The sequence below is a fragment of the Xyrauchen texanus genome, chromosome 33 (genome assembly GCF_025860055.1).
Source record: "Xyrauchen texanus isolate HMW12.3.18 chromosome 33, RBS_HiC_50CHRs, whole genome shotgun sequence".
Taxonomy (NCBI): Eukaryota; Metazoa; Chordata; class Actinopteri; order Cypriniformes; family Catostomidae; genus Xyrauchen; species Xyrauchen texanus.
This window is the reverse complement of record NC_068308.1, coordinates 31,421,948-31,647,511: the sequence shown is the minus strand read 5'-3', so window position 1 is coordinate 31,647,511 and position 225,564 is coordinate 31,421,948. Positions and strand designations below refer to the sequence as shown.

The following is a 225,564-nucleotide window of genomic DNA, read 5'->3' as shown; positions in this document are numbered from 1 at the left end:
GTCAGCTGAGGACATGTGAGGTGTCTATTTCTCAAACTAGACTCTGATGTACTTATCCTCTTGTTTAGTTGTACATCTGACCATCCACATCTCTTTCTGTCCTTGTTAGAGACAGTTGTTCTTTGTCGTTGAAGACTGTAGTGTACACTTTTGTATGAAATCTTCAGTGTTTTGGCAATTGTAAGCATTGTATTGCCTTTATTCCTCAAAACAATGATTGACTGAAGAGTTTTTAGAGAAAACTGTTTCTTTTTTTGCCATTTTGACCTAATATTGACCTGAAGACATGCCAGTCTAGTGCATACTGTGGCAACATAAAACATCAAACACAAAGACAATGTTAAGCTTCATTTAACAAACCAAATAGCTTTCAGCTGTGTTCAGTATAATGGCAAATGATTTTCTAGGACCAAATTAGCAATTTAACATGATTACTCAAGGACAATGTTTAGGAGTGATGGCTGCTGGAAATGGGGCCTGTCTAGATTTGATAAAACAAATGACTTTTTTCAAATAGTGATTGTGGTGTTTTTTTTTATTTCAGTAATGTCCTGACTATACTTTGTGATCAGTTGAATGCCACTTTGGTGAATTAAAGTACCAATTTCCTTCCGAAACAGCCAAATCTGTATATTATTCCAAACTTTTGGCTGCCAATGTCTCTATCTTTCTCTCTGTCTTTCTCTCTCTCTCTCACTCTCTCTCTCTCTCTCTCTCTCTCTCTCTCTCTCTCTCTCTCTCTATATATATATATATATATATAGTCTTAAAACTACAAATCTTCTAGTGGATGAGTGATTCCTGAGTGATTGTTTTATTTTCCATTATATTTATCTATAAAATACTTACCTAAGGCGTGGTGGGCAGTGAGTAATGTCGATTTGTAATGTCACATTTTCAGTTAAGGGGCTGTAAGACTGTAAGACAGTCCCTTGAGGGATATTTGTCTTTTTTTTTTTTTTTATCACATCCCTGTCATAAAGTTGGCCATAACATATGGTGAACACAAGCAGTATCATGTTTGAAGACAGAATGTACTGTAATAGCAGCTACGGGTGATTAACTTGGTCAGTTTTTAGACACCTAAAAACACAGCTACAAATCTTTTGGATTTAATGGAGCATGTTGGAAGCAAACGTACCACTTATTTTTCCCAGTAGACCACTGATTCTTAAGACATGAGACAAAACATGTGCCATAAAATGTAAATGAATATATCTGAACATGATGAATACAAAATAATTCCTTGGTATTTAAACTTTTTTCAAGACTCAGTCAGAAATCAGTGAGCCTTGTTCATTAAATGCCAGCGAAAGAGAAAATATACCCACAATGACACAAACCTCAATATGAATATTAATGTTGTACAGCAGCACCACACTAAGTAGACTAAACTGATACCATCATGCTGTGTGCATTAACAGGCCCTGAGCTTTACTGCTATCTTGTGTTGAACTTTGTCAATTGCAGTTATTTTTCCTACTTCACAGTGTCTCTGCTGGTTTTACTTGGGAAGAACTCAACTGCTGACCCAACACATGAGTGTCAAACTTAACCCATATAATGTTGTCTGTATCATATTTTCTTTTCCTTTAGGTTTTTTTGTTTAAGGTTTTTCGAGGATAGGCAGCACGGTGGTGCAGCGGTTAGCACTGTCGCCTCACAGCAAGAAGGTCGTGGGTTCAAACCCTGGTTGCCCCGGCCTTTCTGTGTGGAGTTTGCATGTTCTCCCCGTGTCTGCGTGGGTTCTCTCCGGGTACTCCGGCTTCCTCCCACCATCCAAAAAGACATGCAGGCTAGGTTAATTGGTGTCTCCAAAAAAGTTGCCCTAGGTGTGGATGTGGAGGTGAGTGTGAGTGTATGTCTGTCTATGTGTGGCCCTGCGATGGACTGGTGACCTGTCCAGGGTGTCCCCTGCCTTTCGCCCAATGTTAGCTGGGATAGGCTCCAGCCCCCCGCGACCCTGTACACAGGATAAGCGGTTGACGATGGATGGATGGATGGTTTTTCGAGGATGAGGGCATGACATGTGACCATTCCATAATAGCATCTACGCTATCTTTAAACAAGTGACAGATATTGCGCTCAAATACAAAGTTTGATTGGACAGTCTTTAACATCAACAACAAAAACAAAGCATTTCCCCTTCCCTTTTAATAGCTAATAAAATACATTTGTTTTGCTACCCTAACAATGTGTGATTCTGTGGTGTATTTTATTGTATGGATCTGTTTTTGTTTCCATGCTGTCTGTCACCCTGTTAGAACCAGTGGCGAAGCCAAGGGTGGGCCAGTGTGGGCCTGAGCCACCCAAATTAGACCCAGGCTCACCCAGATTATCAGAGATTTGACAATCATTTTTATACTCTATTTTTAATACAAAAGGGGCCCAGACCAATATACAGTCAGGGGGCCCACAATTCCTAAAACGTTCCTGGCACCATGGACAAGATATACCTAACAGAGGATGTAGTTCGTCTAAAGAGACTAGGGCTGAATACTTCAGTGCTACAAATAGACTGAAGATTATGTAAATGCGTATGAAATTACGGTCATGTGATGAATTTCACACTGTTAAATGACAGTGTGGGTGAAGTGTTTCTCTGCTGCTTACTTTTGTCTCATTCCACTGAATCTACTGTATATATCCATTGTTGTCTTTTTCCAGAGACTAAAATGCCTTTTTAATAGACTTCTCCTGCATCTCTGGGGTTTTCATGTGCCTTGTGAACTACAGAAATCTACTGTAGTTGAAGTTACCTTGTGAGAGAGGTTAACAAATTCGGGAAAAGAGTTGAGGAAAAGTGCTCTATCTTAAAAAAAGTAAAATCTTTATGCCTGTGAACACACTTTTCAAGGTTAGAGTTCTTTTTTAGAATACTTTTATGTCTGAATACGATATTACCGGCATAGCTGAGAACATGTAAAGGGTAAATGGTCATTTTAAGGTAAAAAGTTTCCTTATGGTAAACATTGTTCGATTGGACAAACTGGATGGTTTACCATGTTATGAAAAAGTCAAATGATCTGATATTTTTAAGACACTTAATGACCTTGACATACAGGGGTCCCCTCATTTATGCGACTATCACACTAAAATCATGTTTACATGCATATTGCTTACGTCTTGTGGCTACACTTTTGAAACAGTGAATATTTTAACGTTTCCTGATTGGCCCCCCATTCACTTCCATTTTAAGTGCCTCACTGGAACCCAGATTTTTGCTTTTTTTAAAGAAAAGGAGGGGCAAGTCCAAAAGTATTTTTCTGGTATTCCGTAGTATGCCACAAATACTGTCGATTGAATTAACATCTACAGCATATTAGCAGTGTCACATGAAAAGCACGGTTTGTAGCAAAACCTTTTAGAAAATGTTCACCTTGTTGCCTCATCAAGTATTTTGATACATGTTTTTTTTTTCTCTCACTCCGATGCTCCTCCATGACCTAAGCACTGTTATTTATCTGCTGTCCAATGTCATCCACCATTCTGTCTGTATGTTCATTGCTTTTCACTGGCATCGAAAGTCTAAGAAACAAGGTGAGGGGTTTATTGGTTCTATCATACTCAGACAATACAGAGGGGTAGAATGTGAGGGTCTCAACGAGTTTTAAGTAATTACATTGTCACTATTATGATTGGAGACTATAACAGGTGTTCAATTAAATGTATTTATTCAAAGAGAAAAGTAACAAAAAGACAATGTTCCTTGGTATTTAGAGATGTAGATTTACATTTACATTTATGCATTTGGCAGACACTTTTATCCAAAGCAACTTACAGAGCCCTTATTACAGGGACAATCCCCCCGGAGCAACCTGGAGTTACGTGCCTTGCTCAAGGACACAATGGTGGTGGCTGTGGGTCTTGAACCAGCATCCTTTTGATTACCAGAATACCAGTTATGTGCTTAGACCACTACACCACCACCACTCCCATTTTAGATGTAGATGCAGTTTCACTTGGTATTGGAATTAATGCAGCTATGGTAGAGATATATTTTGTGAATAATTGAAAACGTTATGGAAATTCTATGGTCAAATGGAGTGGAAATCCTCTGGAAATGTCCCCCAAATAATCAGTGACTTATTTCACTGGTTATTTTTTAGATAAAAAATATGAGAGTTACATAATAGAGCCATATTAAGCTATAACGTGCATATATTAGCTTGTAGATGAATCATGTTGTCTGATTTGCTCCGTCAAACCTTTTGTGTCCTTCTCTCTCTTTTCTTCCCTCACCGTCTTTTCAACTCCACAAACTGGAGTTGAAATCTCTCAGTCTCTTGAAATGGCTAAATAAAAGTTAGCTTTGTAAACAAATTCAAGCAGATTTGTGGCTGTTTTGTCCCTAGCTCTAACTCTTTTTACCTCAGGGTCTAACAACTTTGATAGCTCTTCACACATAACACACACACACACACACACACACACACACACACACACACACACACACACACACTTGCACATGTGCGCACTCGTGCACGTTGGTGCAGCTATCATTATTTGGACTCTCCATAGACATAATGATTTTTAAACTGTACAAACTATAAATTATAGACAAGGCCTAAACCTAAACTTTATGCATTTTTTTACATTTTTAATAAAACATTGTTTAGTATGTTTTTTAAGTTTTTAAATTATGATGACACTAGATATGTCCTCATAAAGCACATTTATAGCATAATACCCTTGTAATTACCAGTTTGTAACCTTAAAAAAAAGTCCTTGTAAACCACTTAAACCTGCACACACACACACACACAATCACACCTTGATGTGCGTTAGGCTGTACTCCTGTGTATAATCAGTTTACAGTATGTCCAGCTTTTGGTTGGCTGTTGCATTCGGCTTAGGGAGAAGCATGTAATCGTGTTAGATGGCTGTTTGCAACACAGCCAAGTGGATCAGAACCACAGAGATAAGATGACAAATGGGGGAAAGGGGGCTTGGGATGGGTTAAATTAAGCATTTCAAGACATGGAAATTTATTATGTAAGCTGGTATGACTCATAACATGAAGATGCATCCTAAAAGACGATAAATGCAATCAGTAGAGCTGGCCATTTATGCCCCATATTAAAAGTACACAGCATTTGTCATAGCTGTCATAATCGCACATCATGTGGTATTGATGAAAACGGATTAAAAAATCATGCTTCTGCATGTGTGTGATCATCTATTCTCTTTCCTCTGTGAGACACAAAAGAAAATCTTAGGCAGAATTGGCCCGGTTGCTAGGGACAGTAGAGTCACATGGGGTAACCTCCTTGTGGTCACGTTTAGGGGTTCTCGTTCTCAGTGTGGTGCATGGTAAATTGTGCATGGATCACAGTGAGTAGCATGAGCTCCCGCATGCTGTGAGTCTCCGTGATGTCTCCGTGGACTGAATGGCTCAGAAGCGGAGGCAACTGAGACATATCCTCCGCCACCTGGATTGAGGTGAGTAACTGCTCCACCATGAGGACCTACTAAGTAGTAGGAATTGGGCATTCCAATTTGGGTGAAAAAGGGGACAAAATAACAAATAAAAAAGATAATAATAATAATATATATATATATATATTTGTATAATTCTTGTAATCAGATCACCGTTATTGACTTTCAATCAATTTAACTACTTTTAAGTATGTTACTAGGGTTACTAAATATATTATTTATGTAAAATACATTTAAAACATTAATTAAATTCATATGTACATCTGTTTGTGGTATATGAAAGGAATCTGGAAGGGAGAAACATTTGGTGCTGAGTACATAACATAATTTTGAATTTGTTGAGGGGGAAGTGTTTTAGAAAGAAACTTGAAATAAAAGTTGCTAATTAATAATGTGATTAATTTTAAAGGAAGTAATCAGTAAAGTAATCTGATTACAATTTTAGAAAAACATTTTTTTGGGTGAATGTTCCCTGTGTAGACCCTGGTTTGTCTTTCCTCCTGGTGTTCTCTCAGAGATTGAAGGAGCTATATGTATAATCTACTTAAGTTCTCAGATCAAATGCAGCTTTGCTCAGATGGTCCTTTAAGACTCACTGCTCTGAGCACACCAGAGGTTCTCTACCCCCTACCGCAAGCATTCAAAGAATGATAACTTATAATTTATAGTGTACTGCAGCTGTATAGAATTTCAAAAGCTTTGCAGTCATTTACATTTATGCATTTGGCAGACACTTTTATCCAAAGCGACTTACAGTGCACTTATTACAGGGACAATCCCCCTGGAGCAACCTGGAGTTAAGTGCCTTGCTCAAGGGCCCAACAGTGGCATCTTGGTGGTGCTGGGGCTTGAACCCCCAACCTTCTGATCAGTAACCCTGAGCCTCAACCACTGAGCCACCACTGCCAGTCATTACACCTATTGAGAGCTCTTACCATGGAAAACATTACCACATCTTAGCTTCTCAGAAAATATTGCATGTGATGTTGCAATTTTGCAATAGTGGTGTGTTATTGTTTATGTTTGCCTCCCTTTCCTTTAAAAATGACAGATAATGCACTATTCAAACAAAATGGACAGATGATTGTGATCTTGATTAAGTCAATTATTAAGAGACAGTTGTTCAAATTAAATCAACATTTTACATTTACATTTATTCATTTGGCAGACGCTTTTATCCAAAGTGACTTACAAAAGAGGAAAACATATGCGAATCATCTTAAGGAGACAATGGTACAATAGTGCCATATTACAAAGTTTCAATAGCATCAGATTATTCAAAACATATACAAGTGCAATTTTTTTATTTATTTTATTTGTGACTAGTTAAGTGCTCTTGGAAAAGATACGTTTTAAGTCGTTTTTTTGAAGACAGAGAGTGAGTCTGCTTCATGGATGGAGTTGGGAAGGTCATTCCACCAACGTGGTATGATGAAGCTGAAAGTCAGAGAAAGTGTTTTGGTGCCTCTTTGTGTTGGTATAACAAGGTGATGTTCCTTAGCCGACCGCAGGCTTCTATTGGGTGTGTAGCTCTGCAGAAATGATTTTAGGTATACTGGAGCAGAACCAGTGGCTTTTCTGTATGCCAGCATCAGAGCCTTGAATTTGATACGTGCATCAACCGGCAGCCAGTGGAGAGAAACAAGGAGTGGTGTAATATGTGCTCTCTTTGGTTCATTAAAGAACAGATGTGCTGCTGCATTCTGGATAATTTGCAGAGGTCTAATTGAACATGCAGGGAGGCCTGCAATGAGAGTGTTACAGTAGTCCAGTCTAGTTATAACAAGTGACTGAACAAGCAGTTGTGTGGCATGTTCAGATAGGAAGGGTCTAATCTTCCTCATGTTGTAGAGTGTAAATCTACATGATCTTGCAGTCTGTGAAATTGAGTTTGTTATCAATGGTTACCCCTAGATTTCTGACCATTTTTGAAGGCGTTACTGTGGTCAATCCCAGCTGCATGGTGATATTGTGTTCAACAGCAGGGTTGGCTGGAAATACCAGGAGTTCGGTTTTGGCTGGCTTGAGTTGCAGGTGGTGTTTCTTCATCCAGGCCGAGATGTCTGCCAGGCAGGCAGAGATTCGAGCAGTCACGGTGGTGTCATTGGGCTGGAAATACAAGTAGAGTTGTGGGTCATCGGTGTAGCAGTGGTATGAGAAACCATGTGCCTGAATGATGGGTTCCAGTGATGTTGTGTTTATAGAGAAGAGAAGTGGCCCAAGCACTGATCCCTGAGGTACCCCAGTAAGTAGTTACCCCAGTAAGGCTTGGATACCTCACCTCTCCAGGCTACCTTGAAGGACCTACCTGAGAGATAAGAGTTAAACCAGTCAAGCACAGTTCTTGTAATACCCAGCGAGGAGAGGGTGGAGAGCAGAATCTGATGGTTGACTGTGTCAAAGGCAGCAGAACAGTCCAGCAGAATCAGGACGGATGATCTGGATTCAGCTTTCGCCCGTCTCAGAGACTCAGTGACACACAGCAGGGCAGTCTCAGTGAAGTGTCCACTTTTGAAGCCTGACTGATTGTCATCCAACACTTTCAAGTGTTTTTGCCCTGAATGAGATGAGAGAGACTGGTCTGTAGTGTTCTATTTGTGTGGGGTTACTGGAATTTTACAACAATAATGTCCCACTCATAGCTGCGTATAAGGCAAATCTATCTTTTCATTTTCAGATTCACTTCTGTAGTAATAACAGCACAGAGAATAACTATATAAATATATATATATATATATATATATATATATATATATATATATATATATATATATATATATATATATATATAAATATAACACTTTCTGCTGTCTTTTCATGTGACTCATTTGGATTTTTTAGAGCACAAAGTGATTGGCTGGGTATAATGACAGGTCCAGTAACCATTCACTTTCATTGTATGGAAAAAAGATGCAGAAAAAGCAAATGGTTACCAAGGCATTTGGCTTAACATTTCCTTTTATGTTCAACAGAATAAAATAAAATAAAATATACGGGTTTGGAACAACATGCGGGTGAGTAGCCTTTAAATGATGACAAAATATTGGGGTGAACTATCCCCTTAAAATATGCTAATGTGATTTGTATTATCTGTCGGCATAATGTGACAGATCCACAGGCTACCGGAACTCTGAAACAACATGTAGACTTTCCATATGATCATGTTGGTTTTCTTGGACATGAACCATTTACATTAATTCAATGTACTTCACAAAATACCCAAGTATTACCATGCTACAAATCTAAAAAATAAATACAATATCATCATGGTACTTTTTGATGTAAAAGCTCATATAGGTTTTATTGGTGTGTGCAAATGTGTGTGTTTGTGTGTGAAACTGACTGTTGAGTTAATGAAGGTTTGAGCCCTGCTGTGTGTGAAGACCGGTCAGTGGAGGTATATGTGTTTAATTGTTTGTGCTCTATTTTAATTATGCAATGTGAACATTGTTCTCGGACAGCGGCTCCCTGATGGAGAATTAGTTTCTGAAGACTTTTGACTGAGCTAGTTTGGTTGTTGTTGTTTGTGGGTGTTTAGTCTACTAAGGATATTTAAGACCACGCTGGACTCTCAGATCAATTAAGAAGCATCTGTTCTATACCCCAGTGTGACATTGTGTAAGTTTCATCCTCTCCTAAATAGTCTCCAAAGCATAATAGCTAATTTATTTCCTGCTGTGGGCTGCACATGTGTCCGTTTTCAAGTATCGCCTATTACAAGGTTTCAAATCTTAATTTATTCCATATTTAAAGATGAAGTGTGTAATTTCTGCAACACAAGCATCTCCAAACAGTATGGAAAATAACTGTTAATAACTGTTTCAAAACAGCATTCCCAATAACTCCCTACCATTGTTTGGACAAACACATTGCTTTATCATAAGTTTTACTCCAACAGAGAAAAATCAACGAACAACGTCATTGCGATTTTTTCCAAGGTTTTTCTTGGACGACGATGCGTGTTACAGATTATTGACATACATCAGTACTTTTTATTGCATTAATAAATATGGAACGAGTAACCATATTTGTTACAAATGTCAGAGCCATGGCACAGGGGTTCAGGTGAATGCAGGTTTTAATATGACTTGCGTTATGTCCTGATCCCATTCCCCTTTTTCTCACTTAATTTTCCTGTTTCCTCTCTTCTGTCCTCTTCATAAAAAGGCAATTAAATAAAACCAAGAAGAATCAAAAAAGTAATAAGCATCACAATTTCTGTTTTCCACTTGCACTCCTGTCTCCACTTTCCACAGGATTGGGCCAGCCTGGATTGATCTCCACCTATGATTGGTGTGGCCCAAGAGGCAGGTGTATATAAGGGACCAACACACCTACCGAGGGAACGCTGTTGAGTTTGTGATTTCCTGTTGATACTATTGCTGTTGAAAACCTGTAGTGCTAAGAATGTTTGTAGTGTGCTGTTGTTTGCTTGCCTGTTGGTGTAACTGTCAAAAATAAAATTATGATTTTTGTGTTGATCAACCTTATTTATTTTTGTATATATTTGTGTACTGTTAAACTTGTAAATAGCTAATTCACATGTGGGAAGCTGTAGGGGGTGGGTGCCATTTTAGTTTGTATATATCCTTTTTCTCTTGTTTAGTGTTAGTCAGGGAGTAAGGGTGTTTATTGTATTTTATTTCTCTTTTCTTTGCTTGTTTATTCAGTTGTTTGTCAAGAGGTATCAGGGCTTAGGTTTATTGTTTTGGCTTATGCTCACACCAGAAGTTGTTTCTTCCACTTTTTGTGTTCCAGATTTATGTTGCGGCCTTACCTTAAATACCCGTAACAGTGTGTGCATGTGAGTAAAGGAAAATAGGGAAGAGAAAAAAAGAAAGGTGTTATTAACATTCATCTCAGGACTATATGAACACTCTCTATCCAGTGTTTCCACGGCAACCCTGACAGAGTGACATGATGTCTCAGACAAACAGAATGCTTGACATTATGTCTCTGAACCAGCTTTTTTGGCTGTAAGGACATCAGAAAAATCAGTGTAAGGTTATGAAGTGTGATGTTTATTTTTGATAACATGCATTCAGATTTGGGAAGAGGACGAGCTTTTTGAAGGCAAGTGCTCCTGGACTGCTGAAGAATATGGATTTTACACCAGAAAATATATTTGATCTTGTGCTGTTCCCAGTTTGCATTTGTTCTGTTATAGATTTGTTGTACTTCTCTAAAGACACATTTGTAAAACATATTCTTCGACCAGATCTTTTCCTGTTTGATCTGTACATACTGTTTAGAATTATGAATAACACCGAAATGTTATTACAGAAAATGTTTATTCTTAATGAGCTTTTGCAAAAACCAAAAGGAAAGACGCAGTTGTAGAGTTGGGATTTGAAAAAGGAATATTTACAGAAAACTGAATTTAGGTGTCTTTGATTAAAAAAAATAAGTGTGGTCAACCTGATCTCATGAAATATTCATTTATAAGTTGCTATTTCGTATAGTCTTGCACGATGTTGTTCGCATAAACTCGTACTTATTAATATTATGCCCTTACCCAAACCCCTTATCTAAACCTAACCAATCAGTAGAGTGTGTAAACAAGATCGGAAGCTGTTGTGTGTGACAGAAGCAAGTATTTGTTGCGTATTAGATGGAAATGATGTTCATCGACATCATTGGCTCTAGTGAAAGTCATGGGGATTCAATCCTGACGATTTCGCTGTGAGAGTGCGCCGTGAGAGTGTGTTGGTGTGGTGCAAACTGTTTTAGCATTTACATGGCTTCATTACAGTATCAAACATTGCAAAATAACAAACAAACAACGGTGCACAAATTTAAAAAAGGTTTCACATTTCGTTGCCCATGATGAGGTTAATTTTGGTAAAGTAAGGTTAGGGATTGGTTGGTGTAGTTTGTCTGTAAGACTGTAAATAAGCACAATTAACATGCTGGAGTGATGCCCTTGTACTGTTAGTATTTAATTAGGGATGCAAACAGCATCTACCATTATTTGTACCAGGGTTGGGGTGGAAATAATATTTAGTATTATTTAATAACACATGATGACATGAAGTTCACCAATAGTGGCTCTTCCAGCAACAATTACCAATGTACGTGGTGAAACAGTGCTCAGTGTCACAAACACTAAACACCATCAGGGTATCACATTTAAATAACAATTTAAATAATGCAGTAAACTAGAACTTAACTACATCAAACATAAAACAGAACACCCCAAAGTACATAACTTATATTATAAATAAGGAACATAACTATTCCCCAAAAATATAATGAAATGTAATAGTTTATGCAGGGAATTGTGGGAACGCCCAATTATTGTTTTTTTTAACTGTAATTTTAACAATAATTTACTGTAAAAATTACATGTACTCACTTGCTAAAAGTAATGGAATTTTTTACCAATAATTATACAGGAAAATCCTACTATTTACATCTAAAAAAATGTATGTTTACAACATTTTATTGTAAAAACTACTGTATTGTAAATTACTCTATATTAAAAAATGTATATTCATTAATCAATTAACGTTTTATTTCTGTAGCACTTTTACAGTCTTTTACCATTAAAATTTCAGACATTTCTTACAGTGTATGACAGTGATCTCTATGTTAAAAACACTAATGTTCGGTAAATAGTTAATAATAATGAATTCAATTATTGTAAGGTCACATGTGTGCGTTTATTGGTGATTTTACATCAGCCTCAAATGTAGCCTACAGGTAGCTCATCCAATCAGATTTTAGAGTCGATACTATTCGTTCTGCAATAAGGAATTATGCTATTTTACAACTGTTTTACCAAGACTCTATTAAGCTGATGCAGCATAAAATAGTTCAGCGAACTGTAATGTACCAAAAAATAATCACAATTAGTCTCAAGTATAGTTTTTGTTAAATTTTTTTATCTTACCTAGGCTCTATGTACGTTAAACTTTAAGCTACGTTCACACTGCCAGCGACACGCAGTGACAAAATGACCTCATCTTATTCATTTTCAATGAGAACTGGTGACTTCCGGCAACACGAGCGACAGTGACCGTTTGCGACCGGATGTTGGCTTGTCCAGCGAAGTGACATAGTTGAGAAATGTTCAACTTTATGTAAATGAATAGCGACTTTCTGGAGCAATAGCCAATACGAGAGAAGATGGTAGAGCTCACGTGTTTCTAATATTTGAATAATAATATTAATTGTAAAGAAACAGTGCTGTTTAGACTCTCCATATACACCACTAGCGACCTAATCGCGACATGCAGCGACAAAGCAGCTGGTAGTGTGAACGCATCATTAGCGTCAGTCACAGCTGCGGTTCTGGCACTATCCCCTCCCCTCGGCGGATTCCAGCCTGCCTGTGTGAGTCTGTGGAGGAATCATAATGAGCAAGATGGCGCTGTCTATTTCAGCACTGGACAGCTCCCATTAGGCTTATTATCAAGGGCTCCATCCAAACAGCAGATTTGAGATTGAAACAAGCTGAAGTGGCAAAGCTTTCGAAACGAATGGCAGAATTTGCCTGTGTCTTTCTTCTAAAATCTGACATTTAAAGGAATGCTCCACAGACCCTGCGCTTCGTTTGGTGCAGAGACTAATCAGAAGAACCCTTACCAGTGCCTCCGCAGAGATCTTCTGGACAAGAATCGCCAAAGAAGATGCAAACTTGCATTGCAATGTCTCGCGTTGATGGACATCAATAAGATGATGGACTGAATTTTCGCGCAATTTTCGTGATCCGTCCTTTCAGCTCTCTATAACATGGGCACCGAGGCAAAAACAGCTGTGTTTAAAGCGAGGGAATGGCACCTTTGAACAGAAAATAATCACTTTTGTTTAACATCAGACACCAGTCCCTGTTTTAATGAAGGACTTTACGTTATCTTCAGCATGTCAGGCTCTCTAGCACTGCTGATCATGTCTGCGTCGTTTTTCAACCCCAGTTTTGCGCTGAGCTCTCATTTTGACTCAGGTAGGTTGTATCAATGGTATTTTCATATATATATATTCGTAACTGTTTTGTAAATTATTCAGTCAAGTGAATGCACATTTCTGTGAAAATCGTTTCGGTACTTAAAATGCGCATCTCAGCATCTAATTGTCGGGGGTTTGCGCGAAATGACAATCTAGATGATATAATTTTTTGAATTAACGTTTATTAGCTAAAAATTAAAAGAGAACAATTCAGATTCATTTTTCCTCTAAATATGTTTTTTTCTGAATCTTTATAGTTTGCTTTGTGCCTCAACTATGCCTTTTTTAGACTATAGGCTATATGTAAGATGTTATCCTTATTTCAGGGCATAAGCCAAATCGAGCTGTGAGGGCAAACAAAATGACTCAATTTACCTCTCCACACGTCCACTTACACACATGCCAAAGTTGAGAGGTACTGGTGTAATATTGGCAGAGTGATTCACAGGTAGACATTACTGATTGGTCAAGGAGGCATTATCAACCTCCAGAGAAGTGTGTATCTGAGGAGCTAATTAAGAATATAATGACTGCAGTGGCGGACATAGGAGTTTTTCAAGGGGGGGGGGGGGGGGCACGGACGCAGAGGTTTGGTGAACTTGGTGTGCACACATGTTCAGTTTGTACATCTGTACAATGATTTCACCTCTAAAGAACTAAATTGTGCCAAAAATGACCAAAAAGTGACCACGGCCACTCCTGGCTACACCCTAGCTCCGCCACTGAATGACAGGTGAATGAGGAGGTGTCCAACAAAAGGGTCAATGAAAAGGTAATTATATGGATTTAATAAGTTGTTTAAGCCAAGAACATGTAACGGGAGTCAGCTGTTAGGTATCTGTGCATTAGGTAAAAACCTCACCCTCCTGGTCTGATGAGGTGTACTAGCGACTGACGCTAGAGGCTGTAAACTTAAGTCTGCTCGTAAGCTTGCTGCCTCCCACACCAGAGACACCAGTTTGAATCCCGTTCAGAGCGGGTCAAGTGGGATTGGTTACAGTGGTATCGTGACCCTGATGGGAGTGAGGTTTAAGGAAGTGAGTGTAGCAGGTGCCAGCTGGTATGTGATAACTGTGCAGTGTGTAAACCTCACTCACCTGGCCTCAAGTGGCACACTAGCAACTGGCACTAGAGGCTGTAGCCTTTATCCTCCTTGTTAGCGTGCCCGTCTCTAATGCCGGAGAAGCCAGTTCGAGTCTCGCTTGGAGCAGGTTGAACAGGACCGTTTAAAACATACAATCCAACTTAAAATTGCACTCAAAAACATAGGAAATTTGCAATAAAAAATAGCTCTTTGGCTGAACTTGTTTCAATCTTGGACAGCGGTTTCGTGTTTTTAAAATTAGTTTTCCTAACTTAAAATTGTTATGTGATATAAACACAAAAATTTGTGTAGAAAGAACCTGATTGAATTGTGTAAACCCAACAAAATTAGTTGCATCAATGCAACTCAAATTTGATAGGAAGCACTACAGTGTGTAGTTTAGGAACTATGCTATGATTTGCACAGCAATTGCTCAACAAAGCAAGCAATCATTTTCACATTCAAAATCTAACGGTCCTCATCATTAATGTAGCTCAAGCTCAACTCTTCACCATAATGGTGACCCCTACAACTCTATCATAACAGAAACTCTTCTAAATTTCAAGATAACGAAACATTAAACATGAACAGCAATCACCTTTTATATTCATCTTGCACAAAGCATGCATTGGGAATGGAAATTCCCTGCCCAGTTTTATCAATGCTACAGTAACACCACAAAAATGATTAATGTAATCCCAACTCAAATGGATTAAGTAAACATCCATTTGAAATATTTAAATGGATAGAATGCAATGAAATCAAGTTGTGAATTTTTTTTTACAATGGTGTTGCTTCACAAACAAGCATGTTTGTGAAGTAGCTCATTGTGGTTATAAACCATGCTTTTGCTCATCTTTAAACTGTTGTGCTAGTTAGAGTTCAGTTACATTTAATGCCTCCCTATGGTGTGAAAATGAGCCATCTTTTGAGTTGTTGGCAGTGGTGAATGGTATTCCCTCCTCTCTAATTTGGGACTCAGCTGTGTGTTTGTTGCCTCCTCATATGGTTCCTATGGTTACCAAGTGGGTCTGCAGCACTGTGTTTAGGAGCCCCAAAGCAGTCTTTCAGTTTCTCTATTTTTAGAATTAGCTGTTATGCATAATACTACCTATATTAAAGCCTATCTTCAAATTTCTTGCACTGTGTTTCCGTATTGACTTTCACAAATTGCTTTTCTTCAATACTACAATTTTACATTTTCAATTTGGGGTGGCAAACCTCTTCCCCTCCCCCGACTCTAATCATGTCTGTCAGAGGTGATGAACAGGAGAACAGGCTCTATGTGTCAAGGTGATGAATGGAACAAGGGCACATCATGGAGAGCCTGAGAATGATAAAAGGGAGATAAAGGATACTGAATCTGCTCAAGTAGTCATGCTAGGCTTGTTTCAGGCCAGAAGATACTGAAGGCGGATTCAAATTGATTAATTAATTTTTCAAGAATCTTTGCAGCATAACATATCGCACATCTTATTTTCCAGTAGAAATACCTAAACATTATTAAAACAATCTATTTAATTACAAAGCAAAATTGCTAAACAATAAGACTTGTTTTCTGAATCAAGTTTCCTTTCCTTTCTCCATTGGAAAATGTTTATTTTCTTGTTTTAAGCATAAACCTCACTAAATTGTGTTATAGTTATTCTTAAAACAAGTAAAAAAAATGTACCAGTGGGATATGCAAAATACTAGAATTATTTGAATTAGAGATATATTCTCTGAAACAACAACAAAAAACAATGTTGTTTTAAGGATGTTTAGATATTGTTTTACCTGAAAACACAGCAAAAATACTAAAGAAAAAGGATAATAATGAAAAGGACTTTGGCAGTGTTGGCAGTGACTTGTGCAAATATAGCAATCTCTGGAAACGTTTTACCCCATCGTTTGCAATTTAATAGCCTTGATTGTTGTATTTAGCTCAAAGATTCATGACTCACAGTGATTCAGTAAAGTCATGAGACAGATCATCAGCTTAGAAGGTGAGACATCTTCATGAATCATGGTGATGTAGAACAGAGCATCATTGTGATTCTTTTAGGTCCTAAAAAATAGCTACTGTTTAGAATGATGCTATGACTTTAAAAATGGCAGTTTTTTTGGAAAAGTGTATAATTTTCTTTCAATATCTCTGGATCCACATGTCTCATAGGTAGGCAGTGTTTGGTTGTTTCAGAGATTATGTTGAGATTTAATGAGACATCTAATATAGTAATATAGAAACTTGAACGACTGGGAGGCTTGGTGGTGGTAGTGATGACATCAACTTTCTGGAAGCAGTGTATGTTGGGAAATTGCCGGTAGTGTTGGCGTCTGTCCCAAGCCAGCCTCTAGAGCTCAAATTTCTTGACCGCCAGACAATCAGACTGTCCTGTATTACTGGACTCTTCCTGAAAGACTTCTTGCTGTCCATTCCCTGACTGTGAACTCCGCACACAAGACAGAAATCTGGTAAGAACATATTACTGTGGACTATAACATCAGAGTATAGATTGAGAACATACTGAGATATTCTAGTGGACATGTACTACAGAACAGTAAGATAAGGACAAAATTTGGCATTGACATAATGGCAATTGTGTACACCTCGACAAATTTACCAAACCTAAAGCTGGGAAAAGAAATAGAGCATTTTGCGGTATGGTTAGATTTTGGTAAGAGACATATCAGTGCTGAGATGTGTTTATGAAGGACATTGCTGTTACCGGATGCACAAATGCGATTGAAGGGCAGGGAAACTGCATTAGTTGTAATGTAAACAAGCCGAGATAGGTGATTATGAGGTGAGTAGTGATGTGGTTTATGCTGAGTTGCGATTTATCAAAACTGAATTAACAGAATTACTATAGAAGAGTACAGGATGTGAATATGAGCCATATCTGGGTGTTTCTTCAACTTAGGTATTCCCAAATTATTAGCACTGTGGACTTCTAGAACGTTAAGATCCACTATCACAAGTAATGAAAATTACTACCACAGTGTCATTTTCACCACGTCTCAAATTCTGTATTGTTTATAATAGAATAACATGATGGAATTTTTTTTTTTACATTTTGGAAATAAAATGCCAAACTTTTTGCTGAGGCTAATTTCATAGCTAAAAAATTATGTATCCTAAATAAAGAAAATTTAGAAATTTAGCCAAATTACAGCTTAATTGTGAATTACTTCTATCAGGTAGACTCTCAGACTTGAGTGAAATTTAAGATGACATTTATTTGATGAATATAAAACAGAAATGTAATGTCTCTCTTTGGCATTATCCCCATCTGGCGGTCCGAAGAATTTGTACTCGGAACCGGAGATAGAGGCAGGGATGAGGAGCCTACCCCTGTGCAGGAAGGGACTCAACTGGTGGTGGAGGTTGCCATGTTAGCACACTGAAACAGCAATGTGATAGATTGTGAGCAGACTTATAAAGCAATGGCTTACATGTGATTGGCTAAGAGTTACCTAGCTAATGGTGCGATGATGTACAGCTGCTAGTCTTCCCGCTAGAACTACGCTGCGCTTTACATTTCCAATGAAAAAACCCTAGTCACGTGATATTTATAAAAAGTTATATTTACGTTGAATTTTATTTGTTTCCTTAACTTTTCTCATATTTAATCTCAAGCATGCTCTTCAATGACACTTTTGTTGACATAGTAAACATGTACACTAATTAAAAAAAAAAAGAAAAGATAATAATATTACAGCCAAAATTGCTGTGGGACAGAAATGGATAGAAATAATTTTCACACAATAAATATAATTTATATATATATATATATATATATATATATATATATATATATATTGCTAACCATTTACCATTTTAGCACATTTCACCCCAAGCGTCTTGTAGCATTTTCCATAGATGTGTCTTGTCGGGCACTTCTCACGCACCTTACAGTCTAGCTGATCCCACAAAAGCTCAATGGGGTTAAGATCCATAACACTCTTTTCCAATTATCTGTTGTGCAATGTCTGTATTTCATTGCCCACTCTAATCTTTTCAAAAGTGGCTTTTTTTTTTGCAATTCTTCCCATAAGGCCTGCACCCCTGAGTCTTCTCTTTACTGTTTTACATGAAGCTGGTGTTGAGCATGTAGAATTCAATGAAGCTGTCAGTTGAGGACATGTGAGGTGTCTATTTCTCAAACTAGAGACTCTGATGTACTTATCCTCTTGTTTAGTTGTACATCCACATCTCTTTCTGTCCTTGTTAGAGCCAGTAATCCTTTGTCTTTGTAGACTGTAGTGTACACCTTTGTATGAAATAGTCAGTTTTATGGCAATTTCAAGCATTGCATAGCCTTCATTCCTCAAAACAATGGTTGACTGATGAGTTTCTAGAGAAAGCGGTTTCTTTTTTGCCATTTTTGACCTAATATTGACCTTGAGACATGCCAGTCTAGTGCATACTGTGGCAACTCAAAAACAAACACAAAGACAATGTTAAGCTTAATTTAACAAACCAAATACATTTCTACTGTGTTTGATATAATGGCAAGTGATTTTCTAGTACCAAATTAGCAATTTAACATGATTACTCAAGGATATGTGTTGGAGTGATGGCTGCTGAAAATGGGGCTTGTCTAGATTTGATCAAAAATGATTTTTTTATATCAGTAATGTCCTGACTATACTTTGTGATCAGTTGAATGCCACTTTGGTGAATTAAAGTACCAATTTCCTTCCAAAACAGCCAAATCTATTATTCCAGACATTTGGCCACCAGTGTATATATACAAACTTTATCATAGTTTTTGTAATAATCTTTATTTTAATAATTGATTTTCATAGTTACTTATATTGAAAGAAAGTCTGGGCCTGTGACAAGGCTGAAATAGTAAATAAAGGCATTTGAAAAGAACCAAAAATAAATGATGGAGGCCTAAAAAAATTTTCCAATTCAGTTTTAATGAGACCTTCATATAACAAAAAGAAAAACTTGGTTTGAATAAAAATCAACCCCTGGGACATGAAAGAGCCCTGAGTTCAAGAAACCCCCATCTATAATCATATTTTAGATTTTGTTTCATCTGTTCACATGTGAATACATCTCCCAGCACCATCTACAGTTTATAGAAATGTGAAAATCAATTTGTCAAGGAATGCACTGCAACTTTACACTTCTCCATATCCTTCAACAGACGGCCTCACACAATGTCTGTTTTTGGCCTCTTTTGCTTTTAACTAAGGTTATTGTTCCTTGAGTTTCAGGTCCAATCTACAAACATGCTGCTTTGATTATAAGAGGTGCTTTTGCTTATGGCCTGTGCTACTTTAGCATGTTAGTGTGCATACGAGGGAAAGCTAGTATGTGGGAGTGCACAGGAGATGATGGAGGATAATTAATCTTTATGGCAAGAACAAGATGTGAGCAGCCAGAAAAGACATTCATCATTCATCAAAGATGCATTTATTTATTTGGTAAGTAGCCATATAATAAGCAAGATAATGTACAGTTAGTCGGTCAATTTGGGACAAAATAAAATAAAAAAGACACACCTGCTTCATGTTGGGGTCCTGATCAGCCTGTGGATTATTTAGTGATATTGATGGCTGACTTATGTGTATTACATGGCTGCTTAAATGGACTTGGCAAACTTATTTGTGTTCAATTATTTACCTTATAGATACCCCTCCCCGTCAAGGAGTCTGCATGCTATTGTTTTGCTGCTATCTGTATTAGGCACTTTATTGATTAAGAAGCATCATAACAGATATAATTTCACCCAAAAATTGGCTCAAATGTCTTTGCTTTTACCAGCGGAGCTACAGTTGGCAGTCTATGCCAGTCTAACGTAACAGTGTATTATAAATGCAAATGACATGTGACAGGAGACAAGCATTGCTTTGACTCAGGATAATTATGTAAAAACACAAAACTGCATTCTCAGACTCTTGGGAGAGTTTTCCAATCTGTGTTTGTTCTTTAAATGTGTGCGTGTGTTGCCAACAGAACATGAATTTTAATGACTTTGCTGCAAGAACAAATAATATTAATAAAGCTCTGAGGACAGAAAGCAAGGCTGAGTGCAAAACAGGAAGAAGACAGCAAGACTAATTCAGGGACTTGAAATGCCCTTAGTGGAGCTATTCAGAAAAGGAGGATGGTGACCTAGAATTAGATTGAAACAGATGAAAATAGAAACAGATGCAACTGCTTTAATGGTTTTGTGTTGTCAGATTTGTGAGTTAAGCCTTGTTTTGAGTCAATTATTTTCAATTAATTGGTTAAATCAATTCACAAATTGGTCTGAATTATTAGCGAATTTGTCTGAATTAGAATGATTTTTAATCTAATCTAATCTAATCTAATCTAATCTAATCTAATCTAATCACATCTAATCACTAATGAATGGAAATGTCATGGATATTAATTGGTCAAGAGTGTGGGAACACTGTGAGTGTATTGGACCACAATAATATTTCCCTCCTTCCTAGGATCACCATAAGTCTAAATCTTACCATAATCTTTCTATAGCTCATAGTCATGGGCCATTTTGTGTGCACCTTTTTGAGTAGCATTGAGCAAAAATTCTGTTCCTCAGAGTTTGAACACTGTTGAATCCCCAGTATGTTCACAGACCTTTGCAAATCCCTTAATGTATTTAAGGGATTATTTGTGTTATCTATGTTTTAAGGCAGATGTTGCTTCAACCTATCCACTTCACTGATGCATCTGAAACTGGCAGCAGGTTAGCAAACATATTCAATGAATCCCTCTAGATGGGTCATGACCCACTCTTACCCCCTCCTTCTCTCAGCTTATTCCTCTCTGGACTTCAAGGGTGGTGGTCACAGCAGTAAAGAGTCCGATTGCCCTCAGAGAAGGGTTGAGTGAACTTTCTGCCTGTCGTGCTCACTTTGGGCAAGAGTGAGCAGGAAATACAGATGGATTACACAGAAAATGTACTCAAGTGTTGAACAACATGCTAGAAAGGGTATTGTTGGACTGCATATGAGTAATATATAGTGTCTAAAAGTCCAAAAGTTTCAGATTACAAGGGGAAGTACTTATATTTAGCATTCTTTTCTAATTTAATACAAAATGTATTATTACAAATTATATTATCTGCATAATAAGTTAAATGAAACTGAATTATATTTACAGAAATATCAGATTTTTGTTTTTGTTTTTTGTATGGCCCAATTCTCATGTTGGGTGATCCATGTTATATTAGCATGATTTGAGAATATTCCAAAGAGCATCTTATCTTCAGTAGAAGCATTTTAATTAGTTTATTATTTTGTACAAATGCAATGTTTAAATGTGTATATTTGTATAATAACCCATGTTGCATAACCTTAAAGGGTAAGTTCACGCAAAAATGAAAATTCTCTCATCATTTACTCACCCTCATGCAATCCCAGATGTGTATGACTTTCTTTCTTCAGCAGAACACAAACAAAGATTTTTAGAAGAATATCTCAGCTTGGTGGATCCTCACAATGCAAGTGGATGGTGATCAGCACTTTAAAGCTCCAAAAAGCACAGACTGTTTTTGTAAAAGTTATCCATATGACTCCAGTGGTTAAATTAGTATCTTCTAAAGTGAAACGATCACTTAGGATGAGAAACAGATCAATATATAAGTCCTCTTCACTATAGTTGTTTCCTTCTGGTCACTCTCCGATGCACCTCCATGAGTGGACACGGTTGACGCAGCCTCTCACGTGATAAAAGTGCATTGGCATGTTCCCGCAAGAACTGACATGATACAGTTGGACGTGAAGGTCAATTTGTTTACAAGAGAATGCTGTTCACAAGCTTCATTGGTTTTGCTTTAATTTAAACATGCTTGCAAGCTTATGTCATGTGGACGTGCATGTTAACAACTACATTGAAAAGGGCTTTAATATTGATCTGTTTCTCACCCAGAGCGATCGTATCGCTTCAGAAGGCATTCATTTAACCACTGGAGTCATATGGTTTGTTTTATTAAACTTTTCTGTGCTACTTTTGGAGCTTTAATGTACTGATCACCATTCACTTGCATTGTGTGTACCTACAGAGCTGAGACATTCTTCAAATTTTTTTATTTGTGTTCTGCAGAAGAAAGAAAGTCATACACATCTGGGATGGCATTAGAGTGAGTAAATGATATGATGATTTTTTGGGGGTGACCTATCCCTTTAAATATTTCTTCTACATTTAACATCAAAACAAAAGCTTGCTTGCATTGTCATCCTTCAGTATATATATATATATATATATAGAGAGAGAGAGAGAGAGAGAGAGAGAGAGAGAGCGAGAGAGAGAGAGAGAGAATCCATTATGGACATTCTCCATCCCTCCGTCTCTCTTTTATTATTTATTTCATAATATTATATTTAATACAGCTATTGAATGGGCTACAGGATTACTCTGGATGAGGAAACCTTTACTTGGAAGTCAAGAGCATGGAAAAGCCATTTTACAGCTATGAGAAATGGCATTCAACTGAAAGTGTAGCCTATAGAACGCAACAGTCGGTTTCCGGAAATACAATTTGTATTAATTGTCTCCATAGAGATATTGATAATGTATAAACCATTTACAACAGTCCTACCATGAGCTCTGAGATTGTTCAACAATGACATGTAGAAGCCACAATTAAGAATGGTTTCAGCTTCATTTCTAGGAAATTGTGTTTATGCTATCAAACTAATTAGGCCTCTACGTATATTTGTAAATAAATTTATATTTTGCAACAAATGTAAAAATAAATGGGTTTTATACGTACACTCAATGACTATAAGTTCGTAGTCAATTATTTCAACAACATTTTTGTTTTTATTACTTCATTCACAATGTATCATGGAATGAGTACTTTTATGACTCAGAAAAGACATTGGGTCTTGGACCTTGTGTTGTCTTGTGTTTTTTTTGTTTTGTTTTTTTTTTTCATATATTTTTTTGCTTCACATCAGTTATAGTAATTCATCTGATTAATCTTGGATGAAAACAAATGGGAAAAACTGGGAAGTAAGGCTGCTGAATAGCAGGAGGTCCCTGTGCACTCTATTTGCTCTCTACTTTGTTTTGTTGATGATATCTGGGTTTCATGTTACTAACTCGCCCATTTTACATTTCAGCAGCCAGTGAAATACAAATGATTTCTGTCATAACAATCTTAAACAGACATCATCTGGCTTGTGAATCATTTTCAGCCTGTATTAAGCTTGGCATAGAGCTGTCAATCAGTGTGTATGTGTCCTCACAGTATGTGTAAAATATTAATTGAAAAGCCCCAGTAATTATGCTCTGCATCAAAACAAAAGTTTTTGTTTTTTTCAAAGTAAGCTGCTGTTTGTATTTCTCCGTCTCACACATTTTTATGTGAGTGTATTTTCGCAAAGTGTAAGACATAAGCTTTGCTGGTGAGTTTGCACAACAGATGCTCATCACTCTGTATCCATAGCAACATGTGACACAGATGTCTCACCATCCCATCATTTCGATCTCATTAATCAAATCCTGATTGGTTTAGGCCGGGAGCACTCATTCACAGGATGCTGAATCACCTCTGTCACCCTGGTCAACTAAGGCTTATTTATGATCTCTTCTCCAGAAAATTTGATGAGTTTATTAGCAGGTCATTTGAGATTGGTGGTAGATAAAATGATAAATCTCTCATTATGTACTCTCCCTCATGCATCCCAGATATGTATTACTTTCTTTCTTCTGCTGAACACAAACAAAGATTTTATATCTGAGCTCTGTAGGTCCTTACATTGCAAGTGAGTTGTGGCCAGAAGGTCCAAATGCATGTAAAGGCAGCATCAAAGTAATCAATACAACTCCAGAAGTTAAATCCATGCATTCAGAAGTGATATGATAGGTCTGGGTGAGAAACAGATCAATATTTAAGTCCCTTTTTATTATAATTTCTTCTTTTCTTTTTTTTTTTTTACTATAGAAAGGGCATGCACATTAGCTATCCCAGCCTGAAAAATACTTTTTACTGTGATTTGAGCTGAAGAAGCTGCATTTATAGTACAAGTGTTAGTTTTAGAGATTTCATTATTTGCCCATTGAAGTAGATAGGAGTTGAACTTTGTTGCTTATTCTGCATTCAAGTCCTCCTTGGAAGTTTGTTCTTAGGATATTGGAAGTCGTAAATGCATTGTGTGATGTGCATTCACATGATTTGTTCACATGAGAAAAATTGGATGCATTGGACAATCTTGTATTTCTCTTTTTTGTTTGTTTTTTAGTGTCACTGCAAGGAAATGAAGAGCAAAGTGTGTATTTGGGTGTGTAATTGATGCTGTGTCTGTGTATTTTATCATTGATAGGCAATGTTGTTTTTCCCATGGGCCTGACTCTTCATGAACCCAAGAGTGTCGGACCGCTCGTAATGATGGACCCGAGTAACGGGGCCATCACTGGAGGGGGGCCCACAGAAAGGCTTAATTGAAATTCCATTGTCTTATCATTTGTTATATATATATATATATATATATATATATATATATATATATATAGTAATACAATGCTATTGGCCACAAGACTCTGTTTTCTTCCTGTAAAAATGGGGAGTTCTCCCATAATCTGCCTTGTCTCCTCACATGTTAGTGACCCCCACCCCCATCAACAAAAGCAAAAGTGGTCTGGCAGTGCATGGTCAAAACACATCATGATGTAATATGCTTAGTCCGTTAATGTACCTACAGAAATGAATCCAAAAGAAAAAGGAGCGGAGAAAGACCGGGAGGTAGCTTTTTTACAAAAGAAATGTGAGCATACCTGTCAATGTAGCAATTAGATGAATATTTGTTTGATATTCATATAAACATGGTCCAAAATTAACATAAGGCACACGGCAAATGTGAGAGAAAAAATAGCTTTTGGCGAAAAAATATAACAGAAATATACCACACCAGGTGGTTGGTAACATTATTACTGCATCATTACATGATTTTCATTAAACAGTATACAACAATCAGATGCTTGCTTTATAAATTGACGTGCACAATTAAATCAAACTGCCAACATCAGCCTCATGCATCTACTGTATAAACATATTGTACTTTAGTGCAAAACCATCAGATGTTTATCTATGATGCGTACATTTGATTTTTTTCCCATAACTCCATGAGATACATGTGAAATGTTCCTCACATTAAGCCACCAAAATAATATGTGAGGAACAAAATCACCTTGTGTTGAGCTCAGATGCCATTCTCTATTTAAAGTGACAGTACTGATTTAGCATGTGTTCTGAGTGTCAGTGTAAATCATTGTAAATAGAACAATTTATGCATTTATCAAAAGCTAAAATGCAACCAATATGATGTAAAACTGAGAAAGTCAAATTTTTTAATAAATGTTTTCAAATTGTATCTAGAAGGGTTAGAAGTTCCCTTCATAATTATCAGCATGAACTAAGAAATAATAAAGTCAAGAAAAGTAAAAAAAATAAAAAAATAAACTTCTAAAACTATCTGAGAGAAGAAATGTCTCAGGATAGACTTAACCTGGCACTCTTCTCATTTCAGAAATGTTATGGTGACTTTGCCAACAAGAAAACTCATACATTTATACATGTAAAATGTATTTTATTAGGAGGCTTTGTAAACATTTGTAATAATGTATTGCTTGATCCAAATAATATTTGCATTTGAAAATAACAATGTATGAATTAGCAGCGTTAAATATCCATCTAAAATGTTTATACTGGATATTATCCCCACCACAAACCCAAATTGGTCAGGGGGCCATAAAATAGTTCTGTGCCTGGCCTAAAATTTGGTGCTATGCCCCTGCATGAACCGACTAAATGAGTAATGTTTTTTTGGCAATATTTATTGCTCCTCTTCATCAAAAGTACACAAAATCAGTACAAAGTAAACTGTGAATCAACATTCACAATTTCAACTTCTTACGATCAATAGCAATTTGCTTTTGTTAGATTCTTAAATTGACACACCCTCAACTCTAAAAGTCTATGCTTAAAGAAAATCAAGAGTTTCCAACTGTTAATTGTGGCTTTGTGATGGCAACTCCTACATAGAAACTCCTACATAGAAAATAGCAGCCCAGTATGGCTGCTTATTAACTGACTTCTTTAAAAGAACGTTGGAATGTTTTGTTAATGTGCCTTTGTATGAGAGAGAGAGAGAGAGAGAGAGAGAGAGAGAGAGAGGTAGAATGCACATAGCAATCATGAGATTCCTCCATCTTTGCAGTTTCCCTAAATATATAAACATTTGTTCATTAAATATTTACATCGCTCCCCCATCAGTTCACATGAACACACACAGATATGCCTTAAAGTACCCTGCAGGCAACAAGCCTTCTAAAAAAACATGTTTTTGTATGTGTATGTGTATGACTTTCTTTCTTCTGCTGAACACAAACAAAGATTTTAAGAAAAAAATCTCAGCTCTTTAGGTCAACATTGCAAGTGAATGTTGACCAAAACTTTGACGCTCCAAAAAGCACATAAAGGCAGCATAACTAATCCATATGACTGAAATGTTTTAATCCATGTCTTCTGAAGCAATCTATTTGATTTTGGGTGAGAACTGACCAAAATATAACTCCCTTTTCATTGTACAACTTGCCATTGCAGTCTTATGATTTCATGCTTTATTAGACTTTCTAGTCCTCGACTCATGCATAGAGCAATAGATGGCGCTATCACATTCTTAGCATTATCCTATAAATACAGTTTAAGCTTAAAAGGCATAGTTCACCCCAAAGAAAAATGCAAATTCTGTCATAACTCCGATATTCCCTCACCTCCCTCATGTTGTTTCAAACCTGTATGTCTTTCCCAAATGGAACATGAAAGGCCACCATTCATTTTATCACTACTTTTTTGCCATACTATGATAGTGTATGGTGAGGCTAACATTCTGCCGAAAATCTTCTTTCCATGTTCCACTGCAGAAAGAATTTGAAACAATATTAAGCAGAGTAAATTATGGCAGAATATGCATTTTTGGATGAACTCTTTACTGTGTGTGTGTATATGCTGTAGCACATGTGTTCTGATGAACTGAGGGAATGGATATTTTAAGCTGCCACACAGATCACTAAACCTCAAACATTCTAGATCACTTTCACTGTCACAGACCCAAATTCAACAGAACAGAACCTGCTATTTATGGATAACTGAACACTTATCCAGCCCTGACCTTCAAAGCCCACATTATGGAATGTGCACTGAAATTAATAAAAACATATGTAGCCTTCCTGTTTCCATGGCAACTTCTCATCCATGACACTGTGTGAGCACTTACGTTTCAGTTCTCAGTGTGTAATCACACTGTGGACAGCTATAACCACAGCAAATGCAGGAAGACCAATTCAGGCTGTAAAGTAATTAGAGGTACCTGAATGAGGTCTTGTAGATCCACCTTAAAGAGGAAGCAACAATTCTACTTTTGCTTGAATTGGGTTTGAAGAAGTGTTTTTCTCTTCCAACCAGCCCACCCAAAGAGCTTTGATGCTGTAGTTTTACAACTAGACATGCTGGTGTATTCAGTTTTGAGGATAAATTTGTTGTCCTGTAATGTCATTTAATAATAAAATTTTCCCCTCCTGATGTCAACTTATAATGCCAGTCAATTTCCCTATCTGTCACTCACTCGACGTTGTGTCAATGTAGTGACACTAGGGGTCACCCTTGAGAGCCCCAAACACCTTTGATATTTGAGAAAAGTCCAAAAGAAGCAAAAAAACGCATTCTAAGCTGTTGGATATACGACGCATTGCAGCGAGTTCACCCCCTCTTGCACGGATAAGTGCAGAGAACGCCCCTGGGCACTTCGGCAGCTAGACAAAGAGGGTATATCTAAAAGAGTATTCATCTAAAAGAGTGAGCACTGATGGAAAGCATCTTTTTAAAGATGCCTTTCCATCTTTGTGTAGTTTCTGCATGCGGTCGCTATCTCTCTGCCTCTGATGGCCACGATCGCTGCCTCACGCTTATGGGCCGTAGCCACTCAGAGACAGCTTTCCTGGATGGTTCATACTCTCACTGCGAGAGCATGACCATAGAAATGTTGTGGTCGCGGCTTTCCTTCTTCAGAAAATAAGCCACCCCAGCTGCGCTCCGCCCAGTCCTTATACCTTCGGGTATCAGGCCACGACGGTTAGTGCTGGGGACGGTTTGGGGATCCCAATGAGAGAGGTTCCGCCGGGTGAACCCCCACGGACCTCTCATTCCCCAATTCACTAATTTGCACCGGTTGAGTTCTGGGATGAGACAGACAGCTTTCCCCAGGGTGAGTATAATGTCTCGAGAGCAGGGTGAGCTCTCCCAACCTCAGGTGTGGTCACCCAGTTTGAGGCCAACGCGGGCTGACCGCCATGCTTGCCCGGTCTGCTGCAAGTATCAGGCTCGAGTGGAACCCTCCATCCAGCCCTGAGTCCTCGCGATTGATAACTGGTTCCTGGGCTCAGAGCGCCACTCACAGCCGCACCTCACCCGCTTCCATTCTTCCCAGAAGTGCATGAGGAACTCTCAAAGTCGTGGCAGGCACCTTTCACTCTCCAGACCCGGCTTCAGTGTTCCCCTGCTCTCACTATCCTCGATGGTGGGGCAGCCAGGGGGTACACGGAGATTCCTCAGGTGGATAAGGTGGTTGCGATGCACTTGTGACTGCAAAACGCTGCCACCTGGCAGAATCGTCTGAAACTCCCGTCCCTGTAAGTCTACGCAAGGTCAGGGAGGATGAAGAACAGGACGTGTTGGTGGCACCGCACTGGCCCACCCAGACTTGGTTCTCAGAGTTCACGCTCCTCGTGACAGTGCCTCCCTGGCGAGTTCCTCTGAGGAAAGACCTCCTTTCTCATGGAAGGGGAGCACCCATGCCCAGACTTTTGGAATCTCCACGTCTGGCCCCTGGACAGGACGCGGAAGTTCTAAGTTGACTTTAACTGGCAGTGGTAGACACTATCACTCAGGTCAGGGCTCCCTCTACAAGGAGGCTATATGCCTTGAAGTGGCATCTGTTCACCAATTGGTGTTCTTCCCGAAAAGAAGACACCCAGAGATGCGCAGTCAGGTCAGTGCTTTCCTTGTAGGGGCGGCCTTCCCCCTCCACCTTGAAGGTGTACGCGGCCACTATAGCGGCACACTATGACGCGGTAAGTCCTTAGGGAAGCACGACCTGATGATCAGGTTTCTTAGAGGCACTAGAAGGTTGAATACTCCTAGACCGCACCTCGTGCCCTCATGGGATCGCTCTATGGTCCTGCTGGGCCTGCAGAGAGCCCCGTTTGAGCCTTTGGATTCAGTTGAGCTAAAGGCCCTCTCCCTGAAGATGGCCCACCAGACTGCACTCACTTGCATCAAGAGGGTTGGGGACCTGCAGGCATTCTCTGTCGGCTATACATGCCTGGAGTTCGGTCCGGCATACTCTCAAGTGATCTTGAGACCCCAACCGGGCTATTTGCCCAAGGTTCCCACTACTCCTTTTAGGGACCATGTGTTGAGCCTGCAAGCACTGCCCCTGGAGGAGGCAGACATCATTGGATTGTGGATCATCCTCCTGGGCCTTGGCGAACAGCACCTCTCTAGCAGACATCTATAGAGCAGCAGGCTGGGTGACACCCAATACCTTTGTGAGATTTTATAATCTCCGGGTTGAACCAGTTTCATCCCGTGTGTTGGTAGTTACGAAAGTTGGCGGGCAGCTGGCCAGTTGTACCGCTTGCACACAGCGCATTTCACCTCCCCGAAAGGAAGATGTGCGCTTTTTTCCAAATGTGAATTCCTGAGACCGGTGAACCCTGGATGTCTTTCCTCCTCAGCCCTGCGGCAGGTGAATTCGGCAGAGAATTTGGGCCAGGCCCAGTACTTCTGCTGGCATGCCCTGTACTGGGGTAGGTGCTCCACATGTGTGGTTGCCTGTCGTAACCCCATGTGATGTATTTTCCATGGTATGATCTTCCCTCGGGCACAGCCTCCTCTGCCACCAGTCGCCACTTTGTAGAGCTCCCCCCCTCTGGGTAGAATCTACCGCAGATCCTACCCAGAGGGAGGGGAGTGTGTACTACTGGTTGGTAAGTCCATGTAAAATATTCTCCTCACGTTAACCTCCCCTTCGGACAGGATGTGGTCTCCACCATGTCTTTTCCCCTTGGGAAGAAGAACACCTTCCCCAACGCAAATACAACTGGCCCCAGCTGATTGATTGTTCTGTGGGAGAAAAAGAAAAGAAAAGGCCGAAGCGGCTGCACGACTTGTTCCCATTGTAAGTACATCCTGCCCCCCCCATCCCCCCATTTTGGGTACGAGGGATCTTGCGATGTTCATGGGGCATTGGGAAGGTTACTTGGGGGCCGGGTGCACTTGCTACTAGGCACTGCCTGCACCTGCACCACCAGTCCACTTAACACAGTTCAGCTGGTTGTGGCGTTTTGTATAGGGACCCCTAGTGTCACTACATCGACACAATGTTGAGTGAGTAACAGATAGGGAACGTCTTGGTTACTGTTGTAACCTCCGTTCCCTGATGGAGGGAGCGAGACATTGTATCGATGTAGTGACACTAGGGGTGTTTTCTTGCACCAAATAAAATTATAATTTTGATGTATTTTCCACTTTCTCCCAGGCCGTTTTTGCTGCAATGACTTCAAGTCTCCTATTTAAATGCCCTCAAAATACACTTTTCTGTGGGTTTGCTTGGATTCAATATAGTTGCCCCATCCTTCAGTAACAGCCTCTTTATATACTTTGTTTATTTTTACAGCCAAGATTTAATAAATGTTCTTGTAACTGGGGAGGACGTTTTGAGTTCAGAAAGTCACAATATGATTTTATAGTACATTGAACGCTTTTATTTCAAAATATCAAGGGAAATCTGATTTCACATGATATGACCCATTTAAATGGCTTACTACATTTCTGTGCTGAATTAAATTAAATTAATTAAATTAGCCTGTTACATGTAATTCTAATTTGGCTTCACTGAACATTATGCCTAACTATCTCATGCACAAATAACTCTCAGTCCTGCATTTCAAATAAAACAATATTTGAATAAGAGACCAGAAAATGGCTAGAGGGTGAAAACTGTGGTGGTACATTTGCATACTGTCTAGCTTCTGAAAATAAGATAACTATGGAAATTTTGGAATGTGTTCTATCATAGAGTCTATCTCAGAGAGTCTTTGGCTTTATTTTATTCTATAGTGCAAAGTCTTCCTTTTACTTCTTCATCACTCTTTTATAAGCGCGATGCTTTCTGCAGAAGCTCTCAGGAACCTTGTTACATAGTTCCTTTATCTGCTTCACTCATGAGCATATTTAATTGAATGTCATGTTCTTGTTCTCTAAGCATGAGGAACCTCTTAGGATATGTGTCTCTTGACCCAAAGCAAACAGGACTACGTGGAAAGACATCAAAAGTCACCAGACAGAGTTTGTTTTTAGCGGAGGTTACATAAATCGAGAGGCACATAACCACGCAGAAATCTACACTTCTTAGAGGAGATAATGTGGTGGGTGTCTACCAGGATCAGATGATGAATGAGAATTTAGATTCCCATGGGCACAGTAACTAGTTCCACAACAAAGACGGAGAACATCAGAGGCAAAAAGTGTCAACACTCAAATGATGGAAAGCTAGATAGGTGGAGAGATGAAAAAAGGGCTCTGTTCTAAATCCTAGTAAGCTTTGTAAGACCTTGTTCAATGTAGCTCCATCTGTAATTTTTGACAGGAATGACAATGAGGCTGTGAGAGATAGACTAACAATCTCTCGGATGTGTTTTGTTTAGGCCGGATATTGAGGATGCATTGGATGGTGACATTTGGGCAAGAACCCATTTGAAGTCCAAAAAGTAATTTAGACGAAGGACATTTATCATTGTGTTTCCCTCAAGTGTTCCCCATTGTAAGCTTAAGAAAGTCTGAGGGCTTGTGAATGTGCTGCAACGGGCAATTTCCCAACAAAAAATGACCGCACATCTCAAAGCTCGTAATAGCTGCATTCTACATCCTCCTGTCCTTCTGAGTTTGTTCTTCCAAGGTAGCCTGGCAAGACTGGTCTTTATAAGACTGTAAGTCCATTCTCTGCATTCTTAGCATTGAAAAACATTTGAGGATTTTAGGAAACTGTACACTGAGGTTTAAAACAAAAAAGTAATAGTGTGAACTTGTGTGAAGGCAGCATCACATGTATCCTTGATGGGCAATCCCATACTCAGTCGTGGCAAACTAAGTATAAAAATCAATCCAGCATGGCGGACAAAGCGATACATATGTCGATTTTCAGCTTAATTATGAATGGACTATTTTACCTAATGTTTAAATTAGGTAAAATAGTCATAAAACCAAACTATCAAAATCAGTTGAGAGTCGTCTCTCAACTGTTTCTACAATTGGTCACACACTTTGGTTCTATTTCAGTTAGGATGCTGCCTTACGGGCTGTTCATACCGAATGCGTCCTTGTGCTAAAAACAGTATGTACAAGCTCATATGGGCCCAAGATCTAAAACCAGCTACCAGCACATCCTGACCAGGCTTGTCAACCAGCCAAGTTCAACGAAGTCAGAGTAGGCTGTTTTTTGGTACTTTTGTTCAGCAGGGATAGAGCTATGAAATGGATGAAGGAGGGAAAGACAGAGCAAGGTTACTGGCCCATTTGTGGGCTTTATTTGATTGATTTTGTATTTCTCTATCCATCACTGACTCTTTTAGTGGGGACCTGATGTGTCCTCACTGCAGGTGAACACACAAAGATGCTATTCGTGTCACAGGCATCATGTAAACATGCTGACTTGATGGGGGTTATTGATTGGAATGTCTTCTTACTGTGCACAGCAGTATGCACGTGTTTGCGTCTTGGCATGTGCTTCATTGGGCAGACATTTCAGTGACCTTTCTCTTCATGAACATCATACTATGTCTTGTTTAGCAGACAAGACATTTGCACACACAACAGATATATTCCATATGGCAAGGTAGAAAATTGAAATATGATGAAACCTTATTCTGTCCTTGTGGTGGATAGTAAAAACACACATTGGGATAGCTAAGGATGACTTTGGAAAATATATATATTTTTTAAATAAATGGAAATGGCAAATAATGATCATGGCGTTCACTGGAAGAGACTAATTATCTTACTCAGCAATTGTATCTTGATTTCCAATTAAAAAATACGAAAACATCCTTAAAACAAGATCAATTTACACTAGAAGAATGACACAAACACTTGTTTTCAGAGAAATCACTTTTAGAAATCACGGTGGAGTTGCTAACTGTCCCGTATTAGTCAGGACGTCCTGTATTTTGGCCTAAATGAAGATGTCCCATATGGGATACCTGTTGCCCTAATTTATAGCAGTGAAACGCTCAAGGGTGACCCACCTCAGCTAAATAGAAAGCATTTGATCAATCAGACACATCAGTTGGTCAGTATATCTTAAGTTTCCTAGTTTAATCAGGAGCCTTAAAAGATGTGTATGACTTTCTTTCTTCTGCAGAACAGAAATATTAGAAAATATCTCTGCTCTGTTGGTCCAATAGAGCAGTAATACTTAAGACTCTAGTAGTTTAAAGAAATACTTAAGTAATACTTAAGACTCTAGTAGTTTAATCAATGTCTTCTCAAGCGGTCCAGTCGATTTTGGGTGAGAACAGACAAAAATATAACTCCTTTTTCACTATAAACCTTGACATCAGCTGCCTCATTGATGATCATGATTTCAAGCATGATTACGCTTCCTTGCACCATCTAGCGCTCTGTGCATGCATCTAGCATGAGGAAGTATAATCAAACTTTTCAAAATTATTATTGTGCCTAGAGACTGCAATAGCAAGATGATCAGAGAAAAGTTAGTTACATTTTGGTCTGTTCTCACCCAAAACTGATTAGATGATTGAAAGTGCAATTAAAAGCGAATGGTGACTGAGGCTGTCATTCTGCCTGACATCTCCTTTTGGGTTCAACAGAAGAAATAAAGTCATATGGGTTTGAATCAACATGAGGTTGAGTAAATGATGACAGAAATTTAATTTTTGGGTGAAATATCCCTTTACTGTGTCCAGTCTTCTCTGATCATTATAAGCCATCTCAGTAGTCTCACCTTCAATATAAGCCTGCACTGTTGAGAACTAATCAAGAGTTATTTGGGGGGCAGGCAAATCCAGGCTGTAGAGTAGATTTTGAGAGAAAACATTATCTATAAATCAACCTGATAAAAGGTAAAGACCAGACACTGACTCTCAAGTGTTCCCCATTGTAAGCTTAAGAAAGTCTGAGGGCTTGTGAATGTGCTGGGACAGGCAATTTTGCAACAGAAAGATGACCGCACATCTCAAAGCTCGTAATAGCTGCATTCTACAGCCTCCTGTCCTTCTGAGTTCATTCTTTCAAGGTAGCCTGGCAAGACTGGTCTTCATAAGAATGCAAGTCCATTCTCTGCATTCTTAGCATCATCTGAGGATTTTAGGAAACTGAAAACTGAGGTTTTAAACAAAAAAGTAATAGCGTGAACTTGGCCTAAGGAAGCATCACATGTATCCTTCATGGGCAATCCCATTCTCAGTCGTGGCAAACTAAGTATAAAAATCAATCCAGCATGGTGGACAAAGTGATACATATGTCGATTTTCAGTTTAATTATGAATGGACTATTTTACCTAATGTTTCTCTGTGTTGTATTTTTACGCTGTTTTAGATTATTGCGTTGTTTAGCATAGCAGCGTCATAAAACCAAACTATCAAAATCAGTTGAGAGTTGTCTCTCTACTGTTTCTACAATTGGTCACACACTAAAGTTCTATTGCTGCCTTAGGGGCCGTTCATACTGAATGCGTCCTTGCGCTAAAAATAGCTAGACACAATGCCACAAATAGAGCAGAACACAGGTTTCTAGAGATGTATTTTGAACAGTTCTTCGAAGTCTAAAAAACACAGTGCTCCTGTGTGAGATGCTTAAAAAACTGCGACACATGGCGCAATGGTTAAAATGGGATTTATCCCCAGATAGAGGAAGTGTAGATTGTAACGGGAAAAAAACAATTGATAAATGTCTCTCTCTTTCCCTCTCAATCTATCATAAAGTTGAATCTGTGCCAAATACTACAATAACAGAACAGTAATTTAAAGTAAGTGCAATGGTATCATGAGAAGCGGAAGGACGGGCAGGCCATTGAGATGTGCATTTAGCATAACACAAGCTACTAGTACTGCTGAAGTATGCAATCTGTGTTCCTGTTGTTGAAATGTGTCACACTAACTGGTAACTATACAAAACTCTCCATCAGTTATTGCGTCAGAGATTTTTTTTTTTTTTTTTTTTTTTATAAAAGAAGGATAAATGTTTTTGTTTTAGACTTAACTCACAAAACTTGCAAACTAAACTGCAAATTCTGAACTATTCAGGGTTGTTTTCTATTTAAAAATAATAACAATTCCCCTCTTTATTACGTAACAGTGATTTTCACCCAGCATCACTTTACAGTACTGTAATGTACTCTAACAGCAAAGCATATAGAGATTGACCTGCAAAATTCTCCCTGACTGATAAAGGTTTTTGTGGCTGTGTTTTGTATGAAATTGATCACTGATATATTGTTAACAGTGATTGCTGGGTTTTGTGTCATTTGAAGTCAATGTTTAAATAATAATAAGATAATATGTTTTAGAGTGAAATATTTGATTTTGATGAGGAAGTTTGAGGTTTGTAAAAACAGGGAAAAAAGTAAAGAGGCAAGTTTGAACAAGTTTTAAATCTTTAAAAAGGACATTTTGAAATCTTTTGGTTGTTTTAAAGGACTTAGAGTAAAAGACTGATAACAGCCAATTATATAGATGATTGTGTGAGATCAAAGCACACAGGTGTACATTACAATTGCAAAGCAGTGGTGAAATGAAGCGTTTAAAAAAATGATTGACTTTCATTTACACTTGAACTAAAGGTTTTTCTTTGAGGGTGGTGTATTTCACTGGGAGTTACATAATCCCTGCATTTGTGAGCCCAGCACGACTCCAAGAACTTCAAGCTTTAATGAAGAAAGGGTCACCATGGGGCACTTCACTGCTGCAAAACAGCTGATCTGCTAACTGACATGCTCAAATGTGTGTGTGTGTGCGTGCGTGCGTATGTACGTGCGCATTAATAGATGTATACAGCTCCTTAAAAAAGTATTCAGATCCTTAAATGTGAATTTTGTAAAAAATAAATAATGTTAAACTACTATTACTTTCCCTATGGCATCTTAATATGTTTAGGCAACTTGAAGCAAATCATTCGTAGGTTGATTGTCCAGAAAAGTGTAAACTCTGTGGCACTATAAAACCTTGCTCTGTTTGTTTGATCATCCCCAACTAGCCAAACACAATGACATTGACTCAACCAATGTCATAAGTTTGGAGCAGGCCTATTTTTTAAGATAAAGAGGGCATTCGGGAAAGCTGTTTTTAAACAATGTTTATTTTTTGCAATTCCGATTAGCGTGATGGCACTAGTGGTGCAGAAATGACCCTCTTCAGCATTTAAATCTGTAAAGCCTGATTAGCTCTTCTGTCACAATTTAGTGTTTGTGTGCATGTTTATTTCCTGTGTGAGCGGGTTTGAGAGGAGTCTAAATAATTCGTTCTTTCAGTGATGAAAGATGAGTTTTCGGAAAGTTGCCATGGAGACTAGATATTGTGGCATAGCATGTTATTAATGCTCAAAACAGATACTGTAGTAAGCACCAACCCATGTTGGGCCAAAAAAGAATGTTAATACTGCTTTAAATAATGCACCATGCATAGATTTCCATAAAAAGCATGGTTATCGTTTTCTAGATTTGATTTTCAATTTTAGATTAGATTGCAAACAGAATGAGATCAATGAGTATCATAAGGGGCCGTTCACACCCAATTAATTTTTGCATTAGTCTGGGCATTTTTCAATTGTTTTTCTTTGTAAACATAGACTAGACTGACGACCATTGAGCTGCGTCTCGCTTTTATTTAAATGTTTTATGCAGGAGTGCCATGTTTTTTTGGAAGCCGTGTCATGTATTAAAGTACTTCAACTATTAAAAATGCATCTCGAGACACCTGCATTCTACTGTATTCCCAAAGTGCTTAAGCTGAACCCCCATCTTGTATTGAAGTGCTCAAAATACTCAAGTGTAAAGTTGGCAACTCTAACCATTGATTTGAGCTGATAAAGCTAACTTTATTAAACATGTTTTGTCAGATCATTTTGATGATTTGGTATATAGAAGCTGTACTTGGGTGACTGGAATTACCTGCCTGGGGGCATTACTAAGATGGGCATCGAGTGATCTGTCATTCTTTAAAAAAGGATTAAATTAGGACACGTCTGAAGCTCAAGCTCGCTCATATGAAGCTGTTGTCTTTTCTCTTCTTTCTTGTGCACTCAGGCTGCAGCAGGCTGTATTTGGGGTTAGACTGACAGAGAGAGCAGTTTTTGGCCATGTGTGCTTAATGTCTATGTTCGTTTCTAGCCCGTCTGTCATGGGCCGCTGTCCAGGTCCACCCGTCCAAACCCTCCACCCGTTTCTCCATTCGCCTTCTGTTCTTACATTCTGTCTGCTCATCAATATTAGGCTTCAGTTTATTAGATTAATCTCTCTATCACATTTTCAGAGACTGCTTCTCCCTCTGGTGTTGCCAGATCTCGAAAAACAAGCCCAGAATAAGTGATTTGCCCCAGCAAAATAACCCCAAATTAGAGACAATGGAATTGCATTGTCACTCCATCTGGAGTGGTCAGGGCCTCTGCCAGGGGTGGAGGAGACCTCTACCTGCCACTGAAACGCGGCTGGGTCTGAGACCGCTGACTTGACATAATTGGCATTTACTGAGTACGGGGAGGCTTGGTTCATAAAAAAAAAACTGAAAAATAATACTATTGTTACATAAATTACAACATGATCACACAGGAAGTCGGCATGTTGTTTCCGAGAGTTCAAGCACCCTAGATTTTACGTCCATCTGCATATCTGAAAAAAAAAAAAATAATAATAATTTGCACTGTAGGCCTCCATAACAGATAACAGATTTGTATTAGAATTGCACTATGTATGTGTATGTGTGTATAATAATTGTTTATAATTGTTTTATTATTATCTATGTCTTGCTGCTGTTTTTGTATTGTTGTGCACTGGAAGTTCCTGTCACCGAGACAAATTCCTTGTATGTGTAAGCATACTTGGCAATAAAGCTGATTCTGATTCTGAACCAGGAAGTAATCACGTTATGAGTGTGATTCGGTGGCAGGGGTGGATTTAGTGATTTGGGGGCCCTAAGCAAAGTACAGGAATAGGGCCTTATTCAATGACACACTTTTAGGTTGATTTAATCTTAAAGGTGCTGTAAGCCTTTTTATTATTATTATTAAATATATATATTTTTTTAGGAACGGTATGGAGAAAATATTTCAATGTCCCGAAAGATATCACTGACTACGGTTACATGGACACCAGAAAGCGGGTTATTGTGAGAAAAAAGCATTCCTGTTTACATGCAATATATAAGTGGCATACATTACTCCCATATACAGTGCTGTGAAAAAGTATTTCCCCCTTCCTGATTTCTTCTATTTTTGTGTATTTTTTAATACAGTTTTTTTTTAGATCTTCAAATAATATATATTATGAAACATAGGCAACCTGAGTAAACAAAAAATACAGTTATATATATATATATATATATATATATATATATATATATATATATATATTTTTTTTTTTTATTGAAGCAAAAAAACACCTATATCGCCCATGTAAAAAACTAACTGCCCCCCTTAAACCTTGTGCCATCTTTAGCAGCAACAACTGCAACCAAATGCTTCCGATAAGTGGAGATCAGTCTTTCACAATGCTGTGGTGGAGTTTTGCCCCTCTCCTTTGCAGAACTACTTTAGTTCAACCACATTGGAGGGCTTGAGCATGAACTGCCCGTTTAAGGTCCTGCCACAGCATCTCAATTGGGTTCAAGTCTGGACTTTGACTAGGCCACTCCAAAAATGAAATGTTGCTTCTTTTGAGATATTCAAAGTTGGACTTACTCCTATGCTTTGGATCATTGTCTTGCTGCATAATCCAGTTGTGTTTAGCTTCAACTCACGGCATGATGACTGGATATTCTCCTTAAAGATTTTCGAGTAGAGAGCAGAATTCATGGTTCCCTCAATTATTGCAAGTCACCCTGGCCCTGAAGCAGCAAAGCATCCCCACACCATCACACTACCACCACTACTTATTGGATGAGTCGTCGCTGTGCTCTTGGAGGAATTTTGGAAGGTCAGCCACTTCTGGAAGGCCAGAGGAAGACACTTTTTGATTCTCTGTTGATTAGCTTTTTATTTAGTGTCAATGACCAGTTTATAATCATCATCAACACTGTGTAATGGTGACTAAAGTGAGTGCTGTGCTCGTGGAAGCAGCGGCGGGTCGCAATCTTATACGTTTGGAAAGACAGTGTTACCACAGAAAGTCTCATTCCATTCAATTTCTTTCTCTCCACAAATTCAAACCAAACTGAACTAGCAACAGTGTAGCTTAGCTTGTAACTTGTAACAGAGTATGCAGTGAAATCACACAAACCTGTCAGAGCGGTTTGGCTAACTTTCACCTGTTTAAAAACTTGTGTAAATGCATAACCTTGGAATATTTCACTACAGCCTGATCTGAGGGGAAAGGGGGTTGCTTACATTGATGGTGCTGACAATAACAGCAATATCAATCATATCGGTGTTGTTACAGTGATATTTAAAATTTCAGCACACTTTATTTAGGATTATTAATAAAAATTAGCATGCCTGTTGAATTACATAATTCAAAATAATAATAATAAAACTAATACCCACATACTTTTGATGCCACTCTGACAATTTCATCCAGAAACTGGAGCTCATACGTTAAACAAAACTTCCAGCTTCAGCCACTGGGGGCAGTGAGTTTTATTTCTTAATCACAGACCGATTTCATCTAAAGAATCTTTCTATACCTATGTCAAATTAGCAGTGAGATCAGTCTAGTGTGTGAAAAACAGATGTAGAGTCATTAGAAGTGTTTGTTGATGTTTCAGTTCACATTGGTTGACTTTAGTAAACAGGGCTGTCAATGAACACATATCTGAGTATATATGTTTTCTTGCGTATGTATATTTGTGTGTACTGTATGTGTGTATGCTGATATGACTAGAGGCCTATTACTGCTGTTCTGACAGTTCACTTATGAGCGAAGTGCATGGCCTGTGTAAGCACCTGCCAGTGCCATTTAAATTACCTGTCAGTTATCTCCATGGAAACAAGCAGCTCCTTTATCCAGTCTTATGACTGGTAAACCAAACATTTAAAAGGTTGTGCTTAATTTATGTTAATACACAAACATATTTTTAATGAATCTGGCTGGATGCAGTTGTTGTTGCACAGCTTAACAGCAGGGCTGATTGGTAATCTGTCATACTGGGCATTTTCCCAGTGGGCCAACACACTTTGGGGCCGATCAGGGGCAGACTGGTCATCGGAAGAACCGGGCGGGCAGAAATGGCTGCGATATGCTGAACGGGCCATACAACGGTGCTGCGATATGCCGAAGGGGGCAGCGATATACAGAAATGGACAGCGACACAGCCGATTTCTCTTCCCAGTCCACCCCTGCTTGACAGAGGAAGCCAGACTGCTGTAAATGAACGTTTCTGCTTTGGTTCTCTTGCTGAGCTCAAGTGGCTTCCTGCGGGGAAGAGGGTACACATTTCTGCCAGATCTCGTGGCTCTGCTCTGGTTTGCCCCCACCCATCCCTTCACCATTTAGTCATTAGTGCTACTTCTCTTCTCTGCCTGAGCTGACTGAAAATGAGTACCAAACCCTGAGCTACTCAGGAGAAAGAAAGACAGAACACAAGAGGAAAATGGAGAGATAAAAATAGAGCAAAAACAAAAAACAGCAGTAAAAGCTTCTTTCTGCTGTGGCATATTTTCTTTTTGGCATTAGAAGTTCAATGCTTAAGTTAAAATGTGTAATAATTTTTTAAATGTTAAAGACTCCATCAAATGGCTTGACGAGTGCAGTTTCTGTGCTTTGTTGACGTATTTCCTATTGAAACATGTTTGGTTAGGACATATGTAAGGACTGTAAGGAAATAAAAGGTTTGAAACATCACAAACCTTTTGTTACATCACAGAGATGAATCTACTTGTTAGTCGGTTGCAGTTGGTATTTGGAGGAGGGCTATTCTTATTGTAGAAAGCATTTGATTGGACAAAAATCTATGCAATGCATGATGACCCATTAATAATTTTTGTTCAGTTTTCCCAGAAGATTTGAAATGCATAGATGGAACACACAAAATAAAGATATGGCATTACAACTAATACACACAGTCTAAAACCCACAAAACAGCTAGTATAATAGCATGGGGTCTTTAACCCTGTAAAGCTGTGCATGTAATATTTGATGATTTCAAAAGCCTCTACATCGTCAACGTGATACATACTTGCTGAAAAACATGTTGTATGCAATGTACTAGATGTCTATTGCCTCCTGCTGAAAATTTCTTCTGGAAGTGGAAGAACTTGTAATTATAATGTCCAAAATACTGACAAATAATTTTTAAATGACATGTTTAATGTGGGAAATTGTATTTACACGGATCAGCCACTACATTAAAACCATTGACAGGTGAAGTGAACAACATTTATCTCATTACAATGGCACCTGTCAAGGGGTGGGAAATATTAGGCATTAAGTGAACATTCAGTTCTTGAATTTCATGTGTTGGAAGCAGGAAACTTGGACAAGCGTAAGGATCTGAGTGACTTTGACCAGGGCTAAATTGTGATGGAGAGATGACTGGGTCAGAACATCTCCAAATGGCAGGTCTTGTGGGGTGTTCCCGGTATGCAGTGGTTAGTACTTACCATAAGTGGTCCAAGGAAGGACAACCGGTGAACCGACAACAGGGTCATGGCCCATTGATGGATATGGGGAGCAAAGGCAAGACCGCCTGGTCCGATCCCACAGAAGAGCTACTGTAGCACCAATTACTGAAATACTTAATGGTGGCCATAATAGAAAGGTGTCAGAACACACAGTGTGTCGTAGCTTGCTGCGTAGCCACAGACTGGTCAGAGTGCCCATGCTGACGCCTGTCCACTGCCGAAAACGCTTACAATGGGCATGTAAGCGTCTGAACTGGACCATGGTGCGCTATGGGAAGAAGGCAGTTCAGAGGAGGCAGTGTGATGCTCTGGGCAATATTCTGCTGGGAAACCTTGGGTCCTGGCATTCACATGGATGTTACTTTGACACGTACCACCTATCTGAGAATTGTTGCAGACCAAGTATACCCCTTCATGGCAACGGTATTCCCTGATGGCAGTGGCCTCTTTCAGCAGGATAATGCATCCTGCCAGACTGCAAAAAACATCAATAAAGTATATATATATATATAATTTAATATTTATGCGATTAAAATACTTTCTCTTATCACAACCTCATTTAGAATTTGGAATAAGTCACAGCAGTAATTAATGCCACTCACCGTAGTTACACTGTGTACTGTATACTGTGTGCACAGTAGTGCTGTGTAAGTACTGCACATGACAGATTTAGATAAATAATGTAACCAGTTATTGTTTATTTAGTACTTTATTATTGTTTTTGCCTTCTAATATATTGTATATACAGTGTTCTCAAAAATCATTTGAGCTCTCATGCTGCAAAAATATACAGAATAAAAGTATGTGAATCCCATTGCATTAGATACAAAATATAGAACTAAGTGGCATCCGCAAACAAATCATGTTGGACCTTTTTCTCAGAACTAACTTCAATTTTCAGTACATTCTATGTTCTATGTATGTTTAAGCAATATACACAAGTAAAAGTGCAGTAGTTTATAATATTAGCATTACTGTGATTAGCGTACCTATGGTTAAATCACAGCCCTGTATTGACATTGAGTTAATATAACAGCCCTATTAAAAATAAGTTAAAATTGAGTATTGCCAGTTATTTTGTGTGTTTTTACCAACTGTAGTATATTAGTTGCACTGTATTGTATGAACTGAAATATTGAACCTGGGAGTGTTTGGGAAACCTGTTTTAAAAAAAATTATTTGCAACTCCAATGGTGCTGGTGAAAATTACACCCTTTACTTTTAAGCAAAGGAATTTATTAAGTAGTTTATTAAATCAAGGACAAATTAATTGAGGGATCACATAATAAATGCAAGTAATAATCAATGTGTTTGTGGTGGTCTGATGTCGTGTTTCAGTTTAAAAGTGTCTGTGTGCCTTTACTTTAGTAATATCTGTTCTCATTATGAGTGGAGAGCTTCTCTGCTCTCAACGGCTTCATTAATACTCAATAACACTGAACTCACAGCATAGTGTGTGTGTGTGTGTGTGTGTGTGTGCATGTGTGTATTAGTGCGTGTGTGTGTGTGGCTTTACTCTTCAATGGCACAGGAGGGTCACAATATTTTTATTCCAATCAGCCTTTCCTAATGAATGAAACTTGCAGGGATCTTTGTCACATGCCCCCTCTGTGTCTCTCCTCTCTATGTGATATGATTCATGAATGCGCAAACCCTTATTTCATAATTTGTACAGAGCACTATGAATTCTCCTTCAAAATAATCGGATAAGTTTGTGCTAAAATCAAGGCAGCACTTTAGCAAAGATCTCTCTAAATTATGGTCTTAATTACCTATTTTACCCAGCTTACTGGATGTTCTCCAAACTGCTTTTTTTAAAGGTGTCCTGCATTTTATTTGATATTTTTCATTTATTTTTTTCCATTTTCCATGAGGTTCACTTATAATGTTAGCAAAGGTTTTTGCACAAATAAACAGTCAAAATAGTATTAAATTACCTTTCCCCCCCTGTCTCTGGCCCTCATGATCGATGGATGAGTGAATGATGGATGGACGATGATGAACAAATGGATGGATGTATGGTAGGATCAGGTTGTAAAGCAGCTATCAGCATATAAAAGAGTGATACATGTAACGTCCTCAACTTTGAGGCTTATGGATTAAGGGAATGTATTGAAACAGGGAATGATTTGCAGATCTTACACCCATCCTCTCCATTCCAGTTTCCACGGCAACTGCTTGTGCTGTGGATTTGGAGTGAATATGCACCCCAGACCCTGCTAGTCCAATGAATAAATAAAGCCAACAAATAAAACATTGCTGAAAATAGCAATCAGTCTCAGTCTTGTTATGTTGTTTTCCGTGATGATGAATTAGATCAAACATTCCTTCTATTTCCTTAATAATTATGCTATTTATTACTTTGTGCATGGCTTTGCACTTCTTTAATAATTCATGTGCCCCTGGACATTAAAAAATTGCATCTGAGAGCTTAAAATGTGAAAGAAGACAGCATTATTTTCTGCATTCAAGTCAAGTCATTTTTATTTGTATAGCGCCTTTCACAACACACATTGTTTCAAAGCAGCTTTACAGAAGATCATGTACTAACAGAAGATCAAACTGTAATGTCTATAATGCCTTAGAGTCATCATTGTGTAGTTTGATAAAATACGATTTTGAATTGTGTTTAAAAATAAGTAATTAAATAATAATTGTATTTATAACGTGAGCAAGCCAAAGGCGACTGAAAGAGATGTTGGTTTATGGAGAAAAATAACCTTGGGAAATACCAGGCTCAGTGTGGGGGCCAGTTCCCTCTGGCTTACATCATGAATATAATGTCAATATTACTTATGTATAGTGCAAGTCATGGTTTAAAATTATTAAACTAAGTAAGTGTTAAGGGCCAGTGTTTAAACAGATTTTGTTTGAAATGTAAGATTAATGACTAATGTCTTTGAAGTCCATCCTGGATTAACTGCAGAAGTTCACATAGATGCAATTCTAATTGTTAGTTGGATGATGAAGGGTTTTGTTGGCAATTACAGTTTTTTATGATTGTTTACACACTAAAATAAAAATTTCCACACAATTTGCAAAATTCTACTCCAATGAGCAAAACACCTCCACAGATTTGCACAACATTACACACAATGTCTGCTTCACCCTTTTTGCAAAACATTACACACAGTGATTTGTAAAACTCTAAACACATTTTCACACCTTAGACACAGATAAGGATTGTGAGGTTACTTCCTTGTCATTACAAAGCACTGGATTGCCAATGACCACACTAATGAACGAATTGGATAATCACAACCACCAGGTGTGGAAGCACACATGTGCTAATTTGAAAACGCAGCCCTCAGTTGTGCTATAAAAGGCAGCAGGTGAGTACACCTGTCTTCAACAAAAATGGAAGGAGTTAGAAGAAGAAGAAGAAGAAGAAGAAGAAGAAGAAGAAGAAGAAGAAGAGTGAGAATGAGAATGAGAGGGGGAGCTCAAAGAGGAGATGAAGGTGGTAGAGGAAGAGGAGAATAAGTAGGTAGAGGAAGAGAAGGAGATAGAGGAAGAGGCCTTGGTAGAAGAAGAGAAGGAGGAGGTAGAGGAAGAGGAGAAGTAGGTAGAGGAAGAGGAGAAGTAGGTAGAGGAAGAGGAGAAGTAGGTAGAGGAAGAGGCCTTGGTAGAGGAAGAGGAGAAGTAGGTAGAGGAAGAGGAGAAGTAGGTAGAGGAAGAGGAGAAGTAGGTAGAGGAAGAGGAGAAGTAGGTAGAGGAAGAGGAGATAGAGGAAGAGGCCTTGGTAGAGGAAGAGGCCTTGGTAGAGGAAGAGGAGAAGTAGGTAGAGGAAGAGAAGGAGATAGAGGAAGAGGCCTTGGTAGAAGAGGAGGTAGAGGAAGAGGAGAAGGAGGTAGAGGAAGAGGAAGAGAAGGACTTGAAGGGTTGATAGAACCTGAACAAAGAAGATGAGGACCAAATTTGACTCGAGAAATCCGTGCAACACTTATTGACCATGTTATCAACCATGGACTGACACTGATGGAAGCTGGACAAAGAGTTCAACCAAATCTCAGCAGAAATACTGTTGCGTCAATAATTCGGACATTTCATAGAGAAAACAGGTAAGCTAACCACACAGTACATTGAAACTGAAGCTTGCTGTACTTGTCATCAATAATGTTTACTGTGACATCTGACAGTAGGCTGTGTATGTGTGTGTATATATATATATATATATTACATGGGATTGAGGGTAGAGGACACCAAGTTGGAAGGGGCCCCATGTTCACTCGTGCACAAGAGGCTGCCATTGTGAACATGGTTTTGGCCAATAATTGTATCGGGCTGTGAGAAATCCAAGCCAATATCATCAATGATGACAATATTTTAAATAACATCCAACGAGTCTCTCTGTCAACATTAGGTCGAATCCTAAAGAAAAATCAAATATACATGAAGCAACTGTATCGGGTACCATTTGACAGAAATTCAGAGAGTGAAACATCTGTGCAATGAGTATGTGGAGGTATGTATTGTTCATCTTACTATGATGTTCTGTCACAAAAAAAAAATACTGTGCAATAGATATTGAATAGCATCTTATTGTCTTTAATGTGTTTCAGAGACTTTTGCAAATGGATGCAGCAGAAATTCAACATGAATTTATATGTGGATGAGGCTGGATTTAACCTTGCGAAAACAAGAGGGAGAAATGTAATTGGACACAGGGCAATCACCAATGTGCCAGGGCAGCGAGGGGGTAACATCACCATTTGCGCTGCTATCACACAAAATGGGGTCCTCCACCACCATGCAAATCTGGGACCCTATAATGCAAATCTAATTCTTGCATTTCTTGACCGATTGCATGAGATTGTCACAGCATTACACCAAGTGGACTAGATGTGGTACATTGTCGTTTGGGACAATGTCTCATTCCATCGGGCTGCTCTGGTCCAGAATTGGTTCCATGATCACCCTGATTTTGAAGTCTTATACCTTCCCCCATACTCCCCCTTCCTGAATCCTATAGAAGAGTTTTTTTCAGCGTGGCGGTGGAAGGTATACGACCTGCGGCCCTATGACCGTTTGCCCCTCATTCAGGACATAGAGCAGGCCTGTGATCTTATTGAAGCAGCTTCTGTGCAGGGGTGGATTCGTCACAAGGCGATTCTTCCAACGGTGCCTTGCCAATGAAGACATAGCCTGTGATGTGGATGAAATCTTATGGCCTGATCCAGCCAGACGGAGAGATGAATAGTTACAGTATTCTTGTTGGTTTTACAGTTGTTTTCTGTAATTTCTGTTTACTTTAGAGTCAAAGTGTATGTACTGTAATTCATGCATTAATTTTTATTTGTCTACAGATTTTATGTTTCATTGATTTTCATTGTAGGTTGATTACTGTAACTGATTATGGTAAGAAATATTGTAAGTATTGAAATAAATACTTGAAATATTCAGTCAGCAGCATCAGTGTTGTGCAGTGCATGGTCAGTTTATAGTAGGCCTATTTGTGTACATTCTCCCTATATCTTAAACTAATCATGAAGAATGTTGTGGGTTTGTCACAATTTTTTTCCAATCTAAATTATCCATTACATAACAATGTCTGGCCAAAAATCTAGCACATGATATTTCCTAATTCGTTTTTTACAAATGTGTTTTTTATTTATCACAGCAGTGTGAAACTGGCTGCAATAGTGTCTGATCATTGAGGACCGTGTTGGTTAAATAAAAACTAATAGCCTTTTCACAAATATGTGTATATGTTTTGACTGAAGTGTGTTTTTTTTTTTTTTTTTTTTTTTGACAGAAGTATGTCATTTTGCAAACAATCTAGGAATTATGTAAATTGAGTGTGGTGTTTGGATAATTGTGCTTATATTTTGAAAAACAGAACCCGGTTTTCAAAATTGCGTGTAAACAATTGAAAAAAAACTGTAATTGTTAGTCTATTGATTTATTTAAAAAAAATCAATGAAAACAAAGTTGGCCAGAATATAAATATATGTAAAACAAAATAATCATACCTCTTAAAGTGTAGATCTTTACAGATATTTTGCAGATTAATTACTCATATTTTCACTCTATGTTAGAGGTCTGCAACCCGACACGGGCCCGACGGAACCCAAGAACCCGACGGATTCGGGTCAGTTTTTCAAGTAGGACTTTGGTTTGTGTTTGTAATAAATGAAAAATTAAACAGGCCTTCCTCTCAAGCAGGCACACACTCTCACTCACAGACATGCGAATGGATGAGTTAGGGGCCATTCACACCAAATGTGTTTTTGCATGCATCTGTTCTGTTTTCACCTTGTTTTCCTATGTAAACACTTGTTGGACAAATGTCTTTGACTGTTGCACCATATCTCTCTTTTTCTTCAGCGACTCGCGCAGGACCAGCACTTTTTAAACACTGTGTCAAGTTAAATTTCATTCTTTGTGCTGCGTCTAGATTGTTGTTAGCACAGGTGTCACAAAGATTCAACCAGTGGTGATATCTCAGGGCCAGCAAAGTATTCTCTGAGTCGCGCTCGTTAGCTGAGGCAGTGCATGAGTTTAAGCTCCACCCCTTCAGGCCTTCAGAATTTCCAAAGAATCCTTCAACAATGCAAGTAAATAGGCATCTAAAGTCAGCTTGTCAGATTTATCAGCCAATCAGATTGATTTATTTGTTCTTGGTGGGTGTAATCTTTAGGATATTTCCCGGTCGAGGCCTTCTAGCTGGCCTTGAGTGAAGCAATCCCACTTTAAGTTATGTATGTAATTCAAGAGCGAAAATCATAAGATCAAGCTGTTTGACGAGTCGCCTGTCATCACTGCTGGTATTGCCATTGAGAAAGAGATCCTTATGAATGTAAAAACAGGAGATGTTCTGCATGACTGCGTGATTGTTTAATTTATTAAACTGGAAAGGAGGACTGATTTTCATTTCAAGTAAATTGGTTAGTGCTTTTTTGCATTGTAATAGCAACATCAGGAGTTTTCTAAGTGGAAATTGGGCTGCTTGAGCATTCAGTGTCAGATCAAGTTTTGAAAAGTAGTGCTGCGTTCCTTTCAACTCGGAAAGTTGGATTTTCCTACTTCCTACTAGGAAAAGTGCAATGGAATGAATCTTGATTTCAGAATTACAACCTGTATACTCGTGCAGAAATTCTCAACTCCAATTTCGCTGAGATGCAGGTGCATGATGTCACACAAACATGTCAACACTCAGTGTCATTTTGCCGGGTAGGGTCGGGCCACACGGTCTTGGGTACGGGTCGGGTTCGGGTTTCATTTTAAGGCCTGTGCAGACCTCTACTATGTGAGTTTGTAGCATCCTTATACCTGCATTGTTTTAATTCCTTCCCCAGATTATTCTTGAGAAAATATGAAAAGCCCAATGCTTTGACAAGCACTGTTTCTACTATCATTTAAAAAAATGAAGCCTCAAAGACTCAAATAGCCACAAAGTAATATTTTTCATGACTTATTTTCTGAATTTTTATCAGGCGTGAGCAATATTTAGCAAGTAGCACTTCAGCTCCCTGCAGTATGAATAAATTATGCAAATGATTATGTACTGCTCATAGCTTTACTGTTTGCAGATTTTATATATGCTGCTGTTATTTTATTTGTTGTAACTTGCAGCTATTTGTCATTTAGTGATTATTCAGAGCTCATCTTATACTTAATATAATGTCTTTGTCACTATTATTTTGATTTGTATGTCAAATAATGAGGTCCATGCAAGGTACAGAGTTAATGTGCTCATAAGGAAATGCACTACAATGTTTATTTTCAAAATACTTACACATTGTTGGCATGTTGGAGCCCAGGGCGGCCGCCTATATCACCGGTAGGACAGGACGGTACTTGTGCAGTAAAGGGCCAGCCCAAATTGTCAAACGGCCCTCCGGGAAAACGCCCAGTGCTCCCGATGGCCAGCCCACCCCAGGTGGATTTACTTGCCTTGAAAGGGACTTTGATACTACTCACTTTATTTTGGTAACTCCTCCTGTTTAAGGACACTTTCAGAGTAGCAAATTAAATGATTCACCACCAGAGAAAAATAAACCTACGAACAGGGTATTTCTACACTGGCATTGGTAACTAAACAAGTTTATGTTTTGTGATGCTTAATCCATGCCAATAAGTAGTTGGAGTTAATTTGGAGTTAAATGTGTTTTTATTTATGTTCACTTATCCTTTATTTTGATAAGATAGTTGAGTGTCTAATTCTGTATGTGTCCTACAGATGGCGCGCCACTGAGTGAGCTGTCCTGGTCCTCATCTCTGGCTGTGGTGGCTGTGTCTTTCTCTGGCCTCTTTACCTTCATTTTCCTCATGCTGGCTTGCCTGTGCTGCAAACGAGATGACATTGGCTTTAAGGTGAGATCCTCTTTCATTAAAATTACTATTTACCAGTGAGTTTTTCTGTTCTAAAATGCGACTATTGAGTTGTAACATACTCTAATGTTTTTACCATTAGAAGAAATCAGTGTAACTCAATCACAGTCATAACACACTTAATTAAATACACCACAATCTCAGTCTCAAACCAATGAAATAAGCACACTGTAAAAATCATGTTCCTACTCAGAGTTTTTGTCTTGTTTTCCAGTAAGAATATCAATACTTAAGATAGACTTGCTTATAGCTAAATATGGTGAGTTTATTTTAAATAAATATTTTTCAATATTGCAATAATTTATCCTATTTCAGCATACTATGCAGAGACAACTATAAGAAAGCAATTTGTTGATTGATTCCCCTGAATAATTTAAACGCTGTGGCTCTGTAATGCTATCAAAACATTGCTCTGGTTGTTTGATCATCCTGACCAGACAGACAGAGCAACAATAGCTCAACCAATGGCATGAGTTTGGGATGGGATTACCTTGTTGTCTGACCAATGGCAGATGGGGGAGTGTTCTGCTTGAAACAGGGGGTCTGGAATTGGCTGGTTAGAGTCACATCATTTTCCCCTGCTGGTAGGTGCCGGAACTACACCAACCGGTAACAAAGCTGGTTTCCTCCATTGATAGTACTTCAAAAATAACATATGAAAAAACTAAACAAAAATGATAAGAAATATAGGAATATCAATTATTTCATTATACCATAGTAGTTTTTTCTTTCTTTCTTTCTTTTTTCACTAATTCTTTTTGATTGTTTCGATATTTTTACAGGAAAGCGAAGCAAAAATACTGATTAAAATAGTATTATTTAGAGAGGATTTGCAGTGCCATAACAAATATAAAAATATATGTCACAGTATATTGTAAGGGCTCTGTCTTTCCCATACCAATGCCCAAGAAAATACAGTAATTTCACTGGCAGATCTCTTCAGCATTGCCTCAATACAAATATCTTGCAAGGCCTTGGCCTGCTGCTGTCCTGCAGTTATGAAATTGTTCAGTTGAAAGAGGAAAATTTCATGAATCAGTAATTAGTTTGATTCAGATACGCAAAAATGCTTTGATCAAAAACTTAAAAACATGTGCAACACATGCACATAAACGCAGACGTTCTGTTCACTTGCATGTCCTCTTGGCCTTTTAAGGTTACAGAGCTCAAGGGTTTCAGAGAAATTGGGGTTTTACAGTGTAAACCTCTCAGTGCTGTCTCTTAAGGTTCAAGGAAGAGATGCAGAGCAAGAATAGGGACGTAAACACTTCTTTGTATAGATGTGTTTTTCATCTTGTTGTGAGCAGCGAAGGCCATCAAATGGCATATGGGCATGCATTTCTGTGCATTTTTAATTAGAATCTTAAAGTGGGTCAAGACACAGGAGAAAATATGATCTTTGTGAGTGCGTGAAAGGGGAGGATTACTCTTTCATGGATCTCAGCACCTGGTCTCCAGTAAAGGCCTAATATTTTTAATTACAGTTCCTCTGTGTACTACAGCTTGCTGCTTAAACTTTAACTGCTGAAAAGGGAAATCTATCTCTCTCTCTCTCTCTCTCTCTCTCTCTCTCTCTCTCTCTCTCTCTCTCTCTCTCCCCATCTATATCTAATTAATTTCCAGTCTGTATTTAACACTTTCATTCTTGTACCCAAGTTTGGATTTGTACAGGTCTGATGGTAATTTATTTATTCCCCTTTAGCGTTCTCTAGGCCACTCTCACACACACAAACACTTACACAACCCATAAATACTGGGGAAAAAATACCTGATTGTAATACAGTACATACATGAAGTACACTGAGGTCCACTTTGTGGGGGGGGGGGGGGGTAATCACCTACATTAACATGAAGTCACCTATATTGTGGGAAGCCACCATAGGTTCCCACAAGGAAAATGGCTTAAGCATATGAATTAATTATGTAATTAACATAGCAGAAAGGTTTGCATTAGGGTTAGGTTTAGGAAAATGTTTTCAATAGATTTCTGGAAAACTGAAACTCTGATCAGCTAGAAAAACTTTGGTCTTAGTTCAGGGATTTTAGAAAAACACTAATCCAAGTGTGGAGAGATTTGACAAGCCAACATAATTAGCACAAAACAATAGAAGTCAATGGAAAATCCCCACTATGATAGAAAAACAATGTGTGTTAATATGTATGATTATGCTAATGTTCTTAATAAAGCTTTATTAGAAACTGCAGCGTAACACATAGAACAGAACGCAAGTGTTATAAGAGACCCATTTTGAAAGTTGAAACAAATTTTTTAACTGACACAGCATTTAAATAACATGTGTCCTGTGTGAGATGCTTAAAAAAAAAAACATCTGTCTAACGCATATAGACTAAAAACAACTGTGCAAACATGCATTTGGTGTGAACAGCTCCTAAGAATAATAGTCTGACCCCACTAATGGAACTGACATGTTCGATTCTAATCAAAGATATACAAACTGTCTACTAAAGACCTTTTTCTTATTCTTCAGTTTAAAATGTATTACAAGATGTTTTGGAGGCATGCAATATGTATGAGCAACAATGAGTCTTCACATTTTTTTGTGACAGGTGCAGTTTCACAATTTCACTGGCATATAATGCAGTGACTCACACAATAATCTGCACTATTTGTCACTAAGTTGCAAGGATGTGATCAGGTTCATTTCTGCAGATAGCTGAAGGGTCTGTCATGCACATGTGAGAAGGAATGAGTGCGAGGAAGAAAGGAAGGAAGGAGAAAAAAGAGTGATGTCATAAACACAGAATGTAAAAGCCTTTCCCTCTCTTTCGCTGTGAGTTTTTTTTACTGTCACACATTTTTGTGGGAGCGTCTCCTCTATTCTTAATCGCCAGTCCTCACACTCTCTTGGAAAGAACACAGGAACTGCCCCTCCCTTCATTCTCTCTCTCTGTCTCTCCAGTGGAGGATTGATGTGCTTTTTATTTGTGTGTTTTTGGAGAGTTGTAGTGATGTATTCTGGAGACCTAGGCTCTTTGGTTCCACAGCAGCATGAACAGGTTCCTACCGTTCTGTTCTGTGAGCGATCAGTCTGGGGGTCATTTGGACACCTCACAGGTGCTCAGTGGATAGCCCAGATGTGCAGGTTTATGGTGCGAAAGGGAAGTGGAACATGTGCATTAAGGACAGGTAAGATGGGAAATTTATATTTTGATATTTTTTCAATCTCTGGAACTACAATGTTAATGATTTCTTCAGAAATGTTATATAATTGTAATTAGAGGTCGAACGTTAGTGTATAGGTGGTGGGAAAGGAAGATTAATGATTAATCGGCTGATAGTTTTTAAAATCGATTTATAGAATTTTGCCAAATTGTCTTAGCCTTACCGTGAAAGACACAGGAAAAATTATTTATTTGCATAAAGTTTTGCTGATGTCCTAGAGTTAAAAAAGCATCTATCGGCTCCAGTTAATTTGTAAAACCGATATATTGGTCTACCTCTAACTGTAATAGTATTTTGTAAGCGATTAGTTAGCAAGAAGTGTTTCCATATCAAAAAAGTAATGTTGCCACACGAATGGGGTGTGCCAAAATCATTCTTTTTAAATCTGAATTTTTTTTTTTTATTTATCAAGAGGTACCTTCATAGCTACCGTTCACTCTCTGTCTACCGACATTGCTCTGACTGTCAGATGACAAGAATGGTCAGAGGGGGGAATGCGTTCTGACCTGGGGCACAGAACATAAAAAGAAGGTGGTAAATGAAAAACAGTGCATTAAAATGAATAACTTGCTTAACAATGGCTTAAGTTATCACATTATCACTGAAAATCTTGAAAAAAGGCTCTAAGTTAACCAACATTGAACGTTGCTGAGAGGTACAGATGGCCAACTAATATAAATATCAGTTCATTTCTTTTCTGTCACAGTTATGCAAAAAGTCACCATATGTTTGGGAATGGGTGTTCAATCACTTTACAATTTGAGAGTAAACCTTGTTAAAAAGTTGTTAACGGACCCTCCGCCATGTCCACCCTATATTGGGCTCTTCTTACTAACCGTAACTAATGTTGTTGCGCTTTCCTTCCTTTGCATGTTGTTGATGTGAGAAACCAATGGATGTGGTGTGAGCAAAGTACCACAGGAATTATTAAACATCACCTGGATCAAATATTGACTAAATCCAAAAATTTGTGCAAAGAAATGTGTGATGAGGCTTGCTTCAGAATCAGTCATGTTGAACAATTTTAGCCTTTTCTTTATTTTCTTTCTTTTTCTGTTTGGATGGAAATAAATATGCAGATACATTTAAATTAATAATAGTTTTTTTAATTATCACTAATCGATATGCATGACTGTTTGCATAAAAAAAAATCTAAATTAAATTCTAAATATAAAAGTTTTAATTAAATAATTGGCATCACATTAAGTTGTAACTTTTTTATTAGATTCTTGATTTAATTTATTTAAAAATTGTTAATTGTTTTTTGTCATTTTGTGTGTGTGTGTGTGTTTGTTCTGAATTGTAATATGCATTACATTTTCAAGCAGTTTGAAAAGTGTTGAGTTATTTATGGTTGGCCTATGGGTTTTTGGCTTTTTATCTGTGTTGCTGTGTGTGCGTGTGCAGTGTGCGTGTGCTTGTGTGTGTGTGCTTGTGCATGTGTGTGTGCGTGGTGTGTGTGTGTGTGTGTGTGCGTGTGTGTGTGTTTGATGGGGTGGTGGTGTGTGGGGCATACATGTATTGGAACACTGAAGTCACACTTAAAACTGTCTGAATGACACTGTACTAGATAACAAAACATTTGTTATTATAACAAAGTGGCATCTGCAAACAATTGATGCTAGAGCATTTCTTAGAACTAACTAATCTGAGACATTTTTGCAATAACTTTTAACAAACTGGTGAAATTGTATTTTTTAAATAAACATTTTAAATCGAACCCTAAAATGTGTATCAAAAAAATGACCATCCATTTAATATTTAAGACAAACTTTACATGAAGTGGTGCTTTCATCTGACACTCCAAGTATTCCTTAATTAAGTCAATAGTATTTTTTACATTATCGGTATTTGTGTGGGTAGGGTTGTTGAGAAATTTTGTATTTAGCTAATATTTAAAATTCAAACATGGAATTGCCAATATTACTGATATACAGTACAGGATTATTTATACTGTCACCCAAAAGAAAATGTTCAATGTTAAAAAATATATCGACCATTTAGAATATAAAATTAGTAATAAAACTCTGATCAGTTAAACAAATCATAGCACAAAAGTCAGATCAGTCTGAAAGTCTGTACCATGTTTGGTTGATGTAGCTCGAAAGCTCTAGGAGTAGTTAGAAATTTTCATCTTGGTTCAGGGATTTTAGAAAAACACTAATCCAAGTGTGGAGAGATTTGACAAGCCAACATAATTAGCACAAAACAATAGAAGTCAATGGAAAATCCCCACTATGATAGAAAAACAATGTGTGTTAATATGTATTATTATGTTAATGTTCTTAATAAAGCTTTATTAGAAACTGCAGCGTAACACATAGAACAGAACGCAAGTGTTATAAGAGACCCATTTTGAAAGTTGAAAAAATAAATTTAACTGACACGCCATCTAAATAACATGACGCTCCTGTGTGAGATGCTTAAAAAAAACATCTGTCTAACACATATAGACTAAAAACAACTGTGCAAACATGCATTTGGTGTGAACAGCTCCTAAGAATAATAGTCTGACCCCACTAATGGAACTGACATGTTCGATTCTAATCAAAGATATACAAACTGTCTTTTAAAGACCTTTTTCTTATTCTTCAGTTTAAAATGTATTACAAGATGTTTTGGAGGCATGCAATATGTATGAGCAACAATGAGTCTTCACATTTTTTTGTGACAGGTGCAGTTTCACAATTTCACTGGCATATAATGCAGTGACTCACACAATAATCTGCACTATTTGTCACTAAGTTGCAAGGATGTGAGCAGGTTCATTTCTGCAGATAGCTGAAGGGTCTGTAATGCACATGTGAGAAGGAATGAGTGTGAGGAAGAAAGGAAGGAAGGAGAAAAAAGAGTGATGTCATAAACACAGAATGTAAAAGCCTTTCCCTCTCTTTCGCTGTGAGTTTTTTTTACTGTCACACATTTTTGTGGGAGCGTCTCCTCTATTCTTAATCGCCAGTCCTCACACTCTCTTGGAAAGAACACAGGAACTGCCCCTCCCTTCATTCTCTCTCTCTGTCTCTCCAGTGGAGGATTGATGTGCTTTTTATTTGTGTGTTTTTGGAGAGTTGTAGTGATGTATTCTGGAGACCTAGGCTCTTTGGTTCCACAGCAGCATGAAAAGGTTCCTACCGTTCTGTTCTGTGAGCGATCAGTCTGGGGGTCATTTGGACACCTCACAGGTGCTCAGTGAATAGCCAAGATTTTTTTATCCTAGGTAAAAATCCTTTTTAAAAATCAATTTCCTTCTTTGAGCCTCTGAGGTCTGTCTGAATTACATGGCAGACAACATTTTTCTAATTAAGAAGAGAGACGTCAATTGGCCAGACAGCATTACTCCTGTCGCCACCTTGCACATGAGATGTTCAATTACTCTATACAAATAGTTTAAGGATTAATTTGCTTTATTTGTTTAATTTATTTGACAATTTAGGTGAATATTTAGGCTTGCAAATAAAAGTAAAACGTTTATAACTAAATTATTAAAATTGGTTCAAATACAACATTTTGACAGAGGGGGCATAGTGGTCTGGCTGAAGGGGCACTGAAACCTCTTCAAGGCTACATACACAGAAATTGTTTAATAATTTATAATCATTCAGTTGGCGGAGTTACACCAGTTTCATACACTAACCTGCAAACTCATCAACGTCACTTTGTTCATTTTTCACCTTCATTGTCACCTTCGTTACTTTTGTGTGTATGGTGACTAGATCCACAACTTAGTTTGGACTGTGCCTTGTCCTACCAGCAAACGACTTCAGTAAATGTTATATCACCCTCTTGTGGTCTCCAAACACTATTACACCAGACTACATCAAACAGAATGCCAACCGACGGAGAGTTAAAAAGTGTGCAAATTAGGCTTCTAATTAAAAAGTTGGCTACTGATTACACATCGATGCCTCAAAAACATATGGTTAAAATAATGTGCTGATCAATAATCAGTATATCGATATTTGATGACAAATAAAATAGATTTTTGTCCAGGTCGGTGCCAATTCGTTTGAAATGCCACAATATGTTTGCTGAGTAATTTTTTGAACTGTTTTCATCAAATATTGTGTAAAGATATTTGCTATACGAATCCATTGATTTTTTGGTGGATGGAGTGGAGGGAGGTTGCCCTTGAGTTGCCATTGTCCCTGTAATAAGTGCAATGTATGTCGCTTTGGATAAAAGCGTCTGCCAAATGCATAAATTTAAATGTATGTGTTGGCTGGTCTATTAAAGTTTTTAGAATTATTTGATATTCTCCAAAAACTCTTGTTTACAACTGATTGTTGTTGCTGATTATTAGCCTGAAGTTATACAAATATGATTCTATTTAGTCGGCAGTTGTGGATGAATGTTTACCTTCAAGAAATCTTGATAATGATGCTTTAAGGAATGTTTTTCCTGTGACTTGGGCTTAGGCAAGAAATTAATGGAGGCCTTAAGTTAGAATCACAGCATGCCCTGTTGGGATTCCCAGCACTGTTTATCAAGATACAGTGTTCGGTAGCACTGCCGTGCATGGGCAGATCGGGAGCAGGGTCATATGGCAGCCATGTGGGGCGTGTGAAGATGCGGACAATAAGGCCTCTAAGGGAATTGAGTGTTTGTGTGTGTACAGTGATGTGTATATGTCTGTTAGCGTGTGCTGTTAAGTGCGAATATGTGTGACCCCTCTAGGTCACTGTTTTCCATTTCTTCGACCCATAACTCTGCAATGCTGTTCACAAAATGGCTTTTTGCTAACATCTGGAGGAGCATTTCCGATTTCCAGATGCTGCCAAGTCCTTTCTTGTTTCTTCTAAGCACACACTCTCTCTCTCTCTCTCTCACCTCTCTTGGGAGTTTCATCACATGCATATGGGGGTAAGAAGCATATTGGAACATGAGTCTAAGTCTAAAGCTCTTAAAATGTAACTGATGGCTCATTATTAGATCTGATTATGGTGACTCGCTCTTTAATGGGCTGTTTAATTAATTGCCATTTGTTCCATCAAGCATTAAAAGGTATTTTTTTATTATTAATTTTAAGAGGTTCAATGTACCTTACTGCTAGAAGCTACTGATGTGTCTTTTCAATTTAAATATATATCTGCTTGCTTATTCTTATACATTGAGTCCCACCCAGAGGGAAATTCCATTGCTTGGAGATTGCTCTTTTAAAGCTTGTGAAACTTATTTGAGATCGCAGTTGTTTCATTTTTTGTTCTGTATCAACTTTGTCACAGATGTTTCTCCTACATTTCCTGGGGAGAAATAAAAATACTCAAATAAGACAATTCTTGATGTACTGTAAGTATAGAACTTAGTATAGCTTATAAAAATGATGTGGATAGTACAGCTTATATCATTTTGTCCTGAAAATGATTCAAGAGTTCATATTGAAATTACTTTTGACTGCAGCATTTGATATATTGGCAAATTTAAGCACAGTTTGAGACTTTATTGTGATCTATTCTGAAATTAGAAGAAACACGTGGGATTACTGTGGTGTTTTTCTCAGGAGAAACATCTGATAAGCAGAAGTCTTGGCTCTCCATCTCTCTGCTGTCTATGTCTAGAAGAAACAACATAATAATGAGATAGTAGAGTTCATTTGTGATTTTAAGATCCCTTAAACCATTCACACAATGCTGTAATTGTGCAAAGAAACATGACAAATGACTGCTGTGATCACTTTGTTCCCAAATAAAAAAAGAAAAATGATGGATGGATGGATGGATTGATTGATTTGTTCATCAAATTCACCCATTCAGATCTAGTCAGTTAGGCTGCAGTGCAACTTTGACCCTTGACCCCTCTCTATTTCATTGCTACCATAGGAGTTTGAGAATGCAGAGGGAGAGGACTTTCCAGGGGACATGTCCATGCATGCATCGCCTGCATCTCACGCCGGTCCCGATGTCTACATCCTGCCTCTCACCGAGGTCTCGCTGCCTGTCGCCAAGCAACCTGGCCGATCAGGTGGGTTATTGTCACACCACGTCTGAGGATATTGCTAATATTTGTCATTGATGAAGACTTGTTGTGTTTTGTATACTAATTCCCATGTGGAATGCTGGTTTCATGAGAAAGACCATGTTGATTGACTAGCATTTTACAGTTTTTCTCGATTGCTTAAACACTATTACCAGGTTTTTTTAACTAAAATTTCAAAACCATAATGCCATTTATCAAAACGCACACCCATTTCCCTAAACTATAAGCACTATTCCCCTGTTTAGACACATGAGTCAGATTTGTTGAACTGTCACTGCAAAACTCTTCACACAAATCCCTTCATTTCTCATTGCCTACACCATGTGCTCATTTAGAAAGCACTAGCATTCAATATTGTTCACTCAAGTCAGCACAGCTTGAGCTCAATTAGCACACATTTACCCAGGAAACACTAAGAGTCAAAATTGATCACACATCAATCAGAACCTTCAATGGAGAGATAAAAGGACCCGAGTCAGATCATTCAGTTTTGGAACAATGGATCCAGAGAGATGTGAAGGAAGAGGTCGAGGACACTAGAGAGGAGGAGGAGGAGGAAGATATCAGTAGGGAGTGGAGGACGAGGTGAAAGAAGAGGAAGATATGTAGGGAGTGGAGGAGGAGTAGGAAAAGGAGGTGGAGGAGTAGGAGTAGGGAGAGGATGTAGATGTGGAGGAGTAGGAAGAGGAGGAAGAGGATGAGGAGGTGGAGGAGTAGGGAGAGGGGGATGAGGAGGTGGAGGAGTAGGGAGAGGATGTAGAGGTGGAGGAGTAGGGAGAGGAGGAAGAGGAGGAGGAGGAGTAGGTAGAGGAGGTGGTGGCGTAGTGGCTAAAGCCACAGGTAATCAGCAAGGTCATTGTGTCCTTGAGTAAGGCACTTAACTCCAGGTTGTTCCGGGGGGATTGTCCCTGTAATAACTGCACTGTAAGTCGCTTTGGATAAAAGCATCTGCCAAATGCATAAATGTAAATGTAGGTGGAGGAGTAGGAAGAGTATGAGGAGGAGGAGTAGGAAGAGGAGGTGGAGGAGTAGGGAGAGAATGAGGAATAGGGAGAAGAGGATGAGGAGGAGAAGTAGGGAGAGGAGGTGGAGGAGTAGGGAGAGGAGGAAGAGGATGAGGAGGTGGAGGAGGAGTTAGATTAGGAAGAGGAGGAAGAGTAGGAGGAGTAGGGAGAGGAGGAGGAGGAGTAGGGAGAGGAGGAGCAGGGATAGGAGGAAGAGGAAAATGAAGGGCAAGGGGACAAGTAGTCTTGGATGAAACTCATGACCCTGTCCTTGTCCATGGTATGACTGTGAAGGATGCTGGCACAGAATCATTGTTTTGTTGTTGTTTGGTGTACTGTACATAAGGAATAAAAATGTGCAGATGTATACATCTGTTGTGTCTTTTGTTGTGTGCATCATGTGAAAAGGTTTTTGAGGGAGAGAAACACAAGCAACAACTTGTTACCGGTTTATGTAGTGTTGTTTTGAGTGTATCTCACCAGTGTGTAAGACGGTGTTGTAGTGTGTGTGTTTTTAAGGGCTTGTGTGTCATGTCTGAGGGCAACGTTTGGTTTTTCAGCAAGACTGAATGTTTTTGAGTGGAGAGCTTCATTTTGACCTGAAAACAGGAAGTTTAGGGAATTGGGTGAGAAGTTCTGGATTTGTGTTTAGAGTTTTGAGAAAAGGAGGAATAATTTCAAGAAATGTGTTTAAGCAATCGAGAAAAACTGTATGTTGGTGAACATTATGGCTATGCTGGATCACCAGCTAGACCAGCTCCAAACCAGGAGATTTATGTATGTCTAAGCTGGTCTTCTCAGCAGGGCTGTCATATGAGCAAGACAAGATGTAATAGCACTTAAGAAAGCTCAAGGTTGTTGTCCTCCCAGTCGTACATCCTCTCTGACCCTGCTTATGCAACTCCCATACAAGCTTCACATTCTCTGGACTAGAGTTTTTTCCCCAGAGGACATTGTTAATGTGTTCGGTCTGGCTTTTAATACACAAGTTCTCCAGTGTAAAATCCAGAAGGGACCAACGCCCTGCCACTGCGGCCCAGCCTCCACTCCCTCTTCCTGGGGCGGACACTCTCCCACAGTCCTGTGTTGCTCTGGGCCTTAAGGAGCCAGTGCAGCTGCTCCGTACTAATAGCCATGGAGAATAATGGGTGCTTTGGTTGTCAATATTGTTTCTCTCTATTTAATTTCTTTTCTGCCTTTTGCTTTCTCTTTTGGGGGTGATGGGTGTAGGGTAAAGAGAGACAGATTGGACAAAATTTGTAAACAAGTCTTTGAATCATTTTGAAATCCTTAGAGCTGTCAATTTAACAAGTTATTTATTTTATAAAAAATATTGTGTAAATAAATGAAAGCAAGACATCATGCCCCCGACCTTTACATAAATTCTGTAATAAGTAATGTTCCTACCATCTGAGCAATTCAAGCTTGATATACTACCTTGATGCTGTAGGGGGCAGTCAGCGTGCCAGCTGTACAGTCAACACACCTCGTAAAACCAACGAGCAGGCATAATACAGCCTTTCACAGATGTGCTTTCACGCTCAAAGACAGCTGGACGGAGCACAACAGAATTAAAGAATTTCGAGATGCATTTATCAAAGTTTCAAATTTCGTTTAACTTGATATATCGTCCTAAAAATATAGCCCTCATGACTAGAAGCACTGAAAACTAGTGAGAAGCGACGCAACCAGTGAGATGCTCCAAAACATTACATTTACATTTATGCATTTGGCAGACGCTTTTATCCAAAGCGACTTACAGTGCACTTATTACAGGGACAATCCCCCTGGAACAACCTGGAGTTAAGTGCCTTGCTCAAGGACACAATGGTGGTGGCCATGGGGTTAGAACCTGTGACCTTCTGATTAACAGCCCTGTACTTTAGCCACTACACCACCACCACTCCGAAAAGCATCTGTCTGATGCATGAGTACATTTACCAACAATTAAACAAAGAGCAGAGAGATGTAGGCCAATAATTGCTTTATGCTGAATGGGATGGAACGAATGGTGGTGTTAAGAAAATTTTACGATATACAGTATTCTCTGAAAACAAGTCTTAATATCTTATACAGCTTTGATTCTCGAGTAAATTTATCTTGTTCTAAAGTTGTTTAAATAATTATTTTTTCTAAAAAACAAGATAATGATTTAAAAAAAAATTTTCAAGTAGAAAAGAAATAAACACATCTCAGACATTATTGTACAAAAGACATTGACGTTACTGCATTAGCACAAACAGATTTAGTAAAAATCGTTGTTAAGCACATAATTTCACTACATTTTCAATACCAGAATTCACTCAAGTCAAAATTCAGGTGTATAGAACTCTGTGTACACAGAACAGGATTAAGCACACAGAAAGGGAGTGGCAACCTCATTTAGATTTGTCAAGTATTCAAAGTATAAGTCAAATATTCATTATGTACAGGAAATACAAATGTTCATTGTGATTGGCTTTGTGTTGCATAATATATGTTGCAGGCACGTGCTGTGGGCTTTGAGACTGAGCAACCATCAAAGATTTTAAATACACATTATTAAACGCTGCGCCCAAAACTCATTATACGGGTGAGTGTAATGTCGTGGAAATGTTATTGATGTAAATTTTGGGTTATAACCCCCCTAGTCAATGGAAACAGTTAAGTCACAGTGGCGAACTTCATGACCAAATTGTTTAAATTCAGGACAGTAATACTGTTTATTTCACACAAATTAAAGATTGTCACATATTGAACCGAGCATGTTTATGTCCATTAAATCATACAATGAACTGTCGTGCCATAACATTTAACATACAACAAAAAGAAAAAGAAAAGATTGCCAGTTACTAGTTTCAACTTCACAGGCCTAACACATCACGCTTCACAGTTCAGAACCACTGGAATGGGCAGCAGCAACGAACTAATCTGACCAACAATGCAACAATCTTAACCTGAATGCACAAGACAAATGTAACGTAGACACGGCTGTGCCCTAAAGTTAGAACTATAAAACAGACATAACACAAGGATGACATGATTGACAGATCACCACTTCATAGCCCCAGACTTACCAGAAACTATGACCTAATATTTATGACCTAGTATCAATAACACATATTTTTAATAAATATGTTAACTTACCTTTACTTGAACACAAAATCCTTGCATCTCTCCGTGCGAATGAACATCTCTATCACTTTGTTGTAAAGGTTTTGATAGCCTCTCTTTCTCGATTTTTAATTGAAACGAACTTTGCCAAATCTGCGTAGGTCGTCGATGCTTACATTGCAGAAACAATATCCATTTTAGTGCTTAATAACGCATTAGTTACATGAACGTGTTGACAAAACTAAAATCTAGCCTATCAGACAACGTGACTGAAGGAAGGAGCTTCTGATTGGTTTACTCATCTTGGTGAGCATGCTTATCTTGGCCATTTGTTGTAGCGGGCATGAATGAGCATACAGTGTTGAATTAAATGGCGGTAAACAATGCTTTGAATGAGAGAAAGCATAACATATGTGCTTATACAGTACCCGAGAGTGGCGCCAAAGCGTATAAATGAAAAACTGTCTGTGCTGTTCAACTGAGATGAAAGATGACGCATTTGGATGAAAAGAATATTTTATATTAACAATTATATATAAATATTTCAGTGTCATTTTTCTTTTCACCCTTCTGTTAGGTAAGCACTGCTTATCTTGCTTATATGGACGGCACGTCCCTGGTATGTTTTATTATATACAAAGTATATGGCTCTGATTTCGAAATTAAATTCATTTCAGTTGTATAGCATTTTTATCTCTCTTAGATATCTGTCACCCACTATTTGTTCTTCTCTCTCTTTTTGCCTCTTCATTTTCCCTCTTTCTCTCTCTCTAACTCCATTTCGATCAGAGCAAACATCTGCCTGTTGCATAATGCCGCCTCTGCCAACCTACAGAAATGTGCACTGGAATGTGAGGAATCCAAGAAAGGATGTGTACAGTCAGATCCATGGAAAGAGACTCTCTCTCTCTCTCTCTTTCCCATTACAACAGCTAACTTCATATGAGGCTGACAGTGATGTAGGCAGCTAATGTGGTGAGATAAGTAAAGGTCAAAAGTTAAGAGGGTGCGGTTGTCCATATGCTGCCCACAGAGCTCGAACACAGCTCTCTGCTGTGGCATTTCATTTACTTGATTAGAAATAATGGATTGCACCTGACAGATATTTATGCTAATGCTTTATCTCCCACTGCTAAAAAGTGTTACAAATGTGTAAATGAAAACATTTGCACATGTAGATTAATAAAGGAATACATTATCAATCTATTAATTTGAAAATAAGAATGTGAAAAAATAAACAAATTTACAAAATGGACAAATAAATGGACACATTTAAATGTGTTTATTTAACTTGTGTTTTAAAATGTACTTATATTTAGCAATAAAAGATTACATTAATAAGTCATTTTTAAATGCACCTTTTAAATTGCATTTTAAAAAGCATTTGGCAACTGCTTTTCTTCATCCATTTTCCAGTTCCTTTTCTTTATTGTTTGGCTTTACCTTTTCTTTTACCATTTGTCAATCCATACCAGCTGAACCCAGGAGTGCCAATTAATAAAGCACATTAAATAATCTATCTATTATTTTGAAAATAAAAACTTGAATAAATAAATAAAATGATAAATGGACAAATAAAAAGTCACATTTAAATGTGTTTATTTCATGTTTAAAAATCTCATTATATTTAACAAACAAATTGTAAAATAATTTGTAAAAGTATCTTTTTTTATTTATGTTTAAAATGTAATTAAATGTAGCAATAAACGATTCAATGAATGAGTCTTTTTAATGCACTTTAAAAGCACATTTTATGTTGCATTTTAAAAAGGTATTTGGCAGTTTCTTTTCTTAATTAATTTGCCAATGGCTTTTCTTTTCCTTTTTCCTTTTCTTTCTCCAATTCAGAATCGAGTTAAAAAAAAATTTAATTGGACTATTGACTCATCAAGAGCAACCAATGAACTTTTGACTCAGTTATAAGACACACACCCTCTCGCACGTGCCACTCGAAGATGGCCTGTCATTGCACGACGGTACGAGTAGTTTACGTGATATTATTTGATCTGAAAATCCTATGCATAAGAAATGGATGCAAAGCATATCAGAAGTTAATGGTGGCTCATTCACTGTTGCTATGAAATGCTGAGCCCCTACCTGAGCGTGCACAGTTATATGTGTCCAGAATGGGAGCTGGTAATCGTGATGCTGTCAACAAAACCAGCCTCCCGATCCACACCCCGAACTGAAACACGCGCAGCAACCGCCATTTGCCTCACCCTACTTACGAGCCGATGAAGAATACAGCCAGATCATGTACTAAAGCACCTCGATGAAGTTGGCACTTTTAGAATTTAGAGTATAAAGTCATAAAAACTAAGAAGTAACACAAAAGTATGGAAATTATGCAGTGACCAAAAACATTGGTATCGTTACATCCCTAATATATAGTATGGTTGGGAGGTTTACTTCTGAAATGTATTCCACGACAGATTACAGAATACATACTGTAAAATGTAATTTGTAATGTATGCCATTAGATTACGCAAGGTCAGTAACGTATTCTAATTACTTTGGATTACTTCTCCAGCAGTGGTAGATTTTTTTTCACTTGTTTTGACTATAAAAACTCTGTCAGTAGAGTAAGACAAAATACACATGTTAAAAATACATTCTCTGAAAAACCTAAATATCTTATGCAGTGTTGTTTCTAAAACGAAATCAATCAAATTGATCTTTTTTTTAAGGATTTTTAGATATTTTTACTGAAAAAAAAAATAAAAAATATTATCAAGAATACAATTTTTGCCCCAATATCAAAGGTCTTATTAAAAAAAAAGAAATTATGATCCAATGTGAATATACTTACTTCAAACTTACTTCTCTGTCTGCTCGTTTGAATGTAACGCATCACAAGAGTGGTTAACCGCTGTTCAAATGCACTTTGGATCGCATAATATGTATACATTTTTCCATCTGAAAGGACTAAATATTAAATGAAACAAATGACAGTAAAATTCAAATTAATCTCTTCAGTTATCAAAATACTGTATTTACTAAGTACTGAATGTAACTGTATTTTATTTAAATTGTAACTGTAGTGGAATACAGTTACTTATATTTTGTATTTTAAATACGTATTCCCATTACATGTATTGCGTTACTACCCAACACTGTGTATATATATATATATATATATATATATATACACAGTATATGTATGTATACACACTCACTGAGCATTTTATTACGAACGCTATGGTCCTAATAAAGTGCCCGACATGGTTTTCTGCTATTGTAGCCCATTCGTCTCAAGGTTTGACGTGTTGTGCATTCTGAGATACTATTCTGATCACCACATTGTACCTCACAATTGATCACCACAATTGTACAGAGTGGTTATCTGAGTTACCATTGCCTTTCTGTCAGCTCCAACCAGTCTGGCCATTCTCTTTTGACCTCTCTCATCAACAAGGCATTTCCCTTCACAGAACTTTTTTTTTGGCACCATTCTGAGTAAACAATAGAGACTGTTGTCTGTGAAAATCCCAGGAGATCAGCAGTTACAGAAATACTCAAACCAGCCCGTCTGGCACCAACAATCATGCCACGGTCGAAATCACTGAGATTTTTTCCACTTTTTGATGGTTGATGTGAACATTAACTGAAGCTCCTGACCTGTATCTGCGTATTTTATGCATTGCACTGCTGCCACACGATTGGCTGATTAGATATTCACTAGAATAAGTAGGTGTATGGGTGTTCAGTGAGTGTATGTATGTATGTAATTACTGTATATATATATATATATATAAGCAAAAGTGTTATTTTGTATGATTATTAGTCATGTTTCCATGTGACAAATTCATTTGCGCCTAAATAGAGTTTGGATGCACAGTGTTTGGCTTCAACAAAATATATGGGGAGCGTTTTCTACTTGTTTTCCAAAGCTGATAAACCTACTTATTTTGCAGTCCTATCTATGAACAATGATATGGCTAGTTGCAGTTTTTATTGGCATCTATCATTGTTTTCCCCTAAAACACAACCCTATTTTTTGGAATTTTTGGGTCACAACCCCCCATTTGAGAACCACGGCTGTTTGTTAGAGCCAATTTATTGGGCCCAGAGGAGAGGAGGCCATCTGTAAATATGTTGGCCCGGGCCTGTGAATTTCAGGTACAGCTCTGTTTTTTGGAGTGACTGGAATGATGTCACTCCTCAGAGATGAGGCTGAGGTATGAAACACAATCCTCCAGCCGGAAAGTGCCGGTGCAGGCAGGCCTCCCTCAATCACTGTAATCACAATCAATGAGCTGTTGTCAGCCATGTGTCTTTGGCTTTGTTAGCGTTTGTCTGCAATCAGGCATGTCTTTCTCCTACTGAGGAGTCAGTGAGACAAATGAAGAAGCTAATTGTTGTGTGTTTTCCCTTTCAATTCGAGATTTTTGAGCCAAACAGTTCATGTATTGCCCTCTGGTGTACAGTATCCACCCCAACACAGCTGTGCTCATAAACCCACCCACATACACACGCATGCATGCATGTACATTCTCTGAAGGTCACATAATTTCAAATAATATGCACACCCCTGCTGAAAAAAAAAATTGGCTTAAACCAGCCAAAGCTGGTTTGCTGGTCCTATCTGGGCTCCAAACATGGTCAGGCTGATCTGTTTGCTTTTTTAGAGGGGTTTTGGGTACCTCTGGGCAAGACCAGCTTGACCAGGCTGGAAGACCACCCAGTAAGACCAACAATCCAGCTCTCTTTCTTTCAGTCAGATATTTACTTCATCAAACTGCATCACAAAATAATTATCCAAACTGATTTGCATTACTTAGAAAGATGGACTAGAGGGACGGATAAAGCAGGATGTGCAAAATGTGTTTGATAATGTAAATTCCATTTGGCTGGAATGGAATGATTTTTCTCTATCATTTGACCAATGACTGCATTCCCAGCAGCCACTTGTCCAGATGTCACTGTCACTAACCAGCACGGCGGTAATGAGCAAGCCAAGTAGTGACACTCTGGGCATGTTCTGATACAAGATGTTATTTTTGTTGACATATTGTTGTTATATTGTTGGCAGCATCATGTAGGGATCCCAGTATTGTTCTATTCAGTTTTGAATATTTGGCTATTGTGACATTGGCCATGTTCACACTGCACAGGGGACACATTTAGGAGTGACAGCCACATAAAATTGTGTGTATGGCCCATGTTGTTCCGTATGTGAATGGAAGAAGGCCAGAAAAATACTTAACGCATGTGCACGTACGCAAACGCGAACGCTTGGCCAACACATTTCCAACATGCTGTCCAGTTGAGTATACTTACATTTTTGCATTATGGGGCGGTCACACTACACTTCGTGCTCCATTCACTCCCATTGAAACGCATCCGAATGCAGCAGAGCGGAAACGTAAACTTGTGCGATGAAATTTCGTACTATGCTGCTTACCAAAGTTCAAGCTTTGTACATTTTAAACCATGAATTCGTATGACAAGAGGACGCGCGACCAATAAGAGACTGAAACGTCATATGCTGACCTCTTAGCTCAGTTCAAAGGATACATATTTCAAAGCTGCTGTATTGTTGCAGGAAAGTGAGTAGACAATATAATTTTACATTTTAAATTGAATATTATGTTTTTTTGTAATGTATTATTTACTTACACCAGAATCTTCCCACGAGACATCATATCCTGGTCCATTGCGTTGTACAAAAAAAAAGATGTGTGCTCAAAGCCGAGTGTGACCACCCCTTTATTGTGACAGCGTTAACAAACCTCAGTACTCTAGGGGGCGATAGAGTTACGTTCAAAAGTCTGTGCTATTAAACTCAGCATGTTAATTATTCAGGTTAGTTGCTATTAATATATTAACTTTTACTTACTTGCTCAGTAAAATTCTCTTCAAACTGTTAATTCGCCATAACAGTAGTTGACATAAAGAGAAAATGTGTCTTAGAAGTGGACAGTTCACACTAATGTCTGTTACAGTGCCCCTTGTGACAATGTTGAGACTGCAACGTGTACATGCATTATGTTATGAATTCCGGTCTGACTCCCAAATTTGAGATGTTTGACATAGTGGTAACAATATCAACATTTTGGCATCTTGTGGCAGTTTTAATTTTACACAAGGATGTGAGGGATAGAAGAACAGTCTATTCAATACGACTGTTGTAGATTTTGGTTAAGAAATTTCCACAACATATACAGTGGGCAAAAAACTCTGTAAAACCTGGATTGTTAAAAGTAGATGTGACACTGTAGATTAGACAGACTAAGTCTCATAGCCTCGTTTTCATTTGCGTCAAATTAAAGAGATAGTTCACCCAGAAAAAGTAATTCTGTCATAGTTTACTCACCCTCATGTCACCACAAATGGGTATGTCTTTCTTTCTTCTGCAGAACACAGACAAAGATTTTTAGAAGAATATCTCAGCTCTCTTGATCCATACAATGAAAGTGAATGGTGGATAAAACTTTGAAGGTCCAAAAAAAAAGCACATAGCATAAAAGTGATCCATACAACTCTAATGTTTAAATCCATGTCTTTAGTAGCGATATGATATGTTTGGGTGAGAAACAGATTAATATTTGTCATTATGTATAATAAAATCTCCCTGCGATATGCACGAAGAATGCAAACCACCAAAAACAAAAGATGAAGAATGTGGAAGAGAAAAAGGACTTAAATGTTGGTCTGTTTCTCACCTACACATATAATATGCTTCTGAAGATATGGATTTAGCCACTGGAGTCTTATGGATAACTTTTATGCTGCTTTAAAGTGCTTTTTGGACCTTCAAATTTCTGGCCACCATTCACTGGCGTTGTATAAACCTACAGAGCAGAGACATTCTCTAAAAACCTTTATTTGCATTCATCAGAGAAAGAAAGTCATACAAATCTGGGATGGCATGATGGTGAGTAAATTATGAATTTAGATTTTTGGGTGAACAATTTCTGTACTATACTGTATATATGTAATAATGCTGCATTCAGTATGCTCTATGGTTCTCTACAACCTTATTGATTTTAAGTTACTATAATTGTCAGTATTTTTTATTATTTATTTTTTATCCTATTCCACACACACAGAAACCTTTCTGATTTGCTTACCGGCCATTTGCTCTGCCTGTCACAGGCTAGAAACCTCAGGAATAATAGCATTAGTTTTTGTGCTCTCTCACTGGTACCAAGCAGCACCACTGTGAGGACAAAGGGCCTGATTCTCCCCAGCGAGGGGTCTCTGCGTGGGGGAAGGGAGAATGAACAGGCTCTACAGCATCACGTGTGTGTAAAATATGGTTGCTGCAAAACAAGGCAACAGAGAGTGAGACTTATCATATACACTTTCAATGAACTGTCTGTTTGTGGCCATCATGATCAGCATCTATGTGTGGATGCAGAGAGGAGAAAGAGAGAGAAAGGGACTGTTGGCTTTTTTTATTTAGAGATATGTGAGGATCTGTCAAATAAGGCGTGGGATGGTACAGAAAATCACTTGCCAAATCCTTCCCTACTGCGGCAGACTCCATCCGTTCCTTGCATCCTCTAACATCTGCATTTCAGAAAAATGTTTTTCAACCAGTTTGATAGATCATGGGGAGACTTTGAACTCTACAACCAAACTGTCGTCTTTGATTTTGTGCCATTGAACATCACTCTTTCGCAGAAGATTTACACTCTGACCCTTTTGGAGAGGATATTTGGAAGATGACGTTTTTGCCGGAGGAAGATCTTAAGTCTTCACTTATTTCACTCACATTGTGAGAAAATCTAAGGTTCAGATAATGATCATCATAATTTTCTTATAGTTTTTTGGGGAGGAAACTGCAGGTTTTTTTTTTTTATAACATTTGCTGTCAGTTCTATGAATCTAGCCTATGCATATATTGGTGTCAAAACGTGTGTGACCACATGGAAAATCTGGAATTGAAAATGTAATTTAAACCTGGAAACAAACAGAACATTTTAGGGTTTTAAAAGATAAAAAAAAAAAGAAACAGTTCAACTTAAAATGAAGGATTTTGTTTTTAAGATTTTGCACTATTTTTAGGTTACTAATTAAATAAGCATATTTATGACATTAAGCATGTTAACTCCTTTGTTTGAAAGGTCAGATTTCCTCGCTTCCATTGAAGCATATAAGATGCTCTTTGGAAAATTCTCAAATCATCCTGGGATAACATGGACTATCAGGTTCTGCACTTAAGGAGCCCATGTCAGTTCGAGTACATTAAATCAGAAGGAAGACACACAAAAATAATAAACAAAGAAATACTAAAACTGATGTAATTTTTAACTCAAATTTTTATACTAATTATATACTTTGTAATGAAAAAAAATTATCAATTGTGAAATATGCTAAATAGAAGCATTCTCATGTGGACTTTTAGACCCCACTGTATATACTAGACCTGTATTTTACAATTAATTTCTTGTATTGTCTGTGTCTTCTTGTTGATATTTACTCTCTAGTCCAGCTCCTGAGATCCAAAGATCTTGGCTGCCACAGCTTGCTTTACATAAAGGAGATAGGACATGGCTGTTTTGGAAAGGTAAGCCTAGTTTATTTGTTTATATATTTACTGTGCAGAAGTAGATGCTCTAGGCTGCGCCAGTACAGATCAAACGTTTAGCTTTATTTTGCTCTGTATTCAAGTGCAGTTTAGTCCTGAGGATGTGAAAATATCTTCCATGCTACATTACCTTTGCCGTTCCTCTGTTATACTGCTCTCATCTTCAACCTTTGATGTTGGATAAGCAGTTCTTGCAATCTCACTGCAAGCAGTGTTAAGAGAGTTAAAGGGATAGTTCATCCAAAAATAAAAGAAATCAGTAGTCATTTTTACCCTCATGTTGTTTCAAACCTCTATGACTTTTTTTGTATGACAGACTGACAGTTAACATTCAACTTCATTGTATGGGAAGAAGATGCAATGAAAGAAGGCTGTCAGTTGATTACATTTTTTTTTAATTTACTTTATACTGTATTGTCCACTGATGTGGAAATGTTCCTTTGGCTTCTAACCACAATATAAAAACACACACAAGATTTGCAAATTAAAATAATACATTGTGCACAACATCTCATTCATAAATGATCACAATTGGATAACAAAATAAAAATGGAACAAACAATAATTACACTCCTCCACTGAGAAGTCTAATGGCCTTAGACAGGCATTTAGGAGCAAAAATGATTTTGTATGTCTGTTTAGCTGTAAATAACATTAGTACTTTACTTGAACATGGGTTGGGAATGGTGGATGCCTCTTTCATTCTCATTCTTTCTCTTCTTCCTTCTTTTTGTAACACACATACATAAACACACTCTACCCCTATTTCCCCAACTTTCCATTGAATGGGTATGTCCATCTGTATGTCTGTGTCTCCGTGGCTGCATGTTTACCAATATCTCATCTGGTTTTGTTTCGTGTGCTTCTTTTGCATGATTCCTGGACTTTATTTGAACCCTTTTTGGTTTGTGTGGAATATCTGTCTTCCATTCCTGTCCTTCCTTTGTTCCCATTTCCTTCCTGTGTGTATCTATTTGTATCTATATGTGTCACCCTGTCCATAATTGTGTGTGTTGTCCAATTTCCCTCTGTTCAAATATGTATGTCTGTGTTTTCTGTTGTCTTTCCCTTGTGTGGTTGTGCATTGTGCCTGTGTGTGTTGGTGTGTTGTTGTTCACAGGTATTGTTGGGGGAGGTTCACTCTGGTCTTAGCAGTACCCAGGTGGTGGTGAAGGAACTAAAGTCCAGCGCCAGCATTCAGGACCAGATGCATTTCTTGGAAGAGGCTCGTCCATACCGGTAAACAAATCGTGAATGACGTTGTGGCGGTGCATATAAAAAGCTTGTACGTTTTTATGTATAAAAAGTCCTAGGTTGCCCTTGAGTTACTGTCCTTATAATAAATGTACTGTAAGTTGCTATGGATGTGTCTGTTTAATTACTAATTAGAATGCAGGACTTTATGAATGTGTAGTGTGACTGTGGTGTATTTCAATTATAAATACAATAAAACACTCTGTCCAGGACTCTCCAGCACCCGGCTTTAGTGCAATGCCTCGCCCAATGCACAGAGGTCACACCCTACTTACTGATCATGGAGTTCTGCCCTCTGGTTAGTGCAAACTTCTGTCTAATTTTAAATGTTCTCTCTTTAGCAACAAGAGGTCATGGAAAAGGAGATTCCAATTGTAATTAATATGTGTCAAGATGGATATCTTAGTACATTATTAATGGTGTTAACAAAGGCAAACAGCACTATTACCATTGCTCATACTTAGGGTTAGGGTTTTTTCCAACTCTATGTATTAAAGTTTAGTGTGTAACTCTTCAAGCAATGTTTCTGCTCAAATTGTGTGACTGGTTGAGTTAGGAGGTACTTTTCTAAGTTATCAGACTCATTTTATTCTTGTGCATTATACAACATGCAAGAGTTACTTCATGTTTTTTGGTTCTCTCTCTTATATAATTCTTCTGTTATGGTTAATAATGAGCTACCCAGGCCACATTGTCTACGGCTTTGATAAAAGTTGAATAAAAAAAAGTTATATATTGCCCCCCAGTGGCCTGCCAGTGCAAAACACGATAACAGTGCATACTTTGGGCATCTGGACATACTGATTTAAATTTTTGCCTTGCGTTTGTATTTTAAGATTTATGTTTGTATTTTATTGTCCTGAGATGCATTTGTTCGTTTTCCATGGTTACAGGGTGATGTTAAAAGCTACCTGCGCAGCTGCGGTGCATCAGATTCCATGATCCCTGACCCCTTACTGCTTCAGAGAATGGCATGTGAGATCACTTCAGGCTTGCTGCACCTTCACAAAAACAACTTCACCCACAGGTGTGCCGCCACTTTGATACAATCTCTAACATCCTGATTTACACTCTAATTAACTGTCAATGAAAAATAAACAGGCCCTTTTTTAATATATTGTATTATTTATCGTCATGTTCATCATATGATAAAGCGCTAAAGGAAAACCATGAGTTTTAGCTATATGAGGATGAATATAATGATTTGGAATATGAATCTGCATTTCCTGCTTCCTGTCCAATGGTTTCTCCCTGCAACAATCTCCTGATGCTGACTGAGTGTTCTTACTTCACTCCAGCATCAGTGATTTTGTTGCCGGGGGTAACCACACATCTCCAAGCAACTTCAACATCTTGCTACCAAGGTTTTTCATTGTAAAGGCTCCATAAAGGGAGAATGTTCCAGTGCCTTAGGAAGGTAAAGTCCCATTAGCTACTCATCAAATGTGTGCATTAGAGTCTGACATTGTATCTGTTTTATTGTGTAACTGTATGAAAATTTTAGAGCGTTTTAGAGGGTGTCCAAGTTAATCAAACCCATCAAGTAATGCTTTAGCTGGATATTTGTTCTGGAATAATTTAGGCCACACCCAGTTTTCACAAGAGGATCATCAAATTTATTTATAATGCTCTGATTCTTTACAGTGATTTGGCTTTAAGAAATTGCCTGCTTACATCAGACATAAACGTCAAGATCGGAGATTATGGACTATCACACAACAAGTACAAAGTATGTAAAGTTTAAGCTTGTATTTAAATAATGAAGAAGAATAAAATATTAAATTAACTTTAAGATTGCAGTTATTTACTTGAAATCTGCTTTTTCACTTAAAATATTGACCACAATTAATTTCCCTAACATTAAGTACTATGCCCTCTTGTCTATTCCTACCCAGGAAGACTACTTTGTGACATCAGACCAGACTTGGATTCCTTTACGCTGGATTGCCCCTGAGCTGGTGGATGAGGTTCATGGTAACTTGCTGGTGGTGGACCAAACTAAGGAAAGCAATGTCTGGTCAGTACCCCTACAAAATGTAACAGCAATAGCACAATTTTTATATTTATGTGGTAAAAATAAAGTAAGATAAAGGCTTTCAACTTAGCATTTATGCTGCAAAACAATCATCAAAATGTTAAAACAACTTTGATGATTGTATTATGTCTAGATAGATATAGAAGTCATTATTGATTGATGCAAACAAGCTTTATATTGTTTATAAATCACTTTTTACATTACAGTTACAAGACTATATTATTTCTTTCTGTACCTAAGGTCACTTGGTGTAACGATCTGGGAGCTGTTTGAGTTGGGGAATCAGCCATATCGTCACTATTCAGACAGACAGGTTCTCAGCTATGCTGTAAAGGACCAGCAATTGAAGCTGCCCAAGCCTCTAATTAAGTACCCTCTTGCTGAACGCTGGTAGGTGTTATCAACTTTATATTGCCCTTTTTGCTTATTTAATTATATGGAGTTAGATATCAGATTTTTTTATTCTCTGTAGTCTTTTGATTTTTACTCTTTCCTTTCGAAAACGTTTTCCTTAAAACTAGTTTTGCTTCGCAAATATGATATGTTCCTTTTGCAAGTTATTTGGCTCTCATTTCCTTCATATTGCTATCAATTAATTTGGGTACACATAACATGGACTCATTGTAAAATTAACATCAGTATGTTAGTTTAAAATTTAAATGACTGTATAAAGGAAAGTGTTTATCTTGGGTCCTATGACTGGTCACTATTTTAATTTCTAGTTATTTCAAGTTTTTCACCATTTTTAAAAGATTTTTGTCCTTCACTTGTTCATTTTAAATGGTCCTGAGGTGTGGAAAATTAATTTAAAAACGAATAAAAGTACAAACATTCCATGTAGTCTCTTAATTAATGAGGTCAAAAATAGAATAGAAATAGAAATGAATTAGCAAAAAGCTGTTTAAATATGTTTAAGATGGTGTATAGAATGTTGCACCGGTGTATGTGTCAACATTCCAAAAGTATTTCAGATCAACTACCCATATTCATGATCATCTGCGAATTTCTAATAATATTTGTCCTGTGTATGTATCATCAGGTATGAAGTAATGCAGTTCTGTTGGCTTCAGCCTGACCAGAGGCCAACTGCAGAGGAAGTTCATCTGCTGCTTAGTTACCTATGTGCCAAAGTTGCCAGTGAGGCTGAAGAAGACTTTGAGAGGCGCTGGAACTCCTTGAGACCCAACACAAGCCAAACCAATCTACACGGAGCCGGTGCACTTGGAATTGGCATGCCCGTGTCATCCACCACTTCCTCATTCCCTCTACTGGAGCACTTTCCCTCTGGAGACGGCTACCACTCTGAGTCTGGAGATGACATCCTAACAGTTACTGAAACCAGCCATGGCCTCAACTTTGAGTACAAGTGGGAGCAGGCCAGGGCTGAACAGCACTACCACTCTTCATCCACTACTGGAACTTTAGGTCAAGGAAACCCCCATTGTCAGGAGATCTACTACCCTCCAGGAGGAATGGTGGGTGATTGTGCAGTTGAAGGACTTCCCCTAGGGGTTTCTCCTTCATACTTTGAGCCAAAGCAACTACACACCACAGGTGTGGTACCAGTTTTGAGTGCTCATAGTCCATTTGTGAGTAATGAGTATTACATCCGCATTGAGGAGCCAGTGCAAAGTAATATTGACATGAACTTCACCATGTGTGCTTACAGTCCAGAGTTTGGGGAAGTCAATGGACTCTTTTTAACTGGTAGTGGAGACTCTGGGGAGTGTATCAACTGTCCCTCTGAAGCCAAGCCAGAAGACATATACTGGTCAGCGGAGGTCCACAAAAGCAGTGCCTATGATTCAGACAGCAGTCCTGCTATTTCTCTAACTATGGAGCCTCTTTTAGGCCATGGAAGTCCTCTCAGGCCATGGGAGTCTGGTCACTATGTTTCATACAAAGACAGAGATATAGGTTACTATTATGAGCCATCACCTCCAAAGCGAATGGACCACTACTTGATTGGAGACTCAACAGAACTGCCACAAGAGAGCTGGGGATCTCGAAGCCTGAGACAAGCACTTGGGGAACTGGAGGACCCTTTAGGGGTCTCACCATCTCTTGGAAGTCCACCACAGGGTTATGCTGATCCTTACTTAGAGAACATACAAGGCTCCATTATAGGAAAGAATGTCACGGGAGGGTACTATGATATGATGGGTTCCTTGAGGAAGACTATGCCAGGCAACCACTCAGTTTGCATCGACATGGCGTCGGGTGGAGCTATATTTGTAGGGCATAATGACAGTGACTCTGACGAAGACATATTTGTGGAAAGGCGAGGAAGGAGTTGGTCCACCAACAATCCAGCAAATAACCCAATGAACTTGTGTCAGATGCAAGGGTCTTGTCTGCAGGATTCTTATGCAGACTTCCACTACACTATGCCAATGACGGATGTTGAGGATACATGGCCAGAAGAGCAGAGCCTGCCATACCACATTTCTAAACAAGTCGACTGCTTAGAGGCAACAGTCAAAAGTAATACTTGTTTGGTGCATGGAAGACATGTTGCTTCAAACCCTTCACCTGAGTGCAACTCGTATATAAATATATGCCACGAACCCAGAGAGGCTGAAGTATACCCCGTGCCATGTTGTCAGGCTTTGAGCAGTTCACATTTTGTAGACCCTCTAACAGGGACACTTGTGAGGAACTGCTTCATGATTGACTGTATTCCAGGGAAAAGCATGGTGTTACCCCAAAAAGACCAACATCTTGGCCATGCACCTTTATCTGCTAGACATCTAGTGTCCAAAACAGAGACATCAAGGGAAGTTGCAAAACACTCTGAGGTATCTGAGCAATATGTGGATATTAGAGTAGGGGAAATGATCTTAAAACAAGAAAACACTCAACAATCTCCAGCAGACCCTAAGACCGAAGTTCTTACCATCACCTCACAGTTGGAGAAATCCTCAGCCGAATTACCCAATTCAGAGCCTGAGTTAGAGTTGAGTAAGACGGTGGACAGTGGTGAGGATCGTGGACGCTCTAGTATCAGCCTAGTGGAGATTGATGACTGTAGCGATGATGAAATCACTGACGTAACCTCAGGGATTTTTTGTGACTTTACAGTGGAAGAAGACACTTTTGACTACACCAATCCAACATTCAAGTCATTACAAAAGCAGGTTGGTACCCCAGACTCAATGGACTCTATTGACATACCATCCACAGCATGTTCAAGTGAGACTCTAAGTCCTGCGTCCATCCATCCATCAAGCTCTCCCAAGACTGTGGATAGCGGCTACGACACAGAAAACCATGAATCTCCAGAATTTGTTCCAAAGGAACCCCATGAGATACAAGATGCCAAAGCCTTCAACGAGCCCTTGGGAAAGGTGACATCTGGAACTAACTTTGTCAGTGAAGAACAACAGGTTAAAAGTGCTGAAGCTGAGCAGATAGATCACAATGTTGATACTGTAATGGCCTTGACAGCATCTGAGAGCAGTGATGGTGAGTTTAATGCACTGAGTGATAAAACTCCATACAGAGATTCGGCCTACTTCTCTGACAATGATGCAGGGAAAGATAAAGAAAGTGAAGAGGACATCAATGAACTTGAGGACCAGAAAGAGGGACCAGAAGAAAATATAGATAAAGAATACCTACGTCCTCCACAGGAGACAGATGGAGATGAATATCTTTTGTCATCTACAAAGGCGAGTGAAAAGGCTCTCGAACAGCTTGAGGACATAACCTCCAAAGTTCTTCCAATGGTAGAAGAAGGAGTGTCTTCTTGTGACAATGCCATCCGTGAATGTCTCTCAACTCTTGATAACAAAGTATCCACCATAGAAAACCATTTTGATGGTGAAAACCTTGGGATAGATTCAGATCACTCTGCAGAACTTGTACTTTTGGAATCTCAAGTATTTGATTCAGATGTATCCCCTTGTCCCAATGTAAGTCATGAGGATTCTTTCAAGCAAGAACTTACCGGGAACAGTCCATCTCTTGACACACTAACCTCTGAGGGTGATGTTGCAGACAATGTTGTGTCCAATGGAGAGGACAGTATATATGAGCTCGACAAAGTCAAAGATGTGAGCTGTACGATTTTGTCCACAGATGAACCAGTGCCTCAGCAGGAAACATCAGAGGAGGTGTTAGTGCTTGGGCCAGAAAGCAACCATTCTTCTGATTCCTCCACACATAAAAATCTGGAATCTAGGAATAAAGACCCTGAAAAGGGATGGCGTAAAAGAAGCTCCACACGTTCTTGTTCTCCTCCCCCTTTACTAGAAGGACGGCTGTCTCCCATGGATGGGGAGGAGGCAGATGAGGAAGGTGACTCTGAGGACAGTGATGAATCGGATGAGGAACTGCGCACGTACAGCATTCGGGAGCAGAGCGAAGAAAGTGAGGATGAGATCTTGCCTGTGCCTATTATTGTAAGTGACAGCAGTGATGCACACAAACTCAGAAGCCTACTCAAGATGCCAACTCTGCTTAGCGATTCACTGTCTGATGAAATGGACTCCAAAAAGAAGGTGGTGTCCTTCTTTGATGATGTCACCGTCTTTCTGTTTGACCAGGTTAATATTTCAAGTTACATTTCTAATTTTCATGAATTTAATGTAACCACTGAACTATATTTTTGTACAACCCCTGAAATATATATATTATTTTGAATAGGAAAGCCCTACCAGGGAGCTGGCAGATAACAGCTCTCCCCTTGGTGGAGAGTCAAGCAAACCAAGTGCAAAGGACGAAGTGCCAAACCAGAAGGAAAAGGTCAATGTCTCAGATGACTCTTCAGATGGAAACATATCAGAAGAGAGTAAGAGTCTACCTTTTCATCTGGCTGAAAAGTTTTGTTTCTTTCTATTTTTCTATAGCATTACTATTTACCCTTCTGTCATCTCTTTTCTTTGATATCAGGTGCAGGGTTTGAATGGGAAGATGATTTCCCCATGTTGCCCCTTCCCACATCTACCAAGGGTTCTCCTCCAGACATCACTTCAAAGCCAAGCCTTCTGACCTGCAGCACTAAACCTGTGGTACAGGTTTCCTCACGTTTTACTGTGTCTCCATCCAATGTTTCACGATTCTCCATCACACATGTGTCAGATTCAGATATGGATTCTGCAGGAGGTAAGCAGTTGTTTGAAGTACATAAGGTACTTCAAATGTTCAAATAGTTCAATACTTTAAATTGTTTTGTCTTTTTTAATGTTTTTATTTTATATAAAACGTAACAATAAAGTTGTTTTCATTTGAAAATGTATTAATTTTGCTATAGTATGTTTACACCTCTCATACACACTGGAATAGCATTTTCCTCCATCGAAAACTGAGAGTCTTTAAAACACTCTCCATACTGTAACCGCATAATTTGGAAACAAATGATGTTAGGAAACTGAAAAATGAGTTTTCAAACATTTAATAATTTTAGTTATTGTTAATTTATTGAAAAACTTTTGTTCATGTTATAACAATGCATGTTCAAATTTGAATATATACAATTGTATTGTTAAAATTGAGTTATGTATGCAGTAATTAACATTAACCAAGATTAATAAATGATGTATTATAAGTATTATACATTGTTAATTCATGTAAACCATTGCCTTAAATAATGTTAACAAAAACAACCTTAGTGTAAAGTATTACTTTACAGAAACACTTTGCACAACTAGTCAAACAGTACAGTGAAAGACCACCCTAATTCATTTTTTCTACAGTTAAATGTGATTATAATATTCAAAATACAGTATTTTCAGCATAAGTCAGGAAAATATCAAGCTAATGCAATATTGTGCTTTGCCTTTATCTTAAAGGGAGCAGTGAAGATGGGGAAAGAGAGTAAAACATCATACTGCCAAATCACAGACCCATTATTTATTTTATTTTATTTTGTATTTATTTTAACAAGAAGAACAAATTGAGAAAGCTTGGATTCCAGTGAAGACAGTGCCTCTTAATGTCAGCAAATACTTAAGAGCAGCCCTTTTTCAAAGGGCCCCAGCTGACAATACATGTGGAAATGACTTTTAAAATCAAATATTAATAAAGTCAAATCAGATTCAAATATTCTTACTTAAAATCAAGCATATTTTAAATGGAAGACAGTTTGAATGGATTAGTTATGGAGCTCCTGGGAAACCTACTATGAACGTTTACTACACAAAACATCAGATACTCTATTTTTGGAAGTGTTGAAACAACCCTGAAGTTACGACTGCATCAAAAAATGGATGAAAAGATGGTCTTAGCGAAATGTGTCAAAACACAACTGAACTGATTTTTACTGTGAAGTAGCAATACTGTATCGTCAGTCTAGTAAAGGATTCTAAGAAGAAATGTAATTGTTTTTATGACTGAAAATAAGTTAATGACACAATGCTGCCTTGTGTTTGTCACCTACTGTACCTGAGAGTAGCATAGTGTTGTGGTGACGTGGCATTCTGAAACCAATTGTATCATTTCATTGATTAGAGTGGAATTCTTTCTTGATATCAAATTTCTTTCTTTCTAAAGAAAATTTGTATTGCAAGGTGTATGTTTTTATATAATTTGTGGTATTTATTTGGTGTTTTTTCATTGTTTCAATTTAAATCAATGTCCAAATCAGGCAAATCATTTGAACATTTGAGCTTTTGAGTCATGTCCTGCTGATATAAACGGATAACATTTTGGTTATCATCAGCTAAACCCATGACATAAAAATTTTGAATTAAATTATAACCTTTTTGAAGTAGTAATGTTATGCAATTTAAGTAGAAAAGCTCCATAAAACTCTTAATACACAAACACTTTTGAGAAAATATCAACAAATATAATTGACAAAATATTATTTTGTAATGGGACAGTTCATGGTTATTAATGATGAGAAAGATGTATTTATCAATGATGCTGTAAATGCCTACTATCTATTGAGGGATGGAAAAGAGTTGTATTATGATCAGGGTGTAAATTATAGACATGCGTTATTTATTATCTTTTATATTTCCTGGAATGTTGAAGCACAAAGATAAATGCTCTTTATCTTTGTAAGCTACAGTGCTGAACAGGCTGTCATGCTGAGCTACTTTATTGTTGGACTTTTCACCAAAAAGGAACAATTTCAACTGAACAAAGTAGACATATGATTTTAAAGTATTACTGTCAGATATTTAATTCCTATTCTCATATGTGGCTGGGAAACACCATTTATCACACCTTTTACAATTCAGACATTATCATGGAGGACTTGCTTGCAAATGTGACTGAGAACAGTGTACAGTACGGAGGAACTCGATGCTACCTGCACAATTCTGTGCATCCGACCACAAGCCTGGCAGCCAGAGAGAAGCAGAAATCTTGATCCTCTACTCTTGGTATGTTCTATGTTTGTTTGGCCTATTATGGCATTATTATATGTAATTGTTTAGCTTAGATCGAACTAGACAACAGTCTGTACTATTTTTGTATTCGATTAAACAATTTTAAACTACTGAAAGCTCAAATGGGAACTCAGGAGGAAAGGGAAATCTCCATGTGTTTTCTGCCAAAGAATTGTGTAATGTGGCACATAAAGGCCGGAATGGCGTTCCATAGATGTTTTAATTCAGATGGGCAGAGTCACTGATTTTCCTGGCTGTTGCTGCAGACATTTGGCAGTTTGAGGGTTTTTAAATTGCAGTATTGTTAAGCGAGAGTGGTTGTAAGTCTGTTCCTCAAATGTGTTACAAACTTAGTTCGAAAAATAAAACAATTCTGTTTTACCATTTTCTCCTTTACCATTGTCCTGTCTTGTTCCATTAAAAATTGTGTGTGTGTATGTGTGTGTGAGGAGAGAGAGAGAGAGAGCGATGGAGCATGTGCGATCACCTGTTGCCACACCCAAGCAGAGATGCTGTCAGCTTTCTGAAGATCAGCTTTCTCATTGGAAAAATAGCATCCAAGCGGGGGTACTTCTCCCTATTTCGTGGTAGCCGGTGTGCAAGATTCGATCATATAGAAACTGCAATGTCCTCCGCCATTTTAAACAGCACCCATTTTGTAATTAATCAGTCTGTGGCGTCTCTCAGCTGTGATGAGCCAAAACGGTGAAGTTCTTCGTTTAAAGCCGTTTAACGCCGCTATTTCCTAGCTTTAGTAGTGTAGTGTAGTAAGCGATCATTAAGAGCTGTTGTATGTAGACGCAGATTCACTTCACGTCACCTAACTGGTTCATATTACACACAAAAATTATGTTTTTCCACCACCTGCTGGCTAACATATGTAATGTAGAAAAAAATAAGACAAACAGAAGCTCTTAACAGATCTGCACTGCTCTTACACTTTAGTTTAGAATGGCATGAACACAAGTGATACACACAATGAAGCGTCGCAGTGCTGATGATGTCAGACCATCAGTGCTCATGGAACGTCTCTCGTCCAATCAGATTCAAGGACCGGAACTAACTGTTGTGTGTGTGTATATATGTGTATATATATATATATATATAAATTATAGTGTTATTGCAGGATAAATATAACACATACACTAGAAAACTTCACTGTTATCCAACTGCTTTATTTGAGTGTCTACAGCGTTTTAATACTTTTTGTGCATATTGTTAGAGTTGAGACTGTTATAAAGTGCAAAAACTGATAAAATCCATCAGATTTCTTTTTTTTTTTTTTTTTTTTTTAAATAGGCTACGGAGTGAACCATGCATGCATGTAAAGTGTTAGTATATTGGATAAAACAATTACAAATACATACATAGCTCATATAAATTAAAATCAATTCCAACATTTAAAGGAACCTTTGAAATAAACCTAATGTCCACCTTTTGTTGGGACTTGAACCTATGTGGTTGAATTACATAATGCCTACAATGTCAATAGATTAGAGTAAAATAAATGATATTGCCACATCAAGAGGTGCATTTCTGTTCTAATATCAAATACAAAAAAAGGTTTATGAGGATCAGCCTCATTTTTCAGAACTTACAGGAGACTACAACACATGTTTTATACAGTATAGTGAAATGGTACTAGGCTACCATAAATACATTGAACTTTACACTTTATTTGCTATATTAGGCAGATACATTATTGAGAAAAAAAAATGTATTTGTACTATGCATGAGAATTGGTCAGTTTTAGTTAATGGACCAATCAGAAGTTTTTGCTCTACTAATTATAAAAAGGTCTTACTAAGTATATTTGATCATTTGTATATTTTGTACACACAAATGAACAAATAGGGGGTTTGAAGGTTCCTTCTAGTCCATGATGATACGCTAATTGTGCACTAATAGGGCTAAATCATAAACTATTATCCATATGCAATAAAGCTTTTTTTGGGTTTCTGATCTGAATAAAGTTTGAATCTTGGGGTTTTGCCTGTAAGATAAGGTATACAGTACAGCAACACTAGTCAATGGGTCCAAAAATATGTTTTAAGTATGGAAGTCCTAAATATGTAGGGGTGAGATGAGGTCTTCAGAGAGGATGAATTTGTGTCTCTGCTCACATATGGAACTGCTTCGTCTTTGTTGAGATGTGAGTGCAAACGTGGTGAAAAGAATCGGGTCCGTTGCACTAGAAACACAAACCACAACACTGACTCTTCATTATATAAACAAGACTATGCACTTGTGGCCTTGTTTTAAAACATGCTTAGCTTAAAACTTACTTTGTGCTATATTTGAATGAATAAAAATGAAAATATGCATGCTATATCAAAATCCAACATGCTGATTATAATTAAAATACAGTTTCTCTCTTTCCCAGACCATTTACATGTCCATGGCTAATCAAAAAGATCAATTTTCAGAGTAACTAGATTAACAGTCACATCATGAAAATATCACATCACATTTTGGTTTTAAAATATAGAATAGGATGCATGAAAGCATGAGTTTTATCACTTGAATAATATATTATTATAGACAACATAGACTGGGGAAGAAAGAACTTGAACTGAAGTAGAATCAGGCCAAGTTATATTGTGGACTAAAATGCCAACCCTTAAATCATACACTCTTGGTGCTATATTATTCACAGATTTCCACTGATGAAGTGGTTCAAATATTCAATGGCTTCACTAGCATGCGATTTTTCTTGCACTCAAAAACCTATTCACAAAATACTCATTAAACCCATATAACCCTGTATAACTCAGGATCAACTACTGTAACAAAAGCAATGAATGAGATGCATAAACGAACATGGAAGAATAAAAGTGCGACTTACTCAAAAGCGTGCATATTCTGGAACCATACTGAAAGAGTCAGAAAATGCCTGAAATTTGACTAACTGTCTTATTAACAACATATACTATAAATCATAGAATGTGCATTATATTAAATGCTCCATAAATATGGAGTACAATCAGCATTTTAAGATTTACACTGTGCTGTGAAATCTGAGCTAAAAGGTAAAACTTGTTTAGTATTCAACATAAATTGTTTATACAAATAAATGTTCTGCAAATGAGCAGTTAAATATTGTTCTGAATTATGGATCAACAAAAATAGAGACCAGAAAGATACAGGACAGAAGGTCAAAGCAGGTTATTAGACAAGACAACACATATTAACTGATTTACAAAGCAGACCTCTTTTGCCAACAAACACATCAGAGTGAAAATAGAAAGTCAGGTCGATTTATGTGTTTAACCATTCATTTTCTTCCCTGCCCAGTAGGTGGCGATATGCACAAAGAATGTGACTCACCAAAAACAAAAGAAGAAAAATGTGAAAGTGGAGATTTATTATAATAAACAAAAAAGGACATAAATATTTATCTGTTTCTCACCCACATCTATCATATCGCTTCTGAAGATATGGATGTTACCACTGGAGTCTGATGGATTGCATTTATGGTGCCTTTATAATCTTTTTGGACCTTCAAAGTTGTGGCCACCATTCACTTGCATTGTAAGGACCTTCAGAGCTGAGATATTCTTTAAAAATCTTCTTTTTGTTCAGCAGAAGAAAGTCATACACATCTGGGATGGCATGAGGGCGAGTAAATGATGAGAGAATTGTAACTTGTGGGTGACCTATTCCTTTAAAACCTGATCAAGGGCAATACTGTCTATGAGGAGCTTTCTTGCATGTTTAATTATACTAAAATGAGTGCTGAAATGTTAAATATGCAATGTAATCAGATTCTGAGAAGACAGCCAATAAAAACTGTACATATATTAAGCTGACAATTTCAGATAAATTTAGAGACAAATGAATTACATTTACAGACAATCTCAAATTTTGTTGCTCGTTCTGTCTCAGGGCAAGAATATAGAGATGTAAATATCATGTTTAAGAGGGAAATATGACATGAGGGCCAAAGAAATGTAATAATAATAATAATAATTATAATAAAAACAAGGTTAGAAATGACTACACAGCTTCCATCTGAAGAACATTTTATTTATCTTTTTCAAGAGTAAAAAGCCACCATGGTCATTTAGCAACATGTCACTGTTTTGGTGTAACCCAAAACACATGCATATTGGAGTAAATATTTTCTGTACATTTTTGTACTTTTTCTATTTTACATTCAAATGTGGGCATTCCAGAAGAAAACATTTTAAAAATGTGGACAAGTGGAGATTTCTCTGAGCTACCCGGGTTCAGTGAGCGTGGCAGCCGTACCTCGGCCTTACTCTAGTGAAGAAAGAGGAAACACTGGCACTGGCTTCCAGTCCTTGACACCTTACTGCTTTTGTCTCTAAATTCATCAAAACAGAGATGGAAAGTGTTGGCAGAGCTATAGCAAGACGTTGGTTTAGTTACACAAAGAAAAAGTCAAACGGAGAGCAAAAGAAAAAGGTACAGAAGGAGGAGAGACAGACACAAAACACAGCCTGATACTGGTTTTGAGGAAGAACAGTTCACCCGAAACTCAAAGTCATGATTTACTTGTCTCTTATATGTTTTTTCGAGCCCGACTGGATCATCAAGTCGGAACCAGATCAGTTGCTGAATTCAGAATGGCATAGTGTATACTAACATTCAACACAACATATGCCATTCCGAGCTCAGCCAGTATTCATTAAATAGATTCAACTCAAATAAATGATTCATTTCAAATCGGGCAATGAGTGTGTTACTTGTCCTACAATCTACACCGATTAATATGCTTAAAGGTGCTGTAAGCAAATATTTTTTTATAGAATAGAGCGATTCAGCTTGTAGTCTTTTTGGGAATTCACCATGGGTTCCCTCTGGATTTTTCTATGGGTTTTTATAATGGGGTTTTTGAACTTGTAACCCATGGCGAATTAGACTACCGGGATCGCCTACAAATTTTTGTCATGGCTGAACAGTTCTATGGCATGCACAAAATGTTCATACTCTCTCAAAGATATCATTATGTGTCCTGAGATAGGCCTATTTCACCAGTCTCTGTAACAGCTCAAGACCAAAGTCTTTCTTCTAGCAAGTCAGTCCACTAGCAGCTATCTTTGGAATACTCTGGGCAGCAATTTTTCTATGTAAACAAGTGGCATGCAAGAGCAACTCCTATTTAGTGATTGGCTCTTTTAACTGTAAGGCGGGACTTCCTTTCTACATCTGTTGACAGTTGGGCATTCTACTTTCTCCCATTCGTTGTAATAGAAGTGGCCCATCTCTGCTAAATAAGTCTCTTTTCCACTCATGGTTCTGAGCACGTTGAGGAATGATTACAGTAGCTTTTCCACCTGGGCACGATTCGGCACGGCACGATTAGAAAACTTTCCGTTTTCGGCCCGGAGTTCTCAGCATGGATAGGACAAACGTGCTCAACTGTGCTGGTGGAATGCCTGTCATGACTCAAGATTGGTCACATGTCAGTTGCCAAGGTTACTCGTTTTTTCTCTGTAGCTGGCCAAGTGCATTATTTGGGCAAAACAAAGACACTTCTCACGCAGTTTTTCTCAACTCTTGCGTTAACAAGAGTACATTTCAGGTCTGTTTTAAGCACCACAGTGGGAAAAGAAATCTGTAACCGTGCCGGCTGGCCCAGATCGGCACAGAATAGAACGGTCTCGCTACAAGAATAGTTCGGTCCGATGGTGGAAAAGAGGTTATAGTCTCTGTCTAGACACTGTAAATTGCAGAAACAAATTTGTTCGCGGGCAACTTTCTGCCTGTCAATCATTTTGCGCCTTCTCAAAGTTTTGTTGTTGATGTGGATCATTTGAGGCTTAATGCCATTTTTAGATTCACAATAGATGTCAGTTGAGGGAGCTATTTTGCTACTGTTGTGTTTGACAACCATGGGACACCGGTGCCGGTATTAACGGTATCATTGATGTGTGGGGTTTTGAAAAGAGGGAGCATGGCTAATGCAATGGCTCGTTTAGAATGGCTAAAATCGCTTACAGCACCTTTAATAACTTGATGACACAAAGTCATGCAAACGCCGCGGTTATTCATAAACTGATTTTAACCAAAAACACAAAACAAACCTGTGTTCTGGTGACTTATCCAGTGTGCACATACCTATTTACATTTTATTATTAAAATCGGAGAAATCTGCGATCATTTAAAACGTAAGCATGGTTTGTTCATACCGTATAAACACTCTGACCATACACACTGCAGCTAAATTCAGTTGTCACTTCACATTATAATGCTTAATCCTGTTCTGTACACACACAGTTCAGCAAAATATGGGAGTGACAACCATATTCTACAGCCGAATTAACATTTTCCGTAGTCTGTAGGTTGCGTGACCTCTGTGAAAAGTCCTGTGAGAATTTTTTTAATAGAGTGCCACACAGAAAATATCCTTTCTACCTGACAGATATCACTGAATTAGGTGTCATATTGTGTTCTACACAAAGTCATACTGTTTTTAAGAGGATGAGTAAATTATGACAGAATTCAAATTTTTGGGTGAACTATTCTTTTAAGGTGAAAATAAATGTGAAACCAAATCTTTGTAGCAAAACGAGTGTACAATCTGGATGTCTCATGCACTTGTGGTAATGATGAAGGTGCATTTTATTTAGTTGTGCATCACCTTCTGTAAAACATCTGTTCAGGTACAATACAGAGAAAATGGTAAGCAAGTACTTTTAAACTGTTACTGTTCACTTACTAAGAGACAAGCAAAAAAGTGTCAAACATCAACAATATCGCCTCTTTTGTAGCTTAATCTTTAGTCATTTGTTTTTTATTATTATTATTATTATAAAAAGGCAATTTCAAAGCCATTAATGAGTTCCTTTTCATTACAATCATGGTACTAAGGTTTCAGCTTTCACTCCTGTGAAAAAAAGTCTAAAAACAAACAAACAAGTGGTATGTAAGTGTATTAAAAGCACATAAGACAGTGTGCTGACATAATGAACAAAGATGGATATTAACAAACTTGATTATTGCCAGTATTTACCCATCTTTTGAATAAAAAGCTGTAATTATTTACTGTATAGGGACTAAAAAGTCTAAAGAATAATTATAAAAATTAAACAGTTTTTCAACAAACTTCTGGTCTGTACAAATATAATTTGCAATGTACAAGGCACTGGCTCATATGGAGTATGGATTATATGAAAACTTGGCACGTTATTTATATGGATGTATCACAGTAGCTACACTAGATCATCTAGTGTACACTAACTAGTCAGTATAACAGCAAGGCAGTTAATATCTTTAAATCTGTAATTATAAAATGGATATTTCCAAACCTAAATTCTGATTAGTTGAGCCACAATTCATTATTGTGATTAATTTATGTATTCAATGAACATTGATGTATTTGACCATATTGCTGTTACCACCATTTTATAAAACCAATAACACAGTTTTGCTTGTGACATGGATATTTAGGTATCAGTTGTCATTTCTTTCATGCATGAACCATGCCTCTATTGTACATCACTTTTAAAAGAGTTCTAGAAACAAAAGCAATTTTGTCATGTGTTTTATTTCCTTTTAGTTGCAATTGAAATGGTTTGTATCCAATTCAGTGAGGCTTTTAGAACACATAACAGTCTTCAATTTAGAAACAGTAAAGGTAAAAAACAGTATGGAGGCCTCCTGTACATCAGAATAAAAATGTGTAATGTCTCAGAATTTCTGTTTTAATCAACACTTGATGCAGTTAGAATACAAAACTATAATTAAAGGGACCACGGAGTGCATTTTACATCAGCAATATAACAATAAAATAGAATAAACACTGAAAGTTGTAAATAATGACATCAAATTCATTCAACTGCAAAATGGAAAAGGCATTAAGGAATTTAAATACACCCTAATTATTTGATACATTTTTAATATGCTCTTAAAGTATAATTTCAGTTATTAACATTATTGTTTGTACTTGGATGAACCCACCAACAATGTTTAAACATCAAATGTAAACTTATTACCACACCAGATGGTTTAAATCAGTGGATCTCCAGGTGGCAAACGTGATGCATTCAGTTTATATACATTGCTGACATGTACATGCATGAAAGACAAGCAAAAGATACATATAGAGAATTCCTCAGAGAAGACTGTTTCAATAGTTTTATTGTAAATAAACTCAGCATCATAATGATAGTTTGTACACTGAGGAAAGTCAACAATGAATACTCAGCATTCCAGTTCCTTAAGTATATCTGTCATGATCACAGGCTTCTTCCAACTGGGATAAAAATAAGGGATTTAGAATGGAGGGGAAAGGGTGGATATAAATCTTCTTCCTCAGTGGGTGGAGTGAAAGGGGATGGATTGTTGAGAGATAAAGGTAGACAGGGAAGTGAGTGTGGACGGAGGGGAGGGTGGTGCCTGTCTGTGTGTCTGTCTGTCCTCTCACACTGTCGAAATCAATTTGCCCTCCGCACTGTGAAACAAAGAGAGGGAGATGCTGCCAGGTTGGGTTTGGACACAGACACATTGAAGCACAGATAACATAAAGCACTGGTGTTAATGTTACTGATAATACTAATCTATCATACTGCATCTAACAAACATGTGATGGGCTGCATTTCCTACAAGACAGATGTGTGGTTCGGATGTTAGTGATAAGCAATACCTATCAGAATTGTGTATCAGGAACTCTGGTATTGGTTCACTGAAAAATATGGTTGCCTGAGATGATAAAAATCAAACATCTTTTAAAAATAAAGCACTAGTGTCAAGTTCGTAGAAATGTAAATTGGTTTCATACATTTTTGAAAAACATTTTTAGCATTTTCTACAACAAAATTGATGTAATGTCTTTAAAAATGTAATGTGGTGGAACCATCAAGAAAACGATATTAACCTTGTGCAACCCCGCATAAACAGGAGTGTATGTTGTATTTTGGCTTTGCTATACATACATATTGCAACACATAATTAAAATGAATTTAAACCAACTGAATGCGGTTCACAACACTTTAGACTGTCATTAAAGGATTAAATTCTGATGCACAGAGTCACGTGATACAACAAGTGCTTCTACAGGCAGAGCCAACATAAGTGCCTCTGATCAGAAATCTCTTGAAACTTTTTCATTGAAACCTGCTTGGTTGTAAAGAGGAGAGTCTCTAGTTTCGTTTGATATGCTACTTTAAAAAATGTATTCATTTTTCATACGTTAGCATGATGATAAACATGATGTACACATACGTGTACTGTGGGATATTATTCCCACAAAAGTATAAAAAACATGTTAGTTATTTTGAATAACATTCCACATTAACAAATCTGTGGGTTATTTTGCTTCATTTTAATATAATTTTGTAATATTTTATTTTATCATCACTTTACAATTTGTTTTCTTTTCATTACCATAAATAAGTGCCTAATATAAGTTCCTATATTCCCTGTGAATTTTATCATTGAGTGGGTCAATCAATGGGTTAATCTAAAACCTGAAAAATGTTGCTTTCAGGTGGCCATAAAGGGATGGACATGATCAGAAACAATGCTCAGGTAGGCCGTGGCATTTAAACGATGCCCAATTGGCACTAAGGGGCCTAAAGTGTGCCAAGAAAACATCCCCCACACCATTACACCACCACCACCAGCCTGCACAGTGGTAACAAGGCATGATGGATCCATGTTCTCATTCTGTTTACGCCAAATTCTGACTCTACCATCTGAATGTCTCAACAGAAATCGAGACTCATCAGACCAGGCAACATTTTTCCAGTCTTCAACTGTCCAATTTTGGTGAGCTCTTGCAAATTGTAGCCTCTTTTTCCTATTTGTAGTGGAGATGAGTGGTACCCGGTGGGGTCTTCTGCTGTTGTAGCCCATCCGCCTCAAGGTTGTGCGTGTTGTGGCTTCACAAATGCTTTGCTGCATACCTCGGTTGTAACGAGTGGTTATTTCAGGCAAAGTTGCTCTTCTATCAGCTTGAATCAGTCGGCCCATTCTCCTCTGACCTCTAGCATCAACAAGGCATTTTCAGCCCACAGGACTGCCGCATACTGGATGTTTTTCCTTTTCACACCATTCTTTGTAAACCCTAGAAATGGTTGTGCGTGAAAATCCCAGTAACTGAGCAGATTGTGAAATACTCAGACCGGCCCGTCTGGCACCAACAACCATGCCACGCTCAAAATTGCTTAAATCACCTTTCTTTCCCATTCTGACATTCAGTTTGGAGTTCAGGAGATTGTCTTAACCAGGACCACACCCCTAAATGCATTGAAGCAACTGCCATGTGATTGGTTGATTAGATAATTGAATTAATGAGAAATTGAACAGGTGTTCCTAATAATCCTTTAGGTGAGTGTATATATATATATATAAAGTTTTCAAACACTTTTGTAATTAATATACTTTTTTTTTTTTTTTTTTTTAACAGATATCATGAATTTTTTAGTCAAGAAGAACGACTTTTTCTCAGGGTTATACCAGATGACCTGAACAAAATGTTCCTTATCATAAAAAATGTCAAAATATCTGATGTTTTTTTAAACTTCACAGTCTTGAGGGTCTAAAGTGGTCCTCTATGTTTTTTTGTCAACATAAACAACAAAATAGCTACTTAAATATTGTTTACACCACATAATTTAGATTTGATGGACAAAAGTTTTTCAAATATTAATAATTTTAAACACAATGTTTCACTACCTTATTTTAAAATAAATATTAATAAAATATTATTCTGAAATGCTCATGCCAACATGTATTTATATATTTTTCTTTTAAAAAAAATCAGCTTTTAATGAGACTTTAATTATTACTATTATTATTATTATTATATTATTACTGTCTCCAAACAGTTCCACCACATGACATTTTTTACTTAAAGCCCCAGAAAAAAAATATAAAAATGTCTTCAGAATGAACTCTGCAAATATTGCAAACATATTTAAGTTATTATTTTGTATTTTTGAATAATTGAAATGATCTGAACAAAAAAAAATCACATCATTGACCCTAATATAATGTACTAAATTCCTTGAAAACAGATCCATACACTTGTATTGTGAAAATGAAGCCAATTTCTTAAAATGCATCATGGGAGAATAATTTAAATGGTGTGCAGGTCTATGTCAGGACGCAAAGTAGACTACTAGCTTTTTAAACTATAATGACCTTGAGAATGGGAAATTCCCTGACATTTCACAGAAAAGCAAGACAGGAAACAATAGACACTAAAAGACTAATTAACACAGACACAAAAGAACAACAAAAGCAAGAATAAATAAAAGCAAGAATGGAATGGAAAATTAACTGTGGAAAAAAAATTAAAGGATTTGAAATAATTCTTTGCACCTGCTTTAAATTTTGTGATACTAAGAAATTTGGGATAAAGGCTGGGAAATGTCCTGCTTCCCCATAGATGACCCCAAAGTTTTTATTTATTTGAATTTAATATAATTTTGAAACAATTTTAACAGCACCACTCAAATTAACACAACCAAAGCAGTCTTGTGCTTTAATATTATAGTGAGATCACACGGTGCTTTAAACTATCCAATCGGAGTCAGAACATTTAAAATGTCATCAAATTACTAAAAAAGTACGACTACAGAATATTCAACAGACTCCATGCCTCTCATCTATGGGAAATGATCAAGATGATATTACTATTTGTGAGGTGTATGAAACCCATTTAAACAATCAGAGAGGTTTCTCCTTTGTTCAATATGGGTTTAGGTGTCCTTGTTCGGTCACCCGCCCACCTTATCGTGTTTGGGCTAGACCTTCAGAAATGTCTGCTATGTTCGTCTGCTCCAGCTGCAGGTCAAGCAAACAAAACTTTTTGCTTGCCATAACTGCCATAGTTTCAGAATATTTATGTGGCATTTTTAAATCAAACAAAACCAGAGAGGAATAATCAAAATAAAACAAAGTAACAACGTAAATAACCTTACATAAAGACAAACTTAAATTATTTTTCCATATTTATTCATGCTGTGTCTATTAGTGAGTGTAGAAACAGAGTAAATTAGAATCTTACCTTGTTTGGAATCGAGACTTGTAGTTCTCCAACCCTTGCTGTGGAGGAAGAGAGAAAACCTTTAAGTGATTGGTTTTCCTACAAATAGCCAGAAGATGGCAGTAAAAGAACACTAAAACATGTAATCTGCACAACTGGTAATAGGAAAACCACCTTTTGTTATGGTATAAAGGGGTAATTGAGTGCATATTGAACAGGAGCAAAGGGAAGAACCAATGAAAGTGACTTCGGAGGGGGCGAGAAGAACGCGATACTGTATGTCAGGTTTGTTTTTTTGTTTTTTTTACATTACAAGCATGACAATAATTATTGAATGCAGTAGGGAGGGGACCCCGTGGTGGTGATGAGAGAGTTGTGTTTGTTCCTGGCTTCGTTACATAACAAAGGCCTACTTCTTTAGATCTGAAAAAAAGCATTCCTGCATACCCCAGTGTATGAGTTTGTGATGTATTAATTAAAGTATTCTGAAGTATGTCTACAAAGAGGCCCCAAATTATTTGGACACTTAAGGCACACGTAAACATGTCATTGCATTAGACAGCAGAATACCAAACCAAATAATAAGGCACAAAAATATGTTTGTTAGGTTTTAAACAATGAAACAATAGATATAGTTTTCAGAAAGAAGACAAAACATATTTGGGTACTTTTTGGTTGTCAAATGTTAATGGTTCATATCCATAGTTATTGTGAGAAACTATACCTGTGTGAATTTAACTGACTTTTTAATTGGATCCACTTAAAGGAATAGTTCACCCCACAATGGAAATTCTATCATCATTTACTCATCCGCATGTCATCCCCAGATGTGTATGTCTGTCTTCTGCTGAACTCAGACAAAGGTTTTTAGAAGAATATCTCAGCTCTGTAGGTCCATACAATGCAAGCACATAAAGGCAGGATAAAAGTAATCCATATGACTCCAGTTGTTAAATAAATGTCTTTAGAAGCTATATATTATGTGTAGGTGAGACACAGATCAATGTGTCTCACCTACACATCAGTCTTTTTTTACTATAAATTATCTTCCATGTCCAGTAGGTGGCGGGCGATATGCACAAAGAATGCAAAGCGCCAAAAACAAAAGAAGAAAATGTGAACGTTAAAGCGAAAGTGGAGATTTATAGTTAATAAGGACAAAATATTGAACTGTTTCTCACCCACTCAAAAGACATTGATTAAACCCCTGGAGTTGTATGGATTACTTTTATGCTGTCTTAAAGTGCTTTTTGGAACTTCAAAGTTCTGGTCACTATTCACTTGTATTGTATGAACCTACAGAGCTGCGATATTCTTCTAAAAAACTTTTTTTGTGTTCAGCAGAAGAAAGAATGTCATATGCATCTGGGATGGCACGAGGGTAAGTAAATGATGAGAGAATTTAAATTTTTAGGTTGAACTATCCCTTTATGTGTCCAAATACATTTTGGGGGACACTTTATGGTATGTAGTATATCTTTTTCCTCTGCCTGTCTGATAAAGTTTATTCCTAGGCAACTTTACCTGATAATAATCCATTTACAGGTGAAACTCGAAAAATTAGAATATCGTGCAAAAGTTCATTAATTTCAGTAATTCAACTTAAAAGGTGAAACTAATATATTATATAGACTCATTACAAGCAAAGTAAGATATTTCAAGCCTTTATTTGATATAATTTTGATGATTATGGCTTACAGCTTATGAAAACCCCAAATTCAGAATCTCAGAAAATTAGAATATTACATGAAATCAATAAAAAAAAGGATTTTAAATACAGAAATGTCGGCCCTCTGAAAAGTATAATCATGCATATGTACTCAGTACTTGGTTTGGGCCCCTTTTGCATTAATTACTGCCTCAATGCGGCGTGGCATGGATGCTATCAGCCTGTGGCACTGCTGAGGTGTTATGGAAGACCAAGATGCTTCAATAGCGGCCTTCAGCTCTTCTGCATTGTTTGGTCTCATGTCATCTTTCTCTTGGCAATGCCCCATAGATTCTCTATGGGGTTCAGGTCAGGCGAGTTTGCTGGCCAATCAAGCACAGTAATACCATGGTCATTGAACCAGGTTTTGGTACTTTTGGCAGTGTGGGCAGGTGCCAAGTCCTGCTGGAAAATGAAGTCAGCATCTCCATAAAGCTTGTCTGCTGAAGGAAGCATGAAGTGCTCTAAAATGTCCCGGTAGATGGCTGTGTTGACTCTGGACTTAATAAAGCACAGTGGACCAACACCAGCCAATGACATGGCTCCCCAAACCAACACAGACTGTGGAAACTTCACACTGGACTTCAAGCATCTTGGATTGTGTGCCTCTCCATTCTTCCTCCAGACTCTGGGACCTTGGTTTCCAAATGAGATGCAAAATTTGCTCTCATCAGAAAAGAGGACTTTGGACCACTGAGCAACAGACCAGTTCTTTTTTTCTTTAGCCCAGGTAAGACGTTTGACATTTGAAGCCCATGTCCAGGACCCGTCTGTGTGTGGTGGCTCTTGATGCAGTAACTCCAGCCTCAGTCCACTCCTTGTGAAGCTCCCCACACATTTGAATGGCCTTTTCCTGACAATCCTCTCCAGGCTACGGTCATCCCTGCTGCTTGTGCACCTTTTTCTTCCACACTTTTCCCTTCCACTTAACTTTCTATTAATGTGCTTTGATACAGCACTTTGAGAACATCCAACTTCTTTTGCAATTACCTTTTGAGGCTTTCCCTCCTTGTGGAGGGTGTCAATGATGGTTTTCTGCACAACTGTCAGGTCAGCAGTCTTCCCCATGATTGTGAATTCAACTGAACCAGACTGAGAGACCATTTAAAGGCTCAGGAACCCTTTGCAGGTGTTTAGCTGATTAGAGTGTGACACTTTGAGCCTACAATACTGAACCTTTTCACAATATTCTAATTTTCTGAGATTCTGAATTTGGGGTTTTCATAAGCTGTAAGCCATAATCATCAAAATTATATCAAATAAAGGCTTGAAATATCTTACTTTGCTTGTAATGAGTCTATATAATATATTAGTTTCACCTTTTAAGTTGAATTACTGAAATTAATGAACTTTTGCACGATATTCTAATTTTTCGAGTTTCACCTGTATATCCGTTACTATCCATCCAGGAGCTTACAAATTAATTCTACCACAAATTCAACAAACTCTCTCATTCTAATCTTTTCTCTCTGTCCTTTTTAAATCTATGTAACTGGTAAGTGTCTTTTAGAATGGCCTCTCAAAAGAAGTTTAATCAAACAAGAAAAGTATTTTCTAATCTGGTCACAGCCAGCTCAGTTCAGGCAGCTAAAGTAACTCACACACACACATAGAAAGTGATCCTAGTTTACTTAGGGTAATGTCCTGGAACATCCTCTATGCGGTTAGCTGGAGCTCAGGCTGCTCTAATCGAACTGTTGGCCCGCTATTTTTCCTGCATGCCGATGAATGTGTGACATCCTTTTATGGAAGGTGATTAACGTTTCAGTTCTATGAACATTTCTATTGAAGACTGTGCTAATTTCGGCATACGTTTGTCAGGATTAATCTGTGTATGAAAATGACACTGGATGAGAACAGACAGGGTGTTTGCGGGAATTGCCTACTTGTGAGAATCCTGGCACTGCCACACTGCACGGTCTCTGACGGCTGTGTGGCCTGCTCTGCTGCTGGACGAGGATGCGGGCGGGCATGCCGTAGTCAGGTGTTGGCAAAGCTTTCTCTCTTTCCAGAAGATTTCCTGTGCTGCTGCTCCTGCTTTGCTGCAAACTACAATTACACACACATATGAGTGATTCTTCAATTAGGGGACATTTTTTGTGCCCTAGTATGATTTTAAAAATAAAAACAATCTCATTTTAAAGGGTAGTTTTTAATGGATTTAATAAAAAATATGTCTCTTTAATGGTTCCTAATTTCCTAATAAATGTGTTGACATTTTAAATGCATTAAATTCTCTATTTTGATCTTGTCCCCTACCCAGATATTTAAACTTCCACTCTATAATACATGTGTTAAAATCAGGAAAATTCTATTTAGCACTTTTTCATAAGAACTTTGGTATGTATGCATATGATTTGTAGTTAATTTTTTAACAAAGAATCAATGTCCAAAATGCACCAAATGCACTTGAAGGTTGCTCAAGGCACTTTAGACACACACTCACACACACACACACACACACACACACACACATACATACACACACACACACACACACACACACACACACACACACACATTGATGCCATTTAGCTCATGACCATAGTTCTCTTAAAGCTTTGCCAGCACAAAATTAAATGGCATTTAGAGTTTGAAAGGCCTTTTGTAAATTCAATATTCAGACAATCTCACCTGACATGGAGTTTATTGCTGTCTGGTTCAGGAATCACACGGGTGTAGGAGAACGGGAACCAGCCTCGCCTGAGATGACAAAATGTTAAAATGGAATTTGATGCATTAATTAACTCTATTTCATCATTATAAATCATATATTTCTGTACAATCCCCCTGTGGAACTTTGCCTATGAAACCAGACTACCAAATGATGATTTTATTGTGATAATAAAATGTCTTACATTCTGTTTTTCTCATTTTCTCCATAGTGCCAGCCATCTCTGGCTTCAGGTACCAGCAGTGTGATGATGTCTCCTTCTGTAAAGCTGAGGAGGGTGCTGTTGTCCCCAGCGGCATGGGAGAAGAGCGCCTGAACACGTGTCCGCCCATTTCTCTCTAGCCCAGCTGCCATTGAGCTAGACCTAGGCAGGGTCTGGGTCTCCACTAGGGTCAAATTTAGACATTAGTGCTAAGCACAAGCCCATTATGAACACATGTTTGTGGTTACAATTCTATGAGATGGCCGAATGTACAACAAAAGGATTGCTAATTCATCCTGGCTTTAAGAGAGGCAATAGCTTTGTTTCAAGACCTAGTTGGCTGTCTACCTAGACAGCAATATAAATTGGTAAAATCAAAATCCAATTAAAAACATTTAACCTATTTTACTCATTATTTGTATATCCTTTGTATTTGTATACTTATTAAAGGACTATGTTGTTACTTTAGCAACATGCTAAAGTTAAAACTATTCTAATCATTTGGATACTCAAGTCGAATATCCCGTGTGGATCATGTAAGGAGCACCATGTTTGAGGTACTGTCTATGTCTTTGTCCAAATCAGTCACTTATGAGGTTCCACAATGGTTAGGATACAGCCAATGTAGGCTGTAGATAGCAAGGCAGCTAACTATGTTGTGGAACAGAGCCAAAATTCCACACTTATTTTCACCTCTTCTTAAAAATACTTCCATTAAAGAAAAGTTATACCCTTCACCTATTTTCTATCCATTTTTAAAGCTGTCCTCTATATTCCCACCTGCTCTGCCCTGTTTTCAATTTCACCTGTGCTCGCCGGGTTATTGTCTTGTTATTTCAAGGAGAGAGTAGGACAGGTGGGCACACAGGTGCACTCTACAATGCAGAGTATGACATCAAACAACCTTATATTAAAGGAATAGTTCACCCAATAATAAATATTCTGCATTAATTTACTCACTATCTTGTCTTTCTAAACCCATTTATAGAAGAATGTCCAAACAGCTCCTCTTGCTATAATGGAAATGTGTGAAAGAACTGAAAGGTGACCATCGCAAAATTTTCAAGGCAGTGAAAGTTTCAGTCCTTTCCTCACACAAAGATAATGTATTGCTTCCGAAGACTTGGAATATAGTGCAAGAGTCATCTGTACACTGTTAACAATGTACGTAATTTTAACAGAAAAAGAACATTATCTGGTTAAGAGAAAAAATATTATATATTTAACAAGACAATACTTTTAATTTTACATTAAAATATTGTACTCTACAATTAGTGGTAAAAATGTTTACTATGTTTAACAAGAGAAAACTTTGTATGGTCAACTATTGTTAAAATTACAGTTAAACACAATAATCTGGCATTCCCAGTAGTCCAAGCATGACCCATTACATTTCATTATATTTTATGGGAATAATCATGTTTCTTCTTATTTTGAATATCAGTTATGTTCAGAGTGTTCTGTGTTATATTTTATGTAGTTTATTTAATATATATTGCATTATTTTAGTGTCACATGTGTTACCTTGATGGTGTTTTGTGTCTGTGTAATTAACACTGTGCACTCTACATGTATATTCATTATTGTTCTTGCCACTCTTGATGAACTTTAAAGTTGCACTTAATAACTTTTGTCTTTGTGTCATCTTGGACTTACACTGACATCTATCGGATGTTGGATGCAACATCATTTAAAATAAATAGTTTTCCGTTTCAGATGCCATTGTAGAAATGTAGTATTCACAGTCAGCCCTGATTATTTTATCATAGAGTAAAAGTGTCAAATAATAGGATGGTTACTGAGATTAAGTGAGTAGTATTTGGCTGGTCATGTGATTCTAACATGGCAGCCCCCATGTGCGGACCCTCTCCATGTAGAATAAACAGCTTTAATAAGGTTACTGATATGAGTCATTTTAATGTGAGTGCTCATGATTTCCTACATATATTGCAAAATTACAATTCATGTCTTTAGGAGTTAAACTTTTTTTAATGAGGAAAAAAAACTGCACATATAAGTCATCATGTGACCTTCTGTAGTTACTATGAAAAGCAGACGTTTATAGTTCCAGAAGATTAGAACATACATTTCTATAATTTAATAATATAAACAGTAGTGAACTGTAAAATATACAGGTATACACATTTTATCCCGTAAAGCCTGAAACATGGTCACTGGATTTTTTAGATTTTTTTGTGTAAATTTCTGGCAACCTGTAAACTGCTGGTATATTACCATAAATGTAATGTAATTTTTTTTACAGTGTAGCCTTCTACTTTTATGGTGCTTTTATAGTGCTTTTTGTCATTTTGCCTGGCCACCATCCACTTTCAATGTATGGAAGAGAGCAGCTATGATTTCCTACTAAACATTTACTTTGGTGTTCTACAGAAGAAAGTAAGTTATACAGGTTTGGAATAACATGATGGTGAGTAAATAATTGCAGTTATAGTTTTGGGGTGAACTATCCTTTTAAAGTCATGGTGAGTTAAAGTAAACATGATTGCAAATTTAAACATGCCATCAGGAGAAGAGAGAGATGTTTTTTTGTTGCGCTGGCAAAGGTCTGCAACAATCTTGAGCCTGTGACTTACCCAGAGTGTTTTTGGGCTTGGCAAGTGCCACCTTGCGAACAGGCAGGGTGTTGGAGTAGGTCTCTCCACCGTGTCTGTGGATCTGTGCGGAAGATTTCTCGTGTGCGGCTCTGGTCTCCATCCAACGGTGGTATTCCTCTCCTCCATGAACACCTGACGTGCCATTCAACATGGGCACACTTTCTGCTCCCATCATTCTCTGCAAGATAATCACTTCTTTAAGGATATTTAAGGTACCTATTTTTTCATGTGTATGTAAATGCATTTCTCCTCCAGTCTCTTGATGCTGGAACATTGTCATTTCATGCCTGGTTAGGAGGCAGTTTTAGGATTGTTAACAAGGTTACTCTTTGTTAAAGGAATATTCCAGGATAAATACAAATGAAGTTCAATCGACAGTATTTGTGGCATAATGTTGATTACCACAAAAAAAAATGACATTGACTCGTCCCTCCTTTTCTTTAAAAAAAGCACAAATCTGGGTTCCAGTGAGGCACGTACAATGGAAGTGAATGGACTATGAACTTGTATTGAACACTGAATATTCCTTTAACACTGAAAAAATCATGAAGAAATCCCTGATCTAATTTTTTATGATCTACTTGTCCATTTAAAAATGGACTTGTGAAGTTAATCAAATTTGCAATCTTGATTTAAATAAATAAATCACTTTAAAACTTTCATTCCATTCTGCTTCACCAGCAGTGCCTCAGGAAATGTTATTGCACCGTAAAAAATAAACTGTAAACTGAAGGGAATTGTAAGTGTAAATGCCTGCAGGTTTCAGATTACACTCTTCACAGTAATGTGGTCACTAGGAAACTGTATTTAATGACTTTATAACCATTTATACCGAGCTTGAGAAGAGAACCGTCTTTATCTCATTCCTCTGGCCATGAGAGTGCCTCCCACCCTAAACACCCTCAGGACTTAATTATACACATCATTAGTACTACCATTTACATATTTACTAGTTGCAACATTCACTAACTACTTACAACTGAGACATTGTATCATTTTGTGGCTCACATTTGTTATAGCAATAATGACTTTTCCTTGGCTCAAACTGGACAAGGCCGGAGGCGACATTGTTCCATAAGGAAATCATTTCTAATGAAAACCTCCCCTCAATCCAACTCACCGTCTGTTGGTTCCCCATGAGAGCTGCAAGCTCTGGTGGCACAGGTAGTGGCTTGGCTCCAGGAATGGGATCTGAGATGGTCAGGTTTGATTTAGTGGTGTGATAGGAACTGGCCCCAACAGTCCCACCCATTTGCTGGGCCAGGAGCATTGCTCGATCTGGGAGTTTATTTGGGTCGGCGCATGCTTGTTGCCACAATGGGATCTTCTGTGTCAGCAAATCTCTGCCCTAAAAACAAACAAACAGCAGCGCAACTTGTATTATTACCTAGTATAAAGTGTTTGTACCCTGAAAATGATGAAAAATGTCTTGGTAAACTATTCCTATAATCATAGAAAGTCCATTTGGAGGATATCATAAATCACAGAACAACCACAGATTCAAATATGGATTCTCTCACTCTATTAGTGAAAACAAACTTGAGTTCTCACAGAGCTGAGGTTTCAGGGATGAGCTCTCCACTGATGGACTGATAGAAGGACGGAAAGTGATAAAAGTGTAATAAAGTGATCTCTCCTGCCCCTCCTGTTCCTCTGAAGCTCTGAGACATTCCTCTCTATCATGACAACCTCCCTTCCCTGAAGCTTAACATCATTACTTTACTTTACCCTGTGCACAGGCACTAAGTCTGGATGAGCTATGACCACTAGCTGTAATAGGAAGATGAGGGATGCCTAAAGACAACTAAATATGTGTTTATTTAAGCCTAACTTTGAAGACCCATGTTTCAGAGAAATGCTATAAAATTAACAGTTAATTTCAAGGTGCTGTTGTGGTGTAGTGATTATTTTGTACTCATCCTTGTGTCATTTCAAGCCTTTATGACTTTTTTTTCTTCCCTGGAACAAAATATGTTAATAATAAAAAAAAATAATTTGTTACCACAGCTGTCAAGCTGCAAAAAGGACAAAACTTCATAAAAGTAGTTCACACAGCTTGTGCGCTATTTTCTAAGTCTTCTGAAGACATATCATAGTAGATTTTAATAATTTAAATAATTATTCACTGATAGTCTTCCACTCCACAAAAGCTCTGAAATTTCACTCTTGTTTTTCAGATCGTAAGAATGGCATGCCGACCCATTGTGGCTGGTTTGATGTAATTAATGCCAAATGGCATTGGTTATCACATCTGTTGTAACTGAACATGGTGCGGAAGTTTAAATGGACATAATGGAGAGTGAGATTTGACATTTTCAAAAAATGTCAAAGACGCTGACTACCACCCCTGGAGTTTGTGAGTTTGAATCCCAGTGTGTGCTGAGTGCAGCGGTGGCTCAGTGGTTGAGGCTCAGGGTTACTGACCAGAAGGTTGGGGGTTCAAGCCCACCTTGAGCAAGGCACTTAACTCCAGGTTGCTCCAGGGGGACTGTCCCTGTAATAAGTGCATTGTAAGTCGCTTTGGATAAAAGCGTCTGCCAAATGCATAAATGTAAATGTAAATGAGTGACTCCAGCCAGGTCTCCTAAGCAGCCAAATTGGCCTGGTTGCTAGGGAGGGTAGAGTCAAATGGGGTAACCTCCTTGTGGTCGCTATAATGTGGTTCGCTCTCTGTGGGGCGCGTGGTGAGTTGTGCATGGATGCCGCGGTGGATGGCGGGAAGCCTCTACATGCGCTATGTCTCTGCGGTAATGCGCTCAACGACCCACATGATAAGATGCATGGATTGATAGTCTCAGACAAGGAGGCAACTGAGATTCGTCACTATGCCACCACGAGGACTTAGAGTGCTTTGGCAATAGGGCATTCCAAATTGGGGAGAAAATTAAAACAAAACATATAGTTTAGTCTGTTCCTCACAGAAAGCTATTGTATGGCATCTGAAGACTTTGGATATAGCACATGAGTTGTATGGACTACATTCCTTTTATGGTGCTTTAATGTGTCTTTTTTCCTTTTTGGAGCTCGACTGTGATCAATTTGAACTGTCCTTGTATGGAAAATATTCTGCCTAAATATTTTTTTAAATTCCCCAGAAAAAAGAAAGTTGTACAGGTTTTGATCGGCATGAGAGTGAAAACATGATGACGAAATTTCCACGTTTGGGTTAAATCTTTCCTTTTGTTTGTCTGTGTAAGGAATGTAATGTAGGTTGCATTGGATAAAAATGCATTGCAAATTTCCATTGCGAATTCATCTTATTGGATTGATTTGTGTTGTGTATGCTTTTGAACATTGACAACACCTTTCATCTAATTTCATCTCCCTATTTTGTTCTCTAGTCAGAACAACACTATAGTCTCTATAGCAGCATTTCACAAACGATGGGTCACGACTGAAATTGGGTTGCATAGCCATACACGTTGGGTTGCGACATATTTTGATGAATATATAATTATTTCCTTAATAAAAGTAATTGAAATTGTTAAGAGCAAGTGTGCTCTGTTCAGTGCACTCTTATACGCTGTTGCATGGCCGTGACTGTTTTTCGGCTGTTTTCCACAATATCATTTGATAGACTTTCATCGCGATATCAGTGCCGTGAATCAGTATATCATGAATACAAATTCAAGCACTGGCAAGGGTGTTCATAAACTGAACATTTGGACACTTAAGACTCGTATCTGTGACACGATAACAAGCACACATATTCAAGTGCAGCTGTTAATAATCAGCACCATTGTTGTTTAAATTATACTATAATTAATTTTCGTTGAAAATATTAAAACGTACAGAGTAATTATGAAAGATAAATGCAAAAAACAGCCCTAGAAATGTCTGACTCCCTGATCAGTGTCCTGAATACTGAACTAGGGAGCTGATTGAGAAACACCCAAAGTATCAGAAAGAGCGAGGAGCACCAACAAAGCATTATGCGGGCAGTTCAAACTTTTGAGTCGCTCTTAATAATCTTATTACGTGGTACCCGGCACCGCAGGTCGAAGAGAAAGCCATGAAAATCCCGTCAGAACAAGACGAAAAGTTCAAGTAGAGAATGTAGTTAAGAACTGATGTAGCGGTGAAGATAAGAATACATATGCAAGAACTGTCTATCAAAGTGGCATAAGTGAGTAAGTTGCTTACAAACAATCGCTCTATACTGTTGTGTGAAATGCAGTTTTTTATGGTCCAATCCGTAATAAATAGAAAGTCATCAGTTCAGTATGAAGAATAATGGTCAGCTTGACACTAATTTATTGATCTTATCTGTCCTGTGGAAACTATCATTCACCAATGTATGAAGATTGCAACCAATATAGCCAAAATACCATAGTTAGGCTTGTAGAATCTTTCTATCTTTTCCTGTCAAAAAGTTCCCACCAGGTTTGTTTATCTTTTTTTTTCTTTTGTTTTTTTTTTTAACAATACCTGTAGTAACTATGGTATGTTTTGGCAGAACTATGGTTGTCATGGTGCATGTTTGTATGGGTTACAAAATATGATGCTTTCCAGTTCAAAATAGATTACATTTATTTGATCAATATCAACATGTTTTTTTCTGCTAAAGTTTGAGAGTGCATGTTTGTGTGCATGTTTAAATGTTACATTTAATTTTTTATTTTTTTAGTGTCTGTGAAAGAATAATAATGATTTCTGTAAGAGTCTTTCTGTATCACAATTGTTTTAGTTATAAAAAAAAAAAGTGAATTAATTAAAGGATATAGCAAATACACCGTATTGCTTGGTTTTGTAATCGTGGACCTTAAGTTTAAGAACCCTTGCTTTATAGCTCTACTAGAAAACACAGGTTAGTACAGACTCCCCACAGACCTCTTCTAAGTCACGACCACACACCACCCTGCCAAAGCAATTATCACCCGCCTGCCTGTCCGAGCACCAGTCGACTCAGTCATGACCTCATCAGGTTCACAGAGTTAAAAACACTGCCGCTGTTTTCATTGTGTGGTTCAAATTAGCAGATCTGAGAAAGTGAAAAGTGTTAAGAGATACAGAGTGATGGTGCAATGTTTATGCCATTACATGCACAAGATTCAGTTTTCTATGTAGAGCTATAGAGTCCGGCTGAAGCATTTGGTGTTTTAAAAGAAATATTCTAAGATCAAAACATTGTAAGAGCACTTACAATGAAAGTGAATGAGGCCAATTTTTGGAGGGTTTAAAAGGCAGGAATGTGAAGATTATAATATTATAAAAGCATTTAAATAAATGCTTCTGTTAAAACGTGTATTAATTGAGCTGTAACATTGTTTAAATAGTACATTTTACGGTCGTTTTGAGGTTTACTGCATTACGTCGTCATGGCAACGAAGTTGTAAAAAACATTTATTATATACTTTCCACAGAAAAGGTTAGTAAGTGATTTTATCACACTAAAATTATGTTAACACAAATATTGTTTATATTGCATTTTTATTGTAAGAACTTGTAACCCAGATTTTCTCTTTTGTTAGAGGTAAAAACAAATGCTGTTGATTGAGCTTAACTTGTATTGAACATATTTTTAAAGGAAAGTTTATATCCCAGTTTTAAGTTCTGTCATCAATTGCTCACCCTCATGTTGTTCAAAACTTGGATGACTTTTTCTTCAATGGAAAGGTGGACAGATATTTGTGTAATTATTACCTGAAAATCTGGTGTTCTGCCAAAGCTTTAAAATCTCTGTTTGTGTACATTCAAATCTGTTGCATCAGTACTAGTGCTGTCAATCAATTAAAATGAATCACATAATTTTTCATACAAATTTTTTAAGTAAACTTGACTCTATATATACTAATGTTCCTGTAAAAATGCATTCATTTGCTTTTTAGGAAAGAAAACAAAGCAATATATAACAACATCATACTTTATTAAAATTTTCTAAACATAGCCTTGCACAGTATAAAGATAGAAATGCACTAAAATACCACCAATTCAAGTAACATTTCCCCCAAGTCTAAGTGGGAGGTTGTCTAATTAAAAGAACTAGCCCCTCCTTAGGTTGCATATTTATTGCAATGGGAATTACATTTCTTAAACTCTCATCCTCCACAATATTAATCAGCTGGCAGACAGTGGCTATCCACTTTGCTACAGCAATTGTAAAGGGCGACAGCACCAGTGTCAGGCACCACATTGAACTCCACATGAAAAGTGCTGCAGACAACATTTTTGAGATAGTTAAGACTTGATGTGCTTCTGTGGTAATTAAATTGCACATAACAGGGGCTGTCTGTCAAAAGTCACATCTGGGCTTGTTTTGTACAGCAAACAGGGTTAAGAGGTCCTTTCTCCATTACTTGATCATTGACACAGAATCGCCGTTGTGTGTGTGTGTTTATGCTTTATTACCAGTAAATATGTTCATCGCTATTAAGAATAATTTTACAAATGTAATGCGTTAATTTACTGCATGCATTAATGCTTTCATTTTGATGGCTCTTTGAATGTGAAGAAGTGCAAATAAAATTTGAGAATTACAGTGAAGGGCAAGATTTTCAGTAAATATTTGTGATCATTTATTGAATATAATAAAAATTTCAGTCTGTTTCATACACGACATGAGGGTGAGTAAATTGTGATAGAGGTTTTGGGTGGACTATTCCTTTAAAAATGTTACTATGGTCTAAGGCTGCAGAGTTCATCTAAATAAAATGAAATCAAAATAGACCTTGTGTGACTATTAAACCGTAAATTTTTTTTATTAAATATATAAATAGTCTGCTCGCACTGCTTGCTGTTCTGTCTATATTGTGTTCGTTTTTTTTTTTGAAAGAGGTACAAGTTTTGTTCTTTTTAAAAGGACTGAAGTGTGAACCCTCAGAGTAGCTTTTTTATTAGCAATAGATCATGGGCAAAACATTACCACATTTTGGTCAAAAGGAATCATCCTACTATGGTCATATCTGAAAATTATTAAATATTTTTTGTCATGTGACTTGTGACATGTGATCCATTCAATCAAGATGGTGGCCCATGTTGTAGTGGAGTTGTTATGCCTGTTATTCAAGTTGTTAGCATTGTTAAAGATAAATGTTACTTTGCACAACCTTCACATTGCATTACTTCAAAGGTGACAGGAAGTTTACTCAGAATTGCTGAGTAATTATCAGAATTACTCAACGATGGAACACGAGGACAGTTGCATTTCAGACCATACATGGAATGGCAACTTTTTGAAAACGCTTGAAAATGGCAGTGTGGACTAAGAGCGTTTTGAAAAAGAAAACATTGTTTACAAATGTATCCGGATTAATGTGCACATAGCCTAAAGCTTAGGGCTTTAAAGCCGAAATTTTGTTGGTTTGATCCCAACAAAGATTGAGTACTGAGCCATCAATCACCATTGTGTGCTTGAGTAAGGCACTAAACCTCAGGTTGTTCCAAGGGAAAAGTCTCTATAATAAGTGGACTATAATTCACTTTGGATAAAAGCATCTGCTAAATGACTACTTACAGTCTTGTCACATAAATGCAATTTAGATACCACCACTAACTCAGTTCCCCCAAAAACTTTTAAATGTATATATTTTATGGTTTATGTCTCTTTTCAAATATGTTTCCCATGGTTCTTTCCCATTTCTCACTATTTTAAGTTTGAGAGAGAGTCTATATGTTCTCTTTGTTACTTCTGCCCTCAGTTGCAGACGAGTAAGTGTCAAGTACCGCTGCCTTTGCATGGCTGGAGTGGGCGGCAGTGTTAAGATCCAGCAATGACAAACTGGCAGATGGTCTGTTTATTTCATCTCACTTCTTGCTGTTCTCAAAAAGTGGAGCAGAAATTTTATATAAAAGGAAATTATTTTAAAAATAGGAGGCAATTACAGCAGGTGTGAAAAGTAATTTAATTGCACAGATAAAAGACCAAGTAGTATCTGCAAACAAGTGAACTAATCTCAGAACTAACCTCTTCTTTTACCTCTAACTTTTTCTTTTTATCTATTTTAAATATATTTTATCCAGCTGGTCTCAAGGTGATTTTAGTGGATGTATGAAGAACCTCCCTACTTACTTAGATGTACTTTTGGGGACAAACATGAGAGCTAAATCTTACAAAAAACAAATTTTTTTTTTTTTTTTTTATGAACAGTCAGAGATGTCCTCAATATAAATACAATTATAAATATGAATTTTTATTCTTAAAATGCCAAAAAAGAAAATGTATGGGTAAAGTTAGGTTGTGGGTTAGGTGTAGTCTGTGGTCAATTTAATGTGTGAGACTTTAAATGTGGGTGAGATAAATTACTATATGGCTACTGGCAAATGTTTGAGGTTGAGGTAACTTTTCTTTTTCTTTGGCTCTTTCTTCCCATCAGAATTTTTCTCCATTTCTCTGAAAAATTTCATCAGTAAGAGTTTTCCTACACACAACAGTGATTAACGTCTGAACACACTGTTCTTGTAAAAGTGGGCCACTCACTGCCTGGCCCTCCCTTTCTCTTCTCCTCCTCTTTGCCATCTTTCCTCTCAATACTCTGTCTATCACCAACTCTGAAGCGTGGGTGTCTCAGTAGAGGAGACAATTTTGCTTACGCGGGAATGACTGGTGTTCCTTGAAGTGCTGGTGAATCCACCAGACATCACTGAAAATCTGCTCTTTTTCTTTTCAGTGTGTGAATGTAATGTCCCAAAAAGAAGAATCATTCTTCACTATATAACTGTTTGATTCAGTATATAGTTTGCACATAAGGCCTAAATGAGGTCTGCTTGACAAAATTAATGAAGAATTAATTATTTTTAATCCTATTTATGGGCTTTTTATTTCATATTTCTTTAATAGATAGGGAAAAAAGTTGGAGAGAGAGAGAGAGAGGGGAAATGGAATTGAGAATTGACACAGACCCAACTCGGACCTGTGTCCCTGACAGCAACTCAGCTCCAATGTGTCACGAGCATGTTGTCATTATAAATCTTATTACAGTGTTAATAAAATACAACATAAAAGTGATTCCCCGTCTGTCGCTCACTCGACGTTATGTCGAATGAAGTGACACTAGGAGTCTTTCTTGAAGGCCTTTGTTACCTCTGAACTTGCGAAAAGGCCAATGAGAAATTGGCAGAAAGAATTTGCATGTCCCTCTCCCGGACATACAGGTATAAAAGGAGGGAATCATGCATCTGTCCATTCAGATTTTTTGTTTGGAGCTGAGTGGTTGTGCGATCAGCGATCTGAGATCACTTCTGTTCCACTCACCTCTGCAGATTGTTGCTGTTGGATCTACGGTGAGTATCAGCGGCTTTCTCCTTCTCTGCACGCCAGTGCAGCTTTGCCCCTGGGGGCTTTGAAAGCGCTTCTGAAAAAGAGAGTATTTTCTTAAAAGAGTTTATGTTCTCTAAAAGAGCACAGACGGCAGGCGTTGAATGTCCTTTTCAGGACGCGTCTTTTTAAAGATGCCCTTTCGCTTCTGTGTAGTTCCTGGATGAGGTCAATATCTCTCCACTCCTGACAGTCATAGATGCTAATTATATTCACACTGAGGCGGTGTTTGTGGATGGTTCTTGTTCTCAATGCGAGAACTTAACCATGGCAACTTTGCGGTCGCAGCTTTCCTTCCTAAAAAGGAAGGCCACTCCAGCCACCCCCCGCGTCGCTCCTTCTTCCCACGGGATTGAGGATGACCCGGCTGGCAATGGAGGAAATTTGGGGATAGCAGCAGGCTCGGATTCGCTGGGTAAATCGCCATGTCCCCTGGCATGCTCGTTGACTTCCGTCTGGGCTCAAGGTGAGAGCGGCTTGCCTCACGGCCAGTCTGACTACTCCTTCGGACCCGCCGAGCTGCATGAGGAATTTGCCACTGCATCAGAGAGCGTCCCGGTGTCTGACACGGAAGACTCGACTGAGCTAGTGCCTTTGGGTCGGCCCGCCCAGTCTGAGGCTTATGCCAAAATGGCCGACATGCTTGCCCGGGCCAACGTGAGCGTGTGGTTGGACTGGAACCCTCCAGCAGCGAGCGTCCCGCAGGAAGTGCACACCCCTGTCTTTCAGATGTCCTCGAGGATCCTGAGACGGACGACCAAAAGAACAAGGCATTTGCTCCGGAGCTGGTAAGCAGACCACTTTGTCCACCGGTGGAGGGCCGGGAAGAGAATCCACATTTGTCGTTATTTCTTTTGCCGCAGCCCATACCCACATTCTCAAAAAAAAGAGCTACTTCCTTGTTCCCTGGGTCATCTGGCCCGCAAATGTCGTTCTCACAGCAACCCGGCACCAAACATCGCCAGTGCCGGCACCCAGGACGTGGACCCCTTGCCTCCGGACCATGACTGCTTTTATCTGGCCAGCTGATTCTGATGAGTCCAGAGGACGCCTACACAGGACCTCCTCCTCAGTTTCTAACCCACCCCCTGCCGGGTGTGCGGAGCAAGGTAAGCGCTTTGAATCTTTTCTCAGCACTAAAGCCTCGGGACGTGCTTTTGCCTCCCGACGCAACACTACCTGTCCCACCATGCTGCAAAGCCCCGCCACAGAGCTTGGACGCGTGGCTTTCACTTCCCAACCCGTCGCATTGGTTGGCCAGGACCATCCTACTCTGCTATGAGTCCCGGGCCACCGGCATGCGTCTGGCATCAGGATTGGTTCACAGTGGTAGACCTGAAGGACGCGTATTTCCACGTCTCTATCTTGCCTCGACATCGACCCTTCCTACATTTCGTGTTCAATGGCCAGGCATATCAGTACATAGTCCTCCCGTTCAGCCTGTACCTGTGCCCTCGCAACTTAAAGAAGGTCACAGAGGCAGCCCTTGCCCCGCTAAGGGAAGTGGGCATCTGCATAATCAACTACCTCGACAACTGGCTGATTTTAGCTCACTCTCAAGAGTTACTGCGCGCCCACAGGGACCAGGTGCTCAGGCCCCTCAGCCGTCTAGGGCTTCAGGTCAACTGGAAAAAGAGCAAGCTCGCCCCAGTTTAGAGCATCTCTTTTCTCAGCATGGAGTTAGACTTGCCTCACTATCGGTGCTGAAATGCCTCATCTTGTTCAAGCTAGGCACAGCGGTTCCTCTAAAACAATTCCAGAGGCTCCTGGGGCATAGGGCATCCTCTATGCCCCAGGGGTTGATGCATATGGGGTTGATGCATATGAGACCACTTCAGCACTGGCTTCAGACTCGAGTCCTGTGATGGGCATGGCACTGCGTCACATACCGTGTTCATCACCCCCTCCTTTCGCCGGACTTTCAACCCCTGGACAGACCTCTGTTTTCTGCGGACAAGAATCCCCCTACAGCAGGTGTCCCAACACATTTTGGTCACCACAGACGCCTCCAAACGGGGTTGGGGCACCATGTGCAAGAGGCTGTCCCCCTCCACCTTGAAGGTTTATGTAGCCACAATATCGGCTCACCACAACACAGTGGACGGTAAGTCCTTAGGGAAGCACGACCTGATCATCAGGTTCCTTAGAGGCACCTGGAGGCTGAACCATCCCAGGACATGCCTGTTCACCTCATGGGATCTCTCCGTGGTCCTCTCAGGCCTCCAGAGACCCCTTCGAGCCACTAGAATCAGTCAAGCTCAGAGCCCTCTCCTTGAAGACAGCCTTCCTGATAGCGCTCGCTTCCATCAAGAGGATTGGGTACCTGCAAGCGGGAGGAGGCAGACCCAGCCTTTTCGTTGCTGTGTCCGGTGCGTGCTTTGCGTACCTATGTGGACCACACACAGAGCTTTAGATGTTCTGAGCAGCTCTTTGCCTGCTTTGGTGGACAGCGGAAAGGGAACGCTGTCTCCAAACAGAGGCTAGCCCACTGGGTCATCGACGCCATCGCCTTGGGCTATCAGACCCAGGCCATGCCTACCGCCTTGCAGGTTCAAGCACAATCGATGAGAAGTGTGGCATGCTCGTCTGCTTCATGCCCTGTCTGAAGAAAGGAGGAGGTATTCCGGGTGTTCCGCTTGCACATAGCTACCTTCCCCTACACTTTGGTGATCACATGCGCTCTTTCTCCCAGGAGAGTCCACTAAACTCGTACTCCCTGGATGTCTCTCCTCCATAGCCCTCTGCTCCGCGAATTCAGCGGAGGAATTCCCGACCAGATCACTACGGGTACTAACTACTCTGTACTGGAATAGATGCTCCACAGTGTTGGCCTTCACGGATTAATCCCCCTGTGTGTATTTTCCGCAGTACGGTCCCCCTGCCGGCAGACCCATGTCAACCTTGGACAGGCCGCTGTGTTTGTAGCAACTCCTCCCTCACTAGATAGGATCTACCACCGTGCCCACTTCCACATGTGGCCTGAAAACCCATGTGACGTATTTGCCATATGTAACGTCCCCCAGCCTGGGCAGGATGTGGTCTCTGCGGGTCTTTTCCCCTGAAAGAAAAGGAGTTGGGAAAGAATGCCTTCCACGATGAGTGTTATAGCGTTAAATGACCCCAGCCGCTTGAACTCTATGCGATAAACATAGAGAGAGAAAAGGCGCTTTTGGTGCAGCCTGCTCCCATGCTTGGCAGATCGCTTGTTCCCCCCCTTCGGGATGCCGGGAACCTGAAAAGCTTATGACGGTTTTGTGGGGCGTTGGGGAAGGGTACGTGCAGTCTGACGAAGCCTGCTGCTTTGGTATGCAACTGCCTGCCCGCACCTGCATCAGCAGTTCATGTACATGGTTCAGTGTATGGCGTGATAGAATAGGGGTCCCTAGTGTTGCTTCATTCGACAAAACGTTGAGTAAGCGACAGACGGGGAACGTCTAGGTTACTGTTGTAACCTCCGTTGTGTCCCCCAAGCCATAACGCTGTACCGAGCAACTGTAAAGGCCAAACCTTATTCTTGGCTCCACAGTGCAAAACCTGAATGGACAGATGCACGATTCCCTCCTTTTATACCCGTAAGTCCAGGGGAGGGACATGCAAATTCTGTCTGCCAATTTCTCATTGGCCTTTTCTCAAGAACAGAGGTAACCGAGGCCTTCAAGAAAGACCCCTAGTGTCGCTTCATTTGACACAACATCTCGTTCCCTCCATCAGGGAACAGAGGTTACAACAGTAACCTAGACGTTTTAGTACTATACATAATATTATTACAGATATTATATATATATATATATATATATATATATATATATATATATATATATATATATATATATATATATATGTCCATTTTGAGATTAAACTGATTACCAATTATCTGTGTGTGTATGCGCACAAACTGGGGGTGTATTGTATGTTAATGAAGTGGCACAAAGCGCAATTTGGTATTTTCCTGAGAAATAGGTCATTGCGCCAAGATGTTTCAAAAGGCCCTCTGTTTTCGCAGCAGTCTAAACTCATTTCCTGAAGTTGTAGTTTGGAAATTCCACCAGCAGGTGGTCATAAAGTTCATGCCCAATCTCTGAAAACAAAGTGGAACATCAAATTATGTCCATGACGATCAACGGTGTAGCTGTTTTATAAAAAAAAAAAAAAAATCATGAGATTTGTGATAAACTATCTTTAGGTCACGGTTTATTTAAAAAAAATTATCATTACGTTTATTTTTAAAATTGTACTTGTGATCTAATCTATACTGGTATTTTTTCCACCTGTTGTCCACCTGATTTTTAAGTCACTGCAAAAGGGGCTGGTGGAAAAAGTTTGAGAGAGTAAAATGTTTGGATTTGGCATGATTTTTTTGAACAATTTATTATTTTGCTAATATTTTTGTTACGTTTGAAGTGTAATTTGAAATATTTCAAATTCGGCCATTTGGTCAACCACTAATTAGAACAGAGCCATTTTTGATCCAAACTAAGAACCTTTGCCAAACAATTCTCAATGCTCATTCTCTAGCAAGCATGATGGGATGATAGCAAGTCGGCTTGTTAAGCTTTGAAATTAAATGAGTTGAATGATGAATTAATGGAATTTGGGGCAGAAAAACTGAGCAGAGTGGTAATATGCAATAATTTGCAAAATGTTCAATACGTATAATAAAGATTGAGAATATAATATTTAGATTAGATAACTGAAGGGTTAACACATGTAAATGGTTGATTAAAGGAACAGTTCACACTAAATTGAAAATTCTGTAAACAATTACCCTCATGTTGTTCCAAACCAATATGACTTACTTTCTTTCCAAAGGTAGATGCTAGGCAGAATGACAGACACAGTCAAGCAAGAAAGTCATATGGGTTTAGAACAAAATTAGTACATTTTGACAGAATTTAAATTTTTGGCACTTTTCATACTTTTCAGCATTTCTGCAACCCAAACTTTATGCTCTATTTATTACTCATGAAGCATGAAGTTGATTCTCACCTTTGTGTGGTAAGCGGTGCTGGATTTGGCCACGGCACATTGGCGGTCAACCATGAAGCAATACCTCCTCCTTTCTTCAGACAGGGCATTCTTGTAGCTGTCTTTGATGTAGTTATCCAGCTCATTTTGTTTGCTGCTGATAGTCTCGACATACTGGGGAAAGGGAAGGTGGCATGAAGCAGACAAAACATGGCAAACAATGTCCCAGTTTGACTCTGCCTGATGTAATGGAAGCCATGCTAGGAGAAATGGCATATTTCAATGGCAACTTCGCAAGCTTGCCGTTACTGTCACTGTATGATAGCGAATGGTGATACTAAAGCTCAATGGACCACAGCACACAAAGCTGGTGAAGGCTGAATTTATCCAGGCTGGTTGGTTTGAACAGACAGTTAAATAACAGAGATAATACTCATTATTTAGCATTTATGGACTTTGAAATATAAAGCTTAAAGGGAAAACATTTTAAAGATAATTATCAAATAATACTTGGGTTGTTTGTTTTGGATCGATGTAAACCCACACTTGACCAATGCATTTCCAGTGGATTGTGATTACTGGATAAGGATATTTAAAAATCATTTACATGTACTCAAACATCATGTGGCCTGAAAAAACTGTTCAGGACTGTTGCGATATTTTGTCAAGGCTGCCATCCCATTAGAGGAACTGGGTGTGATCCAACCATACACCCACACTCAGACACAAATTACACCCTGCAAAAGGTTACTCAACCTGTGTAGGTCCTGGCTTGATATCACAGTGAGTTATGCTGGCTCATTCCCACCAAGTGTTAATTAACGAGTATGGAGTCACTGTTTGTAAGTCTATTAATAGTCTAAGGTTAGAAAAGGTCATCTAAAAATGTATGTACAAAGCATGTTCACCCACCCACACTCTCAATGATGAGATGTGATGAATTTAATAACTTATTGCAATATTTGTTAAAATAATCACAATATGCAGTATTTTTTTTAACAAATCGTGCTGCCCTAGCATGTAACTGCCTGTATTCTGCATGTTTTTATGTTAATGGATAGACATGCTCTTCTCCTCTCTTTGGATAATGACAGCACCATACTTAAGTAGCTGATCTGTAATTAATTACCTGTGGTTAAGACCCCTTTTCTCCTCACATTATATGTTTTTGAGTGGTTGAGTAATGATGAGTACATTTACAAGTACAGATTAAAAGTTCCAGTGAGCACACCTATAACACTGCAAACGTACAACCGATTTTTACATTTCCATACTGTCCTTACACTAGCTAGCACATATGAGGCAGAAGTGCTTGCATTCTACTCTTAATGTATCTATTTATTACCAAAAGAAACTAACTGCCTCCAGTGATACTTCATGAAGCTCAACAATGCTAGCAAAGATTCCTTGGGAACATACATGCTGATAAAATATATACCTTGAATGCCCTGTATGTCGCTTACATGTAAATTGATTTCTCTCAGATTGTATGTAACAGTGAAAAAACAAGATCTATATTTATGATTTCAGAGTTTATCTGATAACAGACAGGCAGGGATATTATGTTAAGTACCACTGATGTGTTAAAGTAGTTGTCATGATCATGCACAACTTTAAAACAGTAATCTACAAAATGTCTCAAAATATTGCAGTCTAGAGTCAGTAAGTATATACAGTTACCACTGCAATATGTGAATTATGACACTGTCTTTGACGGCTGAGGCAGTCTAGTATATAGCAATATGACTCCCAGTGAGATGGGGTAGGGATAAATAGGTTCAGAAATCATATTAGGATCGATATTTCTGCACTATGTCCCTTTAGTTTGGTACCCAAAAAGAATACCAATGCACACACAGATGATGTAACTCAAGTCTTTACTCTACCCAAGCCTACTGCAGCCTAGAATCATATGGCGACATTCCAGTTCAAATAAATCTGCCTGCCCCCTCCATGCCATCATTTGAACATGTTTTGAATTATGAATGTAGAATAAGATTGCAGTGCAGCATCATTTCAGTGCATTATGATTTCTCAAGGAAAGAGAGGGAATTGAGTGCATTACATTGGTCATGGTATTAATATTGGCATCAATCCTGCGGGGGAGCTGAAACAAACATGCGTTTCTCTCTAGTATTCAGGGAGGTGTGCTGGGTGAACAGCCGTATTTATTATGTATTATGCTTTAATTACTGTGAAATAATTCAGGAGAATTGGGAGAATTGCACCAGAATTCAGCTCTATGCTGTACATAACCATATAATGTCGACTATAATGTGGTTGAAAGTCTGGCTATGCAAGACTAATAACAGCCAGGTATGAACAGTTATTCAGTGAATATTATAACAGCTGTGTAAAGGTAAAAGTGCTGGCATGTGTTGGGGTTTCTTTTCTATGTGTTGGTGTAGTGAGATTTTTATTAAATTTTTTTGTAGTGTTCTGCTCATGCCACCTCTGAAACTAGTCTCTTCCCAGCATGATGCACAGCAGGGAGATGAGCCCCACATGTAAAATTTATCCACGTGTCATACTGAGATGCCAAGTGCCATGAAAACACATTCACGCACACACGCCTATAAATAATTGACAAAAGCTATTACAAAAAAATGTCATTCATGAGGAAGGGACATATAAGAAATTTCATGAGAGAATTGAATTCAAGTGTTGTGAAGGGTTTACATATCGACCAAAACACACACACACACACACACACACACACACACACACACACACACACACACACACACACACACACACACACACACAATCCACAAAAACCTTGGGTTTCTCAGGGGCTAGACCTCAGCTTTCACACATAGTAAACTGCAAAAATTCCTGGGGATTCGGGCTAGGGCCATAGATGATATAACTTACAGCTTCAAACATCGATTTCTGAAAACCATTTCCATGCCCCGTGCCACAGAGAGCTGTGAATCACAAGCAAGGATAACAATCAGTCAGTGATTTCCTTCTGTTTCCTATATGCACTAGCTTTGGAGCCACATGCTGCCTCAAACCTTTGGCCTTTGGTTGTAAGTCAAGCAACTAAGTACAGTGGAGCCTTTTTTCTGCTTGACAAAGCTCTGCAGAGCATTTTGAATCTAAGTAGAGGTCAATGATCTAGAAGGCAATGGATTTTTCCATCAATAATTTTTCAAATATTCACTCTTTTCATCTTCTATCGATTCTTCAATATCGAGTCAACCGATATATCGTGTCTCCGCAATGTAAAGGGATTAAAGTGAAAGGATGAGGCTTTCTCCTCTCTGTCCCACTGCAGTCTCCAGTCGGCCTGTATCCCTCACTTAGGCTTGATTAGCCTGATTAGGGGCCGGGTATGTAGCATCACGACCTGGCCCCACCCTCCGCCCTGTCACATTCCTTCCTCGTTCTCTCAGGCTGGGGAGCCTGAGAGAATAAAAAATATAAATGTTTATTTAGTTATTACTGTGGCAATACAATTATTATCAGTTATCAGACACTTTCAGGGTGTTACTTATTACAATTAATCTGCATTAGTATTAGTCGTAAAAAAAAAGAAAAAAAGAAAAAAAAACAATATCGGTGGACATTTAACTAAAACATAAAAGACCATTTGCAGAATACAAATTACATAATGTTTGGTTGACAGTGATACTCCTTATGTGACTTGGCAACAGGAAGTTTAATTCATTCAGTTATTATGATGCATTCACTTGAACAACCCACTTATCTGTCCTCTCTCTGCATTTTCTCTTCTACAGGACACCTGTTAAGTGTCTTCAGCAACCTTAGTGTTTTACACAACAGTGCTTTTTCACGCCATTATATGGAGCACACCTACTGTTCAGGGCATGAGCTAACCTCAGGTCAGCCCACATCAAAATACTCCCACTTCCTCCCAACTTTGCACCTGATGACAATGGTATTAAGAGGCGTCCGTTCAAAACACACAGCGGCCCCCGACAATTCAACCCCCATACAACAAGGCCTTGATGAACAAAAGTGGACACAGAAGGATATAGAAAATAAAGAAAGCCACATAAAGCGAGTACAATATTGTGTGAAATGACTTGAGGCCAACAGCGTGGTATTCTTTAGCACCTTAAAAGCCAAACAGACTCAAACTGAAATATGTTTTTTATTATTATTTTTGTCTGAGTCAGTGCAAAGCAGGAGTGTGAATAGAGCAACAGAATATAAAGTTTTACCTCTTTCCGAAAAACAAAAGCATTTGTCAAACCTGAAAACAATGTTAAAATATTCAGTCTTGTTAAAAGGCGCAATGTAAACTAAAGGGTTCCCACCCTTTTTGACAGAGGTGCAAAAACTATATACAGAATGCAATGTATGCAATACATTGGGACACCACACAATTGATATGGGTGCCTTACACACCCCCTCACATGGAAGGTGATCTTTTCTGTTGTTTGTCTGCGTAAACATGAGCTAAGTGATTGTCTTTGACCATTGTGCCGTGTCTCACCTTTTACCAATATACCTGTGTTCTGTTCTATATGTTACGCTACGTCTATCTTTTTTGGCCAAGAACCTGTCTAGTCTAAATGGCCTCTTACTGTACACAAGAGCAATATTTGCTGATGAGATATTTTTAGAGCAGAAGAAAACTAGAAAATTTAAGCTAAATTTACTAAATGTTCATGACTTCTAAGATTTTTCTATTTCCATGACTTTTCCAGACCTGGATATCACAACTTTACAATTTCCTGATATTTATAGGTTTTCCATTACTGTGGGAACCCTGAAATGAAATGTTTAGTTTCTGTTGAAAATGTGAGTGGTGCCACGTTATGTTATGTTGTTCCAAGGTGTTTTGAGTGTTTTTATTGTTGCTAGACAGTTGCTAAGGTGTTCTGGGTGGTTGCTAGGGCAATTCTTAGTGTCTTACTGGCTAGAGGTGGGTAGAGTTGCCAAAAACTATACTCAAGTAAAAGTACAATTACTTAAAAAAAAATACTCAAGTAGAGGTAAAAGTATAAAATAAATAATTACATGAGTAAGAGTAAGAAAGTATCAAATTAAAAGAGTACTCAAGTAGTATCATGTAGTACTCAGTAGTTGCATTAGTCACTAATTACTTTTCTCCATATTTTGAAAGTTAATGGTGACAGAGACTGTCAGTCACTAACATTCTGTCAAACATCTTTTGTGTTCCACAGAATCCAGAAGTTCACACAGGTGTAGAAAAATGAGGGTTGGGAAATGATGACAGAATATTAAATTATGGCTGAGATAACACTTTAAAGGGATAGATCAACCAAAAATCTAAATTATCTCATCATTCACTCACCCTCATGCCATTCCAGATATGTATGACTTCCTTTCTAATGCAGAATACAAATTAAGATTTTTAGAAGAATATTTCAGCACTGTAGGTAGTTAAAATGCAAGTGAATGGGTGCCAAAATGTTGACGCTCCAAAAAGCAAATAAAGGCAGCATAAAAGTAATCCATAAGACTCCAGTAGTTAAATCCATATCTCCAGAAGTGATATGAGGTGTGGGTGAGAAACAGATCAATATTTGTCATTTTTTGCTAGACATTCTTCTTCCTGCCCAGCAGGGGGTGATATGCAGAGAAGAATGTGAATCACCAAAAACACAAGAAGAATGTGAAAGTGATCTGTTTCTCTGTTTCTCATCTACACTTTCTCTTATCATATTGCATCTGAAGATATTGATTTAACCACTGGAGTCTTATGGATTACTTTTATGCTGACATATTATTATTTTTATTTTTTTTAGCTTTAAATTGTTGCCACCCATTCACTTGCATTGTATGGACCAAAAGAGCTGAGAAATTCTTCTAAAAATCTTCATTTGTGTTCAGCAGATGAAAGAAAGTCATGCACATCTGTGATGGCATGAGGGTGAGTAAATGGTGACAGAATTAAAAATTTTGGGTGAACTATCCCTTTATGAGCTCTTGTCAGATCTGGATGAATTTTTCAATAAGAAGAGAGGTTTGGAAACCTTTCTAGTAATTATTACAGTGAAAATGTGAAAATTTCCCACAGGGACATTATATATAATGCTGAAATACAAAGCAAGAGCATGCTTTATTAATGCCTACTTTCTCTATTTCATAGCTTTTAAAGTCCTGCATGGATCCTTATTTCAATGTAGTTACAGTTTTCAGTGTTGAAAGAATTTAGATAATTTGTTCTGTACAGCAGTACCGCCGCTCTCTAAATGCAGAGTACGCAGTCTGACTAGGGCACCAACCCCACTCGTGAAAAACTCGCTGTGTCTGAAACGGCCCCCTATCCACTATATAGTGCACTATTTCGGGTGTATGCCAGTGTCTGAATTCTGAGTGAGTGACTCCTTCCCTACTTTTATTTTCATCTACACTTTCTGTTATCATATTGCATCTGAAGATATTGATTTAACCACTGGAGTCTTATGGATTACTTTTATGCTGACATATTATTATTTTTATTTTTTTTAGCTTTAAATTGTTGCCACCCATTCACTTGCATTGTATGGACCAAAAGAGCTGAGAAATTCTTCTAAAAATCTTCATTTGTGTTCAGCAGATGAAAGAAAGTCATGCACATCTGTGATGGCATGAGGGTGAGTAAATGGTGACAGAATTAAAAATTTTGGGTGAACTATCCCTTTATGAGCTCTTGTCAGATCTGGATGAATTTTTCAATAAGAAGAGAGGTTTGGAAACCTTTCTAGTAATTATTACAGTGAAAATGTGAAAATTTCCCACAGGGACATTATATATAATGCTGAAATACAAAGCAAGAGCATGCTTTATTAATGCCTACTTTCTCTATTTCATAGCTTTTAAAGTCCAGCATGGATCCTTATTTCAATTTAGTTACAGTTTTCAGTGTTGAAAGAATTTAGATAATTTGTTCTGTACAGCAGTACCGCCGCTCTCTAAATGCAGAGTACGCAGTCTGACTAGGGCACCAACCCCACTCGTGAAAAACTCGCTGTGTCTGAAACGGCCCCCTATCCACTATATAGTGCACTATTTCGGGTGTATGCCAGTGTCTGAATTCTGAGTGAGTGACTCCTTCCCTACTTTTATTCACTCATTCTTACCCGCAATGCACTCTAATTTCAAGTGTACATTTGATGTAAACTCGGCGACAGTTAATTGCCCACAATCTACTGTTGGGAAGACTTATGAGCTATGAGTTTACTGCTTCATTCACTCCTGCAATATTTCATTTCATGCTGAATGTATTCAATTACTCTTGACAAATCATTACTTGAATAAAATAAAATAATAACATATAGAGTGGCAAAACATACAGATACATTTTTAAATGTACTCTTTATTTATATTTATACAGAATTTTGCCATTAAGATGAAGAATTCTTAATTTACTAAATAATTCACTGAGGTGATATTATTTTAACTCAGGAGATTGCACACAGTGGAAATGATAATTCAGTGGATGATTTAAATGCTCAGTTAAAACATGTAGATTATGATAACTTTGGTGTCATTTATGGTCGGATGAGGGTGCTATGTGCCCAAAAACGCTACCCTGATTGTATTGGAGTTATAAGATATAAAATTATAACAAATAAATACAATAATCAACATGTATATAAAAAATGACAAACAGAATGAAGATTTATTGTATTAATATATTATTTAATAAGAATATCAAGTAAGGCCCAAGCATTTTAAAAGTTCATATGTGACGTTGTTTCTGTGACAATCCCAGAGCTCCGACGCTCAGTGTATACGTCAGCGTCTGAATTCACTCACTCTTTTGATCAATCAATGCTGAGATATAATGAACTCACTGCCATTCACTACATAGCATATAGTGAATGAGTGAATGATTTCGGACACAGCCTCTCTCTTTGCCATACGATCGCCTTGCGCCCGCACATCTCTCACACGTGCCTCTCGCTGTGCATGTGCAGAAATGCTGTCTTTTCGTGCTCCAGTTGTTAATCACGTGAACGGCAGAGCAAAAGGCATTTACACTTAACTTGGATGTTTAAATGGATTTATTCAGTTAATCTGCCCGAAGTAGCTGCTATAGTTTCCAGTACCCCCCACCCCGCACTGATTTAAAAATGTACACTTAAAAACTGATGTCATAAGAGCCCAGTTACAGAATCACCCTGAAAATGGCCATCACCATGTCACAGAAAAGCCAGCGTTAGCATTAAAGCCACAACTTACCTCAGAGTGCTGCCTTAAGTTGGATCTTAAGAAATCTTAATCTTGAAATATCTGGTTGTATTGGTGTAAGGCATTGCATGACAAATCTATTATTTTCACTGTACGGAGCGAAGAAAAAGTTTCACTTAGTTAGATGTGCATGATGATGCAGCAGTGATGGACTCTGCTTGAGTGACAGCCTGCGACAGCATGTGCAGCTGTGTGAAATTACGCTGTCGTAAAAGTCCCATTCAATAATCTCTCAATAAATTACACATTAATTCAAATAAATCCCATAGGTTTGCAACGATAGGAATGCCACCCATTGTAACAAAGTAAAAGTATTTTATTTTTCATTAGAAATGTACTTGAGTGAGAGTAAAATGTACCCACTTTTAAACCTACTCTAAAAGTAAAAAAAAAAAATCCCTAAAAGTTACTCAAGTAAATGTAGCACGTTACTATCTACCTCTTTTACTGGCCCAAGTAAAAAGAGCCCATCCTAAAGTCTCCATGATATTCTGGACCCTAGATATGACTCATATTCATCTTTCAATGCAAGTTTATGGGATCACCTGTTTTGTCATCTACCAGTCGAATATCACAAGTCTGATCACTTGAATAGCACACCTCTCCTCAACAAGCAGCACGATTTGAGATATCATATATGCATTTGTATCAGTAGCACAAACAGTGTTGGATGAGTAATGTGCCAAAGTTTGATATTAATGTAAGGGGTTTTTCAAATAGTAATAATAATAAATAACAATAACATTGATATGACAAATGGATGAATGCCATCATTTAGCCTGTAAGAGTGTGATCACACATTTAGTAAAAAAATTAAAAATAATTAAATATGCCTTCACTTGTTTTGTTTTCTCAATCTCTCTTAAGTGTGTTCAAAGGTGTTAAACTGCTGAGAGTCTCAGAGTCATGGATTGCACATAACATACATCACAAATAAATTCAATGTCTAATCTCTGGAAACCTCTCAGTTACTGCAAAATTAGCAAAGCAGCAAACTAACTTTGTCAAACTTCAATTATACAAATTTTCTGTACATTGGGGAAAATGTTATGCATTGAAATGTCCTGGGTTCTTGCAACCACTGTCGTCAGCAGCATCTTTTTCATTTAAATTTGAAAAGCAACACTGACTCACCTGCATCTCCTTGTTTCCATATTTGGAGGGGTTTTTGCTGCCCTGACTTTTCCTGCGTAATTTCTTCAGTTCGGCCTGGCACTTCTCCAAACTCTCTCCTTTACTTTTGTGTTCCATCTGATATTTCTTCAAAGCTGCCTGCCAGACACAATAACATGGCTTTCATCACAAGCAGCAATTAACAATATTAAAACGAACAAGATGAGGAACTTTTTTGATATTATGATTCCACAAACACCTCAAGTGGATAAATGCCAAATAGAATGGAATGCGATGCTTGATACTTGATAACTTTTCATTCTCAGGACATCCTAAACAAAAAAAAGCTTTCAGAATAAAGTTTAGTGTACCCACTGAGAGTAAATTGTTCCTTAACTGATGTGAACCCAGAATCTAAAAGACTTGAAGGTCGTCACATGTTCTTTGCTAATGAGAACTTGGCTGAGTCAGTTCGTGCATTGTCCTCAAAGTGTCTTCCCAGAATTCCCCGCTTCCTGAATTCATTGTGTTTCAGTCCATGCCTCTTTGTTTTCCACTAGTCTTCAATGCCAAAGCCTTCTGCTACATTTGACTGAGTCTAACCCTATTTTTTTTTCATCCTTACTATCCGTGGAATGGAAAACCATGGGAGCGTAGTTAATTATTTCTGTCAACGCTGGAAGTGAGTCACCAAATGGCTTTGATTTCTTGCCAATACACGTAGATGACCCTGAAAAGCTGAGAGTCTATCAAATGTATTAACAAACAAGCATGTTAGACATCTTAGTAAGATGACTTGTCAATCGGTGAAGCTGAAAATTATGTTTCAGTTGCACTGCTGATCTTTCATGTGTATGAAAAAAGACTTTTCAATTAAAGAAAAAAAGATTTCAATTAAAGAAATATTTCTCTCTTTTGAAAGCCTTGTAGAAGGTGTTAATACCGGTAATACTCTCAATTTCATTACATGCATTAAATTCAGTTATTGCCTTCAGAGAATACTCTAGGGATGGATAAGACCAGTTATGTGAAAAGGGGAAAAACTAGTTATTATGTTATTGAAAGCACTGTTATTTGTGTACTTGTTAGGTGGTTGCAAGGGCATTGCAAGCTGGTTGTTACTGGCCTCTGTGTTCTCTATGATAGTCCCTAGTGAACATCATTATGAGTTTGAATCAAATTATCTGTTTCTGTTATAAAGTTTTTTAGAGTTTATTGAGAATGACTTACTAAAAGATGTTTGAAACAGCTGAACAACTGTATACTGTTTGTGAAAATTCAGACAACTGCCACACCGTTGTGCAAGACATTTAGAGGTACATTTAAATATGAGGATGGTCAAGATGTTAATGTGACATTAAAAGGAGCTGATAATTTAAAGTAATATAGAAGAAGAAAATGCACAATTTGTCTTGTTTACATTCTGAATTAATGATGCTAACAAGCTAACACGCAATATGCTACCATAATATGCACCAGTAATACTCTGTTAATGTATTTTACTGCAAAGATGGTGTATAAAAGAGGGTTAATGGGCAAAATACAGAAAAAAGTATGATGATTGAGGCATATCTTACTTTGGGCAGATGCATGAATGGCTTTTACTGCAGATGGTACATGAGTGAATGGGCACTTGTGAGTATTTGAGTTGATTTAATTCCTTTTGTAGACTAATTAAAAAAAATTATTAAAAGTTTTTGGAATATGTCTCTATATATGTACATTTTTTAAACAGATGTAGGCAAATTTGCACCAGCTAGCTAATAACTCTACACGCCGATGTGTTCATGTTGACTGATTTTAACTGACTGAACAACATGAACAGAATTAACTGTTAGCCTCAAGGTAGGTGGAGCTCCAGGTCACACCTGCTGATGATGTGGACCAATGGAAGTAAGAAGCTCTTTAGCAGCTGGTAAGACGTTTTCCTAAAAGCTCGCCTAGGCTAGCTGTTACATACCACCGAAACAAATGCAAAAACACCTTATTTTTGGCCTGATTTTGCTCTAAATTACATCCCACCCGTTCGTTCTTCAATTTCGTAGAACTTATATCGAGGCATTTATACTTCCCACACAATAAACACATTTAGCTTAATCCTGTGGAGTACACAATATTATGTGTGTCTGTGTGTTTTCACTTACATTTAGGTAGCGCACATCCAATTCTACTTTTTTCTCCAGTTCTGTGAGTAGTTCATTGTGGAACGATTTCAGCTGAAAATGAAAGTAAAAAACGGTTTATTTCTAATGCACAAGCAAGCACGCGCACACACGCGCCCACACGTGCACACACACACACACACTCCTGTACAACAGACAAGAAATTAGATACTTCATTTCACAAGACAAATATGGCTGCTGGGTTTGATTAGACAAATCACACACAAAAAAGATGTATCTGCCATTGGGAGGTGATGAGCTTAAATCTGACATACCATGACATAATATCCATCCATACAGAAATGAACCACTGGCTCTATCATGCCAAAACCTAGTGAGCTGCCTGTGTAGGCTGCATTAAGGTGCTTACAACATGCAGGCTGTTAACTGTCCTTATAATTAATTCAATACCAAAATAATTTAGTGTCCAACCTAATTCTAATTTGACTGTTTTACACAATATTTGTGCACTGTGTATTTTTATGCTTGTTAGATGATCATGTCATTAGCTTAGCAACATGCTAACTACAAAAAGCACGTCTAGAAACACCTGCATTCTGTTACATTTTGCTGCTCTGTGTCTAGCTCTTTTTTAATGGAAAAACATGTCCTATGTAAAAGGCCACTTAGACAACAACTGCCTATGTAGACTGTAGACAGCAAGGCAGCTCACTAGGATTTGAAACCTGACATCTCACTGCCCCAGACATAATTTACACAATTAGAGACATTCACACTAATTTCTGGCCTGTTATCATTGTGAGAATCTCCATATCTGATATTTAGGTATGGTTTGTTTAACTTCTGCAGCTGTGTTGCACAGTACAGGAAAGTCTGTGAAATGTCTGAAGTGGTGTATTTACACATGTGACAGACTACTGTCCTCCCTATGGGTACGGAAGCATTGATTTGACATTTTGAGATGCTGCTCCCATCCACATCCTCGCCCTGGGGGCTAATGGGGCCTCTTAGATATGGCAAGAGAGAATCAGGTTGTGAGAAAATGTAATGAGAAAAGATCATCAAAAAAAGTCTAAGAGGCAATAAGATCCTCATCACATTACTGATACCCACCATGTCTTCCAGCTGCATCTGGATTTGTCTGTGAACCTCAGCCATCTGAAAGAGCACATCCCCTTGGAAAAACAAAGAGTGAGACAGAGAAAGAGAGAGATAGACCGCAGAAATTGATTAAATTCACATTATAATTATTTGCACTTGTTATAGAGTTATCAGAATGCCATGCAGCCAGACAAGGGAAAGAGAAAAAAAGGAGGTAGAGAGAGAAAATAAAACAACTGATGAACAAGAAAAGCCATCGGTCAAGCTACAGATGCAAGAAGGTGTCAGACAAACATAGACAAATAATAAGATTGCCACAAAATATCAAACCATTTGGCTCAACCTGCTGAAAAATCCCCCAGCTTATATTAGTTTAAGATGGTTTGGTGGTCTTAGATTATCTCTAAGCCTGGTCAGGCAGGTCTGTTACATTGTTTTAGAGGGATTTTAAACCCGGCCCGGCTGGGAGACCATCTTAAAACCAGCTTAGACCAGCAAACCAGCTTAGCCTGGTTTAAGATGTTTTTTCAGCAGGAATACGTAAAGACATGAAAGATCAAAAAAGCAGATGTCAGTTCTTTAATGAAAGTGCAAGCCAAAACACAATAAAACTGAAATATTCATGTTAACACTGACAATAAAAGCATATTGCACGTTTAATAAACATGAGAAACAAGAATGAAAAAAGGATGAAAAAGATTTCAAGAAATTGACAAGCATAATTTCTCATATAAGATGAACATTCTGTGGTACAAGAGAGAAAAAAAGAGAAGAAAATCGAAAGAAAAGGACAAATAAGTGACAACAGAAGAAATAGTGAATCATGCAGCCAGGTTAGGCATGTGTCATGTCGTGTCGGGTATACCTACATGCTGCCTCTTCTGATTAGGCAATGCATTGTAAAAAACAAAACAAAAAAAGAAACGAAAGACCTAGTTTGAGTAGGAACAAAAGTACAAAAGACCTGAAGACAGTATGACAGATAGAAAGAGTGAAAGCTACCCAAGGTGAATTAGTAAAACCTCCCAAAACTGTCAATGCATAAATAACATGGGCCAGAGGGATGCCCTAGTCTCATCAACACAATATCAAAGCAGTGTTTCCTGCAACATTATTTATTTTTGCGGAATCTACAGCGTCATGGCAAAAGAAATTATATTAAGTTGTGACTTTGCAGTCTGAATGGTATGTGATGAGATAAAAAGACATGGTCCCGCAAAATCTTACAAAGTTGATAAAAAGACAGCATATCTTTATTTTGCTTCGTCTTCGCTGATTCCGTGCACAGATATGCATGACCACTGTAGTACTTTTTTATTATTATTATTATTATTATTATGGCCAGTGCATTAAATGAATCGTTATTTGAATCAGATCTGAATCAGAATTGTATTTGTATGTTATTACTTGACTGTATTTAAACTCACTATGATCATAATAAATGACACTATGATCATAATAAAGTACCTGACATGGTCTTTTGCTGTTGTAGCCCTTCCGCCTCAATGTTCGATGTGTTGAGCATTCTTAGATGCTATTTCTGTCAGTTCGAATTAGTCTGGCAATTCTCTGTTGACCTCTCTTATCAAAAATTAGTTTCTGTCCACAGAACAGGCACTCACTGGATGTTTTTTTGTTTTTGGAACCATTCTGAGTAAACTATAGAGACTGTTGTGCATGAAAATCCCAGAAGATAAACAGTTACAGAAATATTCAAACCAGCCCATCTGTCACGAACAATCATGCCAAAGTCTAAATAACTGAGATCACATTTTTTCCCCATTCTGACGGTTGTTGTGAGGATTAAATGAAGCTCCTGACCCATATCTGAATGATGTTATGCACTGCAGGCATACAATTGGCTGATTAAACAATCACATGGACAAGTAGTAAGTAATTCCTAATAAAGTGCTCAGTGAGTGTATAGGACAATGTTTAGTTAAAGATAGGCTTAAATATTTGCAAAATAATTCTGTTGTAAAACATTTTTCTATCTTACAAAAATAGTATACTGTTTTGTTTATTATGCAGAAAGTTTCCCTCCATTTTCATAAGCATCATATATTGTGCTAAAGCAGCCACAATATGGGTTAAGTACAAATATTTGGCTGGCTCTTCTGAAATATTGCTTATCTGTGTTTTTCTTTTTGCACGAATCAAGTGCAAGGGCCAACAAAATACACAGTTCACTTTGAAGTGTTTTGAAAGGCTGTGAAAGCTCAAACTAGATTGTGGCATTACTGTAGGTGTCCTTGTACAGTCCTGAATCATATTCAGTGATCAAAGTTGTCCCTAAAACAAACATTCCATTAGTAAGTCAATGCACACTTTGCTGAAATCCTACAGGGACAGAAAACATTCTAGAGTGCTCAGACGTCGTCTTCCATCCATCAAAATCTGCATTCTTCTCTAACTCAGCATTAACCAGATTTTAAATGGCTTATTAAATAATTAAATAAAATAACAAATATTGCACATAGTAACGTAGAGAGTAGCTTTAGCTGAAAACACTGAGAACTTTGAAAAGACAACGCACTTACACATAGAACTACCCTGCAGTAAGGAAAACACTGACAGATGTTCACATACATGCAGTTGCATGACATCTAATGGGCTTTACATCTCTCTAACTCCTTACTGTGAATGGACGAAAAGCATTCATGTAGAGGGGTGTGTATTTGTATGCTGTAAGGCAGGTAAATATATATGCTTGTTTTTGTACAGTGGCTGTTCTATCAAACTAACATAATTAGTGGTGCATGCTAAGGCATAATTAACAGTTACATGTATGTCTAGGGGTTTTGTACCAGCAAGAGCAACTCACACTTTCTACAGTCTCTTTATTTCACTCTCTTTATCTCACTATCACTCTCTGTACATAATATCACAACATTTTAAATACTTTCAATACACACTCTTTCATATTTTGTGAAATCTATGCACGTCCCTCTTAACTCTGAGCTACTGAGCTACCCAGCGTGTTTCATAAAGCGTGACCCTGCCTGTCTTTGAATCTGGCATGCCTAACCCAGGACAACAGCACCAGCCTGCAGTACATATCTAATCAAGCCTTCCTCTTAAGCTCTGCCTTCTGAGAAATAGAGGGACAGTCCGCTTTATGGAGCCGTTTCAGATCAAGGTCAGCAGAGGCCATTCAGCAAGTCATGTCTATCACAGCGCTGAGCAGAAAGATTAATAAAAGGGCGGACATACACAAAAGTAAGACACATGCTGAACTAGGGCAAACTCACTGTACCCAAATCTAGTCTTGGACTGTCAGGAAGGACAAAAAATTATAACCAGAAAAGGGTAACAGATCTGTACATGCTGTTTTTTACCACTTATACTGAGAGCAAACAAAGCAAGAATACTTAAAAGACTTGCACAAGGGAAAATGTTTTTTTATTCAGCCAAGTGAACACGTATGGATGATTCTCACAAAACCTGTGAAAAATTTCCTGGTCCTATTTTACTCTAAAATCTATAGAAACATACAATTTATAAGAAACTATACTTTGCATTATGGATGCACCGATGCCACTTTTTCTCTTCCGATCTGATTCCAATATCTGAAATCTCACAATCGGCCGGTACCGATCCTAAGCCGATACCAGTGTTGGTTTTTTGCAAAATCAGTTTAGAATATCATAATAATAATATTATTGTGTGGAACTAACTGGGAGTACACTTTAATATGTAAAGAAACACAAACCTCTAACTACACATTATTTCAATATAAATGTATAGCTTATTAAGAAAAACTTCACTGTTAACTAGTATACTGGATAATGTAGTAGCAAAATTAAAGTAATTCCAGTCTTCAAGTCTTCAGCAGAAAAGAAACTTTTAAAAAAAGTTTTTTTTCTTTTCTTTTCTTTTTAAATGTTTCAACTTGCATCTGGACTTTAAAGGATTCAAATCTCTTTTTGTTCAATTTAGTTGTAAGACGTCAGTCCACTTTTCATTCACACAGTTATTTTTTGGAACCCATTAAACTTAAATAAAACCTGTTATAAATTGTAAACAAATACTTATGATGACAATAATAATAATAATAATAATAATAAATGTGTATTAATATTATTATTATTGACTTGTAATTTAAATTTTATATACAACAGTAATATATTTAAATCCTGCACTTATTAAACATGCTTTTATTTTGACATTCTAAACTCTCCATCCCTACTTTGCATATATACAATTAAGGTTTTAAAGGGCTGTTAAGATTTTCTACATTGAGACATTATTTTCATGACAGTTATGCATACTGTATTTTATCCCCCAATTTTCATTACCACAATGCAATAAAAAAAAGATGGTCATTGTTATATTCTCATTACTGCAATGTGAAAAAAATTATATATTATTTAAATTGTATAAAAGATATTTATACATTATAGTAGTACTCCCCTTTGTACCTCCTTTCATTTTTGCTGGTTTTAATAAAAAATAAAAAAATCATTAAAACATGTTACAATAGCATATTTATTTACTGTTATACGGTAATAAACAGTGTTACGATAATGAGAATCATCAAAACAATGGGAAAATTAAAAGGTTCCGGATATGTTATGGTAAAAAAGACTTAAATATTGATTTGTTTCTCACCTAACATATCGTTTCTGAAGACTGCATTTAGTATGTACATTTTGGAGCTTCAGAATTTTGGTCATCATTCACTTGCATTGTGAGGACCTGCATACCTGTCGTCTTTATCTAAAATTTTGGAAAAAGTGGTTCTTACTCAATTACATACAAAAATATTTTCAGTCAGGTTAAAATACGTTGCATAGTACTGAGTCTGCTCTCTTAAAAGTCTATAATGATATTTTAATGACTACTGACTCTATGCATTATGGATTTGTTTCTCTTAGACCTCAGTTCTGCTTCTGATTTTGTGGATATAGCATTTCGATGGAATTAGGGTACAGTTCTGAAATGTATACAGTTTTATCTGTCAAATAGAAGGTTTTCTGTCCATATTGCAAACACTCATCCTCCGTTGAGCACTTTTCTTGTGGCGTGCCCCAAGGTTCGATTCTTATTCTCACTATATATGTTGCCTATGGGCTCTATACTGAGCAAATTCATTGTGTCAAATCACTACTATGCTAACAACACTCAAATCTGCATACCCTTCTCTAGAACAACCTGTAGCATGTACATTAATTCAAATTATGGTTTACTCATAACTTTCGAAACTTAAATGAAGACAAATCTGAAATTATTTAGTTTGTACCAAATGAGAAAAATTATTGGAACAATCTCGATTTGGGTAATCTTCTGCAGCTCCCTACTAGCAGTATTCCAGGCATGTCCATCTGGGAGGAGACCCTGGGGGCAGACCCAGGACAAGCTGGAGAGATTATATCTCTAGGCTGGCCTGGGAATGCCTCGGTATTCTCCTGGGAGAGCTGGAGAGAGGGAGGTCTAGGTATCCCTGCTCAGAATGCTGCCCCGCAACCCGGACTAGCAGGAGAAAATGGATGGATGTATGGATGGGTTTATATATTTCTTTTTCCTTGTGTAAGTCTTTTTAATATTCTTGTTGTGTTTCCTGTCCATAAAAGTGGCAAAAATCCCAACAATTTGGTACGATGGTACATTAATTTGATTTAAAATTGATTAGAAATGGGCATTCCACACTAGAATGGAGACAGACCTGAACAAAGGTTTGCTAAATCAATGCCTAAATTAAATCTATTGATTAAATCTGACCAGGACATTATATTTACTGGTTTCGTAAGAATCACCTGTTTATCAGTCAATGTCGATAATCTCAAAATGGCCAAATATTATATTACAGATATATTAGTTATAAAAAAATATGCATACAAAAGCAGACTTTTTGTGATTATTGACCCTAAAGGGAAAATAGCAAAACACGAATGGTAAATGGTAAAAATTATCAGCTTCTTTTGTACCTTTTCAGTACCTTTAGTAGAAGGTTCACATCAATGCAAAGCACTGGAAGTGTGTAGGTAACCCGGAGTTTTCTCTGCCGTTGACCTTGCCCTAACCTCACCTTGGCCACTGTCCAGATTTCTCCTCTAGTTCAACATGCTCTCATTTCCTGTCCAAATCAGTACAATGTTCATATACCACTTCATCCTTCACTCCACCACCCCTCATCTCTCCACCCGCCTGCTGCAATTTAGCCGTGTTCGGCAGGGCTCTAAGCCGCTTACCAGTAATCAGCACAGATCACAACATCTGCAGCTTTGAAGGACTTAAGAATATTGTTGCTAGCTCTTGAGGGCCAAATCAATTAGTGTATGGGCAATAACTGTCCAAATAAACACTGTACTCCCTGTATGGAATTTCTAGGGCATATTTTGATGATTGAGAGATGATACGTAATTTATCGTAGCCAAAGCTATACCACTGTGCCTGTCAGATCCATAACTTTGCCAAGAAAGGTTTTTGTATGCGTCAAAACCATTTTGGCTTGTTTTTCAAAGAACATCAATTAATTCTTATTTAGATTCAGCATTAAGAATGTTGGAAAATAATGAAGACAAAAATGAGAAGAGTGTAAGGGGTACATCCTGTTCATTCTATCCAAATCCTACCGGAATTATTTCTGATATACTGAAGCGTCTTTTGCAACTCCAACTTGATTTTATTCTAAATTAATTGGAAGTGGCTGTTTCATACCAGAACAGAGCTAGACCTGAAAGTAAGCTTGCTAAAACAATGGCTAAATAACAATTTGCCTATTGATTACCCATTAGCTTGTATGGCCTAAGTGACATAAGTGTCATTTTAGTGGCACGGATATACATTTTGATGACTTCGTTGAATTTAAAGTAGGGCTGCAACGAACGATTATTTTGATAATCGATAAATATAACGATTATTAGAATGATTATTCGATTATTCTGTGATTATTGCAACGATTAATCATTAGCTCTTAACCGATTAATCAGCTTGTGCTCCGACTTAAAATGTTGTACTAAATGTGCTTAATAACAATAAAGAGGAAAAAATACCTCTAAATGACATTCACTGAATTAAAGGAGGAAAAATACTTTTTATTACATTTAATTCAGTAAAGAAATTCACTGCCAAAAAAAAAACTATTGTTATCAAGTGTTTTTGTCTTGTTTTCCATTTAAAATAGTCTACAAATCCTTAAAGCAAGATACATTTACTTGAGAAGCAACATATAATATATTTAGACTTGCTTTAAGAGAATGTATCTTAAATATATGTGTAATTTTTTCACTTGGTTATATTTCTGCGAGTGCAGTAAAGACAAAATATACTTATATTCAAGATCTATTCTCTAAAAGCAAGTCTGAATATCTTATATGCTGCTTCCCAGGTGAATGCATATTTTTTTAAAGGTTTTTAGGTATTTTAAAATATTTGTATTTTTAATATTATTTTCAACATTCTCAGATAACAATTTTTTCTTCTGCAGTATAGTTCCTAAAGAAAATGTACATTTTTTTAAAATAATTTTTAGATATTTCTATTGGAAAAGCAAGCAAAACACATTTTGTTGCAGTGTATAATGGGGTGAAGACTTCCTCTCTCACCTTTCTGTTCTCTTCAATCCATCTTTAACTCACATAAAACAAACTCTCTCTTATTAATATAGCTGCATATTGCCAATTTTCTTCACGATAAGAAATGCACAGTGACATATATTATGATTCAATAAGTCACGAGCCAATACGTTATAATCTAGCTTCATTAAGTGTGCGCGCTCGAGGGATAAGCATCCCCGTGACAGAGTGCATATCAGCCGGGTGCAGTTTCAATCTCTACCCAATGCCAGTTTCGGCGTTTGTAGTTAATTACATGACCTGCTTCCATATTATTTGAACTTTAATAAAGCTATAACGCATTAAAACTGCATTTAAGATGTGGTGTTAACGCCTGTGTGTTTCCTTCAAAGAGCTCCGACTCCACTTAATCCACAATGAGAGTGCTTCTGTATTTACTTATTTGGTATTTTTGTATAATTCCCTTGTACTTGGCGATCTACATCACCTGAAGCTGTTTGGAAAGTTTAGAGTGCATCTGGACTGTGAGCTGTGTAATTCTTCCTCCTCAGTCAGGCGCGAACTGCAGTAATGCTCTCGCGCATCATCATTAGAGTTTAATGTGATCCCATGTTACATTAAATGAGATCAAACAACTATTCGACAACTTTATCGAAATGTTTTTATTGTCGACGTTGTCGATAACGTCGACTAATCGTTTCAGCCCTAATTTAAAGGCTCTCAACAGACATGGATTGCTTTTGTAGATGGGTTCATTCATTCCACTCAATTCCAATCATTTTATTTCTCATCTTTGTTTATTTTCTTTTCTGGTCTTTTTTCTTTTTTTCTGGTCTATTTCTCCATTGTCTATACAGTATTAAACTTTCATACTCAATTCTTTCTCTCTTTCTCTCCTCAAAAATTATTTCTCTCTCTCTCTTTGATCGTGCTAGAGGTGATGAATATCAAACTGTGGGAAATCTACAGAACGCATATGGCATGTCATAAACTTCAGCATATTTGGTTGGAAGATGCATGCAAGATGCTTTAATACATGACTTCATTATACTTGACAGACTAAATAAGCATTACACCATCTTTGCCATTTTGCTCATTCTTTGAAATAAGCTGACATTTGTTTGTGTATGTATAGGTTAAATAAACAAAACAGTCTGAACTAAATATCCATATGCTGCATTATCATCCAGTCATATTTGAAACTGTAAAACTAACTGACCCAAAAGCGAAATGCAGCGATGCTTCACTGAGCTCACAACCTCATGGCCTGAAAAATTATTTGGTAGTCATTAATTTGTGGCAGAGGACTGTATACATAACTATTAGGGTGCAGCTGATGAGGTCATAATGGAGATTGATTACTGCAGTAGATTAGGTTCCTTGCATAGGGGGTTGTGGCATTGGATCTGCTGGGCAGCCAAATCCATATGACGGCCAGATAAAGGAATGTTTTATTGAATATTCAAAAATGAAAATTCTGTCATCATTTACTCACTCTCATAATCCCAACTCAAATTAAGAATGTCATACAGGCTTGGAACATCATGAGGGGGAGTAAATGACAACAGAATTTAATTTCTGTGTGATCTGTTCCTTTAAGAGCACGTTCTCTTAATCGAAGGATGATGTGTTAAACAGTGATTCGTTCATTTTAAAGCATCACTTCCCTTCAGAGAGCTTCCGTTTACAACCGTACCTATTGCAGCAGTTCTCAGCTATCCATAATCAAGTATCAGCAGTGATTCCATATTCAGAGTGGTTTGAGCCATTTGCCTTCTTTTTGCGCTTGTTTGTTTGTGGCATTAGCACAGAGGGAACAATCCCCAGAGGGTGAGACAATGCAGACACACTGAAACCATGATATGACACAACAAATCCCTCTTGCTTTAAGTGAAAATTAGACCGTGTCTGTGCCAAACTGCTGCTGTGCTCTCAACATCAGGAAAGAGTCAATCACATAATAATACTATTTTACACTCCCTGTGTTGAGCGGGAATTGAAGGTTTGAGAACTGAGAGAGGGAGAGAGAAATGCCTGTGTATGCCTATACAGAAGAATATTCTCACTGCTTTTGATTTCTTGTTGATTTTCCCCTACTTTTTATTGATATAATGCCGTCACTGGGACCTTTTTTCTGTTACCGTTCTTGTTATTTGTAATAATACTTTGCAATATTTCGTGTACACAATAAAGCATTTTAATAAAAATATTCAGTTTCACTCACCCTCTTAGTTTCCTCATTAAAGTCATGACTGTTTCGAGCTGACAGAAAGGCTACAGTAACTCAGATAACCACTCTGTACAATTGAGTGAGCAGAATAGCATCTCAGAATGCACAACATGTCGAACCTTGAGGCAGATGGGCTACAACAGCATAAGATCACATTAGCCATTTTATTTGGGCATACTAATCACAGTAAGATCACACAGTAAGATCAAGAATGTGTATTAAGTAAATATAAATAGGGTCAATTTTGACCATCATGCTAAAGTTTTAAGTAACCTGTGCCTTATTGTTGTTACTTTTCTTCTATCTCCATAATCTCAGTTAAAGCATCCATTGTACACAGCCATTTGATTTGATTTTGGCCAGCAATGCTTTCCAGTCACATTCCTCCCCTTTTCCCCAATAATATCCTGTGCTCTCTATATAGTATCTGTCTAATAATGAAGCAAATGCATTAAAAAATGCAAAGTCAGCAAAGCAGAATGACAAACATCAGACATACTGTACTCCTCCCACACATTCAACGCATACAGCACAACATCAAAGTTTGATCACGTGAAATAATCTGTGTATGCACATGCCTATCTCCTGAAATGTTGAGAACACAAGTTTCTTATTCCCCCCTCTTGGCTAAAACCATCATTATTCAGCATGGTCAGCGAAGGCTAACAGTTTTACTGCCCATTCCCATTTTTCTTTGCTCTATATTCATTTAATGAGGGATTTGGCCCTCTGGTCATTCTGCAGACATGAAGCATAATGAACTATTGCTGCTACAGTAGGTTCCTAAACTTACTAATCAGTTAGTTCTGAATGTCTGAATCAGAAATCTAATATGTGAAGACATATTTTGAGGGGTTTATTTGAATAACTTATCAAAAATGAGCCTGAAAATGTTGCTAAAGCATTTCGGTTGGCACCAAGATTTGCCATCATCAATTATACAAACACCCCAGAGTTAGTTTGTGACTATGGAGAGTGCGAGAAGCTTGAAGACGCAATTAATCCTGTTTCAGAAAGATAACAGTTGTATGTTTACAAATATTTTCATAATTATCAGAGGTTCTAAATAGCTGGAAAACTCCCAAAAGCTAAAACTACAAATGTGAGAAGACGCCAACCAATTGGAATCTTAAAGCAATGATGACGGATGCCCATATTTGGGCAGGGGGAACAGGAAGCTGATTAGTATTCCACACACTCGTGCAGCATCGAGGAGGTAGACAGGGGAGGCTGTTTTTGGAAACACTGACATCACCAAAGAGGCATTCTGAGACTCTAAATCTACAGGCAAGAGCCGCATTCTCAGCTCTTGCTCTCTCTCTCTCTCTCTCTCTCTCTCTAGTGAAACTTCTCCTGTTCAGGCAAGTGTTTCATCTATTTTTATCTCTCTCTCTCTCTTCGGGCTGGCTGCATTCCTGCATAAGTGCGTGGGCTGACTGCAGGCAGTGAGTGATGCAATACACACAAGTGCTGCATTGAAGAATCATTGCACATCTCTATGCACGGCGAGAGTTTGCAAGATACTAAGGCCTTGTTCAGACTGCCACTAATAATCAGATTTTTTGCATATCCAGATTGTATCCAGATGAGTTGTATCCAGAGAGCAGAAAACCACATGAAATCAGATTTTTCCGAATCTGATTCAAACCACATTGGGAGGTGGTTTCAAATGCCAGAAATCTTATTTCTTTCTCAGTCCGGACGCTCTGGCTGCTCAATTTGGATTTCAAATGGTCTTTTGCATCACTCTTAATGCGACACACAGCGATGACGTCAAAAATCGGTGACACCAGCACGACTGGACAGCGCGCTTATTTGGAGAGTGAGATGATGTACCTCCATTTTTCCCGCATCTGTTTTGAAAGCATCACGTGGTTATGCCTACGTTGTTACCAAAGCAACCCATGCAGATAGGTTGGTTATGTCTGAATGCACAAATCTGATTTGATCACTTGCAATTAATAGTTCAGACAGTCTGCCTGAAAAGATCTGATTTGAGAAAAAATCTGATTTGCCTGCAGTCTGAACATAGCCTAAGAATTGAGGATACAATGAAGAGGAAGAGAATGCCACTTAATGAGATCTCACCAGTATCCAGTACACTGAGAGTGAAGCTTTTGTAATGATATAAAGAAATGTTATCAATTCTGATACCTTTTATAGCAAGACTGATCACCTCCTGATTCTCGAAAGGAAGGGCCAGATCAAATTCAAGCTTGACTTAGATAAGTGCTAGTCTATGGCTAATGATCACCCTGAGCCCCTCTGGTTTATGAACTGTGAACTTTGCATTGATTGGTTAGTCCTAAAGTTTCTAGATCATGGTGCTTATAAAGTGCTGGATCAGTGCATGGTGTATAATGTAGGTAATAAAACCAAGAGTTTCGACCTAGGTAAAGAAAGAATTTTTTATGCAAAAGGCATCATGTTTTTGTGATCTGTTGAGAAGACTAGCATTTCTGGTCACCAGGATGATTGTTCCCAGCATAAGGTGCTTGTGTTCATACCAGAATTCTTAAATAGCTTAACAAACAAGACTTTCCTTGGTCAATCGCCTTCTCCAAAAACAACATGCTGGTTGACCAGCATTTTTGTTGCTGGTGAATAATATGGCTATACTGTATGCTGGTCCATTAACAAGACCAGCACCAAACCAGCATAAACCAATCTGTAGCAGCATGGAAATTCATTCTGGTCTAAGATGGGTTTTTATCAGCAGGATGTACACACAATATTGTCTCATGACAACTTGTAATAATTTGTATAAGATTGCGACATTGTAAAATATTGAACAATTGTTATTCCCATAGAGACTAACCAACCACCAGAATTTCAAATCGATAAATATAGGCATAAAAATGTTGCTAGCCTCTTATCCAACACTTTATTTTAAGAAAGGAAACATTTCTGAACAAATTTTGTTAATCATTCCAAATTTGTTTATGCAGTAAGGAATAATTGACGACAGACGTTATGCGGTTATGAGGTGATAATGCGGTCACGACATGCAGAGGAGTGAACGTTGCACCTCGGGTGCCTTCGTTGCTAGTTCGAAAACGTCACTTTAGAACTAGCAACGGAGGATTGTGAGGCTTGCGCTGCTTTACTCAAGGACTTATTGGATAATGAAGTAGTGCATTAGTGCGTGCGTGTGTGTGAGGGATCAAAAGAGAGAAACTCTTGATTACTTGATTACCTTTATTGTTGCAGCTCTCGTCAGAAGTAACATCGCTTTAAAACTGTCAAGATGTAAATTTAAGCACTTCTCAGCAGCAGCGAGTGTCGCAATATATTGACCCCCGTGTTAATGAGGTTTATTAGTACAATATAGTTATCGCTTCACTTCCTCTATATCTCTATGGTACTTTCTCTAAAGAATAGTTTTGAGTGTGGCCTCTGGACATATTTAAAGGTATTTTACAAGCTCAAGCAAGCCTCATTGCCCATAAACTGCAGCAACAGCAGCAACAGTGGAAATGTCACTCTTGAGTTTGTTTTTTCATCGTCACAGTCTAAATCTTAATCTTAATGAATTATTTTCTTGTGATAAAAAATAAGCAATAATAGAACCCAGAAGCCAAGCAGTGCACACACACATGCACATCTCAAACATGTGAACTGTGCAGCCTGTGTGGTAAACACTTCAAATTTTACATTATTAACACGCACGTGATGGTCCACTTATTGATGGCAATAATGATCCACTCGGATCACTCCATCTCCAGGAAAAGCTAACACAGCGGTGAAGACAGAAACCCACACAGGGTTTAGATTTCACACTGCAGGAGGTCAACTTTGTATAAGTATTTAATGTCAAAAATACACTTGCTCCATAACAGACTTGATCCTAACAAAGCCTGTCACTCACAGACAAAACACACAATTCACACTCTATTTCATGCAAATCTACAACAGTATATGTCTGAACACCAGACAGATGGAGAACAGATATGTTTTGCAACATCCATGTTCTTGGCCTGTGTGAACAAAGATTCTCTGACACATTTTACAAGTGACAAGAAATGTAAAACACACTGTGCAACATGTAACAAGATAAGGAACTACACTCAGGGAAATACACATACAAACGTGCACATGCAAAATCCACCCTTCAGAGTGCAAAGTAGGGCTGGGTGATATGATATTTAGATATTTATTTTCCTTTTGACAATATTATACACATCTCACTATTTATGTATTTGCTCTGAAATAATTTGTATTTTCACTCAGAGGAACCTTCAAACAAAAAGCTATTGTAGACAAGTAGATTAAAATAGTTTAATGCAAAAAGTAATTTACAGAAAAAATGTAGTTAAATATTATCAAGGCATGTTTTCCACACAATTCATATTTTTACTAAAACATTTGAATATACGAAAAACTTTAGAGAACATTTTTAAGTAATGCAAACAAATAATTTAATCAGAGTTATGAATCAATTAATTAAAAGAGACAGTTTGAACTTGATTCACAAAAATGAATCACCTTTACCAACCAAGTGATCTCATACTCACATGTTATGTATGGGAAAGGGCCAATAAAAAGTGCATTAACATCATCACAATAACAATGTAGCTTAATTTTTTATGGCCAGCAAAATCATCACAAATATTCTATATATCAACCAGCCCTAATGAGAAGTATTGTTTATTAGATAGTTTTGAAAGCTGCATCATAATGCTGATGTACAGATATAGTGTGTTAGTTTAATCATGCCTGTTATTCATTCTAGAGATCAGACACATTCACATGAGCAATACTGGAACAGCTGTAGAAACAAAACATAGTCATACATGAATACACACACATTAAATATACAACACAATATTATGTGCATAATGAACATGCATAATGAAATGGAAGTGATGCACAGATGGAGGCAAGTTCATTTAAGTGAAGGCCCAAAACAAACACAGACTTGATGTAATTTGTCAGTGAAAGACCTTCAGGTGAAAGGGCTGAAAGGCTTAAATTCTAATAGAACTTTCCAAATAACACTGCTTCATACACTAATATTGCTGCTTTTTAAAATATAAAAATCTCATGAAATATAAACTCATAAGGACTCCAGCTTCATCAGTCTAAACTGTTTAGATATTGAGAAAGTTTGAAATCAGATAATCCAATCGCTTGATGAAATGACTGATTGAATAATAGCCTTTTACTGTTTAAAATAGAGTTGCGAGTGTGAACTCTATTGAATATGCATTCAATGGAACAGCCAACACACTCTCACAGCGAAATCATCAGGATTAATAGGACTTTTCTAAATTTGGCTAATTCGTATGATATCGAGCGACTGCACTGGTTTGAATTTCTACGACTTTCACTACAGCAATAACGTCGCTGGACATCGTTTCCATCTAATACGCAACAAATACTTGCTTCTGTCACACACAACAGCTTCCGATCATGTTCACACACTCTACTGATTGGTTAGGTTTAGATAAGGGGTTTGGGTAAGGGCATAATATTAATAAGTATGTCCTTAAAGCCTTGTGCGCGGAACTCACGCTTATTTCCACATTAGACACCTGGGAATTTGCATGTGATGAAATAGCAACTCGGAAATTATGTACGATTTTTCATGACATCGGGTTGATGATTACATACAAACAGCTTTTCTGTTCATCCCTTTATACCTTTCCCCTCCTTTCTTAAAATAAATCTACCATTCATGATTGCCTCTGGAACTTGACAGCCAATACTATCAAGATCTGAGAGTCAAATTATCTTAATACCAGTGTATAGACTCAAAGGCTCTGCTCCAAACTCTAGCGGACTGTCGCCATGCAATGTCCACCTTCTATGGCAGCATACAAGCTAAAATGGAACTTCATAAGTGACTGAATTAAAACAGTAACTCTGTTAACAGTCACTCATGCGCCACACTAATAGCGCTTCTCGTGCAAAGTGCATGTAAGACTTGACTAACTCTAACATGATGTTAACATGTTGCTTTGAGAATGTCTCTATAGTCTAATAAGCCCAAAAAAAATACATAGCACACAAAAATATTGGGTCAAAATGTTACATTTCAATAACTTAGACGTATTTAATTAGAACTTTAAGTGAAAAGAGTATATTTCTATTATACATTTTTCTTAACTCAATCCAGAATGTAAATCAATGTACTCAGAACAAGGTTTATCAGAAGGCAGCATAGTTTTGCTTACTATTTGGAAAAACCTTTGCATCGGAAGGGCACCTATGATGCCTAAAATTGCTGTGTAGGTATGGAGCTCATTAGGTATTGGAACAGAGCCAAACACTATGCAGAACTCTATAATGCACACAACTCTGTATAAAATATATCTCTACACAGCAGGATTTGTTTGTTTAAAGTTGAGCACTGGGATTTCCAAAAAAACTTGTAAAAAATCTAGCAATACAAATATTTTGTTTCCTACATTTATTTGTAGGTTTCACCAAGTATTTGGTGAGTTATGTTTGCTGTGGTGTTTACTGTTGAGTTTAGTCACTGCTAATTATGCAGCACAGACCGCATCCCAGTCCTACTTATAAATAATCAACAGGAAATGACAGGAACACCAATGAGGAGAGAAAGAAAATATGCTTGTAATTAGACTTCAGATATGTCCTCTGGTTCTCATATTAAGAATTAGATGATTTTGCATTTTACATTTCTAATAGGCATGTTGCACAATCATTTGCAAAAATAGGGAGTCAGAGCTGCCATATTTTAGTGGGACATTTGTTTAAGCAGTATTGTCTGCCTTCACACAGAATTTAAGGTGGGAGTGATCTGTTTTAACTTGGCAGTGTAAAGACGCCTTAACATGCAAATTCAGAAATGTTTTACTGTTGCATGATATAATATAATATTATATACTATAACATAATACAATATTATATTATATAATATAAAATAATATAATATAATACAGAGTTTGACCGATATATCGGTTTTGCCGATTCATCGGCACGAATAACAGATTTCTGGAACTATTATTATCGGCAAAAATCCACACCGATAGTTTCCCCCCATTGTGCCGGTGCAGGAGTGGCTGGGAAGGGTCTGCTGTCGTTATACAGTCCTCTAGAGATTAAATAAAAACGTACACTTCACTGATGCCTTGTGGTGTTTGTTTTGTCATGTGAGACTAAAATCTGCATGGAGCGAAACACTTCAGATGCGGATTTTAAACATCAACAATGAAAAGGTATGTATACAATACACTACAGTACACGTTATAAACGTTATACATTTATAAAGTAATTACATTTTTGACTAGATTCAGCAGAATGTTTGCCAACAAGGTTGAGAGGACGCTAACATTAAAGCTAACCTCAAGCGGTTAGAACAACGTGACAAAAATACACACAAGTCCTACCGAATTGTTTAAATGTAACAATTGTTACCATCTATTTTCATTAGTTTATATCAAGCTGGTCATATTTATGCATTCGTTAGCCAGCTAAATAGAATATTTAAAGCTAGTGGTGTGAGAAAGCAAATTAATATATTCATGCAGCCGAGAGACATGTACAAACAAATCAGAACCACATCTGATTTCAATAAAAAAATGTATCCTCACTGTACTACAATGACTTCAGATTGATCATATTCTTGCCCTAAAAAAAGTTAGACACAGCGCAACAAATACAGTTTAACAGAAAGCTGGTGTCTCAGTATGCTTTTAAAGTTCTTTTTATTTAGACACATAATCTAAAAAACAGCGCTCCTGCAAGAGACTCTGAGCTACCAAAAACGAAGCTAAACAAAGTCATATAGCGCTTGTTTACATAGAAAAACAAATAGATGGTTGCAAAAGCGTTCGGTGTGAACAGCCCCTTACAGTTGGTGGAGTTCTTTGGACATTGCATCTTGCTCTCTTATGGGGCTTTTCCACTGCACAGTACAACTCGACTCAACTCGACTGTGCTCACTTATTTGGGGTTTTCCACTGTGGATAGTACCTGGTACCTGATAACAGTATGATTTGTTCACGCAAATTTCAAATTGTGAAAAAGAAATGGCTGTTCGCAAAACCACGCCATTGTCAATAAACGAGGTGCAGACGGTCCACTCGTTAGCGATGAGCTAAATGAAAAAGTCTCACAGGAAATGTCTCAGCTGTTGGCCACACACGGCTACCACCGGACCTACCAACAGTGTAGGGAAAAGTTAAAAAAAAAACATAAAAGTGACTACAGAACCATCAAGGAAAAGTGGAAGTTGATCGACCAAATGGACGCTATCTAAACCGGTGAGCAATGGGAGGAAGAGTGCCCTGGACTCAGCCATGATGAAGGATGGTACATTTTATTACGTTAACTCTATACTCTGCTTGAAAGATTCCTTTTATTTAGTTGACCATCTACTGGAAGCTTGCTTCTAAAACAAACGGGCCAATTTAACTGTTACACTTGTGCAAAATCACCATGCAACAACTGTTTTATGCAGCACAATGAGCTAGTAGCTAACAGCTAGTGGTCGTGATATTGGTTTGGTCAGTTTGTGTCATGTTTATGATGATGTCACGGCAGTAGAGGCGGTGCAACTATGACGATCATCCTATAATCCCACCCACGTTGAGGGACACTAAACTGCAGTGGAAATGCAAGTTCCGAAAAGTAAAGTGAGTAGAGTTGAGGCGAGTCGAACCGTAACGTGCAGTGGAAAGGTGCCATTATAAGTGTTTCTCAGATTAAGCAATGAGTTGTTTAAATGCTTTGTCAGGAAAGATGTTCAACTTGGAAATGTGAGTCTCGAGATCCTCTCGTTTGGCTCCAGTCTGTTGTGTTCTGTCTGTTTGAACAGCCCCTTGCCTGGGCTCATCGTCTGAGCCGATTCACCACTGAGTTCAGCCGAATACCTCTGCTATCTGTGAATATTGATACTCTACATACAAATGTGGTATTTTGCTGTTATTATGAAGCTTGAGTCTGGAGTAGTAGAAATCAGTGCAAGTGTAACACCATGTGAACTCTCTATTGAAGCGTTTTCCACACTCATTTTACTTTTGAGAATATGGACAGACAAAATCTTTTTATTTATTTATTTTATGCACATTAGTTGAAAATGAAATGCTCTTTTTTTAACAGCCAGAATAGGATTTTTCTATGCAATAAAGTAATGGTGCAGAATGGTTTATGTGTTTATTGCGTCCTCTTGTGGACTAAGGAAACAGTGTCAATTTAAACATCAGCTGACTTTAAAATGATAATATAAGTTCATATATATATTAATATTTATATATTTATTTCATTTAAAAAAGTACAATGCATTTTCATGGTTCAGTCAGTACTGTTTATTTTTTTAATAAAGTTCAGCACTATTTAACATAATATAATATAATGTTATTCACGTTGGCTGGGTTCCAAATACAAGTGTAAATGTAAAAGACTAAAGTTGACCAAAAAGAGACAAATTTTAAGTATTTGGAAATATTGGATGTTTAAAAAAAAATACTTTATGTCATTAATAAGTTTTTATGGGCTTAAAGGAAATCATATATCCCTGTTTTATTATACAGTTTGATTCCAAGTTAAATGTGAATAAATTACTTAAGGTGTATGAAGCACAAATACACCTTTAGAAGCGTAACAATTTGCATGACAATGAATTCTAATAATCATGAAAGCCCTAAAACACACAATTCAGTATCATAATCGCAATTATTTGTTCTACAATTAATTGTTTGGCAAAATGCCATAATCGTGATAGCCCTAGATGTGTCAAAATCAAGAGTAATTTTGAAATTGCATTTTTACTTCTTAATCAAAATCAAAGCAAACTGAAGCATGCCTAAAAATTCCCAACCCTAATTCAAACAGTACAATGTTTATTTTCAGAAAGACATGTCAATAAGACAACAGGGTACAATGAACACAATGCAACCAAATCACCAATGAGCAATGAGTGAAACTGCGGAGTGTGCACGTTTGTACATGTGTTATGTCCAAAGATAAAGTCTTAGATATGCCATCCAATTCACTCAAACATCCATAGCCATTCATTCTTAAACCGATAAGACATTCTCTTTTGCAATTCCCTTCCCAACCACAGGGGGCACTGCAGCTACAGTCTATAACTCACCAAGATCCTTAGAGCCGTGACTCTCGCTGGCCAGCTCTCCCATCCGCACCAGTGCGTCGAAGTAGCCTTTGGCTGCAAATGTCACACCTGGAAACATGGAAGCATTGGGGACATAAGATATGGGAGCGTTCTAACGGCTGTCGAAGCTTCCCATAACCCATTGCTACCATATCTATGAAAATAGGAGTGGTGGATGGGAAAGCTTTAAGCTCTATATTTTCTATGATGGCTCTGCAAGAGAACTGGGGGATGGCGGTGGTGCTTGAGGTTGGTGAGCAATGAATAGAAAGAGTAAAAAAAAAAAAAAAGCTCTCAGTTGTATTTTTTTGGGTGAACAATACCTTTAAAATTCACATCAGATTTAGATCAGTGCATTGAAACCATATGTAAGGTTCCACACAGGGGCAGATTTGCCTCTTATGCATCACTATGGCAGAGAAGGGCTGGTTCATAATTAGACTCTCTTTGAGCCAGAGGATCAGGGCAGTTTAGCAAGGCAGGAATGAGCCAAGAAGCACAAAGAGCTTAAGAATACAGTGTATTTAGAACCAGAATGTTCTGAGGTTAGTGAAGGTTTGCATGAACTACAGTAGAATTAGGCAAGTTCTGCAGGCTACCGGTCATAGACTTCAAAATAACCTCACAGTAAGAGTTCTGTTATAAAAATTAAGTAAATTATTTACTTGATAGTAGATATCATTCATTCAAATTGATTTGATGCTGACAGAATTTAAATGAGCTAAACAGTTGTTTTTGTTTGTTTGCCTTAACTCAACTTTGTGTTCATGCTTGATTGTAGAGGGCATCAAAAGCTACTAAAGTTACACAGCCAAGAGCAGTGAATGGTTCTCTCTTTTTCTGGTTAATATTGTTGTTTGATTAATATTAATGGGCATAATGGACAGCGGCAGGTCATTTACTCTGTATTTACATTGCAGGTCTAATGCACAGATCCTACCGATACTAGGGATGGGTACTGATACAGATTTCCAGATTCAGTTACGATTCACAAGTTCTTGATTCGATTTGATTCCAATTCATTTGGTATATTTCAGCTATAAAGTCTATTTTACTTATGTTTGAAAGATAATACATTACAAAAAAATGAATAAAAAAAAAAAAAATTGCATTAGTTTTTGGGTAACATTTTACCTTTTTTTAAATATAAAAAAAAAAAAAAATCATGTATTCCATAAATAAATATGATGTCTTTAAATTGCATTTATAATATTGCATAGACTGTACATTTTGTTTATGTGCATAATTTGTACTATTAACAAGTACTTACTTTGATATGTAGAACAAACACTAAAACGGTACTGTCTCTTTAAGAATAGAGAAAATTCAGCAAGTGTCTCACAAACATGTTTTAGTAATGTCTGACGCATAGCCACATCTGTGCTATATGTGATTAGAATTAAATATTTATATTTTTGTTATTTTTTTTAATAAATAACTGAATTTGAAAATAAAAGGATATTAAGAGACATTATTTAATGACAAACGGATTGCTTGGATTGAGTCTTTGAGTCAGAACTAGGTAAAACAAACTTTTATCCTCAACACATAATAATCTTGGGGCTGATATTTTTTGTCACTATTCTACTCAATCACTGGTGAGTGAAATCTAAACGTTTCAGATATTTTTGTCACATAGCGCAAAATGTTATCACATATGCGACTGATTTACTCGCATTGTAGATGGTTGCCACAGAGAATAAAAGATTGATCTTGGGATTTAAGAATTTCTACTGAGATCGTTCAAATAGAGATCACGATTCATTATAAATCTATATTTTTACCCAGCCCACATGGTACTTCAAAAAAACTTTTTTAGAGAATTTTTTTTAGCATTTTATATTATATTTACAAATCAATTTATTGCTAAAATGAAACATTTATATTCCAGAATATTTACTCAAAATTCATCATTTTATTTATTTTGGCATTGACTTGCAATGAAAGTGCCAGTCATTTTGACCGGTAGCGTTGATTAAGGTCTATACTAGCATCATAAAACACACACTATAATGGATAGATATACTACAACAACACTCTTCATGACCATTCCAATCCAATGCAAAGGGAGTGTTTGGGTGAATGTGGTAAGGGTACCACAAGCTACACCAATGGCAATCCAGTCACGTATGAATGTATAGACTTATTTGTTAGTGTGCACACAAATCCCTGGCTCAGGACAAGGTGTGGCCCAGTTGTGGGGGATTAGAGGGGGAAATCTGAGGGCTTTGGTGCTCCAGCTGTTAGGGGGGGAAGATAGGCTGAGTGGTGAGTGGTAAAAGGAACGAGAGAGGGAGCAGAAAGGAAAGGAGATTAGAAAGGACAGAGAAGTCTCTCAACCCCTCTCCAAGGAAATGCAAGATACATGGATCAGCCACAAGAGAAAATCCGAAGTTAAACCAAATTCCCTTTCCAGGCCAGTCACTCGGCACACTAGGTGGCATAAAAGTACAGCTTCTATCTTCTTGAATGGGGAATGACCGATATCTCTTTGTTCAACATTACAATCAAAGAACATATTTCAAACCAGCAGTAAAATCTGACAACAAAGCCATCATAATTTGTGCTTCTTTAGCTCAGATCATGCTAAAAAAAAAACGCTATTTTTCAGACTGTTCAAGCTAATGCACATGCTCGAGTTGACTAACAGGTGATGTCTGTATCTGAAAAGTGATTGGCGGCCATATTTTGTGTTCCAATTTCTCCCATTAATTTTAATACCAGTGCTCCGTCTTGGGCAAAATAGTCTCTGGTTAAACCCACAGAACAGCCCAATCTAGACTCAATAATTACATTTCAAGTCAGTCTGTGATATTCTCTAGCTAAATATAAATTACCTTTTTTACCTCTCAACCCTTTTTCCATTCCTTGATAAGTAGTAAAAATGTCTTCATGAGGGTATTTCCAACACTTCCAAGAAAAAGGTAAGGAGGCATGAATTTTTCAGGTTCAATATAAGTTACGGTCAATCTATCAGAATGTTGATTGCCACAAAAAATTATTATAACTCATCCCTCGTTTATTTACTAAAGCTTGGATAACTTGTATCTACAGTACGGCACTTTCAGAGGAAGTGAATAGGGCCAGTCCATAAATATTAAAATACAGATTGTTTCAAAAGTATAGCCACAAGATGTAATCATTGTATGTGTTAACATAATTTTGTGATAAAACCTCTTTTCTGTGTAAGGTTACATCCAATATTACAATTTAGTTGTCATGACGACATAACGGCGGCAAACCCTGTAATCGAATAAATGCTGTAACGCAGGTAATCCCAAAACCATGTTAACAAGTATAATGTCTACATCATGAGGCAATACTTTTGAAACATTGTGTAATGTTATGGATTATTGAGGCCCCTGTATACTTCATACAACATCAAAGAACAAATAGGTGTGATGTAATTTTTAACAAAATCTGGTCAAAACAAAGGTGTTTTTAAGTTTGTTTTGGTGGTTTGTGAACTTTAAGGAAAACTTCATACTGGCTGCTAAACAACATCATACTACCATTCAGCCATGTCATCGGTAGGTGTGACCTGTTAAGATCAGTCAACATGAACACACCGGCGTGCAGGGTTATTATTCAGCTGGTGCAAACTTACATACATCTGTACGATTGTTTGCATAGAGACATTTTCCAAGAACATTTAATTTCATTTTTTTTTATTAGTCTACAAAAGGAATCAAATCTACTCAAATACTCTTGAGTGCCCATTTACTCAGTTGTTTGATATGCTGAATCACTGATGTGCAGTCTGCAGCAGAAAGCCATTTACACATCGGCCCAAAGTGAGAGATGCCTCTTATCATCATTCTTTTGTCTGTATTTTGCCAAATAACACCCTTTTACCCATCTTTGCAGTAGTATCAATATCATCATAAATTACAATAACAGAGTGTAACCGGTGCATATTATGGCAGTGTAAAGCATGTTATTGCATTAGCGATGTGCAGAATGTAAATAAGACAAATTAAACATTATCTACTGCATATATATTTTGCTTTAAATCATCAATGAATGGAGTTAAAACAGCTTATTTTACCAATCTCATATGAATTCTACTCTTAGAATGAGGCATGAAGTCATTAATAACACATTTTAATGTCACATTAGTTAAGGTTTTACATATAGTCTTGTGTGTCCTCATATTTCATAGCCCTTCTAAACGCCTACCCCTGTCGTGTTGCTGAATGAGTCTGAATGTTCGCAAATAGTATCCCGTTGCTCAATGGTTTCAAAATGCTTTTTGGTATGAGCAAAGAACCAAGAAGAACTTTGCAGTGAGTACATCAGGGCCTTTCATTTTTATAGTCTGGCCCCATTCACTTCCATTGTAAATGCTCTATTGTAACTGTGATTTCCACATGTTTTTTTAAATAATACGAGGGGTGAGTGGAAATTATTTTTTGTGGTAATCAACATTATTCCACAAAAGCTGAATAAACCAAGACAACTTCTCCAAGGAATAAACACCACCCAATGGACCTCCAAACTCCTTTTTCTCAAGATACTGTTGACAATGTACAGGTCATGTTCCTTTTTGCAAATTAACCAATAATTTAATATAACAATACTTTCAGCATTTAACATACAACCCAAAGTTAGCAAATGCCCAGTAGCCACCATCTGCATTAGTCATTAGTGGGTACTGTGTAGGGGTTTCCGTTCTTCTGCCAGTAAGAACTGGCATATTTGCAACTCCAGAAAATCCCCATGATGGATTCTTTGTACCACCCGAGCAGCAGCCAAGATGATCTGCAAGGATGGAGTGCAAATCCCAGTCTGGTTGCATCTATTTTTAATCTTATCCATCAGACTTTCACAATCTCACACACATACACATATTCTCATTGTCAACCCTCCAGAGCTTTGGTCTTATCTTTGTATTTTATGCCTCATAAAATGCCAGATGAAGTCTAAAATGGCGAGTGAAATGATTACAGTACTTGGCACAGTGATCAAAGTCTACAGGAATGCTGCACTTGTCCAGAAGCCTTTGATCTGTCCATGGTGCTGAATTGCACACAATAACCAAGTGTACATTATACATTGAATCAAACAATTCAGCAGAAATATTAACTTTATAATTAATATAAAAACATTGCATTGCAACTATTCCAAGACTGTCCATTTGTCAGGAAAATATGTTTTTTCGGGATGCGTTTAATTTTTAGTGATAAGTGATTTAGTGATTTAATTTTAGTAAATAATTATTCTCAGAAAAAGCATAATTAGAATGAGGCAATACAGAAAATTACATTTAAAGGAATAGTTTACCCAAAAAGTTAAATTCTGTCATCATTTACTCACCCTCTTTTATGACATTGTTTTGTGGAACTCAAAAGGAGAAGTTAGGCAGAATGTTTGCTACAGTCACCATTCACATTCATTGTATAAAAAAAGATGCAGTGAAAGTGAGTGGTGACTATAGCAAACATTCTGCATAACATCTCTCTTTGTGTTCTACAGAAAAAAGAAAGGTTTTAAAAAAAATTTGAGTGAACAATCCCTTTAAATGTTGAGTTTTAATGTTACAAAACTGAATACCTGTACTCGCACCTTTACCTATGGCAGTTTTTCATCCATTCATGTCCTCTTTGCAATGACGCACCATGAATGTCCTGAATATACATCTTTCCTGTTCCCTTTTCTCACCCTCCATGGGACTGTGTCTGCTCCCAGAGCTCTCTCTGGCCTATTTATGGCCGTCCTCTGTTCCATTTTACTCTCCCTTCCTCCCAGTGCATATTTTTGCTCCAAAACGCCTACTTCCTTGTCCTTGCACAGAAAACTTAGTCAACATCTCAAAACACACATGCAGGTCCACACATATACTAGTAATACATCATCGAGTGTAATTGGTTGCATGTATCCGACAGCTCTTGAGATGCAACATGCATTGGGGGGTTGGGGGGGTTCAGGGTGCAAATGGATTTGACATGTAACATTCTATGGCATAGTCGATACAAAGGAATGGGAAGTCTTTAGCCCCACAAACAAAAACATTGATTCTTAACAAACATTCAACAAACATTTAAACAAAATGTTTAACTTTTAAAGCAACGAAGAGTTTGTAATCCTCTTAGATGTCAAAAACAGTCAAGTCAAGGAGCAGCACTTAAGAATTAATATTTTAAGTATTTTCTATTTGTGAATTACTTGAATAAGCAACCCAAAGAAACAAGAGCTTTAATAGCTGGCTCTTTGCCTGCTAGAGTGATTATGGAGGAGCATCTGATGTACTCACTAGAGAGAGCCTTCTCGTAGGTCTTCCCCATAGCAACAAAGTTCCTCAAGCAAGGGTTGAACTGCTCCATGATAGACTGCAATAGAAATAGCACAGCTTTAGTCAGCACAACAGCATTGGTTTCCTGTTAGCAGGCACACTCATTGCTACCAAGAATTAGATCATCAATAGGACAGTGCAACACAGTCAAGTCAACCTTTATTTACAAAGCACATTTAAAAACATCAGAAGTTGACCCAAAGTGCTTTACAGATAAAAAAACAATGATGACAATGATAATCAGTACATAGATTCAGAATTTTATAATGCTAAATTTTATTTTAACATGGTTGGCAGTGATTGGATGATGCTGGACATTACTTTGAATAAGAATGATTTATTCAGCTTTACATAAAATCAGCTGTAATGTCTGTAAAGTCTCAAAAACATGAATAACCAACACTTCTGGAAACATAATAGACAATTTGATTAAAAAATGTTCTATAGCTTAATGTTATTTAAAATTTCACAACGTAGTCTTGCTGTCCACATATGTGGACATTCATTTTTAGAAAAACAATTTTTAGAAAAAACAATTTTTTTGCTTGTTATTAGGTACTACTAGTTACAAATCCAAAGGGGAATGGAAAATGCACACAGCAGTCATTCTCGGGTCTCAAGATGTTAATGCGCATTGCAATGAATATGCAGCCTATGGGGACTAGTTCTTTCAATTAATCAACCTACCACTTACTTTTAGTGCATTTCTATCTTTATACTGTAGAAGGCTTTGTTTGGAAAATGTTATTAAAACATTTTTGGTACATTTTGTTTTCTTTCTTTCCTAATGAGGAAATAAATGCATTTTGACAGGAACAGGAAAAGTATATGTATTTACTTTAACAATAAACTTTAATTTATATTAATTTTATAAATTCATTTATTTAATAAACTTTCAAAATATGTGATTAATCACCATTAACTTTGAAAATTATGCGATTAATCACAGTCAAACATTTTGGTCAACTGACAGCACTAAATTTCTTATATTTTATTTACATATCATTTAATTGCTTAAATCAAACATTTATTTTACAGAATATTTCCTCAAAATTTGAAACAAAAATTTTACAAAATCTATTGACTAGGCTGTTGGTAGATTTTGGAAATGGCAGAAGATCAGCAACTGATAACACTCAATACTCATCAATACTCTCAAAATGTACTTATACCAGCCAAGTTATCGGCCTAGTATGATACATCAGTGTTTTCTCTAGATGAGATGCAATTAATGTTTCTTTGCACAATTATTGTATAAAGAAAGATGTATAGAGTGAGAGATTTTGAGCCAGAGCTCTCACACACCCGCAATGTTGAGATTCACTCACTGTCTGACTCACCTAATCAAACATTAAGATCTGCCCTTTAAAATCTATTTATTTCAGCTGAAAATCCTCATTGTGGAGACCTCGTCCTCTTTAGAGAACTCCACTGTTCCATTAAGAGTAAAATCTTTCTCTCTCTCTCTCTCTCTCTCTCTCCCTCTCTCTCGATTTGATGAATGGCTCTGAGACCCTCTCCTCCAGAGTCACGTTGTTACCATTTTAAAGGCTTCATCAGAGAGAACATCAGACAGAGTTCAAAGAGAGTAAAGATACAAAGAACAGAGGATGTAAGACAAAGCATTGTGTAATGCAAATACAGTGAAAACTACTGAGAGATAATGAAGCTGTACGTAAATATAAAATATTCCACTCCAGGTTTTACAGCATGAGAGTGAAGTTGTTTATGTCCTCAATTAAGGCAAAACTGATTTCTTGGGAATGTCCTAAATCCCTTTCTGTGTTCCAGTTAAAATAAAGCAGGATTTTATTAAAAACCAGGACAGACTGTTTTGATGTGTGTGCTGCTATGAGTGGTTTGGGGGAAATGGTCCATTAATCTTCAGAGGTCTTCAGCAATGGATTAATTATTTTTTAAACCTTAAGTATCATGTTGTTACAAGAGAGCAAAAGTTTTAAGAACACAAAAAATATAATACTGAATAGGCTACATGTATGTGTACAAACAATAAGTAGACCAATATATTATCCAGGCTGATTCAGTCAATATTAACCTCATGCAACCCCGCATCCACATGTGTGGATGTTGTATTTTGGCTTTGCTATACACAATGCATAATTTAATTTATTTAAAGAGAGTCAAGAGACTCTGTAATGTCAGTAAAGGGTTAAACATTTGACGTATGTAATCATGTGACTAAACAACATGGCGTCGATCACAGCGGCATTTGTCTGAGCGAAACGGCAACAAAACTACATCTAGTAAGAAATCTAATTTAGTTTTTATACTGAATCCTGTTTGAGTCTCCAGTTTCATTCGATATGCAATTTTGAAAATGTGAGTGATTTATCGTGAAATGGCATACTGTTAAACACAATGACCACGTACATAGACTGTTTACTAATTTTCATTTAAAATACCTTATATTCACTGAGCATTTTTACATTGAGAATCAATGGGTTCATCCAAAAACTGGAAAATTCAATTTGCTTTCAATCAAAAGTTCAGTTTCAGGCTGCAGATGATGTTTGGACCACTCAACATGTTTGGCAGACATGGGACAATGGTAATCAGTACATAGATTCAGAATTTTTCATGCAGAATTTTACATTAACATGGTTTGCAGTGATTGGATGATGCTGGCCATTACTTTGAATTAAAATGATCATTGCTCATTTCTGATGTTATGTCAGCAATGTCTAAAAAACATGAATAGGAAACATAATAAACCATATGATCAGACTTTCTATAGCTTGGTATTATTTAAAATGTCACAATTTAGTCCCACTGTCCACACATATGGACATACATTTATCGGAAAACTGTTCTTCTGGTCTTAGGGGCTACTACTTACAAATCAAAAATGGGAATTGAAAAGGCACACAGCAGTCACACTTGGGTCTCAGGAGGTTACGACTGTCACCCAGTATCCATGCCCGATTCGTCAATTAACCGAAGTGCATCAGTTCCAAAATCAACAGTCAGATTTGTCAAAGGATAAGCATGTATTTGTTTTCAAATATTTGTTAAATTGAGAAAATGTTCTGTTAAATTATGTTTGTGACATTTCAGAAAGTATCTCTACATTTAAAAATAAGCATAACTAAATATTAATAATCTAATATAAATTATTTATAAAAATAAGAAATAAAATTACAATTTGTACCATATTGTACATATTAATGTGAATTTATATTGCATTGGCCATCAGCTCTCTTTATACATCAGTATTGGTTATGGAAAGTACCGTATTAGTTATACATTTTCAATTGAAAAAAGCCAGCCAAAACCACGTACTGACGACTCAAAATATGCTAAACAAGGAAAACAGGTGGACGGCAAAGGGAAAAAAGTGAAATAGCAGGGGCAGTGAAATCAACACCAAGGAAATCATTTATAAACCTCATTGTCTTTCTCTCGCCATCATTTCTTTTCAAACATTTAAGCATCTCAGTGCACACTCATTCATTATGTAATTCATCATCTGCTGCATGTAATCATACAGTGGAGTCTGTCCAGCTGTGTTAATCTTCCTTATAAAATCCTTATAACAGGAAACAGAGAACAAAAACCAACAAATAAATAAATAAACAGCAGAGGAGATGAGGAGAAAATAAAAAGGCACAAAACCAGTGACGAGAGGGAGAAATGCATGGTTGGGTGTTTTCATCAAGGAAGATGTTACACAATCATAGTGTGATAGAAATCCATGTATTACATTCCTGTGAGATTAGCGTGCATGATTGTATGCATGAGGTTAAATGCAGGTATTCATGCAAGAGTTACCAGAATTGACCTTTGCATTAGTTCTGCTACCCAAACCAAGCCCAACGAGACACAACAAATGGTCATTTTTAATATACTAAAGCATCATGTTTAAGTCGGGTCAAATTGGGTAGCACTTTTGTAGCATGTATTGGTTTATGTTACACCCTCTCTTTTAGTTCCTGAACCTTTAAAACTTCTATAATATGAAAATGAGTATGACCTCTGTTATAATTGGCTAACCTTCACATACCACCATTGTTCAAATTGACGTTTAATGTATATCGAAGTCAAAAGAGCAAGGAAAATCATGTAGTGGAAAACCACTATATGTCCCCTTTAAAAAGGTATAGCTAAACATCAGGGAGTCTCATAAATTCAAAATGCACTCCACTGCAGGCCAACAAATATCATTAGTTTTATATGGACATGGGAAGTACTGAAAATTATCAAGCTACTTTTCCTGTCCCCAACATTTTACAGAGCTCCCTCTTAGTGCACAATCAGCATTATATATGAACGAGTCCCAAGCTAATGTCCACCCCGCATCTAATCGATAAAAGCATTAAAACACTCCACTGAGAAAACACTTTTTCATTGATTAGTCTCAAAGCAATCAATCCATGTTTAACAAGCATGAACGAGAGCACCCAAACCCTCGATTGGATGTCATTTCCTTCTCAGTGTGGCTCTGCCAGAAACGAGTCACAGATTAGCATGTCATTTTTCTAGTGCTTCATTACAGGCATGTTCAATGGGAAATAATTAATAGCCTTAAATAATGTACAAGATTTTATATTGATGCATATTCTATCAGCAAGACTGCTGGTTGAGAAACAAATATTTGGAATTTTATGTTCTTCTTTGACTTAGATTGAGGTGCACTCACATTTAACAGTAGCAAGTTTGGAACTATGAATATTATTTGATAGCATGTATACTTTAACAGACGACAAAAATAAGTAATACGCAACCATCCATTGTTGGAGTTCTCTTGTCTTGGTTTAAAAACGTATTCAGTTATAAACTTGATAACATCAGAGGATATGAAAAGCTTTTTGTTAAGGTCAAGTTATATTTAACTTTACCCTAGAGAAAGCGGAAAGAGTGTCATGCATGAGAGAAACAGTTTAATAAAAGAATAAGGAGCTTTTGAGAATATGAACACTCTGGTGCTGTGAGGAGTCCTCACTCTAAACCAGATTTTATTTTTTGGCTTTGTCATGGTAATACACTTAGAAAGGGAGAACGGTTGGTGTTTGTTGACCTAACAGGGTTGTAAACATGCCTAATTTTCCACAAACACAAACATACACTTGTACATCAGTATCTACAATATATAAAACACAAACGTGTGATATAAAAGTAATACAACAACGTGATATCAGACAGCATGGAATAGATTGATGATTTGACTCAACTGTTGCATCTGTGTATCAGTCCAATGGCAGCGTATGCTTTAATGTCATCTAGGTGCATTAAAGTGTCTGGTGTCATCTTTATGTCTTCAACATACACAGTAAAACATGGTTGAAAGCAGCCGTGTGGTCAATGATGTGAATTACATTCCAGTAAAGGGCACCTGCTGTTCACTGTTATGTAATACTCTTGAGCCACGCAGCCTCAGGACAATTCAATTGGGAAATGGATAATGATGTGTATAAATCAGTGTGTCTGAGTGGGTTTTTGAACCCAAATGCCAGGTTTGGTTTAAACAGGCAACATACTTTTCCAAGCAATGCATTATATTCTCAATTTGTATTCACCATACTATCCAAACACTTTATTTCACTGGAAATAAAAGAAAAAAAAACGTTTAAACTATTCAAATGGCACACTCATTAGAATTATATAATTCCAAAAGACATAAAGCTACAAATGGATGCCAATATTCTTCAAGTATACATAGAGAATGGTGAACTAAGGGTGCACAGATTCATACATTACATCTTGGCAAGCTAAAGGTGACCTTACTTTAAATCACGTTTTTGCTTGTGCACATACTTTTCTAAAGGCTAGACTACATTACCGGCTTTTAACACCGATTTTAGACCCGATTTGCATTCGGTACTCATCTGCGCTAGTTGGCTCCAGTCTACAGTTTTTGGGGCAGTCGGAGTTGACGGATTTCACAGAAAAATGTGTAGCATATGTAGTCTTTTATGATCAAATTTATATGTATAAGAAAAAATACATATCTTTAGGTGCTGTAACTGGTCATAATTTTGTTTTTGTATATATAGAATCTTTAAGCTTTTTTGCAGTTCACCTAAAGTCAATTTGAAATCAATGTTGACACTTTAACTTTCTTAACAAACATTCTTACTGTGCACAAATAATTAGTTAACATTATTCCGTTATTCCAAATAAAAATGCTTGTCTTTATAAATTGTAATCCAAATCTGAAACATCTTTCCTTTCCAAGGAAGCCCTTTCCAAGCCCTCTTTTTTTCTAATCCCTCCCTTCCAACCACCTATTATAGATTGATATCTAATTGTGATCATTTATTATTTTGAACTTTTTGGGGGGATTTTCTCCCCTTTTCTCACCAATTTGACATGCCCAATTCCAATGCACTCTAGATCCTCGTGGTGGTGTAGTGACTCGCCTCAATCCAGGTGGCGGAGGACGAATCTCAGACAGTCAATCTGCACATCTTATCACATGGCTTATTGAGCGTGTTACCACGGAGACGTAGCGCGTGTGGAGGCTCACGCTATTCTCCGCTGCATCCATGCACAACTCACCACGTACCCCACCGAGAGCGAGAACCAAATTATAGCGACCACGAGGAGGTTACCCCATAGGACTTTACCCTCCCTAGCAACCAGGCCAATTTGGTCGCTTAGGTAGCCTGACTGGAGTCATTTTGCACATCCCTGGATTCGAACTTGCGACTCCAGGTGTGATAGTCAGCGTCTGCACTTGCTGAGGTACCCAGGCCCCCCTAATTACAATTATTTTGAAAATTATTGCGATTGCGATTTGAACTGTGATATGATTATTAACATTAGCATAAGTAAACATAAGCAAACATGCTATACTGCCAATAGAAGACATTTAATCAGCAAACTCCTCTTAAAATTAACCTGATTAAATAAATAAATAAAAAATACATTAAAACATAGAGGGGGAAAAAACATATTCACATTACCTTCAGACAGTACTGTTTACTGTGTACCTGTTTCTGTCCACTTTGTGATAAGGTCTCATCCCACTTTTCAGCATAATTTTTTGGAACCCAATAAAAAGTTAAATACATTTTTGTATATTATTATTATTATTATAAAACAGTTGCATATTTATTATTATAAAACAGTTGCATATTCATTTTTTATGTACTCATTTTCACTTGCATGCGGCATAGCTATGTGGTTTGGTTAAACCCTTAAGCCTTTATTTTGGTGAACTTTGAAGGAAGACATTTGTTTGTAGATTTAACAATGACCTTTCTCTGTAGAGTTGACAATGACCTTTCTCTGCAGAGAAATGCTCTCATCCAAAATTCTGTCCACAAAAACCTGGTGTTATAGGGTTACATTAGATTTGGATAGTAACTTTGAGCAGCCAAGCATATTTGGAATTATGCAGATGTACAATTAGTGAATCTACAGCACTGTAAATATAATAGTGCTTTGAGTACGTGTAATACACTACAGAGAACAGAGCAAGCAGTGTGTGCAGACTATTTAACTAAATCGCAGCCCTAGCCATTTGGTAATCATGCTACATCATATCGCAATTTAAATTGTATTTTGATTAATCGTTTAGCCCTATGTCATAAAGACCACTTTTTACAATCTAACACATCACATTACAAAAGCAAACACATGTTTCCACCCTGAAACACACTAAATATTTCAGCTTTGTCACACAATACACTTTCTCTAAAACAAATATAAAAGCAATATTCAGCACACACAATTCCTATACTAGAATAAATCACAACCATCATACCATCACTAACACTTAGACATTTTAAACCTGTTTAATACCAAAAAATATTATATGAATAACCCACATACATATTGTTTTTCCCTAGGTTATATTTTTTACAGGATTGTTTTTTAATGTATGATTTCCTTCTCGTTTAATCAAGCAAACTCATATCACACTGACAGCTCTCTCTCTCTCTCTCTCTCTCTCTCTCTCTTTCTTTTGTAGCTCCACACACACCTCCCAAGCATCAAGAAAAGTACTCCAGATCAGTTTTAACATTTCATCTACATCAACCAACGGGGACAGAATTATGCCCTGATCTAGAATCAGTATGTGCTAAAACTCTGCAGAGGCTGCTTCCGGCTTTCTATATGGACAAAGAGCTTCCATGTCCACTGCAGATGCTGCAAGACATTTAGTTACAGCTACCACACTCCTATAAGCCGCCCTAGTCCTCATCCGACCAATTTCCATCTCAGATGAGCCCTTGTCTGTGTAAGTGTGTGTGTGTGTGTGTTCACTGCAAACATCAGCACTCCATGCACATCCCACTTCAGAGCAAGCTAAGAGAGGTGAGATAGAGAGAGAATGACTTCCTTGCCCATATTTGGCCCTGTCGGAATTCCCCCCCATTACACTCTGCTACTGTGCATTCCCATTCTCTGCACATTTGGATCAAACCATCTGATCACTAAAAAAGGGGGAGTTTTAAGCAGCTATAGTGTTCATTACCTTCGGCTGCTGGAACACTATGTTCCCCTCCATCCAAACACTTTAATCAATTCACAGAAAAGTAGATGAGAAATAAGTGAATCACTATTTTATTTCCAGTCTAAGAACAAAATGACAAATAAGGCAGAGATGCAGAACAATTGCATGTGCTGGTACACATGCTTAAGAGTATAATGTATAATGGAATTGTGCGAGTTTGTCTTCCTGCTGGTTTGTTCTCCCATGAGATAAAGGATAAAATGTCACAGAAGAGATGCCAGGAGGAAGAATATCCCAATTATTTCATTCTCTCTCAAACTCACACATACATCAAATGATTCGTCTTTCACTCACGGACTCATTCTAGAATTCTCACCTTTTCTTTCCATGTCATATTGTTGTCAGGACGTTATTATGAGCTTGCTAAAGTGTTTTAAATGGTGCGTTACAGTTGCTAAGGCATTTCTAGGGTGTTCTGGGTGGTTGCTTACTGACCCAAGTTAAAAGAGCGCAACCCCAAGTCTTTGTGATATTCTGATCTCTAGATATGGCTCAGGTCCTTCCTTCATAGCAAGTCTAAAGTTTTGTTTTGTTTTTTTATGCCTGTTTTATTGTTTGCCGTTGGTCCAACCACTTAATGACAGCACACCTCTCTTAAATAAACTACTGGACTGTGATGCCATTCATGTCCATAGCACAAACTGTGCCTCAAATATGAGAAGCATCAGTAAAAGTGATGCTTGCTTGTCTGAAGTCAATGCCACTAATTACCACCAAATTATTTTGATGAAAAGGATCCTTTAGCAAAGCACCTAATATTTGTTTATTTGAACTGTGTGAACTTGTCTGTGTTTCCCCAGTGTAAAAATCTGAAAAAATACAGAATATCCATTAAAAGATAAACCCACAAGCTCTGACATCTTTGTCTCTAACCCAAGCGTGATTTGCTTAACTGGCAATATTTTGGCTCAGCCCCACACATTTCAGTCCATGGGCTAATGCAATCATGGATATAATGTGATTAAAGAGAAGTCAATTTCTGTCATGTCTGTTATGAATGGATACTGGCAAGACAAACATACTACCATCATGCATGCCAACCAGAGTGGTTTGAGTGGGCACCCGGGTAAGGATAGTGGGACGTAAGAAGGAATTGGCAAAGTATGAGATATAGCTATTACAACAGGCCTCTGATGAACAAACACAAAAGATTATTTTATTTACTAGATTCAATATTTGTCTTGATCATCTTCTAAATTGCAATTTTGCACTGCAAATGATGTGGTACTAGCAGAGGGAATTAAGAAATGATGGGTTATATTAAAAATAAAGCAATTTTCACATTTCTGGCTTTAAAATGTGGCAGCAAACTATAGCAGGGAAACCTTCTATAGAGGTACCTTCATTACACAACACCCTGCGGTGGTGGGTAAATATCACACTTACTAGCAACTTTGGCGGTGAAGATTTTTAGGGTTTTTCCTGCAATGAATATTTTGTGAATGTCAGGCTGACGAAGGAAATTAAAATTATATACATCTTGCATTCAGAGCTTTATAAGCACTAAATATTATTTTTGTCTGAAACGCAAGCGCATCTTTTGCATAGCACGACTGAAGCCTGGTTTTCATGTGAGTGGATAGCGCAGAGCTGAACACATGCTCGATTCAACCAGGCTTCCCTCGATATTGCGGCGCAGGTCACAAAACTTATGCAACCCATTAGAAATGTTACACTGATTGTTCTACATTACAGCAATTTGAAGGAAGTCAAACATATCAAATGGCTAGACAGCCTCAACATTAAACAGCACTGATGAGGAAAAGTGGGAAACAACTCTGTGGCATGTACCAACATAAATTACAAAACATTTCAATCTACACATCATCACCCTTACTAATATGTATTACTTTATTTACTGTAGTAACACTAACTGGTATTATGACAGAAAGTTACAGATTCATATTAAATCTATTAGGGCAAATCTATTAGACTTTTTATTACAACTGTGAAAGTTGTAGTTAAAAGTTTCTAATCTAAATTATCTATCTAAAAATGAATTATATTGTTTATTTTTAAGTAAGACTATCAACATTGACCTAAGTAACAATGGTAATAAGGAGCCATCAATGGTCTTACAAGTAGTTATGGCCTTATTATTATAAATACCACAGAACAAAGGTAAAATTTCTTAAGGGCAAGTCCTGTACGATTTTAAAGGGTTTAAAGTCTGGACTTCCATGAATAATGGACAAATTATTTACAAAGTTGTTCTCCTGTTTCATCTTACTCCTGTTCTGACTGGTCATGTTTGTTTTTCGATATTCCAAGATATGACTTAAATTATTAGGCCTGAACTCATATCATTCACATTTAAATAAAATGTAAAAACAAATGCATGGAGTTCAAGTCTCCAATTACCTTTTGTTTCACCTTTTGGCAAGTGAAAATAATGAGTGGCTAGAGTGGAACACTACTAGCCACAGTGGCCAGTGAGCCAAAATATTAATGTAAATAATTGTATTAAGGTAAATGGGAGGCCATAGCAACTATTATTTTTGCTTTCTCATTTGCTCCAACAGCAAAATAAAACAAATCCAGCACAGCAGTGGTGACTGTTTTATTAATGCCAGGGTAATATTACACAAAATATGGAGTTATAATATATACCTTTAAAAAAATGCATCTTCAATATGAAAAAGGTCCACTATGTGGTCATATAATTTTTAATTACACTAAAAAGTTTTGGTATCATTAAATATTTTGCACCAATTAACCTGGAGTGGATTTTCTGAAGTCAATATCTGTTCAATTTCAAGATCTGATTGAGGTAAATCTATTCGAAGGGCCATTAAAAGTTTAAATGCTTGTAAAGGAATACATTAGAAGACACAGATATCTTTGTTTAGTTGTTGCACTCTAAGAGTGTATCTGTTAATGTCTATTATTTTATGTAAAATAACTAGAACATGTTGTACCTGTGAGAACATTAACATGTGATGATGTGCTGCAGGCATAATAAAATCTTTCATCAACACTCTACCCAGACATTCAAAAAGCTGGCCTGTCTCTCACCTACAAAATGCAGTACACAAGTAAAAATATTCTTTGTAAAATATTTATTAATGAGTAAATATTGTGTACACTAAGTGCACATCTCATTTGCTATCATTTAATTATATTTTGTATAATCGGCTATAGAAATTAGTATTGGCCATTAAAAATCCCATATCGATCACTAGATGAATCTTTTCACATGTTTAACAGAAGACTGAAACATGATCCGGTTTGCATAGTTCATCCATGTCATCACCTATGGTTGAGAAATTTCAAACATCACCACAAAATTAGACAACTGACTAAATGAGTGGTCAGAATGTCATTTCACAGCTCAAATAAAGCAGCATATTTCCAACTAACAGTAAAATGTGAAGATTACCAGTACTTTGGTATTTCATTTTTTCGGCTTTTTTCGGCTTACCAAAAATTTGCTTTAACCTATATGCCACACCATAAAAAAATGCATTCTTATGTTACACAAGAGCACTACTCTCACGTGACATTCCTTCCTCTGTTGTATACAAAGCATGTACTTCCGACTTCTCACTTGAACATGCAATAGCGCTTACGTCACTTATACGTGGACTGCTGGCAGGAAGAAATTTTTTTAAGTTAAAAGCCTATTCGTTCAGCAGGAGAAATTAATGACATGCTGCCTCACAGCCTGCACTCATATGCTATTGGCTCATGCGATAATCAGTCTACAGTCATGAGCAGAGAGCTTGTTGGCTTTTGAAAGGGAGAGACGTCAGTGAATGAGAAATATGAGTCAGGGGATAGAGGTGAATAAGAACGATTTGCTCACTTAAAAGATTTGTTCAAAATGACAGATTAATTCAATTAATTAAACATCACTACTGTTAATCTGCCGATTTGGAACAGTCAATCGCAGATGCCAACAATCTGAAAACAGACAAATATCGGCAGATTAATCGGCCTGGCCGAAATATCGGTCCCTCACTAGAGCGATTTAATGCCATGCAAAACTGAGAGTGAAAATGTATTTCAGTATAGAAAAACAACAGGGGTCACTCTGCTATTCAGCCAAGAAACCAAAAAGCAAGACATAAACAATTAATAAATAAATAAAAATGGCATAATGAAGACAGACGGCACACTCATAATCCAGCCATCTGTAAGTAACAGGTTTCTGCATAAAGCCATCAGATTGGCCCTTGATTTAGATCTAGGGAAGTTTTTATGATCCAATTTTCTCAATTAAGCAGCCCTTTCCCCTCAAACGTACCATGCACACTCAAAAAACACAGACGCAAACATAAGATTCCTACATACGACGGATTTCTTCCAGCATGCTGTTAAGCTACCATCTGTATTTTTGTCTTTAATCTGAGAGCACAAAAACAAACAAAAATTGCATTTAGTTCAGATTTTAAATTGCGCCTATATTCCGTGGCGGCTCTCCATATCACTGAGATAAGAGAAGTTGAAAGTAGGACTTGTTATATAATGCCAAATCCAGGGCACATAGGAAAACTGTGCTTACCTATTTGCTATGCATATAAAATGTTCCTGCATGGCACTAACAACACCATTGTTGTTCATGGGTTCGATTCCCAGGGAATGCATGGACTGATAAAAAATTGCTTTGGATAAAAGCATCTACCAAATGCACAAATGTAAGTTCATAATAAGACCTCTCCCAGAATTCATCACAATCTTTAAACCAACTTTAAACATATCTCAGTGTTGAAAAAACCTGCTCCGTCCTGACACCATACATTCCACCCAGAAAATCAGTTGATTTAACTAAGAACTCACTCCTGAAAACAAAACAAACACACAAATGTGTTTTTAATGGAATGAGATAGAGATACATCCTCAAGGAATGGCTCTGGGTGGAGATGAGCATTGTTGCATTGTTTAACCAAACACTGGTGAAATTCTTGAACTGGTGATAGCTGACAGAGGTTCAATAATTGTACTAGTTCCTCACCTACTGTACACTCACCTAAAGGATTATTAGGAACACCTGTTCAAGTTCTCATTAATTCAATTATCTAATCAACCAATCACATGGCAGTTGCTTCAATGCATTTAGGGGTGTGGTCCTGGTCAAGACAATCTCCTGAACTCCAAACTGAATGTCAGAATGGGAAAGAAAGGTGATTTAAGCAATTTTGAGCGTGGCATGGTAGTTGGTGCCAGACGGGCCGGTCTGAGTATTTCACAATCTGCTCAGTTACTGGGATTTTCACGCACAACCATTTCTAGGGTTTACAAAGAATGGTGTGAAAAGGAAAAACATCCAGTATGCGGCAGTCCTGTGGGCTGAAAATGCCTTGTTGATGCTAGAGGTCAGAGGAGAATGGGCCGACTGATTCAAGCTGATAGAAGAGCAACTTTGCCTGAAATAACCACTCGTTACAACCGAGGTATGCAGCAAAGCATTTGTGAAGCCACAACACGCACAACCTTGAGGCGGATGGGCTACAACAGCCCAAGACCCCACCGGGTACCACTCATCTCCAATACAAATAGGAAAAAGAGGCTACAATTTGCAAGAGCTCACCAAAATTGGACAGTTGAAGACTGGAAAAATTTTGCCTGGTCTGATGAGCCTCGATTTCTGTTGAGACATTCAGATGGTAGAGTCAGAATTTGGCGTAAACAGAATGAGAACATGGATCTATCATGCCTTGTTACCACTGTGCAGGCTGGTGGTGGTGTAATGGTGTGGCGGATGTTTTCTTGGCACACTTTAGGCCCCTTAGTGCCAATTGGGCATCTTTTAAATGCCACGGCCTACCTGAGCAATGTTTCTGACCATGTCCATCCCTTTATGGCCACCATGTACCCATCCTCTGATGGCTACTTCCAGAAGGATAATGCACCATGTCACAAAGCTTGAATCATTTCAAATTGGTTTCTTGAACATGACAATGAGTTCACTTCACTGTACTAAAATGGCCCCCACAGTCACCAGATCTCAACCCAATAGAGCATCTTTGGGATGTGGTGGAACGGGAGCTTCGTGCCCTGGATGTGCATCCCACAAATCTCCATCAACTGCAAGATGCTATCCTATCAATATGGGCCAACATTTCTAAAGAATGCTTTCAGCACCTTGTTGAATCAATGCCACGTAGAATTAAGGCAGTTCTGAAGGCGAAAGGGGGTCAAACACAGTATTAGTATGGTGTTCCTAATAATCCTTTAGGTGAGTGTATATCACTGCATGTTTATGTGCACTTAAAGTCATTGTTAGGTGTAATGTGTTACTAAGTAATGCATTACTGTAATTAAATTACCTTCCTTGAAAAAAAGAAAGAATTACTCTTCATTTTTCAGTAATTTACAGTTAATTATTATGTAATTGCATTAAATACTGTATGTTTGTACTGTACTGAATGTTAATTTTATTTTTACCTTATGTTTTCTAATTTAACGCTCCCCCCTTAAATTCTTTGGCCAGTTCAAGAATAATTTATTTGATTTTATATGATTTATTTGAAAAGATTAAAAGAACAATTTCATGTCTATCCTTATGTTTCATCTGGTCGAGGTTGATAAGGATTTTAAAAAGTAATTAGTAATGTAATTCATTTTCAGACAGAGTAATTAGTACAGTAATCTATTTACACTGTAGAAGATGTAATAAGTAATTAATTACTTTTTTTAGAGTAATTTACCAAACACTGCTTAAAGTGCACTGTGAGATTAAGAAAATGTAACATTTCATCAATCAAATGACCTCAAAAGGACTTTTAATGGCTCCATCTGTTTGGAGGTGGAAAGGACAAGAATGTTCCACTAAAAAGATGAGCATAAAAGGAATAGATCAACAAACAAAATTCTGTCATTTATTGTTACTTTTTCCGTGGAACACAAAATGAAAATTTTGAAGAATCTTCACACAGCTTTAAGTCATACAACGACAGCTCATAGTGACCACAGCTGTCAAGCTTAAAAAAAACACACACACACACAAAAAATAACATCTTAAAAGTACACTCCAAAGCAAATCTAGCAGAAAAGATTAGTTCCTACATTGAAAAAGTTGAGAACATCAAAATATTAAGTAAATTCTACATTCAAACATGTAAAAATAAATGCTCTACCTTCTAAGCAAATATTATTTATGATGGATAGTTATATTTATGTGTCATTATGTATAAATCCTAATGTAGAAAACCATGTCATATTTATTTGCTAATTTGAATATATTTCACTGATAAGTACATTTTATTTAACTTTTCAAAGCTGGCGTTCACAGCATGCACTGGGCTTGAATAATTCATTCGCTTGCATGGTTTCACTGTTTGTAAGTTTATTTACACCTATTTTTTTATTTTTTGGGGTAATTTTGTCATCATGTTTGGTAACTTCTTTTGTGCAGTCTGAAGTGCATTTTCTGCTCAAAATGTACATTTACATTTACATTTATGCATTTGGCAGACGCTTTTATCCAAAGCGACTTACAGTGCAATTATTACAGGGACAACCCCCCCGGAGCAACCTGGAGTTAAGTGCCTTGCTCAAGGACACAATGGTGGTGGCCGTGGGGTTAGAACCTGCAACCTTCTGATTAACAGCCCTGTGCTTTAGCCACTACGCCACCACCACTCCATGTGTAATGGCAGTTCAAGATCAAAACAATTATCTTTGATTGTCACCGTCATTGCGTTTTGCGCACTAAGTGTTGAGGTCTACATGTTATGGTGCTTGTATGTATTGCCAGGGAAGTTTCCGTATGTCATGTGGTACAAGATTAATAAACATGTATTGGTTAGGAAAATTACAAACATGACATGTTCTAATAATTTGTTCATTTAAATATAACTAAGTTTATTTCAGTACAATATATAACATATTTGTAAGTAAAAGTTACTGTATTTACTAACATGTATACGTAAAAGTGTACTCACTTTAATCAATCTTGTCAAGAAGTGTGACAAAACTTGAAATAAATTAAGTAAATTTATAACAAATTAAGTAAACCATAGTAATTCTTCTGTGTAGTCCATTCAACTGTGGACAGTGTTTGTCCCCATTAATTTTCATTGTATTAACATTTCCATCCAGAGGAAAGGAAGTCTTATTGATATGGAACAACATAAGAGTGAGTAAATGATAACAGAATTTAAATTTTTGTGTGAACTATCCCTTAAATGGCTCCATCTGTTTGGACAGCATCAGTATAAACAAGCCTGACATCTACATTAAAGATATACAGGCCATTTAACAGGTAAGAGGCTAGTCAAAGCGCAAATATGTGGTATGGGTGTGGGTAGTCCAGCGTGGTATGAAAGAAAACAGCCTCCAAACACATGACAATATCTTTCATGAGCTCTGACTGTCCTACTCACCGTGGGCACACACAAATCTGAACTCACACACATTTACAACCCCTTCGCGTCGGCAGAGGCACATTCTCACACACAGATTGTTCGGTCTGCGAGACACTGCCCACACAAACACACACACAGACAGACTGAGGAACATGCACGCACTGACACACATACTCAATTGGCCCATGAGACACTGCCCACTCACATTGGCAGATGCAGGCTGAGTCACTCGTAAGTGCAGACGGGTGGATTTAGGCTCCCAGGGACCTGAGATTACTAAACTGATGCCAGGTGTATACATACACACACATACATAAAAACACACACTCACAAACAAAATGCTGCATAGTTCATCTTGTCCGCAATGGTACCTTTTGCATTTGTAATATGGATTTGGACACAAGTTTTGCCTTGCGTCTTGCATTGGTATCAGAATACAGTTAATTTCATAAAGTATTTGATATCTGAAAATATTACCTTGCATTTTATTGTTATTTGTTTAATTTTATATTTAGTTTATTCAGTTGGAAAGCACTTATGGTTTTAAATAAACCGATCTGAGGAGTAACAGCGGGTAAAGTGAAACACTTTCCTTATGATCACTCATGCTGTTATGAGTGAAAAGGTGGATCTGACACCATTTAGGATCTTTAGCAACAACAAAATTAATCAAATAATGTTAGAAACACAGATAAAATATAATTCCAATAAATGCACGATTACATGGCTATACAGTTTGTCAACTTTTAATGTGGTTTGTATATTTTTACAAGAATAAACTATGCTTATATGAAATATATTAACCAATGTAGCCTGTAGCACCATATAGAAATCTACAAATGATCGATTTTCTGCCTCAATCTATGAACAGAATCCACAACTGATCGGATGATGTTGTTGTGTACACTCTGTGGGGTTATGAAGTAAGTTTAGAGCATCAAAAATAGTTCCTTATGTAAATTGCCACATGAACATTTAGCATTATGTCATGGTAAAATGGTATTTCTTGTTATTAGATGCACCTGTTACCAGTCGCGATTATGTTTTATAATGAATTCTATCAAGAAAATATTCACCTTAGATTTCTTTTCTTCATTGTATTGTATGTATTTTAATTTTAGTACCTAATATAAAGTGGGACATAAATAAATCAGTGCAGAAAATACATTAAAAGTCCACTGATTCCATTTGGGTATGGACAAGAAAGACAAAGCCAGAGCAGTTCATTCACATGAATCTAAATATGCTTATGTCAGGTAGTCTATGCTCTCAAATGAACCACAACTTAGTTCTTCTATCCATGACTGCAGTTTGCCACCCCACTACATCCGCAGTCTCTTTATTTCTTATAAAGACCGCACTGTTGCCACACAATACCCATCATTTTACAAATCATACAGCCTAAATGCTCCAATGGATCCCATGTGGAAGAAATATCCTCCCACTTCAAGTCTGAAAGAGCAAAACGACCACAATGTTAAAACCTGGAGGTAACACGTGACTTGAATTCCTATACCACAAAGCTCATCATATAGTCAACACAACATACACTACAAGATATTTTGCAGTTACTCTTTGAGCTGGCTACCACTGATTACTTCTCAAAGTGGCTTACCTAGTGTTTTAAAATATTCAATGCAGAACAGAAAATTCAAAGTAGTCAAATCTATATATTAAGACCTCATAAGATCTATGAAAGTGAGACTTAAAAGCATTCAATTCATGAAATCAGTCCTAGGGAATAGCCTACATAACCTTGATGTCTTTAGTTAATCATGAAACAGTCCAGCTGTGCCAGAGCAGGAAAATGAAATGGTCAACTAAGGTCATACAATAGTTTATAGTTAAGCAGGACTCACAGTAAACTCACAGTAAAAACATTTTCCCATCAACTTTAATATAATTACACTGAAAATATCCTAAAGGACTATAATATGGTCATAAATGTCCAGTACTAAATACTAAAGCTTTTCCTTTGGATGGATACACAACTTTTTTTACCTCATGAAAAACATATATTCAAATTGAAGTGACACTGACAGTGCAAGGCACATTTCTTATTAAGGACCAAAATATTAACATGACCTCATTTTGACCTCCAGATTAGAATGCGTATAGCATACCTGTATGTTTACATGCCTATAATTGTCAAATGCTGTTTTCTATTTTCTCATAAAGAAACGTGCAGTCACATGCAGAACTATTTAAGTGAACTGCAAAATAGCTGAAAGATGATTAAAATGGTAGAAAAATGGTGATGATCACATCCCCTTAAGTATATAATTTCCCTTTTAAATAGCCTATATACTGTATATAATACATTTAACCTAAAATCTTGATGTTTAAACAAAAATTTAATGGACAAGTAGTTTGTCAACTACCCATTTGCCTAGTACGTACTGTACATGCCTTGATGTCTTCCCCAGAAAACGTGGACAAGTTTATCATATAACCAGTCTGCAGAGGTTTCCTCTGAACCTGGCTAAGACAAAAATATGTCCCTGCCAGTAATAAGACCATGTCCTTTCTGTCTCTAACAAAGGATATAATCTGGGTTGGAATGAACAGCCTGAACATTAAAGTCCCTTAACAGAAGTCTGCACGATTGGACTAACATGCTTCATTGGGTCAGCCTCTGCCGCTGCTGGGGTTTAATTTGGTGAGTCAGATGCTTTAAAAGTGCCATGAGTTCCAAGAGGGAAAAAACTGGCAGAGAAAAGTAGATGTATGCTTGTATGAATGTGTATGGTGGGGATCCATGGTAATACATTAGTCACTCTTTCCTGATGGGACTCAGACAAGCTCCATCCATCTGTTTTACACAATCAGTTTTATACCACATTATCAACCGAGAACTCATTCACACAAAAACAAACCCACAGTTAGAAAAACACATACAATTAAATTAAACCCAGCAGGGCTGTTTCTAGCTATAAGCTGTATAAGTAGACGCTTAGGGCCCTTACGCCACCAGGGGGCCCTGCAAAGCAAGGACATTTTGTTTTGTGTATATGTGTATATATATATATATATATATATATATATATATATATATATATATATATACAGTGAGGAAAATAAGTATTTGAACACCCTGCTATTTTGCAAGTTCTCCCACTTGGAAATCATGGAGGGTCTGAAATTGTCATCGTAGGTGCATGTCCACTGTGAGAGACATAATCAAAAAAAAAAAATCCAGAAATCACAATGTATGATTTTTTAACTATTTATTTGTATGATACAGCTGCAAATAAGTATTTGAACACCTGTCTATCAGCTAGAATTCTGACCCTCAAAGACCTGTTAGTCTGCCTTTAAAATGTCCACCTCCACTCCATTTATTATCCTAAATTAGATGCACCTGTTTGAGGTCGTTAGCTGCATAAAGACACCTGTCCACCCCATACAATCAGTAAGAATCCAACTACTAACATGGCCAAGACCAAAGAGCTGTCCAAAGACACTAGAGACAAAATTGTACACCTCCACAAGGCTGGAAAGGGCTACGGGAAATTGCCAAGCAGCTTGGTGAAAAAAGGTCCACTGTTGGAGCAATCATTAGAAAATGGAAGAAGCTAAACATGACTGTCAGTCTCCCTCGGACTGGGGCTCCATGCAAGATCTCACGTCGTGGGGTCTCAATGATCCTAAGAAAGGTGAGAAATCAGCCCAGAACTACACGGGAGGAGCTGGTCAATGACCTGAAAAGAGCTGGGACCACCGTTTCCAAGGTTACTGTTGGTAATACACTAAGACGTCATGGTTTGAAATCATGCATGGCACAGAAGGTTCCCCTGCTTAAACCAGCACATGTCAAGGCCTGTCTTAAGTTTGCCAATGACCATTTGGATGATCCAGAGGAGTCATGGGAGAAAGTCATGTGGTCAGATGAGACCAAAAATAACTTTTTGGAGGAAGAATAATGATGAGTACCATCCCAAGAACACCATCCCTACTGTGAAGCATGGGGGTGGTAGCATCATGCTTTGGGGGTGTTTTTCTGCACATGGGACAGGGCGACTGCACTGTATTAAGGAGAGGATGACCGGGGCCATGTATTGCGAGATTTTGGGGAACAACCTCCTTCCCTCAGTTAGAGCATTGAAGATGGGTCGAGGCTGGGTCTTCCAACATGACAATGACCCGAAGCACACAGCCAGGATAACCAAGGAGTGGCTCTGTAAGAAGCATATCAAGGTTCTGGCGTGGCCTAGCCAGTTTCCAGACCTAAACCCAATAGAGAATCTTTGGAGGGAGCTCAAACTCCGTGTTTCTCAGCGACAGCCCAGAAACCTGACTGATCTAGAGAAGATCTGTGTGGAGGAGTGGGCCAAAATCCCTCCTGCAGTGTGTGAAAACCTGGTGAAAAACTACAGGAAACGTTTGACCTCTGTAATTGCAAACAATTGGCTACTGTACCAAATATTAACATTGATTTTCTCAGGTGTTCAAATACTTATTTGCAGCTATATCATACAAATAAATAGTTAAAAAATCATACATTGTGATTTCTGGATTTTTTTTTTTTGATTATGTCTCTCACAATGGACATGCACCTACGATGACAATTTCAGACCCCTCCATGATTTCTAAGTGGGAGAACTTGCAAAATAGCAGGGTGTTCAAATACTTATTTTCCTCACTGTATATAGTTATTTAATGTTAGTGTGAAAGGTCGTGATTATACACACCCGGTCCCTTATCAGGCTAATTAAGCCTCCGAGAGGGATAAAGGCCAATTGCAGATGGTGCGACGAGAGAGAGATCGTTTACGGACAAGTCCGTCCATGTGTGTTTGTCTTTTGTTTAAGTTAATCATTAAAATATAGTTTATATCGCCAGGCCGGTTCTTGCCTCCTCCTTTCCATTGAACTGCTTTACAGTTAGTTTGAATAGTTATTTATTGTTAATTTATTAGATTTTTTGCGTTTTGTATAATTAATAAATTCACATTTTTAAGTTAATATATATTAATGTTTTTCAGATGTTTTTTCTAAGTAAACATGTGCTAGGCTAGACGGACATCTTTGATCGTAGCACTGCATCCAGCTGTTCTTTCAGCATCTCGTGCAGGAGCGTCGACACGTTTGTTCTTTAGGTGCCACAAAGAACATCGCATTTTAAAAGCATGTCTCGAAACACCTGCGTTCTGTTATATGCATTGCGATGTATCTACTGTCGCTTATTTTAAGCGCAATAACACGTTCAGTCTAATAAGTCCCTAAAACTGTTCGCTACTACATCGTATTGTGCATGTGCATTGTACACCACTTCGTTGGTTGGTTTATGACATTCGTAAAGTTTCTTTCAATGCACTAGCATTCTCTCTTTGCCTTTCATGGAGACACGTTTAGTGTTTACGAAGAGAGTCTCAGTGTTTAAATGAAGCATTCTGAAAATATATAGGCTACAACAGCATACAATAAATAAAATAAATGTAAAATAAATGTAAATTGAACCGAAGTTATGTTAAAATTGTTTTAGGAACTGATGTATCCTAAAATACACTGTTATTTTATGGGAAAACCTGGTGCAGTTTCTAGCTATAAGTGCCCGCCTAGGTCCCCTGAGCCACCAGGGGGTCCCGCAGTGCAAAGATATATATATATATATATTTTTTTTTTTTTTTTGTATGTAGTTATTTATTGTTATCTATAGTCATTCATTGTTAGTATGTATAGTAGTTTGTATAGTTATTTATTGGTCTTTTTTTTTTTTTTTTTTTTGCATTTGTGTAATGAATAAATTCACATTTTAATTTAAAATATTCAAATTTGTTGAAGACTGTATTGCAGTGTCATTCAAAAAGGTACGCTCAAAAATGAAGGGATTACAAAATACAAAGAACAACTGGAAATCTGCAGATATCTCATAAGTAAACTCTGCTCACCACACGGAGTAGTGATAAAATTCAGACATCTTCCAGTCAGTTACAGGTGAGGACAGATTCAAGTATTTGGCTGAACTAGTTCTACACTGAAACCAGCCACATAGTGGCTATGTCTTTCATTAATAGCTTCATTGTTTGTGGTAAATTGTTTATCAGCCACTTTAAACGTTTAAAAGAAATGCGCAAAATAGGAAAAAGTACCTTTTCATTTGAGATCTTTTTCATTTTACAACATAAATTATTAATTCTCTCAGGATATACAGAATACACAGAATACTGTATATCTGTAAAGCATATATGTACATAATTGTTTTTCTTGTGTATTTCTCTCTATTTCTCTATTTTTTTTCTTTACTTATTTTATTGTATTGTCTGTATCTTGTTGTTTTCTCTGAGCACTGGAAGCTGGTCACCAAGACAAATTTAATGTGTGCAAGCATATTTGGCCATAAAAGCTCATTCTGATAGGCTACAAAACATCTGTGCAGTTTTAAGAAACTATATTGTAAATTCGAGACTATATAAAACTAGCCATTCAATAATAACTCTTTATTAAAAATAAAACTTTAACTCACCTTATAGACATTCTCCGTTATACGGTGCACCTCGTCGGTCCGGGACATTTTGGTAGCTTGCGTCAAAACCATAGACGGAAATTTGAATTTCTACTGCGGGAAATGTTTCCGAGGAAATACAGGAGCAGGAGGAGGAGGAGGAGACGACGACACTGTATCATTCAAACAGAGAGTGTCAGAGGCAGAGGAAGATACGGGAGCTTTTATACGGAACTCTCTCACTACGCCCACTGATGCCCACGCGCAGCCGCCGGAGTGGCGGGAATCCACCGTACGCGTTTATCCCCGTCACTGGAATAGCTCTTAATATTCAAACGGACTCCGCCTCTACCCTTCCTATAAGCGAGTGTCCCGACGCGACAGGCAGTTTCGTTGATTACAGTAAGAGAGCTCGCGCTGAACTGCGGGCGTTAGGGGGCCGTTCACACCGAAAGCGTTATGAGTCCGTTAGATATTTTTCAGTAGTTTTACCCTACGTAAACATGCGCTAGACGGACGTCTTTGACAAGCTGTTCTTTCAGCGTCTCGCGCAGCAGCTCTGCGTTTTTTAGACGCCGTGTCAGGTAATAAAAAAAAAACCGCGTATTGAGACACCTGCGTTCTGTTATATGCGCTGCCCTGCGTATACTGTAGATTTTGTATTATTATTATTATTAATTATTTATTTTTATTTTATTTTTTTGCGCAAGAACGCCCTCAGTTTCAACGGCCCCTAACGGTTAGCTACAACATCGCATTGCGTGTGCATTGTAAACCGCTTCGTTTGGTTATAAATAATGGCTGTGTCTCGTTTCAAAGGCTGTGTGCTAGGACGCGTCCTTTGAAGTCTGCAGTATACCAAGTGTCCTTCTTTAAACAAGTATCGTTTAAGACGGCCTTCGTAGGACAAACGGAAATGGAACACAACACGGTTACTATGACAGCACGCACTCTTTAACAATTCCAAGCGCTTTGAGTAAGAAGGGAACAAAGTCCCTTTAGAAGGGAATGTTATAATGATGTAGAGAGAAAAGAAAATAGATTTTACAGTTGTACTTTTAGTCTATAATATTTTAATTTAATTATATATTAGGCTACTATAATTATACATATTATATACTCTGAACCCATCTACTGACTTCAACTTGGGAATTAACAGTAACAGGAATTAACGAGCAAATTGGCGTAATTTTATTTAGACAAATGATGTCCATTTCCGTTGAGCAAATAATTGTGGGTTATGAGTGCCCACGAAGGATACACCTCGTGCATCCACCGAATTCCATGAAAGAAGGTCGCATTCGAAGGCTGCATTCGGAGTGTCCTACTCGCTTTTCTGAAACGAGACAGCCCCAATGACGTATGCGGCAGACAAATGCGACCTCCGGAGGACGCATCCTTCCAAACGAGACACAGCCATTGACAATACTGATTCTTTCAATGCACTAGCACCCTCTACATGCCTTTCGTGGATATCTGTTTAGTGTTTACGAAGAGCATTTCAGCGTAGCAACCTGAAAAAATATATAGACTACAACAGCATAACATTCTAGGCTATAAAATACATTTAAACTGAACCGAGGCTATGTTCAAACGATTTTAGAGTATAGTCTACTGTTACGTTCGGTTTCCCGCGTGTGAATTCCTGTGCATTAGATAGACGACGTAAAAGAGGCGGATGTAATCGTTGCTTTAGCGTGAAAACGGGCATTCCATTTCTAAGAATGACATTAGAGGATCTCTTTTGATGTTTTGAGAAGCACTTGCTTTACTTTTTTATCCTGCCTGAACAAAGTATCACGATTACTTCGTAGTGTTCAGAGACTCACGCATGTACTGGAGGATGATCAGATCAGAAGGGTACTGTAGTGGGCACTGCGCATTTCACGCGTGGGTCTGTGACTGTGCTCGTGATGTAGGCAGAGATTCTTTAATGTTCCTCATCTCTGAGCAGCTCCTGCCCACACAGCTCTCCCCCTCTGCACCAGGACAGAACAAGGGCCGTAACCAGGGTTTGAAAATGAGTGAGGTCCACCGTGAGGTGTCAACACTTTTACAAAAATTACACCTACAAACCCAAGTTATTCTATACATAATTGAATATAAAAATGAAAGGACAGAAACCAATAATAATACTGAAATTATTTTTTATTCGCAAATGCAGTTAACAATATTAATACTGTTTGTTTGTTTTTTGTCATGTAGAAATGCACATTGGACAATAAAGCCTTTATTTTGATTTGGGCAGCAAAATTTACTCATTAACTACAGAAAAATCAGCAAAAGTTAATTAAAAACTAATTTATCTTGGGCTATGTTTCATATTAATATTATCCAAAACAACCAATTGTTTTCCTTTTGCCAGATTCTTAATTTAAATGTGCAGTTTTTCCCCTTTAAAAAGTTTTACTCCTTAAGAAATTAATAAACATTTTGAAACATATGTATAACATTATGACATGAGATGAGGACTCATATCACTCATATCTGTTTTATTCTACATGGAGAGGGTCCCCTCATGGGGCAGCCATGTTAGAATCACAAGACCAGTTGAAAACTACTCACTTAATCGCAGTAACCACCCTGTTATTGGACAATTTCACTCATAGATTGAATGAATCACGTCTGACTGTGAATAGTGAATTTCTACAATAGCATCATTAATTGAAAACTTTTGCATTTGAATGATGCTGCATCCATGCCACTAGGTGTCAGTGTAAGTCCAAGAAGACATATTTAAAAAATGACTGAGTGCACCTTTAATTAAGTAAAATGTAATAACTTTCAACAGTCTGATTTAAGGAGTCCAAATAAAGACAGTTACACCTACTGTGCACAATATACACACTACGAAGCAAAAGTAGTACACTAGTTCGTTATTCCAAACATAACCAGATCCAATGCTATCTTTGATATACCAAACTGCGTGTGGTTCACTGGTTGGTTGAAAGACAAAACATGTAACCTGACAGAGTGGGTGGAAGCAGTAGGCCTAATTCGTTTTTAAATGTCCTGTTTTTCATTTAGTTTTTATCTCCAACTAATGGCTCACTTTCTATTGAGAAATAATAATTGTAGTTTCTAAATATTTGCTTGATTATGTCTTAAGCTCACTTGAAATAGTTTTCGATAAATAGAGACGATATTAGAGTGCCTGATAACCATCCTAAACCAGCGTCCTTAAGTGGTGCCTTCATATGTAAATCACGGTCTGTGTGTGGGCAGGGAGGCATCGATTATTCTTTACAGACAGTGGTTTTGTATGATGTTATATCTTAAGGAATCTAGCTTCAGACCAGCTTCCAAGGCACTTTGGGGTTTTACTACCTTGGCTATACCTACTAAGGCTATTCATCCTGGAAACCACACTGCTGCAGTTTAATTCCAACCCTGCTCTTATAGACCACCCTGTAATTTTCAAGTATAAAGACCTTGATTAGCTTGTTCTGGTGGGTTTGATTAGGGTTGGAGCTAACCCCTACAAGATGATGCCCGTTCAGGATTTAATTGGAAGAACTCTGCTATACTGCCTTATAATGCAGCATTTTTGGGGGGTTTTAGACACTAACTCAAACTCAAACACACCTGTCTATAATTTCCAAATGAATTCCCAAGACCTTGATTAGCTAGATCAGGTGTGTTTGATTACAATTGGAGGTGAACTCTCCAGAGAGGTAGATCCCCATGGTGCAGGACTAAGCCTCCCTGTTCTATTGTTTCCCTGTTTTAAAGGTCAAGTGAGAGAGTAAACTGCATTTAATGGTGCATGCTCTTTGATTGCTAAAGGTCAAGAAATCCATTCTGATACAATGGGCAATTTCCTTTCTTTTCTTTTTTTAAGGCCATGCAGCTGTACATATCTCACACATAGACTCCGAGAAGCCTTAAAGAATCCTGGGAAATGTGTACAACATTAGATAGTCTTCTGTCTAGAGCCCACATTGATTGATTTCACATCACAGTGAAAGTCTTATCTAGTGGATCTATCAAGACCAAATATAAAGGGTAAATAAAAGCAGCAAAGCAGAACAGATCAATACAGACACCTAACACCAGCATCTCTTTTTAACAGCTGTATCTGATTAATAGCAAGCTGCATGTGGGCTCTTGCCAACTGAAGAAAAAATAAAAAAATGGTTTGCTGTTTGTGACTGGTTTAAGATGTTCTCCCAGGTCGGCCTGTTGGTTAACCCTAACCCAGCCTGACCAGCTGACAAGTGCCCTAATCCCCATCTAAAACCAGCAAAGCAGAAGTTTCTAAATGAAACAATGGAAAACTCACTTTAAATCTGAAAGCAAAATCTCCATGTAATTAAGTTATAAAGAAGCTCCTCCATATTAGTGGATACTTTTTCTGCCCTCATGAATCATATCATTTGCCACTAAAGCATTTAAAATAGTGTGTAGGAGCCCTACCTCATATTACACAGGATATATTCAGCAAATTGTCTTAACCAAACTCAGTTGCTGTCTTCAAACTCAGTTGCTCAGTTGCATGCTCTTTACACCTATTTTATCAATGTCTTCTGTCTTACAATGTAAAAATACGAAACTGTTCCAAATTGAGCTCTGGTGGAGCCATTCAGACTCATGGGGCAGTCACCCACTTCCATGCTTCATGTTAGGTGAGATAAGAGCAGCTCTTACACACAGCTTCCACTGCCTGCTTACAGACAATGGACTTCAACTAGGCAACACAGGTACTTATTTTTAGGCCAACACCTTTCAAACAATAGTCTGTTACTCAAAAAACCTGCACTAGTGAACCAGAAAGAAGTACCCATTAGTGTTATAGCTACTCTGGTTTATCTGATAGGTGTGTATGTAAATGTTATAGTCAGATATATTTAATAACATTGGTTAATATTGATATTAAATAGTAAATCTACATATTTCAAATTGAAAATAAACTGCTATATCTAGAGGAGAATGTCATTGCTCAGGATGATTTGTTTTGTTTAAGAAGCCCATCAACTACAGTATTGTGCATACGTTTTAGGCAATGATGCATAGTGAAGATGTCTTCAAAAATAATGCTAAAAATAGTTTTCATTAATCAATTAATATCTGTGGCATGGGGGGCGTGGTCGTGTGTCGGTCTGCGGGCGAGAGAGAGAGCGGTAAGGCTTGTCACCTGGGTTTTAATTACCTCTAACACCTGTGTCTTGTTATAGTGATACGGAGAGAGACATTTAAGGAACGCCAAATGTCGAGAGGGAGAGAGAGTGAATGCATGAAACACGACAGCCAGAGAGTGGAGACCTGTGCCCTGTTGTGTACAATTATAACGACGGTTACCGTTGTATCTGTGTCGAAGTACAGAAATTAAAGATACTAACCTTGAACCTGCCTCATTGTCTCCTGACTCCTCCATCGCCCCAACCAAACCAGTTTACAGTGGTGCCGAGAACCCGGGTTTGGAGGAGAGCCGCTATGGAGCCTTCACCACTGGCCGAAGTCATCAACGCCCTCACCAGCATCCAGCAGACACAACACCATGCCCTCTTGGAGGTTCAGCCAGGAGCAAGAGCAACGCTTCCAAGTCTTGCTCCAGGCACAAGCCGAAGACCGGCAAGCGCTGCGGAGCCTGATCACCGGAGAGGGGCTGGTGCTGCGTCCTCCTCGGTGCCCACCCCACCGCTTGCCCTCGCGAAAATGGGGCCAAGCGATGATCCGGAGGCCTTCCTCGACCTGTTCGAAAAACGGCGGAGGTATGGAGGTGGCCTCCCGAGCAGTGGGCGGTCCGCCTACTGCCCCTACTTTCCGGGAGGCGCAGCTGGCAGCACAACAACTTCCGCCGCCAGCCTCCTGGACTATAGCCACCTGAAAAAGCCATCCAGCAACGGGTCGTCGCACCCCGGAGCAGAATCGACAGTTGTTCCGCTCGTTAAGCTTCGGGAAGGACGGCCGCCCGTTTGCGTTTACGCAACAGCTCCGTGACGCCTGCCGGAAATGGCTGCTGGTGGGGGGAACCCGCGACGTCGTGGAAGTGGTCGACATGGTCGTACTGGAGCAGTTCGTCTCCCAGCTTCCCCGAGGCATGTCGGAGTGGGTCCAGTGCCACCGCCCGGCGTCGTTGGATGGAGCCGTCCAGCTGGCAGAGGACTACATGGCGGCATTCCCAGGAGACGGCGAGGCAGTATCACCTCCCTCTCTCTCTCTCCACCCCCTGTGCATACTGTTCCCTCCCCTTCTTCCCGCTCCCCTCACTCCCGCCCAGTTCCGGCTCCTCGTAGGTGGGGAGGCCCACCCAGACCCCGACCCCGGTCCAGAGGACCCTTTCCCTTTTCTGCCCCTTCAAACCCCCCTGTCTCTCTCCGTTATTCTACCCAGGTTGGCGAGCCCGCCCCCACGAGTGCGGAAGGAAGACCTGGGCCGGTCTGTTGGAGCTGCGGGGAAGCCGGACATAGCCAGGAGCGGTGTCCAGTGATGGAGGTGGGGACACTGGTTCGAATCCCCGACGCTCCACAGGCCGCCCCGATCGGGCAGGAATGTATCGCATACCGGTAAGGGTGAAGGGGGATACACATCAAGCTTTGGTGGATACAGGTTGCTCTCAAACCTCGATCCACCAACGCTTGGTGCAAGGCGGGCATTGGATAGAGATAAATTGGTGAGGGTGAGGTGTGTGCATGGTGACATTCACAAATATCCAGTGGTTACCATTGAGATACTGATTCAGGGGAAAAGGCATAGAGTCGAGGCTGCGGTTAATTCCCGCCTCACCCATCCACTAATCTTGGGAACCAATTGGCCCGGCTTTGAAAATTTACTGAGGGTAATGTGTGTGGATGGGTCCTGCCGAGTGGTGGCGCGAGGTGTGGCGTGTGATACTATGGCTGGGGAGGCGCTGCCGGGTCCGTCAACGTCGGCTCCACGTCAAGATGACGCAGACAGGGGTGTTTCCGCCCTCAGGGGCCTCCCTGTGGGTGATTTTCCTCTGGAGCAGTCGCGTGACGAGTCCCTTAGGCACGCCTTCGACCAAGTGAAAGTAATTGATGGTCAACAGCTCCAGCCTGGTGTTGCGCTCACATACCCGTACTTTGCTATTATCAAAGAGCGGTTGTATCGAGTGACGCAGGACACTCAAACCAAAGAAGCTACAACACAGCTATTAGTACCGAAGAGCCGTCGGGAAACACTCTTCCAGGGGGCTCACTATAATCCAATGGCAGGCCACTTAGGTCACAAAAAGTCTTTGAACCGTATAATGGCCCGTTTCTTTTTGACCGGGCATTCACGCGGACGTTCGCAGGTGGTGTGCGGCGTGCCGGGAATGTCAGTTGGTGAACCCACCAGCCACCCCAAAAGCGCCATTGCACCCGTTACCATTAATCGAGATCCCCTTCGACAGAATTGGAATGGATCTCGTGGGGCCATTAGAAAAGACTGCACGCGGTTATCGCTTTGTGTTAGTTCTGGTGGACTATGCAACGCGATATCCGGAAGCAGTGCCTCTACGCAACATCTCAGCACGCAGTGTTGCGGAGGCATTCTTCAGAATTATCTCCCGAGTGGGGATTCCAAAGGAAATCCTCACAGATCAAGGCACGACATTCATGTCACGTACACTTCGCGAACTATATGAATTGTTAGGCATTAAGTCGATTCGTACCAGCGTCTACCACCCACAGACCGATGGACTGGTGGAACGATTTAATAAGACCTTGAAAAACATGATTCGTAAGTTCGCATACACGAAGATGCTAAAAACTGGGATAAATGGCTCGAACCCCTGCTGTTTGCAGTACGAGAGGTCCCCAAGCCTCCACCGGCTTTTCTCCGTTTGAACTACTGTATGAGCGCCGCCACGGGCGTGCTTGATGTCATCGCGGGAATCTTGGGAGGAGGGACCTTCGGATAGCAAAAACCAAATTCAATACGTTCTTGACCTTCGAGCAAAACTCCACACTTTGGGATGGGTAACACAGGAGAATTTGCTCCAAGCGCCAAGAACGCCAACGCCGACTGTACGACAGGGGCACTCGGCTAAGGGAATTTTCACAGGGAGATAAAGTACTTGTGTTACTGCCCACCTCGAGCTCCAAATTACTCGCCAAGTGGCAAGGACCCTTTGAGGTCACACGACGAGTTGGAGATCTCGATTATGAGGTTAAGCGAACGGATAGGAGAGGGGCACGTCAAACGTACCACCTCAACCTCCTCAAATCATGGAGGGAGGCGGTACCGGTAGCATTGGCGACGGCAGGTCCGGAGAAGGCGGAGCTCGGACCGGAGATATCGCTCAAAGCAAATTAATTTACCCCGGTCCCTCGTGGAGACCACCTCTCGCTGTCGCAGCTGACGGATGTTGTGAGGCTGCAAGCGGAGTTCGCAGCCGTATTTTCTCTCCTGCCCGGTCGCACGAACCTCATAGAACACCATATCGAGACCACCCCGGGCGTTGTGGTTCGTAGCCAGCCCTATCGCCTCCCGGAACACAAGAAAAGGGTCGTTAGGGAGGAATTAGAGGCAATGCTCGAAATGGGGGTAATACTAGAGTCGCACAGTGATTGGGCCAGTCCGGTAGTCCTGGTACCGAAGAGCGATGGCTCGGTCCGCTTCTGTGTTGACTATCGGAAAGTGAACGCGGTGTCCAAATTTGACGCATATCCAATGCCGCGTATTGACGAAGTTACTCGATCGGTTGGAGCGGCTCAATTTTACTCGACGCTGGACTTAACGAAGGGGTATTGGCAGATCCCTTTAACTCCAATGTCCGAGAAAAACGCTTTTCAACACCGTTCGGATTACACCAATTTGTAACACTTCCGTTCAGCTTGTTTGGAGCCCGGACACGTTTCAGCGCCTTATGGATAAGATCCTCAGACCACACACGGCATATGCCGCCGCATATCTAGATGACATTATAATTTACAGTAATGACTGGCGGCGCATATGCAACATCTGAGGGCGGTCCTGAGAGCGCTGAGGCGGCGGACTCACGGCAAACCAGAAGAAGTGTGCAATTGGACGGGTGGAAGTTCGGTATCTGGGGTTCCACTTGGGTCACGGGCAGGTGCGTCCACAGGTTGACAAAACCGCAGCGATCGCAGCCTGCCCAGCACCCAAGACCAAAAAGGGGGTAAGGCAGTTTTTGGGGCTGGCGGGCTACTACCGAAGGTTTGTGCCTAATTATTCTGATGTCACCAGCCCGCTGACTGACCTTACTAAAAAGGGGGCTCCCGATCCGGTCCAGTGGACAGAGTCGTGCCAACAGGCCTTAAGGTAAAATCCGCACTGTGTGGGGGGCCGCTTTTACATGCACCTGATTTCTCCCTCCCCTTTATTTTGCAGACTGATGCATCTGACAGGGGGCTGGGCGCAGTGCTCTCGCAGGTGGTCGGAGGGGAGAAGCGGCCGGTGCTGTTTATTAGTCGCAAGCTCTCCTTCAGGGAGACGAAATATAGCACCATCGAGAAGGAGTGCCTTGCGATTAAGTGGGCGGTTCTGACGCTCCGCTACTACCTGCTGGGGCGGGCCTTCGCCCTCTGTTCCGATCACGCCCCTCTGCAGTGGCTCCACCGCGATGAAGGATACCAACGCGCGGATCACTCGTTGGTATCTGGCTCTCCAGCCCTTAAGTTCAAGGTGGTCCACAGGCCGGGGGCGCAGATGGTTGTGGCCGACTTTCTCTCCAGAAATGGGGGGGGGAGTAGGCAGGCCGGATGTTGCCCCGGCCTGAGTCAGCAGTGGTGGCATGGGGGGCATGGTCGTGTGTCGGTCTGCGGGCGAGAGAGAGAGCGGTAAGGCTTGTCACCTGGGTTTTAATTACCTCTAACACCTGTGTCTTGTTATAGTGATACGGAGAGAGACATTTAAGGAACGCAAAATGTCGAGAGGGAGAGAGAGTGAATGCATGAAACACGACAGCCAGAGAGTGGAGACCTGTGCCCTGTTGTGTACAATTATAACGACGGTTACCGTTGTATCTGTGTCGAAGTACAGAAATTAAAGATACTAACCTTGAACCTGCCTCATTGTCTCCTGACTCCGCCATCGCCCCAACCAAACCAGTTTACAATATCATACTAAGTCCAATAAAAAAAAAGCTAAATGTGTTGTGACTGCCTTTGCCTTCAAAACAGCACCAATTCTCCTAGGTACACCTGGACACAATCTTCCTTGGTTGTTGGCAGATAGGATATACAAAGCTTCTTGGAGAATTCAACATAGTTCTTCTATCTATTTAGGCTGTCTCAATTGCTTCTGTCTCTTCATGTAATCCCAAACTGACTCAATGTTCAGTGGGGTACATGCCATCTCTTGCAGAGTGCCCTGTTCTTCTATTCTATTTGCAAAAATAATGTTTGAGTCTAAAATGTACATATCCTATTTGCACACTAAAGCTGAAGATATAAATTACCATCTTAAGACAAATGTTTTTGTGAAACATCTTATGTTCCCAATACATTTGCACAGTACTGTATGTTTCAGATGTTTCTCCAAATATTACTGAAGAAAAATGTAAACACAAACGAGGCAATTGTTGATATACAGTAAGAATATAAAACTATATGAGGACAACATAGCTCAGATAATTTTGTCTTGGAAGAATTTGATAAGAAATGTCATTCATATTGAAATATCTGACTTTTAGTAGCATAATTTGGTATCTTGGCAAATCTGAGTACAGCTAGTGACATTGTGAATCTCTATAGATGAGATGTTTTGGGTTTATTCCTCAGGAGAAAAATCTGAGCATTAAGAAACTTAAGCAAAAGTCTAAATTGGAACTCCATTTAACCTCATTGATGACTAGGAGAAACAATTGAGATCTTAAAGAGATGCTATCTATGATTTTTCTTCCAAAGATTGTCCTGTCTCTTAACTTTGGTTTACAACAGCAAACCAATGCATCAAAAATAGCTGGCACTGCACTGTCATCTAGTGGCCGCCATGTACACATGCTTTCTCCTTGAAGCACAACAGCGATGAAAAAATATTAAATAGAATTTATTGTTGCAGAATAACAAAATGAAAATAGGAAGACAGACCATAAATCAATGGTCTTACTAAGGAATAAATCTGCAGTACAGTACTAATCTAACACAAATACAAATATTTAGACAAAACCTAAGAAAACTTGAGTAAAATAAGCAAAGCAGTGCATCAGTTGTGAACCAAAATGAGAGTGAAATACACTGATTGTGGTTTCAATATTTTGTTTGTATAAATCATATCTTTTGAATATATGCTTCTTAACTACAAACCGTTCTTTATGCAGCATTCTTTTATCATTCTGAACAGAAATTTTTCAATTTCCTCACAAAACGCTCTCAATTGGTGAATAGATATTGCAGAGAATTAAAAGGTCTTACGAGGTTTTAGCACATTTACATGAAATAGCCAATTGCTAGATCTGCAAGTCTTGCAAAGGTTTTGTCCTGCCCTATGTACACACTATGTACAGTACAGTGGTGTTTTTGTAAACTTTACACTGATGTTGCTGCTGTTTTACACCCCCATTGTCCCTTAAGGATATGTTTTTTGTTTAACTTTTTTTACCAGGCTTGTCATTGTAGTTTTTAAAGTAATCTTACAGCAAATTGAGAAGTCTGTTAAGTTAATTGGCTTGTTGTCATAAGGGAAATGCTTTGGCTCCTCTCTGTTTTCTCTTCTAGACTTGATATTGTAAGGTTAACATCATCATAGCCTGTATGTATAATTCATTATAAAAGTATTCTAAATGCATTATAACGCCTTATAATACACCTTAAAATCATCATTGTATGTTCTCAAATAGATTTTAACCTCTGCATAACCATATCATGCATTTAAATACACAAATATTCTATTTCATTTGTTATTATAGTGTATTATACTCTTTAAAGATGTAACCATATATAGGTAAGTATATGATACACTATAACTTTGGTTATGACTTTTTATGAAAATATAGGACAAATTACATAGTGTATTATAATTGATAAGCATTAAGAACACCTTTATAACACACCTTCAGTACTACATACACAAGCTTCATAGAAAGTGATACCATCACCAAAAAAAACATGGAGCTGAATCCCATATTTTAGACACTAACTGTTGGAAATAAGTTATGATATAGACTGTAAAAGTGAGGCATGCATTAAAAAGTATTCATGATAAGCCATTGATATATAATTGAAAGATTAGACAAAACTAGGGAAATTTCAAAGACCAGGCGCTGTTAAGAATAATCTTCAGAATTATCTTCATACTAACTAAATAGAAAACAGTAAAATGTGTGTGTATACAAAACCAAAATTCTATGGATGTAGGGTCAACATTTAAGTGTGGGGTGTAGTGGGGCTGTCAATCCCTCCCCAGAGACTTCGTTTGGGGTGAGCCCTTGGGGTCTCCATTGGAATGGCTCAAGAGCAGACATGGAGGAGTTACATACAGCAGATGGACAGATCTGAATTTACACTGCCAGCATCTCTTGCTCTGGCTTCTTCTTCACCCTCTCTTTCTCCCGCACTGGAACATTAAAAAACGTGATTCTCAATCAATTCTCTAGAGCACATGTTTGTGACTATACTGGAGTGTTCGTAAATATTTGAGTTGTGTCCAATTTGCATACTTCTACTGTGCATTAATAGTGTGTACTTGACTGGTGAAAGAAAATTTAGTGTAAAGATCTAGCTAAAGTCAACATTTACTTCAGTATTGATTCCTTTTCACTTGACATTTAGGTTTTTAAACATTTAAAAATTGCCACAGGTGCTTTGATTTTTCATTTTGAAATATTTGAAAAAGTCAATAGAGATCCATCACAAACTTCTCAAGGGGTTGAGGGCCAAAAACAAAAAGGGCCAAAAACAAAAAGCATGCATGGATGCATATTTTGAAAATGCAACAAATAGTATAACATCTGGGCACCTTTGAGATACTGTCATCAAGTACAATATTCTAAACAACATGCTCATGTAAACTGCACGGAATAATATTGAATATATAGACAAATGCTGTATATTGCAATAATAGTAGGAATAATATGGTAGCATGCTATTCCGAACATGGCGTACATGTGAGTGTTTGTGAGCACACACCTGGACCCTGCTCTGGAATCTCTGGTAGTTCTTCTCCAGGAACCTCAGGAAGTTCAAGGTCAGCATCTCCCTGAGCACATGCAGAAAAAAGAAAGATGAAAACAGACCTGTTCTAACACAGCGGCTGACACAACATCAGTAACAAGGGCTGTCAGGATGGCCAATGTGTCTGAAAGCTGGAAAATACATATTTTATATACACTCATTGACCACTTTATAATGAGCACCATGGTCCTAATAAAGGGCCCAATGTGGTCTTCTGCTGTTGTAGCGCATCCGCATCAAGGTTTGTTGCGTTGTGCATTATGAGATGCTATTTCTGCTCACTACAATTGTACAGAGTGGTTATTGGAGTTACCACAGCCCTTCATTCAGTTCAAACCAGTCTGGCCATTCTCGGTTGACCTCTCTCATCAACAAGACGTTTCCATCTGCAGAAGTGCCGCTCACTGGGTGTTTTTGGCACCATTCTATGGAAACTCTAGAGACTGTTGTGCGTGAAAATCCCAGGAGATCAGCAGTTACAGAAATACTCAAACCAGCCCATCTGACACCAAAAATCATGCCACGGTCCAAATCACTGAGATCACATTTTTCCCCATTCTGATGGTGGATGTGAACATTAACTGAAGCTCCTGACCCATATCTGCATGATTTTATGCACTGCACTGCTGCCACGCGATTGGCTAGTTAGATAATCGCATGAATAAGTAGGTGTACAGGAGTTCCTAATTAAGTGCTCAGTGAGTGTATATTCAGCTGTATATGGAGATAGGTTGATAATAAGGCATCTTTTAAACTGTTCTGAGACAAGTTTCTTTATAAGGTCCATTTATATAAACATGCTTTTGGTTAAACCATTAACTAATTAGCTTTCAGATGCAGCCAGTGTGCAACATCACTCTGTCATTCTTCCGGTCTCACACACCTGAGTAATGGCCTCCAGCTCTGCGAGCACAGCGTCCTCATCCTCCTGGGTCAGAGATCCCACTAGCAACTCATCTATTTGCTGCAAAAGCCAGACAAACAAGAATGAGATAAAGAATAAAATCTCATGCCTTCATTGGTGATTCCAAAGCAATATAACATGGACTGTACCCATCATTAAAGGTGAAGTGTGTACTTTCTGTGGAATTGCAAAAATAATAAAGAGGTGGTCGGGATGTCCAATCACAGTAATGTTTCATACCACTACAGAGTGACAGATTATACACTTTTAAATCAACCTACTAATGGCTTAAGTATAGTAGTTGCAGTATTTTAACACTGCAGAAAGTATACACTTTAGCTTTAAACATTTAAAGACAACTGAGATTTTTGTATCTGAATTAAAAAGGACAGTGTAGCCTTTGCTGATCATGAAAGCAAAATGTACCTTCTGATACTCAATAGCATCATGTGTTTCATCCATGATCCTCTCCACCTCATCTATGGACAGCATCTGGTTGGGGGGTTGGAGAAGAATAGAGATAATGTATAGACAGCGCCGTAAAAAAAGAAAGAAATGTAACTTTTATATCTTATTACTGCACATTATTGTTACACCACATGGACATGAGCTATATCAAATTCACATTACAAGCTACTGACAAGGCTGTACAGTTAAATTCACCACTAGTATATACGAGTCATGTGTCCATGTCTGAGAATATCCATTGATTATAGATTATAGAATATACATTGACACTGATCATTTTTAAAAGTATGAAAACATAGCAGATGGTCTCATTACATACCTCATGCATTTTCTTGAGGCAGTCGTTACCAACCTTCAGTCCTTCAATGACTTTCATCTCTATTTGGGAAAATTCAATATCCTGTACCTGTAAAACAAAAGTGGGTCTGGATGTGATTTACAAGAAGAATGGCTGACATATACATCCCGTACTTAAAGACAAGAAGGAAAAGGTCCAGGAATTTCGGATTAAGATAACCGTGCAACAAAATGCTAATTTGCAAACAACTCTTTGATTAGATGGAAGGCACATCAGATATTCTGACTTTTTATTTTTTCAAATCCAACAAACTCAAAGTGAGATCTTTTTTTATTTACCATACGCTCTAGGTTGCATATATGATTTTCTGTTTTGTCCAGCAGTTGATCCTGGTAGCGTTTCTTTTTGAGGAGTAGAAGTGCTTTCCTAAACAAACACAAAACATCACATTATAAAGAAGTACAAAGTTCTGCTTCTTTAAAAAAACTAACACAAGTAGAGACATGATCACACTTACTCTTTCTTTCCATCTTTCAACAACTGTTTGGCCAGTTGTCGCTCTTTATCCATCTGAAACGTGATCTTCTTCTGATACTGCTTCAGTTTATCTCTCTGCTGCTTCAGTTGCTGTGCGCACACACACACATAATAAAGCAAAGGAATGCAATGAAAGAAAGAAATCATCTAAAAACTGCAATTTTACTTTTGGGGTCAAGTTGACATTAGGAAACCATACAGGCTAGATCATCTGGGAAGTTAACTTCAAAAACATTACAGCCACCATTAACAGACATGATAAGTAAAGTGAACAAACTACAGTACACGCTTGAACAACCACTTTTTATGGCCCTTGTGTGATATTCTGTAAACATCAAGCAATACGAGTAACACCACCCCAGTCACCCACACATATTTCCATTTAAAAATTACTAGGGAGCAACTGTTTAAACAATCCAAGCCACATGGCAAGACATTTAGGTTTATTCAGAAAATGTTACATGGGAGATTTATGTTATAGAGGTTTACAAACAGAATATGATGATACAACTATAAACTTCTATCAACATGATAAGCCAGTTAGCAGCAGAATAACTCACCAGCACAGCTTTGTCTTGTTCGGTCACACGAGTTGCTTTCTTTTTCCCGAAAAGATTTCCCATTTCGATGCCGCATCCCCGCCACTATCTGTTCAGACAGGGGTAGCGTTTCTAAGATTTAGAAAAAAGGTCATTTTACAGGCCTCGTATCTGTCAGTCCATTATAGAAACACTGTGAACTCCAAGCTTCAGTAAACAGCAACCCCTGCCTACCGGAAATTAGTGCTCCAAAATAAGAGCCATACATGTCACATTCTATAATAAAAAATAACAACAACTTATTAATAATGAAAATTAATAAATTACTAATAAATTATATCAATTTATATTATTAAAAATATATATTTATTTTTTTTTTTTATTCTAACAACTAAGAAAATAGGTCAAAGTCTTTTATTTGTTAAATGTGCAACAACAGCAAACAGCAGCACTTGTTGAAATGAAAATAATTTTTAAAGTAAGCTTTTTTTTATTAAATAAATGTATTATGTAAATAATAAATATTAAATAAAATAACAAGTAGTAACATAAATAAAAGAACCGATAGTAATATATATATATATATATATATATATATATATATATATATATATATATATATATATATATATATATATATATATATATATATATACACACACACATACACATACACACACATATTAAGTGCTGTTTTGTTCACAAGAGAGTTGTGCTTTTGCAGTGAAGCAGTGACTAGATTGTGTTTATCTTTGTGTAACTCTTTTTAAATAATTAGCTAAAGGTTTTTTTAATAATTACCATAAACATGATATATACGTAGACATATAGATACAAGTACATTATATGCAAGTACTCCAAATGTATCTTTAATGATTAAATATCCGTAATCCTCATTATAAGTGTAGAGTTGTCAATGCTACATAATAAAAATATGCAACAACTACTGCAGTCTACTATATCTGACTAATTCAGTGGAGAATAATAAACTACTACAAATAAACTACTCAACAATTCTGTCCAAAAAAGTGAAAGCTAAAAAATGTCCCTTATCATAAACTACAACATCATCAATACCGGACGTGCACATGGCATACAGTGACAGTTCTTCCGGTGCGCTTGAGGAGAGGATTAAACGTCCGTCTCGAGCTGCTCTCTTTCCGTGAAAGAACGGCAGCCCATCGCGTTTACCGGCTTTTACCACCGGAGCGGCGTCCTGACGACTCGTTCGTTAATTCCACGAGCTGTTAATGAGGTGAGCTGTCAGATGGCTCTTGACATGGTTTCATTTGTTTGCTTATTTATTTTCCTGTGATTCTTAGCTTAGCTTAGCTTAGCTTAGCATAGCTTGCTCAAGCCCCAGCGTCGAGTCATTTACAAGTTTATTTCAGTTTAATGAATTAACGTGACACATTTAGCTGTCAGTTAAACGAAATCAGTGTTTATTAAAATTAGATGAATGTTTTAGACCTGATGGGACATGATGCTGTAGTAAAAGCCAGCATCGCAAAACATCCTAAATTATCCTCGCGATAGGTGAGAGAAAGTGTGGTTAATGTCTTCATACGCCCATAAGTAATTTAATAGAGCTTAAAGTGTTTGATGAAGTTTAATTAGAAATGAATAGTAGTTATTTGTTTTGAATTGCCCATGTCTTGTTTATGAAATGCATCATCCTGGCCAGTGTGTTATGGTTTCGTTTGTTCTGTAAGAGTCTCTCTAAATAACATGAAGGTGGGATATTTTATGATTTTGTGCTTCTATTTTGAATTTATAACATCCTCATTTGCTCTCTCTTACGCATATTTTGTACATTTGTATATATGTAAAAGGAAGCACGAGACTGGTGTGGTTGTCACCAGTGTTGTGATCTTGTACAGATGTGAATTACCCTGAGAGTATTTAGGTCATGCAGCAGGTCTATCATTTCATCTCCAACAGATAGATGGAAAATGAGCGTGTTTATGGCTTGAATTCCTCGCACATTGGATACTGTATTCTATCACAGTATCCATTGCCTTGAATTATTCAACATTATTCGAGGGCGAGTTGTGCTGAAGCTTCTCTGCTCTTACTTGCTAGAAACCGGAGTAGTATTTTACAACAGACCATGCTTTGAAGTCTAAATTAAGCTCTATAATTTTCAGAAGTGTAAAATCCACTTTATATGTGCAGTCTATGAAAGCAACTGTGCAGGCAGTAATTGTGTAATATGAGCCCACTCCAGTCTACATATGTTTCTGTAATTGATACATGGCATCCGGCGCTTTTAAACACCATAATGGTCATGAACTAGTGAGCTGAAGAGTCATAAATATTTGGGGTGGGTGGGGAAAGCATTGTTGCCAGAAGTCTGTTTTGTTCCGAAATAGTTAGAGTGTGCTTTCATAAAGATGTAGGTCAGGTAATGTTTTTGTTGAGCATAACCTTTTATCAATGCTCTCAAGTGGTGTTTTTGGAACTAAGCCTACACAAAGCTTCAACATGAAGGACACGCTTCAAGATTTGATGTCAGCTGCTGGCAAAGAGTTTAGGGAACTGGCATTTGTGAATGGGCTTGACACTAAACACTAAAACAGATACAAAACTTGAATTTAAATGCATTAATTTAGCTGTCTTGGCTGTAATTCCTTTTGAAGTGCTGAATGAGTCATACCTTAACTATATAGGCTACTTTAGTGATGTCCAGTTTATGAACAAGTTGAACTTTTGAACGGTCCTTTTTAGTGAACTAGTTTAACCAGTTTGCCAGATCAGACTGAATCGTTTGAAACAGTTTGCATCTCAAGTCAACACTAATCCACAAATTACTCCATCTCAACCTGTCTCTCAGACGTGCCTACACTCCGACTCGAAATGAGAATATAATCGGAAGTAATAAGATCCTAGAACTGGTGATATCTTCTTGTCATAACACTTCTATGCAATGTACCGCTCAAAGTAGTTCACAAATTGGACTGAACAACCTGGTCGCAAGAGTTCTTGTGTCAACAGTACACAGAACTGAGAATCGCCTTTTTCAGACATGTTCAAAATACTGAGAACTGATGAGGGAGCTGCTGATGAGCATGCGTGAACCAAGGACTTGAATGAGGGGGTGAAATGTTTCATTTGAGAGATTTAAATGAATTTTACTATTGAGATTATATTTTAAGTTGTTATGAGCTGGCTCATGGTTTCTGTAAAAAGGGTTAGTTGATTAAGACTAGTTTATTAGTGGGCCTGGGTAGCTCAGCAAGTATTGATGCTGACTACCACCCCTAGAGTCGAGAGTTCAAATCCAGGGTGTGCTGAATGACTCCAGCCTGGTCTCATAAGCAACCAAATTGGCCCAGTTGCTAGGAAGGGAGTGTCACATGGGGTAACCTCCTCGTGTTCACAATGAGTTATTCTTGCTCTCAATGGGGTTCGTGGATCACAGAGAGTAGCATAAGCCTCCACATGCGGAGTCTCCGTGGTGTCATTCACTGCGAGCCATATAAAAAGATGCATGGATTGACTGTCTCCTCTGCCACCCGGATTGAGGTGAGAAACCACGCTACCACGAGAACCTTCTAAGTAACAGAAATTGGGCATTCCAAATAGGGAGAAAAAGGCATAAAAAAAGACCAGTTTAGTCACTTTATATGCTTTAGACACATGGAGCATCCTCGTTTGTATATCGGTGTGCTTTATGTGCAAAACGTTAATGTTGGAAACTTATCTAAGATGTAAGATCACTAATTGAAACACTGATGACAATAAACACCCTTATTATAACTTAATCAAATGAAATAATCTGCAATATACGCTTGCAGAGGACTTTATTGAATGTGTTTGAGTGTGTATTCTACGACACCAGGGTATTAACATTATGTACATTATGTCATAACATAAAAGAACTGCTGAATCGTTTTTTTTGAAGGGGTTCATTGAAATGCACAGTCCGAAAGAACTGGTTCTCTGAAAAGAATTGGACTTCCCATCACTAGGCTATATGGGTGGGGTCAGTGCTAAAAGGGGATCTGGATCATGTATGTAGGGATGGGACGATATATCGAATTTCAAAATATTACGAACCAAAAAAAACTTAAGCCATATCGTGGCAGTTCGATATTTCGAAATTTGTGACTTTGTTTTCTGTCAATGTAATCAGAAATGAAATAACCCTTCAAACATAATCTCTCTATCGCTTGATTTTACCCCTACTGTGCTTGTTCATTTTCCACCATGTTTACAGTGTTCACACAAGTTCCTTGAAGTACTTAAAGTGCTTGAATTTAGTTTTTAGAAATGTAAGTACTGGAATACTTGGAAAATCACCCTGTTTTGCTGAAAAGTGCTTGAGATTAAAACAGATTGTTTCCTCCATGTAATGTGTTACCATCAAAGATGATGCACACTCTACTTGCATTGAATGTGTCTTAATATTCTTTCTGTTCTTTACAGTCAGATAAAAAAGTAACAATAAATATTAATTTTAATCTCATGCAGAATAAATGTGCTAAAGAAACTGAAAGATTCTAGTTGATGTTTGCTGAACAGGAACACTTGAGTTGCTTGTTGAACTCTTAAAATGACAGTACCTTTTTAGTGTTTCTTATACAAGTGAATGTAAACTCAATGTAATTATTTTATAATTGTACACATTATTTCAAATGTACAGTGATGGCTCATATCATTATTATATATACCATTTCAGGATATAATATAAATTAATATATTGTAGAATATTTATTTTAAGTTTTATTTATTACCGTTTTGATTCTATTAATGATGACAAACGAATTATTAAAATTGAAATATAGTACCCTTTCACATACTGCAGGACAGTTCAGTTCGATTGTTTATTGTGCCACCAGATCAGCCTGAATGTAGCCCACTATATTGAGTAGAGATGCACCGATTACAATTTTCTTGGCCGATCTCGATTTCCGATTTTTTGCATGTGTGACCTGCCGATACCGATTTTTTCCGTTTTTCTTTCCAAGAACTATTATTGACCACATATACAAACAAAATCTACCTTGCTTCAATGCTAAATATTATTTTCATAATAAAATAAATTATTAAACATTACAATTTCCCCCAAACTGCACTAAGTTACAGGTTCTTCTCTCACTTAAACAACTCCCAAAATAAAGTGCTCTGTGACTAGAAAGAGGTAGAAATAACAATTAACTGCATATAAGTTGCTTTATATAACAGATGTCATTTCCCACTATTTTTATAAATGGACCTTTTTCTCTTTATTACTCGTCTAACAAAACAATTCCAAAGATCTGAAAAACTGAAGTGTCCAATACGCTATCAGTTGTAAAACTGAGCACTGCTTCGAGAACGGCTTGCATACCTGTCAACACTCCCGTTTTTCCCGGGAGTCTCCCGTTTTGTTATTTCTCCCCAAAAAAACTCCCGTAATTTGTATGGCCCAAACCACGTTATATGAATAATCAAATTAATATATTATTCCAAGTTGGTCCAGTTGCCAGATCTTGAATGAAACGCATCCTACTCACACAATCGACCCATCATACAAATTACAAATCATTTATGACCACAATCTGGCAACCTACAAATCACTTGTTGATATCCGCGCAGGCAGTAGACGCGGGATGTTAAATCAAGCATCACTGGTAGGGGAGGAGAAGACTCAGCTTGTGCTCCGGTGAAAAAATCTAAATATAGATGTACATTTAACAACAGCTGGATGGAAGAATTGAATTTCATATCCCGAAGCCATATCGACAATGCCCACGCCTTTTGCAAAGTGTGTCGCACTGATTTTAATATCGGACATGGTGGGAAAAATTATGTTAAATCACAACGGCACAATTTGTATGTATTTAGCCTGTCTCTGCCATCCAGCACCCCCCTTCCCCTCTCCCGGATTTGTGTACCCAAATGTTGACAGATAACAGGCTGCATGTGTGACATAACACGAGATGAAACAACTCGGTCAACGCGACGTCGGAAAGTACCTCCTACTCTGTATTGAGGAAATTTATCAGATTTCTGATGCCTCTGTCCTCAACTATGGAGAACAGCTGGTCATCCAGGGCCATGAATTCCATAATTTTCCTCGTAATTGCTTTGGTATTTTCAGCTGGGTGATGACTTGTGGCTGGCTCTGAGCTCTGGCTAGCTTTAGCCGCTTTCCCTTTTTAGCTTCTTTTTTAAAATGGCCGTTTTCAGCTGGGTGATGGTGTTATAAATGTCTAATTAGGTTTGTTGTTCCGAAAGTTATTGTGGTGGATCCCCCGCGGTTTAATTATTACACATTTCGAACTTTATGTATTCTTCACTCACACAGTGAAGATCTCCCACGCCAATGACATGTTTACATGCAGCTGTGACGTTAAGATGTGAGGCTGACCGGCCGGTTACCGGTCCAGGCCGAGCATGCGGAAAATCGGCTAATTCCGGTCCCTGGCCGGTAGATCGGTGCATCTCTAATATTGAGCTTTTCTTATAGGGAAAGGTATGTGAGCAACACTTATTATTTAAACTTTGAGCATTTATATTGTGTATTAAAGAATTTATTTTGATGTAAATTGCATAGAAGCTCAAACATTCTTTCAGAAAATAAAATTGTCTTGTAATATTTTGTCTTTGTTTTATTATATCTAATAGAGATTAAAACGAACCGAATCGTGAGAGAACCATATCATTCCATCCCTAATTTTTAGTATCAAAATGAATCATTTGGATTCTGTTTAGAAAAATGTATTACTCCCATTATTGTCAGAGATGTGGCTTAGTGGATGTTAATGCATATGAGATGTTGAGCTGTGATAATGTGATGGCATAAGTTTGAATCTGGCTTGCGACTAGGGATTGGAGTTTTAAGAAATGTTTAACGATTCAGATTCTGATACCAATTTCAATACCAATTTCTTAGTATGTTTGAGGAAGAAATATTTGAAAATGCAATACTTATTCAGTTTACTAGCCTGCACATCTTGTTACCAAATGAGACAATTTCACATTTTAACAGATTCTTGCAAATGGTGTTTACACAGACCTTTTAAGATGTTTTATTAATTTGTATTAAATACCACTAATTATAACAAATCTCTTAATGTATATCTTTAACTACACATTGTTATATCATCAACCTATTCTAGAATTTCCACTAGCTGAGCCCATGGATTAGCTACACCCTCTTTCCAAAACCCCGCACCAAAGATACCTAATGAGCTTTATTGAGACTAGCGCCGATCAGAAGTGGCTGTCCCTCAACTGACAACCGTTTTGAACAACATGGCATAAAATGGCATTAATCCTCAATAATTTGCTTCAACTAACACTATGAGAACAAGCAAAATGATTGACAGGCAGAAAGAGACCAGGCCCACAGGCACATTTTTGTGTGCCATTTACAGAGTCCAGTGCTGTCACAGAGACCGGTGAAAGATCTCATGACACTCATTTCATTAATATCTTTCAGGGAGTATTACTTATTTTTGCATACCTTTCCATGAAAGAAATCACTTGCAGCCACTACAAGTACACGAAGCACAGTAACAATTATTTGTTTGTTTTGAGTCGGACATGGTGAAATGAATGACATGCATGTGGTTCTGTATGTTTTTCATTCACTAACAAGAATCGGCTCGTTCGGGTGGAATCGCTGTATGTTTTGAGGTGTATGTTCAAAAGAACAGACTCAAGTCAAAGTCATTAATTCAGGACTGGAACTACACTGGTTATGCTGGATTTTGCATGTTGATAATTTAGTAGCAGCGTTGTAGTACATTTGGTAGCGCAGGAAACACAAAGTATTTGAGCTCAGTGCAGCGTCCATACTGGCTGAAGAATGCACATTCAAGAACCATTAACACAACTGAAAGTTTTGAAAATCTTTTGGTTCCAGTATTAAAAAAATAATGGAATTTGGTTTGAATAAGAACCGGTTCTCGGTCCCCAACCCTACTTGTGACACTTCCCTTTTCCAATATACCATGCTTGTAAAATATGGTGAAATGCCAAAAGAAAATACTCCTGTTATATGTTTACTCGTCAACTTCCTTGTTTTGTTTACTTTGGAAATCCACATGTCTTTCTGACTTGTAGGTCTCTTATTTAGAGGAAAACTGATTTTTAGGAATATTTCTGTTTTGTGTCAACATTTGCTGCACTGGTTTGAGCTTAAATGATTAGTCTGGAGTTTTGCTGTGCCAGCAGCAGATGTCTTTAGATTCCTGAAAGCATTTGAGAGACCAGCAAGACCTTGTAAGCTCTACTCTTAGCAGTACTTCATAAATATAGATTCACTCACTCTTCTTTTTTTTTCTCCCCTGTCTTCTGCCCTGTCTTCAAAGTTAGGGATGAAACGAAAATGAATGTCAACCAGCAACCTCACTTGGCCTCTCCCTACGGGCAGCCCCAGCCTGGCTATCAGCGCTATCCCCAGCCTGGCTATCAGCGCTACCCCCAGCCTGGCTATGGTAGCGGGCACATGCCAATGGGCTATCCCGATCAGAACACCCCTTATAACGGGCCGGGCTCTGCCTATCAACAAGGTCCACCACAAGGTAAGAAAGGTGGAAGTACAAAATAGTTGATTCTCAATGAAAAGTCACAGTTCAGGAATTTTGTTTATTACAGGTTATTATCAGTTAAAGGAATAGTTCACCCAGAAATATAATGTTTTTGTGGAACACCAAAGGAATATTTTGAAGAATCCAGGGATGCACTGTTATGGAATTTCTTGGCCGATACCAGTAACCAATTCCAATAACCAATCATTCATAGCTCATTGTGGCAAATACGGATAATCGAAAAGTTGCAGTTTATAATCTTTAACCTGGAACTGCTAGCTAATTAATTAAAATCTACCCATTTATATTATATCATTTGACTTTGCCGAGGCTATTTTTCATTCCATATACTTTGTCTTTCATTTTGTCAAGAATTTGACCTCGTTTACATGCACTTAAGAAAACAACTTGGTTTTGCAGGAAGCTGCTTTCTGTAATGGAAACGTGAATGCAGCCTTAATGCATTTAAGGGATTATAGGGATTTAAAGCTGTTAAGAGTAAACTCTTTAACACACACTGTTTCGTTCAGAGAACACCTCTTATGTGTCCATGTTAATGCATAAGTAGTGTTCTTATAGGTTTTTGAAGACTACACCTGCTCAAGTGATTTGGGAGAACCCCAAAGTCTTATGTAGAGGAAAACCCCACAATGCATCTGTCGCATTACACAGTACTAGGGATGCACCGATACCACTTTTTCTCTTCCGATATGGTTTTTATGGTTCTTTTGTCATTTTTTTGAGCTTGACAGTAAGGAACATGACTAACACACAGTATCCGATTTGGATCAGGCTCGTCAGACCGATACCCGATCTGTCTAAAAGCTTCAGTATCGGAGATGATACTGATCCAGGTATCAGATCGGTGCACCCCTACACAGTATACAGTGAAGATTAAGGATTTCGTAATTATACAGTTTCACTATTAACCACGATTTTAAAATGTCACGGTTAAAAACCGAAATGATTTATTTACACAAAATGATTTTGTATACTGTTAATAATATAACTGTCTTTTGGTGTAAGCCTTAATGTGAAAATCTCGATCATGTGGCTGGGTTGTTAGTGCAGCTGTTACTATGGTTATGGACAGTGAACATGTGGTGCTCGGTGAAGTATCGCAAACTGAACATTAACTTTTTCATGTGAAACTGGGACTATGCACAAACTCGCGTAAAAAGGAATTTTAACTACCAGACTAGTATCCACCAAAAAAAGTGACTTAATTTGGCTGTTTGAAAGCATGCAAATTACTGTTACTGAAGACAACAGATGTAGCAGATGGCTTCTTATGGTTGTTAAATACAGCTGTAGCAAATTGGTGCCCTCATCTGATGACATATGAGTCTGAATATGACATTAAACCTGCATGATCCGCTTCTACTAATACTCTATGAACATGCAAAATGATTGACGGGCAGAAAGCATTCTGATTGGCCCATGGTCACTTTTGTTTTTCTGTTTACGGAGTCTGCAGCTGGCACAGCGACCAGTAAGATATCTCAGGACACCTGTTTGAGTGATCTCTTTCAGGGAGAAGGAACATTTTCTGCATAACATTCCATAAAAATAAAAAAAATCACCTACAGCACTTTTAAACAGATAATACATTGTCAAAAGTATTTGTTTGGCAATTGTTCTTCAGCAAAATTTTATAATCGTGAAAGCCCTATTCTTTACACAAAACTGTTGTATGGCATCATATTGAGAGATTGGCTTTTATATGGAGATAATATGGAGATTCATATTGGCTATTAAATGGCCAATGTCAGCTCTGTCAATTGACACAAGATTGTTTGGAGTTTAACTCATGCCCCTCAGGTTTTGAAGGATGTTCAAGCTTTGAAGAAACAGGTCGTCATATTCCTCCATCCCAACCTTTTCTTTTACCTCTCATTTCCTGTTTTGCATATTTCACTCTTTCCCATTTTCACTGCTCTCTCTTTCTTGTATTGCAGGATATTCTCCTTATGAAAGCTTTCCCTCTAAGAATCTCGCAACAAACTTAGTCTCTGACCTGTCCTCCTCTCCTCTTGACCTAGGTAACTGTTTTGATTCTGCTTGACTGCCTGTCCTCTTCCCCATTCCCTGTCATTTGTTATTGACCTCAGTGTGCGGGACAGCTGGTCTCTGACTCACCTGTGGCCAATCGAAATGACAGGATGCATCGATGGCCCTTTGAACCTCTTCTGTGGAAAAGCACACAAACAGAGACTGTGTGCTGCCTGAAATAATGACACATTTACAGATACATTTCTCCTTCCCTTTTCACAATGGTCAATATAAGAAGACAAGGTCGATGACAGACTACTTTGTTTATAAATTAGTGTATGATATTATTTGTGCCATTTGTATTTTTAAGCATCCTTTCAACTTCATTGAACCTTCATTTACATGTGAATAGAATGAGTTTGACTCTCACACCATGTTCTAACCAAATGCTATGTGACAGGTTTCCAGCAATAAGTCATCTGTCCTCACTAAAAACTGCTCCATCAATACTGAAATAGAAACCAAGCAAATTATAAAATGTCCTGTCATGGCCACAGCTGTTATGGCAAAAACTCAGATTTACATGGAAGAGGTTTTTTGTGTATTTGTAATGCTTTTATGCATATGAAGGATTTTCTATAGCAGTGGTTCTCAACTGGTGGGTCGTGACTCAGAAATGGGTAGCAGGTCTGTTCTCATAGGGTCACAGACAGCGGGCGGGGGGGAGAATTATTGAAGTAAATTATTGAATGCCGAGAACTAGGGCTGGAAGATAAATCTATAGATATTTATCAAAGAAAAAAAAAAGTAAATATTGATGAAAAACCTTTGAGTAATTTTCTATATTTAGCCTATGTTCTACATCTTGACAATCAGATCAGGTACATCTCGCTAAAAATACGCAAGCAATTCGGCAAAGTTATACACTCAACTAGCTAACTGAATCAAAGACATGAAGTCAGCCTTTTAGGAAGTATTAGAAGGCTAGCAGCTACATACCCCTGCATTCATGGAAACTGGCAATGATGCTTGGTAGGCACTAAGTAGCAGCTAGCTATCTGGCTAATTTAACATTGTTGTGTACTGAACAAGACAGCACTGACAATGCAGTACAACAGCTATCAACTGAACACAACAAACACTCTGACATCAACACCATTACTGTTTATGTATGTACTATTTTGTTAAAGTTTTTTTTTCATGATCCAGTGCTGTCACAGGTGTTTCTTCTTGTGATGTTTATTAGCGGTTGGCAATCCAGTTATGGTGCATTACTATCACCTACTGAGGTGGAGTGTGGAGCATCACAAAGTCTTTCAGTGGAGTCAAACGTCAGCTAAAAATTATGAAATTGGTGAAATGTCATCAAAAAGCGATCACATAGGTGAATGTAGTTCATGGTCATTTTAATAAACTTCACTGTTGGATATTAATGACATTTTTGTTTAATGTTGCACAATAAAAGATTTTGTTTCAGGTCACCATTTGATATCAAAGGTAAAATCTGGGTCCTGAGGCAAAACCAGTTGATAACCACTGTCCAATAGGCTAAAATGTAGGCGTTGTTTGCTCTTAACACTTGTGAGATTTTTTAGAAAACTGCAGGAATGCAAGATAAATTTACCGAGTATAAACTTGGATTACTATGTTTTGCTAGAGAGTTTTCTGAGTGCACACTTGAATTACTACAGAATGTAGGACAATTAGTTTACAGAGGCATGTACAGCATAAGTAAATGTTCAAAAACCAGTATGTTGTTCACTGAGAAGTATTTCAACACTGACCCGTGGTCCAAAAAGTCGGTTCACTAAAGTTCTGTCAGAAAGAGAGATTTTTCGGACCACTGTGAACAATTTTGCCGATTTAATTAAAAGAATCACTGAATCAGATCTTTGAACAGATTCAGTTAAACAAATGATTTAAAATAATTTATTTACGTAAATGTGTTTGACTCCACAACAAGACGAACTGAGAATTATTTAAACTTATCTTAGACTCCCTTGTTCTGTCAACAACTCTTAGGAATAATTCCCTTTCCGACTACAAATTAGAACTTTAGTTCCCTAACATAACTTATCTAATCAGGTCCTGCAGGACTGCTGACCACTGTTGTTAAATTAATTCCGCAGGTATTAAGTTACAAATTGAGTGTAGTGGGAAGAAGAGTGTTTATGATGTATTTTTTTTTGTTGTCACTATGATGATGATGAGTTGGTGAATTTTGGAACACTGTAATTCTTCACGACTGCTTGTGCTCTTATAGGTATGAGAGGACCCCCCACCTCAGGGGCACCACCTGTCTCTGATGCCCAGAGTTATTCTCCATTTGGGATAGGAGACATTCAGAATGGACCACCTCCGATGGGCGCTCCACCGCAGAGGTCAGTGACCTGTCAGTTCAACACATAACCATGTCCTTTCACTTCCTTTTTTATTCAGACTTCTCTTACATGTTGCCTCATCAGGTTTGTGGCTGAATGAAAATGAAAAGTTAGTTCTACCACTAATCTTGTTTCTAACATTGGTCTCTTGTTCATGCAGACCTCCAGTGTCTCAAACGTACAATTTGGGAGCAGTGAATCTGTCTGGTCCTCAGCCCCCGTATGTCCAACAGTTTGGAGCTCCACCAGTCAGCATGCAGCAAATGACCAATCAGATGGCCGGTATGCAGGTTGGCTCCACTGCACCCTCCCCTGCTGGCCCAGGCTATGGTAAATAACTATTTTGACAAATTCAACACCATAGATGAACGTGAAACAGTGGTGTAATTGACGATTGTTTTTATATTTTTCTAGCCCCTCCCTCAGTATCCCAGGCTCCTATCTCAACTGCCTACACACATGCAGCTCCTCTCACTTTTTCACCTTCTTCAGCTGCTCCCACACATCCTCTGCCTACTGAAGGTGTGGCTCAGCCTCCACCTCAGTCTTACTATGGAGCGCTGCCTCCTGCCCAGCAGCCATTCCCAAATGCTGCCCCAGCTTTCTCCACTTCTGGCCCAAACCAGCCCCAAGCTCCACCTCCTGTAGCTCAGCAATCCTTCCCTCAAACACCTGTCTCTCAGCCTCCTTTTTCCACAGCTCCCTCTCTAGGCCCCGCCCAGTCATATGGTGGCCCACCTCCTCCAGCACAGCCCTCTTTCCCAAGACAACAGCATCCCACCTCCCAGCCATCTGTATTCCCTGGAGGTCCACCGCCCACCTCTGCTCCATCTCAGCTCCCAGGACTCATGTCATCCCAACACTCTCCTTATCACTCAGGTCCCCCTCCAACCACTACTGGGTTTCCACCACAAGGGGGTGCTCCACCAAGGCCTCCTGTTGCTGGAATGCAGGGCCCTCCTATGGCATTACAAGGGCCTCCAATGGCACAGCCAAATCATGTACCCCCTTCACAACCTGGCATGCCACCTGGTCCTCCCAATGCTGGCATGTCAGGGCCACCACAACAGCCAGGAATGCAGGGATATCCACCTCAGCAAAATGGTGAGAACTGGCCTTGTCCTGATTTTAAGTCGATGACAGCTACTGCATCAAGTTCTCCCTCTATAAATAAATAAATCATTAACTTAAAGGAACAGGTTAGCCATAAATGTAAATATGTAATATATTTATTTCATGGAACACAAATATAAAAGTTCACACTGCTCATTTCCACACATTGAACAAGAATGGGGACGAATAGGATCAAGCTTCAAAAATAACAAAGTATTATAAAAGTTGTTTATAATACTTAACATAATATGTTCCAAGTCTTCTGAAGCCATTTGATAGCTTTGTTTGAGATACCAACAGAAATTTAAGCTTAATTTAATATTTTTCTCAGCTGGTGCTTTTTTATCTCCTTTGCATTTTATATTATTAATATTTTTTTAATCCCCTTTTCTCCCCAATTTGGAATGCCCAATTCCCACTCCTTAGTAGGTCCTATTGATGGTGCGGTTTCTCGCTTCAATCCAGGTTGGGGAGGGCAAGTCTCAGTTGCCTCCACTTTTCATACCCTTCCACACTACTGATTCCGTTGCTGCACTACATACCTGAGCACTTTTAACATTTGCTGAACTTTCCTATCATGTTTGGTATTTAAATTTAATTTCCTTGGTTTATTTTATTGTATTTTATTGTTCTATAGTATCGTAAGGAGAGTCGCAAACCTAATTTCGTTGTACCTGTGCAATAATAATTGTATTTATAAAATGACAATAAAGATATTCTGTTGTGTTATGAGACCATCAATCCACGCATCTTATCACGTGGCTTGCAGTGCATGACATGTGGAGGCTCATGCTACTCTAAGTGATCCACGTACAGCTTGCCATGCACCCCATTGAGAGCGAGAACCACTAATCACGACCACGCGGAGGTTACCCCATGTGACTACCCTCCCTAGCAACCAGGCCAATTTGGTTGCTTAGGAGACCTGGCTGGAGTCACTTCAAACTCGTGACTCCAGGGATGGTAATCAGCATCAATACTCACATTTTTTTTTTATTTGAGCTCAACAGCTTACAACCCTTATTCACTTTAATTGTATGGATAAGGGCATACAGGTTTGTGGAAAAACATGAGATTTAGTAAAATTATAGAATATAGTATATTCATATTTTTGGAAGTACATTTCCTCATGATTAGGCTTGGGATCGATGCCATTTTCACGTATCAATAATCGGAAGATTTTTCCCAATGATTATCTGGATATTTTTCAGTTCGCACAGTAACCCCAGTTTCATACCTGCAAAATCTTCAATGTCACTTAGTAAATTCTTGAAGTTCAGAAACCTTCATAACTTTGGACTGCCATCAGCTCGTGATGTGTGTGTGATATGCTGCGACCGGCTTCAGTAAATGCTATGTTGCCCCCTTGTGCTCCCCCCAAAGCTTTTACGTCAGACTACATTGAATGAAAGGCAACTGGCAGTGAATTGAAAGTATAATTGAAAAGTAGGCTGATTTTAATGTATCGATAAAATAACGTCCGTGCATAATTTTATGACATATAATTATACATGATGTATTATTTCTCTACCAGGTGCTTTCGGGCAAGTCGGAGGGCATCAGCCTGGCTATGCAGCGCCATATTCTGGGCAACAAAATTATGGCCCACCTCCTGCTGCACCTGCTTCAGCACCACCCGCCTCAAAGAGGCTTGATCCTGATTCAATCCCAAGCCCGGTATGAACATTTCAGATCTACTCATTATACCAACACACATACTTGTGGTCTCACACATTCTCCAACATACCACACTCACTCAGAGAAGTGCTTCTTAATATAGTTATCTATAATTGTTCAGTACTAATGCACTTGCATTCACACACAGAAACATACACTGTCAGTCTGTATTAAAGGATGTGTTTAGAAATATGTTCTGTTCTGTGCTTGTGTTAAGAGAGGCTTCGCTCTGGAGTCTCCTGTGTCTGATGTGCATGCACTGTGGTGGCTTAGCATAGATCTTGTATGAATATCAATAACACCCAGATTCAGGGATGTGTTTTCAAGGCTTGGAAATTCTGCATGTGCCGCCTTGCAATATCTTCATTCATGTCTTATACTGCCTGCTAAACAGTATGATTAATAATCAGTAATTCTTGACTACTTGAAAAAACAGGAATGGTAACTGTGGTTACACTTCTGTTTATCTTCTGTGCTCTCTCTTTTTTTTTGTTTTGGCTTCTCTCTCTCTCTATAATCTGCTGACTAAATTGTTAAAACGTAAAGCAAGCCTCTGACATGCCGCCTGTGCAGAAAACAAGACATAGAATAGACCCAGATGCAATCCCCAGTCCAGTAAGTGTCTCTGCTGTTCTGTGTTGTTGTACTAACTCTCAATCTCTTTGTTCCTTACTCTGTGTCCCTTATATGCCAATGACTCTTGTCTAGATAAACACTCATTAGAGATACTGAGAACCATGACATTAGTCAGTCTTTCCTTCGCATAACTTAATTATTTTTTTTAATTAAGTGTAATTGAATGGAATGTAGTAGTAAACACACCAACCTTTTAAATCTCATGAAGAAAAGTCCTGAACGTAATTCACCCCAAAGTCATAATTGTAAAAATACGTTATTTATTGCATAAAGAAAATAAAGCTTTTTTTTGCACCATTAAGGATTTTTGTATTGAAACATGATCTTGGCATTTTGTTTGCCTTTGACTAATAAAATTAATAAAATACAGGTCATTGGTACCCGATTAAAATAGCTCCTATCTACACTCCTGCATGCTACAATCTATGCATGACTTGAATGTGAGGGGAAACCTTTTTTGAGTTCTAAACTGGGGGTTCATGTAAACATCGGCCCATCATTTAAAGAAATATTCTGGGTTAAATACAACTAATTATTAAGCTCTGTTTATTTATGCTGTTTACCACCGAAACTTGGACTGGGTAATTTAGCATGTTAATTTCTGCAATTAATAGTTGACTGTTTAATGTGATACTAGACTACAGAGTGCAAGTGGTGAGCCTGGTGTGGGAGAGATATGGGCAAGCTGCCATATCTCTTTGCATTGCCCAAAAACACTTACTCACTGTCACTTGAACCAGTCGGTGTCAAAAGCAAAACTGTGTGAGATAGACCCAGCTTTTGCGTGGTAGAGACTGAACGGCAGCTAAAGAAAATTACAATTTAGATTTTAAACTTTAGCAAATTTAAAATTCTCTATGTATAGTGTCTAATAATACATTGGGAATGTACACTTGTTATATTGTCAATAAAGCTTTATATAAATTGAATCTGCTCATTTGATCCTGTTCTTAAAGACCACTGGAAAATGGGAGTTGTTGCCCAGTTTCTTATTGCAGCATGATGCACACTGATTTTATAGCATATAAACATACATATTTTTAGATTTATAACTGCACAATGTGTTTAATTATCTCTTGCTAACATGTTATCATGATAAGAAAATATTTAAATGATTAAAATAAATGACTAACCAATTTTTTGCAAGATTATTGAGACTGAGTATGAATATATTTAAATGTTTGTTTTAATGTACCATGATTAATCACAAGTAATTAGTAAAAAAAATGTAATTGATTCACAGCCCTAGTTTAGACTATTCCCCGGTTTGTAAAAACAAAGGAAATATGTGTGTACAGTAGTTCTCTTGCAGTGGAAACCTTTGGGTTGATTTTACTAGAGAGCAGAAATATGAATCTTGGAATTGCAAAATGAAACAAGCCAGACTCAAACTTTTATAGGTATGTTCTCTATTCACAGTTGCATATTTTCAAAGTTTCTTCATCGTGATTTAGACCTACCCCATAGACTTCTATTGTAAGGACGTGTCTAAATAATTTTCTCTGATGCTTTCGATAGAGCTTAAGTTGTATTCAACCCTTAACATTCCTTTAATCTAGATTAGATGATCTGATATAGCGTTAACACTTTCAAACCTACTGATCCTGTTTGAATTATTTCTATACAAGAATACAGAGGTTTGTTGGGTGAAAGGTCGGGGTGTGTGGGTGTTCATGAAAAAAGGTGTGACAGTCTTTAATTGCTGTGTATTTTTTCCCTCAGATTCAGGTAATCGAGGATGACAAAGCAAACAAGGGAAGTGAACCTTTTACCACAGGGGTCAGAGGTCAAGCCCCACCTCTTGTCACAACCAACTTCCAGGTCAGAGATCAAGGTAAGAGTAGGGATTAAATATTGTTTCGCAGTACATTCTGAATATTGTATTTTAATCAGTGAGAATATTATACATTGTAATGAATTCAGTGGTTTGTTACAGTTTGGATTGAGCTGGTGTTATTGTGATGTATGTCTCCAAAGGTAATGCAAGTCCACGCTACATCCGATGCACAGCCTATAACATGCCCTGCAATTCTGACGTGGCCAAACAGTCCCAGGTTCCCCTTGCTGCTGTCATCAAACCACTGGCTACTCTGCCACCAGATGAAGTAAAATATCACAATACATTCTCTTTATAGACAATTTGTCTTTGTGGACTACTGAGACTAGTGGTTTTTGCCATTAACATTGTGGCACAGGGGTTTTTGAGTATTGGTGCCATTGTGTTTAAAGGAATAATTCACCCAAAAATGAAAAATATAAAAAAATATATATATATTTTACTGCTTCATTTTCTTACTGGAACACAATAGGGGCATTTTTGAAAAATATCCTGACTGCTCTTCTCCATATAATGAAACTAAAAGAGAATTGGGGCCATTAAGCTCCAACATTACAAAAGCATCATAAATGTAGTCACTTTCATTTAAAGAAAAAGAGTGGACAGGATATTTAAAAAAAAAAAAAAGGGTCATACTGGTTTTAAACAACATGAGGGTGAATAAATGATGACAGAATTTTCATTTTTGGTTGAACACTATCCTGAGCTATGAGACTGCTGAATCTTGTTTCACAGTCATGATGGATTTGAGTAATGATTTGGGATTGTTTTGCTCTCTGGCAGACACCGCCATATCTTGTGGATCATGGAGAAAGTGGTCCAATCCGCTGCAATCGCTGTAAGGCCTACATGTGTCCTTTCATGCAGTTCATTGAAGGTGGCCGTCGCTTCCTCTGTGGCTTCTGCAGCTGTGTCACTGAGGGTGAGTCATAGATAACATGCTTGTGATGTTGTATGCATCATAATCAGCAATATTTTATGCTTTGATTTACATATTTATTTCCCTCTCCCAGTGCCTCCCCATTTCTTCCAGCATCTGGATCACACAGGGAAGAGAGTGGACTTCTACGACCGACCAGAGCTCTCTATGGGCAGTTATGAGTTTACGGCTACTGTGGACTACTGTAAGGTACAGTACATGTTCCCATCATTCCATTGTAATCCGAGGGCATTAATATGAAATAGAATGTGAAATAGACTATTAAAAAAAACTATGTTCCTATATGTGTTTTATCGCTCATTAAAATATGATTTGTTTACAGAATAACAAGTTTCCTCAGCCACCAGCCTACATCTTTCTGATTGATGTGTCCTATAATGCAGTGAAGAGTGGCCTTGTGGGAATTGTGTGCCAGGAGCTGAAGACACTGTTGGACTACTTGCCCAGGTGATGGTTTTATCCAAAAGTATAATAGTACATCAGAAATACATTATTAAATGAACTATCAAAATGTCCAAAATCAGCTCATTATTATAACCCATTTTAAAATCAGCATGAAATCTAAATCAACCCTATCTAAACTGACTCTATATGCTTACTTATGTTTTTAACCAATAGCTAGGGATCGTTTTAGGTTGTTTTAGCTAGGGATTGTTTTAGGCTGCTGTTCAATGGAAGGCAGCCTTTCAAAACTCTTGCCAATAGTTATCACAGTAATTTGATTGCAGTTAACGTAATGCTAAATGACTTCAGGGTTATGGGCAAAAATCTAGGTGTCTTGATTAGGTTTTCCTTAAACATGAAATAAGTTCTTCAGCGAGGCAAAGTTCATAAACCGTTTAAGAACATATTTGTGTGTTCACGTCCGTAAACATTGTCTACTTAAGCCTGTGCATATCAACATATTCAATGTTTCCAGACAACTTCTTTTAGATTGAGGAAAATAAAAAATGATGTTCCCTCATGTTGTTGCTGGTTGTTCTTTCAGAGAGAACCCTGATGTGGAATCAAACATTCGAGTTGGCTTCGTCACCTACAGTAAAGTACTTCATTTCTATAATGTAAAGGCCTCTCTTGCCCAGCCACAGATGATGGTGGTGTCAGATGTGGCGGACATGTTTGTACCCCTATTGGATGGACTTCTGGTCAATGTTTCAGAGTCCAGGGTGGTGATTGAGAGGTAGGCTTCAGTTTTGTGTGTTGTAAGGACCCTGAAATGTACAGTATAGACCATTTCAAGGATGTAAACAATAACAAAGGAGCATTTGACAGCCGGCACTTTCCTGTGTGCGCAGACATGATGTAATGATGCAAGGATGAACTTCATAAACCAGCGCTTTCGCGCCAAATCGAACCCCACTGCTGAAAATACAAATAATTTGTATAGGCTTACAGTAGTGAATCTAGGTAAAGTAAGGACAATGTTGTGAAATCTGATTGATGAACTACTCTATCAATAATGAAAATGTGTTCATTTTTAACCAAAAATCTTACATAGTGCAGCTTTAATGTGAACACTTTAAAAGTTGTTGAAATTTACATGAACAAAGATTAATAAATGCTGTAAAATTGTTTATTGATAGTTCATGTTAACCAATGGAACCTTATTTTAAAGTATTGCTGATCATTTTATTATTCACAGAAATAAGGAAATACAAGGACAGCCATGAGATCCCAACATAGGAATATAGTCTCACTTTATATTTGCACACAAATTCAGTTCGAAGTGATCTTACAACTTGACCATTATTGTTCTCACTTCAAAGTGGCCTTTTGGAGGGTGATTTATTCCATTTTGAACACAGTCAGATGTTGTTCAAGCTGAAATGGTTGTTCTACAAAAAGACGTCACTTCCTTAAACGGCCTTGGAATGGTCTATACTACTTGTACAAAGCAGAAATGCAGTAACTACACATTTTGATAAAAAATAAATTTATGATCTAAATTGTTCAAAAGTGTTGGTGTAGTTATGCGTAGGTTTGCTTTTTTGTGTGCAGTATAAGGTATTGTGGTTTCTCCTTTTTTGTTTTCCTATAAAGGTGCCATATGTAAGATTCAGAAACCCTTCTTATTTATGACACCTGTGGCAGTTCTCGTGCTCGTGCACACACACCATAGGGATGCGAGCGAGCATTGGCCAAAACACTGACGTAATGTACAAAGAGACTGAACGTGATCCACTGGCATCATGCTGACAGATGAGGTAGCATAATTAAAAGTACATAGTTATGATTGTTTTACTACAAACTTTGATACTAAAACTATTTATCAGCTAACACAGCTACATACTACCAAACTATACCAGACAGTTTATTGTTGCACTGCACTGTTATGTTGCACAATTGAATGTTTTGTATGTCATATGTTGTACTACGTTCACGAAACCAGCATATTTGCTTTCATTTATCCTGTATACCTGACTTATAGTATAAAGAGAAGATCGTTTAAATTATTTAAAAGTTATGAAGCAAGGTAGCTTGCAATTCGTCAGCGTTAGCAGGCAAGCTCAAGCTCACTAAAATTACACAGATTAATCCTTATGGCACTATATTTCACATGCTTTACAGTTATGTAAGCTTACATGTCCAATAAGAAGAACACCAATTCAGGGTCTTTTTTGATCCCCAAAAACGAATGAAGGTCCCTCCAGGAATCAAATGCCCTGCCAATGTTCACTCTCTAGTTTTCGCTCAACCACGATCACGTTCCCGCTTAGCCAGATGGTATTCATTAGATAATTTTTCTTTTTTTTTTTTGGCTATTCTGAGTTTGTGTAGGAGTCGGTGTTGTGCTGGAAGCCGGATGTTTGCATGATTCCATCTCTTAAGATAACAATACCTAGTGTTGCAGACTGTCTGTTGTCGCTGTTAAAAAGCAGAAGGGAAGCACTGAGGCTAGGCTCTAGGAAGCACGCATAAACGTCACACCCTTGGGATTTTCCCGGCAAAACCGACCCGCTCCCTTCACATGAAAATCAGTCTACAGGCTTTATAGGCAACCTAGGAAGTCCGCAAAGGGCTCATCTAAGTTACGGTGCAAGCCATTCACACATTAGCAAAACAAAGAAGTCGAATATTACATGAAAATTGTTACATATTGCACCTTTTAAGAAGGAAACTTTTTTTTTTTTTTTTCTTTTGCTCATTAAAAGCTTGGTTTTCTGAATTTTGGACCATCAGGATCAAAGTGTATTGATCTATGAAAATGTGTGTTTGCTTCAGTTTGTTGGATCAGATCCCTGAGATGTTTGCTGACACACGGGAAACAGAGACTGTGTTTGGGCCTGTCATTCAGGCAGGGCTGGAGGCACTCAAGGTATTTGATGTTATTGCATCAGCACAGGTTTCACAGTGCAAACTAACATCAAGCAACCGACTTTACATCATAATGTGAATGTTAATGTTTTCCACAAACTCAATTGTAATTCAGTGTGATGTCAATTTTGTGGCAGTTTCATGAAGTTTGCCCTTTCTGAGTGGAGTCATTCAGTAAAAATAACTTTTGTGAACCCATCTAGGCTGCAGACTGTGCCGGAAAGCTCTTTGTTTTCCACTCTTCTCTGCCAATTGCTGAGGCTCCAGGCAAACTGAAGAACAGGGAGGACAAGAAACTAGTGGGCACTGATAAAGAGAAGGTACTAATGACCACCTCTACTCCAGACTCTTCTGCTCAGTCACACTATAGACTGAGAACTATTGAAACATTGTAACTAGTGCTAGTGACCTCTGAAAACGTTTCATCCCAAAAATCCGATAAAATAAAAATTTTGGTTTTCAGTGTATTTCACTTTTTCATTTTAATAAAAATAATAATAATATATTAAGGAAGTTAAAGGATGAAATGTTATTATTAACATTTATGTTAAGCATGTCCAGAATTTATGGTTTTGGCTGAGAATTTATTTTGCAGCATCACTAGTTTTAGTATTTATGTAGAATGAAGTGGAGTTTTTAGGAACAAAGAGAGATTGGACATGTGACATCCTGAAGTGCGCTTCTCTGTTTCAGTCATTATTCCAGCCACAGGTTAGTTTTTACAACACTCTAGCCAAGGAGTGTGTGACGCAGGGTTGCTGTGTGGACCTCTTCCTCTTTCCCAATCAGTATGTTGATGTAGCAACTTTAGGTGTGGTCCCCACTTCAACGGGAGGCTCCATCTACAAATACACCTACTTTCAGGTTAGCAAGAACTTTACCTTTCCATACCTGAATAGATCAATATCTCATTAACCATACTTAACATGCATCACTCCCTATGGTTTGTTTCAGGCCTCAACTGACCAGGAGCGATTCCTCAACGACCTGAGGAGAGATGTGCAGAAGCAGATGGGTTTTGATGCTGTGATGAGGGTCCGCACTAGCACCGGTGAGGAGAAATATTTTTACGGGTCAAATTCCACCCCGAAATCGAAAGAACAAAAGGCAAAATTAAGACCATTTAAATTACTGTAATGTTAAAAAAATATCATTCTCATTACCATAATAATGAAATGCTACCATTATATATACTGTATATGTGCAATAATAGCTTTAAAAACTTTAAAAAAAAATGGGTATGTCACTATCCACAAAATAAAGTCTGAATGCGGCCTACTGACTGCCTGTTGAGTACAGTGGCATTAAGACATTTAAGCACAGGGGTGGGTGAATGTGAAGATAAAGGCTGAGTTTTCCCTGTGTGGTGCTGTGACAGGTATCCGGGCAACAGACTTCTTCGGTTCCTTCTACATGAGCAACACCACAGATGTTGAGCTTGCAGGACTTGACTGTGACAAGACTGTTACCGTGGAGTTCCGACATGATGACAAGCTCAGCGAGGAGACTGGAGCTCTAATGCAGGTGCGTGTGATTGTGCACATATGCGAGTGTTGGCTACACATAGTGGAGTGATCTCAACATTTTATGACCTTTTTGCCTCCCATTACTACTTTCTCTCTTTCCTCAGTGTGCTGTTCTGTACACTAGCTGCAGTGGTCAGCGGCGGCTTCGGATCCATAACATGGCAGTGAACTGCTGTTCTCAACTGGCAGACCTGTACAGGAACTGTGAGACTGACACCATCATCAGCTTCTTTGCCAAATATGGTGAGTGAAATTACATACCAACCTCTCGAATATTTCTCGTTGAAACGTAATAAAATGTTTTTACTTATCTCACACTACCATCAAAGTGCTGTTAAAAATCTGTCATTTTGCTGTAAATAACCTAGAACTATTTGTTTAATTTGACACTTAATTCTAAAGTATCTTTTGTTGTGTGTTTAAAGCATATCGCAGTGTACTCAGCAGTCCTACCAAGAATGTACGTGACAGCTTGGTGAATCAGTGTGCACAGATCTTAGCATGTTACCGCAAGAACTGTGCCAATCCATCTTCAGCAGGACAGGTAAATACAGAAAATCACTGGGCCTTAACTCATACAATAAGAAAACACAGGGCTGTAACCAGCACAACTACAAACCTTATCAACTTTTTTCCCTAGTTCAAATGTACAGATATTCGATGTTGTCTTTCAATATGGTTATAAAAACGGTTTAATAATTATTAAAGAATTAGTAAAATCCTTTTTATATCACATAGCAGGACGAATCAACTTTCCAAAGTATTTCATGTCAATTATCCATTTGCATTGCACTCTCTTGTATTGATGTATTCTTGTCTACCTGTGTGCAGTTGATCTTGCCGGAGTGCATGAAGCTGCTGCCTGTGTATCTAAACTGCGTTTTGAAGAGTGATGTTCTACACCCTGGTGCAGATGTCTCCCTTGATGACCGTGCCTACTTAAGACAGCTTGTCAGCGCCATGGACGTGGCTGATAGCCATGTGTTTTTCTATCCTCGCCTACTTCCACTGGTGAGGGATCAACAAAACATGTAGAAAACCCAATTGATGTTTTAATTGAGCTGTGATTGTTATGGTACATTCTGTTTCTCTACAGCAAAAGCTGGATGTTGAGAGCACTTCTCTGCCTGTAGCAGTGAGAGGCTCCGAGGAGAGACTTTCAAGAGGAGGAGTGTACCTGTTAGAAAATGGGCTGAACCTTTTCCTCTGGGTGGGGGTCAATGCCCAGCAAGAGCTGCTCCAGAACATCTTTGGAACAACTTCCTTCAGCCAGATAGACCCCAGCGTGGTACGACCCATTTTAAATGCGTAACAAGGGCTTTAGCTATGGTTGGAGGTGCTGTAAGCAATTGTTTTTTTCTTCTTTCTTTGTCGACCATGCATATAATGTACCTACTTCCTGACAGATATCAGTGAAATGGGGGTCTTGAGAAATCACACTTGTCTCTGTGACAACCCTATGCTCTTTGAACAGCAAAAACATTTTTTACCAAAAATTATAGTCATGGGAGTGGCCCACATTTTTTTAGCCAAATAGAAATGCTTGTGCCTGTGGCAGAAATGGCAAGCAGTTAGCAAAATTGCTGAAATCGCTTAAAGGCATACCCAAAAATTTAAAAAATGCTGTAGAACGGGGGCTTCTCCACTTTAGGTATGTCAGTGGCTGCAAAGCTTTATTCTTGTAGCCTCGAGGGCCACAATTAATTTATATGCAACACATGTCATGGTCCCCACAGAGCCCCCAGGAGTCAGTCTGGGATTAAATGAAGAGACAAAAGCAATTGAGACAGCCTAAATAGATAGAAGAACTGTGACAAATTCTCCAAGAAGCTTAGAAAATCATATCTGCCAACAACCAAGAAAAACTGTATCCAGGTGTATTACCTAGAAGAATTGTTGCTGTTTTGAAGGCAAAGGTGGTCACACTAAATATTGATTTAGATTTGTTTGTTTACTGGACATTGTATGATATTCAAAAATGAAAACTATTTATATATCATTATTTAAAGACATCTTCACTATGCAACATTTTTCCTAAGTGTCTAAAACTTTTGCACAGTACTTTATATATTTAATTCAGTATACATTTTATAGTAATTAATTTGTTATATATAGCCTATAAATTAGGGGTATAGAGCCACTTTCTAGCAAATTTATTGTGATTTATAGAAAACTGGTATGATCAGTCGTGTTGTCACTGTCAACTAATAAATGCCATGAGTGTTCAACATCACATACACAAGAGATGTGTTAAAAAACAAGCAGGATTTATCCAATGTTAACTTCAAAATTGCTTTGGTAAAAAGAGCACATTTAATAGTCTATTGATTAAGTATACGTTTTTTTTCAACATGGGCCACAAAAGATGGCTCAAGGGTCACGTGTTGAGTAGTGCTGTTATAGATGTTTGGGACTTGGTCATAGTCGCTTAATTTTCATTGTATAGGAAAAAGGTGTCATGAAGATAAATGGTGACTTAAGGTTAACATTTTGCAAACTAATATTTACCAAGCTGTTTTTGCTTTCATTTCATATTTCATGAATAGTATGTGAATGGTGGTGTTTTTATTATGTTTGTTTGCTGGTTTAGACATCTCTGCCAGCTTTGGATAATCCTTTTTCAAAGAGACTGAGGGAGATTATTGAGTCTGTCAGGGCACAACGTTCTCGATTCATGAAGGTAATATTACTGCTTTTTTTTTTTCTTTCATATTTCTATTACTCATGTTTTCACTTCTTTCATCATAGGTTTTCCCAAGTTTTATAACCTTTTATTTGGCCATTTAATTCATTTTAGCCTTGTTTTTGTTTTGTTTTTTCAGCTTATGGTGGTGAAACAGGAAGACAAACTGGAGATGATCTTCAAGCACTTCCTTGTGGAGGATAAGAGCAACAGTGGTGGGGCCTCTTATGTGGACTTCCTGTGTCACATGCACAAGGAGATTCGTCAGCTCTTGAGCTAGGAGTATCACCCCCCCACCCCCTCGCTCAGATGCGCTTTATCTTTTATTTGACATAATAAACAATCCCTTCACCCATCATCTACTCTTCCTCAGATATAATCTCATACACCGTGACTCGCGAGGAAGAAGCCACATTGTAAAGGAAGCGTTGCTTCATCAGATTATGATGTTCTTTTGGTTTTAGTGGTGGGAGTTTTGACCCGACCTTCTCTCTGGTGATGGCAGGTTTGGGAGACTGTGTGTGTGTTTGGGAGCTTATCTGAGGTCAGGTTGCAAAGCCTCTTTAGAGCTTAAAGGGTTCGGTTCAGCCTAAAATCGAAAATGTACATTTACTCACCCTCATGTCATTCCAAAACCGTATGACTTTCTTTCGTGAAGGTGAGTAAATTATAGAAATGTCATTTTTGGGTGAACTGTTCCTTTTAAACTGCTTTATGAAACTAACAGTGTCTTCAGAACAGCTACTGGGTTTTAGAGAGTTTGTGCACGCATATGCGTGATGTTTGACTGTGAACGTCAATGTTGATTGTACTGGGTGTTCTGTGAGAAACACTAGCACTGATTTATGGTCTCTAGGTACCAAGGGACATAAAATTAAACTGCATTAGAAATTAATCTAGACCTTCCCTAAATACAGTGAACTTGAAATCCCTCATGTTACTCCAATAAAAATCGAAAGATGTTTTAGAAAAAGAGTAATTTCCTTACCAGATTATTTGTGTTTTCAGCTTCAGTTCTTTTCACTCTTAACATTGGCCTTACTGATACTGTCTTTCCTTTCACATCCATTATTCTATTTATGTCTTATTTTTTGTCTCTGTCTTTGTCACCTGTTTAAGGAGTGTGAAAGCCCTCAACTAATAGACTCTACGGGACTTTGAAGTGTGCTGTTAATTGTTTAAAATGTGTTTTTCTCAGAAAACATTCTAAATAAAAGTCTATGCATCAACGTATCTTTAAAAACAAGAGGGAAGGCAGTACAAGAGACTGATGTCTAAATGATTTGATAGTCGAATATATCTGTACCATTCTGTTTTGCTTGTAATGTCGCCCTCAGCATCCATAATACAGGGGATACACCTAAAACAGATATGCTATAGTGTCATTTCTGTATCTGATCTTTTGGATGTCTCTCCAACCGAATTTCATAAAATCGTCCTGGGAGGAGTGAAGTTGTCAAGATTCTTCAACAGATGGTTCCACAATTGGGCGTATATTACCGAAGCAAGCGTGAATGCTTCTGGTGTTCGTTCAATTCACTATTCCATTTTATTTTCTGTATGGTCTGTTTGTAAACAATACTACAAATGTGCTTGATCATCATGTATCATATTTGGTTTATTTTGCTCTAAATCTGTTTTGAATTGTTTATGATCTTGGAGCAGGTGGAGTCGAGTTGCTGAGTGCTAGCTTGAGCTCTCCTGCTCTGGGTTTGTGTCTCTAGGGTATTAATCTTTGTGCAATGGAAGCCTGTGCTGAGTGTGTGGGACTCATTTAGAAACTGATCATTTCTAACTGTTTTTCAAAAGCTAGCAATGTTTTCAAGCACATACAGAATTGTGACCTTAAAAGCAATCAACACTGAATACCTTGTCATCACATTTATTACATGTACAGAATTAAAAATTACATTTTAAAAACTGTCAGTCAGTGTGAATCTTTTATGCGAACAGAAATGCCATATGTTTGTGTGAGCCCAAGAATGATTCTTTTAAACGAGTCTTGAATCTTTTTTTTTTTTTCAAGTGGAACTAAATAGTTTACAACCTCCTCGTAGTCCTTGTTGTTTACTTTGAGGTACATCCTGGCGAAGTGCTCTTTAGAACGGAAGGATCAGCCTTTTTTTAAGGTTGATTTTTGTGTTTGAAATCTTTAACCATAGGTATTTGTTTGCCAGAGACTCCCTCAGTATGTTTCAGAGTTGTGTCTTCTTGTTTTTCATATATCCCACCTGACTGCAAATAAACACTATCTATTTATTGGTTGACTCCTGCCCTCTTATGAATTCATTTATACAGTTCAGTTTGGCTTTCCAGAGGGGATTAGATCTTAAAATAATATTCAATTACATATTTCATACTCTGCATGAAAGCTGTCTTTAATGACAAAAATTGGGGAAATGTTGGTTTAAAAATTGATATTCGTACAAGTGACGAACCCATCTATATACCACTCAAATCTAGTCAATTTAATGTCAACCTTAGAAAGAATACTACACTTGTCAAGCCATTATATGGAGTCTTAAAAACCACCTGTCAAAGACGATGAATTTACAAAATACACAATCAACTTCAAAATAACAGTTTAACACACTAGCCTATATTATACTAATTTTTGTTTCAGATGAGGTCAAATGTATCTTGCTTTTTTTCTCTCTACTCTTAATCTGGTCTCCAAACACATGCCATGTCCAGAGCATCATACACGCTTAAAATAAACCATAAGCTGCATTATGTAACTGAATGAGCTGAACTTTGGGGGATATAATGCGATGTGATGGGCCATCAAAGGTGTGTTTATTAACGTAGTCCCAGAGAGTGGTAGAGTGCGTGATGATGTGGGGGGGATTTTTGCATACATCACTATTAATATTGCTTATACTTGGGGTAGGGATTTAAACAAACCCCTAACCCCAAGTATTAAACTTTGTAGTAAAATGTTTTAATCCTAAGTATTAAACTTTTTTCACTTTTCACCACTCTGAACATGCTGGCAAGCACCTAACAATGCACTAACACTCCGATTACATTAGTATAGATATGTAAATTGTGTTGTGTAAATATGTTGTTTATTGTAATTGGTATAGGTCTCATCACTGTCATGACGTCACTGTTGCCCGGAACTGCACAAGACTTTCACCTACTGTTGCACTTGTTTACATGGTAGTGTGACAAAGTGATTTGATTTGATAGTAACAGTATTGCAATACCCTGGTCTTGTGGCTAATGGTGGGTTGATGTCGAAATATTTAATATTCAGAGATCGATGCATTTTTATATACATATTTACACTCACCGACAATTTATTAGGCCAAACTTGTGGCAACTGTGCAATGCATAACATCATGCAGATGTCTCAGAATGCACAACACATCGAACCTTGAGGCGACTGGGCTACAACAGCAGAAGGCCACATCGGGTTCCACTTATGTCAGCCAAGGCACAGGCTCACCAAAATTGGACAGTTAAAGACTGGAAAACCAGCCTGATCTGATTAATCTCTGTTTCTGCTGAGGTACACAGATGATAGGCCCACTGCAGCCTCCGGTGTCTGTAGGTGTACAGGTGTTCCTAATAAAGTGCTTGGTGAGTGTACATACTCTAACTGTGTGCGATTTCAGACACAGCTATAGTGTTAAATAATCAATAATGAAAACAAGCAAGTTTGCCCCCCCCCCCCATATTTATACCATGATCACTGGAAACATGTTAATGCTTCACGTTGCAACCCAAGCCAAATCTATGCACTTGAAGTGTTTATAGTTTGATATTTCATCAAAGGATGGCCCCATACGCGTCCACAGAGGTCTGTACTAAGCCACGAATATCCATTGACCCTCGAGATGCCTCTGTTTATACATGTCTTTTCAACGGTTATAAAGCTTGTTGGTTGGAGTCATGTCCAATTAGACCGCTGCTGTATATGTGACTTAATGGAGAGTTGGCCCATGGAGACTGTGTCTCACGGAGACTTCCTCTGTTTGTGTGAAGCAAATCAGGTCTTTGCCACCTACTGTGAGATCAATCCAACCCACATCAGACATTTAGCATTAACAAGGCCCCTGCCACCTTCATTTCTCTCTCACACACACCTCACGTTCTGCTTCTCTCAGTCCAAAACTGATTAGCCCCTCTCTCCCAGGGGATTGGAGTTTATTTAGTCTGCTGAAAGGCTTGTATGCGACTGGGATATGTGTTTTTAAAAAACCTTTTCTGACCCTAAGTATTAACTTTTGGCTCATAACATGTCATAGACTGATAGAGCTAGGGACATGAATGATCCCTCAAATTGTGGGGCTTGTTGAGGAGTCGTGTGCCATTACTTTTCTAAGTGATTGTAGTTACAGTGTTTGCTTTGCAAATGATAAAATGGGAGAAAAATAATCCCATAGACACATTGAAGAACCCAAGCAAAATCTAGTGACCACAATATCATAGAGACTTGACGTGGGCTCTTTTGCCAATAAACATTGTCCTACTGTATGTAGCAATGCCCTGCAAACCAGTGCTCTAAATAGGAGAAGATCCTCGCTGGTACTTCTCTGCATCTGAATGCAAGTTTTTCACAGACAAGCACCTTTCACATTTTCTGCAGAAAATCTAAAAATTGTAGTACCCTCACACTGATATTTGTGCTTTGGTGAGTCATACTTATGAAATTGAATGTCAGATTTGTCATAATTATGATCCTTTTTCCTTATCATTTTTCCTGATCATTTTGACTACATCTCATAATTATGACTGTCTTATAATTTCTGACTTTATATTGCATAGTTATGGCTTACTATCTCATCATTTTGACTA

General features: G+C 38.0%; 4 protein-coding genes across 15 annotated transcripts; 2 read left to right on the top strand and 2 right to left on the bottom strand.

Moving 5' to 3' along the window:
- The first annotated feature begins 13,285 nt into the window (after positions 1-13,285).
- On the top strand, positions 13,286-83,460 carry aatkb (apoptosis-associated tyrosine kinase b). Of its 2 annotated transcripts, XM_052103180.1 has the most exons (14): positions 13,286-13,384; positions 50,507-50,640; positions 59,659-59,800; positions 72,348-72,427; positions 73,569-73,687; positions 73,913-74,000; positions 74,596-74,729; positions 75,347-75,431; positions 75,598-75,719; positions 75,978-76,127; positions 76,777-80,284; positions 80,385-80,529; positions 80,631-80,843; positions 81,530-83,460. In XM_052103180.1, exons 1-14 carry the CDS (start codon positions 13,303-13,305, stop codon positions 81,556-81,558), a joined length of 5,031 nt encoding a protein of 1,676 aa, XP_051959140.1. In that variant the 5' UTR covers positions 13,286-13,302; the 3' UTR covers positions 81,559-83,460. The 2 variants fall into 2 exon arrangements, with proteins under 2 accessions (XP_051959140.1, XP_051959141.1); XM_052103181.1 differs by lacking the exons at positions 13,286-13,384; positions 50,507-50,640 and adding an exon at positions 53,549-53,806.
- An 837-nt stretch (positions 83,461-84,297) lies between these two features.
- On the bottom strand, positions 84,298-178,496 carry baiap2b (BAR/IMD domain containing adaptor protein 2b). Of its 7 annotated transcripts, XM_052103427.1 has the most exons (16): positions 178,336-178,496; positions 155,044-155,119; positions 148,773-148,859; positions 129,832-129,843; positions 128,975-129,036; positions 127,883-127,954; positions 125,760-125,897; positions 116,472-116,624; positions 103,353-103,580; positions 102,212-102,410; positions 99,600-99,801; positions 99,376-99,444; positions 98,628-98,790; positions 95,055-95,092; positions 85,920-85,947; positions 85,153-85,265 (listed from the first exon to the last, which is right to left on the bottom strand). In XM_052103427.1, exons 1-15 carry the CDS (start codon positions 178,405-178,407, stop codon positions 85,920-85,922), a joined length of 1,599 nt encoding a protein of 532 aa, XP_051959387.1. In that variant the 5' UTR covers positions 178,408-178,496; the 3' UTR covers positions 85,153-85,265. The 7 variants fall into 7 exon arrangements, with proteins under 7 accessions (XP_051959383.1, XP_051959384.1, XP_051959389.1 ...); XM_052103423.1 differs by lacking the exon at positions 85,920-85,947 and having other exon boundaries at positions 84,298-85,265; XM_052103426.1 differs by lacking the exons at positions 85,153-85,265; positions 85,920-85,947 and adding an exon at positions 87,092-91,493.
- Positions 178,497-189,263: 10,767 nt separating this feature from the next.
- On the bottom strand, positions 189,264-194,362 carry LOC127626958 (charged multivesicular body protein 6-like). The gene is made up of 8 exons (XM_052103120.1): positions 194,161-194,362; positions 193,581-193,690; positions 193,402-193,489; positions 193,085-193,171; positions 192,724-192,789; positions 192,277-192,357; positions 191,349-191,418; positions 189,264-190,776 (listed from the first exon to the last, which is right to left on the bottom strand). Exons 1-8 carry the CDS (start codon positions 194,221-194,223, stop codon positions 190,721-190,723), a joined length of 621 nt encoding a protein of 206 aa, XP_051959080.1. The 5' UTR covers positions 194,224-194,362; the 3' UTR covers positions 189,264-190,720.
- An 894-nt stretch (positions 194,363-195,256) lies between these two features.
- On the top strand, positions 195,257-223,004 carry sec24c (SEC24 homolog C, COPII coat complex component). Of its 5 annotated transcripts, none has more exons than XM_052103219.1 (25): positions 195,257-195,394; positions 202,443-202,655; positions 204,620-204,703; positions 206,917-207,034; positions 207,195-207,364; positions 207,449-208,138; positions 209,682-209,824; positions 210,371-210,439; positions 212,183-212,294; positions 212,438-212,565; positions 213,081-213,219; positions 213,311-213,426; positions 213,560-213,684; positions 214,226-214,417; positions 216,460-216,553; positions 216,756-216,872; positions 217,246-217,416; positions 217,507-217,603; positions 217,931-218,076; positions 218,183-218,321; positions 218,504-218,622; positions 218,910-219,089; positions 219,175-219,366; positions 220,669-220,758; positions 220,901-223,004. In XM_052103219.1, the coding sequence occupies exons 2-25, from the start codon at positions 202,460-202,462 to the stop codon at positions 221,039-221,041; spliced, it is 3,768 nt and encodes a 1,255-aa protein (XP_051959179.1). In that variant the 5' UTR covers positions 195,257-195,394; positions 202,443-202,459; the 3' UTR covers positions 221,042-223,004. The 5 variants fall into 5 exon arrangements, with proteins under 5 accessions (XP_051959179.1, XP_051959178.1, XP_051959181.1 ...); XM_052103218.1 differs by having other exon boundaries at positions 195,258-195,394; positions 202,447-202,655; XM_052103221.1 differs by lacking the exon at positions 204,620-204,703 and having other exon boundaries at positions 195,258-195,394; positions 202,447-202,655.
- Positions 223,005-225,564: the final 2,560 nt, after the last annotated feature.

What these genes read in the sequence shown, in the direction of transcription:
- aatkb (XM_052103180.1), top strand. Translation starts at nt 13,303, where the DNA reads ATGTCAGGCTCTCTAGCACTGCTGATCATGTCTGCGTCGTTTTTCAAC. An exon ending in TCATGGAGTTCTGCCCTCTG is followed by an intron (nt 74,001 to 74,595) that starts GTTAGTGCAAAC and finishes CCATGGTTACAG; the next exon opens with GGTGATGTTAAAAGCTACCT. An exon ending in ACTAAGGAAAGCAATGTCTG is followed by an intron (nt 75,720 to 75,977) that starts GTCAGTACCCCT and finishes TCTGTACCTAAG; the next exon opens with GTCACTTGGTGTAACGATCT.
- baiap2b (XM_052103423.1), bottom strand. Translation starts at nt 178,407, where the DNA reads ATGGTTTTGACGCAAGCTACCAAAATGTCCCGGACCGACGAGGTGCAC. An exon ending in CTACGAGAAGGCTCTCTCTA is followed by an intron (nt 148,860 to 155,043) that starts GTGAGTACATCA and finishes CCATGTTTCCAG; the next exon opens with GTGTGACATTTGCAGCCAAA. An exon ending in AGATGCAGCTGGAAGACATG is followed by an intron (nt 127,955 to 128,974) that starts GTGGGTATCAGT and finishes TTTCATTTTCAG; the next exon opens with CTGAAATCGTTCCACAATGA.
- LOC127626958 (XM_052103120.1), bottom strand. Translation starts at nt 194,223, where the DNA reads ATGGGAAATCTTTTCGGGAAAAAGAAAGCAACTCGTGTGACCGAACAA. An exon ending in TATGCAACCTAGAGCGTATG is followed by an intron (nt 193,172 to 193,401) that starts GTAAATAAAAAA and finishes TTTGTTTTACAG; the next exon opens with GTACAGGATATTGAATTTTC. An exon ending in ATGCTATTGAGTATCAGAAG is followed by an intron (nt 192,358 to 192,723) that starts GTACATTTTGCT and finishes TGGCTTTTGCAG; the next exon opens with CAAATAGATGAGTTGCTAGT.
- sec24c (XM_052103218.1), top strand. An exon ending in ATATCCACCTCAGCAAAATG is followed by an intron (nt 208,139 to 209,681) that starts GTGAGAACTGGC and finishes TTTCTCTACCAG; the next exon opens with GTGCTTTCGGGCAAGTCGGA. An exon ending in TCCAGGGTGGTGATTGAGAG is followed by an intron (nt 214,418 to 216,459) that starts GTAGGCTTCAGT and finishes TGTTTGCTTCAG; the next exon opens with TTTGTTGGATCAGATCCCTG.